General features: G+C 42.5%; 3 protein-coding genes and 1 long non-coding RNA gene across 6 annotated transcripts; 1 reads left to right on the top strand and 3 right to left on the bottom strand.

Moving 5' to 3' along the window:
* Positions 1-3,327: 3,327 nt before the first annotated feature.
* On the bottom strand, positions 3,328-28,512 carry POGLUT1 (protein O-glucosyltransferase 1). The gene is made up of 11 exons (XM_061396362.1): positions 28,330-28,512; positions 27,399-27,489; positions 25,959-26,102; positions 21,443-21,578; positions 18,862-18,983; positions 12,630-12,689; positions 11,132-11,231; positions 9,361-9,419; positions 8,137-8,304; positions 7,356-7,412; positions 3,328-6,770 (listed from the first exon to the last, which is right to left on the bottom strand). Exons 1-11 carry the CDS (start codon positions 28,412-28,414, stop codon positions 6,614-6,616), a joined length of 1,179 nt encoding a protein of 392 aa, XP_061252346.1. The 5' UTR covers positions 28,415-28,512; the 3' UTR covers positions 3,328-6,613.
* A 5,995-nt stretch (positions 28,513-34,507) lies between these two features.
* On the top strand, positions 34,508-63,605 carry TMEM39A (transmembrane protein 39A). Its single transcript, XM_061396477.1, has 9 exons — positions 34,508-34,837; positions 35,979-36,165; positions 44,156-44,378; positions 48,500-48,583; positions 52,781-52,935; positions 57,393-57,741; positions 58,506-58,693; positions 60,686-60,806; positions 63,211-63,605. Exons 2-9 carry the CDS (start codon positions 36,053-36,055, stop codon positions 63,442-63,444), a joined length of 1,467 nt encoding a protein of 488 aa, XP_061252461.1. The 5' UTR covers positions 34,508-34,837; positions 35,979-36,052; the 3' UTR covers positions 63,445-63,605.
* ARHGAP31 (Rho GTPase activating protein 31) lies at positions 63,211-192,451 on the bottom strand. Of its 3 annotated transcripts, none has more exons than XM_061395809.1 (12): positions 191,725-192,451; positions 122,456-122,558; positions 119,865-120,009; positions 109,624-109,706; positions 108,352-108,459; positions 107,526-107,668; positions 103,315-103,513; positions 98,963-99,087; positions 88,684-88,746; positions 85,589-86,164; positions 78,990-79,270; positions 63,211-76,594 (listed from the first exon to the last, which is right to left on the bottom strand). In XM_061395809.1, the coding sequence occupies exons 1-12, from the start codon at positions 191,822-191,824 to the stop codon at positions 74,165-74,167; spliced, it is 4,356 nt and encodes a 1,451-aa protein (XP_061251793.1). In that variant the 5' UTR covers positions 191,825-192,451; the 3' UTR covers positions 63,211-74,164. The 3 variants fall into 3 exon arrangements, with proteins under 3 accessions (XP_061251793.1, XP_061251642.1, XP_061251715.1); XM_061395658.1 differs by lacking the exon at positions 191,725-192,451 and adding an exon at positions 158,606-160,412; XM_061395731.1 differs by lacking the exons at positions 88,684-88,746; positions 191,725-192,451 and adding an exon at positions 158,606-160,415.
* LOC133236105 (uncharacterized) lies at positions 153,067-158,599 on the bottom strand. The gene is made up of 2 exons (XR_009732754.1): positions 157,181-158,599; positions 153,067-154,708 (listed from the first exon to the last, which is right to left on the bottom strand). It is a non-coding gene; the product is annotated as an uncharacterized LOC133236105 (long non-coding RNA).
* Positions 192,452-221,848: the final 29,397 nt, after the last annotated feature.

Here is a 221,848-nt window from a genome sequence, read left to right as displayed (position 1 = left end):
GTCTCCTGCATTGCAGGCGGATTCTTAACCAACTGAGCTATCAGGGAAGCCATTTAAAACAGCAGAATGCCGTGAAGAAGAAAAAGTGCGGTATTCATTACAAGTGGAGTAGGGAAAGGGGAAGGCAGTTTGGGCAAATGCATCCTAACCTACTCTGTCACAGACTCCCAGGCTGGACGGGGTTCATTCTGGTTTTCAGAAAAGACCGAGGCATTGAAGAGGAGTATTGGTGCTGGGTGCCCTGAGATCTCCAGAATACTTTTTAAAAGAAATCCGCTCTGGGCTCCAGAAGATAGGTTTTACTCCCCTTAGTTTATATGGCTACTGTTTCTCAAAAGGCAGGACACTTTCTGGAATTTCTACCAGGTGTTGACTTAATAGTTATAATAGCAATAATATCCCGCCACTACAGCTTTCATTAACATACACTTCAAAGTATCAGATCAGATCAGATCAGTCGCTCAGTCGTGTCCGACTCTTTGCGACCCCATGAATCGCAGCACGCCAGGCCTCACTGTCCATTACCAACTCCCGGAGTTCACTCAGACTCACGTCCATCGAGTCAGTAATGCCATCCAGCCGTCTCATCCTCTGTCGTCCCCTTCTCCTGCCCCCATCAAAGTATAGTTCTTATGAAAATGTACACATTTGAAGTATTCTCAAACTGATTTGTGTTATTTCATTTAAGCTCTGCCAGCAATCAAACATCGGAGAAGGCAATGGCACCCCACTCCAGTACTCTTGCCTGGAAAATCCCATGGACGGAGAAGCCTGGTAGGCTGCAGTCCATGGGGTCGCTAAGAGTCAGACATGACTGAGCAACTTCACTTTCACTTTTCACTTTCATACATTGGAGAAGGAAATGGCAACCCACTCCAGTGTTCTTGCCTAGAGAATCCCAGGGACGGGGGAGCCTGGTGGGCTGCCGTCCATGGGGTCACACACAGTCGGATACGACTGAAGTGACTTAGCAGTAGCAGTAGCAGCAATCAAACATACGTATTCTCCTTGCCAATCCTTACTCATCCTTATTCCTTTCTAGGTTTAAGTCTAAACTGTTACACTCTTTAGTGAGATAAGGTAAATAGATTTCTGGAATTTGACATCTGGAATTCTATAGATAGGTCGCTGGGAACTGACTGATAACAGTGACTAGCTGAGTAAGTCGCGGCGCCAGGAAGATCTCTGGTGTCTGGGAGACGGGATTAGATTCAGTTCCCATCATAGCATTTACTACATTGCATCATGATTTCCTATTTACTGTGTGTCTCAGTAGACTAACTTTGAGGTCGGGGATCATGTATGTGCATTTCTGTATCTCCAGTACCTACACTCACATGTCTTTGAATCTAGACTTCAGATCCCTTGACTCCTGGCTCTGGCTGCAGATTGCTGCCTAACCCATACAGGCAGAGGTGGGCACCATATAAAGTCCCAAGGCGAAAGCTCAAGGAAATGGCTGTGCAATCTTTCTAGTCTACATGTGGAAAATCTAAATGCTTAAGATGACTCCACAATCATTCTGGGATGAGGAGGACTTTGAATTGGAGGGTGGGAGTGTGGCAGGTATTACTGAAATCATTTATATACAACTTAAATGCTCCCTCACTACCTTATAGATACAAATGAGATTAACAGGCAAATATTGCTAAAGCCATAGCTGCCTTCTCATTTGGGTAACTAAGCCTCTTTCTTAAGGTTCCCTTTGTCATCTGATCACTCAAGAAGTCTCCAGATCCTAGGCCTGCTCACACTGTTGCTGCTATTCCACCTCAGCTCCTCAGACTACTTGTCACTCTCCTACTCTCCTGCTGCTCCAAGCCCTTGGGGTTTACCTTCCTTTCCTGTTGTTCAGTTGCTAAGTCGTGTCTGACTGTGACCCCACGGACTGTAGCACACCAGGCTTCCAAGTCCTTCACTATCTCCCTGAGTTTGTTCAAACTCATGTCCATTGACTTGGTGATGCCATCCAACCATCTCATCCTCTTTTGTCCCCTTCTCTTTACCTTCCTTTACCACTGTGGAAATACTCTCCCTTTTCTGTGGTCTGTTTTTTCAAAGGGTCTCAGAGCAACATTAAACCAAAACGTGTTATTCAATTCACTTGGACCACTCTGTTTCACATTTAGCTTGCTCCTCCCCAGGGTATACCTTTGCCACTAGAGTAAAGGCATCAGAAAAATTTCAGTGCAGTCACCACACTGCCTGGAACCACCACTATTCTACCCTCAGACCTCTTGCTGATTTCTGCATATAGAACTCAATAGCCTCTTGCCCCATCATAAGCTTTCCCAGGTGTCAGGTTCCCTTTCCTTCCTAGGTTCTCTAGGTACTGCCCTTGCTACATAAATTACATTGTGTATGATATGAACTGTTACCACAGGGAAAGAGAATAAACTTTCACAATTCCAAGGACCATTTAACCTTCAAAGTGTAACTCAATTTTTACCTCCATGAAGTTTCCAATCAGACAGACATGTCTTCTACCTTTAAACTTCAAATCCACAGTCTTTATGAATAATTGGCCTTATGATTAAGGCCTCATATCCCCTTAATCACCTTCTGCCTATGCAGCCTCTCATACTGTTGTTTCTACTATGTCATCTCAACTAGAGAGCTGCTTCATGCTAGGGAGCCTGGTGTAAACATTTTCTTATCTCCCACTGTTTGTACACAGTAAATGCTCAAGTATTTGATAAATTATTAAATAAATGATTTGTAATTGTATCCTTCTGCTTCACGCACACCCTCCCTTGGGATGCAGTGGGATTATGCTAAGTGAAGGCATCTTTGGTGGCACAAGAAGATGGGTTTTTACATATCCGTGTGTGCTCTCGTTCACAGAGCAGGTGCAGAGTAGGGAATTATCCTCTTCAGAACTGACCCAAAGAAGCCTACTGACATTTTTTCTCTTAGGAATTCTGGACTGAGAGACAGAGCCTGTAGTCTCTGGATCTGCATACAGCAGCACTCTAGAGACTATGCAAATTCTTGCTGAGATTCCTAGAGCTGCCCCGCTTTCTACCTTTCCAAATACTCCAAGATGCCCTCATATCCGTCTAAAAAGTTCTTTTAGCTACAAGTTGTTTCTATTTTCTTCCACTAGGAAAACCTGATGTAACAGCAGAATAAGGTGGAACACTGACATCACACAGATGATACTCCCCAAATAAAGGAAAATCATTCCTTGTGTTATCCAAGTATCTCACTTTACTCAAATCAACTGAGTTATTCTCTTTTTCTTGAAGAAAGTGTGGCTTTCATCTCTGAGAAGGAAAGGATAAGTGTGGAATTCAGCTAGTATTAAAAAACAACAACCTTCAAAAGTTATGGAGATAAAAAATTACTTTCAAAACCATACATTTTATATGTCATTACACCCATCTTCATATCATCTACACTGAGGTAAACAAATACATGTAAAATCTGAATAACATCTGCTGTACTTAAATACAAATGGTCTTATTAACTCTTCAAAAGACAGATGAGAATGTGCATTGACCCAATTCTTAGCGTCTTGTCCAGTCCCTCTTGAAGCCAATGGCTGGGCAGTCTGTAAACAGGATTTAGTTAAGTCCACTGTTCCCATCCATCCATCCATCCTTCCAGCATTGTTCTGTGCATTCTGTGTGAGGCACTGTGCTGGATAATGGAGAAACTGGGGTAAGTAAAACATGATTCCTACCCATCAAGAAGCTCATAGGGGAAACAAAAAAGCTCACAGGAGAAACAGTCAAATAACTACAGTACAGTGTGATGTCATATAATACAGGCTTGAGAAAAATATTATGATAGCCTCTAACTGCCTAGAGTAATGAAAATAAGGAGTCTGAGAGATAATGCTTGAGTTGGAAACACTTCCAGGGAAATGCACCCTCAGCTGCTAATCCAAAGGACAGAAAATTTTGCTCTTAGTTTTGTTGTTCAGTCGTTAAGTTGTGTCTGACTCTTTGTGACTGCATAGACTACAGCATGCCAGGCTTCCCTGTCCTTCACCACCTCCTGCAGTTTGCTCAAACTCATGTCCATTGAGTTGGTGATGCCATCCAACCATCTCATCCTCTGTCGCCCCCTTCTCCTCCTGCCCGCAATCGTCCCCAACATCAGGGTCTTTTCCAATGAGCTGGCTCTTCACATCAGGTGGCCAAAGTATTGGAGCTTCAGCATAAGTCCTTCCAATGAATATTCAGAGTTGATTTCCTTTAGGATTGATTGGTGTGATCTCCTTGCTGTCCAAAATGACTCTCAAGAGTCTTCTCCAGCAACACAATTCAAAAGCATCAATTCTTTGGCAATCAGCCTTTTTTATGTTCCAACTCTCACATCTATACATGATTACTGGAAAAACCATAGCTTTGACTGTATGGACTTTTGTTGGCAAAGTGATGTCTCTGCTTTTTAATATGCTGTCTAGGTTTGTCATAGCTTTTCTTCCAAAAAGTGTCTTAATTTCATGGCTGCAGTCAATATCCACAGTGATTTTGGAGGCCAAGAAAATGAAGTCTGTCACTGTTTCCATTTCCCCCCCATCTATTTGCCATGAAGTGATGGGGCCAGATGCCATGATCTTAGTTTTCTGAATGCTGAGTTTTAAGTCAGCTTTTTCACTGTCCTCTTTTACCCTTGTGGCTCAGCTGTTAAAGAATTTGCCTGCAATGCCGGAGACCTGGGTTGGGAAGATCCCCTGGAGAAGGGAAAGGCTACCCACTCCAGTATTCTGGCCTAGAGAATTCCATGGACTGTATAGTCCATGGCGTCACAGAGTCGGACACGACCGAGCAACTTCCACTCCACTTTCACCCTTATCAAGAGGCTCTTTAGTTCCTCTTCATTTTCTGCCATGGTATCATCTGCATATCTGAGGTTGCTGATATTTTTCCTGGCAATCTTGATTCCAACTTGGAACTCATCCAGCCTGGCATTTCACATGATGTACTCTGCATAGAAGTTATTAGTAATAAGCAGGTTGACAATACAGACTTGACGTACTCCTTTCCCAATTTGGAACCAGTCTGTTATTCCATTTCTGATTCTTTTGCTTCTTGACCAGCATTTAGGTTTCTCAGGAGATAAGATAAGGTGGTCTGGTATTCCCATCTCTTTAAGCTTTTAGTTTAGTCAGAAGAAAATTAAAACAGAACGATAATATTTACCAGGGCCTCCTATTGATAAGGCAAAACCACAGTACAACTCAGAAATCTGGACCTCTTACTGCCAGATTTATAGCACCTAAGGACACAGTCCCCAGGAGTTTTTAATACTCAAAGACAAAATTCAATTGTAAACATTTGCCCTGTTCTATGTAATGATCTTACCAGAAAGTCCTCTAAGAAGGTCTGTAGGCTTATAGTTCGTGAAAGGGAGTTTAAATGGCCAAATGCATGTTTCATAAATGGAAATATAGTCCCCGATTTTATATAACCGAATCTCACATTTACTAATTTTGGAACCAGTTAATACCAAACAGTTCTTAAGAGGCAAAGGAAAAAGAGTTGATTTCTCAGTGGAAATTTTGGGTCTAAAGAACAAGGATGGTTCTGAGTCACTGAACTACATGGGTTTTAATCTAACAGTTTTTCTTCATTTTTGACTAAGTACTTTAATCCCGAGATTAAACTACTATCCAAATGTCTTTTTCAAAAAGGAAAAAGGAAGCACTTCAACAGGATGTGCACTAAAACAGGCATCTCCTGTGTAAGTAAGTGCTAAAGGTGAATGCTCTAAACTCCCAACTTGACACCATTTCATACATGAAGACTCCTTGAGATCCCTGCAAGCGTGGACTGCTGCCAACTCAAGGAGAAAAAATATTAAGGGTATGTGAAGAATGAGGAAGAGTTGCTGTTTTATGCAAAATTCCTTTAAAGAGTAAGGACTATTTCCTAAATTTATCAAGAGGTTTTCAATCACTCTTTTTTGAAAGAGAACATAAAGGATGCGAAGGCACAAAAAGGGAAGCTGAAATCCAATTGCAATGACTACTCATGCAATTGGCCCCTTTCTACATGGCTTTATAGAAACCTCCTGAGTACCAAAGAGTTTACGCTTTTACAAAAGAAAGCTCCTACATTGTTGCATGGCACACTACTGCTTCCTTAGACCTTTCAGAAAATAATCCCCAAGTATTCTTTACAAACCCTAAAGGGTTTTCTACGTTAAAATACAGCGACAGAGATCAAGTGTAGAATAACTGCAGAACTGTGGTAATGAGTTGTACTAGTTTCATATGAGTGACTTTCTACTCAACAGAATGAGACAAAGGGCGTCACCCCATGGGCACAGTCAGTTTCACAGTGTGGACATACACATATGGATGATCTGAGGCACAAGCTGTGATTGGTCCTAAGAAGATGAAAGGCAGAATCAGGTTCAAAACCCACATCTTACAATTTCTGGTCCTTCTTTAGCAAAGATGTTGAGCGACTTCCTAATTGTATTACATACAATTTGGATCTTTCTCCAAAGTTGCTCCTGGTACAGCATGATAAGGAAAACCAGATATCTGACTTGGTAACAGTATCCAAGGTATAGGTGTCACATTCACAGCAAGCTTCTCACTGTAGGATATCTGAGGTCTGATGCCATAGAGAGGACTATGGCCTGATCATGACTACTAGAGTTCAATTTTCAAAATTTTGGGAACAATCTGATCGTAGCCTTTCCTTCTTGTTACATTATAGGACAAGAATTTAGAGTATTCGGTCAACAGGTTCTCCCAGTAACAGGTGATGTCATCCATCTTTAAGTGGTTCAGAATAAACTGGCTTCCCCTAGAGACAAGATTAACAAGAACAGTTAAGGCATGACATTTGATAAAACTAGTAGCTTACATTTGAGTACTTACCTGTGCCAAGCACTGTTCAGAACACTTCATGTAAATTAACTCTTTGCTCGTAAGAACCAACTCTACAGCCATCGTATCTACTGCTGCTGCTGCGTCGCTTCAGTCGTGTCTGACTCTGTGCGACCCTATGGATAGCAGCCCACCAGGCTCTTTGTCCATGGGATTCTCTATACAAGAATACTGGAGTGGGTTGTCATTTCCTTCTCCATAATATCTACTATACACGTGCATTTGGAAATAGAAATTTTTTTTTTCTTAAAAACAAATATATAAAGAGCCAATCCTCAGAAAGGGTACTTGATCTACTTCAAAGATTTCAGTCTAACTCTACAAAGGATGGGCTTGGGACATAGGTGAATGTGTAGTTTTCCCCAGGACAGCTTTGATTCTAATTATCTCTGTATAATGAGGCCGACATTCAGATAGCACCATGGTAACAACATTCTTATGACTTTAGCTTGGGAAAAGTAGGAATGATTAAAGTGGAAAAAGAAAAATGAACAGAACTTACCTTTCAGCAATTTCTTGAGCTACATCATCATTTGCTTTTACAAACTGCAACAGCTCCCTAAAATGGAAAGAATTATTAGGTTTTGAAATACAGACCATGCTCATTAGTACTAAGCAGAGAGATAACATACTGAGGCCTGTAGTTAATCTTCAGATATATGGATGTTGGGTTTTTTTTAAAGTAAAGCTATCAGGTCCTCACAGGATCAAAATAACAACAACAAAAAAAGTCCTTTGCACATAGGCGAAACAATCTGTTGTAGTTTTGGAACATATTTGGGAAAACAGAGATATGTTCAATGATACACACCAAAAATCAATAGTGAAGAAAAAATTTCCCTCCTGTCTCTTGCTCTGGTCCCCAGAAGAGGGCACTGGGCTTACATTTCTGGCCCTTCTCCATATGCCGTCCTAGCTCTTCCCATCATGAGAGGAAATTTGCCTTCGTTTCACTGAGGCCAGTTCTCACACTGTATCTGAAAATTCTTTTGACGATATAACACGATTGAATACCCATATCTATTTAGTCTGAGAGATTAGTGCTTTTCAATGCATACTATCTGAATGTTACATTTTGAATCAGCATTAGAGCACTTAAAAAATTAAATCCCACTCAGTCTAGTTGGACAATAATGCAATACTATCTTTGAAAACAAAATTAAAAAAAAAAAAAAAAGCTTTCAGTGGAAAAAGTCATTAGGACTAAATGTCTTGAATGGCTGGGGACTTAGAGGCAGACTGTGGGAGTCATCAGAGACTCTGCTTGAGGGACGGCTGCTTACTGGACGTTGGAGAGGTCTGTTTTTACTGGGATGTAGTGAACCCATGGCTTCAGCTGTGGGTAGAAGAATTCCAGCCACTCGTCACCAACATGGAAAACAAGTGAACCACACAGAAAGAGGTGTTTGAACCGGAAACTTGCAGCAACACCCCGAAAATTAAACAAATACCTGGAAAACAGAGAGCAAAATATACTTGATACTATATTCCTGCTACCACACATGACATTTTTTTCTTATCCCCTCTTCTTCTCCCCTTTTATTACCCTCTCTTCTTTCTCTTTCCACTTTCAATTTTCAAGGACCCATCAGCATGTCCCTGTGGAGTTCCCATAAACTCCTTGCTCTTCCAGGGGTTAGAGCCTGTTCCTGGGAATATCAGCGTGAGGGGGAAAAAGAAATACTTTCTCCAGGCAGAGACAGATAGAGCCAGCAGCTGGGTGCTGGGCAGAGCGGACACAAGGCTCAATGGAAACAACATCTCACCCTTTGTTTACAAGTTTTTCTAGGCCTAAAGTCTCGAACTCATCATGGTCCCCCTGCAAAGCCTGGTTTTTCCCATAGTGTTCCCTATCTGGTCATAGGTATGCCCTGTTCCCTGTTTCCTCTTAAGAAGTCTGGAGAAGACAACCAGGCATGCCTAATCAATCTTCAAAGAAATGCCCCCTGGAAAATAAAGCTAATAACTAAGAACATTTTCTTTTCAGAATTTCTGGTACCTGTCTCTAACCAGAGCTGCTTCTACTCTGTAGTTCCCACTATGCAGTGTAATTACCATTCATTCCTCTGAGTATTCCCACTGCCCACCTCCTGACCTTGTTTTACCTTCATCTCATTCTTAGTCTTGACATTTAAATATAATACATTAGTTACATATTCCTCATTCATGTTGAACCTTAAACTATTTTTATTAACTTAATAAATGACTGATCTAACTTCAGCTCTTGGCTGTGTGGGGTGCAGAGAGGGGACCCCATCCCTTTGATTATGGGCATGCAGGCTCCCTGGAAGCAGGGACCATTGTCCCTGTTTCATTGTCTCTGCAGTTCCCACAGAACCCAGTCCAGAGCTTTGTGCACAGCAGGCTCTCAGTAAGCAATAACTAATCAATTAACGTGACTTTCACAAACCCCAGCTGGACCCTAGTATTAAAATCCTCACCCAAAGAGAAGCTATTCCAAAAGAAATAGGGAAAACCAGAAGAGTCAGGAGTCCTGGAAATCTTACTTGTATTTGCAATGATCCACAAGATGGACATCCTTAGCAGCTGGCTTTCCCAAGGTATCCTTTCAGGGAAAAGGAAGTTGTTAGTATTAGCAGCAGGGGCATTTATTGAAGACCACTGTGCAACAAGGGTCACTGAACATTTCATCAACATGACCTCCCTGAAGTCTCAGAATGCACAAACTCAGGAGGCAAGACTGTCTCACTTTATAAATGAAGCAGCCAAGGCTTTGAGAAGTTGGGAGACTTGCTCAAGGTCACACAGCTTTAAGTAGAAGAGCTTGGGCTTTAACTTGGTCTGTGTGATTTTAGAGTTTAAGCTTCCCTGGGGCCATGTGACTCTTCGTCTGCACTCAGGAGGTCATGGCCTGCAGCACAACTCACTCTGTGTAAATCATACGGCAAAGGAGGTTACAAACGGTGGCTGGTGGGCTTTAGAGGTGTAGCCCACACACAGATTTTGTTGCACTAGCAAAGTATTTGAAAAATAAATATTCAAACCACTGCCCAGCATTTGTAAGTGGCAGGATACTTCTTATAAAAACCGATTTCCACCTTTCTTGGGAAAAAAAAAAAGGAGGATGTGGCAAAGAGAGCTCCTATTCTCCCTGGCAGAAATGACTGGACCTTCAGTGCTCTCTCCCGCTCACGACTGCAGCGCCTGGGGGCATCAGAGTCCGAGACCCCTATCCCCTATCCATATTCCAGCCACCTTAGCAGATGGTGAGGGGAACAAGTCTTGCTTGCTTCTGCGGCCTCCCATAGCATATGCTGTCATGAATCGATACATTTTTTCATAATTTTTATTTTTTAACAAAGTTTCTTATACTGCACCTGCTTCTGTTTGAATTAAATGATCATGTGATAAATACATGCATCTTTACTTAGTATTTCTTAGTTTTCACTTGGTTTTTCTGACAAGAAGTTTAAACATTTTCTCCTATCATCCTCAAATGGTATATGGAAATTTCAGATGAGGACATTTACAACTTAAGGGTCTTTGAATAAGGCAAGAAAGAGTTAAGAGGATAGAGATGGGACTCCCAACCAAAGAAGCCTGTCACTGCTTGTTTCACCTTAGACTCACTTGGGGAATTTTAAACAAATGAAGATGTCTATATACCATTTGCAGAGACTCTGATTTATTCTATTAATTTTTAAGCTCTCTGGCTGGATTGTATAGTCAGGGTTGAGAACCAATGGTTTAAACCAGATTTTGGCAAACTTAGTGCCCGTACGCCAGATCTGGGTCACTGCTTGTTTCTGTGCACAACCCATAAACTAAAGTTATTTTTACCTCACAAATGGCTGGAAAAAATCCAAAGGACAATATTTTTATGACATGGGAAAATTTTATGAAATTCAAATTTCAATGCCCTAAATAAGGTTTTATTGGAACACAGGCATGCTCCTTTGTTTACATATTGTCGAAGACCGCCTTCACCCTGCAGCGGCAGTGCTGAGGAACTACAGCCCAGACTGTAAGGTCCGAAAAGCCTAAAACATTTACCAGCTAGCCATTTACAGAAAATGTTTGTGACCTCTGGTTTAAACCTTCCAATTAATATAAAATATGAGTCATCATAAGGGCCCAGAAACACAATGTGAGTTTGAAAAAGAATAATTTACACATATACTAATTCTAGTCCATGGAACGGTCTCAACATTCATCCCAGCACTGAGAGGAAACCTAATGTGAAGTTCTACCCAGCTGCAATGTTCCTGGAGTGAGAATGTTCACTGTTGTAGCTCTAGTCAGATGATTGGTGATTACTTTCATAGATTTCCAGGCCTGGTTTTTGGTGTACTCTGCATCAACAAGTTTTGGGTTTTTCCGAGATAGAAGAATGAGAGGATCTCGTTCTGGACTTGTCCTATAAAAGAAACACATGACATAGAACTACGTCTCCTACACCATAAGACCACTCCCAATAGCTGAAAGGTAAGCAGTAATCGGACCCAACACGATGACCATATGCACAGATGAACAACTCACGGGTTATTTAATAGAAGAGGAGGGGGATACTAGATCCTACAGCATCTAGGTGGTCCTGGCTGTTTGCCACTGTACCCTTCAGGGCAGGGGAGTATTTGGCCCTCTCTGCTTGCATCTAGTCTTTAGGATTATGTTATACTACAGCCACATCCCAGGGAATTATTTCCCTTTTAGAAGCTTCATGTAACCTCTAATCACTGGTACTCATAGCTGTGTAACTAGGTAATCACCACTCACCAAAACAGCTACATGACCTTTGTTGGGTGTGCTCTGTAAAACCCAGTATAATATTTAAATTAAAAAGAAAACCAAAGGGCTCAAACACCTGAAAACTTATTGTAGAAAAAGTCCTAGTTATGGTTCTAGTACCAGACGATGTTGACATTTGAGGGGTCATGGACTCCCTGAGAATCTGATAACTGTGGACGCCCTCTCTACATATCCCCATATAACTTCAAGGAGTTCCTAAAAGTCTTGAAGTCCACACATGGATCCCAAGTTAAGAATCTGTAATCTGAAGATCTGAGAATCAGAGATGTTGACAAGGAACCATAAGCAATGGTTGTTGGGCTCATTTGCACTCTGAAATCCACCACCAAGTGAAGAGACAGTGTGACAAGGACACACTAAGAAATCTGCAGAACTCTCTCCCTTCACATTCGTCTTGGTATTCATCTGTCCAACAGATACTCAGTGTGCATCTGCAAGGTAGGTACTGTTCTCAACACCTGGGATACGGAGCTGAACAACATGGACTCAGTCTTCCCCTAACCTTTTTGCTTTCGCTCTACCTTCCTTCCATGCATCTCTCTCAATTTTCACCAGTTTCAGTCTACGCTTCCACCACTATTTGGCAGCCACATGGTCTGATGAAAAAGGCAGTTAGAAGAGCTAGTGATGGTTCCTGCTCTGCCATTAAGTGGAAGAGAGTCTGTGGGCACAATCATAAAGTACTCCCAGGGAAATGCAATCTCTCAGGCAAGAGGACAGCTCATTGTTCTATTCAGCATTAAATAATTAAAGCCTATCACACTCGTCACACTTTGTAAATGTCTGCTGAATGACTGGACAGATGAACTTTACTTCTTTGAATTTCAATTCAGCTAAAAGTGATTTGGCCAATAATTTGGGTTCTTCTCTAGCCTAAAATTCTGTGATTCTATGTCTTCTTCTTAGTTATCTTAGTTTTCTCTTTGAACTAGAGTTTGCCACACTCTCAAAATTGTACACATTAGCCAGAAGAGTACCTTTGTAAAATGTCAGAAAGTATAATCACCTTGATCCTCGGAAATATGCTGTGGAATTTTTCTTTTTCCATGGCCACTGTGCGGCTGACCTAAAAACAGATTTCATTAGTTTCTGTGTTTCTTCCTTAACTATATAAAGAAGTGTTTGAATAATTTCTAAAGCTTAGCTGAGAGCTTTACATTTCAAAGTAAGTCTGACCCAGGCTACTCAATTCACTAGCAAGGTAATGCCCCAAATCCTTCAAGACAGGCTTCAACAGTACGTGAACCAAGAACTTCCAGATGTACAAGCTGGATTTAGAAAAGGCAGAGGAATCAGAAATCAAATTGCCAACATCCGTTGGATTATCGAAAAAGCAAGGGAATTCCAAAAAACATCTACTTCTGTTTCACTGACTATGAAGTCTTTGTGTGGATCACAAACTGGAAAATTCTTAAAGAGATGGCAATATCAGACCACCTGACCTGCCTCCTGAGAAACCTGTAGGCAGATCAAGATACGGAACAATGGACTGGTTCAAAAGTGGGAAAGGAGTATATCAAGGCTGTATATTGTCACTCTGCTTATTTAACTTCTATGCTGAGTACATCACGCAAAATGCCAGGCTGGATGAATCCCAAGCTGGATTCAAGATTGCCAGGAAAAATATCAACACTTCAGATATGCAGATGACACCACTCTAATGGCAGAAAATGAAGGAACTAAAGTCTCTAGATGAGAGTTAAAGGGGAGAGTGAAAAACTGGCTTAAAACTCAATATTAAAAAAACTAAGATCATGGCATCCAGTCCCATCACTTCATGGCAACACAGATAGGGGAAAAGTGGAAACAGTGATGGATTTTCTTGGGCTCCAAGATCACTGCAGACAGTGACTGCAGCCACGAAATTAAGACACTCCTTGGAAGAAAAGCTATGACAAACCTAGACAGCAAATTAAAAAGCAGAGACATCACTCTGCCAACAAAAGTCCATACAGTCAAAGCTATGGTTTTTCCAGTAGTCACGTACAGATGTGAGAGTTGAACCATAAAGAAGGCTGAGTGCCAAAAAATAAATGCTTTTGAATTGTGGTGCTGGAGAGGACTCTTGAGAGTGCCTTGAATTGCAAGGATATCAAACCAGTCGATCGTAAAGGAAATCAGTCCTAAATATTCATTGGAAGGACTTATGCTGAAGCTCCAATTCTTTGGCTACCTGATGTGAAAAGCGGCTCATTGGAAAAGACCCTGATGCTTTGAAAGATTGAGGGCAGAATAAGAAGAGGGTGACAGAGGATGAGATGGTTGGATGGCATCACCAACTCAGTAGAAACAAGTTTGAGCAAACTTCAGGAGACAGTGGAAGACAGGGAAGCCTGGTGTGCTGCAGTCCATGGAATTACAAAAAGTTGGACATGACTTAGTGACTGAACAACAACGCTACTCAAAAGAAAAAGCTCTAAATGACATTATGTTCCCTTTTATTATTACTTTATCCTCTGGAGATGCTAGCTAGCAATATGCGCAAATCCACTGTTTGGTTAATAAGTTAGCAACATTGAAAGAAAAGTTCCCAAAGTAAATGACATGTTTGCTGCTACTGCTGCTGCTAAGTCGCTTCAGTCATGTCCGACTCTGTGCAACCCCATAGACGGCAGCCCACCAAGCTCCCTCGTCCTTGGGATTCTCCAGGCAAGAACACTGGAGTGGGTTCCCATTTCCTTCTCCAATGCATCAAAGTGAAAAGTGGAAGTGAAGTTGCTTAGTCGTGTCCGACTCTTAGCAATCCCATGGACTACAGCCTACCAGGCTTCTCCATCCATGGGATTTTCCAGGCAAGAATACTGGAGTGGGATGCCATTGCCTTCTCCGAATGACATGTTTAGGGCTATTTAATTCAGTACAATCAGGATTTCTTCCTTACTTTAAGCAAGAGTCTAGAGGATGAGATGGTTGGATGGCATCACCGACTCGATGGACATGAGTTTGAGCAAGCTCTGGGAGTTGGTGATGGATAGGGAAGTCTGGCATGCTGCAGTCCATGGGGTCGCAAAGAGTCAGATATGACTGAGTGACCGAACTGAACTGATTGATAAAATTACTAGGCAACAATAACTGCAGAAAATATCAGATACCGAATCAAGGGCAAGGAAATAAATCACTTCCTGACTTTATGTTTTAGATGCATAGGAAGTATTATCAGATTTAGTCTGATTTTGCAAAGCACTCTGGTATCCTCAAACTGTACTTAGTGCTCCATAAAGACCAAGTCCGCGAAATTCAGTTCTCAGTACCAGTTACCATAACCAGCTTCCCTTGCTGAAACTGCTAGCTCACAGATGCATCATTTTTTTTTTTAAACACCAAAAACATTTTGTATCGGGGTACAGCCAAATAACAATGTTGTGATAGTTTCAGGTGACAGATGCATCATTCTTAACTTACTTTGTGGGAACCCTTCACAGATGTTTTTGCAGCGTCTTTCGCTGACAAAGGAGGGGGTCAAACTGAAGTGGAGTTCATGAGGGATTGGTGAGCTGTTTGCTATAATGGAGAAACTTCGCACATAAACTTTTCAGGTAGAGGTACTGTTCAGATACAAATAGTGTCCCATTACTCATTTCTCTTAAGTGAGCCAGTCCTCCATATTTTCCTGGCTTATCTTCCAGTTCTTTCTCACTGGATCATCTTTACCTGATTCTCCAGTCCAACTATTTTTTGCTCTGTCCCATACTCCCTCCTAACAAATCAGAACTACTGTAGCACTGGTGGGTGAGGTGCCGGGGAGAGGGGGTTCCTAGGTGGAACTAGTGGTAAACAGCCTGCCTGCCAATGCAGGGGACATAAGAGATGCAGGTGTGATTCCTGCACATTCCTGCATACATACACACATTGTGTGTGTGTGTGTGTGTGTATATATATACACACACACATTGTGTATATACATTCGTATATATATATATACACACACACACACAACTCATTCTTACAACCTTACAAGATGGCTTTTATTATCCCTACTTTACACAGTTGAGGCCTTTAAGAGGCTAAGCAATTTGCCCAGCATTACACAGCTAGTAAGGTTTAAATCCAGAGTCCCTGTTTTTAAGCCCTATTCTATCTTTACTTTCCGTTCATGCACAATATTCCATTTTATAGCCACGTCATCAGAGAAGGCAATGGCACCCCACTCCAGTACTCTTGCCTGGAAAACCCCATGGACAGAGGAGCCTGGTAGGCTGCAGTCCATGGGGTCGCTGAGGGTTGGACACGACTGAGCGACTTCACTTTCACTCTTTACTTTCACGCAGTGGAGAAGCAAATGGCAACCCACTCCAGTGTTCTTGCCTGGAGAATCCCAGGGACCGGGGAGCCTGGTGGGCTGCCGTCTATGGGGTCACACAGAGTCGGACACGACTGAAGCGAATTAGCATCAGCAGCAGCAGCAGCAGCCATGTCATAATTTACTCCATTCCTTATTGGTGAGCTTTCAGGTAGTTTTAAACTTTCTACTTTAAGAAACAACATTGAAGTGAATATCCCTGTATGTACATTTTTGCATACTTATTTAATTATCTTCTCAGGATAAGTTCTTAAAGTAAAATGGCTGGGTCAAAGGATATACACATTTTACATTTTGATATACTGCTCAACTACCCAACCAAAAACACTGAAATTTTGAGTATAAATTTCCTTAGTCCCTGGGAAAGCTGAATTTAATATAGACAGACTTGAACCACATATCATCTGTTTTTCCTCTCCCTCATTTTTCCCACCCACCTATCCACCCCTTCAGAAGACCCATGTTAGGATTTCTGTCTTTGGGCAAGCACTAACACTGGTGCTGCCCCAGCCCTCTTTTATAACCCCACTCCTCTGCTGACAGTAGAGTGAATTCTTTAAATCCACAGCAATACTGAATTCTTCTACAGGGTGAAAAGTCAGTCTATGGGGACAAACTCCCAGAAGAGTATAAAGATGGAAACACGCCAGGCAGACACCAATGCAGATCAGGAAACAGATTACTAAAGTTTCAAGGTAAGAAATGAAATCATGAGGCTAGAGATTTTGAATGGAGGGCTCTAAAAAATAAAATTGCAATTCTAAAATCATGAATAAATTCAGCTCAAGAATAAAAGGTGAAGATATCAAAAGAAAAACATATTAACGATTTTTAAAACATATTCTATCTCCCTAAAAATTGCTTATTAGTTTACAAACAATAAGAGTACACAGTAAAAGAGAAGGATACACTTAAGAGTTGTTGCAGATTAAAACAAGTTAAAGACACATAAGGACTAAATACAACACAAGATGCTGGACTGGATCCTGTATCTGAGAAGAAATGTGTCTTATGGGATACTGTTATGACAATTCAATGTTGAATTAACATTGTTTCCTGTAACTGATAATTCCAATGTGATTATTAAGGGAACACTCTCGCTCTTAGGAATTATGCAGCAAAGAATTAAGGGGTACAGAGCCATAAAGTATGCAACATACTCTCTAATACTTCAGAAAACAAGAAATTATGCAAATATTACACATGTAGCCTACACATACACTGAAGGACACAATGAATCAAGTTATTATCTGATAGAATACCATGCAACTGTTTAAAAGAATGAGGCAGTTTCCTATGTACTGCAGCAACAGCTGCTGCTAAGTCACTTCAGTCGTGTCTGACTCTGTGAGACCCCACAGACGGCAGCCCACCAGGCTCCTCTGTCCCTGGGATTCTCCAGGCAAGCATACTGGAGTGGGTTGCCATTTCCTTCTCCAATGCATGCATGCATGCATGCTAAGTCGTTTCAGTCGTGTCTGACTCTGTGTGACCCCATGGACAGCAGCCCACCAGTCTCCTCCGTCCACAGGATTCTCCAGGCAAGGGTACTGGAGTGGGGTGCCATTTCCTTCTCCACCTATGTACTGACATGGAAAGATTTCTAAGACACACCAATTAGTGGGGGAAAAGTTGCCTAAGTGGGACACACTGATAAATTTTTATAAGCACACAAAGTTTTAATATTCAGAAAAAAGTTGTTTTTAAAGAGATTTTAAAAACAAAGTAGATGTACAGCAGGTGGAAAAAGAGCTACAAAAAGAAGAATGTGAAAAGGGTATTTGCAAGCACCTGAGGGCAAAAAAAAGAATTAGAAAACTAAAGTCAAGAATAACTTGGTGAAAAAATGTTAACAACGTTATTATTTTTCTCTCTCTCAAAATTATGTTCAAAATGAAATGCTAAATAAAAAATGACAGTCTCACAGTCTGGCGGACACAGGAAATATTAACTAGTGGAGAAGATAATGCACTTGGAAACCTGGATTTCAGGCCTAAATTGGTTCCTTGACCAAAGTCACTTAACCTCTCTGAGTCTGCATTCCCTCATCCCTGAAAGAAAGAGCTGGACAAGAACAACAAAGTATGAGGCCAAGTTATCTTAAAAAATAATTTCCCAATTAAACCTACTGAATAATTGACTTGTTTATTTAACCAGTGGCTCTAGCAGACAAAGAGGACTACAGCCCTACATGCTTCTCCAGAAAAGGGATGTTCTCTTCATCTCATTTAAATATGTAGTCACACTTAATACAGGTGATAGATATTTGTGAAAATGAAGTTGAATTAAATTATTGCTTTCTCTACATCTGAGAGAAGAACTAGAAAGACTGTGTTTCTAGAAGTTTACTAATTAGGCACCAATGTCGTTTGGATCATTAATGTAAAATGTAGCTAGGTAAGAAACACCTACAGCTTGATGAATGAGACAATCTAAATTCTGAAATGATGGCAGGATGCAGACAACAGGCCAAGGCAGGTTTCAATCCTCAGTTACAGATGATCTGAAATAAGCTTGAACTTGAGATGCCGATGGGACATTTATGCCCACCCCATCCCTGCCTGAAGAGCTTGGCTCTTAATTATAAAGTACATTTATGTTCTTCCAAGTAATTTTCTATCCTTCCCCACAATATGATCATTTATTCTTTCCTACTTTTAAAAGAAATTCACTCTTAAAGAATCTTAAAAGTATAGAAAAATTTAAAGAAGAAAAAAAAGAGGCTTCTATTATCCCTCCCACAGAAGCACTGCTGACATCTTTTCTATGGATATGCAAATACTTCTATACACATATAAAATTGCTTATGCTATAAAGTGTTTTTTTGTCTTTTAGCTTAAAAGTTAGTCATTTAACAGAAAATAATTGTTTATACTTAACTGTTTACTTCAAGGTGACCCAAAAAGAGGGACAAATAAAACCTCTCTAGAGGACCTACCTTACCAGATCTTCCCTGAAGAGGTCCCACCGTCCAAGACCCATAGGATATATTGGCCAAACAGCAGGTCCTCCTTCCCAAAATGTCCAAGCAGGATACATGATATCATGGTACTCTGATGTCTTCAACAGAAAGAGAGAGGTTATTTTAAATCATTCTTGGAGCAGAGGAAGAAGCAGCAAACTGCACTCATGTCACGGGATCTGGAAAAGGCCTTGCCCCTGTGTTACGCCATCAAAGACACATCTAAGTCTAGACTCTGGATGCTAAAAGGCAAAAATGATCATGGGTTAAAATTCATGGGCTGACTGAATCCCAGAATATGAAATCACACTAAATGTCAACTCTTCCAGTTCCCAAAAGTTGTGTTTTTCTAGAAGAAATATACTGTTGGAGGTTTTAGTTTAAGGAAACGATATACCCAATTCTGAATGACCACATAGCTTTCTCATCTTTTAACTGATATCATACTTGGAGAGTATATGGTCCTGCTGCTACTAAGTCGTGTCTGACTCTGTGCGACCCCATAGATGGCAGCCCACCAGGCTTTGCCGTTCCCTGGTATTCTCCAGGCAAGAATACTGGAATAGGTTGCCATTTCCTCCTCCAATGCATGGAAGTGAAAAGTGAAAGCGAAGTCGCTCAGTCGTGTCCGACTCTTCGTGACCCCATGGACTGCAGCCTACCAGGCTCCTCCGTCCATGGGATTTTCCAGGCAAGAGTACTGGAGTGGGGTGCCATTGCCTTCTCCATATATGGTCGTACCAGTTCTTAATGATTTCCTAGATAAGTCTTATAGGAGCAAGAATTAGGAAATACAATGCAATAGTTAAGAGTGTGGGCTCTTGAGAAAGATTATCTGACTCCACCTCTTTCCAACTCTAGGCAAGTTACTTAATTTTCCTACGCTTCAGTTTCCTTATCTTTATAACTAGAGAAATGATAATATCAATAATAGTATCTATCTAACAGGCTTGTTTTAAATATTAAACGAGTTAATACATGTAAAAAACTTAGAACAGTGACACATAGTAAATACTCAGTAAGTGTTAGTGTTACCTAATACTGTGGCGCTTCTGAGCTCATATTGGTTGGTCAATAAGTTCTGAGTTATTTTTTGGTTATTTTTCTTTTTTAATCGGGGTCAAAAGTAATGATGGGCAGAAAGGGGGTAGGGGTATTATTCCACACCTTTTGAAAAAAGTTTGAAACCATTTGAAACCTTTATATGGTTACTTCTGTTAAAATTCTGGCCAGTGATAAACCTCTAATTCTACTGTCTTCCACTGGAATTACATATGCAATATGCTGTTTGCCTTCTTTCAAATATTTAAAAAATGGTATGCGATTCATCAAGCACCTCAGGCATAACAGCTGCTCAAAAGAAACTGCATATTTATTATAAAGCTGACAGACTAAAATCCCTGCCTGGCAAACTAGGAGTCATTGGTTTAAAAAAAAAAGAAGCAGGGGGAAGGAATTAAAGATGAAAGGAAAGTTAGTATATTGATGATCATACTTCATTATCCGCAGAAAAAAACAGATAAATAATAAACATAAACCCTTACTGACTTACATGGGAGCCTCTATCTGTTCTTCTGAGAGGGCCTCATGACAAATAACGGGACCAAGCACTTTTGAGAATTGAGGCTAAACCATGGGAAATGCAACACAATGTGGCCTCAGCCCACTTGCAGCACAGGAAATAAACAAGTCTAGACAGAAAGTAAACTCTGATAAAGAAAAAGTGGGGAAAAAGTCCCTCTGCTTTGGAGACACCAAATCAGAAACAGTTCCTTTTCCCAAAGTCTGCAGGGTTTTCCCAGACCTACTCTTCTCCCATAGAGTTTTCCATCCACTCTCTTCTAGCCTCCCCCATCCCTGCCCCAAGTGCTTTCATATTTAGTCCCTAGGGAATGAAGCCCCATTCCTGCTAATACACCATTTGCAAGAAGCTGAGCACTAAGATATTAACTGCGCCCTATTCTCCAAGCCCACAAGCATGTTCCAGCACTCCTATCTCTCCATAACGAGACTCGAAGATCACCCTCTCACATGTCCCCCTCAGGCACCTCAGGCCTATCCCCTCAGTGTACTGTTTGGGTGCAAACTGTGTGGTTATTTGAGAACCTTTAGTCTGACCATTAGCCTGGCTAGGACCCTGGGATATAGTGGCCAGGCAGATGATACGCAGTAGCATGGGGGATATATACATTGTAGGAGCTCAATATTTTTGTTGAAAGTCCATGAGCTTTCTTGGGTCACTCTCTCCCATGCTCTGCAGGTTCTCTGAACCCCACCTCCAATTTCTTAGAGGTTCCTCAGGCTTCTCTCATTCCTCACCCTCCACCCTCAGCCCTAGCTAAGATCCCAAGCAATCATACTCATCACTTACAGGTCCTCACCTCCTCCTCAGTCTTATCATTCAATGACTGTGAAGCTAACAGGGACACAGACCTGCTTTGGAACCTCAGGCCTCATCCACACCATTACCCATCAGACTCTGCCACATTCAGTCATCTCCTGCTTATGACCTAGAAGACCACCCTCCATCCCCTCAGACAGCCCTTTCTGTACTTACCTTACTGAAGGAGAAGACTGGAATGGCAGGCTCCATCCATTTAGGAACCTGAGGATAATCTCGCACATTGATCACCATCTCCATGTCAGGGAGGCGCCCAATAACTTCCAAAATAAAGTGTTCAACACCACTACACCTGTCAACCAGAAATACCACAACTTCACCAGATCAGTGCCTGCTCTCAGACAAGGCAGGGTCCCACTGACACTTTCAAGGTAAGACAACCCAGCATTCAGATCACTGGCCTCCTGCAAAGCGTCCTGAGAGCAATGCTTCTGAAAGGACTATTCCACTCTTTCATGTGGTGCAAGTTATCTTTTCTGGCTAAGCTTCTCCAGCTTACAATAATAAAATTCTCCAACTAGAGCATCCTAAGTTTGATGGGAACATTATTGCTACTCCTATCACTTCCTCTCCTCTTTTCATTTCCAGCATTTATTTCTCCTACATGGAATAGTTTAATTAGTAAGCAAGATGTAAATTTTGATAGGAACTGGAAAAGCTGATTTTCTAATTATGTCCCCTGGGCTTTGCGTCTCACAAGGACATTATTTTTATTTCCACCATAACTAAGTCTCATAGTTTATGAGGAAGGATAAAGAACCTTTCATTACCTTCAACCTAAATACAGAACATTCTCAAGAGCAGCTTTGCAAGCCAGAAAGAATGCCAGGTACGGAATCACAAAGATTGTAACATAGCTTTCAGAACAGATTTTCTAAAAGGATTTCTGGAAAGAAAGTAAGTATACACTGAAAGCTAACTTTCCTGCCCCATCCTTGAGGTCCGGACCAGCACAGTACTGGTAGCAACATTCCAAGGTCTGACCAAAATTTTCTGGCAGTGTGATAATGACTGATTTATATATAGGGTGATGACTACATATCAATATATAGGGTGATTACTAAATATCAATCGTTCATAAACGTAAGAAAAGATGGTCAACTGTACTACTAACAAATAAATGCCCCCAAAGCCACAATTATAAAAACAGAGAATAAAATGGTGCTTATCAGAGGCTGGGGAAAGACGGGATAGGACAGATGTTGTTTAAGGGAACAAAACTTACAAGGAGCAATAAATAAGCCATAGGGATCTAATGCACAGTGAAGTGAATATAGATAACAAAATGGTATGATAATTATCAAACTTAAGAGACTATAATTTAATCATTTCCACTACTAAAAAAGAAAATAATTATGTAACATGATATAGAGGTGCTAATTGTTGCTACAATAGAAATCATATTAAAATAAACTTATCAGACTAATGTTATACACCTTAAATTTACACATTATATATTAAATATATTTCAACAAAAAAGTATAAACATGACAAAAGAAAAAATCTAGTGAAGCTACATGCTACTTTCTACCAATCAGATTGTCAAAGATCAAAAGAGCCTGATAATACATAGTGTTACTGAGTGTGTGAGGTCTGTTCTGAGCATGTGATAAGAGGGTGGTGAATGTGTAAAAACAACCTCTTTGGAGGACAATTTGCTCCTATTTATTGAGATTTAAAAACACTTTATTTGCCTAATTAATTTTACTTCTATACTGTAGATATATTTACAAAGGGACTTCCCAGGTGGCGCTAGTGATAAAGAACCCGCCTGCCAATGCAGGAGACCCAAGAGATGCGGGTTCAATCCCTGGGTCGGGATGATCCCCTGGAGGAGGAAATAGCAACCCACTCCAGTATTCTTGCCTGAAGAATCCCATGGACAGAGGAGCCTGGCAGGCTACAGTCCATGGAGTCACAAAGAGTCAGACACGACTGAAGCAACTCAGCATGAGTGTTCAAAAGTCTAAGTTCAAGAATGCTCACTGCAGCGTTGTTTCCATTAGTCAAAAATTAAAGGGGAGAGATGGGGAATAATTAAGCATTCATTGATACAGAACTGAATAAAGAAATCCATACAATGGGATTTTTATGCTGCTATGAAAGAGTTCTCCATGTACTACTCCTATGGAACAATTTCAAAATCTACTGATACATGGAAAGGAAAAGTAAATTGCAGAACAGAAGATACAGCATATTCTGGTTTGCTGGTGAATCTAGACAATTGTATATGCAGATTATTTCTGGCAGGATATACAACTGTAGCTGTCTCCTGAGAGGAAGACTCAGGGACTAGTGGTATGGTGGAGGGCATCATTGTATATACTTTTGAGTTAACCAAATATTTTACCATGTGCATATAATACTCCTTTGATGTTAAAAAAATTACTAGTTACAAAGTTTAAAAAATGTATTATTATATTTTTATTATATATTATTAATTATATAATAATATTATTACATATAATTATAATAATACATTTACATGTATTTACATTTACATGTTAACAGCTAAAACATTTGCTATTTTCTTTCACACCTGGCTTTTAAAATAGCACTCTATCACGTACTGCATGATTCTATTTATATAAAACTCAAGGAAATAATCCATAATGAGAGAAAGCAAATCAGTGGATACCTGAGGACAGGGATAGGACAGGAGGAAGGCATGACAGGGAAAAGGGGAAAGAAGGGCCACAAGGTAACTTTTGTAGTGACAGGTTCATTATCTTGGCTACAAATATATATATATATATATGATATATATATTAGATACATATTTTGATATATGTATCAAATTGTACACTTTAGATATGTGCAATTTATGTCAACCATACTTCACTAATGCTATTATTTTAAAAAAAAATGTTACTCTCTATCTTTGAAATGATGCATCTCCAGGTGCTTAATTAGATGGTGCTCCAGTTCCTTAGCTCATCCTTGAAATGGTGAGTTTACATGTCCTTTTGTTCAGAACTGAATTCTTTAAATGTCACTGATATTTCTCAAACTGGGTGAATTAAAAGATCTAGACCTAGAAAGATACTACTTTGGGCCAGATAAAAGTCTGAGATATTACACAACTGTGTCCATTTCATTAAGCTGGTTCTAAATATTTTGTTTTGTTTCTCTTTTATTTAACTCTCAATTCTTTAGCTGTGTATGTAATTGGGGCAGGGAACTTTCAATGTATTAGAACTCTAGACGATTTTATTGCCAATGAAAGGTCCCATCCTCTCTTAAGAATATTTCTAAGAGCTCAAGATTCTGACCACAATGCTCTGGAGTCAGGAATAAGAGCTATGTGCCTTGCAGAAACTTCGAGAGCACAATTTAATTCGATCTGGAGATTGTTCAGCTAACTATCAAACACTGGAAAACCTTTTAAAGTCCAAAAGGATCTATATTCATATTTTCTTTCTCATTTGTAGAAATCACAAATTCCTCTATACTCATAATTTGTAGTTAAAGTCTCTACTATTGCTCCAAGTAATGAAACAAATGTCTATTTAAAATACCTCAATGATTTTCCCCACTACCACCTTACTTGCCCCTGACACTTGAAAACCAAAATTGTGATTACCTCAGAATATGGGATATTAAATGATCTTTATATTTTTCTGTTGTTGTTTTTATGTATTTTTGACAGTGAAAATACACTAATTTGTAATGAAGTTATTATGACAAAATATAAATCCTTGTGACCAAATAGATGCTTGTTTTTTTACAATACTGCTCATTTATTTTACTTGTAATGGCATACGTCATTTAGAAAAAAAGGTCTTAGTAAGGGAATACTCTGCCTTTGTAATTTTATAAAGATTTGAGGGTTTTTTTTTTTTTTTTTAAAAAAGGACTCCTGGGAATTCCCTGGCGGTCCAGTGGTTAGTACTCTGAGCTCTCACTTCACTTCCCCGGACACGGGTTCAATCTCTATTTTGGAAACCAAGATCGCACAAGCCAGGCAGCTGCGCCAAAAAAAAAAAAAAAAAGGCTTGAACGAGGAAGGTTTATTATTTGTTGTAAATAATGCTGCCTAAGGGCAATTTCCAGGCTCAGTCTGTGACCCTCCCCATCAGCCTTTAGCCCACTGATAAGGAACTTCAGCTCTCACAGCTAAAGTCCTGCCTAGAGTGGCCTGTGTAATCTGCAGCCCTAGTTATTTCTCTTGCCTTTCTGCCACCTTTCTTTGAATAGTCAGTATCTAGAACAATAGCTGTCCCCTGACAATCAGTCATTGCTTCTTCTTCAACCCAGCTCACTCACACTAGTTAACATGAGCCTGTGTCCTGCAGCTGCTGTATCTGGAGAAGAAGGGGTAGAGCCAGATCCAGTACAACCAGTGATGTGCCCCAGCCTTACAAAGAGAGGAGACAGATGTCACTATTGTGTGGTCCTGAAATGTAAGGGTTTACTTGTAAGTCCCTTTAATTGGACTATATTAGAGTGTCAGTTGCTCAGCCGTGTCTGCTCTTGTGACCCCATGGACTGAAGCTCACCAGGCTCCTCTGTCCATGGAATTCTCCAAGCAAGAATACTGGAGAGGGTTGCCATTTCCTTCTCCAGGGGATCTTCCCAACCCCAGGATTGAACCGGGGTCTCCTGCATTGCAGGTGGATTAGTATTAAGTAAGCAATAAGGTCAGAAGATATATGTACCTTACAGCTCTTACCTTGAGGGGAACATGCAGTCACTTTCCCGGTATAATCTGTTCTTAATTATCTGATAGTGGGTCCCTAGCTTCCGTCTGACTACCTCTGCCATCATCTTCCTGGAGATACCGCCTCGGAAAGGAGTTAGATCCTCTTCTATGACACTGGAAAAGAAGGGGAATCATCAAGGAAAGCAGCCCAAGAGAAGGGTACCATCCCAACTCTTCCTATCTGTAGGTCTGGGCTCAGTATTAGAGAGCATAGAAAGCTTCGGGAAAGAAGAGGGAGCAGGAATGAGCAACCTCTTTCCCAGAAGCACCACAGGTAACCTAAAATAACAACAAAGCAACAGAAACGAAAAAGCAAGCCAATATCGAGCATCTCTTCCCCCTCCCTCCACCTGGCCTGCCCCTCCCTTGCCTGATGCATATTCCTTCTCAATACTCCTGTCACACCTGTGTCCTCCCAGTCACTGCAGTCCCGCTGACCTTTCCTTCTCCGAATCCCACAGAAGGCACAGCTTATGCCTTACAGCTTGAAACCGAGTCTTACGTTCTAGCCTGTTCGGCCCCTACCACCCCACATACTCCAGCAGTATGTGTGACTGACAGGAGTAACTAGGAATTACACTATTTTGTATCCCTTTTAAGGCTTGGTACAAACCAAGTTTTCAGTAAGTATCACATGCATCAGGTAAATTTTTTGAGGAATTATAAAATAATGAATGTAATGAGGAGTTAAAGGACTCTGTTATTTAACTGATAAGGAATCTGATATCTAGAGAACTGACTTGGATCTGAGACCTGAATCTGGCACTAGAATGTAAGGCTGATTTCAAAGTAATCTTTCTACCATCACACCCTAGCCTTAATTTGCATACATTAAAAGATAACCAACAGGAAACATAATTTGATTCATTTAAAAATATGTTCATTCCTTCAACAATATTTATGGAGTACTTACTGAGAGTAGGGCTTCCCTTGTGGCTCAGCTAGTAAAGAATATGCCTGCAATGAGGGAGACCTGGGTTCCATCCCTGGGTTGGGAAGATCCTCTGGAGAAGGGAAAGGCTACCCACTTCAGTATTCTGGCCTGAAGAATTCCATGGACTGTATAGTTTACGCGGTTGCAGAGTCAGACACAACTGAGTGACTTTCACTTACTGAGAGTCAGCACCAGGAATACAACAGCCAATGTAGGGCATATGCCTTGACCTCAAGAAGCTTTCAGTCCAGTGGGGAATGCAAACAAGTACATTCCTACAGGGAGTTAACAGGCAATGCTGAGACCACCTGGGCCTCTACTATCCCAGTGTATTTTTATTCTCTAGAAATCAGAAAACCACCTCAGGGACCCTGTCTGCTCTCTGACCACTGCAACCAAGGTCTCTTGGGGATTTTAGGGGATTTCCTCCTGACAAGATCTAAATTCTTAAAGATGGGTGAAAGAAAAGAACTCACCCGTGGTAACAGCTGCAGTTTGGACTTGAACATGGTTCGTAATTCTCCAAAGCCCTGTTAATTTGGTCAATAAATACTTTCCATTTTGAACCTTCAAAAAGTGAAAAAAATGAAGGTTAACAAAACACCCCTGAGTATTCTTATTCACTAGCAGCAGGTAAGTAGAATCCACAGAAAGCCAAAACTTTTATTAGACACCCCCTTTTCATCCCACTGGTGGAAATGGACAGCCAGGAAGGTTTCATTCTACAGCTCTTCAGCACTCAGGTCAAGTCTGCTCCTCTACTCTGGCTGCCAGACATCCAAGAAAGGGGAAAATTTCCAAGCATAATGCCCGGCACTCAGAAGGTTACGGATAAATTGGTCACACAGATACTCAGTTTTTACTAATCAAACTGAGCCCTATAAAGAGGATCGATTAAAAGCCACAGTAATTAACCCTCCTTTAATCTCTTCACGCAATGGACTAAGAACACTACACACACACACACACACACACACACACACACACACAATGGACTACGAACACTACACACACACACACACAATGGACTACGAACACTACACACACACACACACACACACACACACATACACACACACGAATTATCCCCCAGTGTGTCTTAGGGAGGTGCAAGGTAGCCAAGCGTGGGCCATACCCGCTGTGGGCATGCCCTCCCCTACCCACTATCGCTCTGAATTCTGTAGGATGGGTTACTCTCCAGGGTTCTAGGCAGGAGAAGCAGTGCCGGACACCCAGAGGCTCTCTGCTCCGAAGAGCCGCCGTGCCCGCTGCCCAGCTCTGCGCCGCAGCGGCCACAGCACGAAAGCGGCGCCAGCAGCGCGGGAGAGCGAGGGGCGCGGGAGAGCGCCCCAGAACGCGGCCAGACCCCGAGCCCCATCGGTGAGCCCGGCCCTGTACGGAGCACACCTGACTCCTTCTCGCGGCCCGGCACCGGGGGCAGGAGTAGCAAAAGCAGCCACAACCAAAGCTGGGAGGACACCCCCAGCTCCATCGCCTGCCACCCAACCGCGGAGTCCCAGTTGCTGCGCGGACGAAAGCGGAGCCCCGCACAAAGATGGCCGAGGAGCCGCACCACGTGGGCGGAGGGCCGCCCAGCGCAGTGACGGCAGAGCGCCGCTCGGCCTCCCGGTCCTGGTCCCGAGCCCAGCAAGCTGCGCAGCTTCTCTGGGAAGGCGGCACAGGTAGTCAGCCGCTGACGTGCTTGTTTGTTTAGAGCTGAACTCGCGCTCTTTATATATACATATATATATGCATCTCTCGACTGAGCGACTTCACTTTCACTTTTCACTTTCATGCATTGGAGAAGGAAATGGCAACCCACTCCAGTGTTCTTGCCTGGAGAATCCCAGGGACAAGGGAGCCTGGTGGGCTGCCGTCTCTGGGGTCGCACAGAGTCGGACACGACTGAAACGACTTAGCAGCAGCAGCATCCATCTCTCAGATAAAATCGAATCGCAGGAGAGAATGAATAAATGGCACCCTGGGGAAAAATGTCTATTTGTCCTTTACATTCTGTAACATCTTGAAAACGTCTTATTCTCCGCAGCCAAAAAACTGAAAGCCAAAAGGAAACATTTTTTCACCCAAAGATTTACAGTCAGTGGCACAACCCGGGCTAGCAGTTCTTTCCACGGCCTCAAACTGCTTTTTTTTTTTTTTTTTACTAAATAGCATAGATTTGAGCACCTGAATGTCTACAGTACTGTTAGACGTCAAATGATTGCAAATAGTATATAGCACATGTCTCTTTGTAATAGCAATTTATAACAGTCGGGGTGACTCAGGGGGAAAAAAAAAACGGAGGACAACATTATACTGTAAAATGTAGGCATATATGGTGATATACAGTTGCAAGTATGTATCTATTTTATAAAATGTGCATGGTGACACCTAGGCTCTGTGGAAATACAAGATGAGATTTGTGCCCTGAAGGAATTTAGATCTAGTAGAGAGAAATATATTCTTCCCGGGAGCTTATTTACAATTTAAGGCAATAACTAGATGCTACTGGTTTCAGTGGAGGGAAAGATCAATATGGAAATCTGGAGAAAGAGGCAGGAAGGGTGCATTGTATTCCAAGCTGAAGAAAAGGAGATGTTGCAGTTCATGAATATTGTGCTAGAGATGCTGAAAGAGGGGAATCCATAATTTGCAGGTGGGAATAGAACCTGGGTTGATGGTAATGAAGCATTTAGGATGTATGCTGAGGAATGGTGGAAGATAAAATAATGTTGATTAGTTAGGAATGGCTATGTAACTCATTTTGGGTGAGTGGGGAAGAGAAGAAAATGAATCCTTAATACTGTATCTTACAAGCCTTTAGGACTCCAAATGAAAACAAGTGTTCCTTTTTCTTCCAGGAAGGTGAGCAATACTTCAAAGTGAATAATTAATCAAAAGCCCACCAAGCAAGGTACTACATAGATGACCTTCCCTTCAAAGTTAGTTTAAAATAAATATAGTGGAAAACAAACATCCTTCCCTTCAAAGTTAGTTTAAAATGAATATCAGATCAGATCGGATCAGATCGGTGGCTCAGTCGTGTCTGACTCTTTGCGATACCATGAATTGCAGCACACCAGGCCTCCCTGTCCAACACCAGCTCCCAGAGTTCACTCAGACTCAAGTCCATCGAGTCAGTGATGCCATCCAGCCATCTCATCCTCTGTCGTCCCGTTCCCCTCCTGCCCCCAATCCCTCCCAGCATCAGAGTCTTTTCCAATGAGTCAACTCTTCGCATGAGGCGGCCAAAGTACTGGAGTCACAGCTTTAGCATCATTCCTTCCAAAGAAATCCCAGGGCTGATCACCTTCAGAATAGACTGGCTGGATCTCCTTGCAGTCCAAGGGACTGTCAAGAGTCTTCTCCAACACCACAGTTCAAAAGCATCAATTCTTCAGCGCTCAGCCTTCTTCACAGTCCAACTCTCATATCCATACATGACCACAGGAAAAACCATAGCCTTGACTAGATGGACCTTTGTTGGCAAAGTAATGTCTCTGCTTTTGAATATGCTATCTAGGTTGGTCATAACTTTTCTTCCAAGGAGTAAGCCTCTTTTAATTTCATGGCTGCACTCACCATCTCCAGTGATTTTGGAGCCCAGAAAAATAAAGTCTGACACTGTTTCCACTGTTTCCCCATCTATTTCCCATGAAGTGATGGGACCGGATGCCATGATCTTCATTGTCTGAATGTTGAGCTTTAAGCTAACTTTTTCACTCTCCACTTTCACTTTCTTCAAGAGGCTTTTGAGTTCCTCTTCCCTTTCTGCCATAAGGGTGGTGTCATCTGCATATCTGAGGTTATTGATATTTCTCCCGGCAGTCTTGATTCCAGCTTGTGTTTCTTCCAGTCCAGCGTTTCTCATGATGTACTCTGCATATAAGTTAAATAAACAGGGTGACAATATACAGCCTTGATGTACTCCTTTTCCTATTTGGAACCAGTCTGTTGTTCCATGTCCAGTTCTAACTGTTGCTTCCTGACCTACATACAGGTTTCTCAAGAGGCAGGTCAGGTGGTCTGGTATTCCCATCTCTTTCAGAATTTCCCACAGTTTATTGTGTTCCACACAGTCAAAGACTTTGGCATAGTCAATAAAGCAGAAAGAGATGTTTTACTGGAACTCTCTTGCTTTTTCCATGATCCAGCGGATGTTGGCAATTTGATCTCTGGTTTCTCTGCCTTTTCTAAAACCAGCTTGAACATCAGGAAGTTCATGGTTCACATATTGCTGAAGCCTGGCTTGGAGAATTTTGAGCATTACTTTACTAGCGTGTGAGATGAGTGCAATTGTGTGGTAGTCTGAGCATTCTTTGGCATTACCTTTCTTTGGGATTGGAATGAAAACTGACCTTCTCCAGTCCTGTGGCCACTGCTGAGTTTTCCAAATTTGCTGGCATATTGAGTGCAGCACTTTCACAGCATCATCTTTCAGGATTTGGAATAGCTCAACTGGAATTCCATCACCTCCACTAGCTTTGTTCGTAGTTATGCTTTCTAAGGCCCACTTGACTTCACATTCCAGGATGTCTGGCTCTAGGTCAGTGATCATACCATTGTGCGATCATATTCATAAAATGAATATAGTGGAGAACAATTATAGAAACTCTAATAAAATAGCTTGCTGCTGCTGCTGCTAAGTCACTTCAGTCGTGTCCGACTCTGTGTGACCCCATAGACGGCAGCCACCAGGCTCCCCCGTCCCTGGGATTCTCCAGGCAAGAACACTGGAGTGGGTTGCCATTTCCTTCTCCAAAGCAGGAAAGTGAAAAGTGAAAGTGAAGTCGATCAGTCGTGTCTGACTCTTCGCGAGTCCCAATCACTTCATGCTATAAGGTCTTTGAAATGAAAATAAATCATATTTTCTGCACCTTTATAATGTTTATATTTGAAGTGAGAGATCGAGAGGTAAGTGAGCCCTCTACACAGGAGGAATAAGGTACACATGAATTTAAATATTACTTGTTTCATTTACTTAAGTGGTAAGATTTTATTTCCAGTGGTTGCTACATGAGTGAATGAGTGCTAGAATTCTCCTGGGAATTAAGAAAACTACAGACTTCTAGGCCTTTGCCATGGTCACTAATTTAAAATGCAAACACTATAGTTTACTAAAAGACCCTCCATGTTCAAGCTTATTGTGTCTTCAAAGTCATTTCACGCTCACCATAATCTGGCTATACAGTTTTACACTGAATTTCTCACACATGCCAAGTTCTAACCCAACTTAGAATCTCTGCCTAAGTTTTGTTTTCCATCTGGATTGTTTTTCTCTCTCATCCTGGCATCTCTGGTTCCTTCCCAACATTCAAGTTTCTGCTGAAATGGCATTCCTTCAGACAGATTCCTCTCAAAACAGCACCCTAATTTTCTACCTTACCCCCTTATTTGTCTAGTTCATAATACTTAAAAACAGTATTTAATTGATATTAAGTAACTGTGTCTCTAAGAATATAAGCTTCAGGAGGGCAGTTACATATCTTATTCAGAAGCACAGTGCTTGGAACATAGTAGGCACTAAATAAATAATTGCTGAATGAAAGATGAACACTGGTGAGCCGATGGAAAAGCGGCAAAGAATTTCAGAGTACCAAGCAGTAGTTGATACTGAAAAGAAATGTATCATAAGCCTACAGGTGAATACAATGGAAATATGTAATCATCTATATTGCATGAAAGAAAGCTCTGTGGCACACAAGGACAGTAGGAATACTTGGGAATATTACTAACTCTAATGGTTCCGATATTGTTCATTCTGGCTGTAAACTCTGGGTCTGTCACTTACTAGCTGGATAATATTAGCTAGGTTTCAACAAGTTATTTTTCCTACCTTCAGTTTTCTCTGTAAAAAACAGGAATACTATAAAAACATTGAGATTTAAATCAAATATGTAAAGCTATTAGTCTAGTGTCTGGCACCAAACAAAAAAACCTCTCAGTAAAGGTTAAGTAATCATATGCTGGATAAGGTTTTCTCTTAAGATGCTTAAAATCTGCAAAGTGAGAGATCTCATGCCAAGTGTTCCGTTGATACTCTTCCTCTTCTGCTAACACCAAAATGTAGACAGTTTCTGAATTCACTACTGATGTTGCCCTCTTTTTTACCTTTCTGTCGAACACTTCCTTTACTAGTAATAGGAACTTATTCTCCCACAAACTCCCTATTCATCCTTGCAGTCTTGTCTTTTAAACCCCAAGTTCTCTGTGAAGATTTTCTTGGGACTGACACCACCACCATTGCACAGAACTTATTACCCTGTCTTGCCTGTTATCTCTGGACCTTGGACATACTTTTTATGTTACATTTATTGTAATAAATTGTAATTTTCCTGGTGTCTTGTCTCTTCCACTAGACTATGAGCCCTTTTTGGTATTCACTTTTGTAACTTCAGCATCCATTTAGTACTTTTCTCAACATACAAGAAGCTCACGACTGGCTGCTGAAGCACAACTGCGTCCTGATCGCCTTCGCTTAGCAGTGACTTTAAATGACGTCTCCTATAACCTCAGATATGCAGATGACACCACCCTTATGGCAGAAAGGGAAGAGGAACTCAAAAGCCTCTTGAAGAAAGTGAAAGTGGAGAGTGAAAAAGTTGGCTTAAAGCTCAACATTCAGAAAACAAAGATCATGGCATCCGGTCCCATCACTTCATGGGAAATAGATGGGGAAACAGTGGAAACAGTGTCAGACTTTATTTTTCTGGGCTCCAAAATCACTGGAGATGGTGAGTGCAGCCATGAAATTAAAAGAGGCTTACTCCTTGGAAGAAAAGTTATGACCAACCTAGATAGCATATTCAAAAGCAGAGACATTACTTTGCCAACAAAGGTCCATCTAGTCAAGGCTATGGTTTTTCCTGTGGTCATGTATGGATGTGAGAGTTGGACTGTGAAGAAGGCTGAGCACTGAAGAATTGATGCTTTTGAACTGTGGTGTTGGAGAAGACTCTTGACAGTCCCTTGGACTGCAAGGAGATCCAGCCAGTCTATTCTGAAGGTGATCAGCCCTGGGATTTCTTTGGAAGGAATGATGCTAAATAAAGCTGAAACTCCAGTACTTTGGCCACCTCATGTGAAGAGCTGACTCACTGGAAAAGACTCTGATGCTGGGAGGGATTGGGGGCAGGAGGAGAAGGGGACGACAGAGGATGAGATGGCTGGATGGCATCATTGACTCGATGGACGTGAGTCTGAGTGAACTCCGGGAGTTGGTGTTGGACAGGGAGGCCTGGCGTGCTGCGATTCATGGGGTCGCAAAGAGTCGGACACGACTGAGCGACAGAACTGAACTGAACCTTCCCCATCTGTAAAAAGGGAATTGATGATTTGAACACGGTTGTTACTAGGAGTCCATGAGATAACAGGAAGGACCCTAGCATGCTGTCCGCATATCGTCGGGGCTTGGTGACTTAGGATAAGGGAGGAAATACTGTGCTGAGTGCTGGGTGGGGAAGAAGAGATCGCGAGACCCATGGAAAAGGCGAGTTCCACTGCGCAGGTGCACGCAAAAGTGGTCAGGGTGCTCACTCCCCGGGCTCCTGTGTAGTTCCGGGGGCCTGTTTGCCGTTCCTGGGGCGGCCGGCCGTCGCCGAGCTGACGTCATCGGCGTGCGCTGCCACGTCTGCTCAGCTCCGCGGTAATGGAGGCTGAGGATGAGTGCTGACGGGGCTGGCCTCTGCTTGTAGCTTTGGCTCTGGCTCTGACTCTGGTACTGACTCAGGGTCTGGGTCTGGCAGCCCGAAGCCGGGACACCTTTTCTCGACTCTCCGGGAGGGGACAACCCACAGACAAGCAACTGGTTTGCAGCGCCTCAACGTGGGCAGGGAGTTCTGTTGCTTGGGGTCTAGCTGGAAAACCGCCGCCTCCTCCCAGGGATCCCGCCTCGCTGGCCTGGCCTCCTCCATGCGTGAGTATATCCGAGCTGCCGCGCTGTCCGATTGTCCCGGGCCTGCTTCGGCCCTCCAGGTTGCGCGGCGGGGACCGCTTTGTCGTCCCCTCATAGAGGCCAGTCTGTTGAAGTTTGTGTTCTCTCGCTGCCCACCTTCCACCACCCCATCCCTTCGCCTTCTTCCGTCCCAATTTTTTGCTCTACACTTTTCTTTTCCTTTGCTCGTCAATTGAGCAAGGACCAGCTGACCTTACATCCAATGGTTTGAATGCTTTGTCTCACTTGACGTTTGTTAGTCTGCAGCCGAGAGCTGTTAGGAATAGGGAACAGAATATCTGCTGTAACGTTTTGAAAACCAGGGTTTTTCCATGGTGTCATTCTTCAGTTTTTAAGTTGTATTGTTCAGGAAGCAGATTTCTTGGTATTCATATTGACAGAACCATAATTTTTCCATAGATTAATGAAGGCACAGTTTCTTTTTATTGAGGGTCTTTATGTATTACTTTTAATCCTGCAGTTTCGGTAATTTCTAAACGATTTTACATCAGTTTTTCTGGAGTGGTCATCCCCTTGATCTCTTTACAGTATTTTCACTCTAACATATGGAGATAGCACTTGAACAGGTTTACTTTTAAAGAGTTAAAGGACCTTCTGATGTACTTTAACCCATCTTTGTCAGTTCTGACAACTGCCTCTGTAGGACAAGGAGTGCTTTTTTGTGTGATGAGGAAACAGACTCAGAGGTTAAATGCCTCAGAGTCAGATAACAAATGATACAGCTGATCTCAGAATCTAGATCCCCTGATAACAAAACCTAACATTTTGGACAGTGCTGATTCTCTTGTATTTCAAGGGGCTTACTGTCTGTATTGAAACTGTATATATTCAGTGTTTCTTGTAAACTGATGGTAAAATCTTTCATGTAGAAGAAGTCTACTGATGAAAGACACAAATGTGACTTCCCTAATGCTGAACAAAGCTTAGGACTTAGGTTTCTGACCCACTGTAGTCTTGAGTAGTCCTTTCATTAGAATGAAGTCAGCGATAGACATTGGGAGCATTCTTTTACAAGGTCTGCTTACTCAGTTTTTCTGGTTGTTTTGTTACATTGCTACTTTAAAGATAGCAAACTGATATTTAAATGTCTCTTTTTGTTCAGCGTTGAAACAGGCTGACAACCATTAACCTGGGTTGCAACTATAGGTGGCACTGGAAGCAGATTGGTTCCCGGACATGCCCGGTGGAAGGAGGGGCCCTAGTCGGCAGCAGCTAAGCCGTTCAGCTTTACCTTCTTTACAGACTTTGGTTGGAGGGGGCTGTGGCAATGGAACAGGCCTGAGGAACAGGTAAAGAAGAAATAAGACAATTTGTAATATTCTGTGATTAGTAAGGCTGATACAGAAGTCATCATACTATTCAGATATTTGCTTATCAGGATTATTTTTTAACACTGAAGTAGAAACCCTGACCCTAAAAACTGGAAGCTGAGTATTTCAGAATACTTCGGAGGTAGAAAGTTGTGATGCCCACAAAATAAAAAAAGGCTGATTCATACTTACGGCCAATAATCCAAATTCTAGTTGTCACCTTTTATTTAGCTATTAAAAGAAGGTAGAAGTGAATTACAGTTCAAGATGAACGTGATGGTTTACTTTCTAGGGTTCTTTTTCAAGAAGGGCATATTAAAGCTATTGGTTAACATGAGATTCTAAAATTGTCATATCCCATCAGGGGTCTTAAAAATTACTTTGTTCAAAAAGTTGAAATGAATAAACTTATCAGCTCTAGCCTAAACATCTTAAGATTTGTGTTATATTGCATGAGAATAAAGAATTTGATTTTCTTAATGGAAATTTATCTCTGTTCCTAATTTTCAAAAATTAGAATGAATTATTTTTTAAATTATCCTGAATAATTTATCAGGAGGTTTGATCATGTCGCAGTAGAAAGAGATGGTTTTTACTAGATTGTTTGGTCAAGATAATTTTTTTTTTTCCTATTTCCTATCTGAATAGTGTTTTCTCTGGCCTGGATTCTAATGTTCACAGCTAGCAGTTGGGACTACTCTTGTCTTTTTAGGCTCTCCTGATGTTATTTGTTTACCTCTTTCTTTCTGACCTTCCACCCCAAGCTCTACTCAGTCTTCAGAGTCAGTTCTGATCTTGTCATTTCAGTGGGGCTCTCCCTGAAGTTCCAGTTTGAAGGGATTTTTCCAGTCTCTGATTCTCATTAATTTTCAATCCAAATTTTGTATCTACATATGTAGACAGAGTACTTGTAATTTATTCTAGAGTAATACTTTTACTCTCCTGTTCTTGTGGATTTCCTCATTTTAAAAATGATAATACTTTCTGTTTCATAAATACTTTCTGCTTGGAAATAAATGAAGTAGTAAATTGCAGTAACTTTTAAAAACTTTACTCTGAATTTTCCAAAATTTCTACAAATAACACATTTTTTTTTAAAATGAAGAAAAATTTAAAAATGAGGATATGTGAAAATGCTCTTAAGGAAAGGTGCTCTCAACATAGAGGTTGAGATGAAGCATGTTTCCTATTTGAAGTTCATGGCTTAATTTTACTAATATATACTGACTACTTATTTAGTGATTCAGTGCTTTCAAATTGCCATAGAAAATTATAGCTGGGCCTATCTTGGCTTTCAAGGTTTTTGTTATGATTGCCTTGATTCTCATTTAACATATATTTCTTTAGCAATTAATTGGAATGGTGGGGAGAAGGACTTATTTTTCAACAGATTAGAATAAAGTGAAAAATAACAATTGCTCAGGGTTTGAAGTCACTGAAACTGTTACTGAGGGATTATGTTGTGACATTTTTACCTAAAGGGGTTATTTTGGAAGAAGACAGTTCTGTGTTTCTTTTTCTTTTTTCCCCGTGATTTTATGTATTTATTATTTTTAATTGAAGGATAGTTGCTTTATAGAATTTTGTTGTTTTCTGCCAAATATCAACATAAATCAGCCATAGGTATACATGTGTCCCCTCTCTTTTGAACCTCTCTCCCACTCCCTCCCTGTCCCACCCCTCTAGGTTGATACAGAGCCCCTGTTTGAGTTCCCTGAGTCACAAAGCAAATTCCCATTGGCTATCTGTTTTACAGATGGTAATGTAAGTTTCCATGTTACTCTCCCATACATCTTACCCTCTCCTTCCTCCCTCTTGCTCCCCATGTCCATAAGTCTGTTCTCTGTTTCTCATTGCTGCCCTGCAAATAAATTCATTGGTACTATCTTTCTAGATTCCATATAAATGCATTTATATATCATATTTATCTTTCTCTTTCTGATTTAGTGTGTTTGTTTCTCGATGGGAAAGCAGCAGCCTGGAATAGGTTGTTTTATAAGACATGGGGAAAGGGTATAAAAAGTGTGGCTAAAACCAGTGTTAAATTGCCTAGAATATAGTTTTAGGAGGTGTGTTTCTAAAGAAAAGCAATGTCCACATGTGGAGAACTCATTTCTGGAGTGTCTGTATTGAGGAGAGAAATAAGTAATTGCTTGAGTTTTGGATGATGTATGTGATTCTGCAAAACAGAGATCAGCTGAAAAGAAAACATTTGCCTCGGTTAGATGTTTGTGACTTGTTTGGTGAAATTAAACTTGAGAATGTCAAAGAGCTAGTTTGGGGACACAATCAAAATTGGAATCCATCCTGTCCTGCTTTCCACCTGTGGGGAGCAGGAATTTGTTCTTGGGACTATGTGCTAGATGATTGCCTTCTAAAGAAGAATATACTGTGAACGCCTGAGTTTTCTAGAGAGCTTTTAGTTGAGGGAGAGTCTTACTTGAGAAGGACTAAGAGTGGTTTTGTTTTGTTCTTGCATACTTAGTTAATATCACCTGAGCATGTTCAAATGGTCACTGCTTTCTCTGTCCCTTTTAGTTCTTTTTTATTCCTTTAAATTTTTCTTGACTTATCCATTTTCTTACCTAAAATCTGCTGCTTGCTAGCTCCATAAAGGCTAGTCTTAGGTCTGCTGTGTTAACTCTTTCCTGCGTACAAGGACAAAACAGAGTTCAGCATAATTCATATTATTTGCACAGACAGTTTAGGGACAGTAAGCCACTCTTATTATTTAGAGAAACTTTTGTGTCAGTGGAGGAAACTGTTTACCAGTCAAGTTCCCAGATGCCAGCCTCGTAGCCAGTCCTTTCTACAAATTGTTACGCTGAACATCTGCTTTCCTCTCGAGTCTGGAATTTTGATAGTGCTAGCTAAAGAGTGTTTATGAGGTGAGGCTGGCCTTCAGTAAAAATGCTGCTTGCTTAGTAGTGAACCTCCCTGGTAGAGGGACTTTACACATGTTGTCATAACTAGTTGCTAAACTAATTAAGGGCATTCTGTATGACTCCATTGAGAAACCCTTGTAAGTTTGCACCTGGTTTCCTCAAGACTTTGCTTGTTACCTTTTCCATCTGCTGGTTTTGATTTGTATCCTTCTGCTTTTACAAATTGTAGCTGTGAACACAACTACATGCCCCTTCCTCTGAGTCCTCCTAGCAGATCATCAGCTTAGGCATGATTGTTGGGACTGCAGCCCTGTTTCAAAGAGAATATCAGTGTTAGCATTGAGAAAATTTTTTTAAAGAGAATCTTTTCCAACCCTTGTATTATAGATGAAGAGAATGAGGCTTAGGGATGTCAAGTTATTGTCTCAAAAACCACAAATGGGGGACTTCCCTAGTGGTCCAGTGGTTAAAAATCTGCCTTCCAAAGCAGAGGACATGGGTTCGATCCCTGGTCAGGGAACTGAGATCCCATGTACCCCAGGGCAACTAAGCACGCACACTTCAACAAAGACCCAGCATAGCCAAAAACAAACAAACAAAAACAACAAAAAACCCACAACTGGTTAAGGGGAAATCTGGGACTGGAACTCTCCCACATTGTATCTCAAACCTTTGTGTCACTTTGCTTTTCTTGAATCTATTTTATATTCTTTCAGAGGAACAATGCTTTTAACTTTTCTTAAGTGATTTCTCTCTAAAGTTTCTCAAATTTTTCTGTAATTAATTTTCTGAGATGTATTGACTAAGTCTGTTTATTTTAGCTCTTTTTTGTTTGTTTTTGGTTTTAAAATGCTTTGATCATATATCCCCTCAAATTTTCAATGTATGAAAATACTTTCCTCTTTCCCTCTGATGTTCTGGATCACTTTATTTGATGTTTGTCTTTCTGTCTCTTGGCTTGAAGTATAATAGCCAAGGTTGTATAGGATATCACAAATACAGATCTTTAAGAAAAAGTTTTTTTAACTGACAAAGCAAAAGACTTTACTGGGAAGGGGCACCCAGGTGGAGAGCAGCAAGGTAAGGAAAGCCTGGAGAACTGCTGTGCCACGTGGCTTGCAGTCTCAGGTGTTACGGGTAATAGGGTTAGCTTTCCAAGTTGTCTCTGGCCAGTCACCTTGCTTTGCCCATATTTGGTCTGACTCAGGGTACTTCCTGGTGGCACACTCCATCTTTCAGCCAAGATGGATTCTAGCATGAAGGTTTCTGGGAGGTTAGAGGACATATTATGGGCTGGCATCTCCTTCCTCCTTTCGGCCCTTCCCAAATTCTTCCAGTTGGTTTTCAGCAGCAGCATCATTTTCCTTATTGGGATTTCCTGTTATGACACAACTCATGCAAGCAGTTATTATTATGCCAAGGTGGGTGGTTTTGGTCAATGATTCCCTAACATCTTGATTTCTGATTACAAGTGGCTTACTGCCCAGCAGGGGAGAGAATATGTCAGTGTTAAATGATAAATGTGATAAGGGAACTGGGGACCAAATTTTACTGGGCATTCAGACGAGTGGCACTTCTCCAAATAGAGGGGAGAAGGATTGAGTGAATCCTTTTTTTAAAAAAATTCTATTGGAGAGTAGTTGATTTACAACGTTGTGTTAATTTCTGCTATATAGCAAAGTGAATCAGTTATATATAGACATATATCCACTCCATAACCATATAGATCGTTATAGAGTATTGAGTAGAGTTTCCAGTGGTGTACAGTTGGTCCTTATTAGTTATTTCTTTTATAAATAGTAGTGTGTATATGTCAATCTTAATTTCCCAGTTCATCCCTCCCCTCCACTTCCCCCTGATAACCATAAGTTTGTTTTCTTCATCTGTGGTTTTATTTCTCTTTTGTAAATAAGTTCATTTATAGCTTTTTTAAGATTTCACATATAAGCTCTCTGTCATACAATACTTGTCTTTCTCTGTCTGACTTAATGACTATGATGATCTCTGGGTCTGTTCATGTTGTTGCAAGTAGCATTATTTCATTTTCTGTTTTTGTGGCTGAGGAATATCCCATGGTATTTATGTACTACATCTTCTTTATCCATTCCTCTGTCGATGGGCATTTAATTGCTTCCATGTCTTGGCTGTTGTAAATGGTGCTGCACTGAACAGTGGGATGCTTGTGTCTTTTTGGATTATGGTTTTCTCTGGATGTATGTCCTGGAGTGGGATTGCTGGATCATATGGTAGTTTCACACATATAGATCTTTTGTGCTTTGTTTTGAATATTTTTCTTGAAGCCCAGAGTGTTAATAACTTTGTTAACAGCAGAAGCACATTAGTCTGCTTTATTTAGGAAAATTCTATGAAAACCATTTTAACTTTTAAATCATAACAAATAGTTTAGCATATACTTTTGACTGAAGAGGAATAGGAAATTTTATTTGTTCTAGAGAATATTTAGCTTGTTCTAGAGTAGAGACTCCTCAGAATTTTTTTCCCATATTTTGTGATTAAATGGAGTGAGGCAATAGAATGGTTGTTGGCATTATTTCTTTCCATTCAAGTCCACCAACTTGAACAACTCCAGAGAGAATCTTTCATGTCCTATTCTTTATGTGTAACACTTCCTGGAGTTGCGTAGTGCTGTGGCCCAGCTCCCAGAACAGATCAGAGGGCACTGGTGTATTAATGATTAATTTATGATTGAGCAGATGAAGTTTTGAGACCTACTGGTAGATCACAACCCAGTCCTTGGTAAGCTTGCTCTATTGCAATGTACTCTGAGATTGAGGGGAAGAAACTTTAAAAATTTTTCCAACCCTCACCCATCCCTGTTCTTCCCTTCTAGATCACTTCCCTTCTAGTTTCTGCCATGGTATTCTTAACTATTCAGAATGGTTCAGAATGAGCAGAGTTTATATTCCCATGAGTCACTTTAAGTGCTGTCAGTGTCACATACTAATGCTAGAATTCTATATTTGGAAATTTTAGAGTAGAATGGTAACAATAATTATTCCCTCTTGAGAATCTTCTTTGGAAATAGCCAAATGAAGCCTCTTTTCCTTGTTCTATTAACATCATAGAACCTTAGATCTCTTACTGTTCACAGGCATACAAATAATGGGAAATTTTATTCTTTAGCCTTATCTTATCATTTTAGATAGTCCAGCTAGTTGTGACCTATAAGAGAGCGTAAAAGAATAAGATAGGAATTAAAATTTCTACATTTTAATCTGTGTTTTGAGAGAGCTCCCTCTTTTTCATGACTGTATTGGTTTACTGTCTTCTCAACCTAAAGGTATATAATTACAGTGAACTAGGAGAAGTACTGTCTCTGTCCTTAAGATTATGATGATAGACAAAAAGATGTATACAAAAAGCTACACAACAGTATGAAAAAATTATGTAATTTTGAAAATTGAACAATTGAAAAGTGCAATAAAGGCATTGTTTAGGTGTAATAGTGGCACGGAGGAGAGATGAATTGATTTTTGATAGAGTCAGAGTAATCTTTTAGAGGTTTTGTTTGATTATTTAAAAAGTCTCGAATTTTCTCTAAAAATGTATATGTGAAGGGTTAAGGAAGGTGGTTTTAGAGGACATTGCTGGTAAAAGGAATATTGTGTACAAAGCATACATATATATATATATATTCACAGATAGCAAATAGCATGGGTAGTGTTTAGGGTGCATGTGGAGGAGTGATAAGAGATGAAACTAGTTTGTTAAGCAGAGAGCCTTATAGGAATAAACATTTTTGGGTGTTATGCTACCAGCAGTAGAGAGCATTGAAGAGTTTTAGGCAAGAGAGTATACTATCAGAATTTCACTTTAGAAAGATGTTTAAAGGCAGGTTGGAGGATTTGGTGAAAATAGACTTGAATTTAGAGGGATTACGACAGTTCAGTTCAGTTCAGTCCAGTCGTGTCCGACTCTTTGCGACCCCATGAATCGCAGCACGCCAGGCCTCCCTGTCCATCACCAGCTCCCGGAGTTCACTCAGACTCAACGTCCATCGAGTCAGTGATGCCATCCAGCCATCTCATCCTCTGTCGTCCCCTTCTCCTCCTGCCCCCAATCCCTCCCAGCATCCAAGTCTTTTCCAATGAGTCAACTCTTCACATGAGGTGGCCAAAGTACTGGAGTTTCAGCTTTAGCATCATTCCTTCCAAAGAAATCCCAGGGCTGATATCCTTCAGAATGGACTGGTTGGATCTCCTTGCAGTCCAAGGGACTGTCAAGAGTCTTCTCCAACACCACAGTTCAAAAGCATCAATTCTTTGGCGCTCAGCTTTCTTCACAGTCCAACTCTCACATCCATACATGACCACTGGAAAAACCATAGCCTTGACTAGACGGACCTTTGTTGGCAAAATAATGTCTCTGCTTTTGAATATGCTATCTAGGTTGGTCATAACTTTCCTCCCAAGGAGTAAGCGTCTTTTAATTTCATGGCTGCAGTCACCATCTCCAGTGATTTTGGAACCCCCCCCCAAAAAAAAATAAATAAAGTCTGACACTGTTTCCACTGTTTCCCCATCCATTTCCTTTGAAGTGATGGGACCAGATGCCGTTACTACAGTAGTTCAGGTGAAAAATGGCAACTCCTTGAACTAAGGCTATGGGTTTAGAGAGGAGAGTGCAATTTGGAAAAAGATTTATGAAGTGGAGTATATATGATTTAGAGAGTGATTTAGAGAAGAAGATTCCTAATATGACTCCCAGGTTTCTGGTTTGGGCAGCTAACTGCGTGGGCCATAGACTATGATCAGGACTTTAGGAAGAGAAACACAGAGATGTCCAGTAGACAGCTTGATGACGTGGATCTAAAATGCAGCAGTGAGCTTTATGGAGAGAAATTTTCGTTTTCAGCATGTAGGAGATAGTGGAAGCCATAACCACGTATTACATGACTGAGAGAGTGTTGTAGAGGGAAAAGAGAAGAGCGAAAGGTCCCAGAGTAGAGTCTTGAGGAAGACCAACAGTTAAAAGTACAGGTGACTAAGGAAGCAGGACTCCTTTGTGCTCTTTGACACTGAAAGGTATCACCATTTGATTTAACTATAGTTTTCTCTTCTCAGGAATGGTAGTGCTATTGGCCTTCCGGTCCCACCTATCACAGCCTTAATCACCCCAGGTCCTGTTCGTCATTGCCAAATTCCTGATTTGCCTGTGGATGGAAGCCTGCTCTTTGAATTTCTCTTTTTCATCTACTTGCTGGTTGCTCTGTTCATTCAGTACATCAACATCTATAAAACAGTGTGGTGGTATCCATATAATCATCCTGCCTCTTGTACTTCATTGGTAAGTCTTAGTAGGCCTCTAAGTTCTTCATGTTACTTAGCCAAGAAACTAGTTGGAAAACTTTCATGTAGAAATTATTTTTCTTGGAATAAAATATTTTTATATTAAAATGCAGATTACTTTCAGAACGTAATATCATAAAATTGTTAAATATCTGGCTTTGGTCCATAACCAGAGATAGGAAAAAAATATAAAGAAAATGTGGAAAACATTTAAGTAATTTATTATGACAATATCACAAAAAGGTTTTGATGTTTAGCTTTCTCTACATCTAAAGTGGATGTGATCTGTCCCTGATTAGCAGAAAGAGAAAAGAACATGGGGAAACATAAAGGAGAGTGTTTTCATTTAGACCAGGTTCATATCATTTTGACATGTATCTGCTCCTAACTGTAAGAGAAGCTGGACAATATAGCCCCTTAGCTGAGTTCATCATTAACCATGGATGAAATTGGGTTCCGTTATAAAAGTAAACTAGAGGCAAGAACTAGCTATCTCTGCTGAAGTACATCAAAATATATTGTAGGTTTCTACTGCTCTCTTTCCAGTTTTTAGAAACACTGTGGTAATATTCCAGTTCAGGCTAGTCAGGTGACCTGGTAAGTAAGTGGTTGGCAATGGAAGATTTGGATGGATTATAGAGATGTGCTCTAGGAGAAAGACTATTGTCCTGGTAGCTTATATTGTCTGAGACTTCTAAATGATTAGAAAATCTCCCTGGTCTGGTGAACATAGGAAATGTGGACCAAAATATTCAAGACTATATGAGAAGGGAATAAACAATTTTATTTTAAATATTTGTATCACTTGGTTGCTCCTAAAATTAACCGTTAAGAATTTTCTTTCCATATTGATCATCTCTCGGCTTAATACCAGGTGAAGAAAAGTTTAGTTTCTTTATTTTAAGAATTATAATGATTTAGTGTCAAATAATTGCTTTTTTAAAAATAGGGTTTTGTTTTCTACCTGGATTATGAGTTTATTGAGTATAGGAACCCTACTTCATTCATCCTTCTTTGGCCATGATGTTACAGAATGAGAAGGTTGGATTAGATGATCTTAAGGCTTCTTCCACTATGTAGTTCTATAATCTAAATACCTGTATTGTAACAGTGACATTGGCAGATACTTATTAATATATTTACTATGCTATTTGCATAGTTTATTATTATTATTATATAGTGTATTATTATCTCATTTATTCCTTCTAAAAACAAGTAGGTATTACTCTATGATTCCCATTTTATAAGTGAGAAATATGAGACCTAGAGATTATGAAACTGGCTTAAAATCACATGTGATCAAGTGAATACTCAAATCCAGACCTATCTGCTATGCTCTACTCCCTGTATTTATTCTTAATTTACTCCATGAGTACCGTTGGTTAGTTCATTATACTGTTTCCACTTTGACATCCTATGGAAACTTGTCGCTTACTGAATTTTCAGGTTAATCACAGAACTCTTCCCCGTCAACTTCTGACAACTTCCCAGTCAATTTCTGACAAGAGTTCTTGTAAAAGTCCATTACAAATGTTGCCTTGAAATGAAGGGAGCCAGTGCTCCTGTTATAATTGGGAAGCTGCTGACTCTAGAATTACGCTTACTTTGCTGTGACTCATACCACCAAAAGTGGGTGCCTTTTACCCTGCCCCTCTCCCCACTTCACTCAGTTTATGTGCTGCCTTGTGGCTGGCAGATATTAAATCTAGTAAGTTCAGTTACAAGAAAGTTTGGGCATGTAGTTTTTAGCTTTCCAGTCTCTACAGTAGAGGAAGGCACACTTAAAGGAGAGTGTCATGTGAGCTGGCTAACTTATCTGTCACATATGATCCTTGATCACACAAAGCTTAAAATTTGACTGTGGAACTATAAGTAGCATATGTAGAATAGCAAATAAGAGTTAGCTCATGAATCTGGGGCCTGCATCAGTGAACTGTTAAAGATGAATGGGCTGCCAGAGATCTGATTCCTTGACTGGGACGCTCACCACGGGATTTACATTTCAGCTAGTGATTTGTCTCTTTTAAGCTTTCTTCCGTTAGGCATGCCTGACTCAGACGCTTGTCAGATTTACATGTTAGGTTTTCTTTTTTCCTTTTCAAGATCTTAGTAATTATCAGAAAGAAAATGTGGGCACCTGAATATGTAAAATATCATTCTAACTATCAGACAATTATATGAGTTAGTCTTAACCCTAAGAAAAATACAAGCTAGTAGTAATATAGGAAATTATTCAGAATATTCAGGAGTGGAGTGCTCTGATTAATCAAATATTCTGGTTTATAAAGGTTAACCAAACGTAAATTACTATTTTTCAATGATTTAGAATATAAATGTGTTTAACAATGAAATACCTTAGGCACTTAAATTTTTTTTATATAAAAAATGTCTTAGATTGACTGGTGATACATATAAATAAGACCCCCAGACATTAGCTAGGGGATGTAGTGAATTTTCTTGCATTATTTTAAAGAAATAGGGTAAGCATGGAGGAGTCTCAAGGGGGAATAAATAATTGTTAGGATGTAAACACTTCCCTGGTGACTCAGACAGTAAAGCGTCTGCCTACAATGCGGGAGACCTGGGTTCTATCCCTGGGTCGGGAAGATCTTCTGGAAAAGGAAATGGCAATCCACTCCAGTACTCTTGCCTGGAAAATCCCATGGATGGAGAAGCCTGGTAGGCTACAGTCCATGGGGTTGCAAAGAATCAGACACGACTGAGCGACTTCACTTTTTTTCTTTCTAAACGCTTAGAGAAAAGGAAATAGTCTGAGAAGCAGTAAGCCATTCATTCTCTTGGTATTCTGACTGCTTTACCTTTAAAATGTATCCCAGATCTGGCAACTCCCAATTGCTGCTGACCCTGTTTGAGTGATCATGTTTTCTCACCTGAATTTAAAGCAATAGCTTCTTTACTGATCTTTCCCCAATACAATATATTTTCCACACAGCAATCAGCATGAGAATGTAAAAATACAAATAGAATCATGGCACCTTTTGCCTAAAACACTCCTATAACTACCCCTTAGGGGAAAAAAAGTAAACTCAGTCTTTATTGCTCATTACCTCATTTGAGCCTTCTTGCTGATTTTGAAACATACCAGGCATATATTTTCCTGCCTTAGAGCTATGTGATTACTTTTCCTTGGCTGGAGTGCTCAGCACCTGATCTTCTCTTGGCTGGTGCGTTTTTGTCATTCAGCTGTCAGCCTAAATGCCGCCTTCAGCCAAATGCTGCCTTCTTAGAGATAACCTTCCTAATCACCAGTTTAAATTGGTTCTACACTTCCCTTCCTAGTCATTACTGTTTTTTTTCTTACCAGCAGCATAATTGTTTGAAATGCTTTTGCTTGTTAGCTTGTTTATTGTTATTGCCTTTCCCTCTTAAGCAAACTGGGTGCCCAGCTCATATTTATTGAATGAGTTGAGAAATTCTGGAAGGAGAACTGTAGAAACTTAGAGACCTTTTGATCATCAAAATTAAAATATATCCTATTTTTTTTGCCACTAATGACTTTTTATTTTATTATTACAGTTAAATATACAGACTTAGAACTAGAAGGAGCCATACATAGCATCTAGGTAATGCTGTCATTTTACAGGAAGAAGAGATCAACATAAGACATGTTTCAGAATCAAGTTAAGGGAAAAGACTGAATGTGTTGATATATCAGTGAGTTAGGGAGTTTAGGTTAATAGATGCCCAGTTAGATTAAGTTTTCTTAAAGAGAGACCAACCACAGTAGCTCTTAGAGACTGGAAATTTAAATTTGACACTCATTATAAGTATGGCATTTTAGATAAATTATTCTTGTCATAATTCTGCAGGTTGGTAGTTATTAACCCAAAACTGCAGTCTTTTCCTTTTAATACAGTAAACTTTCAAGAACAGAGAAGATTACATTCCAGATAGTTTAAAATAGTGTTTTAAAAATTAAAGCAACTTGTCATGAAAGAAGGAGAAGGTAGGTAGTCTCTTTAAAGTCTCCCAAATTCCTGTGGTCTGTAAATGTAAGGTGATATAAGAAGACCTTTTGAGGGGGCAAGCTTCTTCATGTGGTAGTTAAAACTGGATATCCATATTTCTTTCTGATGTAGTTATTTGTTTCTCTTACAGAATTTTCATCTCATTGATTACCACCTGGCAGCATTCATCACAGTGATGCTTGCAAGGAGGCTTGTATGGGCTCTCATCTCAGAGGTAACAGCTCATTCATTGTATTCTATCACTTGTAGCTAGAGCTAGTCACTAGGATGTGTTCAGGTTGAAAATGTGAAGTGTCAAAGTATAATTTAAATGCTGTTATAAATAATTTCTTTACTCTCACATGAACTGTGCCAGTTTTTTTAAAAAGGTTTTCTCATAATATATTCAAAGTTCAAGTGTGATATACTAATTCAGCTGTTAGAAATTCTATTTGTCCAGTAGGAGCTTAATTCTAGCTTCTGAGTCCTTCAGTGTAATCTTTCTAATTTTGATAGTTATGGTAAAAATAGGATGGATTTTAGGTAACTGTTACTAGGGAAAGTTGCATCTAAAACAGTGATTCAAGTAACATTCACTTGGAATTATTTATATACCATTTGTGGAGTTGCTAGCAAGAGACATTTGAGTTTATTAAAACTTAGAATTTTTAAAAGACAGCATCCACATTTGCATAGGACTAATCCTGAAGATTAGAACCTAATTAATTAAAAAGACCATGTTAACATTAATATGATCTTTTTATGAAATGGCCATTGTTAAAATAATTTTTTTATACTTGTAAACCCCAGTGAAGAAGATAAATGTGTATTTTAAAATTTATCTTGTGCCCTGTGCTGCTGCTGCTGAGTCACTTCAGTCGTATCCGACTCTGTGTGACCCCATAGACGGCAGCCCACCAGGCTCCCCTGTCCCTGGGATTCTCCAGGCAAGAACACTGGAGTGGGTTGCCATTTTGTGCCCTATAAATGAATACAAAAACAAAAAATGTTAACTTAGCTAAAATGGCTAATAATTTGTTTTTAGCTGTGAAATTTTGAATAAATCATTGCTATAATCACAGCTAACTTAGGGTCAACTCTTTTCTTCTAAAACATACATGGGAAGTCTGTGTCTGCAGGCTCTGATTTTCAGGACCCTTATTTCTGTGAGCACAGAATAATTGCAGATAATTAAGTCATAATCTGAAAGCTATTTGAAGTTAACTTTAAAATATTGATAGTAAGAGTGCAGGTTTTTCACGGTGGGAAAGGCTATCTATGATTTTTTAATCCCAAGGTCTTTATTTAGGTCATGAAATTAGGTTCTTGCTTTTGGATATTTGAGAAAGTCTCTTCTTTCTTTAGAGAAACTCAGTGGGATTTTATGTTTACACCTGTTAAAAGAGGCAAGGATTGATTTTGTTTCATCTTTTTCGGTTACTTAGAAATGGTGCTTGTGTATGTCAGATTAGTATGTAAACCCTTCTAGTTAGTGTGTAAGCTCTTCATAAATAGAGATTTCTTCTTTGGAGCTACAAGGGCTATACCTTGAAAAACTCTATTGTTTCTTTTACTTAAGAATAGTTTTAACAGCTTTTGCACAACTTCAGAGAGTTTACTGTTGTTTAGTCACTAAGTAGTGTCCAGCTGTTTGTGACCTCATGGATTGCAGCACTCCAGGCTTCCCTGCCCTTCACTATCCCCTGGAGCTTGCTCAAACACGTATCCATTGTGTCGGTCATGCCACCCAACCATCTCGTCCTCCGTTGCCCCGTCTCCTCTTGCCCTCAGTCTTTCCTGGCATCAGAGTATTTTTCATTGAGGAGGCTCTTTGCATAAGTTGGCCATAGTATTGGAGGTTTACTTTCTGCATCAGTCCTTCCAATGAATATTTAGGGTTGATTTCCTTTAGGATTGACTGGTTTGTTCTCCTTCCAGTCCATGGGACTCTCAAGAGTCTTCTCCAGGAGCACAGTTCGAAAGCATCAATTCTTTGGCGCTCAGCCTTTTTTATGGTCCAGCTCTCACATCCATGCATTGACCACTGGAAAAACCATAGCTTTGACTATGTGGACCTTTATTAGCAAAGTGATATCTCTGCTTTTTAATACGCTGTCTAGATTGGTCATAGCTTTCCTTCCAAGGAAAAAAAATTTCATGGGTGAAGTCACCTTCTGCAGTGATTTTGGAGCCCCCCAAAATTAAATCTGTCAGTGCTTCCTCTTTTCCCCCATCTATTTGCCCTGAAGTAATGGGACCAGATGCCAAGATCTTGGTTTTTTGAATGTTGAGTTTTAAGCCAGCCTCTTCACTCTCCTCTTTCACCCTCATCAGGAGGTTCTTTAGTTCCTCTTCACTTTCCGCCATTAGAGTGGTATTATTTGCATATCTGAGGTTGTTGGTCTTCCTCCCGTCAATCTTGATTCCAGCTTGTGCTTCATCTAGCCCAGAATTTTGTATGATGTACTCTGCATAGAAGTTAAATAAGCAAGGTGGCAATATACAGCCTTGACAAGCTCCTTTCTCAGTTTTGAACCAGTCTGTTGTTCCATGTCTGGTTCTAATTGTTGCTTCTTGACCTGCATGCAGGTTTCTCAGGAGACAGGTAAGATGGTCTGGTATTTCCACCTCTAAAGAATTTTCCACAGTTTGTTATGATCCACACGGTTAAAGTCTTCAGAGTAATTGATGAAGCACAAGTAGATGTTTTTCTGGAATTCACTTGCTTTTTCTATGATCCAGTGGATGTTGGCAATTTGATCTCTGGTTCCTCTGCCTTTTCTAAAACCAGCTTGTATATCTGGAAGTTCTCAGTTCATGTACTGTTGAAGCCTAGCTTGAAGGATTTTGAGCATTACCTTGCTAGCATGTGAAACTAACACAGTTGTACAGTACTTTGAACATTCTTTGGCATTGCCCTTCTTTGAGATTGGAATAAAAACTGAACTTTTCCAGTCCTGTGGCCACTGCTAAGTTTTCCAAATATGTTGACATATTGAGTGCAGCACTTTATCAGCATCATCTTTTAGGATTTGAAATCACTCCACTGGAATTCCATCACCTCCACTAGCTTTGTGGTTAAGAGCTTGGACTCTGAAATATGGCAGAAATTATAAATACATTCAGGTTCTGCTGCTGTGGTGACACTAGGCAGAAACAGCCTTTTTGTTGTTGTTGTTAACTAACCCTAAACATTTAAGAGTGGAGGCACTGAAGTAATTCCAGTTGCTTAAATGCCTTCTCTTATCTTTGACACATGAGGTACACTGGCATGAAGTATGTATCGGGAATAATACGCAACTATTTGCCATGCTATTACTGAGAACACGTTGCGCCTACTTCACAGTTTTGAGGCTCAGGCAGTAGTATTAATTAACTGCTTTTATGCTTTTATAAGTAACTACACAAACAGCATATATTGTGTGTATATTATTTATGCTGTGTATTGATAGCATGTTGGGTGAACTAAGAAATGCATACATAGGAGGTACCTGGAAAACTCCTCCTTTTCCACGTGCTATTGACTCCAGACAATTGTTTTTCTGAGTTCTGACATTGCTGTTCCAGAGCTTATAAGAATCTGTCATTTTCCCCTGCATTTCACTCATTCCCTCCTTCCTGGTTCAATTTGTAAGAAAATGACATTGCAGAGCCTCATGTTTAGACAACTATGGTTTCTTACTATATTTAATCAGTTTTAAAGATTCAAGATTAAAGAAGAGTATTTGAACAGCTATGATGTGAAGATCTAGAAGTAAGGACCATGCATTATTTTCATGTTTGCTAAAGTAAAAAAAAAAACATCAAACCTTCTATTTATATAGGGATTTGTCAAAGAAGATCTCATTACTTTTTGAAGTTTCCATAATTTATTAAACATAAATTCAGCAAGCATATTGGGGGGAAGATTCAAAGAAAAATAGAAACACTGTTGCTGCTGTTGAGGCTATTGTCTAGTCTGGAGTCAAACTAGTGGCTCACTATTTTTATGTATATAAAAATCACTTGGTGGGTTGTTAAAATACAGGTTCATTCACTTGTGAGTTTGTTCCCTGTACCTGATGATGAAAGCAAGTAGGAATTTGCATGTACAGTGAGCAGCCCCAGTGATTCTGATGAGTGTGGTTAATGGAACATACTTTGAGAAGCCCCAATGTAAATAAATTAGACAATTTCATAAGAAATTGTGTGGAGGTCTGTGTGAGGCACTATGGGAATGTAAGGAGGAAACAGCTAACTGCCTGGAGTGATGTGAACCTTCAAGAAAGAGGAAAATAAAGCGAGATGGGCAGTTTTTCTCCTTTCCTTCCTTCACCGCCCCCCCCCCCCCAAGTTTATCTTCCTCTAAATTTACTAAGTCCTTACCGGAGTCACATTGCTTTTGAGTAAGGTCATTTATAAACTTTTATTTTTGGTGCTTCCAAACTTATAGGCCACTAAGGCGGGTGCATCATCAATGATTCACTACATGGTTCTGATATCAGCCCGCTTGGTGCTACTTACTTTGTGTGGATGGGTACTTTGTTGGACCCTCGTCAATCTCTTCCGAAGCCATTCAGTCCTCAATCTCCTTTTCCTTGGCTACCCGTGAGTACTCCAGTTTTACTATTTTATTAGTAAGTCTTAAGAAATTATTGGGTCATGCCAGATGATGGTATAAAAGGGAGGGAAATGAAATTCTTCAATGCAAATCTGAAGTTTAGGCAATTGGAAAAAAATCAGTGGGTAGGGTGACCGAATAATTTATTTTCTAAACTGGAATAGAGTTAGGGCAATGGATAAAAACTAAGGTTGTTCCTGAGCAGTACCAATGGAGAACATTTTCATTAGCTTTATTTGCCATATAAAATTCATATACAGTAAAATTCACAAATCTTGTGTACATTTGCTGAGTTTTGATAAATGCATATACATGTGTAAATCAAAACCTCATCCCAGTATGGAATGTCACTATTACTCCAGAGATTCCTTCATGTCCCTTTCCAGTCAAACCCCACCCTTTGCATCCCAGAGCCAACCACTGTTTTGATTATTTTTCCCCCACCAGAGATTAGGTTGCCAGTTCTAGAATGTCATATAAATGGAATTATACAATATGTACACTTTCAAGCCATCTTTGACTCAGCATGTTGTTTTTGAGATTTGTCTATGGTTACGTATTATAAATAATAGTTCATTGCATGAATATACCACAGTTTATTTTCCTCTTGTTTGACATCAGGGTTGTTTCTAGTTTTTGACTACTCTTTAAAAAAAAAACAAACTATTATACACATTCTTATACAAGTCTTTTTTTGTAAAGCTACCTTTACATTCTCTTGGGAGAATTATATGTAGGAGTGGCATTGCTAGGCCACAAGGTAGGAGTATGTTTAGTTTAATTAGAGTCTATCAGACTTTTTCTCAAAGAAGTGGTATCATTTTATCCTTTCACCAATACTGTAAGAGTCTGACAGCTACACAGTTTTGTCAGCATTTGATGTTTTCCATTTGAAAAATTTTAGCCATTCTGATGGTTGAATTGTGTTTTATTGTAGATATTACCTTATTAAACTAAATATCTTGCATAGTTTTTTAATTTGTATACATTTGGCTAAAACCACCTTCATTAGGTGTAACAGATAGCTATCATTTATTCAGCTCTTATTATGTGTTAAATGTTGGGCTAGGTGGTGCTTATAAACATCATCTCATGAAATCATTACAATCACCCAGGAAGTAGTATAAAATCTGCTGTAACAGATCCAACATACTGGAGGCTTTAAAAGTTAGAAATTTATTCCTCTCTCCTGTACAGTGTGTATTTAAGTTATGTTGGATAGTTGTAGTAGCTCCATGGTGTCAGGACTCAAGCTTCTGTTATCTTTTTGCTCCACTTTCCCTAGTAGAATACATTGTAAGGGAGTCTGGAAAACTGAATCTTCAGCAGGGGAGCTGTATCTCAACTAAAATTTCTGTTGCTGTGGAAGAACAGAACAGTAGCTATTGGCAGACAATTAGCAATTTTTGACATAGGTAAAGACAGATTAAGCAGTTGAAAAATTTTCCTATGGTTAGACAATTAATGAGAAAGACCCAGGTCTTTTTGATTCCAGAGCCATTGTCTTAACCATTACTCTAAATTCAGTAGTCCTCAAAATGTGGCTCCCAGAACAAGAGCATCACTACCTCCTAGAAATTTGTTAGAAATTCTTGGAATCAACCCCAGACTGAAACAGAAACTCTAGAAAGTATGGCCCAGCGATTTGTCTTTTAACACAAGTCCTCCAGATGATTCTGATGCTAGCTCAACTTTGAGAATCATTGCTTTACACCATTTAGGATGCTATAGCATAAGCATGAATTTATATGTCGTGACTGTGTAAAATAAAGACATACTCAGAGACTGTGCAGCCAAGTCTGACTTTGTGGCAAGAAGAGTCTTTCTATTGGTTGTACTCTGTAAGGTTCTAATTATAATACTTAAACAATTATTTAAAGGACTCATCAACTTGGTTCATACAGAATGATTTTTCTTGTTGTAAACTTCATTTTTCATGATTCAGATTCCTTATAAGGTGCATATTTTACATCAATTGTTTCTGTATTTCTAGATTAACATTTCACCTGTTTGAGTTGAAAACAAATTATTTAGTTATTCTGTTTACTAGCAATATCTGATTGAATCATTTATTTATTTATTATTTTTTTTTTTTTCCTAACTACAATTTTATTTTATTTTTAAACTTTACAAAATTGTATTAGTTTTGCCAAATATCAAAATGAATCCGCCACAGGTATACATGTGTTCCCCATCCTGAACCCTCCTCCCTCCTCCCTCCCCATACCATCCCTCTGGGTCGTCCCAGTGTAGAAGATTAACCATATCTAACTTGAAAGGCTAATATATGGATATATCAACGAATATTTTGGCTAGACTGAAGAGGATTACCATCATCAGAATGACTAGCAAACCTTTTCATTTCTTTTTAGATATGTAAAGAAGCTTATTTTTGGAGGCTGTCCATACCCTTGTAAAACAATGAAATAAGCATGTAATTCAAACAAAGTTTATGTCTAAATATATGTACTAACCCTCTTTAAAATTCTTTAATGAATCATTTTTGTACTTTACAAAACTCTCCATGCTCTAAGCCTTTGATGCTACCCTGTATCAGTTATCTGTTGACATATGATGCGGTAACAAACATCCGCAGAGCTGTGGTAGCATACATACACTCTGTGTATTTATTGTGCATATGTTGGGATCAGCTGCAAGTTAAGAGGCTCTCCCAATCTTATCTTAGCTGGGTTCAGTCACATGTTTGAGACTGATGGCTGTCTGTTTAGCTGTCTGTTTAGGCAGCTAGGACAAGTAAGCTCTGTTCCATGAGTCTCATGCTCTGGCAACCGTCTCTGGACACGGTCACATGAAACTGGCAGAGTGGCAAAAGAACAAGCCTGAATGTACAAGCCCATTTAAAGCTTCTCATCCTAGCGTGTCTGCTAACATCCCATTGGCCAGAACAGATCACACTGTTGAGCCCAGCACGGAGATTAGGCAGGGTCTCCTTCTATGCGAAGGAGGGCTGTGCAGTTATGCGACAGTGGGTGAAACTACTGGGAAGGGTAAAGAAACGGGGCCATCATGGCAATCTACTCCACACCTCAGCTCTCACCCCACTCCTGCATGTGCGGTTTCAGCAGTATTGAACTTGCAGCCTTCTCTAGCTTTCGCAATTTTGCACATGTGAGTTTTGCCTGATACTTTTGCATTTACTCACCTCCCTTTTCTGCTACTCCAGGGCACATTCACTTTGGATCCCAGAGCTGCTGCTCACCATCCTCTTAATTAGTAATAAAGTCATCCTTTCTCCCTCTATAGGGAACTATGAACAAGTGACATTTGTTAATTTTTTTAAAATAAAATTCATAAAGTGTCTTTTTATTCGCTATTTTTAATATCTAAATTTATATCAGTGGAATGACCACTTTATTTATAATACAGACCTAGGTTATAACGTGGAAGTTTCTTAAGACTTAGGGAAGTGTTTAAAATGTTTTTAAGGAACCAAAGTTTGAAGTAACTTTAAGAAGTTACGAAAAGTCTCACAAATTTTTGGTCCTCTAGCCAAGTAATTTTACCTGTAAGAATTTATCTATTGTACTTCTGAATTGTTTGTATTAATCTTATCAGGTATTTATTTAGTGCTTACTATGTTTCAGCCTCTATTATAGGTATCAAGGATATATATAGCAGTGAACTAATAAACAGACTAAAATATCTGGTTCCTGGAGCTTTTTACATTGTAGTAAGGGGAGGTTAGACCAATGGAAAAAAAACCCTAAATAAAAAACCTAATAAACATGTAAAATACATGATCTTACCAGTTCAGTGGAGAAAAATAACAAGGGGAGCTAGGGTGGTGATATGGGTGATGTTGTGGGGAGGCAGGGGAGCCCCGCCACTAAGAAGAGAAAACGGGAAGTAAAAGGCAACCCTTCAAGAAATACCAGATGTACACAAAGATGTGTGTGGGAAATTATTTACTCCATTGGTAATTATGATAGTGGAAAATAACAAATAGTATGTTTCTAACAAGAGAGAAATAGGTAAAGGATGGTATAGTTATATGAGGATACTGTAGTACCTTTTAGAATTGTTAACAAAAACATTTAATGACATGAGAAAATACTCAGTATATACAAGCTACATAATCACACAGCCAAAGTTAAAACAGTAGTATACAAAACAGTTTATACTGTGTGAAGCTAAACATAGAAAAAATATAAAGCCTATGCACCCAATTGTAAAAATTATAAAAAGGATGATTTCTAGGTAATTGTCATGATTTTTTTTGTAGTTTCTTATCGTACAGTGAATATATATATTGCCTTTGTGGGAAGAAATTAAAGAGCTTCCCAGATAATGAATTTGCCATCAGCCAAGTCCCCATTATATTAGGTTCATTCTGAAGAATCATGACTATTTTACTAACATAGTTATGAGGTCTGATATTAGGTGGCATCTGTGATCTCATTTTCATACTCCTGTTTTTCTACAGGTTTGGTGTTTATGTTCCTCTCTGCTGTTTCCACCAAGATAGTAGAGCTCATCTCCTCCTCACAGACTTTCCCTATGCCGTTCAGCACCAGGCAGTAGAGGAAAGTGCCTCAACTGTGGGTGGCTTGGCGAGATCCAAGGACTTCCTCTCCTTATTGCTGGAGTCTCTAAAAGAACAGTTTAATAATGCCACGCCCATCCCCACCCACAGCTGCCCACTGTCTCCTGACCTCATTCGCAATGAAGTGGAATGTCTGAAAGCAGATTTCAACCACAGGATCAAGGAAGTTCTCTTCAACTCTCTCTTCAGTGCCTACTATGTTGCGTTTCTTCCCCTGTGTTTTGTGAAGGTAAGAGGTTACGTGCTTTCCCGCGCTTCCTGGATTTGTGTGTGGATGACATAAACTGGGTATTATTTAATCCCACTTTTCTCTGTCTCCCCTTCGGCAGCCTGGATGGTGGAGTTCGGCTGCATCTGGAGTGCACCAATACCTGGTTGGTGGATAGATGTTTCCATATCTGTGATGAGCCCGTGGTGGTCCCCTCTTGTTTTCTTTCTTTCTTTTTTTTTTTTAGATTTCCCCACCCCCAGTTTCTGGAGAGAATAAACTTGTACTTAGAATCAGTATATGGTAGTGTAAGAGGACTGAAGTTTCAGTAAAATACAGCCTACTATGGTTGATCTTAACATGGTCATCAGGAGTTTCCTTGAATTTAATCTAACCTTTATTTAAACTTTATTTTGGTAGAAGAGAAAAATGGTCTGGATGTCACTTGGGCCCAGAATCTTTTGGGTCATTTTAGTGCCCTTCCTTCACCCATTGAGCAGCACATCTGCAGCTGGAGTGGTCATTCACAGAGAGCATTCACTTTTAGACAGAAAGAACTTAAAGTGTCATTGCCTCTCCCTCCCAACCCTAACTCATGCAACCAGAAAGTCAGGCTGCAGGATTTTGGAGGACTCTGCTCTTGAACTTTCTGCACGGACAGCAGGACAGCAAATGCATGTGTGACTCAGAGTGGCATTATCTGCGGGGCGTATGTACACGCATCCATCCCTGCCTTCTTGCTCGCCAGCACATGGATCATTTCTCTCTCTTCTAATCTCTTCCAGAGTACCCAGTACTATGACATGCGCTGGTCATGTGAGCACCTCATTATGGTGTGGATCAATGCTTTTGTCATGCTCACCACACAGCTGCTGCCATCCAAGTACTGTGATTTGCTGCATAAATCAGCTGCTCACCTGGGCAAGTGGCAGAAGCTTGAACATGGCTCCTACAGCAATGCTCCACAGCACATGTAAGTAGGTTAGAGGATAAAACCATTTAACACCTTTTTACATGCTGCTGACCATGTTTATTTGCTTTGTATGTCATTCTTGTTCTTGGCTTTGAACATTTAATTTTTAGTTTTTGCCCACATGGGTGCTTGTCATCACTCTAAACTGAAAGCAGGGAACATTAACTCATTTCCACCACCATCCCCAGTCCCTCCTCAAATGCCTTCTACCTTTCAACTACCCAGTCACTCTAGAGTGTGTAATTTGTTTCCCAAACTATCACCTTGGAGTTTTCTTTCAGTCCTAACCATTTGCCCAAATTCAAAGACTCATGATATATTTTTAATTTTCTTTAGAAGACTGTGAGATTCATCTTCTTCTTTTCATTGCCACAGCTAAATAGCTGCTAGCTAATTGTCTTAGGCAGCTGGACTTTGCTTCTATCGTCTTTTCTCTCTAATAAATGTAAATTTGCTCTAGTAATTTTCCTAGCCAGCATTTTTATTTTTTGTTTACTTATTTGTTTTTTTGTTTCTTTGTTTTGTTGTTGTATTAGCCTGCATCTTCCTGCACTTCTTTTCCTAAACTAATGAATGTTGCTCTGCTTTTCCTATATTCAAATGAAAACTGTCCCTAATTGAGTTCTTTCTGAGTATTCCTTTCATTGTGTCCCCCTGTCAGTCATTTCTCTGCATGGTCCCTATGGTCCAAAGTGACTGACTTTAGAATCCTTTTATTGTCTTGCTTCTGAGACCTTCATCATGCCTTTCTCTCAGACCTGGACCATCTTCATCTTGCTCCCTTTTATAATTTGAACATTTCACAAATTTCATCACCTAGAAATTCTTTCCTAATTAAATTAGGAAATTAAAGGTGTCCTAATTAAAGGTGACATTCCCTTCCCCTCTTCCCCTCAGAGTGCTCCCTTCAATTATTTGCCTTGATGTCTGATACAGATTAGCACAGGCCTTCAAGCCCAGGAACTGAAAGAGATTGGGCCAGGCTGAAAAGAAACCTGACTGTGGGCAAAGGACAGATTTCAATAAAAATTGAAAATCCAATGCACAGTGCTAGTACTGTACATCTTCAGGCTCCTGATGGCACATGGCCATGAGGTGTGTCTTCACTTTAATGCTGGTAAGTGTGAGCAAGGCTGATGGAACATTTTCTGAACTGGGAAAGCTTCAGGGTGCTAGACGTTTTTTTTTCTTTAACATATTTAAAATGCTGTCCCAGTTCTTACCCTAGGAAACTAACCTTTCCAAAATCAGGAAGAGATGAATTAACTTAGATTTTTTTTAAAAAAAGTTTAACCTGAAGATCCCCCATCCCCACCCAAACTCCATTATGTTGGTGCTGGAAAGAGTGAAGCTTCTTGCATAACTTCTTTTTCCTAGAGAAACCTCTATAAAAATAAACCAGGAAAGCAGTAAAAAGAAAAGTCTGTGTGTTGGTACCTTGTGTGTCTCTGTATTCTTCTGTACAGCTTCTCACAGTATGAAGCACTTGAAATGTGTGATAAATGAATAGATTTTCTGTAGCTTGTGGGATGTAATTCTGCAGTAAATGTCATGCTAGTTCGATAATGTGTTAATTTCTCCACTCATCTTGTTACCATCCACTTTCCTCTTCTTGTTTGTTCCCTCTAGCATTTCCACCGGTGGACTCTGCTCACTTGGGATGGAGGTGACAGTCCACCTGCTTATACTCGATTTTCTGGCTCACAGATGCCTTACTTACACATTTGTTTCTGCTTGTTCTCCTAAGCCTCTTAAGTCCTTTGACACTGAGTTAACTTTGCAGTTAACTTTTCTCTCTAAATATAGCAATGAAGTTATAATAAATCCTTTCTAACTCCTTCCAGTCTGACCATGGAATCACTGTCTTTTCAGAATTCAGGCAGATGAAGACTTGAATATTTAATCTTTTCCATAGAAATATAGCTGGTTTTGCCAGACACTATCTTATCTGTAATTGCCAATATGCTAACATTGCATTTCTTTCTCCCTTAGTTGGTCAGAAAATACAATATGGCCTCAAGGGGTGTTGGTGCGACACAGCAGATGCTTATATAGAGCCGTGGGGCCTTACAACGTGGCGGTGCCTTCAGATGTATCCCATGCCCGCTTTTATGCAAGTACCGCTTATTTCTTTTCAGACATAAGCTTAGGAGTGTTAGGAGGCCACTCTGTGTGTAAATATCTAGCACAGAGTATAGCACATACTAGGACATTAATACAGGGTAATTATTTTACTACTGTAATGGCCTCTGTCCTTTGGGAATACTTCTGAAAGGCAGATTGAAGGTGAAATGCCAGTATCTCAACTTTAATAGTTTGACTGGTTTCTCTAGTTACAATGGAATTTGTTGAGTCTAGTATTACTTGAAAGAAGTACACAATTATTTAAGACTTCCATTTTCATCTTACAGTCTTTAATTTTGTAATAGTTTGGTTTAGCAGTATCGCTATTATATCTGTGTGTCATTATGCAATATCTAATATAGTAATAATATGATTTTAGTTTTTGGTTTTTCTCATGTCTATCATCTCCTTAAAATACTTAGCCTTCCCCTTTGAAACACAGGCAGATGGCATGATCTGTGGTCTTTTACCTTTTTTCGAATTAAAAGGAAAAAAGGCTTAAAAGTTTGAAAGGAAAAAAGCAGTAGATACCTACTAAAGCCAGTTTCTGTCCCATTTGATTTATGTCTTGGGTTATGTTCTGTTTGATCTTTCAGTTTTCCAGAAATTCTGGCTCTAGGAGGGAGAGATATTTACTTATTAAAGAAAGACAAACTGATAAATGGGAATGGGGAATAGAAGGTACATGCAGGGAACTGTTTTCAGTAAAAATGCCCAAAGTGCGGTGCATTGCCTTTGAATGGAGATCATATTCTGAAAAAGAATTGGGAGATTTTATTCATTCATTCATTTGATACTTGAATCCCTTTCTCCCTCCCATCCCTCCCTTCATCCCTCCCAGTTCCTCCCAGTACTTGGACGTTCTGGTTCTGCGAGTGTTCACTACTAAGGACTTTTTCATTAAAAACTGGAAACTTGCATCAGGGCAGGCTGCTTATAAATAGGGGTGGGTGGGCTGAGGTGGAAGGCCTTTGAATGAGGGAACTATGACAATCTCTTTGACTCCTGTGGGATTGCCTTAAGATGCAGGAGTGGACTTAGGTTATAACTGCACAAACATCTGGTTTCTACACAGAATATTTCATTCAGCCAGCTGAATTCCACAGGCTGTTAATGGCATCTGTTGGCCATTATGGTCCCCTGGAAGCCGACAGTAACCAGATGGTTTATTAAAATTTCCTGCTTGAAAAATAAGTATTTTCCTTGCTAGTGTTGGACAGCTGAAGAATCAGGTGGAAACCATAGAAGAAAGATTAAGGAACTTATTACTGATTTTGTGTGACCAAACACGTAAATCAGTGCTTCTCAGAGTGGTGGTTGGGTCCCTTAGAGTCAGATCTCTGAAGAATCCTAGGAATTTGCATCATTTACATATTTGGAAATGATTCTTAAGGCACACTGAAGTTTAGAATGGACCTGCTACCTGTAACTGTGGCTCTCCTCACATTTTTACTCATTCAGTTTATAGCCTACCTACACATTTAATTATATTTGGTATAATTGCCACAGAATCTGAAATTGCCTGATTTTTTTTTTAGAATGTTAATTCTGAGCCAGTATTATACATGGTATTACTGGAGATCATGTAATAAAATCCAGGGTAAACATGTTCTTTCTCCTGCAGAAGAATCCTGAGAACCCAGTTAAACCTTTCAGAGCTTTATTCTCAGATTTGAGCCCTGAGGTCTAACTTATTCTTTTAGATCTGATACACTACCATTAGCACAGTTTGCAGTCTGTGACCACTGTCTTCTATTCATAATACATTTTTATTAGTCAACTAGGATTCAGCCTCTTAAGAGTGATGAACTTGGAGCTCTGTGTTTAGCCAGTCTCTTAATTCTAACTAATCTTTCCTTCCTTCTTCAATGTTCTGTCTTTGTATACCCTACTTCTCAATATCCAGAAAAACTGGGCAAAACAAAACAGCTTGGTGGGTAACAGTTTAAGAAATTAAGAAATTACTGTATTGATATTTCAACTTGTATTACCACCCCTCCCTCCAGACTTGTTTAGTTTAGGTGTTTATATCTTAGATCAGCCCACAAACCAACGATTTTTACATTTTTAAGCAGTTACATTTTAAGTGGTTATCTCAAGTAAAATATTTGAGATAAGATATAATCTAGGAAAAACTTTTTTTTTTTTTTGAGAAAGATTTCTTTTGGATAAATCCCTTTCTGTTTCTCAGGGGTATTGAAATAAAATGTATTTCATTATACCTTGAGCAAAAAAGAATGGGTTTGGATCTCTGCCTGATTGACATTCAATAAGCAGATCTACTTATTAGTGTACATAGGAGCCTATAACTGTAAAATGATTTTAGAAAAAAATGTGAGAATAACTGCCGTCTTTTCTATGAAATAACATTTTGCTTTTTAACTTCCTTACAGTTCCTGTTTCATCGTCCATTAAGGCTGTTAAATCTGCTTATCCTTATTGAGGGCAGTGTTGTCTTCTACCAGCTCTATTCCTTGCTGCGGTCAGAGAAGTGGAACCACACACTTTCCATGGCTCTCATCCTCTTCTGCAACTACTATGTTTTATTTAAGCTCCTCCGGGACAGAATAGTATTAGGCAGGGCATACTCCTATCCGCTCAACAGTTACGAACTCAAGGCAAACTAAGCTGCCTCTCAACAATGAGGGAGAACTCAGATAAAAATATTTTCATACGTTCTATTTTTTTCTTGCGATTTTTATAAATATTTAAGATATTTTATATTTTGTATACTATTATGTTTTGAAAGGTGGGAAGGGCAAGGGATATTAAATGTATCCATAAACAAGGTGATGTGATCTTTCATGTGTTAGTATATTTTGACTAATATACAGAGGAGAGGTGTGCCTCTCTAGTAAAGAGATTGGTTTGTTTGTATGGCCCTGGAATAACTCATTCATTTCTGAACACATCTCATATATCACTTGACATGGTACCTTTTGTGTGTCTGCTTTCCTCCCAGTCCTCCTCATCTTTAGTCTTTGGTTGGCCTTATTGTTACAGAGAGATCAGTGGAGTTGCCTGACAGTACTCATTATCTTTTGTTTTGTTTTTTGACTGGCAGATAGTATTGGAGTGCATAGGGCAAGAGTGGGTTTAAGTCCTGTTGGGGTTCTCTTTGTTGCCTACTGGGAAGAAGCATTTCTGAGGTAGGAAATCTGCATTCTGTCTGCCCTATGACATTTAAATATACTTTTGTGAAAGCTCTTATCCTAAAACAGGATATTAGCTCATTTTCCCTGTTCTTCCACTTCTTTTGCTTGAAAAGATTTTCCTTTTCTTGTTAGCTGTTTTGAAATAATACTTTTAAGGACAGGATAGAGCGCCCAAACTTATGAAGAAGTTGGGTGTGATCAGTGGGAGAAGTTGAGCACAGATCCCCTGGCCTGGGGTCTGGCAGGTTGAAGACACCCAAGTAACTGGAGGAATGGATGCAGTCTAGCAGCAACCCCCCTACCATGGCCTATTTGGAGTTATGAGTAGAAGGGAAATATGAGAAGTTACCTCTTTCTCCTCGAGTAGTTTGATCTGTGTGTGTTCTTAATTTCATACTCCAGAACCTTTATGTCTGTATTAACCCCTTTCAGTCCATTTTCTTGAAAGGGGCTATACTCAGTCAGTTGATGTCACTAGTCAACTAAATTTCTGAGCCTTGTCTTGAGAACCTGAAATACATTTTCATGTGTTTTCTATGTTCATTTTGACCTTTTTACACTGTGAAGCTTTTGGTGAAACACAATATGGCTTATGAAGTAAAAACAAATAATCATATAATTCCTAATACTGGCCCTGAAAACAGTTCCCAACAGATTTCACCAAAGACAGCTGAAACACATATGGCTTATGAAGTAAAAACAAACAAACAATCATATAATTCCTATACTGGCTCTGAAAGAGTTCCCAACAGGTTTCAGCAAAGACAGCACTGTGAGGAATAGGTGTGTATATAGCTACCCTAAGTGACTGCTGTGTGTGACCATTGTTTCCGTAAGTTTTGATGGATATACTTTTTTTTTTAAGTTACATTATTTGGAATTCGTTCTGAGTGTATTCAGTCATTCAACAAATATGTGTTGACCACCAGGCACTATTTTAGGCACTGGGGATATAGCAGCGAATAAGAAACGTAAAGGCCCTACCTCATAGAGCTTACAGTATGCAGAATGGGAGGTGCGAAATATGCTGTAAATAAACATATATAATGTCTCTTGCTAGTAGTGATAAATGTGGTAAAGAGAAGTCAGAATAAGGAAATAGTGCTAGGAGTGGCACCAGTGGAAGGTATCCTCAAGGAGACAATCCCTCAGGTAGGAGCAATTTTGTGTGCTATGTGCTAAGTTGCTTCAATCGTGTCCAACTCTTTGTGACCCCATGGACTGTAGCCCACCAGACGACTCTGTCCATGGGATTCTCCAGGCAAGAATACTGGGGTGAGTTGTCATGCTGTCCTCCAGGGGATCTTCCTGACCCAGGGGTTGAACCGACGTCTCTTAAGTCTCCTGCATTGGCAAGTGGATTGTTTACCACTAGTGCCACCTGGGAAGCCCGACAATATTGGTGCACTGGAAAAATAGCAACCAGTGTGGGTTGGTTTTTGTAAAGTGGTTCAGCCTACATATGGTGGTTCTTGGAGTTGGGGAAGGTGGCAAAGCTGCCATTTCAGTGTACTTTCCTTAGACTCTTGATGATATGCTGCTTTTTTTAATTTTTAAAATTTTATTATTTTATTTCTGGCCACACTGCACAACATGTGGGCTCTTAATTCCCCAACCAGGGATTGAACTCATGCCCCCTGCATTGGAAGATGGAGTCTTAACTGCTGGACCACTGGGGGAGTCCCAAGATATGCTTCTTTTGACTAACATTTTGATGAGATTACTTGACAGCTAAGAGTAAAATGGGTTGCCGAGGCACAAAGATGTTTCATCACAATGACCCCAAATTGGTTCTATCACTGTAAAGTAGCCCAGGTAACTGGTTAGAGATTAATAGGCCGGTCTTGAAAGCTGACAGGATTCCTCCTTCCGGTTTGACTTGTCTTGGCCATGTTCTAAAGAAGTAGCACAGAAGGACCAGATGCCAGCCTGGCCAAACAAATGAGCAAATATAATAAATAAATTTTGACTAACGGAATTGCACGTTACCCCCTTGTTCCAGATACAACAGCATCAGAGATAAAACCCTTCAGTTTTGTCTACCTATTTTGGCTGACATTTGTAGGTGTCACAGTCAGGTAGAGGAGAGAATTACTAGTTACTTGTGTATCCTGTTTTTAGGGATCATGTGAAAGGACACCATCTTTATTTAGTGATGGTGGAGATGCATGCCCATTAAATAGCTTTTTAAAAATTGTTAAATGTTGGGAAATGGTGTGTGAAAAAAAATGGTATAGGTCAGTTAGGTGAACTTGGGATACTGCAAAAGGGAAGATGCTTGACCAGTTGTCTGGATGGCTTAAGGTGAGTAAATGTGTCTTGAGTTAAGGAGGGTAACATGCATTAGCATGATGGAAACTCCTCAGTATGTTTACTGTGATTCCATGTTTCCTAAGCTGCTTTCCCTTCCCTCCCTATCAATTACCTCTACACAATCCCTCTCATTTCTATTTATTGAGCAATTACTGTGTGCTAAATGCTGCTGAGTACCAGAGATACTGATGTTCAGAGTGCATTAACTAGAAGGCAGAGAAGTCAGTCAATTATAACACAAAAGTGCTTAGTGAAGGAAGTACATGCAAGAGAGTGCAGAAGTGATCAACTTTGCTGGGGAACTGTAGTGTCGGGATGCTACACTGCATCAGTCACACGTGATGCCTTTTGAAGGAGCTCTAGTTTACTACAGAGATGGAGGGAGGGCTCATGCAATGTGAACAGTATATACAAAAACTCAGATTTTAAGGAAGAGTTCAGTAATGCTAACGAGCTAGGCAAGGAATAGATTGCAGAGGAACTTGAATTCCACATTAAGTGGTTCAGATTTTTATTATCTTGTAGGTCACAGATTGTCAAAGGAGTAATTCTTCGGCTGCATCAGATCTACTAAGGATCTTGAGGGTGAATCCCAGTAATAAACACTTTTCACAAGCACTTATGATAATTCTTAAGTGGACAGAAGGACATCTAATGAGAGATTTTAAGCTGAGGACTTAGGATGACCCAAAGAGTTCTCAGGTCAAGGGTTCTGGAAGTGTAACTTCTGGACCAGCAGCATAAGGATCACCTACCTGGGAACTTGTTAGGAATGGAAATTATCAAGCCCTACCCCTGAACTGAGTCCGAAACTCTGGATGAATACAACAGTCTGTTTGAACACACCCTCCAGGGGATTTTGATGAGAACCACTGTCTTAGATAACTTTGGCAGCTGTACACAGGCTAGGTTTGGAGAATGGGGGGATGTGAGACTTAAAGCAGGGAGATCAGTTAGCCAACCGTTTTGAAAGTCCGTGTAAGAGAAAACAGGAAAAGTGAGGGTGAGGTGTCACCACTACTGGGTGATAGAAAAAGCTATGGACATGAATAATGAGGGAAAGTATGTGGACTGAAAAGAGGATGGAATTCTGATAAATAACAACATTCAAGGGAGGAGGAAGCTTTCAAGTGAAGCAAAGGGAATGGAAGTCCAAGAGAGAGGAATCAAGAGGTTCCAGAGTCATGATTACAGTATCGAATATGAGGTAAGGCAAGACTTGGCTTGGCTTCGGTGTGATACTGCTGGTAGCTTTAGCAGGAGAAATTTAATGGAGCATGAAGGTGGAGTGCTTCCTCTGAGAAGCTTAGGTACACACAGGAATAAAGAGACAAGCATTGTGTGAGGTGGAGGAAACATAAGCATAAACAGGAAAGTCACTCAGTCATGTCTGACTCTCTGACCCTACTATAGAGTCCATGGAATTCTCCAGGCCAGAATACCAGAGTGGGTAGCCTTTCCCTTCTCCAGGGGATCTTCCCAACCCAGGGATCGAACCCAGGTCTCCCACATTGTGGGCAGATTCTTTATCAGCTGAGCCACAAGGGAAGCCCAAGAATACTTGAGTGGGTGGCCTATCCTTTCTCCAGTGGATCTTCCCAACCCAGGAATCGAACCGGGGTCTCCTGCATTGCAGGTGGATTCTTTTTACCAACTGAGCTATCAGGGAAGTCTGTATAAACTTGTGAAGTAAGAAGCCATTAGGTTTTGGAAGGAGTGGTCCATCTGGAATACCGTGTGAGTTTTGAGAATGAGGCCACTGCTGAGGTGATAAACCATAAATTTACAATGGCTTTCATCATGGTTTTATGATTTTCTCTAGTCGAACTCTAAATAGACACAGTAAAAGAGTAGAGAAGTTGGGTGGTAAGAGTCCTGCCTCTGGTTTGGAGGTTTGCCATGCAGGCATAGCTGAAGGATGAGTGGCCAAGTAAGTTATGAGAATAACAGATGATGTAATGATGTACTTGGGGTCTGGAAAGGCGAAGGATGAAGTCTGGTGGGGCTAATGGCCATCCGATAGAGGAAGGCTGGGGCAGACATCTGTGATCTTGAGCAAGTAGAAGAAATGAAGCAAAGACAGAGTTCTGAGAAAGGAATATGGGGGTTTAAGATCACAGATTTCTGTGTTATGAAACAGCCTGATGTGTAACTGTGGAAGCAACAGTTGAGGCAAAAGCTGTAAGCAGTTGTGGCAAATTTTCCTCAGGAACATTGAAGTCATCCAGGATGATGATGGGACATGAGGTAGAAAGGAAATGGAGCCTGGTACCAAAGACTGGAAATCTGGGACATGGATTATATCAGGGCCACAAAGAATGGAAAAATTAAAATAGCTGGATGCCATAAATTCTAGTAGTGAGACTTTTGTATGAGATGGGAAGAAATGGTGCAGAAGCAGGAGTGGGAAACTGGATAAATTTTCTGGGCTTTTCCTAGTCTGTATAATGTGGGAGAAATGGGCAGAGAAAGAATTGTCCTCAGGTGAATGTCAAGGTTTTATTGAAGTCGAAGTGGAGGCAACATTCAGTGAAGAGACTGCAAGGAGGGGGGGACCCTGAGGAACTGGAGGAAAGATCAGGAGTGAGGGGAACTGTTGTTGCCAGACTGGAAATGGGGAAGGGTGGTGGGCTCGCTCAGGAGGGAAACAAAGGAGTGTGGGGATCTGGGAGTGCATAAGAAAAAAAGGCATTTATAACAGTAATGAAGGAAGAGGAGCAGGCCTGACTGGTATAAAGTTCTAAATAGGATATTCCCAAAATGCTTGAATTTTAATCCTCTTGGTAACTACTTTTCACTGCAAATATCACCAAGTTGGGAGCCTAGGCAGTATCATATTTTTTAAGGCCTGACATTTAAACTCATTGAGTGCCTTTCCCCCACTCCCTGCAACCCCCTTCTGAGGTAATATATGCCAGGACAGCAAACTTTGCTTTTTTTCCTTCAGAGCACCATTAACAAAAATCACTGAAACAAACAGTCCTCCCTAACTCAAGCAATAGAAAAACTTGAATGTGAGTTCACATTTCTGTAGGTAGATCCACATAACTCCTTAAACGGTGGAGTTCTGAGAATAACTTTTTTTTCTTCTCATTTTTCATTATAACATCCATTGATTTATACCGGGTATCTTGGGTGACATGTATGACTGCAACAGTAAGAGAGTGAAGTTGTAAATATTTGACAATTATTAAAATGCAAGATAACAAAAGCAAGAAAATTTTACTGAAGCAAATCAGGATTTTTGCCTTGAGGAGACCAAACCTTGAAGTAATAAAAAAATCAAACAAAACAAACTAGAACAATGAGCCAGAAGGCATATAATCCACTTTTCCTATTATTGATGTAGATGACCCATGTCTTCTAGTTCATAGTGCCATCATGAGCATTATATATCATTTATTAGAGTACACTTTAAAGCATAACAATCTTTTAATTACACTTAAATGTCTCTATGGATAGGTTTAATATTTATGCTTCTTTAATCAATAGAAAAACATTTTGATTATATCTTTGGAAACATTTATCAAGCTCAACAAACAGCTGAAATCGTGTGGCTTTCCGATAGACTCCTTTGAGAAAGTGCTTTACCTTACAGAATTATAAGCCAGGAAGTACTATGGCATTAAATTAATGCAAAGCATTGTGATTCATCCAGTAAAACACAGGACTCTGTATTTCATGGGCTTCTTATATTTAACCACACCCTCCATCCTCCTAGAAGTGATCCCTGTATTGCTCATAAACCTAGTGCTCCTAGATTTCCTGTGTGTCAGTCGAATCAGTGGCGGCCCCAAGTTTACACCATCTGGACTGACCCTGATCTTCAGCCATCATGCTTCCACCATCTCCCATTTCTCTCCATGCTTGGAAAGGTACTCACTCCCTCTCTACCTTTATTAGGAAGGTGTTGACAAAGGAGGACACAGTCTTTGTCATTCCACATTTTGAACTCATCTTCCTGCTAGAGACATCTAAGATCACACTCCTGGCAACACTTAACTCCAAGATTCACATTGTCATCAGATAGGACATGTTAGAACATGACTCTAATCAGTCCCTGGGGGGAAATGGACCTTCCCTGAACCTCTCCCATTACAACCCCAGACAAATGAATCCTGTTTCCCAACAGCTTTTCAGGCAGAACAGGCCTGTGTAGACAAATGACTGCTCCACCCAACTTGAGGCAAATGTTATTACCATGTGTTAAACATTAGACATGAAAGTAACAATATATCTTGGACCTATGACTTCATCACCAACAGGAGTTAACCCATTTTGTGATGAATGGAAGTGGAGTATGGAACCCTGATGTTACCTGGTTCATTTGCAAAGATCCAAGAGGATTTCACAGCCAAACTAATTCAGTTCAGTCGCTCAGTCGTGTCCGACAGTTAAGACCATGCAAAACCTCAGGTTTATTCTTAGTCACCACTCTAATTGTGTCAATTGATCAAAGCAAAATTCTCAAAACCTGAATGTCTTCCTAGTACCTTCTGGATTTGTAATTGTGTTTAATTTGATTAAAGTCAGTGGGTAACTTGCACACTATTAGCAATCATATTAGAAGATGCTAAGTTGCTACTTGTTTCCCCCTTCTGCTTTCATTTGGTAACTTAATGGCTCTAAATCTTGCTACTAGTTGCTTATAGGCCATTTCATTTGCTACCATCCTTCTCCCCCTTTTCATTAGATTCTTCAAGAATTCCAGAGTTCTTGAGTGCCCAAATATTACTAAGATCTTGCCAAATATTGTCTGTTGATGATGTTTACATTTTTAATCTCCCCAGAATACGGAATTTTGCCTTGGCCAATATTTTGAATTTTAAGGCTTAGATTAGGCTAACAGTGTCTTAATGGGGTTTTGGGTCAGGCCTCTTCATATTCCATTTGAAGCAGAGAGTAAAAGCCACATTCCTTCTACCTGGTACATTTTGGCAAAAAAGTGGGGGGAAAAGGTTGGCTTGCAAGGGCCATTTTGCCAAAATATAGGTTATCATCCTTTTAAGCAGCCATTAACACTGAAAGAAACATTAGAATATGCATGTTTTTCACTTTAAATTCAAGTTTTAAATCAGCCACCCCCATGTTGAGGCCCAATAGTTGAATTTGAGCTACCCCCATATTGAGGACCAATAGCCCTTTGAGAATCTGTTTCTGTAGCCCTATCTAGGGCAGCGTGTAGATCCTCCTATAAACAGCAGCACCTCTTCTCTTGCTTCCCCTGGATAGAAGCAGGCAGTCTAATTTCCATCCAGCCATTCTCAGAGGGGTTCATTTTTCAGTCCCAAGTGGATATCCAAATAGGTAATCTCAGATTTGGGGGGAACAATTTCAAGCGTATGAATGTAATGAGTTTTCCCTGTAATGCAATGGAATGTCATCAGTGCTAGGCTTTCCCCAGGAAGCTTATGAAGATGGAGAGGTCCACACTTTAGCAGCAGGACATTGACCAAGAAGGTGAGTCAGCTTCCAAGGCCTTCTGGATTGATTGGGCAGGAAAGCTCAGAGTAGGGAATATCTTCAGTTGTTATTTCATGATGACATCCACACATAAAACCCCTGAAGATGCTACAAATAAAAGATGTCAGAATCTAAGAAACACGGCAGTCATTTAATAAATCTACATGGGTGCCTCAAGTTGAACTCACTTGTTAATGGCGACTTCTCAGTCTATGCCCAGATTAAAATATATCCTCTAAGTGTTACAAACAAAAAATTTAAAATCATCATAAACTAGTTACTCGGCTCAGAGTTCTGATGGTGAAGAAAAGTGCAGTTCCCTCCTTCTCTCACCTGCTAACTGGAACATGATCTTTATCAAAACGTAGATACCACAGTGTACTGATGTTGACATAACGCCTACGGGCCACATTTGATAAGGCAGAAATGTCCTTTTCAAATATGAATGTGGCCCTTCTCATCTGACACCACTATACTCCCTCACCTTGCTTGCCTAGGGGGAAAATACTATGCTTGAAGGACTTTTCTTATGGGTTTACATCTCACTGGCTGTTGGTCTGATATTTTACTCACCCAATGAGAATGCAAAACACACAGGCCAAAGGCCTATTAACTGTTCCCCTTGCTCACTCAGGGTCCTCTGAGAGCAGAGCGCATGGGCTGGCCTGCCAGTTATCTCTGCCATAGATACTGACTTAAAAGGCATAGGACAAAGCTTCAAACTCAGTAAGGCTTATCAGAAAGAAGAGAAAGAGCAACACGTAACTGTTGCAGGACATCAGCTTCCAATTTCTCACTAGAGGAGGTAACTTCAGTTCAGCTCCTAAGCCAGCCCAGTACCAGCCTCGGTTGTGAGGTCAGCCCAGAGGTACTGCTAGCTCTTAAGAGAAATATGTGCAGTGACTGAGCTTCTGGACAGAGTTCAGCCAGCCTTGAACCTGAGAAGAGGTACACAGGGCTAAAAATAGGTCCTATACTTCCTTTGTTTTTCAAACAAGATAGTTGTCCTCGAAGGTCTGAAAGTGTTGATACCTTGATGGGTTTTGCCTTGAGCAGGGCTCCTGTGAAGACGCCCTTTTTGGAAAAAGCACCAAAAATCTGTCAGCAGGTTATGTTAATCATCCTTTCTCTTTACAGTTGCAAAGAACCACTTGATGTTCTAAATAACGAAAATAAGATCAGATTGGTTTATTGCTTCTGCTTGCGTACACACAGGAGAAGAGCAAGTCTGAGCACCTGGGGTGGGTGGTGGGTGAGGAGGACTATGGAAAGGGGAGGAGTGCCTCAAAGCTGCTGTTCAGCAACGGAGGGACAATGAGGAAGGAAGGCATCAAGAAGCGCAGCTCTGATCAAGCGGGAATGATGGCCGCCCTGCATGGGTCCTTCTCTCTCCTCCTAGGATTCCCCCCTTATCTTCTCCTATACTCAGATCCCAGCTGAGGAAAGAAAGTGAAGCTGAGCTAGAGGTTTTTTTTTTACAAATGTCCCACTGATTTAAGCACTGCACGTTTAGAGTGTAGTTCTGCCTATGTGTGAGGCTTTTCTCTATGATGGCATCCTGTTCATGAACTCAGACACTGGAAGGAGAGCAGATCACTTCACTATCACACCTAAATGAAGATTCAGCACATTTCACTGAGGTAGCCCTCAGCTCAGCTCCCATCCTCCCCAACTACTGAACTCATAAATCAGAGGCAGGACAGTGGAGTCCCAAATTAATAAAAGCCAGACCCAGAAAGTCTTCTTGAATTGCACCAGTCTCAGAGTCTGCTCTGGAGAATACATTCTGATTTTCTATGCTGGTGTATGGAGCCATCTGGGACAGGTCTGCAGGGATTCAGGGAAAGCATGGGTAAATTCACCCACTTGGATATTGAAGTGTATGTTAGTTTGCATTTCCAAACCTGCTTCTACTCTGGATAGTACACTTTTACAAAGCTTATCAGAAAACTGGTCTAAAAGAACACATGCTTTAAAGAGCATTAAAAAGCATGAAGTAAATAGGAGGCCTTTAAACCTCAATAGCAACATTTGTCAACATAGGCAAAGGGTTTCTCTTTCAAAAGATATTCTCACATCCACCTCTTAACAGCACTAGATAATGGCAACGGGGGAGTGATGCAACGGTTTAAGCCCCACATATCACTGGAGGCCAGCATTTCATCCTTTTCCCTTACCTGAACTTTCCCTGCCTGCTCAAGTAGGCTTATTTAAATGTCATCTCTTGTCCTTCCCCTGACCTCTCTTCTGGCAAATGGCCTAATTAATAAATGGTCAAAAGGCTAAAGAAAGAGAAGAAGAGGCCAAAATAAGCCCAAACTTGGATAACCTCTGCCTGGAATATAGGCAAGGAGCCTTTGTAATAACTTCCAGATGAATCATGACATTTTCTCAGGTACCAGCAGGCGAACTGATGTCATTCTATTTGCCTTCCACTTCTTCCATCCAGAATCACTGATCTCCGCTGGGGCTGGTAAAAACAGCTTGTTGAGGTCTCTAGTCTCTGGCCATTCTTAGGGATGGTCATTTTATTCCTAAGTGTAACCCCTTCTGGTGTGACCCATGTGTTTTCTGCCAACTCCCCACAAAGCAGGCCAGGGGAAATTGTCTGGGTGGGACTTCTGATAGGGGACAGCAGGACCTTGGAATCTGTCCCTGTAGATGAGGGGGGTGGGTGGTCCATAATGGGGAAAGGAGGACTGAATAAGATTAGGCTCTGAGGTCTTCCTGGTCTAGACCTATGGAAAGGCTTAGAACCCCCTGATGAGCGCTCTATTTTTGAAGAAAGAAGGTTGTCCCCAGATGGCTCTGTCTCTGATGTGCGCTTTCTACACTGTACTACTGCATCCTGAGTGGTCAGCAGGTTGGCCAAACCTGGTTCTGGAGAAAGGGTGGGTCCCTCACACACGTGAGATGCAGTGGTATCCACTGGCAAGGATTCAATGGCTCCTGTATCTTGCTTTGGCTTTTCTTCCCTTGGGCTTTCCAAGGAAGAGAGAGAATCATCTTTGGTAAGTTTCTGAGAGGTCCCACCAGTGGAGCCAGCTTCCTCTTGGTTCCTCTCCAGGGGCTGAGCCCCACTCTCCTCTGAGCTCTGAGAGGGCAGGGGCTGTGGGATCTGAGTGTACTGAATCTTGGGTGGGATGACTGGGACTGCCCTGGCCTGGCACATTTTGACCATGAAAGAGGTTCTCACAGCTGACACACTCACAGGAGCTGAGTTACGGCGGCCCGTCAGGGCATGGGCAACCATGTCCAGGTCCTGAGAGTCCTGGGAGTAAACCCTCCAGGGGTCTACTTTACCATGAGATGAGGTCAGCCATGTGACCTTTGGGTCTCCTGGCTCAGAGAGGTGCACTTCAGGTGACCCAAATGAGGCTGCATTCTCAAACCGGAAAAGGTCAATGATGGGAATGGTGGAGTCCAAGTTGAGAGACGAAGGCCTGTTTTTCCCCTTCGGGGCCCCACCCTCACTACTCTTGCGCTGGAACTTAGGGGGATGCTCTCCAGGTGAGGTGTGGTCCTGCACACCAGGTGAGTTCTCCTTGCTGCTGTCTGGCTCGGGATCACCACCAGGCTCAACCCGAGGGTTGTGTGGCCCCACGTGTGGTCCCAGTTCCTTTCCTTCTGCTAGACCGACAGGGCTGGATTCTGCTGATGCGGGCTGTGAACCACCTGGTGCCTTCTGCTTAGGAGGAACCTCTGTCCTTTTCAGGCCAGAGAGCTCTTGAAAGGACCTCTTGGCTTTCTCATCCCATCCAGTAATCTCACTCCTGGGTGCCAAGGGCTGCAGGGGGTTGGAATTCCTTTCTGCTTCAAGATCAGCACAGCTGCTGGAGGAGGAACCCTTGAGAGTCCACTGGCTCTTAACCATGGTTTTGCCATCTAGAGAATGGCTCTGGCGAAGGCTGGGCCTGTGAGAAAGCCTCTTTTCTAGTCGGTGGCCCTGGGGGCCCTGCATCTGGGTCTCTTGTACATCTTTAAGGGTGGGTGAGTGCAGGGGACTTGTCACCCACTGGGGCTCCTCCCAGGGCTCCACCATCTCCAGGCCATGCTGGGCAATGTCTGTCACAGTGTCGTCGTCATCACAGTCTGAGGGTTCCTGTACTGAGTGGGCTATGTCCTCCTCTCCTTGTGGGGAAATCTCGGCCTCCCTGGTTGGGCTAGGAAAACTAGAGCCTTTGCTCTCAGGAGCAGGATTCTTTGAATTTTGCTTTTCACTTTCTTCTGAAGAGGCCTTGTCTCCCTGACAAAGGCTAGGGATCTCAGGGCTGCCTTTGGACTTCATTTGGTCTGCATATGGATTGGTTCTCAAATTCCCAGATGAGTCTTCTCTCTCAGGGCCACTCGTCAATAGTTGGACTCGAGGTTCCTCCTCTAAAGGTGTTGGAGGGGGAGCAGCAGGTGGGAGCAGAGGAGACAGATTCCCTGGGGCTCCCACTTCCATCCTTGTTTGTGGAGAAGACTTCTCCAATGGAACTATTTCCAGAGGAGTCAGGCTGGCAGGGTCTGGGCGCTGGCCCTTTTCGGGGTCTGGCTCAGATCTAGGGAGGATGCCGGCTGTCTCCAGCTTTTCTCTATTGGCTGCTGTGGAAGTGCCCAGTGTGCTCTGATTGGTTGGATTCTTAGTCCACTCCTCCAGAGGGGCGGAGACTGGAGCTGGGGTGGAGCTCCCAGGGGGCTCCGGGGAAGCAAAAGGCCCTGGACTAGATTCAAGAATAGGCTGAGTTGGGCTGATCTTTAGAGCAGGTGGTGCCAAGGAGGAGAGTTCCTCCTCAGATTCAATAATTTTCAGCTCCTGTTGAATCTCAGACCAGATCAGGGCGTTGACCAGATCATCTTCATCCTGAAAAACATCAAGAAACTGATTACTTTCGAACCAAAGACACTGGGCACAGTTTCCCAGGGAGAGAAGGGTCTGCACTACCAGCTGCACTACCCCAGCACACAAAGGATAGGGCACTAATGGTGACTGAAGATGTTTATTAATGCTCACGGTGTACCACAACACACATTAAACGTGTTTTCTTACTTGTCCCAAGAACCCTAAAAGATAAATGCTACTGTAATTACTCCCATTTTGGAGATGAGGCAACCTATGTTCAAACAAATTAAACATTTTGCCAAAGTCACAGAGCAGCAGATCAGGATTGAAATCTAGGTTAGTCTACACCTGAACATAAGCACTTAACCCCTGTTCATTGTTGCCTTATAAAACCAACCCAATCCCTGATCTCATATAACTTCAGATTGATCCAATGGCTCATAAAAATGAGGTTCTCCCAGTGGAATGAAATGTTAACTCCTGCCCTGACACCTGCTTTCCAAATAAATACAGCTATCCCTTCTTACTAATGAAATACATATTTCACAATGAAAAAAGATATGATACATATTAAAAGAAAAAAGAATGAAAAATAGCAAAATGAGACTTCCCTGGTAGTACAGTGGTTAAGAATCCACCTGCCAATGCAGGGGACATGGGTTCAGTTCCTGGTATGGGAAGACTCCGCATGCCATGGGCAACTTACACCTGTGTGCCACAGCTACTGAGCCCAAGTGCTGCAACTACCAAGGCCCCTATGCCTAGAGCCTGTGCGCCACAAAAAGATGCCACCACAGTGAGAAGCTATAGTGAAGAGTAGCCCCCACTCACAACGATTAGGGAAAGCCCAGGTGCCGCAACAAAAAATAAATAATAATAAAATAGTTGTTCTTTTTTAAACTATAAAATTCTGAGCAAATCAGAAGAGTTTCCATTGCCCTTAGGTTAAGCTCCAAATCCCTTCCAAGCAACCCTGCATGACGTGACCCACGCTTTGCTCTGAGCCTCACTTTCTCTAGTCCATGTTCCCATTCTCCAGCCTTGTTCTTGTTCCTTGAATGTTCTGTACTCTTTCCCATTTCAGATTCATGGCACATCTTACTCTTTCTGCCTGGGAGTCTCTCCCTACCTATTCTGCTCCCTACCCCTTTCTCCTAGCTTAAGTTCTGAATAGAAATATCTATTTTTCAGAGATGCCTTCTCTGACCCCCATGAACCCCCTCCTCCCTCTGACTAGGTTGAGCCCTCCTGTGACATGCTCCCACAGAAACCATACTTCCATAGCATCCTAGAAAAGACTTGGTTTGTGATCTTTCTATCTATTAAGCTGTCATCTCCAAGAAGACAGAGATGGTGATCATCTTGTACACTGTAGTGATCCCAGTGCTCAGCAGTGTGTCTCACACAATATAGGTATTTAATACATGTTTTTAAATGAATGAATGAATTGCTGCTTTTACTTGTTCTCATGAATCCAGCCTGGTTCTCCTACCATAAACTTCATCTGCTTCTCAAAGCAATGCAATTCATACTTTATCCCTCCCAGAGTTCAATCCCCAAAATAATGTTTGCATCTTTCTCTTTCTATAAATACAAACATACTTTACAGGAACCCTTAATCAGCCCTCTGGAGGCCACTGTGGTGGCCCTGCACTGCCCTAACTTTAGCCCATAAGCCTTTTATACCCATCCCAGAGACCAAGTTCCTGAAAGCTACTTAAAAGGCAAAGTCCTTTTCTCCTCTGGCATACTCCTCCAAGTCACACTCAGGTCACCAGAGGTATTTCCCAAATGCAAGACTCCTCTCTCGGTGTCCCTGGAAAACCTCCTCAAACTTCAGCTTAAGCAATGATATCCCTTCCCCCAGAACCTTGGAAAATCCCACCTCTGAAAGGTGGGAAAGGTTCAGTATGCTCTGGCATCATGTTTAAAGTTCTCCAGAGCCATAGGAGGAAGGAATAGATCCTGAAAATCTTACAGAAGATTTTCACAAACAAGCACAGATAACGTCTACCCAGAATGTCTGGAAGAAGAGAGCTGGCCCCCATGAGTGGTCATCATGTTTGGGCCCAGGACATGACAAGCAGGTTTTGTCCTGCTTTCTGGATTGAATGTCATCACATTCCCAGCAAATTACTGATTTATGGTTACTTCAGGTCAGAAATATTTAGAGCTGAGTTTGTCCTAGGGAACTTGAGCTGAATGGTTACTTATTATCACCACAGGACCCCTGAAAAGTTCACTGCAGAAAAAAAAAATCCCAGACCTGATTAGAATGCTGTGCCCTGAAGTCTCTTTGGCATAGACTGGTTCTTCAAACAAGTAAACAAACAGCAACAAAAAACTTTAAACTGTACCAAGAGCCCTTGAAAAATGAAGACCCTACTGACTGGACCAGGCAGTGAGTCTACCTTACCATCTCATGGAGAAACACTGCTTCGGCTCTGGCCCCGGGGTTCTCCTGCAGAGCGCTGGCCGCCACCTGGCTAGTCTCGCCACTCTCCTCCACCACCTTCTCTGCATCCAGCTTCTTCTCTAATTCACTTGAATGCTGAGAACCCAGGGGGCTTTCTGAGGTTTTCTTCTCCTCCACTTGGGTGCCTGGCTCCAGGGGAAGGCCTTTGCTGCATTCCAGTGTTCTCACCGTGTCTGGTCCTGGCTTGGTATTCTCGAGAGCTGCCTTCTTAGGTACAGATGCTGCAATGAGGATAAGAGTTATCAGCTGAAGGAGACTCCATGTCAAGAGGGGCCATTCCCAGCACAGTCATAGTCCTGGACTAGCTCTGCTTCACAAGGATGGAGGGGATTCTCCCAGCTCACTACTCCCTCACATTCTTTACCCTTTCCTCCTATCAATGATCTGTCCTCAGATCCCAGAGTCTCAGAATGCTGGAAGTGGGAGGGACCTCGAAGATCATCTGGTCCAGTTGTTTTCAACTGGGAACCATTGAGTCCTCCCCTCTCCAGGGGACATTTGGCAATGTCTGGAGACACTGCTGGTTGTTGCAACCAGGTGGGAGAAGTGGCTACTGACATCTAGTGGGCGGAAGCCAGGAACACTTCTAAATATCCTACAAAGCATAAGACAAACCCCCACAGTTACCCAGTCCAAAATGTCAGTAGTGTTGAGGTTGAGAAACCTGGTACTAATCCAGTCTTTTGCTTGCTGTCTAAGGTCACAGAAATCTGTTATCTACACCAAGCTACAAAGATGTATTATGATTATGACTGCAGCTTCCTATGTGACTCTTCTCAGGGACTACCTGCACATTCACTTGGATATATATTTACATCTAAAGTGATTCAACTCTGATCTTAAACAGCAGACAGAGAGAGTAGAGGCAGCAAATCTCATGTTTGGCCCCTAATGCCTTTCATGAAGAAGGTCCTATTTCACCATATAAGGCTGTTTCCACAGTGTAGGATAAAGTCTCCATACCTTGCACAGTGCTGGTTATATAGAAGATCCTCAGTGATATTATTTACATTGGAATTAAAGAAGCCTGAGTTCAAATGTTAGTTTCTCAATGAATCTTGTAATCTTGGTACATGGCATAATACTATATAATAACATATTACAGGGCTGTTGTAAAGATAAAGAAGATTAGGGAGGCAAAGCGCCTACTATAGAGTCTGACATAGAGTACAAGCTCAGGAAAGTTGATTGATTAAGAACAAATTCTTTTCATTGCCACTAGTTATGCTGGTGACTTAACTCAAGGCTTCTGACCACACGATGGCCTTGAAGCTCAGTCAGACCCAGTAACAGCATCCTGAGGTCAGAACGAATAACACTTCAGACCTGACAACAGTGCTGTTTTCTCCTGCCCATCACTTGGCAGGCTTGTTTTTTGAAATTTAATTTAGTTTTTGAATATGTAAAACAACTACAGAGTTGAAAAGTTAAAATTATATGAAACAATGACCTCAGAAAAGTTTAGCTTTCATCCCTGTGTTGCTTCCAGTCTGTTTCACACCCTCACTGTCTCCTATGGAGAACCATTTTTATTAGTTTCTGGTTTATTCTGCCATAGTTCATTTCTGCATGGATAAGCAGATACTTGTACCATCTATTTTTCATTCCCCACCTTTATTACACAAATGTGTAATATGATCTATATTACACATGTGATCTATACTGTTCTTGCTTTGCGTTTTTTTACTTAAGAACCTATCTTGAAGTCTATGCCATGTTAGTATATAACGAAATTGACTGTTCTTTAGGATGTGGGCTTGCCTTGTGGCTCAGCTAGTAAAGAATCCGCCGGCAATGCAGGAGACCTGGGTTTAATCCCTGGGTTGGGAAGATCCCCTGGAGACGTAAAAGACTACCCATTCCAGTATTTAAGCTTAGAGAATTCAACGGACTGTATAGTCCACGGGATCGCGAAGAGATGGGCATGACTGAGCAACTTTCATTTTCTTTAGGATGTGGCTGAGTTTGAGTTCCCCTCAAAATAGAGCCTTAGTCAAGGGCCTGGCAGCAGGCAGCTTATTTGAAAGGTGCTCCCTGGAAACAGGAGTGAGGGGGTGAGATGGAGGAAATGTCAATAAAGTGTTACCACAACCAGAGCAACCAGAATGCAGTCCTCGGTGACCCTCTGAAGAGCCATGAGGAAATGTGCCCCAGAGTTATTCCACCAAGGGTGGGCAGCAGGCTCATTAGCCCACTGACTCCCATCGCCTACTGGTTGACAGCTGCCTTAGTTAAACTCCACACTTCTGGGCTCTCCTGAGCAAGGGCTGGGTAAGAGTCTCCCTTCAGAAAAAGCCCCGAGGCAGAAAACCAGAAACACAAGGCAGACACTTGAGACAGAATTGTGCAAAGAAACTATCCCTCGCGGATGCATAAGAACCTGAGGAAGTGGTGCAGGGCTCACAAGGCTATGAATCCCATGGAATTCAACTATGGGAATGCATCCTAGTTATTCAATCCATCTCCTAAAGATGACGTTTGAGATGTGTCCCGTCTTTTGCTATTATAAATAATGCCATGATATGCATACACATTTTGTGCTTGTGCAGCTACTTATTTAGGACAAATTTTTGGAAGTGAAACTTCTGGGTAAAAGGGTAATGCATCAGTGATTTAAAAAAAAAATGTTTTCTTCCCCTTCTACTAAGATCTCTTAGTTGGATGTTGGCCACTGTCTCTTTTTGCAAAGCTCGGGATCTTCCATTTGTTGACCGTAGACTCTTAAAGCGAGGAGTGGAAGAAAGGCCTGCATTACATGTGAGCTTGTTCAGATCACTCTCTGTCCTGCTCAAAGCCCTCCTCACTCTGGCCCGGCCACATGTCCACTCTCCTCCCACTCCCTGGGGTAGACAGTGAGCAGACCCAGTACCCCTGACCGGCCTTATACTTCCCTGCTCTGGTCCTTCCTGAGACTCAAACCTTCCCCATTTCAAGATAGTAACCTAATAACATATCTTATGGAGCCTCTCCAGACTGCACTCTCCCTCTCCACTTCCTACAGCATTCACTGTTATTACCTGTGTGTGGCTAAGCCATTGGGTTACCATTTTCTTTCCACTCGTATGTGATGCCCATCCCTGGCTTAAGCTTCTCAGCACAGAGGCAGTACCTATGTCAAGAAACTATCGTGTAAGGGACTAGCAGTCCAGTACTTGCTGTGGCTGGATACTTGTAAGCTGTAAAGGAGTCTCTGTAGCTCAAAAGAGGAGGAAGGGCATTGTCAGATTGCCACATGGGATGCTTTATATATGAAGTGGGTGACCATGGAGATGGAGACTTCTAATGTCCCCTAGTATCCTTTCTCTTCCTAATTTTGAAATAGAACCATCTCAGCCACTCAAGTTTAGCTAGGTACCTGATCATCCAGTCAGCCACACTTCTCAGCCTCCCTTGAAGGTCAGCATGGCCATGAGAGTTTTGGTAGATGGGATGGAAGTAGAAGTTTGGCCAAAAGTAGAAGAATGGGTTTGAGCAGAGTGACTAAAACTTTGAATCGGGTTACCTGGAAAATTGTCTTAATTCTTTTTCTTTTAACTATTGCTTTGCACAGAAGAAATAAAAAATAATGTATTAAGGAAGGTGGAGTTCTTCATTTGGAATAATTATGAAGGTAATTAGAACCGATGTTAACCTAACCCCACCAGAGACAAAGGTAAGCCCCCACCTGCCCCGCAATGTCCCTGAAACTTCTGGCATCTCCCTCTGGCCACTGGTCCTAGAGTCACATGGCTGCCTCCTATGAGGTCCCTCATTCTGCCCTGGCTGTCACTAGTCACAGTCAGGGAAGCAGGCTGGCACCTCCATCAGTGTCTTTCCAAGACCAATTTGATACAGACTGGGTATTCTGATTTAGAGAGATGGAAGGAGAGAGGGTAAAAAAGATAACAGATTGTCTGCCAAAGACCTCTTGGGTCCTGGGGACCCTCTCTTTTAAGAAGGACAACCAGTCACATAAAAGCCTTTAGAAACACTTTTTTCTTCACAGGTTTCACTTCCTCTTCTAGCCCTCACCCTGTTTCACCCCACACCAGCCCATAGAGCATTCTCCAGACAGGGTGTCACTTAACACCTCTGAGTTTTTACCCCTCTTGTGCCCCATCCTGAAGGGAAGGGGGAGGAGAATGTTTACTGAGCGTCCTCTGAGGGCCACACTCTAAGCAGGCATTTCATGAACAATCTCCCGTGCAGAACTCATCCCAGCCCTTGAGACAGGAGCCATCTCTGCTCTGCAGAAGAGAAACAGGCTCAGAGATACCAACCAGCTCTCATGCTGCCCCAAAGTGGTGAAGCTCAAATCTGGACCCTTCCAGCTGGAGTCCAAAATCTATACACTTCTCATAATGGTCCAGTGCCTCTCGGCGCAGAACACCCTTTTCCATATCTTCTGCATTAAAAAGTCCTACACGTTAATAAAGGCCCAAATGTCACCACTTCTGAGAAGGATTCCTGGAATCCTCCTGAGAGGACTGCTCCATGCTATTGATCTCTTTTCTGAACCCCTCTTTCATAACATTTTGGGAACTTATGTGCTCCTTCATTCAAAAAGCCCAATGGAGCATAGATCCAGACAAAACTACAATCAAAAAAGATACATGCACCCCTACATTCATAGCAGCACTGTTCATAATAGCCAAGATGTGGAAAAACCTAAATGCCCATAAACAGATGAATGGATAAAGGAGATGTGATACATATGTACAATGGAATACTACTCAGCCACAAAAAGAATGAAATAATGCCATTTGCAGCAACACGGATGCAACTAGAGATTATCATCCTAAGTGAAGTAAGTCAGAAAGAGAAAGACAAACAGCATCTGATATCACTTGTACGTGGATATTACTTGAATATGGAATCTAAAATATGACACAAATGGGAACTTCCCTGGCAGTCCAGTGGTTAATACTTCACCTTGCATGGTAGGGGGTGTGGGTTCAATCCCTGGTTGGGGAACTAAGATCCCACATGCCTTGTGGCCAAAAAAACAAAACGTAAAACAGAAACAATATTGTGACAATTCAATAAAGACTTTAAAAATGGTCCAGGTCAAAAAAAACCTTTAAAATATGACACAAATGAACCTGTCTGCAAAACAGAAACAGACTCGTGGGCAGAGAGAACAGACTTGTGCCTGCCAAGTGGGAGGGCTTTCGGGAGGATGCGGTTAGCAGATGTAAACTGTTACATATGGAATGGACAAACAACAAGGTCCCACTGTGTAGCACAGATAACTATATTCAACATCCTATGACAAACTTTAATGGGAAAGAATATTAAAAATGTATTTGTATGTATAACTGAATCACTTTGCTGTACAGCAAAAATTAACACAACACTATAAATCAACTATACTTCAATGTAAAAAATAAATTCTCAAAAAAGAAAAAAAAAAAAAGCCCAAGGAGGGTGTTAGGCTACTTCTACCAGTTCACCCTGTGCTGCAGGAGGGCTCAGGGCTTCAGCTTCCCTTCCTAGCCTGTGAGCTTGCTGGGGGAAGGGACTGCATTTTAAGAATCTTTGTAACCCTACAGCCCATAGCAAACATGAGAGGGAGCATGGCAGAATGCTTGGATTTTCTAAAAGTCTGGATTAAAATCCTGACTTTTATATGCCCTTGCTAGGAGCCCTCAGGCAAGTTAACAAATTCCTCTCTTAGCAAACAGGGATACTAGCACCTATATAATAACCTCAAAGAGTTGTTGTGAGAAGAAATGAGATAACTCATGTAGAACCCTTAGGACAGTGCCTGACATCATGATAAGTAATCAGAAAAAGTTGCTGCTGCTAATTGAGACAGAAATATTCTTAAACCACAATGAGAATCTGTTGGTTTGTCTCTCAGTCATCCTTTCCTCTGAGGTTCTCACTATTTCCCTTTTGTGTTGCTCACAGTTGGTTGTTGGTTCTCACCCCAGAGAGGGCCCAGAGACTCAAGCTTGGCCAATCTTAGAATCCTATTTGTCCAGCCACAGTGATTGGCCCAAGGCTGGGCACGTGACCCAAGCAGACCCAATCAGAGTCCTCGCTGTGTTTGATACAAGGAAACTGAGAGGTAGATGCTCCTTCTCATTGCTCAGGCTGCTAGCCATGTTCCCGGCAGACGTGAGGTAGAAATTTGGGATGGGTGGATGGAGAGATTGTGTCTGGAAGAGCTGAATCCCCAATTCCAGCTCTGCATTCCATTCCGTGAGTTTCCCTCCCCTTCCTTCTCACTATATGAATGAATAAAATAATAACAAGTAACATTTACACCGTACTTGCTATGTACTAGACCCTGTTCTGAAAGCTTTACATGTATTAACTAATACTCACAATTTAATATTCCCATTTTACAGATCAAGAAGCTGAGGCATGGAGTGGTTATGTAAACTTGTTGAAGACTGTACAGCAAAATGGCTGATCCTGGACTTGTAACCAGGCAGGCTGGCTCCAGAGCCCATGGTCCTAACCACTTCTCTACATTGTCTTGCAACAAGACAATGTTTAAGTTTGGTTTTTCCTCTCTTGCAATGGAAAGAGACCCTCTCCTCCTCTTTTACCTGTAGAAGTCTCAGCACTCAGTGGCTTCTCCTCTTCGGGCCAATCTCCACTGTCTGAGCCCTGGAAAGAAAACTCTTCCAGGCTGGAAAGAGACTGTAGCTCCTTTGGGGGGGTTCGGCATGGGGTGCTGTTGGTGCTGATGACAGCTGATACACGGAGTGGCACAGATACGGCAAAGGGCTTGGAAATGTTCAGGGCCTTGCGCTGGTGACGGGGAGAAGGCTCCATTTGGAAGAGGCTGCTGGTAAAGACAGATCTGCTGGGGCTGTCGTTTGAGGTGTAGAACATGCCCAGCATCTTCGGGGCTGTTTGCTCGCTCTCAGGATCTTCAATGGGTCGGAACACCTTCAGCTGCTCAGGCGGGCCCCGGGCCTGAGCCCCTTGCGGCTGGCTTCGGTCTCCACCCACATCAAAGCCGCCTTCCGCCCCTGCCGGCATCCCCTCCTGGCCCCATTCGCCCTCCTGCTTGCTGAGGTCACAGGAGCTGCCAGTGCTAGTCGAGTGCATTTTCGCTGCTGGGATGAAAAATCCACCAGTGGTGACGGTTCGATTGAAATTTCCTTTGGTTTCTTTCCCTGGTGAAAAAGCAAACAAACCTGGTCAGCAGTCTGAGTACAGGCCTCACTGCAGAGACTTCCAGGAAGGACCAGCACACAATACTTGAATGAATACTGGCAAGACTGGAAGGGCACAGCATGCTAATAAGGGTATGTTGTTGTTTAGTCACTCAGTCGTGTCCGACTCTTTAGTGACCCATGGACTGTAGCCCACCAGGCTCCTCTGTCAAAGGGATTTCCCAGGCGAGAATACTGCAGTGGGTTGCCATTTCCTTCCGCTGGGGATCTTCCTGACCCAGAGATGGAAGCTGTGTCTCCTGCATTGGCAGGTAGATTCTTTACCACTGAGCCAGCAGGGAAGCTCATCAATAAGGGTATAGCTATCCTAATAAAGACAGGTACCTAACATTTGGTTGACAAGAGGAAACATGTGCACAGAATTTTCTTATGATATCTTGATAGAACCTTCTGCTGTGTCACATGTATCATAGTCAAACCTATGGTTTTTCCAGAGGTCACATATGGATGTAAGAGTTGGACCATAAAGAAGACTGAAAGTTGAAGAATAGATGCTTTTGAATTGTGTGCTGGAGAAGACTCTCTTAAGAGTCCCTTGGACTGCAAGGAGACCAAACCAGTCAATTCTAAAGGAAATCAACCCTGAATATTCACCAGAAGGACTGATGCTGAAGCTGAAGCTCCAATACTTTGGCCACCTGATGTGAAGAGTCGACTCACTGGAAAAGGACCCTGATGCTAGGAAAAGTGGAGAGCAGGAGGAGAAGGGGACGACAGAGGATGAGAGAGTTGGAGGGCATCACCGACTCAATGGACATGAATTTGAGCAAACTCTGGGACAGGGAAGGATAGTGAAAGACAGGGAAGCCTGACATGCTGCAGTCCATGGGGTCAAAAAGAGTCTGACATGACTGAGCAACTGAACAACAACACATGTATCTGAGTTAAACTTTGCAGGTAGAGCAGTTTCCAAAAGAAAGATACTGCTGAAATGGCTAAATGGAACAGTCATCCACCAAGCATTAAATGTAGATCATGAAAAAATAAAAAGATGATGGGAGATGACAAAATGGTGTTTGCTCAAAATGAAGGTGAAGACAAAAAGGCCAAAATAACAGAGTCTTGTTTCATTTTAAAACTTTAAAACTTATTAAGTTTTCTCTGGCAGATGGACCCAGACAGGGGTTAGATTTCCCAGCAAGGAAAGAGATGCCGTCCTCAGCTAGACCTTTCTGCCTTTTCCCAGGCTTCTTCCTGCTGATTCAGAGGCTCAGAAACTAGAAATGTAAATTAACTAAATGTTAGAAAGCACAGCTGCGAGGAGTGAGCTCCTGACTAACTTAGAAGTGAAGGCAAAGAAAAGTCTGTATGGGAAATAACGAAGCTGAGGGGACAGCAACCGAATTGCCAGGGATCTGGAAAAGAATTCTCACAAAGTGCTACATCTTAGATAACATTGGATTTAAAATTCTTAAAAACACTCTGTAGGAGAAGTGTAATTATCTCCCTGAACACATGAAAAAACCAGACTTGAGAGGTTAGATAACCTCCCCAATGCCCACGGAAGTGGTGACCTAGCTTTTGAAATATTAAATTCTGCAAAACTGGGCAAGAACTGCCCCCAAGAGGTTTCAGAATCAAGCAAAGTGATGAATATAAAGGTGTGAAAATGCTAAAAGGATCGTGTCCGCTTAAAAAGACCTCACTGAATATTTTACAAGTTTAGAATTATTTTTTTCAAAGTCATTTCTAAAGATTTTCTGTTTTGTTTCAGGCTGCCTCATTTATCAAAGAGCAAAATATCTTGTATTATTTTGGACTGGAAAGTTACGGTTTAAGTATGGGGGAGTTTAAACAGCCTGCTGCTAGGGAAGCCCTGGGTCTTTCAAGTTGTAGCAATGCTTGCTAACTACAAAAATCCTTGTTAGCTTGTTAGTTAACAAAAACAGAAGTGAGGGCGACAGCGTGTCAGTCTCTTAAGGCTGAAGCTGTAAGAACCAATGTGGTGAGGTGCTGCTTTGGTGATGGGTGTCGGCTGGCATGCAGCTGTGTGCGCATCTACTCCAATAAGCGAGGACCAGCTGTGTGCCAGGCTGGTGCCGTCGGTGTTTATTAATGAATGAAGGAATGAATCTCCCAACTCAAAATCCTGAATTGACAAACACAATGAAGCCAATGCCTATGGAAACACCTAAATTCAAAACTCTTCTTTATGCCCCAAGAGGGAGCCACTTCTGCCTTAGTTTTCAGGTGTTGATCTATTATCTGCTTCAGGATGGAATGTAAAGAGGCTGTTGTCTCCAGCTACGGTTGGAGGAAGGCTGGAGAAACAGGCCTCTGGGAGAAGGGGCTATGTGGGCGTCTGAAGTTCAGGGTCATGGAGGAGTCTGGGCCTGGGGGATTGCGTGTGAGCAAGACTGGAGATGAGCAGCTTCTGGGGTTGCTGAAGCAAGTCCTGTGTGGGGGCGCCACTCCTCCAGCCGTGATTCCCAGTTCCCAACCCAGCTGGGAGAGCTTACCTTCCACAGGCACTGAGCACAGTGAGTCCATGCTTTTAGCTGGTCGGATGGTAGCCTTTTCCACTAAAGACAAAAGAAAGAACATCCGTGATGAATGCACTTCCGGAGGAAGTGTTTAGAACAATAGGTCAGACTGTAAGTACAACAGAGAAATCTCTTTCCTTTGAAAAACAGTCTCGATGCCACCTTAGATGTTCTCACTTTCTTTAGGGGACTGACCTTATAAAAATAGGGCAATTATAGATCAAAGGTTTATAAACATTTTACAGAGAAAGGTAGATTACAATTTTGTCACAAAGCTCTGATGAGCCAATGAGTATGAAGGTGGCTCAGTTGTGTCCGGCTCTTTGCAACCCCATGGACTGTAGCCTACCAGGCTCCTCTGTCTGTGGGATTCTCCAGGCAAGAATACTGGAGTGGGTTGCCATTTCCTTCTCCAGGAGATCTTCCCAACCCAGGGATCGAACATGGGTCTCCCGCGTTGCAGGCAGACGCTTTACCATCTAAGCCACCAGGGAAGCTGAGCCAATGAGGAGTCCTGAACCCAATTTTACTTTACAAAAAAGATTCAAAGATTCATCCATAGGGTAGAACCCATGGGGCTCCAGGTAACGCCTCCTAGGTGACGGGCCAGGCAGCAGGATTCTTGACTGTAGCTACACTGCTCAACAAGCAGAAATTTAGTGCAACAGGTGAGAGGGCCCAGGGAACTTTCCCCCTGTCTCTCAGGAGTCACCTTTTCCCCGTGGGTCACCCTTCTCCCACAAGCAGCTCTGCTTCTTGAGGTCCACAGTCTGGTTGCTCCCCTAAAGCTCTCACCCACCAACTTCACCCTGGAACAGATCCCAACCAAACAGACCTTTTTTGAGCACCTGCTATGTGCCTGAAGGACTCTGCACCTTTGTAAGCCACTTAAGCAGGTTTTCAGGAGAGTGTGAAAACTTATTAGTCCATGTATAGGCATAAGCATTTTCACAAAATCATCTCTTTTCAGGAAGCCAAACTGGCTGGAAGGTAGTTCCTTCCAGGTCAAACTTGCTAGGATGGGAGAGAGGGCAATTTAGAAGCTGGCCAGGGCTTCTAAAGTAACTCTTTAGAAGCAGCTTTAAGATAACTCTGGATCCAGAAAGATCTGACTTTGAATCCCAATTCTCCCACTGTTGGGCTTAGATAAGCAGCTTACCTTTTTGAACTTTCATTTTTTTGGCATGAAAACGAAGAAAAGTAGAGCTGTTATGAGGATGAAATGAGTAATGCATATAAAGTAGGTTGTATTAATCTAGAATCAAGTAAATGCTGAAGAAGTCATTATTGTTTATTGTTGTTGTTGCTGATGTTATTCAAGATAAACCAGAGCTCAGCAACAAGGGAGAACCCAGGAGATGGTTCTAAAAGAAGCACTCAGAGTTGCCCTAGCCCGAGTTGGGTCCTAACTCACACTTGTTTAATCCCTCTTTCAAAGCTCCTTTTTTCCTTCTTGATCCACATCCTGCTTCTTTTGAGAGGCTCTGAATTAACCCCTTAGCCTCCCAGGCTCAGAGCTTCTCTGCCTGGGGCCCACTGGGCTCTGGAAGGACTTAGCAGTGGTGATGCCAAGACTGCCTTCCACCTCCTTCCTTTCAGAAGTAAGCAGAATTCTCATCCTTGGAAGATCGACTATTTCCACAAGTTTACAAAATGACTTCTAAAACTGCTGGCCATTGGGACTTCCCTGGTGGTCCAGCGGTTAAGGATCCACCATCAAATGTAGGAGACATGGGTTTGATCCCTGGTGGGGGAACTAAGATCCATATGCTGTGGGGCAATGAAGCCTGCTTGCTGCAACAAAAAGCCTGTATGCCACAACAACCAAGACTCGACGCAGCCAAATAAATAAATATTTAGAAACAAACAAATAAAAAATCTTGCCTGGCCAGCCTCCTTTCATTCATGTATTCATTTTTTCTTTTGGCTACACTATACAGTTTGCATGGTAGCTTCTCTGGTAGCTCAGCTGGTAAAGAATCCGCCTGCAACGTGGGAGACCTGGGTTCAATCCCTGGGTTGGCAAGATCCCCTGGAGGAGGAAATGGCAACCCACTCCAGTATTCTTGCCTGGAGAATCCCCATGGACAGAGAAGCCTGGCGGGCTATAGTCCATGGGGTCTCAAAGAGTCAGACACAACTGAGTGACTAAGCACAAGCACATATGCAGCTTGCGGGATCTCGGTTCCCTGACCAGGGACTGAACCCCAGCCATGGCAGTGAAAGTGCCGAATCCTAACCATGAGACCACCAGGAGATCTCCAATCATGCATTCGGAGACAAAACTTTGCCTGGTGACTGTGAGTGTCAGAGAGGACGGACAACATTTCTGGCTGCAGGGCCATCAGTGTTCACCTTTCCTGTGGGACCCTCTGTCTGACAATGAAGCTCCTTGTGGCCCTGATGGACACAGAAGGGAACAGTCTCCAACAATTCCCTGGCTCCTTGTCTGGACAGTGACTAAGCAATCAGGGTTCTGTGGTCTATGACTATACAGTTGTCCTCAGGATTTGCAGGGGATTGGTTCCAGGACCCCCACAGATACCATAATCCACTGGATGCTCAAGATCCTTATATAAATGGTGATACCATAATCCACTGGATGCTCAAGATCCTTATATAAATGGTGAACTACAATCAGCCTTGTCTACCCTTACGTCCCACATATGCATATATGAAGGCCTAACTGTAGATATTTATTTACTCATTCAAAGACCTGAATCCCCCTGGGCTTTCAGGAAAGGGCTTTGTTTGTTTGTTTTGTTTTATTTACTTATTTCTTTTTGGCTGAACTAGGTCTTCATTGCAGTGTGCAGGCTTCTCATTGCATGGCTTCTCTTGTTGAAGAGAACAGGCTCTAAGCACATGGGCTTAGTTGCTCTGCGGCACGTGGGATCTTCCCAAACCAGGAATTGAATCCACGCCCCTTTCATTGGCAGGTGGATTCTTAACCACTGGACCACCAGGAAAGTCTGGCTAACTGTATTTAGATTATTTTTTTTCTGCCTGGGACCTTGGCCTCATGGAAATGCACTCACCCGTTTTCTTTGGGTCCTTGAGTTCCCTCTCTTAGATTATCTCTGTGGCTTTATTTCCCTGCTCAAAGATTCCCTAGAATCTTCCTGTTTGATAATACATTGACACAAATTCCAGTACACATGTGTCTGGGAGACTTCAGAGTTTATGCATCTCCATTCAGTCAGTACCCAAGTTTTTCTTACCCTTTCAGTCAGCTCAGTTCAGTTGCTCAGTTGTGTCCAACTCATTGTGACCCCAAGGACTACACCATGCAAGGCCTCCTTGTCCATCACCAACCCCCAGAGCTTGCTTAAACTCATGTCCATCTAGTTGGTGATGCCATCCAACCATCTCATCCTCTGTCTTCCCCTTCTCCTCCTGCCTTCAATCTTTCCCAGCATCAGGGTTTTTTCCAGTGAGTCAGTTCTTCACATTAAGTGGCCAAAGTATTGGAGTTTCAGCTTTAGCATCAGTCGTTCCAGTGAATATTCAGGACTGATTTCCTTTAGGATGGACTAGTTGGATCTCCTTGCACTCCAAGGGACTCTCAAAGAGTTGTCTCTAACACTACAGTTCAAAAGCATCAATTCTTCAGCGCTCAGCTTTCTTTATGGTCCAGCTCTCACATCCATACATGACTACTGGAAAAACCATAGCATTGACTAGACAGGTCTTTGCTGGAAAAATAATATCTCTACTTTTTAATATGCTGTCTAGGTTGGTCATAGCTTTTCTTCCAAGGAGCAAGTGTCTTTTAATTTCATGGCTGCAGTCACCATCTGCAGTGATTTTGGAGCCCAAGAAAATAAAATCTGTTACTGTTTCCATTGTTTCCCCATCTATTTGCCATGAAGTGATAGGACCAGATGCCATGATCTACGTTTTTTGAATGTTGAGTTTTACGCCAGCTTTTTCTCTCTCCTCTTTCACTTTCATCAAGAGGCTCTCTAGTTCCTCTTCAGTTTCTGCCTTGGGTGGTGTCATCTGGGTATCAGCTTATTGGTATTGCTCCTGGCAATCTTGATTTCAGCTTGTGCTTCATTCAGCCCAGCATTTCGTATTATATATGAAATATTATATACTCTGCATATAAGTTAAATAAGCAGGGTCACAATATACAGCCTTGACATACTCCTTTCCCAGTTTGGAACCAGTCTGTTGTTCCATGTCCAGTTCTAACTGTTGCTTCTTGACCTGCATACAGATTTCTCAGGAGGCAGGTCAGGTGGTCTGGTATTCCCATCTCTTTAAGAATTTTCCACAGTTTGTTATGATCCACATAGTCAAAGGCTTTGGTGTAATCAATAAAGCAGAGGTAGATGGAACTGTCTTGTTTCTCCTATGATCCAAAGCATGTGGGCAGTTTGGTCTCTTGTTCCTCTGCTTTTTCTAAATCCAGCTTGTACATCTGGAAGTTCATCGTTCACATACTGTTGAAGCCTGGCTTGGAGAAATTTAAGTATTACTTTGCTAGTGTGAGATGAGTGAAATTGTGTGGTAGTTTGAACATTCTTTGACATTGCCCTTCTTTGGGATTGGAATGAAAACTGACCTTTTACAGTCCTGTGGCCACTGCTGAGTTGTCCAAATTTGCTGGCATGTAGAGTGCAGCACTTTCACAGCATCATCTTTTAGGATTTGAAATGGCTCAATTGGAATTCCATCACCTCCACTAGCTTTGTTCATAGTGATGCTTCCTAAGGCCCACTTGACTTCACATTCCAGGATGTCTGGCTCTAGGTGAGTGACCACACCATCGTGGTTATTTGGGTCATGACAATCTTTTTGTATAGTTCTGTGTAGTCTTGCCACCTCTTCTTAATATCTTCTACTTCTGTTAGATCCATACCATTTCTGTCCTTATTGTGCCCATTTTTGCATGAAATTTCCCTTGGTATCTCTAATTTTCTTGAAGAGATCACTAGTCTTTCCCATTCTATTGTTTTCCTCTATTTCTTTGCATTGATCACTGAGGAAGGCTTTCTTATCTCTCCATGCTATTCTTTGGAACTCTGCATTCAGATGAATGTATCTTTCCTTTTCTCATTTGCCTTTAGCTTCTCTTCCTTTCTCAGCTATTTGTAAGGCCTCCTCTGACAACCATTTTGCCTTTCTTTTCCTTGGGGATGGTCTTGATCCCTGCCTCCTGTATCATGTCAGGAACATCTGTCCATAATTCTTCAGGCACTCTGTCTATCAGATCTTATCCCTTGAATCTATTTGTCACTTCCACTGTATAAACGTAAGGGATTTGCTGTATGTAGGTCATACCTGAATGGTGTAGTGGTTTTCCCTACTTTCTTCAATTTAGGTCTGAATTTTACAGTAAGGAGTTCATGATCTGAGCCACAATCGGCTCCTGGTCTTTTCACTAACTGTATAGAGCTTCTCCATCTTTGGGTGCAAAGAATATAATCAATCTGATTTTGGTATCGAAAATCTGGTGATGTCCATGTGTAGAGTTTTCTCTTGTGTTGTTGGAAGAGGGTGTTTGCTATGACCAGTGCGTTCTCTTGGTAAAACTCTGTTAGCCTTTTCCCTGCTTCATTTTGTACTCCAAGGCCAAGGTTGCCTGTTACTCCAGGTATCTCTTGACTTCCAACTTTTCCATTCCAGTCCCCTCTGATGAAAAGAACATCTTTTTTGGGTGTTAGTTCTAGAAGGTCTTGTAGGTCTTCATAGAACTGTTCAACTTCAGCTTCTTCAGCAGTACTGGTTGGGGCATAGAGACTGTGATATTGAATGGTTTGCCTTGGAAACAAACAGAGATCATCCTGTCGTTTTTTGAGATTGCATCCAAGTACTGCATTTCAGACTCTTTTGTTGACTATGAGGGCTACTCCATTTCTTCTAAGGGATTCTTGCCCACAGTAGTAGATATAATGATAATCTGAATTAAATTCACCCGTTCCAGTCCATTTTTGTTCACTCTTGCCATCTCCTGTTTGACCACTTCTAATTTACCTTGATTCATGGACCTAACATTCCAGGTTCCTATGCAATATTGCTCTTTAGTATCTCCTATTTCTGTTCCATTTTTCTAAACATGGTTAAACATCCCTTCACCTGCACCCCCTCCCCACAAAAAACTCCAGTACTATAAACATGGTGAATCAACTTTTAAAATGTTCTTAATTATGAAACTTAAAAAAAAGAGATTTAAAAATTATTTAAATATGTTAATTCACTGTTTCCTTTTTTCACAAGTATATTTCAACAAATAATGAGGCTACTACAGGGTTATGACCACCCCCTATTCTCCCCCACGCAGTCTTTAATTTCTAGGGTTTCAACAACACTCTTCTGGTGAAACATGGCCACTCAGACAATAGTCAAGGTCACAGAGAGCTATTTATATTGATATTGATGGTTCTTTAATTTCACCTCTGCACCTCATCAAAAGCCAGCCAGTTTGATGAACTATTTCTGACTAGCTTGTTCATGAGATAGCAGTGGTTTTCAACTGTGGGTGCATATCAGAATCTCCTGGGGAGCTTTTAAAAAGTTACCAATACTCTGACTTTATCACAGTCTTCCTGATGCAGAGCTGCTGTGGGTGTGAACCACATCCTGTGGGTGATTCTGAGGTGCACCTGAGCTGAGGAGCCGGCCAGGGACATCCTGTACATTCTATGAATTTACCACTGTTTGATCCAGCACCTGGAGCTTCTTCCTTTCGAAAACCACACGGGGGTGGAAATCTTCCTAAGTCACGATCAAAGCAAATCATTTATTCTATTTTTATTCAACTGTTTTGTTCTTTTAACTTTTTGGTACTTGGTGAACCTCTTACATTGTGGCACTAATTCTGTAACTGAAGTTCTCTCTGATGTGCTTCAGCAAATCTATTATTAGATCAGGAATTTCTTGCCAGGTACACCGCTTAAATTCTCCTTTGAGAATCCTAACTTCTGACTTGTATCTGGCCTCCCATACCTACGGCAACCTGTCCTCTTCACCTGACCATCTTGCCATTTTGTGAAATACATTTTCCCCCATATAATGGATATTACAGATGGCTACCCAGAATCCATTTCCCTTCTCCTTCTCACAGAGCCCTGTCCAGCTTGGGGGTACCTCATTCCTCACCCAATGGGTGTAATGCCATTCCTCATGCCAGTGATTGGTTCAGGAGTCCAGTCCTAAGCTGGTCAGCACAGAGCACTCCTGGCCATAACGATCAACCCATGTGACTAATGAAGGCTACTATTGTGGGGTGGGAGGTGGGGAGGGCGACAGACACTTAATGGGAGGTTCTGGGAAAGAAGGGTCCCTGTACCAAGAAGCAAGCTACCAGAAATGATGTTCTTTCTCCTTCTGGTCATAATGATAGTCAAAGGTAAAACCTAGAACTATGAATACTATACCCACTTTGTTGCTGCAAAGGGAGCCAGTCTGAGGATAAAGCTGACCTTCAGAGGAGGGCATAGCTGAGGAAAACATGGAGAAATGGAAACACAGCCATTGGACTAAATCGTCCCTGAAGCTTTCCCTACATCTGGGTGGTCCCAATAAGTTACCTCCTTGCAGAAGCCAAGAGAGTTGGATTTGCTCTTACTTGAGCTGAAACCAAGCTTCCCAGGTGGTGCAGTGGTAAAGAATCTACCTGCTAATGCAGGAGACGCAGATGTGGGTTCAATCTCTGGTTCGGGAAGACCCCCTGAAGTAGGAAATGACAATTTGCTCCAGTATTCTTGCCTGGAAAATTCCATGGACAGAGGAGCCTGGCGGACTACAGTCCATGGGGTCCACGGAGTTGGACACAACTGAGCACGCACACACAGCCTAAACCACTGAACCCACTGTACCTGGTGAAATCCCTCATTACTCCAGTAGGACAATGTGATGACTTCTAACATCTGTGCTTTATGATCCCTTGGCTCACAATTATAACCAGTGTTGAGGAAGCTTCTTAAAGATATTCTCTAAATTTCCTCTACAGATATTAGTTTTTTCCCAAAAAATCTTTATTGTTAAGAATTTCAAACATTCAGAACTGTTGAAGACCTCTAAACCTACCATCTAGGTTCACATTTTGCCATGTTTGTTTCATCTATTTCTAATCTATTTATCTACCTACATACTTATATCTTACAGAATCATTTGAAAGTGAGTTTGAATATTTTGACACTTCATCTTTAAATACTTAACTTTAGCATAAGAGTCGGACACGACTGATCGACTTCACTTTGACTTTTTCATTTTCATGCATTGGAGAAGGAAATGGCAACCCACTCCAGTGTTCTTGCCTAGAGAATCCCAGGGATGGGGGAGCCTGGTGGGCTGCTGTCTATGAGGTCGCACAGGGTCGGACACGACTGAAGCGACTTAGCAGCAGCAGCAACATGTCTCGTAAGCACCAGCAAACTATGAAAATTTACTGTTTTTAATTTCATCTAAAATCTAGCCTATTTGTCCTCAAAATTATCTTTTGTAGCCCTTAAACAAATTTTTTTTAAATTTATTTTTGCTGCACTGTGTCTTTATTGCTGCATGTGGATTTTCTCTAGTTTTGGCGAGCAGGGGCCACTCTTCGTCGTGGTGTGGAGGCCTCTCACTGTGGTGGCTTCCCTGGATGCCGAGCACGTGCTCCAGAGTGTGGGCTTCAGTAGTCGTGGCACACAGGCTTAGTTGCTCTGCAGCACGTGGGATATTCCTGGACCAGGGATCTAACTCATGTTCCCTGCATTGGCAGGTGGATCTTAACCACTGGACAACCCGGGAAGCCCTGTAGTATTTTTTATTTTTTCACACTAAGATTCAATCAAGGTTTGCTCATTGCATTTGTAAGTTTACCTTTTACTACTTGTTTTCATAACTATTGCTCTCATTTTTAAAAAATCATGCTTTCAGTCTATAACACTAAATGCCACTGTGGCAAATTCTTTGGCCTTCCCTTTCTGAAACAATATTCAGCTTGATTGATTATATTCCCCATTTTATAGTGGTTCCCTTGGTTCCCTCCTGCATCAGTTCTACTTACTACTCAGATATAATTTTCACAGGGCAGCATCCTTATTTGAATGTCAGATCTTCCTTACAGTAAAGTTCATTAATAAATGTAGAAAGAATGATGAAAATGGAAAATTACCATATGGTAAATACCATAGTTATAACTGTTATAGGCAAGAACCACTGATGGATATTAAAATTCATGGATGAAAGTATGATAAGGAAAAGGATATTTGCATGGTCTGAAAGTATCTCCCACAAGACACTTATTAATTGCAAAGGAAAAAAATAGTAAGTTCACAGGAACAAACCTTGTAGACAGCACTTTAACCGAGTGATCAAAGTTGACATCACCAACAATAAAACACTGACCTCATGGGCCCTCTGATATGACGCACTGTGACAGGCACAGCATTTGTAACCTCAATCTAACCATGAGAAAACATCAGACAATCCCAAACTGAGGTATATTCTACAAAATAAATGGCCAAAACTCTTCCAAAGTGTCAAAGTCAGAAAGATGGAGGAGCTGCCTAGGTTGGAAGATTTAGGAAGCATGACATTTAAATGCAGTGTGGGTTCCTGGACTAGATTCTGGCCCCGTGGGGCCTGGACATTAGTAGGACAAAGGGCCCAATACAAATAACATCTGTAAATTATTTAATAGTATTACATAGATATTAACATTATGGTTTTGATCATTGTATTACAGTTATTTAATACATTAGCTTTTGGGGAAGCTGCATGAAGGGTATATAGATTCTCTGTGTACTATTTTTGAAAAATTTTTGTAAATCCAAAATTATTTAAAAAAGAAACACTGGACTTCCAAGGTGGTGAGTGGTTGGGAACCCACCTGTTAAGGCAGGGGACACGGGTTCCATCCATGCTCTGGGAAGACCCCACACACCTCAAGAGCAATGAGGCCCATGCACCGCAACTACTGAGCTTATGCTCTAAGCCCACGTGCCATGACTACTGAAGCCCTCACACCTAGAGCAAGGGCTCTGCAACAAGAGAAGCCACTGCGATGAAAAGCCAGTGCACCGCAACGAAGAGCAGCACCTGCCCACTGCAATAGAGAAAAGCCCGGGTAAAGAAGACCCAGTGCAGCCAAAAATAAATAAATAAACTTAGTAAGAAACAAAAAAGGCTCTTCAGTTAATTTATAAGTTTCTCTTCTAGGATTAGTGAGCTTGACCTAATCAAACCAAAGACTTAAGAAACAGAACTAAAAATATATATTTATATCTCTCTTATGAACATAACCATTGTTGATTCTTACCTGAGAGCCTCTGTCCTCTCACAAATACACTCCCGTTTCTACTCAGCTTTGATTTGGAGTCTGATCCAGAACGTCCCAGGTTAAATATTGATTTCCACTTCTTGGATTTACTGGAGAGCTTTCTTCTAAAAGAGCCAAGCCACAGCGGGTAAGTTGGGTAACTAGCCATTTCAATGGGACTCTGAACTATAGAAGGAATATCCCAAACATGTTCTTAGTTATGAATGATTCTGACATGGCAAGAAATTCTTTTAAAAAATCCAAGCTGAGCCTGACTCTCACCCTGTCCAAGGATGCCCTTGATGACCAAGCCAGGTTTTCATGAGTCAGAGTGAAGGATCACATTTTTCAGAGGTGCTATTAAAAGCAGGAAAGTGAAACTGGCTTAATCATGTTTAACTCTTTGTGACCCCATGGACTGTAGCCCACCAGGCTCCTCAGGCCATGGAATTCTCCAGGCCAGAATACTGGAGTGGGTTGCCATTTCCTCCTCCAGGGGATCTTCCTGACCCAAGGACTGAACCCAGGCCTCCCACACTGAAGGCAGATTCTTTACCATTTGAGCCACGAGGGAAGCCCATTAAAAGCAGGGGTTGGCAGCAAACAGAGGCAGGGGTTGGTGCGAGACTCAGAGGTCACAAGCAACCACAGTTCTGGGAATTCTGGTAGAAATTCTGATGAACACTTTTCTCCTGGGTTTTCAAAGACATCTATTTCTTACGGGAGTAAACACTAAAGACCAGAGACCTCAGTCCTTTTTTGCTCCCTGCACTGCAGCCACACTTCTGGGACATACACAGATGAGGAGAAGGCTAGGGAAGACTTCAGTGGGCTGGACAGGGGGTGGATGAGAGAGCAACTTAGAAGACAGCCTGGCCCCGGAGAGCTGCAGACTGCTGGGTGTGGTCAGTGGCCACGGCAGAGAAACGCAGACGGTGGCCAGTGTCTCTGGCTTTGTCTCTTATTTCCCTGATGAAGCAGGGATAGTTGAGTGCTAGACTGAAAACGAAGAAAGTAGGGAAAACCACTACACCATTCAGGTATGACCTAAAGCAAATCCCTTACGATTATACAGCAGAAGTGAGAAATAGATTCAAGGGATAAGATATGATAGACGGAGTACCTGAAGAATTACGGACGGAGGTTCATGACATTGTTCAGGAGGCAGGGAGCAAGACCACCCCCAATAAAAAGAACTGCAAAAAGGCAGAATGGTTGTGTGAGGAGGCCTTACAAATAGCAGTGAAAAGAAGAGAAGCAAAAGGCAAAGGAGAAAAGGAAAGATATGCCCATTTGAATGCAGAGTTCCAAAGAATAGCATGGAGAGATAAGAAAGCCTTCCTCAGTGATCAATGCAAAGAAACAGAGGAAAACAATAGAATGGGAAAGACTAGCAATCTCTTCAAGAAAATTTGAGATACCAAGGGAACATTTCATGCAAAGATGGGCACAATAAAGGACAGAAATGGTATGGACCTAACAGAAGCAGAAGATATTAAGAAGAGGTGGCAAGACTACACAGAAGAACTATACAAAAAAGATCTTCATAACCCAGATAATCACAACGGTGTGAGGCTTCACCTAGAGCCAGACATCCTGGAATGTTAAGTCACATGGGCCTTAGGAAGCATCACTACAAACAAAGCTAGTGGAGGTGATGGAATTCCAGTTGAGCTATTTCAAATGCTAAAAATGATGTTGTGAAAGTGCTACACTCAATATGCCAGCAAATATGGAAAACACAGCAGAGGCCACAGGACTGGAAGAGGTCAGTTTTCATTCTAATCCCAAAGAAAGGCAATACCAAAGAATCTTCAAACTACCACACAATTGCACTCATCTCACACACTAGCAAAGTAATACTTAAAATTCTCCAAGCCAGGCTTCAGCAATACATGAACTGTGAACTTCCGGATGTTCAAGCTGGATTTAGAAAAGGCAGAGGAACCAGAGATCAAATTATCATCATCTGTTGGATCATCGAAAACGCAAAAGAGTTCCAGAAAAACATCTGCTGCTGCTTTATTGACTATGCCAAAGCCTTTGACTGTGTGGATCGCAACAAACTGAAAAATTCTTCAAGAGATGGGAATAACAGACCACCTGACCTGCCTCCTGAGAAATCTGTATGCAGGTCAGGAGCAAGTTAGAACTGGATATGGGACAACAGACTGGTTCCAAATAGGAAAAGGAGTATGTCAAGGCTGTATATTGTCACCCTGCTTATTTAACTTCTATGCAGAGTACATCATGAGAAACACTGGGCTGGATGAAGCACAATATGAAATCAAGATTGCTGGGAGAAATATCAATAACCTCAGATATGCAGATGACACCACCCTTACGGAAGAAAGCAAAGAACTAAAGAGCCTCTAGATGAAAGTGAAAGAGGAGAGTGAAAAAGTTGGCTTAAAACCCAGCTTTCAGAAAACTAAGATCTTGGGATCTGGCCCCATCACTTCATGGCAAATAGATGGGGAAACAGTGGAAACAGTGGCTGACTTTATTTTTCTGGGTTCCAAAATCACTGCAGATGGTGACTGCAGCCATGAAATTAAAAGACGCTTACTCCTTGGAAGGAAAGTTATGACCAACCTAGATAGCATATTAAAAAGCAGAAACATTACTTTGTCAACAAAGGTCTGTCTAGTCAAAGCTATGGTTTTTCCAGTAGTCATGCATGGATGTGAGAGTTGGACTATAAAGAAAGCTGAGCGCCAAAGAATTGATGCTTTTGAACTGTGGTGTTGGAGAAGACTCTTGAGAGTCCCTTGGACAGCAAGGAGATCCAACCAGTCCATCCTAATGGAAATCAGTCCTGAATATTCATTGGAAGGACTGATGCTGAAGCTGAAACTCCAATACTTTGGCCACCTGATGTGAAGAGCTGACTCATTTGAAAAGACCCTGATGCTGGGAAAGATGCTGGGAGAGAAGGGGACGATAGAGGATGAGATGGTTGGATGGCATCACCAACTTAATGGACATGAGTTTGAGTAAGCTTCAGGAGTTGGTGATGGACAGGGAGGCCTGGCGTGCTGCAGTCCACGGGGTCACAAAGAGTCAGACACGACTGAGCGCCTGAACTGAACTGAACTCAGATGGGGCCCAGAGGACCTGCTGCCACCAGAGGTCACCACAGAGACCTTGCTGGGCTCTGGCTGGCCTAGCCATTATATTTCATAAAGTTCTGGGATGAAACCCTGGCACCTGTGGGCTCCACAGAGGACGTCTTCTCCACAAGGTTCTCAAAGAACACATGCTTCTACCATCAGCGATAGACCTGCAGTGCTTCGTGGTTTCTGTCGGATCTAGCCTAATGTTGTCAAGCACTTGGCCTTGAGCCTATACCTTGAGGCATGGTGCACCCCAGGTGTGGCTGACAGCACAGGAAAGGTATACTTGATTGTCCTTCAGAGCTATCCTTCTTCCTGATCCCTGGATAAAAGTGTCATCCTCCAGGGATTTGGGGGGAGGGGCAGTGCCAGGAAATGGAGTGTTTCCCGCCAGGTGAGATCCAGTCACCCTTCCCAGGCACCTAGCGCGCTCTCCCTCCCCAGAGGGAAATAGCCGTGCCATCATGTGGAGGACACTGATGAGAGGTCTGAGGGTTCTACTTTTACACCTCCTTTCACTGACCAAACAGCAAGGACGATACTCTGCAACAAAAAGATTGCCTTCCGGCTCCTCCACTTACTGTCTGCCTAGAATTTAGGACTCTTGCTTCCATAACCGAGGAATGTGTGGAGACCAGGGTTACAACAGAAGAAACGAAAAGGAGAGTGAGGAAAGACGTGAGTGAAAATGGTGTTTGTTTTGTTTTTGCAGGGAAGGGAAGGCTCTGACAGGTAAGAGAGGAGGAACAGAAGCCAGGATGCATGTCCTCAAGCGCCGTGTCCTCCAGAGTTTTCAGCCCAGAGTGGTGCTTTGTCAACTTGTCCTCCGTCCATCGCCACGCCTTTTATAATGTGCCATGAAGGCGCAGGGTGGGAGGAGGCAGCAAATTTTTCTGTTTAGCAACTTTCCTTTTGAAAACATCAAGGCTATTTTGTCTAAGCTAGGAAATAAGGGATTTTAGTTATGATTCTTGACACCTATGAGCCCTATCCCCACCATAGTACTAGGGATCTCTGGTGGGAGATCAAGGTCTCAAAGACTTTGGGGCAGTGAGGGAATGCACATTGGTGGATGTCGTGGCATCAGCTCCCATCTCTTCTGGAAGGCCGCCTTACCCCCCAAACCAGATCACAACCCCAGTCCATGCTGCCATTATAGCCCTGAGACTCTAACCACTTCCTCCTCTGTCCCCTGCCACCCAAACATCTCCCAGAATTTGAAAGAAGGCCACTTACTTGTTGTCTGGTAACTCAAGGACAGTGTGGAAGAGGGTGCCCATGGGAGGGACAATCTCGGGCAGGCTATTCTCTCTTCTTTCCTTCCTGGCAGGATGATTAGTAGCCAGGCTCCGGGCCTGAGCTTCCTCCAGACTCACCAACTTCATGGGCAGGGAGAGGGCGGGCAGAGTCAGGCTCTTCATGATAGGCCGGTTTTCTGTAAAGAGAAGAGAAGAGCTCATAGACCTCCTGGGAGTGGATCTGTTCACCAGTTCCAGCCAGATGCCTGCAGCCACAGCTCCTCCATTCCTGACCTCCTGGCAGGGGCTTCTCTTGGGCATAGTGGGGTCTGTGGCAAAGACTACATATAGGAATGTGATAGCAATCCTGGCCAGCCCAGCCAGAGGGCACACAGAGGCTTCAGAAGGTAACCTGCATTCCTGTACTTTTCAGAGACAGACTATTCATTCATTCACGCAACAACATATTGAGCACTTCATGTGTGCCAGAGTAACAGCTAAGGGTATTTGCCCCTGGGTACTGCCTAGTCCTTTGGTCAGGTGAGAATGTGTGTTCAGCCACAGAGGAGGTCTCACTCAGCTAGGGTGGGGATGAGATTACCTCTTCTCTTGGCAACCCACTCCAGTATTCTTGCCTAGAAAATCCCATGGACAGAGGAGCCTGGTAGGCTACAGTCCATGGGGTCTCGAAGAATCGGACACGACTGAACGACTTCACTTTCACTTTTCACTTTCATGCATTGGAGAAGGGAATGGCAACCCACTCCAGTGTTCTTGCCTGGAGAATCCCAGGGACGACAGAGCCTGGTAGGCTGCCGTCTATGGGGTTGCAGAGAGTCGGACACGACTGAAGTGACTTAGCAGCAGCTGCAGCTGGAAAACATGGCCTCTAAGGCAATTTAAGGTTGGAGGTCCATACAGTCAAAGCTATGGGTTTTTCCAGTAGTCATATACAGATATGAGAGCTGGATCATAAATAAGGCTGAGGGCTGAAGAATGCTTTTGAACTGTGGTGCTAGAGAAGGCTCTTGAGAGTCCCTTGGACTGCAAGGAGATCAAACCAGCCAATCCTAAAGGAAATCAGCCCTGAATATTCATTGGAAGGACTGATGCTGAAGCTAAAGCTCCAATACTCTGGCCACCTGATGCGAAGAGCCGACTCACTGGAAAAGACCCTGATGCTGGCAAAGAGTGAGGGCAGGAAGAGAAGGGGGCAGCAGAGGGTGAGACAGTTAAATAAATAGTATCGCTGACTCAATAGACATGAATATAAGCAAACTCTAGGAGATGGTGAAGGATAGGGCAGCCTGCCATGCAGTCCATGGGGTCACAAAGAGTTTGCTACGAATGACTTAGTGACTGAACAACGACAACAAATGACTTATTCCATTTTGTGTAAACGTTCAGTATGGTACCGAAGTCAATAAGAATTCAGAACATTTAAGTGGAATGCACTGAATAATATGTATTAGAGGCAGTCAAGAGTTAAAGGCTCAGAGGAAACTAAATTTCAATATGTGGGACAAAAGCTGATTAAGGCAATGGTCATAAAAAAGACAGGCATTTCCAGGGTGGAATTAGGAACACCCTTAACACTAACAGTCATGGGTGGAATTTGCTGTCAAGAAGAACATTTCCCAAAGTCATAATTCTCTACAATGGTTTATTTATTTGTTTTCCTATTTTTTTTTTTTTTTTTCCCCTCCCAGAGGCATCACTGGGTAAGGAAAAAGCACAGGCTGGAAAATTTAGGTTCCATGTTCAGTCCTACCAGTTGCTAAGCTTTTCTGGTTCTCCGGTTCTTCATGTATAAAATAAGGTTGATAACTTTAGGATGGTTGTTGTGATAAGGCAATGAGATGATATGTGTGGAGGGCCTGCCATAGTTCCTGGCATACAGTGAGTCCCCAGTGAATTACTGGTTGATTCAAAAGGATGAATGAATGAAAGCATACTATTTCTCATTCCCAGGTGGTGCTAGTGGTAAAGAACCCACTGGAGACATAAGAGTTGTGGGTTCAATCCCTGGATTGGGAAGATCCCCTGGAGAAGGCAATGGCAGCCCATTCCAGTATTCTCGCCTGAAGGATCCCATGGACAGAGAAGCCTGGCAAGCTACAGTCCATGGGGTCGCAAAGAGTCAGACAAGACTGAAGAAACTTAGCACAAAATGCAAGGTAAAATAAAGATATAAAAAACGTCAGCCATTCCTAGGTATATAGTCAAGACAATTAAAAACACACGTTCACACAGAAACTTGTACATGACTGTTCACAGCAGCATTGTAATAACCAAAAAGCAGAAACAACCCAAATGTCCATCAACTGATAAGTGGATACATAAAATATGGTATATCCATACAATGGAATATCATTCAGCTATTAAAAAAATGAAATGCTGATCTATGAGAACATGTGCTAAGTGAAAGAAGTAGGTCATTAAAAGCCATGTATTGTATGATCCCCCTTATATGAAATGTGCAAAAGAAGCAAAATCCATAGAAACAGGAAGCAGATGACTGGTTGCCAGACTCTGGTGGGAAGGGAGGACAAAATGTGGAGTGACTATTTTACTGGGTATGGGGTTTCTTTCTGGAGTGATGAAAACATCCTGGAATTAGACAGTGGTGATGGTTGAACAATTCTGTGAATACACTAAAAACCACTGAAATGCACACTATAAAATGATTAAAGCGGTGAATTTTATGGTATGTGAATTTTAAAAGAAAGATCATAAACCACATAGAGGACAGGATGGGGGTAAGAATTATTATACCAGGAATCAAAATTTGATATTAATTGCAATTGATTACTTTGATGGTTATAATTGATTTTCCCAAGCTTATTAGCCAAGCTAGAAAAGAATGCTTTGATCAGCTCATACAAATATTTTGAAGATATAGTTCTAACACACACTGGTTCTTGAGGTATGGACCCTAGCCAGTAGCAGCAGCATCACCTGGAAACTTGTTAGAAATACAGATTTTCAGCAGCACTCCAGACAAGCTGAATCAGAAATTCTGGGTATGAGGTCCAGTAAACTGTGTTTCAACAAGCCTTCCCAGTCATGTGATGTATGCTAATGCTGGAAATGGTACCCTCACACAAATGGTAGTTATCAGGTTTACTGATCAGCTGGATTTTTTATTTTTACAAATTAGGCTCATATGAGTTCGAGCAGCATAAACCAATACCAATGCATTCCTGGGGTTCATTATGTTATCATGAGGACTGGAACATCATGAATTGCATCTCATTACATCCAACCTGGAACAGCTAACTGTTTCTCACATATAGTGGGTTTCAATGCTAGCTAGTCTCTACATACATGCACCCACAAACACACACCCACTGCAGTATGCCCACTGTCCAGGGCAGGGCAGAACAAAGCAAGTGCTCAAGAAACGCTTGCAAGAAAGACAAATACTATATGATACCACTTACACGTGGGATCTAAAAAATAGTACAAATGACGTTATTTATAAAACAGAAACAGACTCATAGAGATAGAAAACAAACTTATGGTTACCTAAGGGGAAGTGGAGGAGGGATAAACCGGGAACATGGTATTACACAGATACACACTACCATATGTAAAATAGACAATAAGGATTCAGGGTGTAGCACAGAGAACTACATTCAATATCTTATAATAAACTATAATGGGAAAGAACCAAAAAAAGAATACAGGTGTGTGTATATGTGTAAATGGAACAAACACAATATTGTAAATCAATTATATTTCAATTTAAAAAAGAAATGCTTGCAAAGAGAAGGCATTCTGAATATAAATACAAGCATGAACAGGATGCTTCTTAACTCACTCACTTAAGCCTTCTGCAATATCATACTGGAAGTAAAAATAAAAGCTAATAGTTGGGGGGATATTGCCAGTGCCTCTAGATAACAACTGGAAGAGTTTAAGAACTCACTAAAAATAACAGAACAGTATTCAAAGTCACCACACCATGTTCATGGGATAGGCCATGTATGCAACTGATCAGAAACATACTAGAGCCACATCTGCACACACCACACCTTTGCCGCATAGCCACACATGTACATACACATGATCCTCAGACACTGACACACAGTGTTGTCAGCCGACACACATAGCTGACACTGAGAGCTAGATCCCAGCCCACTCGAACTTATTCTCGGATCCCGTGCCTCGGGCAAAGAAGAAGTGGATGCCAGGAGGAGTCATTACCATCATTCTCCAGTGACCCGGGGGTACCGTTGTTAAAGATTTGATCCACATGATTCAGTATGAATTCAATCACCACCTGCTGGACCCGGACTGCAAGGAAGGCTGCATCTCCATTGCAACCAGTGGCTTCAATTTCTTTAGATCTGAACAGCAGAAGAAACACATTCAGTGAATGAGTCTGCCCTACCTACTGAAGCATAAGTGGGGAGCCAGTGGGCCTTTTGCACAGGCCCTAATTTCTAAATGTATACAGCTTGTTAATTTGTATTAATATAACTATTTAAGATCAATCGAAGAGACGCTTCAAAGGTTGTGAAGCCCAACACACTGGACAGATTGGAAACAGTCACCAGGCACTATAAACTGCAAAGCTATAAACACTGTATTACTCAATATATAGGAATTGATTTTGTTTTTTTCATAGGATCTCCTTCAAGCTCCAAAGAATTGTTCTAAGGGCAGGTCATCATTTACAAAGTCATGTGAAGCAGCTAATTCAGGTTCTAGCTAGCTAGGACCCCACCAAAACCAACAAAAGCCAAGGAACCCCAAAGACCCAGAAAGACCTTTCCAGGAAATTATAACATACAGGTCTATCACACTGGCCACATCATGGCTGTAGCCAGAATATACTTCTGGGTTCCAGAGTTTCCAAGGTTAGCAGGCAAGGGCTGTTAAAATCACCTTTAATTCCCCTGTGTGACAAATAACCACTTAGCCAAAGGTTTGTCTAGCAGAGGGGCTCAGTTTTGAAGAATCCAGGTTTCGTGTGAATCGGGGGCTGCTTGGAGCCCACTGGGGCAGTGAGGTGAGGGCAGGTGGTCACCTGAGGAGGTTGGGTGCCCACACCAGGGCCAGGTTCCTGGCATGCATGTTGGTCTTGCTGCTGAAGGATGCGATGTGGGCCAGGTGTCGAATCAGGTATTCCAAGGTCCTGTAACAGTTCATTGAAGAAAAAAAAAAAAAAGTAGGAAACTTCAAAGTCTGTGTGAAACCTGATATCTGGAGATAATTTCTAAGGTTGAGTTAAGAGATTCTAAATACGTCTATTTCATGAATTTTAGAAGGCTATCAGGAAGATATCAAGATAGATGGAAGTAATTTTCTTGGCCCTAGGAGCACTGGCCATGGGTGGGGAGGAGACAGTCTCGACAGAAGTCAGCTGAGGATGCTAGTGCAGTCAGAGATGGATCCCGGGACTCACAGTGCTCGGAGCCTGTGCCTCCTGTCACCGAGGGCAGCATGGCCTCCACACAGTCTTGAAACTGGCCCTCATCTCGGCTTTTATTGTAATTCTTTCAGCTATGGGCACCCTTGTACTGGTTAAGGAACTCATTTGGTGGATGAATAACATCTGTTATTGCTGGGATGTTCTTATACCACATCAAAATCTGCCCTCTTATAAAGACCTGGCTAGGTTTAAGAACCACTGGGATTCCCTGGTGGCTCGGATGGTAAAGAATCTGCCTATGATGCTGGGAGACTGGAGTTTGATCCCTGAATAGGGAAGATCCCCTGGAGAAGAGAAAGACAATCCACTCTAGTATTCTCGTCTGGAGAATTCCATGGACAGAGGAGCCTGGTGGGCTATAGTCCATAGGGTCACAAAGAGTCGAACATGACTGAGTGACTTTCATAGGGACAGGTGGCACAGTTAGGGACTAGACTGTGAGAAGGAGAGAGGATGAAATGATGAAGGGCTAGTATTGATAAGCATACAGAGACATCAGTCAGCCAAATGCTTAAGAGTGATAGTCAAACCCTGTTTAGAAACCATCTTGGTTTCCACTGATTTGGTTAAGCTATGAACCTGGCTAAGAATCTAGATCTCTGTGAGACTGGCCTGTGCAATCAGAAATGATTCTTATGGGACTCTGAGGTGTACTCTGAAAGTAATTTAGACATGGGCTGTCCCTTCCTGCCAGGGTGTCTGGTCAGGCACCAACACACTCTGATACAACTGACCTGTTCGCCTACCTCAACCTACCCCAGAAAGCCACTGTCCACTGAATTTGTCCCCTTTTATGATGCCAGCCTGCATCTGTGGTATTAACATCACATTGAGAGACTGTGAATTTCTTTTACCAAGAATTCTTACCTGTAATGGGATGGAGGGAGCTCCTGGATAACATTTTGGATTCGGGCCAGTTGGCCTTCTTCCGGGCAATGAGACACCGCCTCCTGTGGACAAGAAATGAAACAATCTGGTGAGCGCTCAAGAAGGGGACACCCCCCTGGATCTGTGGGGTTTATTCAGGCTTCTGGTACTCCAGTCTCCCAACCACGCCTAGAGACCATCCTTCCAGGAGGCACACTTTTCTAGAAAAAACAAACCACTAAAATCTCCGAGGGTTCATGATGGAAAGTGTCTAACAACGTGGGCACACAGCTCTGTGTCCTCAGATGGTGGATAGGCGTCTGGTAAAGATGGTATGGAATCTTGGGTGTGTTCTGCATGGCAGACAGAGTCCTCACACTGGGAGACAGAAACAGGGACAGAGATCGAGAGAGGTGGAGATGACAGGGTGGCTGCCTGTTTATTCAGCCAGCTGTCTTTTTGGGTGCAAACAGCCACTTCCATCTAGCCTGAGACTTTCCTGTGGCCAGGCAGCCTGTCGTTGATTCCAGGAAGTGGGGACCACGTGAAGACGTGCTTTCTCAGCAGGATAAGAGCTTTGTCCCTGAGACCCGGTGGCCTTGTCCGGACTTGCTCTCTGGTTGTTTCCTGTGTGGGTATGTGGTTCCCAGCTCAGCCCAGGCCCTCAAGAGAGGCAAGGGCTGCAGTACATGCAGTGTGATTCCAGGCCTGCCTGGGGCTCCTGCACAACACAGGTGTCCCCGACAGATTCCCCTATACCCCGTCCTGTGAATCTGTCCTGCCTGTGCTCAGGCTCAAGGGCCCCTCCCAGTGGCTGAGTACTCAAGACTGCCCGCATGGGAGCGGTACCTGAGTTCAAGGTCAGTAGTCACATCTTTTTTTTTTTTTTCACTACATTATAGTTTACTACACTAAAAATGCACAAATCTGCTACAGCTTCCCGAGTCTTTTCATATGCATAATAACCGTGTAACCCCACTCAGATAGACACTTTAAAAGGGCTCAACTATTGGCTCCATTTTCCTAAGTGGGACATCATACCAGAGTTTTGGCCACCAACTTGTTTTTGTTTGACTTTTTTATTTAACTGAAGTAAAGCATTCACAGAAGCTAACCATTTTCAAAGGCAATAAAAAAATCAATATGTGGGGAAACTCTACTTCATTTCCTACTCAGAAGTGGGGAGAAACTCGGGGCTCAGAGGGTCACAGTTGTCTCAGTCTTCTGCTGGGTTTGCAAGCCTCAAAATGGAGCTGGCATAAATATGATTTCTGTCGCAATTCTTGCTTTTTGAGACGTGCAGATGTAGAGGGTGAGGACCAGAATGGAGCCTGGAGAAAGCACCTGATACCTCTGCCCTCTTCCTGGGCTCTGTCATTTAGGAAACAGATTTGTGGGGGAGATCCTGATTCTCAAGACAGGGAGAATCTCATAAAGCGAGTGAAGGGAGAGAGCCTCAAAGGAGGGGTGAAGGAATGAGGCGTGGACCCTCCTATGTTCTATCCTGTGAAGGGCGGGGTGGAGGAGGGGCGGGGGCCCTCTCTTCCTCTCTTGGCAAAGAGAGGACGAGCTTTGCAAAGCTTTACACCCACCCCCCTCCCAAGCGCCTACCCCACCCCCACTTTCTATAAGTGTGTCTTAGGAAGAAAGGTGTAGGTCAATTTAACAGCGTTCATGGAAAGTTCCTTTAATATTTTAGGAAGCTGTTAGTCACCTCTGTTCCGAGAGACTAGGCGGGCTCACCCCTGCTGCCTGCAGGTCCCATATGGGATCATTTTATTATTCACAGCCTCTCCCCTTTGCACCCCAACCCTATTTGGAAGCTCTCTAGATCTTCATTGTTCTCCCAGAGGGTCTGCTCCCTGCAAAGCTATTTTTCCATCTCTTTGTGTTCCCACATTAGGACAGCAGAGTCCATCACTGGGGAATTGAAACTTTGCCCATCCCAATCTTTTGCCTAAAAGAGAAGTTCACTCAACATTACCCAAGACAATCTTGCTGACGGTTAAACTTTAAAAAATCCAGGTTGAATCTGTGAACATTTGTTCTCTTCCAGTCAGTGTCAAGAAGACCAGCTTCATGAACTCTGAGGACTCGGGCGCGGGCTGGTCTCCCATCCCCTCTGGCCAGGCCCAGGCTCTGGTTTCCTCTGCTTACCTGAACAGCTCCTTAGCCCCTGCGCTCGGGCAGCCCTATCCCCAGGATGGATGAGCAACAGGGTCTGTCCCTTCTAACTGCACCCCAGCTGCAACTCAGTTTTTACCTTTTATTTTGTATTATTTAAAAATTATTATAAAGCCACTTTTGTTATTTTTAATTATTTTAAGTGATTAGGTTAAAAAGTTATTCATGCACAAGATTTTAAAAATGCAAAGCGTTTAAAGGAATACACAGAAGAAAGTGTCTTCCTTCCAACATTGGACCCTCAGTCTCCAGAGACAACCACCGTTATCTTCCAGACAGTTGTTATACCTTCCTGTCTTTGTCACACCTGTGGCAGCAGGCACCTGGCCCATCTTCAAATTCCTCGTCTCCCATCATTTCCTCCTTGCTTGCTCCCTATGGGCCGTGCTGGCCTCCATATATTCCCTTGTCCTTCTCGAAAAGGGCCTTGGCACCTGCTATTTCTTCTCAGCACCCTCTTCCACCAGATACTTGCATAATTTGTTCCCTCGCTTCATCTTTGTCTCTGTTCAAATATCACCTCATAGGAGAACTTTGATTATCAGTCCCCAGCATTCTCTGACTTGTGCACACGTGCGTGCTCAGTTCCTCAGTCGTCTCTGACTCTTTGTGACCCCATGAACTTCAGCCCACCAGGTTCCTTTCTCCTTGGAAATTTCCCAGGCAAGAATACTGGGGGAATTACCATTTCCTAACTCAGGAATCTGAGGATCTTCCTAACTCAGGGATCAAATCCGTGTCTCTTGCGTCTCCTTCATTGGCAGGCGGATTCTTTACTACTAAGCTACCAGGGAAGCCCTCTCTGACCTGTGTCCTGCATTAACTGTCTTCATAGTGCTTATCAACAGTTCTCACTATCGAGTTATGCGTTAGATTTATTCGTCCTCTATCTCTTTAATTAAAAAGTAAGTTTCATGAGAACCTTGTGGCTCAGCTGGTAAAGAATCCATCCACAATATGGAAGACCTGGGTTTTATCCCTGAGTTGGGAAGATCTCCTGGAGAAGGGAAAAGCTATCCACACCAGTATTCTGACCTGGAGAATTCCATGGACTTCCATGGGGTGGCAAAGAGTAGGACACGACTGAGCGACTTTCACTTTTCATGAGAACAAGGATTTTATCTGACTTGCTTACCGAGCACCTGGAACTGTGCCTGCCTAGTATAGACAGCAGGTGCTCAAGAGATGTTAGTTGCATTAAGTGAGTAAGTGAATGAATCTGTATTTTGCTTTGCATTTAAAAATGCCAACCCTGTGTACGAGACAGCAAAAGAGACACTGATGTATGGAACAGTCTTATGGACTCTGTGGGAGAGGGAGAGGGTGGGAAGATTTGGGAGAATGGCATTGAAACATGTAAAATATCATGTATGAAACGAGATGCCAGTCCAGGTTCAATGCACGATACTGGATGCTTGGGGCTAGTGCACTGGGACAACCCAGAGGGATGGTATGGGGAGGGAGGAGGGAGGAGGGTTCAGGATGGGGAGCACATGTATACCTGTGATGGATTCATTTTGATATTTGGCAAAACTAATACAATTATGTAAAGTTTAAAAATAAAATAAAATTTAAAAAAAATCAACAGTGTAAGATGACACACAAACACAAAATTCTTAATTGTAATGAATTAAGGGGAGATTAGGGAGAAGGAAACTCTCAAAAAAAAAAGACTCCAGGGAATGATTTTTAAAAATTGATAAACATTGCCCAGGCTCGTAAGTCCAGCATTGTGGGAGCCCAGTAGAACTTATTTAGAGGAGGCTTTTACTTACTCTTCTCACTTTACCCCCTTTCTGCCTTTGACTCTTAAGTGAATAGCGTCTCTGATAAAACGTCTTTGAAAAGTCAGCTTCCTTCTATTTGGATTAGGGGATTGCTTAAGCAAGGAGATCTGAAGGTCTGATTGCTCTTATAAAGCCTTTTAACCAATTCTGTTTTCAGTTTCCCCTGATAACCATTATCTTCAATTCCTGAACTTTTCTAGTGTTTTGTGATACAAATTGGCATTTTTTTCTTGGCCTCCCCTTCTGTAGATGCTCAGCAAAGTGGAGCAAGTTGGAACTCAAGCCTCCTCTTATCATCCTTCTTCCATCTTCCAACATTTTGTTGATCTCTTCTTTGCTATTATCTCTTCAGTTTTCTTTTCTTATGTATTTATCCTTTTTAAAAAGTTATTTTTTTATGTCATCCTAGTGGCTTTTGAGATCCACTATGTTTATCATAAGTTATACAACTTTTTTTTTTTTCAGTGAAACGAAAAGAAAATATAATTTAATTATGTTTTATATTGTTAGGGCATTTGTTGGAAATTACCACACACAAATCATTTTAATTTTACCCAATTGCATTTGCTGTATAATAAAAATTCCATTTCATATAACACTCATTCTGCCTTATATCTTTCCTAGGGGGTGTGTTTCTTTTAGGTCAAAGCTGGGAATGTTGGGGAAAGTCATTTAAGAACTTAAACCTTGTTGGGCTGCACCCTACAGGCCTGCAATTCTTGTAGTTGCCCAGCCGTAAGACCAAATAAAGCACCCAGAGATTAAAAAAAAAAAAAATGCCAGAAAGCCCCACTTTGGGCCACACTTTCAGGGCAATACCATCCGAGGACCAAACCTCCTCCATGGGGAGCATCAGCTTTACTGAGACAACTCCCCTCACCTTTCAGCTCCTGGAGAGGTGACTGATCAGCCTGGTTTGCCTGAGACTGAGGAGGAGTGTCCTGGAACTCAGGACTTTTCTGAGTTAAAAGTGGGCGAGTCCCTGGCAAACCAGGACAATTGGCTGCTGCCGCGTTGGCAGACATCTTGAGCTCACAGCCAGGCAGCCTCCCCCTGATGCCACACACCAGTGGTCCACTCTCATCGACACTTCAGATGACGTGTGTGGGCCAACCAACCCGCCAGCCAATGTTTACTGGTCAAGAGTCACAGCATTCTCCAGTAGCTGGAGAGCAGGGAAAGGAAACACAAAAATCAGTAAAATAAATATGCTTTCTGTCCTTAGGAGGCTTACAGTTTAATGAGGGAGACGGATACGCAAAGATGTTATTTCAATACAAAATGTAATGCCTCTTTAAACTGCCTTCTCTAAAAATCCTAAATCAGCAAGCAACTTTTCTCTGTCTTGGGTTTAGTTATTTTAGCTGAATCAATCTGATCCAAATTGATTTTTTTCCTAAAATGAACTTTTTTCTGATAAAAATAAAATGCAGTAGGTTTAACGGTTGCTTCCAAAGATATCAGGTCCTAATCTCAAGAACCTGTAAATGTTACCTTATTTGGAAAAAGAGTCTTTGCAGGTGTGATTAAAGCTTTTGAAATAAGGAGAGTCTCGTGGATTATCCAGTATGTATGTGTGCATTCAGTTGTGTCCGACTCTTTGTGACCCCGTGAGCTGCAGAGCCCACCAGGCTCCTCTGTCCACTGCCTTCTCCAGGCAAGAATACAGGAGTGGGTTGCCATTTCCTTCTCCAGAGGATCTTCCTGACCCAGGGATCAAACCCTCATCTCTTGGGCCTCTGGCAGTGGCAGGCAGATTCTTTACCACTAGCGCCACCTGGTGGGCCCTTAAAAGAGGGAGGCAGAAGGAGATAAGACAGACTGGAGAAGGCAGAGTGATCATGGAGGCAGAGATGTGGCCACAAGCCAAGGCATGCCAGCAGCCACCAGAAGCTGGAGGAGGCAAGAAACAGGTTTCCCCCTAGAGTCTCTGTAATGATCCATGGCCCTGCTGACACCTTGATATCAGCCCAGTGAAACTGATTTCAGATTTCTGGACTCTGGAACTGTGCGAGAATAACTTTCTATTGTTTAAGCCACCAAGCTTGTGGTAATTTGTTACTGCAGCCACATAAAACTAATACATGTACTTAAAGGAAATAAAAATCATGTGCCATCTCACCACCCAGACATAGTTACTGTTAACCTACTTACAGTGAACTCTAAAAGAAGCAATCTGCCCAGGGCTTCCCAGCACCAAAGATGAACACTGCCATCATCTCCTATTTATTGTATATACTGCTTTTTTCCATTTAACTTTGTATTGTGGTCAGCAAATAGTCTTCAGAAATATGACTTTTCATGGCTACACAGGATTTAAAACAATAGATTTATTATCATTTATTTAACCCTTCCCTTATTGTTGGACATGTAGATACTCCCTAATTTTGTTACTGTTACTAAGGCAGTGAAATATTTGTAAATCAATTTATTCATGTGCACATATGATTATTATCTTAGAATGGAGTCTGGGAATAGAATTACCGTATTAAAAAAATATGAGCATTTTAGGACTCTTGATAGTAATTTCAAATGACTTGCTGGATGTCTAGCCAATTTACACTTGCAACAGGAAACTATGACAGAGCCAGTGTCACCACAGGCTTGGCAACATGAAATACTAACATTAAAAACATTTTTTTAAAACGAAAATACATTTTTTTCTAATATATTTATACTTTTAAAATAACTATGTTTCTTTACAAATTGCCTGTTGAAGTTCTTTGCTCATTTGTTTAGCAGGGTGTTGTGTGTTTTTTCTTCTTTATTGATATGTAGGAGTTTTATTGGAGAAGGCAATGGCACCCATTCCAGTACTCTTGCCTGGAAAATCCCATGGATGGAGGAGCCTGGTAGGCTGCAGTCCATGGGGTCTCTAAGAGTCGGACACGACTGAGCGACTTCACTTTCTCTTTTCACTTTCATGCATTGGAGAAGGAAATGGCAACCCACTCCAGTGTTCTTGCCTGGAGAATCCCAGGGACGGTGGAGCCTGGTGGGCTGCTATCTATGGGGTCGCACAGAGTCGGACATGACTGAAGCGACTTAGCAGCAGCAGGAGTTTTATATAATTAAAAAATATTCATCTCCTGTCATCTTTATTATAAATATTTTCCACAGTTGGTCATTCACCTTTTAATTTTGTTAATGTACTTTTAATGTAGAAAAATCTAATATTTATGTAGTTTAGTTTGTTAAATTTGTCTTTGGTGACTTTTTTCCTTTGCTTTTGTTCTTAGAAAATCCTTCACCTGAAATCTGTTAAATGGTAAGAATGTAACAACTTGACTTCTCCCCTCTCCCATCACTTAGCCAATTTTCCTAACATTGTTTATTGAATTGTTCCTTCATTAGTTTGGGATGTTTTCTGTATTTCATATTAAGTTATTTAATACCTGAGCCTATTGAAGAGCTGTTAAACCTATTTTAACAGTGTGGCTGGTCTGAGACAGAATGTTAAGTCTTTACTTCCATTTACTATCTGTACAAACCCAGGCAAGAGTCACTTGATCCTCAATTTACTCATCTGTTCAGTTCAGTTCAGTTCAGTCACTCAGTCGTGTCCAACTCTTTGCGACCCCATGAATCGCAGCACGCCAGGCCTCCCTGTCCATCACCAACTCCCAGAGTTCACTGAGACTCACGTCCATCGAGTCAGTGATGCCATCCAGCCATCTCATCCTCTGTCGTCCCCTTCTCCTCCTGCCCCCAATCCCTCCCAGCATCAGGGTCTTTTCCCATGAGTCAACTCTTCGCATCAGGTGGCCAAAGTACTGGAGTTTCAGCTTTAGCATCATTCCTTCCAAAGAAATCCCAGGGCTGATCTCCTTCAGAATGGACTGGTTGGATCTCCTTGCAGTCCAAGGGACTCTCAGGAGTCTTCTCCAATACCACAGTTCAAAAGTAAGTAAGAGATAGTAAAACCTATTTCACAGAGTTATTTTGAGGATTGAACGAAATAATATTTGTAATAAGCTTATCACATAGTAAGCACTAAGTACCAGAAATCATCATCATTAATTCATTAATATTTTTCTAATTCTATTATATTCCACTGAAATGTTATTCCACTTCATCTGTGCAAGTAAGTTTAAATAAATCATTGTAAGAATGTATGACAATGTAATAGGGCTGTTCCCATGTCCCCAGAAAAGGTTTGCTTATATTTTCATAATTCATCACTGTGATTTAGAGAAATCACTCAACTATAAATTCAGTGATAGTCACGAGATCCTACCTATGTACAGCTCACCTGTCACAACAAAACATCTTTTATTTCTTAGTGTCCTTAAACTATGTTTAAATACAATGTTAAGTTCTCTTGAGATTTGATGACAAGTGGACAGTAACATTGCTTTGATATTTTCCTTTGCTGTGGAAGACAGAATGATTAGCAGTGTCGGGGAACAGAAGCAGGGAGAGATAAACATGGATTTCATTTTGACCCTATAAACAAGATCTAAGAAGAAAGCTGTATTTCTGAAATTTCTAGACAAGAATTCCTATCTATCTCTAATTATCATAGAATTAAATTTAATTAAAATAAGTTGGACTCATTCAGCTATTTAACATGTGACGATGTCATCTTATTTAAGGATGAAACTAGTATACTGTACTAAGATTAAGAAAGTCTTATGCACAAACTAAAACAACAATAAGATACATTTTTGGTTGATTGAGATTGGCAAACAATTTAGTAAATTAAAAATACTCAGTGTTGGCAAGGCTGCAGGAAAAAGAACATTCTTGTGTCTCTGCAGAACTTGGCAATATGTGACAAAATTTTAAATAAGATCCTTTTACTTAGTAAATCCACTCCTGTGATTTTTTTCCATAAGGATATAAACAGAAAAAAGTATAAGGATATATGTACAAAAATGTTTACTATAATGTTGCTTTTAAAAGTAAAGTGTTAAGAAACAAAATGTCTAAATATCCATCAGTAGGAATCTGGTTTAAGAAATCACTGTGTATATGAGAGAATACCCTGTAAAAATAGTGTCTCTCTCTATTTTTTACCATGAAAGGATGGTCAAATTGTTGAATTAGCACTGTTTCGTAACATCAGAATGTATTGAATAGTACTGAGGAACAAAAGTAGGGAGAGAGAAAGGGAGATACAGAGAGAGACAGACAGACAGACAGACAGACAGATCTGTAAGGGTATCTTCTGAAATGTGAATAGCACTCATTAACTCCTATATAATTTCAAATTAAAGAATATTTATATATCCAAAATAGGTTTATTACAAGAGACATAAGAAAGAATCTTTCCCATTAGAGCCTTGGTCTGGTCCTTACCGATAATTACAAGTCTTCCATAAACTTAATTTCAAACATCCCCTCTGACCACCCTACTTCAACAGTTTACTGATTTCACTGGGATGAATGATCCATTATTTTTTCATTGTTGCCCGCCTTAGGCCCTCCTTTCTCTTCTTATCCAGACAAAATTCTATGGTCAATTATTTCAATCACTCACTTGCACACACTCTGATCTCCCTCCCCTTCTTTTTCTAGCTGAGCCTCAACCTTGTTAAACCCAACTCTTCACCTACTCAGCACCTCTCCTACCCCCATCACAGCCAAATGTTCAAGCCCTATTTTTAAGGTTGACACTACAGACATGCTCTAAGCATTTATTCTCCTTTTCCTGTGGGGGTGGGATTTGGTGATGCTGCAACTGCTAGGTAGGCGTTCTGCTCTTGCCCATTCGTCCTCCACCACCCAACTCACTAGCCCAATCTACACTCCCTCTTAGCTGCTTTTTCCAGAATCTTCTCTCTCCTCAGCTTTCCGACTTCTCTCTTGATTTCTGTTTATTCTCTCTCCCCTCTCTACCCACCCACTTCTTTATACAACTCCCAACAGAAACACAGAAGGAACAGCCTGAAATGAATTAATCATGGAGGTAGCATCTGAAGTCTCAGGTTCCTATTCTGTTTGGGGATAGAGTGTGACTTTGGGTCAGTCACTTCATTCTCTGCTTCTTTGTTTCCTTCCTATCTATAGACGCACATTTGGTTACATAAATATGGAGATGGTTTAAGCTAGCTCATGCAAGCAAACAAACATTCTGAAAATTTAAGATAGGAAAGATATAGCAAACAGTCCCACCACCCTGCTTTCCTCACAATACCATCCTAATTCCATCACCAAGATAATGGCAACCAGCTGGTAAGTATTATTATTGTAATTTTAGTGCTGAAACTTTCTTTGGCCCATCCATGCATCCCACCCAGTAACCATAATGGAAATCCAAACACTTACCGTGAATTTCTCATAGAGCTCATAAGTCAGGAGGGGGTTGGGCAGCTCCCGAAAGTAGAGCTTGCAAAGGGAGCCCACACAGTGGATGTCCTGGAGGTACACTTCCCTTGTCAGATCTGGACATTGATCTGAGCCAAACTCCTGCCTGAAACAACACAGACAGAGACATAACAATCCCAGGAACATGTGTTCCATGTCAGCAGCTACTTGGGCTGCTTAGAGGGTAAAAAGACCCTAAACTGCTGATCTGACCATATTTTTGACCTTGATTCAAAAAGACCTTCTATTCCAGGCCCAAGAAAACTACAAAACATTTCCACTTCAGGTCTGGGTCTTCCCTGCAGAAGCTGCTGTAATGAGAAAGACATAATCCCATTTACAAATGGATTTCTCATGGCATTATGTCTGTAGTTTCAACCGTGAACAGTGAAGAAATATGAAAACAATTTTCCAAAAACCCTGTTGAGATTTAAGTTTTTCCAAAATATTGTTCTAAATGAACTTCTCTCTCTTGGAGGAGAAACCAAACCCAGGGTGAGTCAGATTGTTATCATTCATGTCCACATATTCATGTCAGCCAACTTGTTTTATCTGGAGACTCAAACTCAAGGTCTGAGAACTTCAATCAACTCTCTCTTTGATACTGAATGGAAACTTCTAGGCTGCCTGACAGTGACTCCCACAGGGCAAATAAGCTTATAAATAATCTTCTTAAACACTCTATAGTGGGGTGTTTGAGAACATCATCAGATTCCAGGCCTCATTTCTAACTGAAAAAACATTTCTGAGCATGATTAATGAATATACTGCCTCAAATGGTATATATTTGCAAGTTAAAATTTATTTAAAAGATGATAAATCTGAGCATTAATACAGAAGAGAAGTTAGGTTTTTGAGAGTATTCATTTAGTCGGACAAGAAGTGACAACGGCAACTGGACTCTCAAAACCAGCATCTGGAAACAGCTTGCTGCCCCTTCTCCTGTGGTTCTGCCCCTTTAACAAAGAGAAGGGAAATCCCTGATGCTGTCAGAACCTGAAAGGGACTGAGTGAGACCTTGAAAAGAAAACCATGCAGTGGCCTCGTAAATTCACAGGCATGTGTTTTTTTTACAAGGGCAGAACACAAACAACTTAGAGCTTATTCATCTAGTTAGCCAAAAATTTCCCTTGTCAAGGCTAAGGTCAGTCCTTAAGTGAAAAAGAATTGGCCATTGTCCAAGTGTCCTTCCACAATACCACCTACTGTGCGGTATGTTTCAGAGCTGAGAGTAGACCAATGCTTGCTGTTGAAACTCTGAAAAATATCACATGAGTAAACTAGTGAACTGATGTAAGCACACAGATCTGTTCAAATCTATGGCTGCAAAAAACCAGTTATTTTTAAAATAGTTATCACTTCTCCGGGAGTAAAAAGGATGTTTTATTCCTGTGGTATAGTTTTATGACAATTGAGATTTGAGGAGGAGGGGCAAAAAACTGAATAGGAGGAGGAAGATAAAAATCAATTACCTGCACAATGTAAAATTTACATATTAATCTTGTAACAATGTTTTATTTTAAAAGTCTACATTTGCAACTAAAGAATATGTAATAAATATGTTAAAATGTATTCTTTTGTATTAAAGAACAATATTTAAAATACATAAACCTATTATTTTAGTCCTAGTACACTATATATTATATATAAAGTACATATTCTCTCTATATATACCTATGTGTGTGTGCTAAGTTGCTTCAGTCGTGTCCAGCTCTTTGTGATGCTGGACTGTAGCCACCAGGCTCCTCTGTCCATAGGCTTCTCCAGGCAAGAATACTGGAGTGGGTTGCCATGCCCTCCTCCAGGGGATCTTCCAGATTCAGGGATCCAAGCCACATCTCTTATGTCTCCTGCACTGGCAGGCAAGTTCTTTACCATTAGTGCCTATATTGTATATAATGTATATATTCTATATATACATTACATATACTACTTTTATTTTACAGCTATAATATCAATACATATTTGAAGATTACAGTCCTTTTAATTAAAAAAATTCTGGGATACATTATAGAATTGTTTAGGATAAATCCATAGAATTGGAAATTGTTCCCCTATCAGTAATTTCAGAAATACAGGCATCAATTACAGAAATGCACAATCATGCAGACATCTGATTTTCTGACCAGATGAAACTATCAAATGTTGAGTGTGTGTCAACAGAAAAACTCACATTGACCTTTAAGTTCTGAATATCATGTAATGGGGATCTGAGCTTTGGATAGGCAAGTGAGTAATAATAAATCATTTTTTCCCAGCTTGTAATTTAAATCATTTGAGTTCAGCTGAATCCACCTAAAAAGAATAAATCTGGTGCAATAGGAACAGATTAAAAGCCCTCAGGAGTTTCTGTTGGAAGGAATTACATCAGATTGGAGTTTCCTGATTAGATTAAGAACAGTTAGGCATCTGAAAACATTAGCACTTGATCTTGTGCCCTGACATCCTTCCCTCAATCCCTTCAGTCTTTAGTACTCCCAATGCCTGCAGATAGACGTATGGACAGAGGAAGGATCATGGGAGAGTTCTTTGGGGGCGATTCTTGGGCTTACCTTAGCCGTTGTATGTTTGAGGTGACTCCTGAAAGCCGATAAATTCCATCCACAATTCCGTGAGTCTCTATAAATTCTGCACAGCTCTTCAATACATATGGAACTATGCAAAGGAAAAGAAAAAAGCATTGGGTTTAAGTCTGACTGTCTTTGAGAGATAGGCTTTTAAAAATCCAGGTAACTTTAAAGAGAAGTATGGAACGCATATGAGTTACAAGTGGAAACAATTACGTTTAAATGGGAGATGATGTTCTTTGGTATTTAAAAAAAAAATCATAGGGTTTTGTTAAAGTTGGAAAATGCGTGTGTTTTAAGAGTTAGGTCTTAAAGAATTTGAAAAATATGCAAACACTTGGATTTTTGAAACCAGCAGTGACCTTGGAAATCCCACAACTCAGTCTCCTCATTTCACTGATTCTCCCAGTGTGGTCTCCTGACCAACAGCACCAGGCTCTCCTCGGAACTTGTTGGGAGTGCAGATTCCCAGGCCCCACTCCAGACCCACTGAACGGGAAATTCTGGAGGTGGTGCTCAGCAATCTGTGTTTTAAAAAGCCTTCCAGGTGACCCCTGTGATAAAATTAGAGAACTCTTGCCTATTCTACACATGAGGAAGCCAAGGGGCAGGTAAATTTATTTACCTCACTTAAGAGTACTTGTTGCTTGCAAAATGTAATTAACATATGGAAAAATGCTTATGATGTACCTGTCTACCTATGATGTGGATAGGTGAAAGAAAAACAAGGCACAAAATCAAATCTATGTTGTGAATTCAGCTATGTTTAGAAAACTGCAAAGGGAAAAAAGACTGGAAGAAGGTGATTTAAAAGTTAAAGTGTTTTTTTTTTTTTTAAAGGTGAGAACCACCCCCTACTTCACCACCACCAAATGGGTCAAAGAGTCATTGATTGAATGGACCTCATAAAAGGGACCGACATGGCCTCTTGAATTCCTGCCACTCCATAAGTCCAGTGTCTGGGTAGAAGGGTCTGGCTGTGCTCTTCTCTCCTCAGGGCTGGACCTGATCAGCCCGGCCAGCTCAGTGACCCAGAATGGAAGCCACAGGCCCTCTGGATGGCATGGAGAGACTGGCAAGTCACTTGCCACTTTGTCCTTAGGCAGATCCACCTGAGGTCCCTCTGTGAGCGTGCTGTGGATGGGATGGAACTACCAAAGCCTCAGGTGCTGAAATCTTCCGGCATAGAGGTAGGATGGAAACTCCATGACTGCACTGTGCTCACTCCCCCAAAACATACACAATCCATTAATATCTTCAGTTCAGTTCAGTTAATATCTTAGATTAGACTAATACCAATCTATCAGTGCTTAATGCACTTGATCACACCTGCACACAATTCCAAGCTGTACTAGACCTTTACATGAGTAGATACTAGGCATTCAGACTCAACATTCTTCCTGGATTCTCTAGTACAATACTTTCCACACAACTCCCCCACCATTTCAACTACTAATCATTTTAGGTGCTAAGTAAAACTCATCGTACTTACCATATCCCACCCACCTTTCAAAGACCATGTATCTCCAGAGCCTTTCCCCTCCAGGACACACCCATGTTTTGTCCCTGTCATTCATGACCAACTTACCCCAGGTAGAAAGAGGGCAGGGAGTGAACTTGTGGTTGGAACTATTGAGGCCAGAGACCACAGAGGTGGAACTACTCCCTATGAATGAATACAGGGTGGGAGTGGGGTGTGGTACATGAGGGGCTGTGAGTGTTCGCAGGGGTCCAGAGTCCCTGCCTGGCTTCAAGCAGAAGAGCTTTACTTTCATATATCTTATGAAAAAGGTTCTCGATGAAATTTTTGTCTCCTAACCTTGTGCCTCGAAATATATTTTATAAATAAATAAGTAAATGGCAAACAGTTCCAATGCTTAAAAAATTTGTCTTGTTTAAAAACAGATCCTTATTGTGCACAACAGGTTGACTCTTTCTCCACCACACCAAGCTGTTGTTCTGTAGCCTGCCACGGGTAGTCATGATGGAGAGTCCACGTTTGGACTCCAAAGTGCCTCTTGAAACCTTGGGCAAAATATGCAGTAACTCTGTTTCTTAATTTCCACATCTGTAAAATGAGGATAACAGTGATATTAACCTCATAGCTAGGACTGAAATAATTGTTAACACTTAGCACAGACCCTGGAATATAGTATGCATTCTACAATGACAGTTGTTTCTGTGTGAAGCTTCTGTATGATGTAAGCTTATCATTTGTGAGATGCAGTCTTGGTGAAAACTGTGCTACCTCCCATCTGGTAGGCAGTGGGGCAGAGCTGACCAGCTGCTTACAAGTTCACATTCACCTCCACTATGCGGAATGGGTTTTGCATCCCTCTATGGTTCTGTGTTTCTATTTGAAGTGATTTTGCTCACCTGACGCCACTTTTCTATGCACTGAGGTGTATCTTCATAAAACAAAGGCAGCGGATCCCAACAGGGTACAGATTTTGTTAGATTTCTGAACTATGCATGCCCTTGATGTGTTTCTCAGTGTGTGTTGGTACCAAGGAATGTGGCTGTTGCAGGTCACAGGTGGACTTTAGCGCTTGGGGACAATCCCAAGGAGGACTCAAAGACGAAAACCTCAGCCTCGAAGGGCCTTTACAAAGAACACTCCACAGAAGGGCAGTGCAGGGTCACAAGTCTGTCTTATCCCCTTCTCAAAGAGCCACCTCCCAGCACCAGGGCACTCCGCCGCAGCCCCTCAGGCTCTGTTTGTTTTCAAGGTGAGGAAAACACATTCCCGGATGGAGCCTCTGCCATAAATTTACTCTGGCTTCAATACAAAGGCCCTAGAACCTCTCGTCCACAGCTCTGTTTAAACAGGAGGCAATTTTAAAACAATCCAAGGGAAAAGGCCATGGTCCCAGTCCCTGAGGAGTGCTGGCCTTCCTGGATTCTCGTCTCGGGTCAAGTTGGAAGACGCAGGAATTCTCCGTCACTCACACTGAATGGGAAAGGAGCCACTTGATCTCTGTGACCATCCAGCTCTAGAGCCAGAGCAGAGCACTTCTCAGACTGTGGTCCCAAAGAGGGCCAGCAACGGTAGCTGCCTCACAAGTGCCTCAACACTGAAGCTGAAGTCTCACTGTCTAGACCAGTGATCCTCATACTTTAACATGGATACAACCCCCTGGGATCTTGTGAACATGCAGATTCCAACAGGAGGGTGGAAGTCAAGAATCTGCGTTTCTGACAAATTCCCAGGTGATTCAGATACAGCCAATCTGTAGCCCATGCTCAGGGTAGCAATGTTCTAACTGACGGGTGATATTTCAGAGGCTTACTAAGAGTTTATTCTCAAAGTTTCAGAATTCTTTAGCCTATTGTTCCTGGGGTCCAATAAAATTGGGGACAACCTAGGATTCTGGACAGGATAAAAGCTTGAAACAAAATAGCTGAGTAGTTAGAGATGGAAAGAAAGTGTCCATTGTCTATTTAGGTTGCCATTGGAGGTTGCAGTCACAGAGCTAGTTCTGTGGGATTTACCATGGACCCAAAGAACTTCAAGTCCCCTCCTACAGAGGGGCACACAGTTGCTGATTATGATATAATGCTGTAACTTCTTTGAATTGTTGCACTGATGGTTCTCTAAGTCCTTTTCTTGTTTTGTTTTTTCTGGATCAGCGATCTTAAACGTTAAATTTTAATTTGAGTACAAAATAAATCTTGAGGTGGTTTTCTATGATGGAAAAGAGCACTTTGATTTACACTTTACAGTTTACAAATGTTTGAAAGTCCTTTGTTTCATTCGATCCAACTGGGTACAACTAAAAGACATTGTATACTTGTAAATAAATGTGGGGGTAGTCTCCTCAATTCTGAACCTCTTCAAGGGTTTAGGGAAGAAAAGGCCAGCAGTCAAATCATTTCTTTGAATCCCCGCTAGAGGTAACGTCTGCTAAGCTACCCTAGCTCCCTGTATGGCCAGGATCTAACCAGATCTGGCGATGGAGAGTGGAAAAAGCACAGTTTTATTTGGTCAGTTATGTGGTCTTGGCAACCACATTCTTTTACAGTGCAAACTTCATTTGTGTGTCAGAGAAACATGGCATTCCCCACTCCCCATTCTGGATTTTTGTTAAGGTCTTGGGCTGCTCAGATTTCATTTCCTCTCTGGGTGCTGCATCCCTAATCTTCAAGGTAAAGTCTAGTGGTGCAAACATACAATGGACTGCTACTCAACAATAACTAAGAATGATATAGCATATGGGTGACAGAAGCCGTATGATTCCATCCACACAGAACCGGAGAAAATGCAAACCAATTTATAGTGGGAGAAAGCAGGAAGAGGAAGGACTGCAGAGGGGCTGAGAACACTTGGGGCATGATGGATACATTCATCATCTTGATTGAAGTAATAGAAAAGACCAAGGATCACTGGTGGATAAAGAACTGATACTTGCAAAGGGAAAGGCAAAGAGAGACAAGTGGCTGAACAGGGAAAAAAGCTCTGAGACTCTTCTGCTGGGCACAGGGGAGGAAGGGAGGGAGGGCTTCAAGTAGTTCTCCTGTGCTGTGAATGAGCCCGCTCTACGAGGGCAGTTTTTCAAGAGATGAAATAAAGATTTAAATCCCTTGGAGAAGGAAATGGCAACCCACTCCAGTACTCTTGCCTGGAAAATCCCATGGACGGAGGAGCCTGGTAGACTACAGTCCATGGGGTCGCAAAGAGTCGGACACGACTGAGCTGCTTCACTTTCTTTCACTTTCTGTTATTCTTGGGAGTTAGCAGAGAACTTCCTAGCTTTCCATCCCCCAGGAATCCAAGAGCTGTCAGAGCGGCTCCCGTGCTTCTCCCGCTGCCAGCTCCCACTCTGTATTGCTGCTCCCTCCTTCCTCAGGCCCAGGACTCCAACTCCGGTGCTTTCCTCAGCTTCTGTGGGTCTTGGCTTGGCTAAGAGGTCTCTGTCCTTCTACAATTCTCCTTCTTTGATTGCCTCCCCCCGCCCTTTAGTTCTTATTCCTTCTCTCTGTTTTAACTTCTTTCTACTCCCTTCCTCCTGGCCTAATGTAGAATTACAGAGTTTGTGGTGTTTATTTTTTAAAGTATAATGTTTTCTGTTTTTTTACAAAAGCAAATTAACTGCTTTCTAATTTTCCAAGGGGAAAAAAAGTTTAAGTATGCCCTGTCTTCCTTGGAGTAGTTTCTTCTTTTGTTCTTTTAACCTTAAAATTGAGATACAAATCAAATGTCATAAAGTTCACCCTTTTCAAGCACACAATTAAGTGGTTTTCAGTATATTGACAGAGTTAAGCAACCATCACATTTCAGAACATTTTCATTACTCCAATTCCAGAACATTTCTCTATGTACAAGGTTATTCATTGCAGCGATATTTGTAATAGCATGAGATACTCCATCAATAGGAAGCTATTTATATAAATTATAGAATAGCCGTATAATGGAATACTATATAGTCATCAAAAGAATGAGAAACCTTCATGTACTGATATACATGAAGCATTCTCCAAGATAAATTGTTAAGCAAAAAGAATGAGGTACAGACCAGTGTAGTAGTATGCTAACATTTGTTTTTTAAAAAGAGAGAATAAAAGAATAACTATAAAATCCTTTGTACATGCATTAAATATCTATGGAAGGACACATAAAAAAGTGATAACTTTAGTTGCCTGCAGGAAAATGAACTGGGAAGCTGGAGTCAGGGCTATGAGTAAGAAGGAGACTCTTCATTATATACTTTTTATACTTTTGAATTTTGAACTATAAGAATATATTACCTTTCCCCAATTTTTTTCATAAAAACCCAATTCAACAAATACTTCCTGCAAATCTGTTCTCACCCAGCAGGTGCTCGGTGTTGCCTGAAACTATGTCATCTCCAGCTCTAGGGACAGTGAAGATGGCATTGTCTTATTCACCTAAAACAGACTTGAAAACACAAGCACTTAAAATGTTTTGCCAAACAAGGGATTGGTCATTACTGTCCAGATAAGTTTTCAGTGCCCCATTGATATCTGGGTCCTTCAAAGAAGAAAACACTTTTTATGTATCATGAAATAATAGTACTGCATAAGGTGCTGTTTTTCTCTTTTAGTAGCCTTCTCCATAATCATAGCCAATCCACAAAACAAGTAAAATTCTTGATTTTGAAAATGTGAAATATGATTCTCAGAGAGGTTATGTAAGTTGCCCTGCATCACACAGCTAGTAGATGCCAAGTACACCTATCTGATTCAAACCCTCCTTGTCAGGAAGACAGGTTCCATGAGTTAGTGGCCAGGTATAGAGGCACCATTTAACCATTTAAGGAGAGCTGTTTGATTCCTTGCTCTTGACTACCAAAATGTCTGAAATTCTACCATTGCAGTCCCTACCTTATGGTGGTGATGGCTTTTAGGTCAATTGTATTTGACAAGGAAGCCAAGAAGACTCAATGGAGAAAAGACAGTCTGGGAAAATTGGCACTGGGAAAATTGGATACTCACATGTAGAAAATCAAACTAGACCTGTATCTTATACCACTCACAAACATTAACTTAAAATGGACTAAAGACATGAAACCATGGAACTCCTAGAAGAAGACATTGGAAAAAAGCTCCTTGACATGGGTCTTGGCAATGACATTTTTGGCTATAACATCTAAAGCACAAGCAACAAAATAAAAGATAAACGGGCAGGACTACATCAAATTAAAAAGGCTCTGCACGACAAAGGAAACAACCAACAGAGTGAAAAGACAACCTATGGAATGGGAAAAGATATTTGTAAACCATGTATCTGGTAAGAGGTTAATATCCAAAACATAAAAAGAACTCAAACAACTCAATAGTAAAAAACTAAATAATACAGTCAAAAAACGGGAGAAAGATCTGGATGGACACTTTTCCAAAGAAAATATACAAAAGGCCAACAGATACATGAAAAATGCTCAACATCACTAGCCATTAGAAAAATGCTAATTAAAACCATAATGAGATATCACCTCATGTTAGAATGACCATAATCAAAAAGATAAGAGATAGATGCTGACAAGGATGTGGAGAAAAGGGAATGCTTGTGCACTGTTACTGAGATTATAACCTGCTATAGCCACTATGAAAAACAGTATGGATCTTCAGAAAATTAAAAATATTAACAAAATTGCCATATGATCTAGTAATTACACTAATGGAAATATATCCAAAGGAAACAAAAACACTAACTTGAAAAGATACCTGCACCACTCAGTTCACAGTAGCATTATTAACAATAGTCAAGACACGGAAACAACATGCGTCTCTCAAGATGATCCGATAAATAAGCTGTGGCACACATACATAACAGAATAATATTCAGCCATAAAAACAAGGAAATTATGCCATCTGTGACAACATGGATGAACCTTGAGGGCATGATGCTAAGTGAAACAAGTCAGACAGAGAAAGACCAATACTGTATGATCTCACTTATATGTGGATTCTAAGGAAAAAAAAGAAACTCATAGAAAAAGAGATCAGATTTGTGGCTATCAGAGGCAGGGATGGGGGAGGTGGAGGGAAGGAACTGGAGAAAGGTGATCAAAAGGTACAAATTTCCAATCACAAGATACATAAGTACTAGAGTTATAATGGACAGTATGAAGATTATAGTTAACATTGCTATACAGCATATATGAAAATTAAGAGAATAAATCCTAAGTGTTCTCATCATAAGGAAAAATTTTTTTCTTTTCTTTCTCTTTATATCTATACAAGATGATGAGTGATAACTAAACTTACCGTGGTAATCACTTGTCAACATATGTAAGTCAAACCATTATGCTGTACACCTTAAACTTAAATACAGTGGAGTATGTCAATTACTGGCTTCCCAGATGGCTTATTGGTAAAGAATCGACCTGCTAATGTAGGATACGCGGGTTCGATCCCTGGTTTGGAAAGATCCCCTGGAGGAGGAAATGGCAACCTGCTCCAGTATTCTTGCCTGGAAAATTCCATGGACAGAGGAGCCTGGCAGACTACAGTCCATAGGTTGCAAAGAGTCGGACACGACTAAGCACAGTTATACACGTATCAATTATATCTCAATAAAACCTGGGGAAAATAATAAAAAATGAAAAAGATACACAAATATAAAGAGCAAAGAGTGACTGTACTGTCCCTTTTACACAACATGCCTCAGTATCTTAAACAGTGAAAGAGACACACACTGAAAAGTTAATAGCATGTTTTTACTTTTCTATAGTCTTTATTTTGCTTTTCTGAATTTTCTGTAGTAAGGATGAGGTACAAATAATTTTTTTAAAGAATAGGTTTTAAAAAAAAATAAGTTTCAGTAAAGAAGCCAAAGAGCTTTCTAAAGTTAGTGAGGCAATTTCTGTATGTTTGTTGAAGTCCTTCCCAATGACCCTGGGAGGGAATTACTCCTGGTTAAATAGAAGTATTTGCCTATGCTGCTGGCCTGGTGTGGCCGAGGACTAACTGCACCACGGCCAGGGGAGGCTGCTGACGTCAGACTGCATCAGGGAGGCCCCTCCTCTCCTCCCCTCCAGGCTCTCAGCTCCCAAGTCAAGACGGTTCTTTCCCACAGAAGCATCCAGGTCCTCCCTCTGGCCCACACCCTCACTCATCCCACCGAGCCCTCTGGTCTCTACTGTCGATATGCCCAGTGCTCCCAGCGACAGTGATTCTCCTTCCATCAAAAGCACATGGTACTGAGAGTCTATCCTGCCTAAGGGACAAAAAGGCGATAAGATCTTTGCTCACCAGAAAGCAAGAAGTGAAGAGACAATTCCTGTGCACCTACTATGTGCGGACCCCTGGGCTCACCACTTTGATGCATTATTTACACTCAGTGCAATCCTCCCAACCACTTTCTGAGGAAGGTATGTCCTTGTTTTATATTAATAAACAAGGAAACTGAAGTTCAGAGGCGTTAAGCAACTCAGCCAGTAGGAAAAGACCAAGCAAAATATCTTAAGTGCCCTTGAGAGGCACAAAAATGTGACAGCATTTCTTCTAAAAGGTTACACAAAGGTGGGGGAAGTCAGGCAGGGTTTCTAGGTGTTGATCAAGAACAGGAAATTGTGTGCATTACAGAGAGCTGACAGTAGCAGAGGAACTTCGTTAGAGAGGACTGAGGCAGGATCTCACCCCGGCGCCTCACGATGCTGTGAGATCACTGGATAAAGAAGGACCTACAAGGCTATGCAATAAGAACTCTGACATTGGTTCCCAGAGGGTGATTTGAGATGCTGTGATGTGATTAGATACAATGTGATGCAATATATACTGCGATATACGCAGAAAACGTAGGTAAGCTGCCAGCATAAAATAAGCACTTTGTAAACATTACCCACTTTCTGATGGGAGCTAGGGCAGAGAATGGTATAAACACGGTAGGAAAATAAGAAATAATGTGGTGAATTCCAGGAATGCTGACTACACCTGTCCAGTGGAGGGGAAGGTAAATTCAGATAAATTGGGGAAGTTTTTACAGCTAAGGAAGACTATGTTCTGTCTTGAGCTCCACTGCCAGACACACCTTTCTAAAACACTATGATAAAGCCTCCCTACTCTGAAACCATCACTGGCTCCCCACTACCTATAGAATAATGTCCAATCTAGACAGTTGCCTACTCAGAGGTAACCCTGGAATTCTTCCCTTCAAGGGAACAGACTGCTGAGAAAGTTGGGTCAGGGAGCAGGTAATATGAAGGGAGAGTGAAAGTCGCTCAGTCGTGTCTGACTCTTCACAACCCCATGGACTATACAGTCCATGGAATTCTCCAGGCCAGAATACTGGAATGGGTAGCCTTTCCCTTCTCCGGGGATCTTCCCAACCCAGGTATTGAACCACTGGGGTCTCCCGCATTGGAGGTGGATTCTTTACCAGCTGAACTACCAGGAAAGTCCTATGAAGGGAAGGACTTGCCAAAAACATATCACTCCAACAAGAGAAAATAAGGTGTCCCTTGTGGGTCAGTGTGGAGGACCTCTTACACTTTGCATAAGATGAAAGGGGAGGTGAGACGGCCTACTCTTTTCTGGTTGCTTCTGAAAATTCCTTTAAGAAAGGTCAGTGCTTTTGTGACTCAAAGATAAAAGGCTGGTTGAGGGCAGCCAAGCACCTGGGGCAACACACCATCAGTTAATGAGCAACTGGAAACAGCCTACCAGGGCCTGTCACAGTGGCCTCTGGGGTGTGTTTTGGTTTCGGCGAGGGGAGGGTTGTGACCATGAGGAAGGGTGGAGCTGACTAGAGAACCTGGGTGAGGTGTGATGAGACCACATGGAGAACAAACCTGGAGGAGCCCCACACGGTCTCGGGCTCGGAGCGGGCCCTGCCTGCCTTGTACATAGGAACAGTGCAAGGAATGTCCCTTTGCTGGGAATGTCCCTCTTGTCCCTTGCTGAACATGGGGGTTGCTAGGCTTTGCATAATTTATGAAGACTTTTTTTTGGCTCATCTTTCCTACTGTCTGACTTTGCTCTCAGGGGAGTGTGGAGCAGACATCACTCACTCCATAAGGCTGCTCACGGATGCCAGAAAGTTCTTCTGGGCATGCCCCAGCACACTCCAAGGCCCAGCTGGGAGCATCAATTCCCTATTATTGCCAACGAATCACTGAACTCATCAGTTTAACTGCATCCAGACCACAGTCAGCTTGGCTCACCCAATCAAGATTTTATTTCCTGGACTAAAGCAGACCCTCTCTTTCTTCCCACCTGCTCCTTGAGATGCCACAGATGGAGGCTCTTTCACAGTGATGGATAAAAAGGATGGCCATGTCTGCCTACAGAGAGAGTCCCAGAAGGGGGAAGGATGGAGCTGAGTCGGTTAATGAGACAGAAATAGGGAAAACAAACCAGCTTCTTGAACCGCGTGCTCACTTATACCAGTCATCTTAAGAATGAGGACAATGTAAGCTTTCTTTCTCATCTGAGTTTCTCTAGGCCATCTTATTTTTTTTTTCTGCATGCCTTAGTAGGTGATCACGGGATGCACTAACCAAATGCTCTGTGGGGACTCATGCTTAACAGTCAGTTCATTTAATTCTCACAACTCTGAGGTGTAGGCATTGCTATTCCTTTCATACAGATAGAAAACTAAGGTTTGTTGTGGTTGGATGGCTTGCCCAAGGTCAAACTGTTAGTGGCAAAGCTGGGGTGCAATTATGAGTCTGTCTGGATTCCAAGTTCATGTACTTTCCAGTACGTTGCATAAGCCTAACCTCTACACCAGGGAAACCCAGGCACAGACCAGGCATGAGGAAGAACAGAAAGCTGCAGAAAATTGAGGTGATTGGGTTTTCCCTGGTGGCTCAGACAGTAAAGAATCACCCTGCAATGCCGGAGACCCGGGTTCGATCCCAGGGTTGAAAAGATCCCCTGGTGAAGGAAGAAGCTACCCACTCCAGTATTCTTGCCTGGAGAATTCCACAGACAGAGGAGTCTGGCATAAAGTCCATGGAGTCGCAGAGTCAGACACGACTGAGCGACGAACATTTTCGCTTTCACGTCCGAAAGCAACTTGATGAGAAAGAAGGACTTATGACAAGGAATTAAGAAACCTGGGTTCTAGTCCTGACCTCCAGGTACTAGATTTCAGACCTTTGAGGAGAGTATCCACTATGTCCCCTTTGAGCTACCCCCAGGTGACTCACAGGTACTAGGTGCTAAGTACATATCAGTTAAAACAACATGACCAGTTGTACATACTCGAGCAAAAATATAGCTACTCCCAGCCTCGGGCTTTCATCTGCACAGGCTCAAGTTCTGGATCTAGATTGCTAATGGTCCTTCCAGGTCTAACATCCCGTGACCTGTGAACTTCCTGGATGAAGCTGGGGACAAGCTGGACTGGAAATTAAGAAGCCAGATTTGACCTCTACCTTCGATATTCAGGTCCTCACCCTACTGGTTCTGGTTTATGTCTAGGACTGCTAGAGTAAAACACGCGAGTTCTTGTTAGTTTTGTTTTTTTTTCTTATTTGTATTGTTCATTGACTCCCCAACTTGCCCCATCCATAAGAATAGAAAATTGTATTAACTAAACTTCAATCTCAGCAGGTTTACATGTATCTCTTTGCTTTGGCTGGATTCCTATTAACCCCAGTGCTATTTTGATTATTATGGAGCCTGGAATGGTCCAGGGACTTGGTTTTAAATGGTGCTGAGTTCATTTGAAGGTCCCCCTCGGCTGACGGGACCATGGCCTGAAAGCAAGAAGTACCTTCTCTTGCTTGTTGTACCTTCTGGGTCTCCTGGGAGCCTCAGCTTCCTGATGGCTTCCAGGTCTCTGGCACCATGGGTTCTTTTCATTTCTAGGTTTTCCTAAAATCATCTTTGCTAATGAAAAATGGGGAGCATTTAGAAAAAACAACTTCATCGCTGGCCCGCTGTGTCTAAGGGAAGAACAGCCAGGTAGCCCTTATCAGCTTCTCCAGGCACACCCTCTCCTAGCATCCTTTCATTTCCTGTCCAGTATTCCCGAGCCACAGGCAGCCATTGTTTCCAGAACCGCTCTGCTTGGAAGCCCTGGTACCCCGGCCTCCCAGAGCTTCCTGTTGTTACAAGGCCTCTCCTTCCTGCTGAAAACAACAGCATTTGCCTGCCTATGTAACCCTTCTGGGGCAACTCATTTCTACCACGAGAAGAAGGCTGTGGTAGGTTTGTTTTGTGCTTGCTAATACTGGGTGCTCATTAAACTTATTTAGCTTCCCCCATCCCGCCCTTATTATACAAGGGCTACAAGCAGAAAAGAAATTAAATACAGATGAGCAAAAGAAAAGTCACTAAATCTCATGCTTTGCTATTGGCACTTGAGACCTCTTTGGTGTTCATGGTTTAAGACTATGCATTTACATACACAGAGTTTACCCTGGACCCAGGGCCACCCATTCCCAAAGGCTGAAACAGAGGCAGGGAGGTCTGCCTAGAAACCAGCCTCTCGGAGGTTCTCATACATTTGTTTGCAAAAGAGGCTCTAAGGAGCTTAAGGAAAGTGCAGATTCCCAGAGATGCCCCTGCAAAATCTCAGCACTATTCTTGGAGAAACTCTGAAAGAGATTCTCTTAAAAACTCCGCTAAAAAATATGGCAGGAAGGCTTCCCTGGTGATCCAGTGGCTAAGACTCTGCACTCCCCAGTACTGGGGGCCCAGGTTTGATCCTTGTTCAGGGAACTAGATGCCACATGCTGCTACTAAGATCCAGTGCAGCCAAATAAATAAATAAAAATTTAAAAATATGGCAGGAGCTCATGCAGCAACTGAACATAAAGGTTGGGGAGGTGTCAGAGCAGTGACATTGTTGGGACTTTAAGGGCTAGAAGTGAAAGAAAGAAAATGAAGGTTGTTCAGTTGCGTCTGAATCTTTTCAACCCCATGGACTTGTAGCCCTTCAGTTCCTCTGTCCATGGAATTCTGTAGGCAAGAATACTGGAGTGGGTTGCTATTCCCTTCTCCAAGGGATCCTCCCCACCTGGGGGTCAAACCTGGGTCTCCCAGATTGCAGGCAGATTCTTTACCATCTAAGCCACCAGGGAAGCCCTTAAGGGCTAGGAGACTCCCCAATCCATCACCCCATAGGCTGCCACGATGAACTTTCAAAGACACAGATCTGATTGTGCTTGTCCCTAGGGAAGACCAAGAACCACAGTGGGGACATGCTCGGTTCTTTGTGATCTTTTCCTCCGCGCTAACCTCTCTAGTCACAGCACGCTCCCGGTCAGTCCTGAAGTCCATCCCTCATGTGCCCTCTCCTTCTTCTGACTGAGATACACCCCTCAGCCAGATGCTTCATGGTTCTTCAGATTACTTCTCTAGAGCCTTTCCGGTAACCTCAGAGAATAAATCACCAAAAAACAGGACACAACGCTCTGCTGTATTGTCTAGAACTCTAGGCACCATTTTATGAGGCAAATGAAGATCGTCTAATTTCTTTGAGCTTCTGTGTTTTGGCCTTGGGAAGCGTAGTTGAGGGATATGATGTAGAGCATTTTGGAGACTAGCATCCCTCCCTTCCCCACTTTTCTCTCTGAATCTCTGACATATCACAACAAAAAGATATGCTCTCCAGAGACTGCACCTTTATCTTTGCAGGGAGAGCATTATTCTTTACACAAAATCAGGCAAAATTAACAGCGATCTGCAGTTTGTTAAAAGGTCAAGGGAAGATGATATCCAAGGTTTTATCCTGGTTTTGCAGCTCATGAATTACTTAGTATTCTCTGAGTGCCTCCTACACAGAACCAGCTTCATGCAGAGGCCAGATACTATAATTCTCCGAACCTGATCACTCCTTTCCTTACTCACCGCTCGTAGACCCTCTCTCTCGGCTCTGTCTTTAGAAGTGATCCTCACCAGATTATGTTTAAGGCTAAGGCTCAATGATAAAGATGGCATAAAGGATTATTGTCAAAGTTCTGGGCACCTTCTTAGAGGAGGAGGCAGTCAGAAATAATACTTAAAGAACGTAGGCAATTAGTAAAGAAAATACTAATTTACCATGCAGACCTATTTCTAGAGTTAGAGAAGCTGGAAATCAAATACTTCTCTATGCTTTAAATTTCTAACTTTTGTTCTCTTCACTTTTTCCTTAGCAGCTCCCAAACTGGAATTTTCTGGGATTTCTCTGACAATCCAGTGATTAAGACTCAGTGCTTGTACTGCAGGAAGCACGGGTTCGATCTGATCCCTGGTTAGGGAAATATGATCCTGTATGCCTCATGGCAAGGCCAAAAAAAAAAAAAAAAAGGAATTTTATGCTGCTTTCTTTTTGCTATAGAAAATGTCAGCAGTCAGATCTGATCCAAGGGTAGCCCAAGGATGACAGCTTTTAAATGGTAAGGCTCAGATTCTGGTCCATTTCCCTGGGTGCACAGAAGGGCTAAGGGAAGCCCCGGGGGTTCTCTGGCAGAGGGCAACAGCTTGTGCTGGAAGTAACAGCCTAAAGAGGCTCCAAATGGAAACTGAGTCTCTGCCCAAGCTTGCACACACGGAGGCCACTGTAAAGCTTCCACGAAAAGAAGAATGACAAGAAACTGGTTTTGTGAAAGATCTGTTAATCAACTATGCTCCAATACTAAAAAAAAAAAAAAAAAAATATCTGTCAGTATCAATCATAATGAGGAGAACCTAGAAGCAGAGAAATCTTCTGGGAGAGAGTCCAGGCACAGGGTAACTCAACTCCAGATCACCTGTGGTAAGCCATCCCTGATCTCCAAAAGGAGTGAGTGGTCTTAGAGCAACCTGTGCAAAATTCATACTTGACTGAGTGGGTTTTGTTTTGGTGTTTTTTAAACATCTTTTTTCTATTCCATAAACTCTATAAGAAGCTATGCCTATTTTGCTCAACTTGTAATGCCCATGATCTTGGCACACAGTCTAGTCCTCAAGCAGCACGTGGAACAAGGCAAAGCTCACACATGGATGGATGATGAAAAGAAAGGCTTGGCCAGGTACATGAACGTCATGTGGACCTTACGTAGGACATGAGGAGATGGCACTGTCTGAGCAAGGACCAGATTAGATGCAGAGTACAGATTTGTCTTCAGGGCTCTCTTCCTTCCCAACTCCATATTTATTTTCTCCTTCCCAACTGCCCCATCCTTATGTGCAAGCATCTGCTCCATACCTCATTCCTGTTTTCCATGCTTGGTCAACCAGAATCTTTAGAATTTTGGAATGTCAGAATTGGAAGGGACCTTAAGATCACCTGCTTGATTCAGTGTCAGGAAACTGAGGCTCCAGGTATTTGGAGACTTACCCAAGGTCACAGCTGGACAGCGGTAAAACCCTAGCATTAGAGGGAGACTGAGAAAAGGGTATCGGAGTGTTGAAAAGTGATTAGGACTTCCTTTCTTTCCGATTTGGTAGATTAGAGTTTAAATGCCTGGTAGGCCTCTCTCTGGCCCAGACTGACTAACATTTTGGTGTCAGAAGTAATTTAGGATATTTAAGTTGAGGCACACCCTTAGCAGTCAAATCAAATTAAGTATGTTTATCAGATCTTCACGTGTAAAACCCTGTGCCAGATTCTGTGGATTCAAAGAAGTATCCTGTACTTATAAGATCCTGTCCCTGACCTCAGCTTACAGTCTAGTTAGTCCAATTACATGTGGTTAAATTGTGGGTAGAACAAAAAGTCAGGAAGAGCCCTTTCTTGTTCATACTACAGCTGTCAGGCAGGAGTCAGCTGGGTTTAATATCTTTCTGCAGAGAGAGGAAAGGGAGTCAGCTGCCAGAGGCTGACTCTTCCTTCTATAAATTTGCTTTCTCTGCTTAAAAAGTGACTAGCTAATCCTGAGCAAGGAGGAGGGGTTTGCTTATTGTTTTAAAGACTCCACAATTCCTGTTTAAAGAGGGTGTGGACTTGCAATGGCTTAAATCCCCTGAAGACAGAGAGACAGAATAGCAAGCAGCCTTTGAGGGTGCTCTCAGAGCAGAGTGGCAGGAGAGGCCAGGGGACACAAAGGAAAGCAGGCCTGAGCCGGTAGAGATGGGGGACCTCCCAGGACGATCAGCTCTGTACGGAGGATGGAGCAGTTCTGGTGCCCCAGGACCCAGCGGAGGGTAGCTGACTGCCCAGACGCAGGCCATGTGACTGACTCTCCATCCAGGGGATCTGAGAGGGATTGAAGGGGCAGGCAGGAAGCAGGTGCCTGGATGTCCACACAAAAGAGGTGGGTGAGAGCTGATGGACCCTTCACGACTCAGTCTCGAGTGCAGACTTCACGACATATGTCCCGCTATCTTGGTTTGGAGCCACTTGCTTAGCTCACCCAGTGGTCCTCTCTTGCTTACCGTCTCTCAAGCATCCGAGCAGAGAGGCACAACAGGGAAGAGAAGAAGCTCCCTGCTTTGGAGAAGGAAATGGCAACCCGCGCCAGTATTCTTGCCTGGAGAATCCCATGGACAAAGGAGCCTGGCGGGCTACAGTCATGGGGTCGCAAAGAGTTGGACCCGACTGACAACTATCACACTCTCAGTGGTCCTCTCTCATTTACCTTCTCTCAAGCATCTGGGAAGAGACACATCAGGGAAGAGAAAAAGGTCCCTGCCTTAGTTGTCTACATTGTTCAAGCTGTGCTCATGTCCCATCCCCTTCGCAGACTCGTCTGTCCATCGAGTTTGGATGTCCATCGGGTATGTTTTGGCACCCACTCTGCACTTTGGGGGCTGCACACTAGTTGCCAAGGATGCCATGGAAACAACAGGCCCCCTCTTCAGGGAGCTTAGAGTCTATGCTGCTGCAGCTTAGTCACTTCAGTTGTACCTGACTCTGTGTGACCCCGTGGACTGTAGCCTGCCAGGCTCCTCTGTTCACGGGATTCTCCAGGCAAGAATACTGGAGTGGGTTGCCATGCCCTCGTCCAGGGGATCTTCCCAACCCAGGGATGGAACCTAGTTCTCCTGCATTGCAGGTGGATTCTTAACCAGGGAAGCCCTTAGAGTCTATGGAGTGGGGAGGGCAGTTCATCTAAATGAATCTCCTCCTGTACTATGCCTGCTTAAGAGCACGGTGTCTGGAGGTTTTAGGCCTGGATTCAAATCCTCCCACTGACATTTCTGGCCAGTGAGATGGGCATGTCTCCTGGAGATGGATGCCATAATCCAAGTGTGACTGCTGGCTTCCAGGTTCTGCCTGCCTTTCTGTGTAATTACCGACAGTAATTCCTTTCACTTTAAAATGTTTCCCAATTTGGGTCAAGAACTATATGGTTAGTTCAGTTTCCTGAACTATATGGAAGGTTCAGTTTCCTTATTGGTAAACTGGAGTTAATAATGAAGCCTATCTCATAGAGTGGGATTTAAATACACTTATCTGAAAAGTATTTGCAACAGTATCTCAATAAACTTCCAGTACATATTAATAATTGCCACTGTTATTTGCCATTGTTATTCGCATAGTGACCATCATGCCATCGGACTTGGTCTTTCCTCCACCATGAGTGGATCCTTACATCCAGGGCTGTTTTACTCCTCTCTGGATCCCTAGCACCCAACACAGTGGTGATTCTGACTCTACGTCTGTCCAAAGGCTTACAGGCTTTAGCCACACCAGGGTGCACTTGCAAAACAGCTGATTGGTGACCTGCCCCAAAATGTTGCTTCCTACTTTGCATAAGACTGAATCACGGGAGAATATTAGAAGGATATTCTTCTAATTCCCTTTCTGAGTAGGGTTGCTGGAAAAAATACAGAGGACCATTTAACTTTGAATTTCAGATAAGCAACGAATAATTTTTAGTGTAAATATGTTCCCAATAATGCATGGAACATACATGAAAACATGATTTGTAATTCACCTGAAACTCAAATTCAGTTGAGTGTCTTATTTTTTTTTTTTAATTTGCTAATCATGGTGACCTTATGTTTGAGTCCATCTCCTCCTGTTTGCTGTCCCTTCCCCTCCAACAGTGTTCTCATTAAGCCTCATACTCACAAAGTCACATCCATAAATCTTCCCTGACTCCTACTGACCAACTTGCAGAGTACATCATGAGAAACGCTGGGCTGGAAGAAGCACAAGCTGGAATCAAGATTGCCAGGAGAAATATCAGTAACCTCAGATATGCAGATGACACCACCCTTACAGCAGAAAGTGAAGAAGAACTAAAGAGCCTCTTGATGAAAGTGAAAGAGAGTGAAAAAGTTGGCTTAAGACTCAAATTCAGAAAACTAAGATCATGGCATCTGGTCCCATCACTTCATGACAAATAGATGGGGAAACAGTGGAAACAGTGACAGACTTTATTTTTGGGGGCTCCCAAATCACTGCAGATGGTGACTGCAGCCATAAAATTAAAAGACACTTGCTCCTTGGAAGAAAAGCTATGACCAACCTAGACAGCATATTAAAAAGCATAGACGTCACTTTGCCGACAAAGGTCCATCTAGTCAAGGCTGTGGTTTTTCCAGTAGTCATGTATGGATGTGAAAGTTGGACTATAAAGAAAGCTGAATGCAGAAGAACGATGCTTTTGAACTGTTGTGTTGGAGAAGACTCTTGAGAGTCCCTTGGACTGCAAGGAGATCCAACCAGTCCATCCTAAAGGAAATCAGTCCTGAATATTCTTTGGAAGGACTGATGCTGAAGCTGAAACTCCAATACTTTGGCCGCTTGATGCAAAGAACTGACTCATTGGAAAAAGACCCCGATGCTGGGAAAGACTGAAGGCAGGAGAAGAAGGGGACGACAGAGGATGAGATGCTTAGATGGCATCACCAACTCAATGGACATGAGTTTGAGTAAACTCCCAGAGTTGGTAATGGACAGGGAGGCCTGGTGTGCTGCAGTCCATGGGGTCACAAAGAGTCGGACACGACTGAGTGACTGAACTGAACAGAACTGAGGCCTATCCATGGGACACCTCTCACAATTTAGCTCCCTCCAACAAGAAGAGGAACTGAGAAAGGGGTGGGGATATGTCAGGGGGCCAGAATCCTCGTTGGGTCAGAGGCATCTGAATGTCCAGCAGTGCTGGTGGGCTCCCCTCCCTGTAGAGATAAGGTGAGCTATTTCCCCACCTTGTCTCTGGGGGAAAAAGGAAAGAGAACAAGGATGAAGCCAGTCCTGACATCCTGATCAGGGTTTCTATTCCCAAAGGTTTCTTTGCTTCAAAGCCTGCCTCTGCATGTTCCCACCTCCTAGTGGCCCTTCCCTTGGCTACCAAGTATATTTTTGATTGTATGAGTATGTGGATGGGTAAGAATATTTTTGAGCACTCTTTTAGAAAAGGAAGGAGCAAGATACTAGGGTATCCTCTGACTTTAAGGAGTGTAAATTTTGGGAGTACCACCTACTTTTTTCCTAGAACATTTACTGTGTGCCAGGTACTGGGCTAAGCATCTGGTATGTATTACTTCATCCAATCCATACAAGCCTGCAAGGCAAGTTTAACTACCCTCATTTTACAGTGAGAAATGAGGATCTGAGAGAAGTTTACTGCCTTGCTGAACATCATTTGGTTAGCAAGTGGTAGAACTGGTACTGAAGCTGAATCTCTCTGACTCTGAATCCCCCTCGTAATTAGCTTCCCACTTTGCTCTTTTTTCAGAATATACCTTGGCACCTACTAGGTACTCAATTTCTATTTCCTGAACAAAGGCTTGATTGAATGTGTAAATGAATGTATCAAGAGCCAAGGAGACACACTTCTGTAAACTTCACCAGGCAATGATGATCAAAAGAATGATTTGCCATGATGTGTCTATAGATTTTTTATTTAAAAAATTCATCAAAGTATAATTCGTGTTCATATATTTCATGGCTACTAATTTCATTACAATATTTGCCCTACTTGTTTTTAAATGAAAATGTTTTGGTGATAGGTCCTGAGTCCCACAGACCTTGATGCTCCTAGTTATAGCCTGCATTTATTACAGTGTTTTGGGGAAACATCCCCGTGTAATTCAGGAGTCAGCTGGCTTTTTGAGGAATCATCCTTGTGGGATTCTCAAATCATAGCCTCTGGCTGGTCACTGCCTTTTTAAGAACTTTACTGAAACATGCTCTGACCTTCAATTTTATGTAAACCAGCAGTAACCAACTCTCTGCATAACTCTGAGTATTCTACTGAGAAATTTATTTTTCTTTTGATCTGGATGTACATTTGGTATTAATTTTTTTCTTGGTGTGTTTCCATTTACACATGAATGACCTCAGTCTGTTTCTAGCAGAGCACTGCTACAGCTGGATGAAGATGCAGAGCTTATTGAACAGAATCAAATCCTTGAAGCTGCTGCCCTAGGATAGAGCTGTTTTCTCAAAGCACATGCAGTCACAGCACACACTCTGTTACACGCAAATACACATACACTCTCTGAATCACAGGACATCAGACTGTGAAACACAGATGGACTTGACTTTGAGGAATGTGACAATGAATATTAACAAAGTAAAACAGTGATCATCTTAAGAAAAAAGTGGTGGGGACTAGGTTGGGTACAAGCTGTGATATGCAGTCTGATATGGTTTAGAGCAACATTTTGGGAGAGTCCAAAGCTTCCAAGTCTTGTGTCGGAAAGTGAGAGGACAGCTGGGAGACTCTTGAGAGGTGGCAGGAATGTCTTGGGCATGGATTTCTGGTTCTTACATAACATCAACGATGGGCTTTTCAATCCAGATATGGGTTTGGACAAGCATTAGCTTACTTAAGAGAAGAGCTAGGCAGAATAATAAATATGGGATTGTCTCATATTCTTGGCCACATGGTCAACAGCAATCAACTGCTCCAGAAAGAGTCACTTACATTTCTCCTGGAGGCTGCTGCAGCCTTGACCAGTGTGTGAAAATGATACCCACATTCACACTGTGAGACTGAGGCTAGATACCTCATGTCTGTGGATTTTGATCTGATCCTCACAACACCCTCATATCATCATTCTCACTTCCTGAGGAGGAAACTGAGTTTCAAAAAAAGAGGTCCCTTGTCACATCATGCAGTCGGTAAGTGGCCCAGACTCCATTCACCTCACCAAGCTGCTACTATTTCGATGGCTAATGCGATCAAATGGTGCTGATCTGAGCTACTCCTGTATCTAACTAGTCACTAAGTTCTACTGGAAGTATAGACTGAATTTGGAAGAGCTGGATCTGGAGACCTTTGTGGAGTTCCAAATTTGGGGATACAACTAGAGCACCGAATTTACATGATAAAATGAGAAGAGAACAAGTCGCCTTAAGGGATGGCCACTGGGATGAACTATGCTCTTCTGCTGGCTAAATTACTAATTTCTGCACATCAGACCCTCAGTGTCTGCCATAAACGTGTGGCTCAGCAAAATTAGAAGTGACTACACGACAAGTATCTCATTGTAGTTTTTAAGCTGCATTTCCCAAGTGGCTAATGTTGGTAAATACTTTTCATGTATTTATCCATCTGTACATCCTCTTCAATGAAATGTCTGCTCATATCTTTGGTCTATTTTCTAATTGGATTGTTCTAGGTTTTCTTTTTTTTATTGCCAAGTTTTGAGAATTCTTTATATATTCTATATACGAGTCCTTAGTCAGATATGTTTGGGAATATCTTTTCCCCTTCCATAGCTTGTCTCTTATCTGTTAACCAGAATCTTTTGCAAAGCAAAAGTTTAGAAACTTTTTTTTTTTTTTTGGCCATGTGGCACAGTATGTGAGATCAGAGATCCCCAACCAGAGAGAGAACCTGTGCCCCCTGCAATGGCAGCACAGAGCCTTAACCAATGGGCTGCCAGTGAAGTTCAAAAGTTTTTAATTTTTTTTCTTTTATGGATCATGCTTTTGGTGTAAAGTCTAGGAATTCTTTACCTAGTCCCAGATCCCAAAGATTTTAATTGATTTTCTAAAAGTTTTATAGTTTTGCATTTTACATGTAAGTTCATGATCCATTCTGAGTTAATTTTTATTTTTTTGCCCCTCAGCACAGCATGTGGGACCTTAGCTCTGCAACCAGTGACTGAACCTAGGCCCCCTGCATTAGAAGTGCAGAGTCTTAACCACTGGACACCAGGGAAGTCCTGATTTTGAGTTAACTTTTGTGTAAGGTTTAGGTAGAGGTTTATTTTTCAAACTCTGAATATCCAATTGCTCCAGTACTATTTTTTTTTAAAAGGTTATCCCTCCTCCACTGTATTGCCTTTGTATCTTTGTCAAAAACAAGTTGGGTGCACTCATGTGGGGCTATTACTGGGTCTCTATTCTGTTCCATTGGTCTGTGTGTCTGTCCCTTTGTCAGTACCACACTCTCTTTCTCCTGTAGCTATGTACTAGGCCTTAATATTGGGTAGAGTGATTCTTCCCATTTTCTTCTTATTTTTCTCAAGATTGCTCTATTTTAAGACCTGTGTCTTTCCATATATACTTTAGAATAAGCGTGTCTTTGTCTACCAAAACACCTTGCTGGGATTTTGATAGAAATTGCATTAAACATATAGGTCAATTTAGGGGGAAACTGACATCATTTCCTGTGGTGAGGCTATAAGAACCTTTTTGTTTTTATTTGTTTCCCTCTCTGTTCCTATAACTGCCACCCACAGGAGAACGTCATTAGTTCATGTCTGAATTATTTGACTAACCTTGTAACTTGCCTTTGGATTGTGCTCCTCTGTTCTCCCCCATTCATCCTGCACATTGCTGCTGAAATGCTGGACCTCGAACCCTCCTCCACAAAGTTCTTGTCTGGGAGTCTCAAATGGCTCTCTACTCAAGTTTACCCTCTCTGCAGACTCCTGAAACTTCCACTTCTCATTCATTCTTGATATATCCAGTAACTCATGACTCTGGACTTTTCCCTATTCCTAGAACTTAGTCAGGAACTCCTTCCACGTTGCCAAACTAATCTGTTTCCATTTGCTTCTACCAAGTCAAGCTCACTCCATGCAAGAAACATTCCCTAAATAACTCAGTCACCTTGCACGTGCTCATATACAGTGGCACACCAGCATATCCGACATCCAGAGCAGGTCCTTTTTAATACCATCTTCCTTTATGTAATGGAATTACTTTCATTGATAAACATATAATAGTAATACAGTAATAACTGTTATTTTCGTTATTTGTTCTTTAATTTTACATCAATTTACCTGCAAAGGAGAACAGAATTCTATTTTAAAAATATTCATGTTCAGTAAACTATTTCATGTATGAACTACAATTTGCACTTTTGAAACAAAAATATTATACCTTGCCATATATTTTGTTTAATATAAATATTAAACAAAAATATACTCTACTTCACTATTTTAAATTTTGACCACAAGTATAAACCTTAAGTGCTCATATAATGAATTAAGTTTGGTTTCCCCGTATTTGTAATCACTGTGCTGTTGCTGTTTATGTGACATCTGCTGTTTAAATGCAGGGATGTGTAAAACCACTGGGGCTGAAGACATAGACTGCACCTGAAACAAGCTCAAACTATTCAAACCAATATAAACTGTTAAAATGAGCACCTGTAGTTGAATCCTCCTGTGTTAGGGGATGGCTGTAAAAGTTAGTGGTCTCCAAGTCAATGTCCATGTAGAATACAATATTTATTAAAGGATAAGTATTAAAAATGTACTAACATACTAAATATGCTTGCATATGTATTATTAAAACTCACGGTCCCTCAAAACGTTAAACATAGAATCACAGCATGATTCGGCAATTCCACGCCAAGATATATACCCGAGAAATAAAGACGTACATCTGCTCAAAACCTCATACATGAATAAATAAATGGTGGCATGTCCACACAAAGGAATATTACATGACAATAAAAAGGAAGGAAGTACTAACACATGCTACAACTGAGTAGTCCCTGAAAACAGCCTGTTAAAACTGAAATAAAACTTTATATAGTTAAATGAGTTTCCCGTAGATTTTTTGTTCAGAAATGAGTGTTTTTAAACTCAACCCCAGGATTCAGATTTGCTGTGCAGTTGATCAGCACAGAGCACCCTATACTGATGAACAGTCCATAAACGTCTGCTGCTCTTTCCAAACTCCAAAACAGTACAAGTCCCCTGTTCCTACGGCTTTGGAGACACTGATCCCATGATTATCCCACCCTCGACACCAGCCATGGCCCAGTGCCCCTGGTCCTCTGAGTCTGGATCCCCGTGGCAGCATGGCTACCACATATGGCCCCTCTCTTGACTGTGCCCCAAGTCTGTGGGAGCCTGTGTGTTCTCCCCCTCCACATTCTTCTCCTCTGATATTCCTCATCCCCCTACTCACAGTGCCACCAGCTCCAGCTCAGGACAACACATTTCCCCAGAGGTTCCCAGACCTACCTGCTACTCCACCAGCTCAAAAGAGATTTTGTCTCCACTTTGAGGGTCAGGGTTAGCTAGCGTTTTTGGAATCCTGACTTGCCTCCTGTCAATGTCATGAATGGTGGTTGGTTCTTACAGTGCTATAAGTGCTATTTTTAAAGGACTTTCATGTACACTGCCTCCTGTAATTCTTGCACTTTTTAGGAGCTACACATTTTTCTAGCTCCTAGAACACTTTCTAGACATTTTCTCAATGTTGGTGATAAAACTGAGGTTCAGAGAGGTTAACTAACTTATCCCAAATCACACAACCAAGAAGTGAAGGAGCTATGATAGAAACCTATGGTTTCTGCTTCCTCTTCCAGTTCAGTATTATACTGGAGAGGAGTAAACCACAATGAAATTATAAGTCTGCATAACTTTTGTTGATTGGTCTTGGAGCCTAACCACCATTATAGACCTTTTTTTTATCCTCTCTCATGGGAAAATGCATTTCAAATTCCAAGCATTCAAAGTACAAGTGTTCCTCTAGAGCATAAGTCATTTTTAATTTGAGGGCTGACTATCGTCTCTCCAACGAAGTTTCATTTTTATTCATTCCATTATTACACTAGTCAGGACCCAAATGGAAGATTCAAAACAAAGACTCTGGAGTCAGGCTTGGGCCTGCCACTTATGAGATGTCACCTCAAACAAATTATTTAACTTTTTGAGCTTCAGTTTCCTCCTCTGCAGGGCAGGTTAACATTACACACATAGGATTATCAGGAGAATTAATGAATAGGCAGGCAAGTAAAGTGCCTAGTTCAATGTTTGGCACTGAGTCCATCTGCAATAAATGTGTAATATTGTTTTAAGCGTGGAGTCAGGCTCACTACAACCCAGAATATATCCCCATTGGCCAGGAGGGGCCCTTGTTTATCCTGCTGTGCAGGAGGAATTAGCAAAAATGCCTCCTTTCACTCTTAAGATGCCCCAAAATGGATGATAAATTATATGGTCACCTTACCTGCAAATGGCTGGCTAGTGGGGCCCAGGAACGGTGACTTCACAGGATCATACAACCCCAAGGCCAGAGCTCCATAATTATACGAAAGTTGGGCCTCTGTCAGGAGCATCTCACCAGGGAGCTGAGAGCTACTGTTTGGATGTTTCCAGAAGCAAAGTTGAGGCTCTGAAGCCAGGAAGAGAGCTCACAGGGATTAGGGAGCCCAGCCAAAAGAACCGACAGTCACGCAAATGTCTGGTCAGCCAGGAGTCCTGCCAAGGAGCCAGGCCACAAGGGCAGGGTGGGGGCTGGAGATGAGGCCAAGTCGGCAAGCCAAACAGGAGGTGAGGGTGAGCCAGGAGACAAAGTGTCAGAGATATCAGTATGGGAGGTCAGCAAGGTGCCAGAAGAGCAATGGGTCTCACTGAGCATGGAGGGGGCACCTGGGCATTAGGCCCCTGTGGTATCTGGCTCCATCCTTCCTCATCTTTAAAGGAGCTGAGGCATTGTCTAGGGCACATCCGGGTTGTACCCTCCATGACATCATATATGTGTCAGGGTTGATCAGTGATTCTGAGACTGCCGGAGGTAACAAAGACTAAACAAAATGTTGGGGGACTTCCCTGCTGGTCCAGTGACTAAGACTCTCCTCTCCCAATTCAAGGGCCCGAGTTTGATCCCTGGTCAGGGACCTAGATCCCACATGCTGCAACTAAAAATTCTCATGCTACAACTAAAAAGATCCGATGTGCTGCAACAAAGACTTGGCACGGCCAAATACATAAATACATACTAAAAAATAAAAAAACAAACATAATGTAAGCTGCGCCATTTAAATCTCCCAAGGCAACGTTTCCTCCATCTGCTCATGTCAATTTGCCACATTCAATAAACAGAATTGGCAGCATATTTTAATTTTACCTGAGTACTACTCACAAAGTACTGACTTCTCATGAAGTAGCTATCTTGTAAATGAGGAGTCATGATTAAAACCCCTACTAATCAAGAGGCAAGCTTGATTAGAGAGAGGAATAACAGGGTGGGAGTCAGAATCTGCTTCTATCCTGGTTCTGCCTCTTTGTGACATTCATTTTATTTTTTTCTTTTGAACATTTTGTTTTGTATTGGGGTATAAGAAAAGTTATGACCAACCTAGATAGCATATTAAAAAGCAGAGGCATTACTTTGCCAACAAAGGTCCATCTAGTCAAGGCTATGGTTTTTCCAGTGGTCATGTATGGATGTGAGAGTTGGCCTGTGAAGAAAGCTGAGCACCAAAGAATTGATATTTTTGAACTGTGGTGTTGGAGAAGACTCTTGAGAGTCCCTTGGACTGCAAGGAGATCCAACCAGTCCATCCTGAAGGAGATCAGCCCTGGGTGTTCACTGGAATAACTGATGCTGAAGCTGAAGCTCCAATACTTTGGCCACCTCATGTGAAGAGTTGACTCACTGGAAAAGATTCTGATGCTGGGAGGGATTGGGGGCAGGAGGAGAAGGGGATGACAGAGGATGACATGGCTGGATGGCATCACCAACTCGATGGACATGAGTTTGGGTAAACTCTGGGAGTTGGTGATGGACAGGGAGGCCTGGCGTGCTGCGACTCACAGGGTCGCAAAGAGCCGGACACGACTGAGTGACTGAACTAACTAACTAACTAACTAATAGCTGAGTAGGGTTTCTCAGGTGGTGCTAGTGGTAAACAACCTGCCTGCCAGTGCAGGTGATGTAAAAGACTCGGGTTTGATTCCCGGGTCGGGAAGATTCCCTGGAGGAGGGCATGACGACCCACCCCAGTATTCTTGCCTGGAGAATCCCATGGACAGAGGGGCCTGGTGGGCTATAGTCCATGAGGTCACAAAGAGTTGGACAAAACTGAAGCAACTCAGCACACATGCATAGCCAATTAACAATATTGTGATAGTTTCAGGTGAACACCAAAGGGTCTCTGTGACATTGATTCTTGAGATGAGTCATTTCATCTTCCTGGGCTCATTTCCCCCAATTGTCAACAAAGAAATAATTGTTGTGAAGGTAAACAGAGAGTCCTGCAATGGGAGACCTGGGTTCAACCCCTGGGTTGGCAAGATCCCTGGAAAAGGAAATGGCAACCCACTCCAGTGTTCTTGCCTGGAGAATCCCCATGGACAGAGGAGGCTGATGGGCTACAGTCCATGAGGTTGCAAAGAGTCAGACACGACTGAGTGACTAAGCACATGGGTAGTCAAGCACTACAAAGACTGTGGAGTGCTATACAAATACAAGTTAGAAAGATGATCATGTGGCAATTTTTTTTTCTAAAGTAGACGTTCATGATTTGTATTTAAGAAAGAAGCTCAGAAACATAACACCAAATTTAAATAACATAGCTGAAAGTGAAACTGTTCGTCGCTCAGTCTTGCCCGACTCTTCATGACCCCATGGACTGTAGCCTTCTAGGCCCCTATGTCTGTGGAATTCTCCAGGCAAGAATACTGGAGTGGGTTGCCATTCCCTTCTTCAGGGGAACTTCCCAACCCAGGGATCAAACCTGGGTCTCCTGCATCGCAGGCAGGTTCCTTACTGTCTGGGCTACTATGGAAGTCCCAAATAACAGGTGAGGGCATCCCTGGGTGGGCTCAAACCACCAACCTTTCTGTTAACAGCCAAATTCGCTAACTGATTGCATCACAGACTCTCTTACCGAGCACAAGGTCTTAATGAACAGGTTCTGTTATATTAGAATCAGGACAATTTCAAACACCAAAGAAATGCTTCTTGAATAAGTTACTGGGAGTCGCTAACCACACCTACCTTTGGAAACAGAAAATATAATATCATTCCCCAAAGTTGGGGTAGATACAGGATAACAGGCCCATACTAGAATATTAATACTAATGGAATTTCAGAGTCTAGTTTTGAAGAAGGATGATCTTTCCCTTCCAACAAACACACTTGGTTTGAACCAGAATGCTGAGTTGATCTGTTCTGACCCAATATGTCAACAGATGGAACAAGCAGCACCTTTGATCAAAGCACCATAGTGTTACAGAAAACGTGTGGGCCCTGGAATCCGATGAGCCCGGGCTCCTTTCCAAGCTGGCCCTGACTGCTTCTCTATGACTTAGGCAAGTTATTCAGCCTCACTGAGTCTCGGTGCTCTCACCTGGAAAATGGAAGTGGTGGTAGCCACCTAATCTAGTTGCTGTGAGACCTGAACTAAGTAACATCTACCACAATTCAAGTACAGTGCCTGGCACAGGGAAACGGGGTGGGGGTGGGGCGGGGGGAGAGATGGGGGAACTCACTGTCACTGTGAAAACACTCTGACCTCTGCCTTGCACTGCCAGGAAGTCCGGGACCAGGACCACGGCAATTGTCTGCTACTAGTTAATGTGAGTGAGTGGTGAGATAAGGCTGCCAAAAAAGCTAACCCACCCCAGGCCTTGCAAATGGAAACATAGGGTCTGGAACATGTGTGTGTGTATGTGTGTGTGTTGTGTGTGTGTGCGTGTGGGTGTGTATGGGGAGCAGGGAGAAGGGGAGAAAGAGACCCATGTATTCTGCTTCAGTTAGACCACATCCCACATCTGGAGCTCCAGGCGTAGCTTACAAATGCCCTTCTTAAAATACAGGGCATCCAGAGGAAGGTGACAAGGAGTCCAGCGGGTGTGAACACTGCCTCATTTGGAGAGTGGTTGGAGAGTTGGAGGGTTGAACCCAGAAAAGACAAGTCTTAGGACAAAGTGAGAACTGTTTCCAACTAGGTAAAGGGTTTCCTGCAGAAGTAGGTGAAGACATATTCCCGGTGAGTCTGAAGAGCAAATCAGGACCCAGAGGTAGAAATGACAGACGCACTGTGTGGCTCAAACGCAGGAGTGACTCCCGATCACCAGGAGCTCTTTACCCAGGGAAATGTCACCTCACCAACACTAGGATCCAGGACTTCTGCCCTGGGCATGGGGGTGATCAACTGCCCTTCGAGGGCCCGTCTGAGTCAACTGGCCCTTAACAGAGTCCTGGATCTTATAATCCTGTTATATGGCACCCCACTCCAGTATTCTTGCCTGGAAAATCCCATGAACGGAGGAGCCTGGTAGGCTACAGTCCATGGGGTGGCTAAGAGTCAGACACGACTGAGAAACTTCACTTTCACTTTTCACTTTCATGCATTGGAGAAGGGAACGGCAACCCATGTGTTGAACACTCCAGTGTTCTTGCCTGGAAAATCTCAGGGACGGGGGAGCCTGGTGGGCTGCCATCTATAGGGTCGCACAGAGTCGGACACGACTGAAGTGACTTAGCATAGCATAATTTTTTTTGGTCTTATGAAATCATATTTTATAAATCTTGAATTTTTAAAAATGGTTAATTAAGGTGGTTATGCCTGAAGACATGTTAAAAGTCAGAGGAAATACTGAATATGTTGAGCTGTTTTCATTATCAGACTCAGAACACTTTTGATGATTTCCATTCCAGTCTGGAATTAGAGAATAAATATTTCCTGAAGTTTCCAGACACCATATACATACCTCTCCTGACTCCTCCTTCCCATTCAAAAATCCATCCTGGAGTCAGAGACCTGTTTGTTTGTTTTTTTTGTTTTTGTTTTTTTTATTGGGGCCGCACTCCGAGACGTGTGATCTTAGTTCCCAACCAGGGATCAAACCCACGCCCCCTGCAGTGGAAGCACAGTCTTAACCACTAGACCTCCAAGTCAGAGTCTTATTTATTACTGCTTCATCTGAAAGTTAAATTATTTTTAAATTTAAAATCTAAAAATAGTGTATATCACTATCCTTACGCCATTTTAGTTTTAGTCTTCTTTCTCCGATTGTTCTACAGTTCAGAACGTATTTGTACAGAACACTATACACCCACACATAGAAGGAAACTGATTAACGGGCCAATTCTGACCCTCTTTTCTCCCCCCAAATACAACAATTTTTAAATCTCAAGCATGGACTGCTATACAAGTTCAATTCAGTGCTCACACAATGTTCAACTATTCAGCATGGGACCCTGGGGCTAAAGGCAATCTGGGAACCCTGAGTTTCTAGCCAAGCACCCCTTGAACTCATTTGAGCCGGGGCAGACCATCAGAAGCGGACATTTGAAACATGTCAGCAGTTTCAGAGGAGCACCCAATGACATTTTAATCTGAAAAATTATAAACAACCCCACTCCCACCACCAGCCCAGCCACCTCCCAAGGAATGTGCAATGTGGCGGATCTGAAGGAGCCATTGATAAGCCGAGCAGCTTTAAAGTGCCCTGGTGAGGCGCAAGTTTGACAGCAGAGATTATTTCTGATGCTTTCAAAGGCGCACACTTTATAAATGTATTGTGCATACATGGCACAGATCTGTTTCTATGCATGGTATATATACACGATTGCTGTTTAAAAGCATTTCAAAGCTCATTTAGCAATGGCTTCTCCTAAGTGCTGTGGGGTGAAAGATGAAGAGATAGAGAAGGCCAGGACTCTCCCCAAAGTATTATACTACAGATGCCCTATCTGCCAGCAACTTCCACAACATCTCCATCTTCCTCATTTGACAGATGAGGAAACTGGGATTCCAAGAGAGGAGGTGTTAAGGTTGTCAGAAAGTTAAGGCTAGGCCCAGGTTTTCTGATTCTAAGACTAGAGTTTACTATGTGATGGTGGAAAGAAAATACCCATACTGTAAACCACAAGGCAATGATAAAAATAGGTAAAGCCACTGGGGGCCAGGAGCCCTGGTTTTCATCCCAGGAGGCACACCCTGCCCCATTTTTTGGCTGCTGCAATACAGACCACAGGGTTCTCACCCAGATCACAGGAACAGTCATGCTGCTGGCATGCAATGCAGGGTCGTTCCTATGAAGCCAGTGAGCTGAGCTGCTGGCATCACCCTGCCTGCAGAGTAGAATGAGCCCTACATCGCTCAACCTCTGGGGCAGCCCCGGGTTCTCTATGATTGCTGTTTCCATCCACTCAGGATATGAAGAGGCAAATGGGAAAAGACACAAACCCCATCCCCTACATTTTGCCAGTATGTAGTCTTGCCTTTCAGCTTGGTTTACTCCTTTCCTGAAGGCTCGGCCCAGAGTACTAAACAGAGAGGTTATTAGCTCAGTTCAAACATCAGTCAGTTGAGTGGAAACACCCAGCAAACCACTTGGATTTATGAAGCAACTGGCAGAGTCACTGATGACAGTGGAAAAGCCACTGGCCTTAGACACAGCCTCACTCTCTTCTCCACTGCGACTTCCTCAGTGTCTATGTTTGTTTATGCAGATGGGGTCTTCATGTACTGGCTTCTGGGCCCCAGCAAGGACCCACACAATGAAGCTTGGGGACACTGTGGACACGGCACAGTCCCAGAACAGTCTGTCCTTTCACTGGCCGCGGTGGAATGAGCACAGCTCTGTGAGCGGGCATGCAGGGCATCCTCTGACTGCTAGCCAAGCCGGGCTTCCAAGTTCCCCACTGTAACCTTGGATACGGCAGGGTGGGGGTGGCAAGGCACTGTGAAGGGCCTTTGTTTGTCACTGGAGGCTCCTCAGAAGGCGGGTATGGATGGCTGGGTTCTAGGCCTGGCAAAGAAGGAGGGAAAAGAATGGGAAAGAGGAGACAGAACTGCTGCAGGCTGATGAAAAAAGGACCCCGGTGGGGATAGATCCACTGCATGAAGCTCTCTGTGTCTCCAGCTCCCCCTTAACACCTTTTGATTCCGCTTAGCTGCTCCCACACACACAGGCTGCGAGGACTTTACACAGGAGGACCAGGAGGAGCCTGTGGTGTTTGCTCAGCACATGCACACAGTTCTGCCCTGCGGTGGCACCTCAGGCAACCCTGGGGTTCTCAACACAGGCTCCAGTGGCTCCAGACTAAGCAGCAGAGAATGGTGAACTTGGTGACCATCTGCCATCATGATTTTAAAAGATACTGAAGTGGCAGAGATCCTGAAGTCTTGAGCTCAGGGTAACTTTCAGGGACTCTGCACCCTGGACCCATATTCTCAGACAAACTTCCTTTTCATAGGGTTTTTAGGTGCCTTCTAAGGTGCTGAGGTTCGTGGTGATCATGTCATGACATCCCATCATGGGTGATTAAGTTGTCCAACAGAAATGTCTTGGAATAACGATGATCATTATTTTTCTAGGAGCTATCATTTCAAGCATCTATATATGCCAGACATCTACATATATGATTTTATTTCCTCTCCCCAACCATCCTGAAAAGTGGGTATTATAATCCTCTTTAATAAATGAGAACATGAGAACACAGAGGTTCAGAGGTTAAGCCTGCACAACTAGGAAGGGGCAATGGTAGCTTGTCTGTCTGATCTCAAAGCTTGTATCTTTATGATAATAAACACAGATGAGAAAGTAATGAGCAAATGCCACATTCAATTTTAAAACATCTTATACATTGTCTAGGGGCTTCCCTGGTGACTCAGTTGGTAAAGAATCTGCCTGCAATACAGGAGACTGCCCACAGTGCAGGAGATCCAGGTTCAATCCCTGGTTCTGGAAGATCCCTTGAAAGAAGAAATGGCAACCCACTCCAGTATTTTTGCTTGGGCAATCCCATGGACACTGGAGCCTGGTGGCCTAGAGTCCATGGGGTTGCAAAGAGTTGGACACGACTTAGCAACTAAACGACTATGCATTGTCTATTGCCATATAATGTGTATTCAATTTAGAGTATCACTTTTTCATTTCCAAGGGCACAACTCATTTCCCTGCTGCTTATACCAGCCAGGGAGCACAAGATGTCCAAAGTGTGATGTGGACACTGAAATCTCTCCGGCAGCACTGCTAGAAGCACAATGTCTAGAAAGAGGGAAAACACCACTCCAGCTGACACCTGGCACATCAAGTCTCTTTTGGGGCAACACAGTTTAAGTGGGGCACAGGGAAACTGGGCCAGGTTCAAGAAAATCTACCTTGAAGGACCCAAAATAATGTCCTGTGCAGAAAAACAGGATCTGAGCTCTGTTGGCTTGGGAAAGAGTTGGAGTTTCTGGCAACATGTAGGAGTTGGGGTGGTGGGGAGGAGAAGGGACAGAGTAGAGACTGTCAAACTTTGCAATGCTGTGCAGAAGAAGTCAGTTCTCCAGTGCGATGCTAACAGGCAGTCAGTTCTTTATGCTTGTAAAACTAGTGTGAGGATGTTGCCGACTGCTCGACAGAAGGCAGGGTTTCCAATCTGCAGCACTGTTCACAGACAGACGCGTCTGCTTTGTGAGGAAATAAGTTTACCACTACTGGAGCAAACAAGCATCCATGACCTTCATAGTAACTTATTCAGTCACTCAGTCGTGTCTGACTCTTTGCAACACCATGGACTGTAATCTACCAGGCTCCTCTGTCCGTGGAATTTTCCAGGCAAGATTACTAGAGTGGATTTAAAGTTACTTTGTACCCCTAAGTCCCACAATTAATTCATAAATATCCTCTCAGATCTTATATTTATTCCTCCTAATATTTCATTGCATTTAATCTGTTATATTTGGCAGACTCTACTTGAATTAATTGTATTTTTAAATACTTTGACATGAAATTAATAATTGATGGTTTTATAAAAAATCTTTAAAGAAATTTTCCCCCCAGATACTTGACCTTTTTTAATCAGCCAAACATTTAATCCTACATTCATAATCCAGGGCATCTGAAACAGATCTCTTGTCCACCAGGGAGTGTAATTTATCTTTATGAGCTCATTATTCCATATTTTCCTACCTAGTGACCATCATTTCAAATACCATCATCATTTCCCCTTCTAAAAAGGAACAGTAGCAAGATAGACTCTTTTGGCGTTTTCTGCCCTTGAATGTTGAACTTACTGTTTTGGCAACAGCATTGTATACATATTCACTTCAGTTCATTCATTCATTCAATTAACATTTCTGGAGTGTCTAATATTGTTCCATGCCCTGATGAGACAACAATGAATAACACAGATGAAATTCTGTTACTGTGGAGCTGCCTTTTAATGGAGGAAACAGACACTAGGCAAGATAAAAAAGTAAATATGTACATGATAAACAAAATATATCTTACATGGTTCTCTTTAGATGTACTAAGTGAAGGTGAGAGTTGCTCAGTCGTGCCCAACTCTTTGCGACCCCATGGACTATACAGTCCATGGAATTCTCCAGGCCAGAATACTGGAGTGGGTAGCCTTTCTCTTCTCCAGGGGATCTTACCAACCCAGGGATCGAACCCAGGTATCCCACATTGCAGGTGGATTCTTTATAGGCTAAAGAAAAGAATAAAGCAGGAAGAGGTGTGTGGGTTGTTGTTGTTTAGCCGCTAAGTTGCACCGGACTCTTTTGTGACCCACCAGGCTCTTCTGTCCATGGGATCTTCCAGACAAGAATACTGGAGTAAGTCGCCATTTCCTTCTCCAGGGGATCTTCCCAACCCAGGGACTGAACCCACATCTCCTGGTTGGCAGGCAGATTCTTGACCACTGAGCCACCTGGGAAGCCTAAAGTGTGTGGGAGAGGTGAGTAAAGGAGGATATTTCAGTTTAAATAAATGGCCAAGTCCCTTTACATATTATTTAAACAGTGGGAGCCCCACTAAGGAAGGTGACAGTTGAGTTTAAAGTCTCAAAGGAAGTGAGTGAGTGTGCAGGGTAAGTATTATCAGAAGAACATTTCAGGCAGAGGGAATTGCATGCAGAGATGAAAACCCTCAGTCATGCTCCGGACACTTGCTGAGGGCTTAGCATCAAGTGAGACAAAAAGAAGTACAAAAAGAAGTACAATACAGGGCTCTGCACAAGGAGGCTGAAGAGGAAAGAACACATCTGCACCTGAAACAATAAGCAGTCAACTGCCAAGGCTAAACTGCAAGTATCTGAAAAACTTCCCTTTAGTTACACTGGACCAGCCATTGTCCCCCAAAGTACTCTCACATGCCTCCACCTGCAGGCCTCTGATGGTCCACCACCCAGGTCACGTGCTCTTCCCAGCCCAGCCTGAACTCATCCTCCTCCAAGGAGCTCTTCCGGGCCATTGGACTGTCCAACTCTTAAACAATAGCAGGCCTCACCCTCCACCTAACTGAATCGGAACTCCCAGCTTCACAAGACCCACAGGTGATTCCTGCACACACTGAAGTCTGATGAACTCTCGGCCACTCATCTTCAAATGTGGCTGCACCCTGTAAAACCCTGAGGAACTTTAAAAAAATACCAATGCCTGCTTCCACCTTCAGAGATGCTGATTTATAGTCAGCACGGGGTGAGAGTAGGCCTTTGAGAATTTTTTAAACTTCCCAGGTTTGATGCTAATATGCAGCTAAGTTTGAGAATTACTGGTAGCTCTTCTCTCATTTCCCTCAACGTCCTCTCCCCACTGTTTTTCCCTGGCTGTCGAACAGCATGCCACCAGTCTTGAGGTGGATTCTTAGGCATGTGGCACCAGAAGTGGCTTCCCCTCTACTCGTTATCCCCTGGCTCAAGTGCCCTGTACTCACCTCCCTCCTGGAGAACTGCACAGAGTGAGGAAGACAGCTGAAGGAGGCAGGAGGGCAGTGGGAGGGGAAACGGAGCAGACTCCCCACCCAGCAATGTGGCCTTGGGCAAGCCGCTTAAATTCCTTCTCTGTATAGTGTGAGCAACAATACTCTCCAGTCTGCCTCCTGGAGTCACAGGATCTTGGGGAATGTCAACAGAGGTCATGTGTTAAAGTGTTTTTAAAATCGGAGGGTACTGATATGCCTGAATGACCATCAAAGAATTGATGCCTTTGAACTATGGTGCTGGAGAAGACCTGAGAGTCCCTCGGCCTGCAAGGAGATCAAACCAGTCAATCCTAAAGGAAATCAATCTGAATATTCATTGGAAAAACTGATGCTGAAGCTGAAACTCCAATACTCAGCCACCTGATGCAAAGAGCTGCCTTATTAGAAAAGACCTTGATGCTGAGAAAGATTGAAGGCAGGAGGAGAAGGGGACAACAGAAAACGAGACAGTTGGATGGCATCACTGACTCAATGGACATGAGTTTGAGCAGGCTCTGGGAGATGGTGCAGAGAAGGCAATGGCAACCCACTCCGGTACTCTTGCCTGGGAAATCCCATGGACGGAGCAGCCTGGTAGGCTATAGTCCATGGGGTCGTGAAGAGTTGGACACCACTGAGCGACTTCACTTTTATGCACTGGAGAAGGAAATGGCAACCCACTCCAGTATTCTTGCCTGGAGAATCTCAGGGACGGAGAAACCTGGTGGGCTGCCATCTATGGGGTTGCAGAGTCAGACACGACTGACACGACTCAGCAGCAGCAGCAGCTGGGAGATGGTGAAGGAAGGACAGGGAGGCCTGGCATGCTGCAGTCCATGGGGTCACAAAGAGTCTGACACGACTGAGCAACTGAACAATGTGCCTGAGAACTGGTGGGACATCCTGGCGAGGAGTCTTAGGATGTTCATTTCCAACTTAAAAAATCTGCCTTTCCCCTACTTCCCAAATCTAAGCAAATAATTTTAAGCAAAGTTTGATCTTTAACACACCAAAGGAATGGGTATGACCATGCAGTGTCTGTACTGACATGTCTAAGTGCCATTCAACAGATCTCAATAGACCTCACTGCGCCATCGGTGACCAGAAGGCAGTCATTTTGTGGCTTGAGGATATTTTAATTGTCACCAAACACCCTGTGAGTGTTCGATAAATATTAACCAATGAGGCCCAATTTAAGATTGTAAGACATAAGATCACAATATGCTTCTACTGAAGACTATTACTTATTGCTTACCCACATGCTCTATTTTCACCTTTTAAGGAAAAGCATAGCATCTTCATTAGTCCTTCTGCTAATGTGTAAACTGAAAGACCAAAAGACCCTGGCACATTCGAAATAAGTTCTCTGTTTTACTGAAAGGAGTGGTCCACCGAAAGTCAGGTTAATTGCCAAATACCAGAAGTTAAGAACAGATACAACTGTAGTGCCTTTAACCAGACCAAGCGCTAGCTGTGGAGACAGTCCAGAAAGGCCTCTTTGCCCAAAGAGATTTTCCTCACATCCCTCCTTAGAAATTCTTTGAGGACTTCCCTAGTGGCGCAGTGGATAAGAATGTGCCTGCCAATGCCAGGGACACGGGTTCTACCCCTGGTCTGGGAAGATTTCACATGCTGAGTAACAACTGAGCCCGCGCCGCAACTACTGAAGCCTGCATACTCCAGGGCCTGCGAGCCACAAGTAATGGGCTCCTGTGCCGCAGCTCTGGAAGGCCACTGGCCCTAGAGCCAGCAAGCTGCAACTGCTGAAGCCCACGCATCAAGAGCCTGTGCTCCATAACAAGAGAGGCCACCACAGTGAGAAGCCTGCGCGCTGCAAGGGGGAGAAGGCCCTGCCCGCGGCAACTAGAGAAAGCCCACATGCAGCAACGAAGACCCAACACAACCAAAAACAAAGAAGTGTGTAAACGTCAAAAAAAAAAGAGAGTAAGAAATTCTTTGAGATTCTCATTCTGGCAGTTTCCTTGAATACATACAAATGTCCATGGGGGGGCAATAAGAAGGTCCCAACATCTTGGTGTGAACCAGATGTTGAACAGAACAACGGTGCCCAATTTCTGGTTTTCACAAATCAATTTTAAATTATTTCAGAGGATTCACATAGGTTCACTGATTCTGTATTTTTTTAAGAGAGGACATCAACTAAAAACAATAATAAAACATTATTATTCCATAGTAGAATGGACAGTTCAAAGTAAATAAAGTTTTAAAGAACATAATTTCAGAATAAAGGACTGTTCTCAAGAAAGGCCAGTTGAAGTCTTAAAACTGTGATGATACCACAGATAAATATGTTACATAGTCCATACTTTTCCTAAGGCTCTGCCTGTGTGCTAGGAGGATTTGAAGCCCAATCCCAAATAAAGGCAATGCCAAAGAATGCTCAAACTACTGCACAATTGCACTCATCTCACACGCTAGTAAAGTAATGCTCAAAATTCTCCAAGCCAGGCTTCAGCAATATGTGAACCATGAACTTCCTGATGTTCAAGCTGGTTTTAGAAAAGGCAGAGGAACCAGAGATCAAATTGCCGCTGGATCATGGAAAAAGCAAGAGTTCCAGAAAAGCATCTATTTCTGCTTTATTGACTATGCCAAAGCCTTTGACTGTGTGGATCACAATAAACTGTGGAAAATTCTGAAAGAGATGGGAATACCAGACCACCTGATCTGCCTCTTGAGAAATTTGTATGCAGGTCAGGAAGCAACAGTTAGAACTGGACATGGAACAACAGACTGGTTTCAAATAGGAAAAGGAGTCCCTCAAGGCTGTATATTGTCACCCTGTTTATTTAACTTATATGCAGAGTACATCATGAGAAACGCTGGACTGGAAGAAACACAAGCTGGAATCAAGATTGCCGGGAGAAATATCAATAACCTCAGATATGCAGATGACACCACCCTTATGGCAGAAAGTGAAGAGGAACTCAAAAGCCTCTTGATGAAAGTGAAAGTAGAGAATGAAAAAGTTGGCTTAAAGCTCAACATTCAGAAAATGAAGATCATGGCATCCAGTCCCATCACTTCATGGGAAATAGATGGGGAAACAGTGGAAACAGTGTCAGACTTTATTTTTCTGGGCTCCAAAATCACTGAAGATGGTGACTGCAGCCATGAAATTAAAAGACGCTTACTCCTTGGAAGGAAAGTTATGACCAACCTAGATAGCATATTCAAAAGCAGAGACATTACTTTGCCAACAAAGGTTCGTCTAGTCAAGGCTATGGTTTTTCCTGTGGTCATGTATGGATGTGAGAGTTGGACTGTGAAGAAGGCTGAGCGGGGAAGAATTGATACTTTTGAACTGTGGTGTTGGAGAAGACTCTTGAGAGTCCCTTGGACTGCAAGGAGATCCAACCAGTCCATTCTGAAGGAGATCAGCCCTGGGATTTCTTTGGAAGGAATGATGCTAAAGCTGAAACTCCAGTACTTTGCTCACCTCATGCGAAGAGTTGACTCATTGGAAAAGACTCTGATGCTGGGAGGGATTGGGGGCAAGAGGAGAAGGGGACGACAGAGGATGAGATGGCTGGATGGCATCACTGGCTCCATGGACTTGAGTCTGAGTGAACTCTGGGAGTTGGTGATGGACAGGGAGGCCTGGCGTACTGCGATTCATGGGGTTGCAAAGAGCTGGACACGACTGATCGACTGATCTGATCTGATCTGAAGAACATTTAATGTCCTGAAGATGGATGGGAGCTAAAGAAGGCGGCATGTTCTTAAAAGGTGGAAACAAAGAAAAACTCTACAACATTCATTTTGCCTCAGACTACATACAGAAAACAGAGAAGATAGCAGATAACAGAGTCCAACCACATTGGACTTGCATGGAACTTAATCACTTTTAAAAAGCAAGGATGGCAGGAACCTCACATATTTGAAGAAAGGCAGCTGACAGTAGCAGAATGCCCCTGGTGTCAACTTTTCTTTTTCATTCATGAGTGTACCGTCTCTGTCTCTTCGGGGGTCCCCCTGGAGGGAAGGGCAAGGATGAAGCAGAGGGCATGTGGAAAAACCAGCATCAATAGTTCAAACCTACACTGTTGTTTGTTGGTCAGTTGCTCAGTCATATCTGACTCTTTGCGACCCCATGGACTGCAGCATACTGGGCTTCCCTGTCCTTCACTATCTCTCGGAGTTTGCTTAAACTCACTTTCATCAAGTTGGTCATGATACCCAACCATCCTCTGTCGCCCTCTTCTCCTCCTGCCCTCAGCCTTTCCGAGCATCAGGATCTTTTCCAGTGAGTCAGCTCTTTGCATCAGGTGTCCAAAGCACTGATGCTTCAGCATCAGTTCTTCCAATGAATATTCAGGTTGATTTCCTTTAGGATTGACTGGTTTGATCTCCTTGCTGTCCAAGAGACTCTCAAGAGTCTTCTGCAGCACCACGTTTCAAAAGCATCAATTCTTTGGTGCTCAGTCTTCTTTCTGGTCTAGCTCTCATATCTGTACATGACTACTGGAAAATCCATAGCTTTGACTATATGAATCTTTGTTGGCAAAGGGCTGTCTTTGCTTTTTTAACACTGTCTAGGTTTGTTATAGTTTTTCTTCCAAGGAGCAAGCGTCTTTTAATCTCATGGCTGCAGTCACCATCTGTAGTGATTTTGGAGCCAAATTACATATATTAGTATGAATTAAAATGCTAGGCTAGGAGAGCAAAAGAAAGTCTCTCACTATAACTGGACTTTCATAATACAGTTCAGTTCAGTCCCTCAGTCGTGTCCGATTCTTTGCGACCCCATGAATTGTAGCATGCCAGGCCTCCCTGTCCATCACCAACTCCCGGAGTTCACTCAAACTCAAGTCCATTGAGTCGGTGCTGCCATCCAGCCATCTCATCCTCTGTCGTCCCCTTCTCCTCCTGCCCCCAATCCCTCCCAGCATCAGAGTCTTTTCCAATGAGTCAACTCTTCGCATGAGGTGGCCAAAGTACTGGAGTTTCAGCTTCAGCATCAGTCCTTCCAAAGAACACCCAGGACTGATCTTTAGAATGGACTGGTTGGATCTCCTTGCAGTCCATATAATAACGTTAGTCCTTCCCTCTGAAAGGAAGGATACGAATCACAGAAGTGATGTAAACATTTTCTGGTAAAGATTCGCTCCATTTTGTCTGAGGCCCAGAGGACCTGCCCAAGAGCCTCCAGCCAGTGAGATCCAGCCTGGATCCCTGCCCTGCCCCAGATGGCCAGCCCAGGCCAGGCCTTGGGTCAGCCCCCACTGGTGTTTCCACCGGCTTCCCTCTCTCAATTGATAGTATGTCACATGAGGCAATTAAAACAATTTCCTCAAGTTCTGATGCATCTCCTCTCATTTTTCCTTTCCTGTTATCGGATGGGTTTTCCTTCTTCCTGTGTGTGGTTAAGAAAACAAACAAATAAAAGCCCCTTTTTGTGTTCAGGGAGTCCCTCCTCCCTCCGTTCTTGCTCTGTGTGCGCGGATCGAATCCATGGCCCTGGGGCTGAGGACCCCACCCTCTGCCGAGGCCTCACCGACCCGACGTGAGCTCCAGGGACGTAGGGGCAGATGGGGCCTCTGGTTGCCCGGGGATCCCCGCTCCCTCCCGGGAAGGCGACGGTCCCCAGGGGTCCGCCGGGCGTCGGGTGACTCAGTGCGGTTCGAGGCATCTGGGAAGCTTGGAGAGGCGCGCGGGGGCGCAGAGCTTTCCCCGAAGCCGCAGGGGGTCAGGTTCCGCGACGCGAAAAGAGGATCAGAAACCCGTGGGCGGAGTGGCGGGAGAGGAAGTCGTGGCGCAGGGAGAAGGCAGCGTCATTGTTCCTTTTGAGAGGGATCCGAAGGAACGTGGCCTTAACTATATAGTAAAGATGAAGATGCCGCCCGAAGGGGGACCGAGAACGGCTGTGCGCTCTCGGGTCCCAAGGGCTTTTAGGGCGGTGTCTCCGTCTCTGCGGCTGGCAGGGGGGTGGAGGAGGGGGCAGGGCTGCGATGTGGATTGGAGAAGGTGGGGCGGGCACGGGGAAGGGGAAGGGGTCGCAGGACCCAGCTGCCTGGGGCCGGCTGGGCCTGTCCCACCCCAGACAAGGTGCCCTGCGCGGGCCTCACCTAAACCCAGGTGAGCAAGCAAACGACAGAGGAGCAGGCAGAGAGGGAAATGGAGTGAAGTGAGTGGTCCGCCGAAAAAGAACCTCCTCGTATATCCCCTTCTCGGCCTGTCCTTCCCAGACTAGCGGGTTTTCCATCAGAGATTCCTTTGTTTTCCACGTCGGCCTCCCAGCACTGTGGTGGGCAGCTGGGGTCAGAGATGGTTGGGCAGGACGGTCGGAGTGGAAACAAAGATGGAGCTGGCGGACACGGGGTGGGGGGCATCCAAGGAACACAGCCGGCCAGAAGAAGAAAGGGAACCAGGAGGGGTGATGGGTGAAAAGCTCAACCACCAGGCAAGACAAGTTTATAAACAAAATATTACGCCCCTTCCCCCAAACGTGTAAGATGAGGCAGGGTTGTCACTGTGGGTTAGGCACTTGAATTGCATTATCTCTATTTACACTTATAAATGCTATTAGGCCATTACAGAGACAGGGAAAAGCTACAGATCTAGTCTCAGGCCCCAGCCTCCCGAGGTCCAGCACCCCCACCCCCACCCTTGCCTCTGCTCGTTTGCATATATGAATCAGTAACCACTGGCCGCCCCGCCCTCCGATCTTTTTTAGTAATTTGAGTTCCTTTACTCCCAACCAGAAAAGTCGTGACTAGTAACACACCTTATAATCCAGTAATTTTACTTCTAGGAATCTCCTCCAAAGAAATATAACATAACCAAAGAGCCATATGCCTCGAAATATTCACCGTGGCCTTTTTTATAATATTAATATATATATATATATAATCTAAATGTCAGTATGGGGAGGAATAAATAAACTGGTACATTTATATGATAAAATATTACAGAGCCTTAAAATAATGTTATAGTTTGATAACTAGAATAAAGACAAGTTATAATGCTAAGGGAGAAAGCAAGATACATTAGATATATGCAGTATACAATTATGTGGAAAATATACATAGAAAAAAAATCCTGGAAGGATTTGTATGGTAAGATTAACTCAAGCACTTTTTTCTTTCTAAAGCACTTAAATATTTTCCAGTTTCTGTACAATGAGGATAAGCATGTATCAATAATTATAATATTGAATATTTCAAAAGCTTTTATCTCTGTAAGATATATATAATGCATGTTTTATGGATATATATATTCTTAAATATAAATATATATATATATACAGTAGCAATTTCATTTATATATATATGAATAGGAAATCACTGGACCTGGGTGAAAGAAGGTAAGAGGTACTTGAGCAATTTTTCTATTAAATGAAAGATTTTCCATAATTTAAAGGGTATGTGGGAGTTAAAGGGGATGGGCAATTAAAAAAAAATTTTTAGTTGAAATATAGTTATTTACAATTTTGTACCAATCTCTACTGTACAGCAAAGTGACTCGGTTATACCCATTTAACATTCTTTTTTAAACATATTCTTTTCCACCATGGTTTATCACAGGATATTGAATATAGTTCCCTGTGCTATACTGTAGGACCCTATTGTTTATCTATCCTATATATAATGGTTTACATCTGCTAACCCTAAATTGCCAGTCCTTCCTTTCCTGACCCTCTCCTGCTTGGCAACCACAAGTCTGTTCTCTGTGAGTCTGTGTTCTGTTTTGTGGTTAGGTTCATTCATGCCATAGTTTGATTCCACATATAAGTGATATCATATGGTATTTGTGTTTTTCTTTCTGACTTCACTTAGTACGATAATCTCTAGTTGCCTCTTGTTGCTGCAAACAGCATTATTTCATTCTTTTTCACGGCTGAGTACTATTCCATTGTATATATGTACCACATCTTCTTTATCCATTCATCTATCGATGGGCATTTAGGTTGTCTTCACGTCTTCTTCCACTGGAGAAGGAAATGGCCACCCACTCCAGTATTCTTGCCTAGAGAATCCCATGGACAGAGGAGCCTGGCAGGCTACAGTCCACAGGGTCAAAAGAGTCGGACACGACTTACCAACTAAACCCCCACCACCATGTCTTGGTTATTGTGAACAGTGCTGCTAGGAACATAGGGGTCATGTATCTTTTTGAATTATAGTTTTGTCCTATAGGAATGGCATTGCTGGATCATATGGTAATTCTATTTTTAGTTTTCTGAGTAACCTCCACACTCTTTTCCCTAGTGGCTGCATAGCTGCACCAACTTACATTCCCACCAACAGTGTAGGAGGGTTAGGTTGTGGGCATATATAGCTCAGGGGTAGAGAATCTGACTGCAGTGTAGGAGGGTTCGGGAATGGACAATTTTTATGCATCCAGTACACTAATGAAAGGGAAGGGCATGCCTTTGGTAGACGAGAGGTGGGACAAATATCTGAGTATTAGAATACACAAAAAGGAAATGATGTGATTGTAGCTGATTCCTGATTGGCAAGGACATGCCGATTCATGGGCGGAAGGGAGCAAGATTGGAATACAACTTTTAATGGCAAAGGAAAGAATACATTCTAAACATACTTAGGAAAGGAGATAAGGGAGTCAATGGTAAGGTAATGGCACCACAAAAATTTCTTTTACAATAAATGTATTTATCAGGAGAATAGTTTCTAATCATGGAGATTAGATGTTCAAAAGGAACTCAACATGTTTCTGTTTAGTCCATGTCTGTTGATAGCAGTATTTTATGTCTCAGCTCAAGCAGATGATTATGGATTGGGAAATGCTTTTAAAAAGGCTTAACAAAATGGGCTCCCTTATTAGGAGCCCATTCCTTTTCTATAGGGAGAGGAATAGGAGACAACCAAGAAGGCTTCACGTCTACGTGCTGTGTATTCCTGGGACCCTTATGCAGCAGTGAAAATATACATTAATTAATAAAAGCAGGTTTCCTTTGGTTTTGTGTGAGGATCTGGTAGAATGACGACTACAGAAGTATCCTTCAAGTAATTTAACACTAGATATTGCGTGAAAACAATTGATGGAGCTGAAATTATATTAGGTAGAAGGCAAAGCTCTTGTTCAGGGATGGAAATGTAGGATTCCCTGAGTGATGAACACGGAATTTACCAAACTAAACACAGAAAGCTCTCTGTCTGGGCTTAATGATGCCCTTGGATGATTCTAGTTCCCCTCCCTTGATTCTCCTGCTGTCAGGGGAGATTCCTTGCTGATCTCATCGTCTGGACTATTTCTCACTTTCTCTCCCCATCTAATGAGGTGGGAAGACCCACTCAGCTGAGGGCTAGAATCTGGACCTCCGTGGATTGACTCTTCCTCTAATAACACTCTAGTCTCCCCAATATCATCATCCTCCAGCCTCCCCAGCTGAATCACTCTATCTCCATTAATCTGATCTAACGGACTAGATTATAGTAGGCAGGAAGAGCCAATCATGGTTCTTTTCAAACTTTTACAATTAAAGGCTAACTAAAGGTAGGAGACAGGATGTTTTGGCACTAGGTCAATGTTAGAATATCTACAAACATTTGTTGGTTAAATGAAGAAATAGGGAACATGGTGTTTGGGTTGCATATGACTTTGTATGGGTACTTAGATAGAAGGTAGGAACTGTCTTCTTTGCTATCCTGCAATTCATGTAATATAGCAAAATTCATCACCTTAAAAAGCCTTATGCTACAACGTACAGCGATTTCTTAACACTGTCCATCAAAAAAAAAAAGCAGCAGAGAAATCATCTTATTTAAAAAACATAATAGTGGAACAGAAAGCATTTCTGTTTACTTTGTTTGGTGTTTAAAACCCAAACACCAAACATAAGCACTTGTATGATACTTGGGCTCACAAAATGAAAGAGCTTTTTGACCCAGTCCTTAAAACAAACAAAAAAACCTTCTCTAGTCAGTTCAGTTCAGCTCAGTTGCTCAGTCATGTCCGACTCTTTGCGACCCCATGGACTGTAGCCTACCAGGCTCCTCCATCCATCCATGGGATTTCCCAGGCAAGAGTACTGGAGTGGGTTGCCATTTCCAGGCCTCCCTGTCCATCACTAACCCCCAGAGTTTACTCAAACTCATGTCCATTGAGTCAGTGATACCATCCAACCATCTCATCCTCTGTCGTCCCCTTCTCCTCCCACCTTCAATCTTTTCCAGCATCAGGGTCTTTTCAGTCCTTAAAACAAACAAAAAAACCTTCTAGAGTATGTTTTATAAAAATATGTGTTGAAATCCAGAAGGTGCTTTTATCTCATAGCACCCATACCAGAAGATTAATCTCTGTGGTTGAGGTTCTGGTCGGGGTATGTCTGAGCCCAGCTTTGGAATCTTCTTCAGTTGGAACATCTGCTCCACAGTTGTTAATGTTTGTTTGGTATTGCCCCAAAGAAGGGAAGAATTTTTTAACAATGAGTCCCAAGATAGACTAGATCAGCAGCATAGCTTATTTTGAAAAGGCATTTTTGGGGGAGCAATGTGACCTGTATGTAAAAAAAATAATAATAACAGGCATGTTGTTGGACCAAGAGATGGATGTCCATCCAATACTGGAATGTAGCTTAGCTTGTTTTCATCACTTCTCACATTTACTTCCCAGAAATATTTGCTCATTGAATTTACTACTCCACACCAGCTGAGCTTAGATTTAAAATCTTTTAGATAGAGATTTGAATGTTTAACTCAAAGTAAGTAATAAATGAGAGACAGCATTTAATTAAGAGTACTTAAGTATAAAAAAGTCCTAGTTGTCTCAAGAAGTCTAAATAAAATATGTAAATAATCTGTTTCATTTGGAAATTTGGTATGTTAGCCAAGAAAAAAGGAAACTATCATTTCTTTAGGCCCTGTGAAACTAAATTAGTTAATCATGAAGTAAAATGTTTCATTTTTCTAAATAATGCAAGGTTCATGCAAAATCAATCTTACCTGCATTGGCAGAGTGGAAAAGTTACATTCAAGGCAAAATTCAAATTATTAGGTGATGTATTTCTTTAAAAGATTAGAGTGAAACCCCTCTCTTAGTAGTGTTATCTGTATTCTCATCATTATTCAAGAGTTCCAATGGAGGTAGTTTTTGTCAATTTTAAATTCTACCTGGTGAAAAACCATTGAGACTTAGCATTTGAAAACTGTAGAAACAACTGGGTTTAGTTTCAAGCTCCAAAATTAAAATGAAAGAGGGAAAGACCCTAGTCCTTCAAACCATCTGTTCAAAGAACACTGGGAAAAAAAATGATGATAGAGTCTTCAGCTGGGGAAAAACAATGGGCTCTTAACTGAAATCTGAAAGTCCCTTCCTATTCGTGGTTTCAGCCATCCACACAGCATCCCTGTGAAGTCTATGAAACAAATATTTTTATCCTCATGAAACGGATATGGGCTTCCCTGGTGGCTCAGTGGTAAAGAATCCTCCCACAGTGCAGAAGACGTGGGTTCGCTCCCTGCGTCAGGAAGATCCCCTGGAGAAGGAAATGGCAACCCACTCCAGTATTCTTGCCTGGAAAATCTCACGGACAGAGGAGCCTGGCAAGCTATACACCATGGGGTCACAAAAGAGTTGGACGTGACTTAACGACTAAACAACAACAAAAACAGATATACTGGGCTTCCCTGGTGGCTCAGTGGTGAAGAATCCACCTGCTAATGCAAGAGACATGGGTTTGGTCCCTGGTCTAGGAAGATCCCACATGCAGAGAAGGAACTAAGTCTGTGTGCCACAACTACTGAGCTTGTGTTCTAGAGCTGGGAAGCCACAACTACAGAGCCCATACACTGCAATTAGTGAAGCCCACATGCCTCGAGCCTGTGCTCAGCAACACGAGAAGCTGCTGCAATGAGAAGCCTGAACACCACAACCAGAGAAAGCCGGAGGAGCAACGAAGACCCAGCACAGCCAAATATAAAACGTTAAAAAAAAACCAAAAACTGATATATGTTATTCCATGTCACACAAAACATCACTGGCAAAAACAGGACTTCAACCTAGGTTGGCCACTTTAAAATTTCTAAAGTTACTTTTCTGTACCAGCTCCACTTTCATTCTTCCTTCCTATCACCGTTCCTTTTTTCCTCTCTTTCATCAAACATTCACCTGTAGTGTCAGAAGGTATTCTATGTTGCCAGTGTTCACATAAGAAACATTTATATCCACCGTGGAGAAAAAGTGAAGAAAAGTGAAGTGAAAGTTGCTCAGTCGTGTCTGACTCTCTGCAACCCCATGGACAGGCTCCTCTGTTCATGGAATTCTCCAGGCAGTTCTACTGGAGTGGGTAGCCATTCCCTTCTCCAGGGGATCTTCCCAATCCAGAGAGTGAACCCTGGTCTCCCTCATGGCAGGCAGATTCTTTATCATCTGAGCCACCAGGGAAGTCCCACAATGGTGAAAAGGCCAAGGATTACTCATAGAAATTTAGAGAAGTGTCAATAAGGCCAGCCGCCTCATTTCTTTACTGTTTCCATTGAAAATATAAAACATAACACAGCACATTACATATCAGAGTTGACCCCCTCTCAGAACTGGCTTTGCGTATGTATTCTGCAGGCTCTGTGAAACGTCTTATCTCCAAACGAAACAAGACACAACATGACACCTGGACTGCCCAGAGGAAGGGCTCCAGAGCAAACCCAGGGCAGCAGACGTCAGAGAGGAGGTTTTAGTGAGGTCAGGAGCGGGCATGGGAGGTAAATAGTTGGCTGGGTGGGTGACCATGAGATAGTTTGGTGATTTGCAGATTTAAGTAGTAGAGGTTTTCAGACTTTTTTTAAAAAGCATGAAGTGCTTTGTTTAGATAAATTTCACCCTGAAGCATAGAAAAAAAGGGCAATGAAGAAAGCAGAGTGTTCTGGCTTAAACAGTGTTGGTGGGAGGGGTCCTCCCTCCCTCCAGTAGCCCCTGCTATGCGAAAAGCACAGCACAGATTTAAAGTTATTTGTACTTAAATATCCTTTGAAATAAGCAGGCAAGTTCAATCGCTTAGGATTAAAATATGGTGGTCCTCCAGGCAACTATTTCTGGAAGAGTCCCTAACCCAAGCCCACTCTAACCCAGGGGATCCAGAGAAAAGAAGCTCTCTTTTCCAGAGAAAAGAAAAGATGCCTCTCTTTCCTGGAAACCTGATTACTTTATCTTCAAAGCTGACAATCTACCCAAAGCAGGTCAAGGGGTGGGAAAATAGAAGGTTTGCGTTCCTAGGGAGCTGACTGGGGGTTACTGGATTGTTGTGGGCTGTATTAAGCTTATCCAGTCCTAAAATAACAGTTTTGTTTAGAAAAAGTTACTCACAAACACATATCCCTCAGTACCACACTGGGAAATTAATCATACTTTACAATCGCCCTTCCCTTCTCCAGGGGATCTTCCCAACCCAGGGATTGAACCCAGGTCTCTTGCATTGCAGGCAGATTCTTTACCAGCTGAGCCACAAGGGAAGCCCTTACAATCCTTCAGCAATTCACTATTTTCAAAGCACACTATTTTCATGTCCATTGTCTTGTCATATCCCCACCCGTGGGGCAAGTTGAACAGGTATTATTATTCCCAAATTACAGCTGAGGAAGCTAACATTCAGCAAGATGAAGGGAATCCCACAAGGTCACATGACAAATACCTGGATCTTCTGATACCCAAGCCATGGCTTTAAACATGAACTTGATGTACATAAATCTTGCATCCTAGTGAGTAGTAAGTAAAGGCCACAGATTTGGGGTGACTAGTTTTGTGTCCTTGGAGAAAGCAGGTGTAACAGTGACCTGCTTCATCTTACTCTCAGGGCTGTGAGGGATAAGAGATGATTTGGTGCAATCATTTGTAAGGTGCCATCTAGGGGTTAGTTAATCCCCAATCCCCAGTCCCCTGCAATCTCGGCAGGTTTTCTGTCCTTCCGGTAGTTCGAACTTCACTTTTACAACCCCCCCCCCCAATTTATCTCACACTCTTTTGGTATCATGTAAGTCTCTTAGGAGTGTCAGCCTGTGGCCAGAGCAGCCAGCCATACTTTTGCACAACCTCAAACTGAAGCTCTCACCCCATGTCGGAGATTCAGGGATTCACTGCCAAAGGTTCCCAAGACTGCTTTACCCCGAAGCCCAAACAGTGGCTATAAGAACTGTGGGTCCAGCTGATGTGTAGGAAGGCCCTCAAAGGGTGTGTGCATGGACCTCTGTGGAGTCATCATAGGTGGGGCTCTTTGTCTTCTTGGCAGAATCGGAACCTGAATTTGGCCAGTTCATCTGAGAGTGATCTGTTCTCTGAAACCAAGTTCTGAGGGGATGACTTTGTAAAGTCAAAGGGCAATTTCACCATTTATCATAGGAATTCAGAATTAGGTCTAGGCTCTATATAGATGAGGGCCTTGCACAGGAGAGTAAGCTACAGATGACAAAAGATGTCTGATCATCAAACACAAAATCAGAGTAAAGAAAGCTGAAATAATTTAGATAATATGTCTACTCTTACAAAAATGAAAATACCTTATTGTTTTATCAAAGTACAGACATTGTACGTATTTATCATTAAAAAACAAACAAAAAAAAAGTCAGACAACACAGCAAACCAGCAAAGTATGCAGAAGAAAGAGAAAAGGATTCATCTAGAGAAAGCCATTGTTAATATTTTGAGCATATTCCTTCATGATTTTTCTTACATACATAGTTACCAAAATGGAATTACATGTATTTCATATGCTGTTTTGTAAGCTTTTAAACTTAAATACTGACACCATTCTATGACAGCAATTATGTGTCATTCTTGTAACCAGCTATATAATAGGAGGTATTTTCCTCAAGCTGTGAGGTGGTCTTACGAATCCTCCTTCTCTCCTAAAGGCATCACCATCTGCGCCTCTTTTCCCATCTCAGATCCCTGACGCTGGATGGTTCTGAGAAACACACTGACCCAGTGATTTGTGGCCAACACCAATAAGCAGCCAGAAAACCTCACTGGGCTAGCTGCATCTTTGGGGGCAAATGACCATACTCCCCAGGGTCCCAGGTTCTCTATGAATTAAATGAGAGGTTTGGAGAGCGATTTCCTAAGATGCTTTCAGCTCAAACATGACGTGTTAGCGTCTGGTTCACTCATCTCTGTGTCTGCCTTGGTCCAGGCTGATCCTGGTGCTGAGTGACCAGGGCGCCACTGGAGCCCCAGGGTGCACCTGCATGACATACGGCAAGGTCGTGAAGTACCTGTGCTGGGAGTGTGTGGCTGAAGCTGGCAGGGCTGGGAGAGGCACAGGCTGTGGGGGAGGGTCACGTAAGGGAAACAGCTCTTCTGATTTTTCTTCCAATATGGCTGTGGGTGAGGTCTACGAGGCGGCATCAGATTCACAGTGTATCAGTAAATACAGCCTTTGGGGTCATTCAGCCCTTTCTGAGCACCAGTGTTTAAGCTGCAGGATAATTATGGTATTTGTTTTCCATTTTAAAATCCCTTTGCATATATTATCTCATCAAATTCTCAGTCCTGTCTTTTAGATGAGGAAATTGAGATTCAGTGAGTGTAATGACTTGCCCAAAACCAGAGGACATCATTTGTGAAATGAAGACTTGATTCTAAACTCCACCAGAGCTCAAGCTGCTCCTCCTCCACCTCCACAGTCTCCACGTTGATCCACAGACATATAACAGAGGTACACACATGCAAAATACCCAGGCAGAACACACCCTCCATCCTCACCCCACCACCACACATACCCAAGACACATTGCCTTTCCCTGGATCCATCCGCTCATTCAACACACATTGATAAGCATTGTGCTATGGGCTGGTGGTAAAATAATGAACCAGGAGACACAGTTCCCGGCCTCACAGAGTTGATCCAGGGTCAGCTAGAAGAACGAGGTGAGGATACGGCAGGGGTGAGAGTGGTACACTCAGTGTGATAAGAACAGTGTTGGGGCAATACAGGGCACGATGGGAGCACGAGGGAGGCATCCTGGAGGATGAGACAACCAAGCAGAGACCCAGAGGATGGGCTGGAGCTGGCAAAACTGAAGTGGAGCTAAAAAGACGAGCTACACAGAAGATGGAGCATGCACAAACACCTGAGGGAAGAGGTGCACAACACTTCTGAGGAACCACGAGAAGTACAGTGTGGCCCGGGGACCTGCTCAGGTTGGGAGGTGGTGTCCACTGAGGCCTCAGAGGACACAGGTGTCTGAGGTGATGGGCTGGTAAACCCTGCTGGTACTTATGGAGTTGATGTTTGTCTGGAGGGCACTGAGAAGTCACTGAAAGGTTTAGTTGAGTAACACTGATGGCAAGCTTTCATCAAGACATTCTCTTTTTGCCCACTGTAAGAATCTACAGTCATAACTAATTTCAATCCTGCTTTAAGATATCCTCAGGCCTTAGTTTCTGCACAACTATAGATGGTCAACTTTAGGGTGCTTCTGTTTAGGCTGCTACCTCCCTTTCACCTGCTTTTGCGGCTCTTCCTGGGTCTCTGCGGCCTGGGCCAGGTTGGCTTGAGGAACAGAGCACTGTGATCAAGACGCCATGAATATGCCAGCAAACAGCTTCTCACTATCCCTACTGCCAGCCTCAGCCTTAACCTGGGGCCTGGACTCCCAAGCGACAGAATATGGGCTGACCAACCAACGTCCCTCAGGAAGACTGGAAAACAAGTTTAAAGTGTAATCAGAAATAACTGAGCTAGGAAATTCTACCTTCATCATAAGCAAAGGGAAGCAGTATTAATATTCAATAAGTTATAGATAATAGAAATGGTCAATGAAAGTGATACATAGCCCATACAACATATTCAATAAATACGAAATCAATCCATCAGTATTTAGACAGTAAGAGAAGCCTTATAGGAACTTGTAAAAAGAAGGAGATTTCTGTGTAAAGAAATGGTCAAATAAATTATGATATTTTAATGATATCATTTATATATGGAACATAAAATATGACACAAACCTATCTATAAAACAGAAACAGAATCACAGACATAGAGAGTAGGCTAGTGGTTGCCAAGGGGGAGAGGGCTGGGAGAGAGATGGACATGGGGGATGTGGTTAGCAGATGTAAACTTTTATATACAGAATGGAAAACAACAAGGTTCTACTGAATAGCACAAATAACTATATTTAATATCCTACAATAAACATAATGGAAAAGAATATTTAAAAAGAATGTATATATATATATATATATATGCAACTAACAAGACTGTAATGAACTACAATAAAAATAAATTAGAAAAATTAATTATGGTATTTTATAAAAAGTATGTATATTTGCTTGTATATGCACAGAATATCTATGAAAGATTTCCAAGGAAATTAACACTAGTTGCTTCTCATGTGAGAAACAGAAAGGATGAGGACAAGAATAGGAGGGAGATTTTGTTTGTTATATCCTTTATATACTTTTGGGCTTCCCCTGTGGCTCAGCTGGTAAAGAATCTGCTTGCAATGTGGGGGACCTGGGTTCGATCCCTGCATTGGGAAGATCCCCTGGAGAAGGGAAAGGCTATCCACTCCAGTATTCTGGCCTGGAGAATTCCATGAACTGTATAGTCGATGGGGTCACAAAGAGTCAGACACAATGAGTGACTTTCACTTTATATACTTTCACATTTTGAACTACAGGAATGTGATACCTGATTTTTAAAAAAATTAACTTTAGGGCTTCCCTGGAAGCTCAGTGGTAAAGAATCTGCCTGACATGGAGGAGACATGGGTTTGATCCCTGGTCTAGGAAGATACTACATACCATGAAGCAGCTAAGCCTGGGTGCCACAACTATTGATCCTGTGCTCTAGAGCCCAGGAACCGCCACCCATGAGCCTGCATGCCCTAGAGCCTGTGCTCCCCAACAAGAGAAGCCCCCACAATGAGAAGCCGGCACACTGCAACTACAGAGTAGCCCCTGTTCGGTGCAACTACAGAAGAGCTTGTGCAGCAATGAAGACCCAGCACAGCCAAAAAAAATAATTTGAAAAACCATCCGTTCCACAGAATCCCATGCAGTGATTTAAAAGAGTGAGATCGAACTATAATTACAAAATGGATAGTTCTCCAAGATCTATTGTTATTTAAAACAGCATATTTTCAGGACATATATATGTTGTAAAGTTGTGGGAAAACAACCAAAGAGAATCATTCATTGTGTGTATTGTTTAGTATGTACACAAAGAAAGGTCTCTGTGCTGTTTGATACAGTAGTATGAGCCACATGTGGCTAAAGTTCAGTTCCTCGGTAGCACTGGCCACATTCAAGTGCTAACAGCCAGATGGGGCCATTGGCTGCCACATTGCATAGTGTAGACTGAGCATATTTTCCTCAGTGAGAAAGTTCTCCAGACAGAACTGGTCTAGAGGAATCCAGCCCAGACTGTGAACTGATGAATGGAACTGCAACCATGTAGGAAGGGACTCTGTACTTCATAAATCTCTGCATCATTTGAATTTTTTAAACAATTACTTTTCTAATTTTAGGAGAAAAGGATAGCTCGCACCTGTGTGAGGTATTTATTCCTCATGAAAATCGCGTCCTGCACTTTTTTTTTTCATGACTCCTGCCATTCCACCCTGGAGCCGGGGTGTGGCAAAGCACAGCTAGAGGACTTAGCCCAGGGAAGGAATGGCGATGTCCCCAGTCCGCGGTGAACACAAGTCTGGGAGGAGCCTCTCAGGCCGCGGCTGACCACGCACCAGTCTCACCCCCTTCTAGGACTCTGCTTTCCAGTCACAAGGGACAAAATCAGTTTGAGCGCCAGCCAGCAGGGGAAGCAAAGACTGAAGTATATTTTTAGTTTCTGGAGTTCGGGAATCTGGCAAGGGCAAGGCGGGCATGGGACAGGGAGGCCCACCTCCAGGGGACGCTGAGGTCTCCGATTCGGGGACCCAGGCGGGTGGGAGAAGACACCGCTCTGAGTGGGAGCACCTAGCTAGGAAGGGAATGGGAGCTCGCGGGGCCAAGCTCAAGACGCCACCTGGGAGCAGAATTGCTAAGAATGACAGATCTGCTGTCTGCTCTGTGGTTTCTTACACTGGAGGAAGAAAAGATGAATAGAAAGCTGGAGGAAAAAAAGAGATGGGCTCCAGCAGAAATGTGACCCGGAGGCAGGTGGGAACAAATGTTACAGAAACTTTCATGTCAAATAAAACTTGGATTTGAAATGTCAGACATCACTCTGGTTATCATGCACAAGACAAGAGAGAAGTGAAATTTCCCAAGATGGAAAATAAATAGATGATATAAACTATGAAAGCCTGAGTTACAGCTGCTTGGTGCACCTCACTTTTCCTCCACGTGGAGGAAGTTTATTCCTAGTCTGGGGCCCAATTTTTTCTCAACAGCAACAATAGAAACAGCAAAAAGGACGCACACTTTAAATGAGGCTTGAGATTCTTTTTCCTTTCTCATTCTGGAATTTACACGCTGGCACATTTTGTCTATCACTTTTTTCCCCTTATCACTCTTTTTTTCCCTGGAAGATTTAAACTTCTCATTGAATAAGCCATTCGTTCCTGTAAACCTCATCCAGGCAGGCAGGTCGCTCTCTTTGTTCTGCTTTTCAGAATGTTGATCCTGCCACTCTTTCACACCTCGACACCATTGCTTATGCTGTTCCTCCTGTCTGGGACAGGCAGGGACTACTTAGATTCCATTCATCTTAGAAGATCTAGCTTCTCTGAGTCAGAACTAATGACATCCACTTCCTCCGGTGGTTTGTGTGAGACTCAGTAGAGGATGTGTCTGCCTCCTGCATCGGGACTGTGAGCCCCACAGGGACAGACAATGCCTGTTCATCTGTGTGTCCCAGCTGACCCTTTGCCTGGTGTGTGGTAAATGCTGAGAAAACGCTGAGGTCCATCTCTTCCTCCGTTCTCGCAATCATTACCCTATTCCCTTCATTCACATTATTAACATCTGTGGAGCCGACCATATGTTGTGGGGAAAAAAGATCGTGGTAGGTTGAGTAATGGTTCCTCAAAGAAGTTCAAGTCCTCATTCCTGTAATCTGTAAATGTTGCCTCATATGGCGAAAGGGGTTTTTACAGATGTGATCAAACTAAAGATCTTGAGATAACATTATTTTGGTTTATCTGATGTAGTGACAAGGTCTTCATAAGACAGAGGCAGGAGATCAGACAGAAGGCCAGGTGAGGATGGAGCAGAGGGGCCAAAGGTAATGTGATGAGAGGTCATAAGCTAAAGGATGAAGACAGCCTCTCAAAGCTGGGGAAGTTAAGGAAACAGAGTCTTCCTGAGAGCCTCCAGAAAGGAACCAGCCCCGCAAACATCTAACGCACAGATAAACAGAGAATGGTCAGTTTTCAAGGAGCTCATTTTCTTTCTACTCAAAGATAGAGACAATTTAAGAAACTATGACAGTTGTTGGACATGAAAGTGTTAGTCGCTCAGTCGTGTCTAACTCTTTTCGACCCCATGAACTGTAGCCCGCTAGGCTCCTCTGTCCATGGAATTCTCCAGGTAAGAATACTGGATGGGTAGCCATTCTCTTCTCCAGGGGATCTTCCCAATCCAGAGATCGAACCTGGGTCTCCTGCAGTACAGGCAGATTCTTTACTCTTTGAGCCACCAGGGAAGCCCTGCTGGACACGAGCGGTAATAAACATCTAAACTTTACCGTCCTGATCACCTTCCTCAATATACATCTGTGAATCAGTTTCCACCTTCAAATGGAGCACTGAGAAATGAATACAGACTCCCTGCTGGATCCAACTTGTTAAGAGTGCAGTGTGGGTCCCTCAGTCCGTACACACTCTACAGCCTAAGATGCTGTTCATACAGCCTAAAATTGAGCCAGATTATCAGACAACTGTCAAAATACAACTGTGGAGCAAAGAGACAGACATATGTGAAAAGTCATACAGGCTGGCGAAAACCCCTCCTTACCCTGTTCCATCAATGACCCAAACAGACTCACTTGCCAGATTTATAACTCTCCTGAAATACAGATGAAAAGTAGAAGGTCGGAGGGCTGTCACTATGATTACAGCCTTTTGCCATAACCCATAACCCTCATTTTATTTCTTTCCAGTTTTGTTTTTAAATTGTTTTCTTTCTCTGATTACTAAAGAAATGTTCAATTTAGAAATTTTACCACATTCCCATCCAGAAATATTTATCAACTGATAAGAATCTAAAAACTAGCATTTTTATGCATTCAACCAAAGAAAATAAATAATTATCCACATATCTGTTTGTTGCTATTTGGTCACTAAGTTGTGTCGGACTCTTTGCCACCCCATGGACTATAGCCCGCCAGGCTCCTCTGTGCATGGGATTTCCCAGGCAAGAATACTTGAGTGGGCTGCCGAGGGATTTCCCAGGCAAGAATACTTGAGTGGGCTGCCGTTTCCTTCTCCATATGTGTATACAATAGAATTTTTAAAAAAGAAGAAGCAGCTCCTAGGGGTATATAGGGGCCTTGGAATATTTGTTCTCAGCTCCTTCTCAACTTGAAAGTCTGTAGCATTACTCAGTAACCACATTCTGAGTAATGAGGCTGAAACAGGTTAAGATTTCTAATCACCAAGGAAATAACTGTAGTTGATGCTCACAGAAGGTTAACTAAATTCCAGGCAGTACACTAGCCTATTTAATCCTCGCAATGACTCTGTGTGATACCCACTTTTATTCTCACAACCCCATTTTACAGACAAGGAAACTTGAGGCACAGAGAGGTTTGGTAACCTATCCATAATCACAAAACTAGCATGGGGTAGAGCTGAGATTTGAACCAAGGCAGACTATCAGCACAAAAGCCACACACTAACCACTTTGCTACATGCTTTGCTTCTCAGAGAGGTTAACTGATTTCATGAGCCTGCAACTATCAAGGCAGGAAACCAAACTGAGACATTATGAAGATTATTCTTTTAAATAAGGACCGGAACAAAATGGCTTCATGAAAAATTCAATGAATCAAGACAACCCATTCCCATCATAGTTTTAAAAGATTTTTCCTCTCAATTTAAGTAGTAAAAAATACATGTTCACTGTTGAAATTTGGGGCAATATAAAAAGTGTAAAGAAAAAGAAAAATCATGTGGTTTCATTTAGCTGCTTTTTACAAGCTAGTCAGAGTGAGATCAGTAGGCCAAAGATACCACAATCACCTGGAGCTCATCTGCAAAAATGTGGATTCCTAGGTCCCGTCTCAGACCTCCGAGAGCAGAGTCTCTGAGGGGCTGACCTCAGAATACCGATCTGCAGGCGCACTTACAGCTGGCAGCCCTGTCTCTGCAGAACTCATTCCGAGGAGTCGCATGTTCTCCCCAGATCCAAATACTGCAGCACCTACGCAACGCCCATCTGAAACTTTTGCTACAGGTCTATTTTGTTTCAAGGCGCTCAAAAGGGAATTAAAGGAGTATCTCTAATACTCTTTATAGTATCCTAATAGTGCACTAAAATTTGACCAATATTTTTAAACTTTTTGATTAAAATTTTAATTAAACACTACAATTTTAGTCAAACTTAATGCCAGATAGAGTTTGAGTATCATTACCAGAGCCTTAAAAAAAGAGGTCCAGAATTCTTAAACCCAGAATTCACAACTCACACTCTTCCCTCCCACCTGCCTTCAGAACAGCTCCCCTATTCCTTTCTGAAACAAAGTGGACTTTAGGGGCAGTAAAAAAAAAATGGGGGAACTGAAGAAACCACGTCTTGTTTGACAGTCAGGTTTGGGTGAGGGAATACAGATTACTCAGTGGGTATGTTCAGCTGCAGGCTGTTTGCCCAGGGTCCAACAGCTAAATGCAGCTCCCAAGAGCCCCTGAGTGGGGTCTGTGCCCTCATCTCCAAGCCAGATTCAGAGCCCTGCATCCAGCTTTTGCTTTTCCAGAAAGCAAAATGGCTTCTCTTCACTAACAACAGGCCCGTACTCTAGCTGTTAGCCAAACAAAGCCTTTTCCAAATATGGACCCAAGAACGCATGTGCACTTTGAAGGCCACAATGCAGCTTAAATAGCTAAAACTTATTAAAAAGAAAGCCAACAATCGACGCCAAAAAGCGTGAGTCTTAAAGAACAGAACACTAAGACAAAAGCCAGAAAGAGGAACAAAAATATGCATTGTAGGGGAGGGGCGAGCAGGGAGGTGTAGATTTATATGGAAGAGTTGACATCATTGTTTCCCAATAATACTCAGCATGCAGGAAACAGATGGGAAAGCAGTGGTGGAAGGGGCTACTTATGGTAACAGGGCATGCTCTCTGTTTAGAATCCTGCCATTTGGAACCTACATGTTTGACTTCGAAAAACTGGGGATGCCAGCAGTTTTAGTAAAGTCGAACTAAATCCTACTGAACTTATCACCTTGACAGTGCATGGGTAAATGAACTCTGCATATCAGACAGATTTACTGCCAGCATAACTGCAGTGGTTTGGGTCCAGAGAAGACAAAGCCGTGGAAAGGGAACTGAATGTCGGGCAGACGTGGTTTGAGTTCTGGTTCTCCCAATTCCTAGCTTGGTGATGTTAGGCAAGTTGCTTCACTCCTCTGAGTTGGTCTTCATATATAAAATGGGGGAGGGTGAGTTCCCTGGTGGCCGAATGGTTAGGATTCCAAGCTTTCACTGCCATGGCCAGGGTTCAATCCCTGGTTGGGGAACCTAGATCCCACTAGCTGCATGGCTCAGCCAAAAAATAAGATAAAATGGGGGGCAAAACAAGAACTTTGACACACAGTGGGGAGAGACTGAGGTTGCACATTTATGCCATACTGTTTGATTAAGCAGGAAACACAATTAGGGTGGTCAGTTAACATTATGAGTTTTCCCTTTAAACAGAATTTTCCATTCCCCTGCTCTTGGGCAGGGCACAGACACAGCCAAACCAGCTGCCACGCTTGTGCTCAGCCATAGTGCCTTCTCCTGATGGTAGATCACTCGCTGCCACTGAAGACAGCTTGACCCCCCAGCCAGGGTCTCCCCTTACAAGCCTGGCCATTAGAAGTCACTCTCAACTACCTTTCCCACAGTTTCAGCATCTTCTCCCCCAGGGCTCAGGAGGGTGTGACCAATTACAAGTATCAGGCAAAGCCATGTGGCTTCCTGTCTGCAGAAACCAACCGCTCTATCTCCCCACATCTCCACTCTATCTCCCCACATCTCCGTCATTCCTCACCGGTCAGATGATGTTTATTGTTTTATTGATTTTTTTCCCTTTACAAACAACCCACTCATAGTTTTCTTTCACTCAGCTGCCTTGCATGTTAACATCTTCTCTTGCAGCTTTTGTAGAGCCCTCATTTCATTTTCAGTACATTTTTTTGGTAAAAATTTTAAAAATTTGTTTTAATTGGAGGATAGTTATTTACAATATTGTGATAATTACAATACATCAACATGAATCACCCACAGGTATACACGTGTCCTCCCATCCTGAACCCCCCTTCCACCTCCCTCCCCACCCTATCCTTCTGGGTTGTCCCAAAGCACCGGCTTTGGTTGCCTTGCTTCATGCATCGAACTTGGACTGGTCATCTATTTTACATGTCATAATATACATGTTGCAATGCTATTCTTTCCAATCATATCCCATTGAGTCCAAAAGTCTGTTCTTTACATCCTCCATACTTGGTTGTTTCCCTGTCTTACACAACCCACTAGGCTGAGAGCAACTTGAGAGCATCTTTGTGAACCCCAGAGTGTCTAGCATATTAGAGTCCCATTAAATATCTGTTGCATTGAATTGAAAGCCCAATATAAGATGGCTTCTGAATAAAAACATGAAAAAAGCTAGGGAAAGAAATATGCGTAATTACACAAATTAGCTCAATTCTTAAAAGCTACAGATTTGTAGTTTGCCAGACTGCTGCTTTATATGTCAAACAGTTTTCCGCTGTCTGTAAAGCAAGAGCTGGTATAAGTTGCTTTTGGGGAGGGTGACCTTTCCCCTCAACCCTCTGGGGGTAGTGGTGAGGGCCCAGAGGCATACTGATCATGGGCATCATACTGGCCAGCATCAGGTCATGGGGATAGCCCCAAGGCCTGATATGCATCAGCCACACTTGAACTAGAACAAAGAGTGCCTGACACTCGATCCTACAAACTCAGTTGGTTCTGAGACCCCACCAAGAAGGTGGTTCATATCAATGAGTGACTGGCAAGGCATTAGGGAAAGGTGATGTTTCCAGGGCGCCCTGCGCAAAGCCTGGATCTGTTTCTATCTGCGAGGAGCTTTGTGCCCTTGTGGGGAACCTCGGACAGTCTTGGATTCCTCATATTCCAGCAGCACGGCAGCCATGGCCCAGGTCCTGAGCTTCCTAGGAGGGCTCTCTCAGGCTTCCTGAGGAGGAAACCAAACATCAGCAGTGTGCTGGCCTGGGGGAGGCCAGCGAGCTCCTCAGTCTGCATGAGCTGCCCGAGGCCCCCACCTTTAGCAGAGCTCACGGCCTTGTAAACACAAAGCCAGAGAGAAAACAGGGTAAGGAGGAGAATGAGGACTAAATTGGGTGCCTCTGAGTCTCAGGCAAGGGCTGTTCCAAAAAGGAGGACTGTGGCTGCAGTGGTCAGGGAGGGGCCTGGGAGGAAAAGGTGGGGCCTGGCTGGACTTGAAAGCAAGTAGGTAGGGGTGAAGTGCTGTGCAAACGTTAGCTGTTATTATTACTATTCCAGACCTAGGCTGGGGCAAGAACAATGCAAGCGAGAAAAGGCCACTTTTCGCAGAGTTTTTTGGGTTTTTTTTTTTGGACAAAACTATGACATAAATGTCAAATTATGAAATATGCTATTTTGGGAAATTGTGTTTGTGCCTAAGACCATGCGTGGCTTTGGGAGTCAGACAGATCTTGATTTAAATTCTGCTTTTCTTATCTCAATAATCTTGGCAAGTGATTTAACCTCTCGGATCTCAGTTTTCTCCGCTATAAAAAGGGGGAAAACGTCTGAATTTGTACAGATTTTGAAAATATTACTTTGTATGTATCAAGTGACTGGCACATAGTAAACAAACAATGTAGATTGTAATTCCACTAATAAAAATAACAAGTAGCTGTGATTTGGGGCTCAGCTTCATTTCCGGGTTCCTTCTCTCCTTCCTCCTCTTCCCTTTAGAAGCCTAACATTCTCATCTTTATCAAAAAGCTGCTCTTAAAAATCTAGCCCCAGTATCTATTCTCTTCTAAATTGAAATCAGGATGTTTCCTCAGGGGTCCTTTATTTTAAGCCTGACCTAAAACTGCATGGGGAGGGGTGGTGGTGGTGCAGATTAGAGGGACAAGGGCGGGGGTGCGATTTAGATGGCCTAAAGTTCTATCAGGCTGTGGCCCCACCTTAATTAGGACTCAAGGACGGTCCTTTGAGGGAGAAACACCAAAACTCATTAAACTGACACGTGGCGATTACAGGATCATAAAAAAGAAACAGAAGATCAGGTGTGACATGCACCCGCAAGTAAAAAGAAAATTAACTGGAAGTGTGATGATGAGTTGGAAAGAAAATGCCACCTTGGCTTCAATACAGGACAAGCAATAAGCAAAAAAAAAAAAAAAAAACCCAGAAAACCAAAAGAGCGAGCATAGCCGTCTTCCTGGGCCTCAAGACTGGTGTGAAGGAACCACACAGAGGGAAGTGGAGTCCTGAAACCAGGGATGGGGTAGCGGGGTACAAGTCACCCTGAGCAGCCTGCTCTGGAGGAAGCACCAGGGAGTCCCAACCTGAGGGTCTATGGGTACTTTGCTCCAGACATTTTTAGCTGCAATATCTAATGAAGAGGAGTTGGGTGTCACCTCTCATCCCCAGATGGAGTCCTGGGCCTCTGAGCCCTGTCTTCCTCTCACACCCTCTGCCACAAAATCCCAGGAAACTTTCTGCAGTGAAGTGACTCCCGGGGACAACTGGTCCTCAACAAGTGATTCAGAACTGCCTTGGTTGCTCAGCTTCTGGAATTTATGTGTTTTTCCCCAGGCCCCACTCCCACAGAAGAAAGTTTCCAGGATAGCCCACAGATGCCTAATGGACTAAGGGAGGCGGGGAGAAAAAGAATGCATCAAAAAACACAGCTCTAATGGCACTGGGGAGATAATCTACCACCCACAGCATCGTCTGCGGGAAAATGTGTTTCTAGTTTCAACCTGTTTCCCTCTGCCCCAGCAGATGGTCCACTGGGCTCCAGGGCAGGTCTGGGGCAACGGGACCAAGGGTTTCCTTAACTGTCTAAAGGCCTGGGTCTCTGAGGTTAGAAGGCATCTAGGCAGCTGCCAGTGGGGGTTCTGGGGTGGAGGAAGGGCAAGGCTATGCCTGTGGTCAAGGGGCTCTTGGCAGAGGTCGAGAGTGGGCAGGAGGGAGGGATGTACGTAGGTGGAATGGCTGTTTCCATCCTCTGGGTGGGTTGTTTGCCACATCCAGACCATACAGAGTTACTTAGTTTGGCTTCATGCTGTCAGTTAGTTTGCTTCAGGTTTAAAAGCCTTAATTCTCCTCGTTTAGTTCTTCCTGTTTCACTGTGAGAGCCCAGATTTGGGGATACCTCTCCAAACGCAAGCCCAGGAAGTGGCTGTTCTGTCTCCACAAGCTCCACCTCCAGGACTGGACTTCTCTTTCAGTTCCCTGCAGCTCTGGGAGTGACAGGGTATCTTTCTCAGATCTTTCTCAGGGCCCTATAGTTTCAGGTTGACGTTCTGCTCCCCCACCACTGTCTACTGACGCTCCACTCCCCAGTGGCTTTGGGAAATCCCTCTGTGAACTCTCTGCTTAGTGGGGCAACCAATCTGCTTCCTGTCCCTGTTGGTAATTAATTAACCCATCTGAAAGTGAGGTGAAAGACGCTCGGTCGTGTCTGACTCTTTGCGACCCCATGAACCATTCTCTAGGCTAGAGTACTGGAGTGGGTAGCCTATCCCTTTTCCAGCGGATCTTCCTGACCCAGGAATTGAACCGGGGTCTCCTGCATTGCAGGCAGATTCTTTACCAGACCATATCATTTATTCGTTTCATGGGAGCCCTCATGCATTCATTTGGTCATGGCATATATAGTATGTGGTTATTTAGGGCACATCTACAATGTTATGATGACAATAGCTACATTTGTTGTTGTTGTTGTTTAATTGCTCAGTCGCGTCATGGATTGCAGCCTGCCAGGTTCCTTTGTCCATGGGATTTCCCAGGCAAGAATACTGAGGTGGGTTGCCATTTCCTTCTCCATGGTATCATCCCCACCCAGGGATCGAACCTGAGTCTCCTGCACTGGCAGGCAGATTCTCCACCACTGAGCCACCAGGGAAGCTACATTTAGAGCTTACCTTATGCATGCCCTCTTCTAAGTGCTTTGCTCGTAGTAACTCATTTCTCTTCACATCAGTCCCCTTATCCCCATTTTACAAACGAGGAAAGGGAGAGCCAGAGGGGATAAGTAGCCTGCTCCACAGTCACTCAGCTGGGAACAGGCAAAGTCTGGATTCTGCTCTAGGCGGCATGCTTCCAGAACTCCTACTGGAAGCCCCCAGCAGGGGGCACCTGACTTGGGAGGATCAAGGAAGGTTTCCAGAAGCAGCTGAGACCCAAAGGATGGACAGTTAGCTAGGGAAGGTGTGATAATGATGTGCCAGGCAAGACGCTGGGAAGGAAACCACTAAGCCAATGGAATACCCTTGCCCTGGTTCTCCATTCAGTGTTAAATCTTCTATTGAACACATTCACCTTCCTTGCTCAGACTTTGTCCTGTTTATGTTTGGGTTTCTTGTCTGTTTAATCGAAGATAAGAGCTTTTGCATTTTCTCCTTCAGTTATAACAACTAACTTCAAAGCCATTGGTTTCTGAAAGTTTGTTCACATCCCTGAGACTGTAAATTTCTTGAGGCTGGGGTATCTGTTTCTTTCTCTTCCACCATACCTCTACAGCACTGTATTGCTGTTTGTTAAATAAGTGAATGAACAAAGTAAGAGAATGACTTAGCCTAAGAAGTACACTTAGAATAACTACACCTCAAAGTTCTCATTGCCTTATCCTTGTTCTTTGAGGTACTAGGGCCATCTTACTCTCATCAAGCTTGAAAATTTTATTTCGTAATGGGTGTTTATTTATTCATTATGAACCTTCTAGAATTCCCCAAATCGAATACACACACATACATATTGTTTAGTCACTAAGTTGTGTCCGACTCTTTGCAACCCCATGGACTGCAGCACACCAGGCTTTCCTGTCTTTCACTATCTCCCGGAGTTTGCTCAAACTCACATCCATTAAATCAGTACATATTCTTTTTCAACGTGGTAAGAACTCGAAAAAACCTTCATGAACAATGTTCTTATCAAACACTCAGAGGGCACCTTCTGAATAATCAAGGCTGCTTATCCAGAGACTAAATGATCTATAAATCCCTGCACTATAAGCAGTGGTTCTCAACTTTTCCTGCATAAGAATCATCTAGGAAGCTTTTAAAACATACCCATGCACCAAGATTCTGATTTAATTGTTCTGAGGAGGCCCAGACATCAACTTTTCTTAATGCTCCCCACATGGTTCTATTGTGCTGCCATCATGGCAAACCACCACCCCGACAGTGGTTATCCAGAAGTGAGTCAGATGGCAGAGATTGTTGGGGAGAGTGAGGAAGCCCTCAGCTCTGAGAGTGTGACCAGAATAGAGGCAGAAGACAGCTTTCCTGTAATGCTCTCTTACTGGCCCCTTGACTCCTGGCCCCAGTGTTTCCAGGCACTGTGTGAAGACCCAAGGCACTCGGCCCAGAGGGAAGAGGTAGAGAAAACTATTTTCACCATCAGCAGTGACAAAGGGATGATCTTCTCCCTCTATTCCAGACAGGAGGAGAAAATTACCTGGTTCCCAGGGGAGAGCTGGGGGCTGGGGCAGCAGCCACTGTGCTGGAGGGTAGGTGAGAGAAAAGCTGGCCAGGCTGGCCAGGAGCAACTTCATCCCATTCCCGGGTGTTCGCACCAGGCTGGAGAAAAGTGGCCATAGACGCAAAAGGGGGAAATTGGCCATTTGCATCAGCTCTGTCTGCAGCTGGGGACAGTCAACAGCAGGATCTGAATCTGGCATCTGTGTGGATGCCCACAGAAACTGTACACAGGACATTATATGTGTATGTCTCTGTGAATGTTTTCTAAGAAAAGGTTTCTGTTTTTCATCAGGCTCCTAAAGATTAAAGACGAAACTGGCCCCAAGCAACATCTGCTTAAAGATGAACACCTATTTGTCACCTAAACATCTTGCCCCATCAGGTGTGTTTAACTGAATGCAGCAGGACTCGGCTACAGCAAATTGCAGACGTGAATGACATTTTTCCTCTCTGTTCAGTCCAGGGGTGTAAATTCCCCATGTTCAGGTGACCTGAGAACATTTAATTGTCACCAGCCAGCTTTGTCTTGTACCCCAGCTCAGAGATTTCCCTCCCTCTTCCCCCTACACAGGGGTTTTCTTGGATCCCCCACATCTCCATTCTTCCCTTCTGCCCTGTACACCCAGACCTGAATCCATTTTTTTGGTCTCACTCCATCCTTGACCTCCAAAGTCTGAGGAACTATGATGTTAGTCTTGGGGCTCCCAGGTGGCACCAGTGCTAAAGAACCCGCCTGCCAGTGCAAGAGACAGGGGAGACTGGGGTTCGATCCCTGGGTTGGGAAGAACCTCTGGAGGAGAGAATGGCAACCCACTCCAGTATTCTTGCCTGAAGAATCCCATGGACAGAGGAGCCTGGCGGGCTACTGACCATTGGTTTGCCCAGAGTCTGATACGACTGAAGTGACTCAGCATGCACAATGTTAGTTTTGTGACAGCCTTCTAGATCCTAGTTACTTGTCACCCTCAGCATTCTGGGCTGAACTTCCAAGGTCATGGGCAAAGGAACACTGCCTAAGTCAGTTTTTCCTTCCTGGGGAAAAACTGTTTCAGAACAGTCATGAGGAGGACACATTGTTTTAGAGAAAACCATTAGCCTCAATGCTATTTATTGATGCTACCCTCTAAAGAAAATGAGACAACTGCCTGACTAGTTCTAGATATGAGAGAAGAAATCCTAATTATTCTCATTTTACATAAGCGCCTATTAGGCAAGCCTAATTCCTACGTGGCACAATAATGGTGGGTCATTAAGTGGGTCAGTTTCCTTCTCTTTCAAAGCTGAACTTTATTTAGGTATGTCAGCCTTGAAAGCTTGCTGATTCTGGGGCAGGACTGTCTGCTTTCAATTTAGGGGAAAAAAAAAATCATTAGAGGAGAATGTTGGCCTAGACAAGGAAGCCAAGGAGGGGAAAGGAGCCAAGTGGGCCAGAGACCTCTGCATCCTTCATGACTGACTGTATGACCTTAGGCAGGTCAGTTTACCTCTCTGGGCTTCCCCCCTTCTCCCTAGGGCGGGATGCACTGGGTACTGGTTTTAACATTTTGTTTTTCTTTAAGCAGTATCCCCCTCTCTTTTTCCCCCCCCCCCCACACAAAACATATAAGAAAACTCAAAATATAAATCAAGTGAAAGAGGAACTGTTTAAGGCTGCCTCTGAGGTGTCTTCACAGAACCCTGGGATTCTTTGCTTATTCTAGGATCTGTGACATGGTCAGAACAGGGGAGGGCTAAGAAGCACCTCCATGTACCTCTCAGCTTTGGAGCGAGGGCCCAGAGTTTAACATCCACTTGGTGGGAACATTCATAAGTGAACCGGGACAAGACCCTGAAGTCCCCCTGTTAAAAAACAGGTGGAGGAAAACATTTCATTCTGAATGCCTGATGGTAGTGGTTAAGATGCATACTTGGAGTTCTCAAAAAAAAAAAAAAAAATCAATTCAAGGATGTTATTTCAAATCTACCTCTCTAGATTGCTGGATGGGATTAAATGAATTGACTCTGTTGTGTCCCAGTTTTAAAAGAGGCAGTTTTGAAACCTGTGGTCCCTCAAGCTGTAAAATAACTAAGCCATTCATTTGTCCTAAAGACACGGCAGCCTCTGAACTCAAGAATACCACAGGAATATCACACCACTGCAAATTACTAGGTGGTGCTGAGTCTTAAAAAAAAAAAAAAGAAATAGAAACAAAAGCACTGCTCTGTTTTTGAGATGCACATTTGATATGAGCTAATCAAATAGTTTTTGAGATTACTTTCCTGGAGGCAGAATTATTCTGCCCAGCTAGCCCTTCAGTTTCCCCCCTTTGTTGTATCTATCTATGTATAAACACAAGGCCCATATCGTGGATTTTTTTCTTCTCTCACTGAAGTTTCTGAAGACAAGGCCTTTTTGTCATGGATAAATGCAGGGCCAGTCAACCTTACAAAAGGAGTCATTTAATGCTCAATTTCCCCAACTTTCCTATGATTAAAAACTTCTAACCTCAAATGCCATTACTCTATTCTAGATTGTTTTCTTCCACCCTCCCCCCAACAAATGTTTAAATTGTCTCTACTCTGGAGGATTCCTTTTTCTCCAATCTGACCTTGAAAACAGAGAGGCTCTCCTATTCTCTTACATGCCCTAAACTATTTTAAAATCAAGGCCCTCTGACCTTTTCACAACACTCTTCTTGTCTGACACACCAAATGCTCCTCTGAAGGCCCAGAGGAGGTAAAGGGTCTGAAGGGTTGGGAAGGGGGAGGGAGGGATGTACTATATATTTGGCATCAGTTCAGAAATTCAGAAAATGTTTGTGCAACCACTCCCCCAGCCAGGATCCACCGCACCCCCTGCCTTCCAGCACATTAATAAAAAAAGATGTGAGCGGACGAAATTGGAGAGCCCTGGAGGGACACCTAAGGCAGTCATAATTATGTGCCCAGAGAAGCCCACTGCACAGCATCCCTCAGGTCCAGCCCTCATCCTTCCCCTCCGACATCCAAATTTTGGGAGCAGGACCTCTCACGCCCTCACCCCCACCCCCCCCCCAGAGTAGCCGGTCAGACGTGTGGCAGCGCCGCCCATTAACGGCCAGTGTGACACAACTGGAAGGAGTGACATAACCTCCGCACGTCGGGGTGGCAGCGTTATGCACCTTAGGAATCATATATGTTTTTTGTTTAAAAAAAGTACCACAAGCGCACAGGCCTGGAATACATTAACTTGTGAATTGAATGCAACACGCCCTACGAGAGTCTCCCCCTCTCGCTCCGAAACAAAAAGAAGCGGTGGGGGGTGGGGGAAAGGGGGAGAAGGCACTTTACCATCCTGTCCTGAGCTCTCCAGATACTCCGTCAGGTCACAGCCGAAGGCGCTGGCGGCTCCCTTTCGTTTCAGCTTCTGCTTGGCACCCTTGTTCTTCATGAGTTAGTCCCAAAGAGGTTGCCCCTCCGTCTCGCCCTCCCCTCTCTGCTTGGCACCGCGCCTACGATGGTCTCCGGGGGGAGGTTAGATCAGTGGCTGCGGCGCGGCGCTGGGGGGCCGCATGGGCGTGGGGAAGAGCCTGGGCCCCGGGGCAGCGCGCATGGAGCCCGCGGGGCGCGGAGCCCGGCGCGGGCGCGGAGCCTGAACTCCACGGCGCGCTCCTCCAGGGCCGCGGTGCCGCAGGCCGTGCGGAGCTGGCAGCGGCGGCGGGCCGGCGCGCTGGGAGTGCCACTTCCTCACTTGGAGTCCCCGGGACTTTCACGGCCTCCCGCGGTGTCTTCTTCGGGTGTTTTCCTCCCCTTCGGAGGGAGGGCGAGCTCTCCGGAGTCCGCCTTCTCGAAGCCCAGGGAGTGGCCGAGAGCGCAGGGCAGCCGGCGGCGGCGAGGGGCGCGGGGACCGCCCGGGGGGGCTGCCGTGGGTCCTCCGCCCGGCGCGCGCTGTCCAGTCTTCAGACGGCTTGGGTAGGACGAAAACCCAGCATCCTGTCTCTCTCGCCCGCCCTCACGCCTTCCTTTTTTCCTGTCTTACAAATCCTAGGATCATCCAGCTCAGGAAATGCTGGAAGGAAGTTAGCTAGGGAGGGGGGCGGAGGGTGGAAATTTTTGGCAGCTCCGCTCTGGTGTGTGTATGGAGCCGGAGGAAGTAGGTGGGTGGGTTGAGGAGGACCGGGTGGGGGAGAGAACGCGCTCTTAGGAGAGCTGCTCGGCGGCTCTGGAGATAACTGGGCGGCTCGGAGGAAATCGCCGCGCTCCTAAGAGCACCCGCAGCCCGAACCGCCCGCTTCCTGCCCCACCGACGGCTCTTTGAAGACGCCAGAGGAGGCGCGCTGGCTTTCTGGTTGGATGGGGCTAGGTGGGACTGAAAAAAAAAATGCCCTGCTTTGTTTTTATCTTCATTGTCATCATCTCTTTGACACTTTCTATTTTGGTGCCTGTCTCCTCCTACATAAACACTTAAAGAGTAATGACAGAAACAAAGACAGGGATTCCAGCGGAGAAACCTGACGGAAAGAGGTTTTCCGCCTGCCACTCCCAGCCTCCTCTGCCGGCGCCCAGGTACCCCCAACCCAGCTAAGTCCCTCCCAAGCGGAGGGAGGCATGGAGGCTGTCGCTTTGCAACCACTGCTGAGGAAATCAGATTTCTGGTTAGAGATTCAAGCATACCACACACACACACAGGCGTTATTGCAAAGGTTGCTAAATGGAAGTGATTTTGGGGGGCAGTCTCGGATTTAAGGTGACTCAGATATTCTAACCTAATATGGAGAAAGCAGTCTCCCAGGTTATTTCATAATTTGTCTCACGGTTTCGGGAGGGCATGTGTTTTCTTCTCTATTTAATTTGAAATTCTTTGACCTCTGTGTACTCAGCACACAGTAACCACTCAAATTCTTATTATTTAACCATCTGAGGATTAGATTAGACTTCCTGTGTAAATTCAAATCCATATATAGACTTGAAGGGTAGGGACATTCATACAGCTCAGAAGGCTGAAGGTATAGTATTTTAGTTACTGGATCCCTTTACAGTCTCTTATCTTCCTATGTATCACCAAGATAGTTTATGAACTTTGACCCTTGACCTTCTCTCTTTGTCAGAGCTTACAATTGATAGATAGCCTGCCTGCCAAATCTGGCCCACAGATGTGTTTGGTTTAGCACATGCCATGTTTTAAAGTTTTAAAAAGTTAATTGCCAACATTAAAGAGTTAATATTTTTCACATTTGAGATCTGAATTTCTGGATTCCCCTGCAGAAATTGAAGATCTGGTAACATCAAAAGTGCATTCCCACATAGTAAGGACTGCTGATGCCAAGCTCTATCAACCCCCATGGACCACCACCCTATTTAGAGAGATCAGTTGTCCAGTTTCAAAGCCACCACGGCCTGTCGTCCCCACTTTGCACCTGCGTGGCCTCTGGAGCCACTGGAGTTTGTGCCCCAAGCTGTGTGTGTGATCTTTCTTTCTATTTTCCATCAGCCTCTCAGTGACACCAGCATTGCGCCAGTCATTCTGGTGAGACATCTTCAAGTAACCACTGACTCATTTCTCTCTTTCTGCCCCCACCTCCAGTCTAATCCCAGCCAGACTGATGAATGCTTCAAAATGCCTGTCCTCTGGGCTTCTTCCTTCCAGGCCCATTCAGTGAGGACCATTCACTCCTAAATTGTTAGAATAACTCCTAGTGGGGTTAGCTGAGTGTGTTCGCTTTCCACTTCATCCTGTGCACTAAAGGCCTGTTGAATCTTCCTGAACTGTTGCTGTTGTCCTTTGCTTGCTTTGCTCAAAATTTGTCAGTGACTCCCTGTTTTCTTTTTCTAGGACAGCAGTTTCTAAGCTTCTTGTAAGCTACTTGGAGAATATTTGGTAGGGTATTTAGTGTAATGACTTGTTCCTTTATTTCTAGAGAAGCATCTCCACATGAGACTATAATTATTACTATTAATATTTATTTAGGAGTTTACTGTGTCAAAGAACTCCATATCTGACCTACAGTGCATTTTATCATCTTGGCAGCAAAGGAGAGATGCTGAAGGGTTGTTCTTTTCCTGGGTCCAGCCCCTAAACACAAGTTTTGGAATAAATTATCAAGTCCTGTGAATTATCTTTCTAAAGGTTTAAAAATACTCTTTTTTTTTTTTAAATACTCTTTTTAAGTTTTTATGTTGAAATAATTTCAGCTTATAAAAAATTCTACAAAAAATAGTCAAAGAATTCCTATATACCTTCATTCAGCTTTCCCAAATATTAGTGTCATACAACCAGAGTATTAAGTTAGGAAATTTATATTGATACAGTAATATTGACTAATCAGTGGACCTTAATCAATATCAATTAATTTTTAATTGCATAATATTTTTATTAAATATGATCTTTCTGACAGTAAAGTTCACCAGTTAAATAAACAGTAATTTACAAATAATTCTAAAACACTTCCCATGATAATATTGGCTATGTACCAGATCCCATTAAGCACCATCAAACCCAGCAGGTGTAGGTTGTCACAAAACAAGTTTTCCTAGATGAACCATAAAGCTAATGACTGACTCAGCCCAAAGATTCTTCTGTGCTTTACTGAGGACTCCCTAGAGGGACTCCACAAGCACAGAATTTTCCTTCTGGAACAGGCAGAGACCTTGCCACCCCTGCTTCAGGATAAGCTGGGTTTGTGGATTGTTTAGGATTCAGGGTCAAGGTAATACTGAGCATTGGACAAGGCATCCACTAAGTCTGGATCAACTGAACAAAACCTTATTTGAAATGTGTACATGGTGATTCTCTGTCTGTTTGATAGCTCTTAACTGTCTATGCCTCATGGTGGGAAGAACTCACAATTTATCAAGTTGGATAATGAAGCTACATGGTGACAGGCTGACCCAGGGAGCTAGAAAGTCATCCTCTCCTCATTTGCTCTCTCCCCAGTGGTGAGTAAGCCCTGTGATAGGTGCTGCATTTTTGTCTAGCCCTTGTTCTGGACATTCTCTATGTTTCTTTCTCTTCCCGTTGTTCTTTTCCCGCTTCCTTACTCTAAGATATGTAGCTTTTTCTGGGTCTGTGGAAGGAAGTCAGATTTGGGTTCCAATGGGTTTTTCCACTGGACTAAGGATTTCCCAGAAAGCAAGTTACAAGGAGACAGTGTAGGAATATTAACAGGAGGACTAATTAAGCTATTTGGTGATAATACAAATTATGCTCTTAGCAGATTATCATGATGTAAAAAGCACTTTGCTCACATATAACTCCCAAGGAAGAGTTCTGTCCTTTTCTATGATTTATCTTGGGCTTCCCAGGTGGCACAATGGTAAAGAATCCACCTGCCAACACAGGAGATGCAAGAGACATGGGTTTGATCCCTGGGTTACAGTCCACGGGGTTGCAAAGAGTTAGACACATCTGAGTGACTGAGCACTTGTAATTTATCTTATCTGCAGTTGGTTAAGACTGATGCTTATCAAACTGTGCCATCTGCTTCTTTGACTCACCAAGTTTGGAAGCAATCTTCTATGCTGTATATAAATAGATAAAGAAGACTGAGAGTGAGTATTAGAAGATTTTTAAAAATTGAAGTCTAGTTGATTTACAGTGTTGTCTTAATTTCAGCTGTACAGCAGAGTAATTCAGTTATACATACACACATTCTTTTTTAAGATTCTTTTCCATTATGGTCTATCACAGGATATTGAATATAGTTCCCTGTGCTGCACAGTAGGACCTTGTAGTTTTTCATTATTTATATAATAGTTTGCATCTGCTAATCCCAAACTCCCACTCCATCCCTCTCCCACCCCACCCAGTACTGGAAGATTTTAATGTCACCTGTGATTTAGCCTTTCTTTTACGCAGGTGGCCCATGAAAATAGAGTTGTGTACTCAGTTACTCGGTCGTGTCCAACTCCTTGCAAGCCCATGGACTGTAGCCCACCAGGCTCCTCTGTCCATAGGATTTTCCAGGCAAGAATACTGGAGTGGGTTGGCATTTTCTTCTCCAGGGGTAAAAAAAAGACTAAGAGTTAGAAATCAGCAATTTTAGAACTCTCCCTCCTATCCTCATGCTCAACCAATTAAATACTCATATAATTCCTTGTTCATGGGCTGTGGTTAATATGCTCTGATTTCTATGTTCTAGGGTACAAGTGTTAGCTCATCCTTCTGCTAGGTACATTTTCTCTCCCACTTTCTTCTCCCCCTTTCCAGGTTAAGCATGCTAGCATTGGAACTTCCCTGGCAGTCCAGTGGCAGTCCTTGCTTCCAGTTCAAGGAGCACAGGTCCCACCCCTGGTCATGGAACTAAGGTCCTGCATGCCATGCAGCACAGCCAAAAATAAATAATAAAAAATAAAGATGCTAGTGTTGTCATGACTGTTGGGTGTGTGAGATAAATTGTGCCCCCCTCCATGTTCATATGTTGAAGTCCCAATCCCTAGTCCCTCAGAATCTGACTGTATTTGGAGATAGGGCCTTTAAAGATGTTCAGTTCAGTCATAGTCACTCAGTCGTGTCCGACTCTTTGCAAGCCCATGAACCTCAGAACACCAGGCCTCCCTGTCCATCACCAACTCCCGGAGTCCACCTAAACCCATGTCCATTGAGTCAGTGACGCCATCCAACCATCTCATCCTCTGTCGTCCCCTTCTCCTCCTGCCCTCAATCTTTCCCAGTATCAGGGTCTTTTCCAATGAGTCAGCTCTTCACATCAGGTGGCCAAAGTATTGGAGTTTCAGCTTCAATATCAGTCCCTCCAATGAACACTCAGAACTGATCTCCTTTAGGATGGACTGGTTGGATCTCCTTGCAGTCCAAGGGACTCCCAATAGTCTTCTCCAACACCACAGTTCAAAAGCATCAATTCTTCGGTGCTCAGCTTTCTTCACAGTCCAACTCTCACATCCATATATGACTACTGGAAAAACCATAGCCTTGACTAGACTGACCTTTGTTGGCAAATGTCTCTGATTTTTAATATGCTGTCTAGGTTGGTCATAACTTTCCTTCCAAGGAGTAAGCGTCTTTTAATTTCATGGCTGCAATCACCATCTGCAGTGATTTTGGAGCCCAGAAAAATAAAGTCTGACACTGTTTCCACTGTTTTCCCATCTATTTGCCATGAAGTGATGGGACCAGAAGCCATGATCTTAGTTTTCTGAATGTTGAGCTTTAAGCCAACTTTTTCACTCTCCTCTTTCCCTTTCATCAAGAGGCTCTTTAGTTCTTCTTCACTTTCTGCCATAAGGGTGGTGTCATCTGCATATCTGAGGTTATTGATATTTCTCCCAGCAATCTTGATTCCAGCTTGTGCTTCTTCCAGCTCAGCGTTTCTCATGATGTACTCTGCATATAAGTTAAGTAAGCAGGGTGACAATATACGGCCTTGACGTACTCCTTTTCCTATTTGGAACCAGTCTGTTGTTCCATGTCCAGTTCTAACTGTTGCTTCCTGACCTGCATACAGGTTTCTCAAGAGGCCAGTCAGGTGGTCAGGTGTTCCCATCTCTTTCAGAATTTTCCACAGTTTATTGTGATCCACACAGTCAAAGGCTTTGGCATAGTCAATAAAAGCGGAAATAGATGTTTTTCTGGAACTCTCTTGCTTTTTTGATGATCCATCAGATGTTGGCAATTTGATCTCTGGTTCCTTTGCCTTTTCTAAAACCAGCTTGAACATCTGGAGGTTCACAGTTCATGTATTGCTGAAGCCTAGCTTGGAGAATCTGATCACATGGACCACAGCCTTTAAAGATGTGGTTAAGTTAAAATGGGACTTCCCTGGTGGCTCAGATGGTAAAAGTGTCTGCCTACAACGTGGGAGACCTGGGTTCGATCCCTGGGTCGGAAAGATCCCCCTGGAGAAGGAAATGGCAACCCACTCCAGTACTCTTGCCTGGGAAATCCCATGGATGGACAGAGGAACCTGGTAGGCTACAGTCCATGGGGTCGCAGAGTCGGACATGACTGAACGACTGATCGACTTCACTTTCACTAAAGTGAAAGTTTACTTAAACTAAAAAAAGTTCACTTAAACTAAACTAAACTTAAACTAAAGTGAAAGTGAAGTTGCTCAGTCGTTCAGTCATGTCTGACTCTTTGCAACCCCATGGACTGTAGCCTACCAGCTCCTCCGTCCATGGGATTTTCCAGGCAATAGTTCTGGAGTGGGCTGCCATTTCCTTCTCCAGGGGATCTTCCCAACCCAGGGATCAAACCCGGGTCTCCTTCAAAGTAGACAGACGCTTTACCGTCTGAGCCACCAGGGAAGCTAAGTTAAAATGAGGCTATTTGATTTGGCCATGATCCAATTTGAATGGCTTCCTTGTGAGAAGAGATTAGGACACTGAGACCAGGAATGTGTACTGCAAAGAAAAGACCATGTGGAGGAAACGGTGACAAGGTGGTCTTCTGCAAGGCAGGGAGAAAGGCCTCAGGAGGAATCAAACCTGCTAACACCTTGATCTTGGACTTCCAGCCTCCAGAACTGTGAGAAACCAAATTTCTGTTATTTAAGCCACCTTCTGTATGGTATTTTGATATGACAGCCCTAGCCCTAGACTGATATATAATATTCAGTGAGGTTCTTCCATGACAGAGGTCTGAGCCCAACCACCCCTGAGCATCTGAAGCCAGTAGAGGATGAGGATGGCCAGAGCAAAAGGGCTTCTAGAAAGTTTTGTATCCCAAACTCTGTTATTGCACCCCCTGTGCTATGGGGATGTTTTCCCAGATATAGGTTATAATGCAAATTGTTGCTTCTAATTGTCCAAGTGAGAGTGGATAAACATCTTTGGTGGGGTTGAGGGAGATTCACGTTACTAATCTCTATTAAAACAAGGGGGCTTCCCTGGTGGCTTAGCGGTAAAGAATCTACCTGCAATGCAGGAGACGCGGGTTTGATCCCTGGGTTGGGAAGATCCCCTGGAGAAGGAAATGGCAACCCACTCCACTATTCTTGCCTGGGAAATCCCATGGGCAAAGGAGCCTGGGGGGCTACAGTCCATGGGGTCACAAAAGAGTCAGACATGACTTAGCAACTAAACAACAACAACAGTAATCAAACAGGACAGAGTGGAGGAGAGAAGGAACAAGAACAAGTCTTCCCAGCCTAGAAGTAGGAATAACCTTTAGCATGCAAGTGGTACATCCTGAAACATGGCAGCTGACCTCCCATAGTTCTACCGCCTCTGCAACCATAAAAGCCAGTTTTGCTTCTAAATGGGCTTCTAAGAACAAGCAAATGAGGTGATATGAATGAAGGAAGAAGGCTTTAAATGGTCCCATTCCCAGCTTAAAAGTTGAAAGATAGACCTAGTTATTATTATAAATGATATTCTCTCTCCCTCTCTTTGTCTCTGAAGTATTGTGTATTTTAGTTCCCTTTCAGTTCCTAGAGTTGCTGAACTGTATTGCTCAGGGCAAAAAATATATATATAAATGAGAAAGCACTGGGGAGCACAGCTTTACAGTCACTTCCCCAGCTGAGAGTGTGATTCAGTTGCTTTTCCATCAACTAGACATTTTGGAGTAGAAAGGGCATAAGGCAGAGGGGACCCTGGCCTCCAGGATCTAGTGCCTGATGATCTGAAGAGGAGCCGATGTAATAATTATAGAAATAAAATGCACAATAAATGTATTGTGCCTGAATCATCCCCAAACCATCCCCTACCCCTGCTCCCTGGTCTGTGGGAAAATAGTCTTCCACGAAATGGGTCCCTGATGCCAAAAAGGTTGGAGCACTGCCAGAAGGTGAGGGGATAATGAGAAAGAAATAGACTTTATCCTTACCAGCCCCCAATCTGATAAACTTGGAGTCATCTTGGACTCTACTTTCTCCTACAGCTAGTCTTTTTAATAAAAGTCTGAGGTTCTGAATTAGCAGGTAGGGGCACTGATCAATGCAATTTTATTTTTTTTTAAAGTAAGACTTTCTCTTTTCTAACCCTTCTGTCTCCTCCAGCTCCATCCAGAGCAGCCCAGGATGGGAGGAGAAACCATGTCACAACAGGCACAAACCCAGATCAGCTCCCTTCCTGGCCAAGGTGCCCTCCCATCTCGTCTGAGTCCCAAACCCCCCCTTCCCAGCCTCACTCAAGATCTCACACAGGAATGACTTGAGGGTTTCTCCCAAAGTCCTGATCCCAAGCTGCGCCCCACCCCCACCTCCCCCAACCCTGAACTGATGTATGGGCTCCACCAACAGAGCTTCAGTTATAAAAAAGAAAGTGTTACTTTAAAAAATAAAATAAGATTACTTTGATCAGTGCCCCTACCTGCTAATTCAGAATGTCAGACTTTTATTTAAAAGATTAGCTGCAGGAGAAGGTAGAGTCCAAGGTGACTCCAAGTTTATCAGATTGGGGGCTGGTAATGGTAAAGGCTATTTTCCAGAGAAAGATTAAACGTAATTGCCAAGGGCCATGTCGGAGGTTTCAGGAGGAAAAGCCCTTTGATGGTGCAAAATGCGGGACTGGGTAGAAGTTAAAACCAGAGACTAGATGAGATATTTGCACACAGTATTTGAAATTATTTGAGAAATAAGTTTTCCTCCTCCTCCAGTATTTTAGTTACATTCTAATTTCTTTGCAATGAATGTCATTCAAAAACAAGAGGTTTGGAGATCTTCTTTTCTGTCCTGCGCAGTGTTTTAAAAACCATATTTGACCCATAATGCAGTGGGGGACTAAATGAATCTTCAGTGTTCCAGAAAGATGAACAAACCAGGCAGCACAAGACCCTCTTGTCCCGCTCCACATGGGCACTGGACTCTGCCAAACAGCAGCGGGAAACTTCCTTCCTAGAGTCACAAGCAGAGAAAGACTTCACAAGGCCAGAGGGAGGGCCAAGTGCCCCGGGCTGAATCACCATTATACTGACTTTGAACTTTCTGCAAGGTCTGGTGTTCGTTTCTTTCTCTCTCTCTTTTAAAGTTATTTTATATTGGAGTATAGTTGATTTACAATGTTGTGTTAGTTGCAGGTGTACAGCAAAGTGATTCAGTTATACATATATCTATTCTTTTTCAAATTCTTTTCCCATTTAGGTTATTACAGAATACTGAGTAGAGGTCCCCATGCTATAGAGTAGGTCCTTGTTGATTATTTCACATAGAGTAGTGGCCTTCGTTTCTAAGTCTGAATTTGACTCCATTTGGATGGAGGTGTCTGTTCAGTGTCCCAGAGGGACAGACATCTGGGTGGGGAGGTGTTGCTGGAAGCGGCAGCCCCTGGAGGCCTGGAAGGATTTGCCCTGAGAACCTACCAGTAGGTTCTGGGATCCCTCATAGCAACTGGGTTTAGGGTCGCTTTTCTCACTCTCTGCTCTGTTCCTTGGGAGTTCCTCAACAGGCTGAACAGAGACTTTGGGAAGGAAAAACTAGACTCCTCATAGAACGCAGGAGCCCTCAGGAGAGGTGATGACTTGGCTATCTGGCTGATTGCATTTGTCTTGGTGTCTTGTTTGCTTTTGCTACCTCTCATTCTGCCTCTGCTTCCCGCTTTGCTCGGTTCCGCACCCCTTTGGGAACACTGCCTTCTTTTCTTTCAGTAAAAGGAGCAGAGATGTGGTTGCAGCTCCATCGGTCTCCCCCAGGGTCTCTGACTACTGAAACCAGTGATTTTCTTAGGTGGGTGGGGATCTGTCTCCGCCCTGTGCATTGTGTTCCAGAGTTTCCTGTGCATTGCCTGTAAGCCTTTCCCAATCTGCCAGGAGCCTTTTAACACAAAAGGGAGGAGGTGGGGGAAGGGAGTACTGAGGAAAAACATCCCTATAAATAGCCCTGTTGAACAAAATTGTTTTCCCCATACACAGTTGTTGTCAGGCCCCCGACGCCCCATGATCTCCCTCTGCATTCTCCTCCCTGTCCATTCCAGCCTTCCTCAACATGCCCGGTGCTTCTACTCAATCATCTTTGGATGAGCATATTCCAGAGGCACAGGAGAGAAGCTTCAGGTCCCCCACAGGCCCCTTACCAGCTCAGCGTGCCTGGGCTGTGGGCTGGGGCTGACCTGGACTAGACAAGTTACTTCACCTCTCTGAGCCTCAGTTCCTCCACCTGTTAAATCAAGGGGATAATTACCTTGTAGGGTTGTTGTGAGGATTAAATAAGATAAGGAAATAGCCTAGAACTTGGCCTTTGTCTAGGCCGGTGTACAATACACAAAGGAGAGTGATTTTTTTTTTTTAATTGAGGTATAGTTGATTTACAATACTGTGTTATTTCAGGTGTACATATATATTTACATGGGCGCATATGTGCTAAGTCTCCCTTAGCAGGGTTGATCTCCCTTGAGATTCATTGGTTTGATCTTGCTGTCCGAGGGACTTGCAGGAGTCTTCTCCAACACTACAGTTCAAAAGCATAAGTCCTTTGGTGCTCAGCCTTCTTTTTGGTGCAACTCTAACATCCATACATGAATACAGGAAAAACCATAGCTTTGACTAAACGGACCTTAGTCGGCAGAGTAATGTCTTTGCTTTTGTTTTGTGTGTGTGTGTGTGTGTGTGTAATAAAGTTTTATTAAAGTATAAAGGAGATAGAGAAAGCTTCTGACATAGGCATCAGAAGGGGGTAGAAAGAGTACCCCATGTCTTTGCTTTTGAATATGCTGTCTAGGTTGGTCATAGCTTTTCTTCCAAGGAGCAAATGTCTTTTAATTACATCACTGCAGTCACCATCTGCAGTGATTTTGGAGCCCAAGAAAATAAGGTCTGTCACTGTTTCCATAGTTTCCCATCTATTTGCCATGAAGTGATGGGACCGGATGCCATGATCTTCATTTTTTGAATGCTGGGTTAATCCAGCTTTTTCACTCTCCTCTTTCCCTTTCATCAAGAGGCTCTTTAGTTCCTCTTCACTTTCTGCCATAAGGGTGGTGTCATCTGGGTATCTGAGCTTATTAATATTTCTCCCAGCAATCTTGATTCCAGCTTGTGCTTCATCCAGCTGGGCATTTCCCACCATGTACTCTGCATATAAGTTAAATAAGTAGGGTAACAATATACAGCCTTGCTGTACTCCTTTCCCAATTTGGAACCACTCTGTTGTTCCATATCCAATTCTAACTATTACTTCTTCATCTGCATACATGTTTCTCAGGACACAGGTAAGGTGGTCTGGTATTCCCATCTCTTGAAGAATTTTCCACAGTTTGTTGTGATCCACACAGTCAAAGGCTTTAGTGTAATCGATGAACCAGAAGATGGTTTTCCGGAATTCTCTTGCTTTTTTTATGATCCAACAGATGTTGGCAATTTGATCTCTGGTTCCTCTGCCTTTTCTAAATCCAGATTGAACATCTGGAAATTCTTGGTTCACGTACTGTTGAAGCCTAGCTTGGAGAATTTTGAGCATTACTTTGCTAGTGTGTAAAATGAGTGCAATTGTGAGGTAGTTTGAACAGTCTTTGGCATTGCCTTTCTTTGGGATTGGAATGAAAACTGACCTTTCCAGTCCAGTCCTTGTCCACTGCTGAGTTTTCCAAATTTCCTGTCCCCTTGTCCCATATAAAACACAATTATCCTGAGAAACCTGTATGAGGATCAATAAGCCTGTCAGAGCCCTGTGTGGAACCACTGATCGGCTCAGGATTGAGAAAGGAGTACAACAGGGCAGTCTGCTGTCACCCTGCTTGTTTAATCTATATGCTGAGCGCATCATGAGAAATGCCAGGCTGGATGAGTTACAAGCTGGAATCAAGATAGGTAGGAGAAACATCAATAACCCAGATATGCAGATACCACTCTAATGGCAGAAAGCGAAGAGGAACTAAAGAGCCTCTTGATGTGGGTGAAGGAGAGTTAAAGAGCCAGCTTAAAACTAAATATTAAAAAAACTAAGATCATGGCATCTGGCCCCATTACTTCACGGCAAATGGAAGGGGAAAAGGTGGAAGTAGTGACAGATTTCCTCTTCTTGGGCTCTAAAATCACTGGAGATGGTCATCGCAGCCATGAAATCAGAAGACGTTTGTTTCTTGGCGGGTTTGTTTCTTAACAAACCTAGACGGTATGTTAAAAAGCAGAGACATTACTTTGCCAACAAAGGTCCATATAGTTAAGACTATGGTCTTCCCAGTTGTCACGTACGGTTGTGAGAGCTGGACTATAAAGAAGGTAGAACACTAAAGCATTGATGCCTTTGAACTGTGGTGCTAGAGAAGACTCCTGCAAGTCCCTTGGACAGCAAGGAGATCAAACCAGTCAATCTTAAGGGAGATCAACCCTGAATATTCACTGGAAGGACTGATGCTGAAGCTGAAGCTCCAGTATTTTGGTCATCTGATGCGAACTGACGGCTAATTGGAAAAATCCCTGGTGCTGGGAAAGATTGAGGGCAGAAGGAGAAGAGGGTGCAGAGGATGAGATAGCTGGATTGCATCACCAATGCAATGGACATGAACTTGGGCAAACTTTGGGAGATGGTGAGGAACAGGGAGGACTGGCATGCTGCAGTCCATGGGGTTGCAGAGTCGGATATGACTGGGCAACTGAACAACAAGTTTATTTATTTTCATATATTCATTTAATATCTTACACATTGGTTTGAGTTCCGACATGGTTTAAGATTATTTACTTTACATTTAAATGTTTAGAACCTGGAAACATTTTCAGAAAAGGTAAGATAGCCTCTCATTAAATAGCTTTCTAATACTGAAGATATAGTGCCCTTAGAGGGGAATTGGGGAAGCAGTTTTGATTGTGGCTCACACTTTTGTTACATTTCCGGTATCCCCAGAGCTGTTTTTCCTCCTATCTTGAAAGCAAATATGCAGAAATTAGTTTGAGGACAGGAATTATCATAGGTTACAGATACAAATTACCTCAACATATAATTGTATCCCTCAAACTGTAAACATTTTTAAGCTGGACAATATATTCCTATTGTTTTTCATTATATCTTTTGGAAATGTTTCCAAGGTTGTGAAGGTTGGTGGTGGGGGGGAAATGGTACCAGTTTGTAATAAGAATTACATTTGAAAAATATTGTATATATTTTAGGGAACATTCTGCTTTTCTCAATCCTCAATACACAATTATTTAATTCTCCATGCTGATACTAAAAGAACCTAGTCAAATGCACACAAATCTCATTTAATCATGTACTGTTTTTCAAAGTAAGATTGTGTGTGTGTATCTATTTATCGCCCAGTAAGTTAATTTCATGGCAAGTCCTTTCAGATTTTGTGGGACCTGATTATTTAAAGCAGTTGCAGTTTTCTGGTCTTAATTCTGTGTATTTCAAACTTTAAAAATTGAATATCTATTTTGTGGTGTCTTAAAACCTTTCAGATTATCATGCACATACCTGGATTTAGTCTTAAAATATCTTCCCTAAACCCCTACATTTCCCAGACAGTCCTGATTTCAAGCATTCTTCCCCTTTGTCAAACACCATGTCAAAGGATGTGTACTGATCTTTGCTTTAGAATCTATGGCCAGTATTATAGATTGAATTGTGTCCACAAAAATTCGTATGTTGAAGTGCTAACTCCAGTATCTCAGAACTTGAACTTCCTTTGGAAGTAGAGTGGTTGTGATGCAATGAATTAAGATGTGATCAAACTGGATTAGAATGGGTCCTTCATCCAAAATGAAAGTTATCCTTAGACAAGGGGAAAATCTGAACAAAGACATGCACACAGAGCTAATGCCATGTGAAGATAAAGGCAGAGATTGGAGTGATGCTTCTACAAGGAACACCAAGTGCTGGCCGGAAATGACCAGGAACTCTGGGAGAGGCATGGAACAAATTCTTCCTAACAGCCCTTAGAAGAAACCAACCAGGCCAACACCTTGATCTTGACTTTTAGCCTCCAGGACTGTGAGATAATACATTTCTGATGTTTAAGCCACCCAATTTGTAGTACTTTGTTACAGCTGCCTTAGGAAACTAATATAGCCAGTATAGTAAAGAGACAGAGCTAGGCAGTCCTGCATTGGAAACTGTTACTGTAATGATCAGAGTGGTAAGAGTTTAAGTGAACTCAGAAGTCTCTTTGTGAAAATATCTGTATATTTAGCTGGCACTGTCTTCACAAACCAGATAATCATGATGGTGTGATCACTCACCTAGAGCAAGACATCCTGGAATGTGAAGTCAAGTGGGCCTTAGAAAGCATAACTACGAACAAAGGTAGTGGAGGTGATGGAATTCCAGTTGAGCTATTTCAAATCCTGAAAGATGATGATGTGAAAGTGCTGCACTCAATATGTCAGCAAATCTGGAAAACTCAGCAGTGGCCACAGGACTGGAAAAAGTCAGTTTTCATTCCAATCCCAAAGAAAGGCAATGCCAAAGAATGGTCAAACTACCACACAATTGCACTCATCGCACACGCTAGTAAAGTAATGCTCAAAATTCTCCAAGCCAGGCTTCAGCAATACGTGAGCCATGAACTTCCAGATGTTCATGCTGGTTTTAGAAAAGGCAAAAGAACCAGAGATCAAATTGCCAACATCTGATGGATCATGGAAAAAGCAAGAGAGTTCCAGAAAAACATCTCTTTCTGCTTTATTGACTATGCCAAAGCCTTTGACTGTGTGGATCCCATTAAACTGTGGAAAATTCTTCAAGAGATGGGAATACCAGACCACCTGACCTGTGTCTTGAGAAACCTATATACAGGTCAGGAAGCAACAGTTAGAACTGGACATGGAACAACAGACTGATTCTAAATAGGAAAAGGAGTATGTCAAGGCTGTATATTGTCACCCTGCTTATTTAACTTATATGCAGAGTACATCATGAGAAACGCCGGGCTGGAAGAAGCACAAGCTGGAATCAAGATTGCCGGGAGAAATATCAATAACTTCAGATATGCAGATGACACCACCCTTATGGCAGAAAGTGAAGAGGAACTAAAGAGCCTCTTGATGAAAGGGAAAGAGGAGCGTGAAAAAGTTGGCTTAAAGCTCAACATTCAGACAATGAAGATCATGGCATCCGGTCCCATCACTTCATGGGAAATAGATGGGGAAACAGTGGAAACAGTGTCAGACTTTATTTTTTGGGGCTCCAAAATCACTGCAGATGGTGACTGCAGCCATGAAATTAAAAGATGCTTACTCCTTGGAAGGAAAGTTATGACTAACCTAGATAGCATATTCAAAAGCAGAAACATTACTTTGCCAACAAAGGTCAGTCTAGTCAAGGCTATGGTTTTTCCAGTAGTCATGTATGGATGTGAGAGTTGGACTGTGAAGAAAGCTGAGCACCGAAGAATTGATGCTTTGGAACTGTGGTGTTGGAGAAGACTCTTGAGAGTCCCTTGGACTGCAAGGAGATCCAACCAGTCCATTCTAAAGGAGATCAGTCCTGGGTGTTCATTGGAAGGACAGATGCTGAAGCTGAAACTCTAATACTTTGGCCACCTCATGTGAAGAGTTGACTCATTGAAAAAGACTCTGATGCTGGGAGGGATTGGGGGCAGGAGGAGAAGGGGATGACAGAGGATGAGATGGCTGGATGGCATCACCGACTCGATGGACATGAGTTTGGGTAAGCTCCGGGAGCTGGTGATGGACAGGGAGGCCTGGCGTGCTGCGATTCGTGGGGTTGCAAAGAGTCGGACACGACTGAGCGACTGAACTGAACTGAACTGAAATGAATGTTGTGTGTGTTTAGTTGCTAAGTCACGTCTGACTCTTTTGCAACCCCATGGACTTTAACCCGCCAGGCTCCTCTGTCCATGGAATTCTCCAGGCAAGAATATTGGAGTGGGTTGCCATTTCCTTCTCCAGGGAATCTTCCTGACCCAGGGATCAAACCCACATCTCCTGCATTGCAGGCAGATTCTTTATCTCTGAGTCCATACTTTTATACAATGAATGCTCACTTCAACTGAGGAGTTCCAATGGAGATTAAGAAGAATAGTTACAAAAATAGACAAGAATCCACCTGGTTGTAGAGGATGGGTGGGATAAGAGAGATGGGGAGGGAGGCTCATTTTTGCATACTTTAATGTTGTGAAGCATGTTGATGGGGTACCAGAGAAACGCAGCTCTGTGAGGCCACTGTGACTGTGGGGTTACTGTGATGGTGCTATGGCCTTACAAGTGGGCTGCTCTGGCCCCTCACTTTTCCATCCCTTCCCACACCTCAACAAGGGATCCGGGATGAAATTACCTTCCTGAAGACTGGAAGTTTTAAGAGTCTGCAAAGTCTACTTACACTCAACTTTTACTCATTATTCAGCCAGTCAAATTTACTGAGTGCTCTCTCCATGCCAGATACTGGGTTTGATGCTGAGGACACAAAGTTGAAAAGACTCCATGCACACCTTCACTGGCCACTCACCTAGTGGGCAAGAGAGCCAGGCACACTGGCAACTGCAATACCATGAGATAGATGTCACTATGGGAGCCCTGAAGTCAGAGTGCCCCGACTATCTTAAAGGAGATGACTCTGGTGGAGGCTTGAAGAATGACTATTGCTCCTATAGATAGTAGGGGAGAGGAATTTTCAGGATCACAGCATAGCATTTCCAGAGACACAGACTTGTGTGAGACCAGGACTTGTGCAGCGAGTGGAAAGCATCACATGGTCAGGTGTGGGAGAGAGCTGTGCTAGTCCGGAATTGATTCTGCAGTGGGAAGTCGCTAAAGACCTTGGAGCAAGGCAGTATCAGCCAAGCCTGGCAGAGATGTGGGGGTCAAGACAGGGACAGAGAAGGGCGGCAGACTAGTGGGAGGGACACCAAAGCATTCTTCCTTGCCTACTCGTTCACCCTACAGCGAGGTGGAGATGCATCCTGGTTAATACCTAGTTTCTGCAGTTAAACCACATGGGGTCAGATCCTGGCCTCATCACTTGCTTTAGTCCCACGGTTAGTTCGTCCTGAACCTAAATGTGAAACCAGATGGTCTAGTAAGGGAATTAAATTTATCTGCATTAATGGAACATGTTGCATGAAAAATAAGTCACAGTAAATTCTAGAAACTGAGAATCTTTAAGTTTAGCCTCTATCCCTGGGAATTGTTTGTAAGAACATCATCACAAAGTTAATTTGCATGCTCCTTAAACCATATATTGTATTGTGGCCTTAGAGGAATTTGGCTTGAATTATTAAAATGCCCAGAAGGGGCATCCTAGTAACGGTTAATGTCTGAGATGTACGTTTGCCATCTAGTGGGCATTTGTGAATGTGTATGCATTAAAGATTGAAGGCAAAAGAAGGGGGAGGCAGAGGATGAAATGGTTAGATAAGCACTTCTGACTCAATGGACATGAATTTGCGCAACCTCCAGGAGATAGTGGAGGACAGAGGAGGCTGGCATGCTGTAGTCCATGGGGTGACAGAGTCGGACATGACTCATTGACTGAACAACAACTTACCCCACACATACACACACAGCGTCCTTCAGCGGCTCTTACCCTTTCTCCCTTACCCTCAATACTTGAACGTCAAATGGTATTTTTGGACATATCACTATTTGTAAAGTATCTTAGTTTATACGTATCAGGGATATGAGAATGTTTTATGATGTGTTTGCCTGCACAGAGGGGAGTAATAGCTTCACATGTAGGTTATTTCAAACTACCCATACTCATATAGATATATAAATATATGTGTATAACTGAATCACTCTGCTGTACACCTGAACCTAACCAACATTGTAAATCAATTTCAGTTAAAAGAAAAACCACTGTTTCTTAATGTATATACTTTATCCAAGGTCTGTTAACCTCAAGCTGTGAACGATAATAAACCTCAGTCATTGAAACTATCTCTCCATTTCTTTTCCCCTTCGTGTGCTCTGTTAGTGATACTATTTCCCATTTATCTTTTGGTTATCATTATAAATTTAAATGCCACCCTTAGCCTTTGAATTTTTGTTCCATCAATGTAGGCAGTAACTCTTGATTCTCTACTGGACAGTAAGAGAGAAATAACACCCTCACACTACTCTTCACCTCTCCCCATCCCCTCACTTCCATCCAATCTCAATCCGTACCTCTCAATTTTGATCTTTTCTATCTTTACATTTACAACATTAGGGCTTATAACATTTGCATTTTGTTCTGTCAGTTCAGTTCAGTTCAGTCACTCAGTCGTGTCCGACTCTTTGTGACCCCATGAATCGCAGCACGCCGGGCCTCCCTGTCCATCACCAACTCCCGGAGTTCACTCAGACTCAGGTCCATCGAGCCAGTGATGCCATCCAGCCATCTCATCCTCTGTCATCCCCTTCTCCTCCTGCCCCCAATCCCTCCCAGCATCAGAGTCTTTTCCAATGAGTCAACTCTTCGCATGAGGTGAGCAAAGTACTGGAGTTTCAGCTTTAGCATCATTCCTTCCAAAGAAATCCCAGGGCTGATCTCCTTCAGAATGGACTGGTTGGATCTCCTTGCAGTCCAAGGGACTCGCAGGAGTCTTCTCCAACACCACAGTTCAAAAGCATCAATTCTTCGGCGCTCAGCCTTCTTCACAGTCCAACTCTCACATCTATACATGACCACAGGAAAAACCATAGCCTTGACTAGACGAACCTTTGTTGGCAAAGTAATGTCTCTGCTTTTGTTCTGTAAATATAATTAATTTTTCTGTATTTTATTTACTCATCAATTCTAAACATTGGAATAAATAAATTACTTTGTGCCTTACAGTTTCTGCTTATGCAAATATAATTTGCCAAAGAATTTTGAGTGAAGATTAACATTCAATATCTCTAAATCTGAGCAATTCAAAAAAGAATGAAACAAGCCTCAAGGCCAAGTGGATTCTTCTTTCTTACACCATATAACTTGATCAAATCATATCATATTTCATGCTAGCTTTTTTAAAACTTTCTTTTTTTGGGTTTAACTTAGCGTTTGTAATTGTTCCTTTTCAAAATTATTTTTTAGAGTCCTAGGTCCTTTGAATTTTTGTTTGATTTCTAGAATTAGCCTTTCGACACTGAAAGAAAACAATCTGCTGGGATTTTGATTGGAAATGCATCGAATCTAACAGGTCGATTTGGGGAGAAAGAACATCTTGAAAATATTGAGTCTTCTGACCCATGAGCAAAGTATGTATCTTTATTCATTTAGGTCTCTTGAATCTCTCTCAGCAACATTTTGTTATTTTCAGTGTAAGACCTTTCACATCTTTTGTCACATTTCTCCCTAAGAAATGTGAAAATATGAAAGCTTTTCATCTTTTTGATGCTAATATAAGTGGTATTTAACATTTTAAGTTCCAGTTGTTCATTGCTAGTATACAGAAATTCATTTCTGAATACCGATGTTATTATTCAGTTCAGTTCAGTCACTCAGTCTTGTCCGACTCATTGCGACCCCATGGACTGCAGTGCACCAAGTTTCCCTGTCCATCTCCAATTCTCAGAACTTGCTCAAACTCATCTCATCCTCTGTCATCCCCTTCTCCTCCCGCCTTCAATCTTTCCCAGCATCAGGGTTTTTAGCAAAGAGTCAGTTCTTTGCATTAGGTGGCTGAAGTATTGGAGTTTCAGCTTCAAAGTCACTCCTTCCAAAGAATATTCAGGTTGATTTCCTTTAGGGTGGACTAGTTTAATCTCCTTGCAGTCCAGACGACTCTCAAGAGTCTTCTCCAACATCACACGTCAAAAGCATCAATTCTCTGGTGCTCAGCTTTCTTTATAGTCCAACTTTCACATCCATACATGACTACAGGAAAAACCATAGCTTTGACTAGATGGGCCTTTGTCGGCAAAGTGATGTCTATGCTTTTTAATATGCTGTCTAGGTTGGTCATAGCTTTTCTTACAAGGAGCAAGCGTCTTTTAATTTCATGGCTACAGTCACCATCTGCAGTGATTTTGAAGCCTAAGAAAATAAAGTCTGTCACTGTTTCCATTGTTTCCCCATCTATTTGCCATGAAGTGATGGGACTGGGTCTTAGTGATGGGCCATGATCTTAGTTTTTTGAATGGTGAGTTTTAAGCCAACTTTTCACTCTCCTCTTTCACTTTCATCAAGAGGCTCTTTAGTTCCTCTTCACTTTCTGCCATAAGGGTGGTGTTATCTACATATCTGAGATTATTGCAAACTCGCTAAACTCATTAGTTTTTGTAACAATTGGTGTGTTCCATTGGAATTTTTACCAACACATGATCTATGAAAAGACTTTTTCCCCTTTCTGTCCAATCTGGATTCATTTTATTACTTTTTTAGAAATATTAATTCATCTGATTTTTCTTTTTGCTAATATGATGAATTACAGTGATTTTTAAGTTACATTGATTGAATGAATTATAGTGATTGATTTTTTTTTTTATCCCTGAGGTGAATCCCATTTTGTCATGATGTAGTATCTTTTCTACATATAGTTGAATTTGATCATTAAAATGTTTCGAGTTTTTGTATCTACATACAATATTGAATATAAGTGGTGACAGAAGACAACCCTGTTTTGTTCCTGATCTTAGTGGGAAAGCATTGTCTTTCATCATTGAACTTGTTGCTAGCTATATATTTTTGTAAATGTCTTTTATCAGATTGAGGGTGTTCCTTCACATTCCTAGTTTGCTAAGAATATTTTTTAATCAGTAATGGATATTGGATTTCAAGTGCAGTTTTTGCATCTATTGAGGTGATTGTGTGTTTTTTCTCCTTTGGTTTGCTAACATAGTGAATTACTATTTTATTTGTTAATATAAAGCAATCTTGCATTCTTAGAATAAACTCACCTTTCTTTGTCATGTTGTATTATTCTTTTTATATGGTTGAATTCAGTATGCTAAAATTTTGTTTAAAATTTTTGCTTTAATGTATATTTGAGATATTTGTCTGTTATTTCATTTGCTGTAATATTTTTGTCCAGGTTTTGTATGAGGGTAATGTTGGCCTTATAGAATGAGTTGGGAAGTATTCTCTCTTCAAGTTTTTGGAAAATCTTGTGTAGAATTAGTATTATTTCTTCCCAGTGTAAAATTGGTATTAGTGAAAATATTAATTTATGTAGAATTTATGTATTATATCTTGAGATCTCTTCAAAAAAATTAGAGATACCAAGGGAACATTTCATGCACAGATAGGCTCAATAAAGGACAGAAATGGTATGGACCTAATAGAAGCAGAAAATATTAAGAAGAGGTGGCAAGAATACACAGAGCTGTACAAAAAAGATCTTCACGACCCAGATAATCACGATGGTGTGATCACTGACCTAGAGCCAGACATCCTGGAATGTGAAGTCAAGTGGGCCTTAGGAAGCATCACTACAAAAAAAGCTAGTGGAGGTGATGGGATTCCAATTGAGCTATTTCAAATCCTAAAAGATGATGCCGTGAAAGTACTGCACTCAATATGCCAGCAAATCTGGAAAACTCAGCAGTGGCCACAGGACTGGAAAAAGTCAGTTTTCATTCCAGTCCCAAAGAAAGGCAATGCCAAAGAAGGCTCAAACTACCGCACAATTGCACTCATCTCACACGCTAGTAAAGTAATGCTCAAAATTCTCCAAGCCAGGCTTCAACAGTATGTGAACCATGAACTTCCAGATATTCATGCTGGTTTTAGAAAAGGCAGAAGAACCAGAGATCAAATTGCCAACATCCGCTGGATCATGGAAAAAGCAAGAGAGTTCCAGAAAAACATCTCTTTCTGCTTTATTGACTATGCCAAAGCCTTTGACTGTGTGGATCACAATAAACTGTGGAAAATTCTGAAAGAGATGGGAATACCAGACCACCTGACCTGCCTCTTGAGAAATCTGTATTCAGGTCAGGAAGCAACAGTTAGAACTGGACATGGAACAATAGACTGGTTCCAAATAGGAAAAGAAGTACGTCAAGGCTGTATATTGTCACCCTGCTTTTTAAACTTATGTGCAGAGTATGTCATGAGAAACTCTGGGCTGGAGGAAGCACAAGCTGGAATCCAGATTGCCAGGAGAAATATCAATAACTTCAGATATGCAGATGACACCACCCTTATGGCAGAAAGTGAAGAAGAACTAAAGAGCTTCTTGATGAAAGTGAAAGTGGAGAGTGAAAAAGTAGGCTTAAAGCTCAATATTCAGAAAACTAAGATCACAGTATCTGGTCCCATCACTTCATGGCAAATAGATGGGGAAACAGTGGAAACAGTGACTGACTTTATTTTTGGGGGGCTCCAAAATCACTGAAGATGGTGACTGCAGCTATGAAATTAAAAGATGCTTACTCCTTGGAAAAAAAGCTCTGACCAACCTAGACAGCATATTAAAAAGCATAGATGTCACTTTGCCAACAAAAGTCCATCTAATCAAAGCTATGGTTTTTCCTGTAGTCATGTATGGATGTGAGAGTTGGACTATAAAGAAAGCTGAGTGCCAAAGAATTGATGCTTTTGAAGTGTGATGTTGGAGAAGACTTGAGAGTCCCTTGGACTGCAAGGAGTTTTGGAGAAGACTCTTGAGAGTCCCTTGGACTGCAAGGAGTTCCAACCAGTCCATCCTAAAGGAGATCAGTCCTGAGTGTTCATTGGAAGGACTGATGGTGAAGCTGAAGCTCCAATACTTTGGCTACCTGAATGCGAAGAGCTGACTTATTTGAAAAGATCCTGTTGCTGGGAAAGATTGAAGGCAGGAGGAGAAGGGGATGACAGAGGATGAGATAGTTGGATGGCATTACCAACTCGAAAGACATGAGTTTATGCAAGCTCTGGGAATTGGTGATGGACAGGGAGTCCTGGCGTGCTGCAGTCCATGGGTTGCAAAGAGTTGGACGTGACTGAGTGACTGAACTGAACTGACTGATGCATTATTTCTAATCTTGTGCAGAATTAGTATTATGTCTTTTAACTGGTGAATCTGGCCCTTGGGTTTTCTATGTGGGAAGGCTTCTAAGTACTGTGTCAGTATTCTTAGGGGCTTCCCTGGTGGCTCAGATATTAAAGAATTCACCTGCAATTCAGGGAGACCTGGGTTCAATCCCTGAGTCACAAAGACCCCATGGAGAAGGGAAAGGCTACCCATTCCACTATTCTTGCCTAGAGAATCCCATGGACAGAGGAGCCTGACGAGTTACAGTCATTAGGGTAGCAAAGAGTTGGACACAACTAAGTGACTAACACTTTCACTTTTTCACTTCCATTTCTTTAATAGATAAGAAATGGAAGTGAAAAAGTTGTTTTTGTCATCTATTTCTTCTGTGGCATTTGTCTATTTACCTAAGTTGTGAAATTTATTGGCATAAAGTTATTTATAAAAAGTTACTTTTATCCTTTTAATACCTATAGTATATGTAGTGATGTCATGTCTCTAATTCCTTATATTGAGAATTTTTGTGTCTTTTTTCTGACTAGTCCAGCTAGAGTTTATTCCCTTTTTTTAATCTCAAATAACCAGCCTTTGCTTAGATTCTCTGTATTGTTTTCTTCTCTAATTCATTGATTTCTGCCTTGATCTTTATTATTTTTTCTCCTGCTTACTTTATACTTTATTTGTTCTTCCTTTTCTAGTTTTGTAAAGTAGAAGCTGAGATTATTGATCTGAGATATTTCTTCATTTCTAATATAGACATTTAGTGCTTAAATTTTCACTTATAGATCCTATATATTGTATTTTCATTTCCATTCAGTTTAAATACTTTTCAATTTCTTTTTTGATTTTCTTCTTTGATGTCCCGCTTATTTAGAAGGGTGTTGATTAGTTTTCAAATACTTGGGGATTTTCCAAGGATCTTTTCATTATTGCTTTCTAGTTTAATTCCTCTTTGGTCAGAGAACATATTTTGTGTGACTTGAATCCTGTTGAATTTTCTTGTCCGGTTTTAGGGCCCAGAATAGCACTTTGTGTACTTGAGAAAAATGTGTATTCTCCAGTTGTTGGGTAGAGTGTTCTATAAATGTCGATCAGGTCAAGTAGTTAATACTGTTGTTCAAGTCATCTATATTCTTACTGATTTACTGCAGAACTGGTCTAGCAAATATTGAGAGAAGAGTGTTGAAATCTCTGGCTATAATTGTACAGTTCTATCATTTTCTACTTAATGTATTTTGAATCACTATATTAGGTTCATGAATGTTTAGGATTGTTATTTCCTCTTGATGAATTGACCCTTTTATACTTTTTTTTTTTTTGACCACATCACAGCACAGCATGTGGGATCTGAGTTTCCTGACCAGGAATCAAATCTGTGCCCCCTGCATTGGAAGCATGGAGTCTTAACCACTGGACCATCAGGGAAGTCCCAACCCCTTTATCCTTATAATGATAAAATAAACTTCTTTTCCCTGTTACCATTCTTTGCTCTGAAGTTTATTTTGTCTGATTCAAAAGTAGCTACTCTTGTTTTCTTTTGACTAGTGTTAACTTGGTGTATCTCTTTCTGTCTTTTAATTTTAACCTATTTATTGGTTTATATTTTAAAATATGCATGCATACTAAGTCACTTCAGTCATGTCCAACTCTTGGCAACTCTATGGACTGTAGCCTGCCAGGCTCCTCTGTCCATGGGATTCTCCCAGCAAGTATACTGGAGTGGGTTGCCATGCCCTTCTTCAGGGGATCTTTCTGACTGGGATCAAACCCAGGTCTCTTACCTCTCTTGCATTGGCAGGCAGGTTCTTTACCACTAGCACCATCTAGGAAGCCTATATTTAAATATAAATATATATAAAAATGCCTACAGTTTCTATTTAAAGATAAAGTATATTTGTAGGCAGTCCTATGTTTATAGACAGCTTATAGTAGAGTCTTTTTTTTTTCTAATCCAACTTGATCATTTCTACTTTTTAATCAAAGTGTTTATACCATTTACATTTAATTTGATTATTAATGTTAGATTTTTAATGCTAGATTGCTATTTACCCCATCTGTTATTTTTTTCCCTTTTCATGGTTTTTACCTTCTTTTGGATGAATTAAATTTCTTTTTAAATTTGATTTTATCTCCTTTGTTGCTTTATTAGTTATAATTATTTTGTTATTTTAATGGTCACTTAGGTATTTATGGGCTTCCCTGATAGCTCAATTGATAAAGAATCCGCCTGAAATGCAGGAGACCCTGGTTCAATTCCTGGGTCAGGAAGATCTGCTGGAGAAGGGAAAGGCTACCCACTCCAGTATTCTGGCCTGGAGAATTCCATGGACTGAAGCGTCCATGGGGTGGTGAAGAGTTAGACATCACTGAGTGACTTTCACTTTCACTTTCACTAAGGGTTTACAGTATAGAATTTATCTCTTAAAGTCTACCTTAAAGTAATATTATCCCACTTCATGTGTAATCTAAGAACCTTACAAAAGTATAGTTCATTTATCCCCTTCTGGTCTAGATGCTATTGCTGTCATGTATTTATTTTACTTTTAATCTCTACAAGTTCAGTTTAGATTTTTCTCTGTATCCTCCATCTCTCTAACTTTTTGAATATATGGAATACAATATAATAACTGTCTTAATGTTTTCTGTGTTAATTCTAACACCTGTGTCAGTTTTGAGTTTCTTTTAACTAATTATCCTGCCTTCCATCAGTTGTGTATCTTCATGTCTTTGTAAACCTGGCAATTTTTGTTTGGATGCCAAGCATTGTGAATTTTACCTTATTTAGCGCTGGATATTTTTATAGCTCTATAAATCTTAAACTCGTTGTAGGAGAGACACATTACTTGGATAGAGTTTTTTCCCTTTTGGTTTTGTTTTTACTATATAATAGGCAGGTCTGGAGCAGTGCTCATTGTAGAGCTACTTCTTTATTGCTGAGCAAAACTTCCCTGAGTACTCTTACCCGGTAGCTTGTGAATTATGAGTTTTTCCAGGTTGGCTGGTAGAAATAGGCACTATTCTCAGCCCAGTGTGAGTGATTAGAATTGTTCTGCTAATCGTTATAGATGGTTCTTTCCTTGGCTTAGGACAGTTCTCCTACATCAGCCCACTGATCATGAACACTTGAGGGGGATTCTTTGCAGACCGCCAGTATTCCATGTCTGTGCTTCGTTTCTCTCTGGATTTCTGTCCTGTGAAATGAAGCTGCTTTGATTTTCTTGGACTCTACAGTCTATCTCCTCAACTCAGGGAGTCTTCTAGGCTCTCTCTCAGCTTTTCTTTCCCTCTGCAATGCTTGGAACTCTCTCAGGGTAGTAAACTGGGGCAACTGTGGGGTTCATCTTGTTCATTTCCTGTCTCTCAGAGATGACTGTCCTTCGTTGCCTCTTACAGAGTATCTTAAAAACTGTGGTTTATGCATTTTGTCTGTTTCTTTCTTTCTTTTTTTTTTAAATGGATGCTTCAGGTGGCATAGAAATCTGGTTCCTGTTACTTCTTGTTGACTAAAAGGCAAAGTCTAGTCCTTGCTTTTTCCACTTTGAGATTTAATCTTTTCTTTTTTATTTCAACTTAAAAAAATTTCAAGGGTTAGAAACGCTGTAAAAATTATTCAAGGGACATCTGTGCACACTTTGTCTAGATTGATCGATTGTTAGTATTTTGCCGTACTTATGCCCCCGCCTTTTTCTCTGTTACTCTCTCACATACACAAATTTTAACTGAGTCATTTGAGAGAAACTGAAGTCATCATGATACTTCATCATTAAATAATTTTTAAGAATAAAGTCACTGTCCTGGAGAAAAGAGATTCCTCTTACATTGTTGGTGGGAATGTAAGTTAGTGCAATCACCATGGAAAACAGTATGGAGGTTCCTCAAAAAACTAAAAATAGAGTTACCATATGATCCAGCAGCCCCATTACTGGTCATACATCCAATCAAAACTATTTCAAAAAGATATATGCACCCCTATATTCATAGCAGTACTATTCATAATAGCTAAGACATAGAAACAACCTAAGTGTCCATTGACAGATGATTAGATAAGGAAGATATGGTATGTATGTACAATGGAATAATGCTCAGCCATATAAAAGAATGAAATAATATACTTGCAGCAATATGGATGGACCTAGAGATGATCATACTAAAGTGAAGTAAGTCAGAAAGAAACAGACACATACCATATGATATCACTTATATGTGGAATCTAAAATGTGGCGCAAATGAACTTATCTATGAAACAGAAACAGGCTCGCAGACATAGAGAACCAATTTGTGGTTGCCAAGGGGGAGGAAGGTGGGGGAGGGAGGGACTGGGAGTTTGGGATTAGAAGATGCAAGCTATTATATACAGAATGGATAAACAATACGGTCCTACTGTGTAAGAGAATAACATTCAATATCCTGTGATAAACCATAATAGAAAAGAGTATGAAAAAGGAGATATATATATATATATTTGATTTACAATGTACAATGTATTAATTTCTGCTGTACAGCAAAGTGATTGTCAGAAATTAATATATTGTAAGTCAACTACACTTCAGTAAAGTAAATTTAAAAAAGAATAAACTCATTCTCTTATATAATCACAATAGCCTTTTCCTCCTCCCGGGGAATCTCCCTGACCCAGGGATCAAACCCGCATCTCCACACGGCAGGCGGATTCTTTACCAACTGCGTCACCTGGGAAGCCTGTAACCACAATGCAAGGATCAAATGCAAGGAATTTAACATTGACAGAACATTATCATATAACATATGGTCTCCTTTGATTATCTATTGCTTTGTAACAAATGAACCCAAAACTTAGAGGCTGAAAATAACAATGCATTAACTATTATATCTCGTGATTTTGTGAGTCAGGAATTCAGATATGGCAGAGTGGGGAGGGCTCATTTTTGTTTTATAATGTTTAAGCCTCAGCTGGAGGTGACCCTGAGTGGTTGGTGGCTTCTTCACATGGCTAGTGTGGGCTTCCTTATAGAATGGTAGCATCAGGGTAGCCAGGCTACTTCCATGGTGGTTCAGGGTTCCAATAAAAAGTGAGTCTAGTGGTCATGTATGGATGTGAGAGTTGGACAATAAAGAAAGCTGAGCACTAAAGAATTGATGCTTTTGAACTGTGGTGTTGGAGAAGACTCTTCAGAGTCCCTTGGACTGCAAGGAGATCCAACCAGTCCATCCAAAAGGAAATCAGTCCTGAATATTCATTGGAAGGACTGATGCTGAAGCTGAAACTCCAATATTTTGGCCACCTGATGCAAAGAACTGACTCATTGGAAAAGACCCTGATGCTGGGAAAGAATGAAGGCAGGAGGAGAAGGGGACAACAGAGGATGAGATGGTTGGATGGCATGGACAAACTCGGTGGACACACGTTTGAGTGAACTCCAGGAGTTGGTGATGGACAGGGAGGCCTGGCGTGCTGCAGTCCATGGGGTCGCAGAGTCAGACACGACTGAGCTAATGATCTGACTGAGAGACATCCAATAATACAATTAGTGTCATACATAAGGTGATGCTTGAGGCCATAATATCATTTTTTAAATCATATTTCTTTTTTGTGGAAACAATTTTTTTAAAATTTTAAATTGAAGGATAATTGCTTTACAGAACTTTGTGGTTTTCTATCATACATCAACAAGAATCAGCCATAGGTATACCCATGTCCCCTCCCTCCTGATAGTGGAAACGATTTTTTAATGCCATTTAAAAATTATTCATTCATTTATTTTTGGTTGTACTGGGTCTTTACTGAGGTGCTTGGCCTCTGTTGCTGGGTGCAGGCTTTCTCTAGTTGCTATGAGCGGGGACTACTCTCTCGTAGTGGCTCTTGTTGTTGAACTTGGGCTCTAGGGCACTTGGGCTTAAGTAGTTGTGGCTCATGGGCTTAGTTGCCACATGGTACTTTGCCCACCTCATGCGAAGACTTGACTCTGCGAAGAAAAGACTCTGATGCTGGGAGGGATTGGGGGCAGGAGGAGAAGGGGACGACAGAGGATGAGATGGCTGGATGGCATCGCTGACTCGATGGACCTGAGTCTGAGTGAACTCCGGGAGTTGGTGATGGACAGGGAGGCCTGGCATGCTTCGATTCATGGGTCACAAAGAGTCGGACACGATTGAGCGACTGATCTGATCTGATCTGATCTGATGTGGGATCTTAGTTCCCAGACCAGGGACTGAACACGTGTGTCCTGCACTGGCAGGCGAATTCTTTACCACTAAGTCATAGGAAACAATCAGACAAACCCAAATTAAAGAATATTCTATAAAACAACTGGCCTGTGAACTTCAAAAATGTCAAGGTCATGAAAGACAAGGACAGATGAGAAACTATTTCAGATTAATGGAGAATGTATTAGTCCGCTTGAGCTGCTAATATAAATATTAATACCACAGACTGTGTGGATTAAACAACCGAAATGGATTTTCTTACAATTCTGGAGATTGGGAGTCCAAGATAACGGTGTTAACAGGTTGGTTTCTTCTGAAGCCTCTCTCCTTGACTTGAAGGCGGCCACCTTCTACCTGTGTTCTCACATGGTCATCCCCCACCTGTGCTGGCTTTTCCTCATCTCTTCTTCTTTATAAAGACACGGGTCATGTTGGATATTGACCTACCCTAAAGACCCAATGTTAACTTAATGACCTTTTTAGAGGCCCAGTTTCCAAATAGAGTCACATTCTGAGATACTGGGAGTCAGGGCTTCCACATCTGATTTCAGGAGATTCAATGCTGTCCATAACAGAGGCTAAGGAA

The sequence above is a fragment of the Bos javanicus genome, chromosome 1 (assembly GCF_032452875.1).
Source record: "Bos javanicus breed banteng chromosome 1, ARS-OSU_banteng_1.0, whole genome shotgun sequence".
Classification (NCBI taxonomy): Eukaryota; Metazoa; Chordata; class Mammalia; order Artiodactyla; family Bovidae; genus Bos; species Bos javanicus.
Note: the sequence above shows the minus strand (reverse complement) of the source record. Positions and strands in the feature narration are given on the sequence as shown.

What these genes read in the sequence shown, in the direction of transcription:
- POGLUT1 (XM_061396362.1), bottom strand. Translation starts at nt 28,414, where the DNA reads ATGGAGCTGGGGGTGTCCTCCCAGCTTTGGTTGTGGCTGCTTTTGCTA. An exon ending in AGGCCTGGAAATCTATGAAA is followed by an intron (nt 9,420 to 11,131) that starts GTAATCACCAAT and finishes TTTCCCTGAAAG; the next exon opens with GATACCTTGGGAAAGCCAGC. An exon ending in ACAGACCTCTCCAACGTCCA is followed by an intron (nt 7,413 to 8,136) that starts GTAAGCAGCCGT and finishes TTTCCATTTTAG; the next exon opens with GGAGCTGTTGCAGTTTGTAA.
- TMEM39A (XM_061396477.1), top strand. Translation starts at nt 36,053, where the DNA reads ATGCCCGGTGGAAGGAGGGGCCCTAGTCGGCAGCAGCTAAGCCGTTCA. An exon ending in AGCAATGCTCCACAGCACAT is followed by an intron (nt 58,694 to 60,685) that starts GTAAGTAGGTTA and finishes TTTCTCCCTTAG; the next exon opens with TTGGTCAGAAAATACAATAT. An exon ending in TATCCCATGCCCGCTTTTAT is followed by an intron (nt 60,807 to 63,210) that starts GCAAGTACCGCT and finishes ACTTCCTTACAG; the next exon opens with TTCCTGTTTCATCGTCCATT.
- ARHGAP31 (XM_061395658.1), bottom strand. Translation starts at nt 158,810, where the DNA reads ATGACCTCTGTTGACATTCCCCAAGATCCTGTGACTCCAGGAGGCAGA. An exon ending in AGCTCTATGAGAAATTCACG is followed by an intron (nt 109,707 to 119,864) that starts GTAAGTGTTTGG and finishes TCTTGTCCACAG; the next exon opens with GAGGCGGTGTCTCATTGCCC. An exon ending in TGGGCACCCAACCTCCTCAG is followed by an intron (nt 107,669 to 108,351) that starts GTGACCACCTGC and finishes TCTGCTGTTCAG; the next exon opens with ATCTAAAGAAATTGAAGCCA.